The sequence below is a fragment of the Schistocerca piceifrons genome, chromosome 11 (assembly GCF_021461385.2).
Source record: "Schistocerca piceifrons isolate TAMUIC-IGC-003096 chromosome 11, iqSchPice1.1, whole genome shotgun sequence".
NCBI classification, from domain to species: domain Eukaryota; kingdom Metazoa; phylum Arthropoda; class Insecta; order Orthoptera; family Acrididae; genus Schistocerca; species Schistocerca piceifrons.
Window position 1 is genome coordinate 13,749,218 of NC_060148.1, and position 243,793 is coordinate 13,993,010.

Below are 243,793 nucleotides of genomic sequence, written 5' to 3' on the forward strand. Positions count from 1 at the left end.
ATCACACACATCCATGCCCGAGCCAGGATTCGAACCTGCGACCGGAGCGGTCACGCGGTTCCAAACTGAAGCGCTTAGAACCGCACGGCCACACCGGCCGGCGCATAGCTCGGGGGTAAGCTTTTCTAGAAAATGAAAAATGAAGGAAAAAAACATAGTGTGAAAGTGTTATGTGGAAGTTGTATGTTTTATAGTCATTATTATACACTCCTGGAAATTGAAATAAGAACACCGTGAATTCATTGTCCCAGGAAGGGGAAACTTTATTGACACATTCCTGGGGTCAGATACATCACATGTTCACACTGACAGAACCACAGGCACATAGACACAGGCAACAGAGCATGCACAATGTCGGCACTAGTACAGTGTATATCCACCTTTCGCAGCAATGCAGGCTGCTATTCTCCCATGGAGACGATCGTAGAGATGCTGGATGTAGTCCTGTGGAACGGCTTGCCATGCCATTTCCACCTGGCGCCTCAGTTGGACCAGCGTTCGTGCTGGACGTGCAGACCGCGTGAGACGACGCTTCATCCAGTCCCAAACATGCTCAATGGGGGACAGATCCGGAGATCTTGCTGGCCAGGGTAGTTGACTTACACCTTCTAGAGCACGTTGGGTGGCACGGGATACATGCGGACGTGCATTGTCCTGTTGGAACAGCAAGTTCCCTTGCCGGTCTAGGAATGGTAGAACGATGGGTTCGATGACGGTTTGGATGTACCGTGCACTATTCAGTGTCCCCTCGACGATCACCAGTGGTGTACGGCCAGTGTAGGAGATCGCTCCCCACACCATGATGCCGGGTGTTGGCCCTGTGTGCCTCGGTCGTATGCAGTCCTGATTGTGGCGCTCACCTGCACGGCGCCAAACACGCATACGACCATCATTGGCACCAAGGCAGAAGCGACTCTCATCGCTCAAGACGACACGTCTCCATTCGTCCCTCCATTCACGCCTGTCGCGACACCACTGGAGGCGGGCTGCACGATGTTGGGGCGTGAGCGGAAGACGGCCTAACGGTGTGCGGGACCGTAGCCCAGCTTCAAGGAGACGGTTGCGAATGGTTCTCGCCGATACTCCAGGAGCAACAGTGTCCCTAATTTGCTGGGAAGTGGCGGTGCGGTCCCCTACGGCACTGCGTAGGATCCTACGGTCTTGGCGTGCATCCGTGCGTCGCTGCGGTCCGGTCCCAGGTCGACGGGCACGTGCACCTTCCGCCGACCACTGGCGACAACATCGATGTACTGTGGAGACCTCACGCCCCACGTGTTGAGCAATTCGGCGGTACGTACACCCGGCCTCCCGCATGCCCACTATACGCCCTCGCTCAAAGTCCGTCAACTGCACATACGGTTCACGTCCACGCTGTCGCGGCATGCTACCAGTGTTAAAGACTGCGATGGAGCTCCGTATGCCACGGCAAACTGGCTGACACTGACGGCGGCGGTGCACAAATGCTGCGCAGCTAGCGCCATTCGACGGCCAACACCGCGGTTCCTGGTGTGTCCGCTGTGCAGTGCGTGTGATCATTGCTTGTACAGCCCTCTCGCAGTGTCCGGAGCAAGTATGGTGGGTCTGACACACCGGTGTCAATGTGTTCTTTTTTCCATTTCCTGGAGTGTATTTATTTGTATAACATCATTTTTCCCAAATCCCTACTCTCTTTTATCTAAGTAATCCTTCAATGTATAAAATGTACTGCATAACAGGTACTTTTCAGCTGCCTTTTTAAATAAGTGTATTTTTGCAATTTCGTTTATCTCTTTTGGTAATTTATTGTACAGTTTTATTCCTTGGTAGAAAATGCTGTTTTGAGTTTTATGTTTATTTTTTCTTGACAAATGTAAGTTGAGTCTAGCTCTTGTTCCATGGTCATGGACAGAGCTGTTTGTGCAGTAATTACCAATGTTATTTTTTATGTGTACAACTGAATGGTAAATGTATTCACATGGAGCAGTTAAAATCCCCAGTGGTTTGAACAGATCTTTACAATGAGCTTTCGAGAAATCTGCAACAATGCTGTCAAGAGGCGAGGTAAGTGGAAATTTTGGTTAGGACCAGATAATTGTTTCACTTCAGTTGCGCATTTAGTATAAAGACAAGGTGTATTCAGACCAGTTACGGTTCAGTTCAAATTAGCTCCTGCTTAGTCAAAGGTTAGCATACGAGCTTAAGTTGGATAACAGTTTGTGGGTGGACTTTTTATAGAGTGCGAGGTAAGTTTGGGCTTAATTTCATACAGAGACACATAGCAGGAAACGTACGTATGTCGACCATTTCTGCCAGGATAGTTCGTTGGTTCTTTTAGTAATACTTAGTCAGGTAGTGTTGCATTTCTCGTAAGCGAGAAATACCGCTGCGCTAATTGCACTAATGTTGTACTTCTTTTTCAGGTAGTTCATTGAATATTTCGTGATCACTTTGTGAAATTTTGTGTCGTATGACCATAATCGATTACATTATTACGTAAACAGTTAGCGTAATTGCTCGGGTTCTGTGTGGATTTCATTCATTGTTGAATATTTTCGTGCACGATAGTAGAGTTTTTTCTTTCTTTGTTTGGTCATTGTAGCAATTCTGTTTTTACAGGAAACAGTATTTCAGCATGTGTGGCACAACAGAAAACAATATGAAAGGATGTTACGAAATAACAAGTCAGTGAAGAATGAGATAAACCATCTTGAGCAATTAGCAACTACCAATAATTTACGACAGACAGCAGGAAATTGCGCGGCTCCACAATTTTAACCAATTTTGCGAACAATAATGAAATAAAACAAACGTTGTGTAATGGAGACGCAATTTCTGTACCTGAGCGAGTCGGCGATAAGTCACCACAGGATAGCGAAAACTTACAAAAGTCACCACAGTTGTGCGAAATTTTGCAACAACTGGTACAAGGTATGTCGGAATCAGGTTTGGCGTCAGTTTCTTTTGAACAGCATTTGACAGCATTTTCAGCGAGTAATAACTCGGTATCACACGACGTGAGTCTGGTATATTTGTTAGAATCAATTTGTAGAGAGTTGAAAAATCACGGAATGAAATGGGTAAAAGATTCAGAAAATTTGTGGGTGAGGAAGCAAAAAGAATAAGGTTAGAATGGAAGTCGTACAATGTATACATGAGCAAAGAAATGGCTACAAAAATGAATTTGAGATGAAATGATTAGGTAGGGCAAATATCGGATGAAATATGATTAGGTAGGGCAAAAATGAGAAATGGTTATTTAGGGCAATGGAGCTAAATAATATGAACTTATAAGAATGTGTGGAATATATGACAGAAAGAAGCAATAAAAAAAAGAGTGTATTTGTTGGAAGTTCGATGAAATTGTGGGTAAAATGATTAAGAGGTCCACAAACTAAAGAATGAAATAAATCTAGATAGCATTCTAATTACTGACCATGTTAGCTATATAACAGACTTAGTTTGACTGATTGCATAAAGTATTCTTTGATGTGAACCTTAATTAGTACCTAATCCATGTTTTTCATAATTATATACCTTTGCTCTGCTTTTCTGGGTGTGTGTGACCACTACCCTCATGTGTTTGTTTCTTGTGTGTGGTCACTATCATTATGTGTTTCTTTCCACCTTACTCCCTAGACTTTCGCGTATTTTACTTATGAAGAAGCAAACATATTTATTTGAATAGATTTAGAATTTTCTGTAGGTCATTCACACACGTATAATACTTGTTCCTTATCATGCCCGTTACTGTACACTGTTTCACATTATTTACTTGTCTGACGCTTCTGTAACTCGTTATTGTAAAACCATGATGCCAATTTTTTTCTTTTTGTACAGCCATAGAAATCTGTTGTTACCATTACACTACATGTGCAGTACATATGTACAACTATGTAGAACCTTATTACTCCTGTCTTAATGTAGCTAACTGTATGTTGAAAATGTAACAAATTGTAACTGATTGACCATTCACTATAAATGATTGAGAAATGCCAAGCAGAAGAAATTTGTCTGCTGATTATATACTGACATATTCTCTGCAAATTTGTTGATATAGTCCAGCGATACAAGATGCAACTAACTTTCGGAAGGAACTATCCGATGCTAGAAGTTCTCTTTGGAGTTATCAGCGGATCTGCAGTCTACTTCAAGGAGATACTACTATGCATTTTACTATTTGTGCTTGTGTAGGGTAGTCAGCCGAGAACTCTTGTTTAGTCTCACTGAGTCAGCTTCCACGTAACTTCCCACAACAATGACATAATTGCGACAAGCTGGAGAAAGTTTTGGTCGTTTGTGACAAGGACGCCCTTCTACCTACTTTCGTTGTCCAAATTACTACTGCCGTATGTGACTGAGCTCCAGAAATGCAGACCTGGTGTCATACAGACACTCTTTAACCTACTTCCTCCGTGCAGCAAAACCAGTGTACATGACGAATACAACTTACTCTGAAAATTAGCCCTTTGTAGAACGTTGCCATAATCATGAAACATGACAACCTATCTATGGTGAGTTCTATCGATTACTTCATTCACATGTTCTTGAATTTTGTAAATATTTTGCGCTGATAGTTCTTTAACTCATATTCTTGTAAAAGTGTTTTTCTCTTTGTTTTTGTAACATGTTTTCTATATTCCTATCCGTAATGTTTAGAATTTTGTCATCATCCCATTCCTGCCTCAAATGACGCTCGTATAAAATTCTGCTAGGGTAAGGTGGAGGATATGTGAGGTAGGCATGCCATTTTGATTTTAGTAAGTGCACGTCAGACACCAAGTTATGTTACTGTTAAACAATCATTGGTCTTTGTTGTGGCACAGTCTTCGCCCGATACGTTCTTAGTTGAAGTGTGGTAGATGGTAGACTGTGTTGACTTGTATCTATTAGATGAAGAAAGCTTTACTGTAAAGGACAGAAAGGATGAATATGATATGTAATTGAAGGGCGAAAACAATATAAATTTTGAATAATGTTATTTTTTTTGAGAGAAGAACTCTGAAGTAAGACTGCAGCAAAGTGCAAGTAATTTGTCAGAATGATTCTTATTAGGTTGTTAACTTCGTTGACTTGCTCAGAGCTGAGAGAAAGGTCACCACATTTTCCTTAGTCGTGCATTAGCACATCAACTGACTAGACTGTCTGATTTTTGTAGAAATTCTCTCCTAACATTGTACTCCTTTTAAATCATTGTTCACTTTGTTAAACGTAGCATAGTTCAGACCATTGTTACGTGTGAAGATCACGCAAAGTTTTTTTCCGTCTTTCTGATTTTTATATTTCATTCTAAAATCGTTTTTTTTTGGAATTTCATTTCATAGGGGTAGGTACTCTCCCCATCTTACTGTTTAAAGAAGGTTTATCATTACGATTTATCACTTTGCACCACATGGTATGCAACAGTTTGAATATTGTTTGGAAATTTTGTTTTAAAAAATTGGAATCTAACCAAGCCTCTGCCTGGTTGCTGTTTGCTGTTGTGCTTTCGAGAAATCTGCAAAAATGATGTCAAGACGCGAGGTAAGTGGAAATTTTGATTAGGGCCAGATAATTGTTTTACTTCAGTTGCGCATTTAGTATAAAGACAAGTTGCATTGACACCAGTTACAGTTCAGTTCAAATTAGGTCCTGTTTAGTCAAAGGTTAGCATAGGAGTTTAATTTGGATGACACTTTGTGGATACATAGTTTTGGTAATATGTAGTCCTTTTAGAGAATGTGAGGTAAGTTTGGGCCATATTTCATGGAGAAAAGCGTAGTGGGGAAGTTATAACTTTGTAAGTCTTTGATATTAAGCTTATTACTAATCTCATTTCTGCTACTTCTCATTACTTTTGTCTTTATTTACTCTTATTCCATATTCTGTACTCATTAGACTGTTCGTTCCATTCAGAACATCCTGTAATTGATCGTGACTTTCACTGAAGATAGCAATATCTGCTTCTCTGTGTATCCATTTTCCCTAAAAACAGCCATCAAATGCTCAAGTTCTTGCGTTAAGCTGTCTGCGTCGGAAATGGCATATGCTCTCCGTACCAAAGTCCTACCTAAGGACGCCACTGCGTTGGTGTGGTGGATGACAACTCTTAGCATGCAGATACCAATCTGTGTGCGTCAGCTTTCGCTGAACACCGTGTCCCAAAGTACCATCTGGCTTTTTATAAACCATAACGTCTAAAAATGGAAGCATCCCATCATTTTCAACCTCCATAGTAAATTTGATACGGGGATGAAGACAATTGAAGTGGTCCAAAAATCTGTTAAGAGCATCACGTCCATGCGGCCAGACGAAGAAGGTATCATCCACGTGTCTCCAGAGGCTCGTTGGTTGCAAATCTGAAGTCCTCAGTGCCATGTCCTCGAAGTCCTCCATAAATAAATTGGCGATTATGGGTGACAAAGGACTACCAATAGTCATTCTGTCATTCTGTCCAAAAATGTTACCGTTAAATAAAAAATACTTGGACGTCAGCACATGACGACAAAGCTTCACCAGCTCTTCATCCAGTTTTTCACTGATCAAACTAAGGAACTCTTCCAGAGTAAATAGGGATACCACATCGAAACTCACTAACAGATCTGAAGGACTCAACTTCAAAGATCCCAATCGTCGAACAAAATCCACCGAACTCGATATATGGTGTTCACACTTGCCAACAAATTGACTGAGAACAGATGATAAATAGTTTGCCAGGTTATAAGTGGGTGCAGCCAAATTACTAATAATAGGGCGTAGAGGAACCCCTTCCTTATGCAACTTACGCAGACCGTACAACCTAGGCGGAGCGGCAGCACCAGTATGAGGTTTCTTACGTAAATCATCTGACAACGAACTCCCAAGAGACTTCCTGTCACAGAGTTCATATGCTATGTAGAACAAGCAGTACACAGCCTACCCGAGGGTCAAGCAGAGGAAATACGGCAAGAAGTGTCGGGCTCGACCACCGCGGGATAACATCAGCAGAGACCAGCTGGATCGCCGAAATATCAAGCTGATTTTACGATCCGGCAGCAAACCCGAAGAGACCTATTACGCCTGCAAAGCCTACGTAATCACACAGAGCCTTTATATTTGTGTTTGAAGCGTGTTGTAGCAGAAATAATTTATAAATTCTGTAAAACCCTGTATTAATGAAGCCGCTTTCAAGGAAATCCCGCTTTTAAGGAATACTTTCGCTGGTCCCGGCGATAACGCCATAAAAACAGTGCTCCTGAAATTCGGTTTTAACGAATCGCGCTTTCTCTTTAATCCCGCTTTTGAGGAATAAGTGTGTTACAATTCGCAAATTAAAATACGGTTTGCAGCTGCACTTCTTGTTTTCGCACATTAAATCGTAACGTTAGGCTCTGATCATTGGCATTCTTAAAATATATGTCAGCGTTAGCGTTCGGATATTGGTCTCGTATCGATAGTTGTGAAGTTATCGAGGTGAATGCTAAACGGATCATTTGAAAACGCAATTCTTCCGCGCTCCAGCTGTCGTGTGTGACTCTATAAAGTGAAAGCATTACAGTAAGTGTATACTACAGTTGTGTAGTCTACTTACAATAGTGTTTTTGTACGTGTTAAGATGGCTAGCAAACGAAGAAAACTGACGATACAGCAGAAGCTAACAATTATTCGGGATTTTGAAGAGAATCGCAATACCTGTATGAAATTACGCGACGTTGCAAAGAAGTACGATCTGGCGCCATCATCTTTTGTGCCGAATAATAAAAAATAAGGAGGTTTTATTAAATTTAGAAGCACGCGCGTTTCATGTTCAAAGCCGTAGAAACTTCTCCATTACATTGGTTTCAGGGAAAAGAGCCGTATATATTCCCATAGGTGGCAATGTGTTGCGTGAGACGGCGCGAGAAATTGCACTGAGGGTGGGATATAAGAACTTCAGTGCATCTGACGGCTCGCTAGATCGTTTTGAAAAACCGTCACAGTCCCTCAACCCAAAATTTAAGTGGAGAAAGTGCGTCTGTGGACAACGAAAGTGTGGAGCAGTGGAAAAGTTATACTTTGCCTCGTCTGATTCAAGGGTATGATTGGAAAAATATTTTTAATGCCGATGAGACGTGTATTTTATAACCTCCTTCCATCTAAAACGCTTTCAATTAAGGGTGAAAAATGTCATGGGGGACAAAAAAAAGTAAAGAGAGAATGACAGCATTATTGTGCGTGAACAATGACGGAAGTGAAAAGTTGCCACCTTTAATTATTGGTAAATTTAAAACTCCGAGGTGTTTTAAGAACATAAAGGCACTTCCGTGCAAATATGAGTTTAACAAAAATGCCTGGATGACGCCAGATATTTTTTGTAAGGTTTCTGAGGAGCTTGGACTCAAAGATGGGTGCAGCAGGAAGAAAGATTTTACTGATCCTAGATATTTGCCCTGCTCATCCCAAAGATACCTCATTTTTAAGAAATATAAATGTTTTGTACCTTCCTGCTAACTGCACAAGTCACTTGCAACCATTCGACTTAGGCATAATCCATTCAGTTAAAGCTAAATATACTGGGTGATCAAAAAGTCAGTATAAATTTGAAAACTTAACAAACCACGGAATAATGCAGATAGAGAGGTAAAAATTGACACACATGCTTGGAATGACATGGGGTTTTATTGGAATAAAAAAAACAAAGTTCACAAAATGTCCGACAGATGCGCGTCGTTTGGTGATGATCGTGTGCTCAGCCGCCACTTTCGTCACGCTTGGCCTCCCAGGTCCCCAGACCTCAGTCCGTGCGAGTATTGGCTTTGGGGTTACCTGAAATCGCAAGTGTATTGTGATCGACCGACATCTCTAGGGATGCTGAAAGACAACATCCGACGCCAATGCCTCACCATAACTCCGGACATGCTTTACAGTGCTGTTCACAACATTATTCCTCGACTACAGCTATTGTTGAGGAATGATGGTGGACATATTGAGCATTTCCTGTAAAGAACGTCACTTTGTCTTACTTTGTTACGTTAATTATTGCTATTCTGATGAGATGAAGTGCCATCTTTCGGAAATTTTTTGAACTTTTGTTTTTTTTGCTTCTAATAAAACCCCATGTCATTCCAAGCATGTGTGTCAATTTGTACCTCTCTATCTACATTACTCCGTGATTTATTCACTTTTCAAATTTATACTGACTTTTTGATCACCCAGTAGGATGGCTCTAGTACAGAAATCAGTTTTAAATTTGCCAAGAAACATTTTCATGTTCACCGTATTTTTGTATCCAGCACAAGGTGAGTTTGTGATTATGGAGTATTTATATGGCCTAAATAGCCTAGGTTCCAATTTTGATCCTGGAGCACTTATTTAGTGCAGTTTGACCAAAACCCTTATTTAAGGAAAACCCTCTTTTAAGGAACAAAGTTTTTGGTCCCCGGAGATTCGTTAAGTAGGGGTTTTACTGCTCCAATCCCCCGGTTCCTGTAAAACTTTTCTGTGGGGTGAGGGGAGTATGTGGAGGGGGGGGGGGGGGGTTCAGGTGCCCCCATCGCTTTGAGGCGCAAATTTCAGAAATCAGATCACCCCTCCCTCCCTCCAGATACCCCGAACTGGAATCCCCTCTGCCCCACTACCAGCGAGCAAGGTGGCTCACTGGATGGCACAAACTGAACTCGCATTCGGGAGTACGATGGTTCAAATACCAGTCTGGCCATAAAGATTTAGGTTTTCAGTGGCTTCACTAAATCGCTCGAGGCAAATGCCGAGATGGTTCCTTTGAGAGAACACGGCCGATTTCCTTCCCCGTCCTTGAGTCATTCCACGCTTGTACTCCGCCTCCAACGGCCCCGATGCCGACTGGGCGTTAAACCCTGGCCTTCGTTCCTACTTTCACGTTTTTCACCCCACTGCGAGCGCGCGTATTACGGGCTGAAAAGACCAGTGACACTCCAATTGGCCGGGGTCTCAAACACCCTGTCCAATCCTTAATTAAGGAATGAAAAAAGCTTACTTTTTTTAAAAAGCTATTAGATCGTAGCAGGCGAGTTTTTGATTAGCACCGAGTGGCGCAGTCCACAGCAATGTACGATGGCGGTTTGAAAAGTTCTCGGAACGGAACAGGAAAAAAGTACTAACATCGCTGAAACTTCTTTTATTTTTCAGTGTAGTCTCCTTGTACGTTAATGCACTTGGTCCAACGGCGTTCGCCCGCATCTCGTGGTCGTGCGGTAGCGTTCTCGCTTCCCACCCCCGGGTTCCCGGGTTCGATCCCCGGCGGGGTCAGGGATTTTCTCTACCTCGTGATGGCTGGGTGTTGTGTGCTGTCCTTAGGTTAGTTAGGTTTAAGTAGTTCTAAGTTCTAGGGGACTTATGACCACAGCAGTTGAGTCCCATAGTGCTCAGAGCCATTTGAACCATTTTTTTTCCAACGGCGTTCCAGTGCCTTGATCCCACCTCGGAAATGAGTTTCCTCCAGGCCTGCAAAATAGTTGTCAACTCGGGCTATCAATTCTTCTTCTGAAGTGAATCTTCGCCCACCAAGAAAGGTTTTCAGTTTTGGGACGAGACGGATGTCTGACGGAGCCATATCAGGTGAATAAGGTGGATACGGCAACAATTCATTCACTGATTCGTGTAATTTTGCCATGGCGACGGCATGATTTTTTTTTGATCCAGCTTCAAACACCCATCTTGCAGATAATTTTTTCATTTCTACTTCTTCAGTTAAAATGTGATATACCCTTTTCAGATGACATCTGGCAAGCGTGAGCAATTTCACGCACTTTCAATCGGCGATCCTCCATTTTGTGCACTCTTGTAACGATTTCTGGAGTACTGACATAGTTGACTATGAAGGAACACAGTTCCCCAGCGTGTTCTGGAAATCGGCACGAATGTCCTTTGCTATCACACCTTTCTTTACAAAGTACTTAATCACTGCTCGAATCCCGATTTTTCCCATCTTCGCAAATCACTACGTGGGAACAACAACAGAGCCACGTCGCCAGCACAGCTCTCTTCCGAGAGCACTGACGCGGCATCAGTGTTGCCGGTGTTGAAACATCCGCTAGGTATGTGAAATAACGGTCACTAAAAATCCGCTAGATGTCGCAAAACTTTCTTAAGAGCAAAGATATGTCGGTGGCCGGGGTGGGGGGGGGGGGGGGAAATTATTATATTTGTCTTCAGCTCTTGGTTATTGCCAGGCAATAATGTACTACAACACCTACAACATATTTTTAATGGTCCAATTTTCCTTTTATTCCTGCGATATTTTAGAAACTTGGTATGAAACACTACAAATCACATTAATTTATTGATAAATGGTACTGTAAGTTTATTATTTTCAACAACAAAATTAGTCTAACATATGCAAAGTTAGAAAAAACTGAAAAAAATTAAATTTGTAAACGGAGCCATCGAATGTTCCACTCAATCGAAATTACTCGTGTCTCAACCTTCCGATCTGAAAAGACAAAATGAAAAGTAGTTGTAACTATGTACATGAGATTATTAATAAAATAAAATACATACACTGTGACATTTTAATCGTGTTACATTGCAAGGCCAAATAATGTAGCTACTCATAACTCCAACTTGTATTATGAGACAAACCCTGAAATCGCGGAAAACATCGGCTGTTTCACAGAAAAAGACCAATGCCACTCAAAAAATATACGGAGTAGCTAATTTTTTGCGATTTCACGGCTGGTCCCATGGCTGAAGTTGTTCGCAATGATGAGTAACTTCGATTCGACTTTTGATGCAACATGTCACTTTCATGAAAGAAAATACAATTATTAGCTAAATGCTTTTACCTTAATTTCAAAATCATGTAAGAAGTCTTCAGGATCATCAATTGCGTTAACTGAAGAAGAAGTTGAACCCTTTCTAGTTGCTCCTGGTCTTCCTTTGCCGACTTGGTTAATAACATCTTCTGGGAGATCATAAGTCGAGCAACTCATGTTTTTAATCTTGAGTCGGTTTCTGATGAGAAGAAGAGAATTTACAGTTTGTTCAGAAAGTCTGTTCCGAAGCTTATTTTTCACAATATTCATGGAGCTAAATACCCTTTCCACTTCGGCGTTTGAATGTGGTGAAGATAGAACAGCAATAGCGAAATCACTTAAATCCTTGAAGGTGTTTATTCCAATCGCATTTTTATATTCGGCTACTTTAGCCCAAAACCTAATAGTGTCCCCGTTTAGCGGATTCCAATCAACGTAGTGAATAGTTTGCCACTGCTGCAAAATTTTGTCAATTTTTTCGTCAGAGTATCCAGTTTCCTTTACAAGGTTAGTTAATGACGTCTCGTTTGGTTGTTTCAAAGTTTCTTCCTCACCCAAGAGTGCTTTTTTTTTCTAAAGCTTTGTAGTTGGCTGCAAGTCATTTTTGGATTTCTTCTCCTAACTTTACGTTAAAATCAATTCACCGTTTTTTAAGCTCCTGCAATACTAACATTATGATTTTCTGGAAGCTTCTGCACGTGTGACTCAAAAAGATATCCGAGGTAGGGGACGGGATTAAGGTGGTCTCTTATTTTGAGATCTGTGTAGTCTTGGTCGGTTGTTGCTGCCGTCGGCAACAGAATTCTTTGGCAGACTGAACGCAGCAAAGCCATCAAACAACAGTTTTACGGGGTTTGCTTTTTCACTCTCAAAGATTTTGATTGTCTGTTGCACCTCACCAAGAATTGTTTGCAAAAAGTACATATAGAGTCGATTCCGTTCATCTGAGTGCATATTATAAAGCATCTTCGCTGTGTAACATCGATCTTCAGTAGTCTTAAAATGCATCTTAATTCATCCCACTGGGATAAAATTCTTGCTATAGCCGGTTCGATAGATAGCCATCGTGCGTCACACGCTTTCAGTATTTTTAACGGTGCATCACCGCAATTAATTAGCTGAAAAATATTTTTATACTCAATTTGGCGCTTTGACGAGTGTGAGAACCAGGTGTAGGTTTCATGGACCAGAAACTCTATGTTTCGTGGCAAAGTGATTTCTGATGCGTTCCTTACTGCCAACAGTAATGAGTGACATGCACAAGGTATCAAAATGAGATGTGGAAGATTGTGCTGCGTTTTCAGAATTGTATACACGCTGTTGCTGGAACCAGTCATAACAGCTGCATTATCGGTTCCTATTTCAATTAAATTTTGTATTTTGAGGCCCTCAACTTTTAAACTCTGAAAAAGTGCCGATACCATTCCGACCGCATCAGAACTCTCCAGGGGCTGAAAAGCTAAAAACGCAGACAGTACTTTTTTTAATTTAAACTGAAATATCTTACGACGATCCCGAGATATTTCCTGATCCTTACATCTGTTGATTCATCTAATAATAAACTATATTTTCGGTCACCTATGTCACTTAAAAGTTCCTTTTTGAAATGAGGTGCTAGAATATAATTTATTAGCTCCGTACGTTTGGTTCTATGTAATTTCATGTCGTTTGTTGATTTCGAATCTTTAAAGTATTTTTTACACACGCCAGTCAAGTGATCAATGTTGGAAATTGAGCTATGTTCAGCAATGTAAAACGCTAACGTACACTCAGCTCTTGCACATGAATTACAAGTTTTCACTGGTACTGTAGAAAATGTCAGTTGCTTATTTTGAGAAATTAGTTCATATTTTCTCTATGTTTTTTCGTTTCCAAATGCTTTTTCAAATCGTTAATTTTTGCATACATTTCGGACTGACAATAGCTACAATAGGCTTCATTTGAGTTACCTGGCACAGGCTTCAACCAATGTTTGAACGCCATGCGGTTTACCCACTCTTTTCTATAACTCTGGCTGTAGACCTTTCTTTTAGGCGGCACTTCCATGATTTTTTTTATAACTGCGTTAATTCCACACAACTACTATCGTTACACAATCAAAACCGATAATTTGTAAACAGCAGCAAGAACTAACGACACCGCAACACGTCGATACAACTAAAATCAATATGACATTCCAAACAGTCCACTTCCAATACAGTATTCTTGTTCTAACTCATTGTTGAGTCACGAACCTCCTACAATTTTTCTGCAGGTTCGCTAGTGCAGTGCCGCCAAGCGGCTGTTCTGTATAAACGCTGCGAAACGATTGTGCGTTTAGTAACTGAAGCGCAAAAAGCACATTCAAAATAAAAATGTGGTCGTATTTCAGACTTATTATGGCACTAAAAATTGCAGCAGCTTTCAAAACTATCACTTTTTTGATTTCCAAAGAATGCTGTCAGGAATGTGAATAATTATTATAGGAATCTAAAAAAATGCCCATTTTAACGTACTTACACTTTTAGACTTGCGAGAAAATATTTACATTTTCTATTCACTCGTTTGGCATTAGAACTTTGACACTTCCGAGACTGGCAAAAATCTCTTTATCACCTTTTCATAACGTTACTACTGTGTAAATGGCTGACCGTTTCTCGGATACAAATAAGCTTGTCAGTTGACAACTTTTCCAATCTCTACCTATTAATATACTAGTATTTGGCTTCATACTTCAGTTTCATTAAAAAAGAAAAGTAAACACAGCTGTGCATTTTTGTACTAGATTAAGGAAATATGTGGATCTTTTTGTACATAATTAAGATAGCCGTATATAAGTTTCCAAGAAAATTGTTAAAATTAGCAGGTCGTAAGAAAGCTCATGATAGCAAGGAAGCGTTTTGAATCGCAACTGACTACATCATGCGAGTATAAACGAAGAGTTAATTAAAGTCTCTAGCGGATACTGGTGGTGTAAAAGTACACTCCCGGAAATGGAAAAAAGAACACATTGACACCGGTGTGTCAGACCCACCATACTTGCTCCGGACACTGCGAGAGGGCTGTACAAGCAATGATCACACGCACGGCGCAGCGGACACACCAGGAACCGCGGTGTTGGCCGTCGAATGGCGCTAGCTGCGCAGCATTTGTGCACCGCCGCCGTCAGTGTCAGCCAGTTTGCCGTGGCATACGGAGCTCCATCGCAGTCTTTAACACTGGTAGCATGCCGCGACAGCGTGGACGTGAACCGTATGTGCAGTTGACGGACTTTGAGCGAGGGCGTATAGTGGGCATGCGGGAGGCCGGGTGGACGTACCGCCGAATTGCTCAACACGTGGGGCGTGAGGTCTCCACAGTACATCGATGTTGTCGCCAGTGGTCGGCGGAAGGTGCACGTGCCCGTCGACCTGGGACCGGACCGCAGCGACGCACGGATGCACGCCAAGACCGTAGGATCCTACGCAGTGCCGTAGGGGACCGCACCGCCACTTCCCAGCAAATTAGGGACACTGTTGCTCCTGGGGTATCGGCGAGGACCATTCGCAACCGTCTCCATGAAGCTGGGCTACGGTCCCGCACACCGTTAGGCCGTCTTCCGCTCACGCCCCAACATCGTGCAGCCCGCCTCCAGTGGTGTCGCGACAGGCGTGAATGGAGGGACGAATGGAGACGTGTCGTCTTCAGCGATGAGAGTCGCTTCTGCCTTGGTGCCATTGATGGTCGTATGCGTGTTTGGCGCCGTGCAGGTGAGCGCCACAGTCAGGACTGCATACGACCGAGGCACACAGGGCCAACACCCGGCATCATGGTGTGGGGAGCGATCTCCTACACTGGCCGTACACCACTGGTGATCGTCGAGGGGACACTGAATAGTGCACGGTACATCCAAACCGTCATCGAACCCATCGTTCTACCATTCCTAGACCGGCAAGGGAGCTTGCTGTTCCAACAGGACAATGCACGTCCGCATGTATCCCGTGCCACCCAACGTGCTCTAGAAGGTGTAAGTCAACTACCCTGGCCAGCAAGATCTCCGGATCTGTCCCCCATTGAGCTTGTTTGGGACTGGATGAAGCGTCGTCTCACGCGGTCTGCACGTCCAGCACGAACGCTGGTCCAACTGAGGCGCCAGGTGGAAATGGCATGGCAAGCCGTTCCACAGGACTACATCCAGCATCTCTACGATCGTCTCCATGGGAGAATAGCAGCCTGCATTGCTGCGAAAGGTGGATATACACTGTACTAGTGCCGAAATTGTGCATGCTCTGTTGCCTGTGTCTATGTGCCTGTGGTTCTGTCAGTGTGATCATGTGATGTATCTGACCCCAGGAATGTGTCAATAAAGTTTCCCCTTCCTGGGACAATGAATTCACGGTGTTCTTATTTCAATTTCCAGGAGTGTATTTTGCGGTACAATATGCATGCGTTCAGTTTTTCTCCATAGAGTAATCTTTTATTTTCCCTCCCCACAAGGCGAATTAGGGAAGTAAAGTAATGTTAATACTTATTGGGAAGAGAGAAATTAGCACAGCACTGAGGATGTAGCGGTGGTCCATAGCCGAAAGTGACTGAGTTTTAAGACCGACTCATATGCAAAAGATTTAAAAGGTAACTTAGTCTTGGCTGCCTAAAAAGTCGCTAATTTTTTTTTCCGCTAAAGCCACAATTTTGCCCTCTAAAAGTTCATAAAATCTGCTAGTTCTAGCGACTTTGTGGCGTGTTTACAGGCAACAGTCCAACGAATATCACGTGAACAACTTGTCGCGCTAGCCCTGACCTCTCGTGGTGATTCCGAGAACTTTTCAAACCACCCTCGTACACACCGACTACATAATCGATTTAACATATCGAAGCATGTCTTTCATCAAAGTCCGCCACGCAAACGGACAAGCGTTTCGTTACGTGCGTGACACTCGAAACTTTTCCATCCACCGAGACCGTATTCTCTTTTGGAGCAATACCAATGAACGCAGCCCCGATTCTTAAAAGAATTAAACACCCATGTAATAAAAAAAAGTTCAGCTTTAAAAGAAGCTAGTTTTTCATGTATCTCAATAACTATGACGTCACACCCCCGGAACTATGCGGAAGGATTGCACTTCTGTCACGTTGAACGATTCTCTTCAGTCGTTGTTGGTCTCGTTCTTGCAGGATCTATTTCCGGCCGCAGCGATGTCGGATATTTGATGTTCTACCGGGTTCCTGATATTCACAGTACATTCGTGAAACAGTTGCACGGGAAAATTCCCACTTCATCGCTACCTCGCAGATGCTGTGTCCCATCGCTCGTGCGCCGACTGTAACAAGATGTTCAAACTCACTTAAACCTTGATAACCTGCCATTGCAGCGGCAGTAACTGATTTAACAACTGCGGCAGACATTTTTCTTATATAGGCGTTGCCGAATGCAGCGCAGTATTCAGTCTGTTTACATATCTCTGTATTTGAATACGCATGACTATACCAGTTTATATGGCGGTTCTGCGTACTTATTTCTGAGTAGACTATGAGAGCATTTTGAGTTTTTAAATTCGGTCAGTAATTATGTGAATACTGAGAATGAAGTTTTTGTTGTGATTGTAAGCCGTTGAATAGGCATCCTGAAAATGGGACTGTGCAGCATGAATGGTGAAGCTTGAACTTCGTTTGCCACTTAGTAATACAGATATTGTCTTGGCCCTTAACACTTCCATATTCTATCGATGGAAAGCGAAATGATTAGGCAAAGGAAGATGAGGACGCAAAAAGTGAAAGGGAAAAGGGGCATAGAAAAGTTTATGTGGAATAGTAAAACGGAGAGGCATAAAGAGAGAAGGGGAAATGAAAACGCGAAAACGAAAAGGTAAATTGAAAATAGCAAAGGAAACTACGAAAGGTAGGAGAAGAAATGGAAATGGAAGAGAAGAAGGGGACGTAAAAGTAGAAGTAGATGAAAGTAGAAACAGATGAAGAGCATGGCAGGAGAGAGATGAGAGGAGATATGAAAGAGGCTGGGGAAAACTGAACAGAGAAGAGAAAAAGGAGGAGTGGTGAGAAGATGACTAGAAAGAGATGAATGTTGTTGTTGTTGTGGTCTTCAGTCATGAGACTGGTTTGATGCAGCTCTCCATGCTACTCTATCCTGTGCAAGCTTCTTCATCTCCCAGTACCTACTGCAGCCTACATCCTTCTGAATCTGCTTACTGTATTCATCTCTTGGTCTCCCTCTACGATTTTTACCCTCCACACTGCCCTCCAGTACTAAGTTGATGATCCCTTGATGCCTCAGAACATGTCCTACTAACCGGTCCCTTCTTCTAGTCAAGTTGTGCAACAAACTCCTCGTCTCCCCAATCCTATTCAATAACTCCTCGTTAGTTATGTGATCTACCCATCTAATCTTCAGCATTCTTCTGTAGCACCACATTTCGAAAGATTCTATTCTCTTCTTGTCCAAACTATTTATCGTCCACGTTTCACTTCCATACATGGCTACACTCCATACAAATACTTTCAGAAACGACTTCCTGACACTTAAATCTATACTCGATGTTAACAAATTTCTCTTCTTCAGAAACGCTTTCCTTGCCATTGCCAGTCTACATTTTATATCCTCTCTACTTCGACCATCATCAGTTATTTTGCTCCCCAAATAGCTAAACTCCTTTACTACTTTAACCCTCTCATTTCCTAATCTAATTCCCTCAGCATCACCCGACTTAATTCGACTACATTCCATCATCCTCGCTTAGCTTTTGTTGATGTTCATCTTACATCCTCCTTTCAAGACACTGTCGATTCCGTTCAAGTGCTGTTTACTGTCTCTGACAGAATTACACTGTCGTCGGCGAACCTCAAAGTTTTTACATCTTCTCCATGGATTTTAATACGAATATGAGATGAATATGATGATATAAAAGTAGGACTAGAGGCAGTTGACGACGTAAATGTAGGAATATGTGAAGGGTGACAGTGTTGAGAAAAAAGGTGGCGGAGGGTGCAGAGACAGTGGAGAAGTGGGAGGAGAAGGCTACATTGACACTGCAAACGATGATACTGGCACAGGAAGTTTTGGATGGGAAGAATGCAGAGGAGAACCTGAACGCTGGCTAAATAGCTGGGCGGCTGAGGGCCAAATATAATTAGAAGCAGTGGAAGGAGCTGTAAGCGGAGTTACGGGACAAGACGTTGCCAGAAGAAAGACGTCCATTAGTACAATGGCGGTGTTACCTCTTGCTAAAAGCGGTGCTGATGTAATGTCTGCTTGCTGCTCTCTCGCTCTGTCTCTCTCTCTCTGTCGCCGTCTGTGTGTGTGTGTGTGTGTGTGTGTGTGTGTGTGTGTGTGTGGAGAAAACACGGATATGCATATCCAGTGCTGTCGCCGTTACGAACCATCCTCTAGTCAAGTGTGTGCGGAGCCTGTTAGCTACAGCCTAATGTGAGAGGCTGTGATGTGGAGTGGTGGAGAGGGGAGGGAGGGAGGGAGGGTAATAGTCCCGACGAGAGAGCGCAAACACATTACGTCCGTCTCCAGCTCGCCCCTCTGTCACTGTCGCACTAGTACAGCCAGCGTAATTCCAGCAGGGGTCGCTCCAGCTGGTTAACAACTTTGTAACCCAAACGTCTCTTCTGGCGTACTGATTGCATTTGCTACTCTACTTTTTTTTTCTGTGCAACGTTTCGATGTCTCAACTGAATCGTCCATGTCAGGCGTTTCGAAGGAAGGAACGAAGACTGCGGTTTAATGTCCCGTCGACGACAGTGTCATCGCAGTCAGAGAACGCCGGCTCAAATGTCGGATGAAGACTACCAGTTACCGTTTTGTAGTCTCCAGTCCGAAGATTGGTTTGAGGCAGCTCCACTCGTGCGATACTACATTCTTTAAAATCTTTATTGCCGGCCGCGGTGGTCTCGCGGTTCTAGGCGCTCAGTCCGGAACCGCGAGACTGCTACGGTCGCAGGTTCGAATCCTGCCTCGGGCATGGATGTGTGTGATGTCCTTAGGTTAGTTACGTTTAAGTAGTTCTAAGTTCTAGGGGACTGGTGACCCTCAGATGTTAAGTCCCATAGTGGTCAGAGCCATTTGAAAATCTTTATTGCAATACATAATAATTATACAATATAACCGACATGATTAGTGGGTCCTAAGTGATACAATATTGTATGTTATTTGCAGCTATTACAGTTAATTTGTAAACTACAGGCAGTGTAAACAGTACAGGTTAATGGGCTAACTTACGATTTTTTGTTAAACTATACGCTACTACAAGGCCCCGGGAGTAGACAACATTCCATTAGAACTACTGACGGCCTTGGGAGAGCCAGTCATGACAAAACTCTACCATCTGGTGAGCAAGATGTATGAGACAGGCGAAATACCCTCAGATTTCAAGAAGGATATAGTAATTCCAATCCCAAAGAAAGCAGGTGTTGACAGATCTGAAAATTACCCAACTATCAGTTTAATAAGTCACAGCTGCAAAATACTAACGCGAATTCTTTACAGACGAATGGAAAAACTGGTAGAAGCCGACCTCGGGGAAGATCAGTTTGGTTTCCGCAGAAATGTTGGAACACGTGAGGCAATACCAACCTTACGACTTATCTTAGAAGAAAGATTTAGGAAAGGCAAACCTACGTTTCTAGCATTTGTAGACTTAGAGAAAGCTTTTGACAATATTGACTGGAATAGTCTCTTTCAAATTCTAAAGCTGGCAGGGATAAAAAACAGGGAGCAAAAGGCTATTTACAATTTGTACAGAAACTAGATGGCAGTTACAAGAGTCGAGGGGCATGAAAGGGAAGCAGTGGTTGGGAAGGGAGTGAGACAGGGTTTTAGCCTCTCCCCGATGTTATTCAATCTGTATATTGAGCAAGCAGTAACGGAAACAAAAGAAAAATTCGCAGTAGGTATTAAAACCCATGGAGAAGAAATAAAAACTTTGAGGTTCGTCGATGACATTGTAAATCTGTCAGAGACAGCAAACGACTTGGAAGAGCAGTTGAACGGAATGGACAGTGTCTTGAAGGGACGGTATAAGATGAACATCAACAAGAGGAAAACGAGGATAATGGAATGTAGTCGAATTAAGTCGGTTGATGCTGAGGGAATTAGATTAGGAAATGAGACACTTAAAGTAGTAAAGGAATTTTGCTATTTGGGGAGCAAAATAACTGGTGATGGTCGAAGTAGGGAGGATATAAAATGTAGACTACCTATGGCAAGGAAAGCGTTTTTTAAGAAGAGAAATTTGTTAACATCGAGTATAGATTTAAGTGTCAGGAAGTCTTTTCTGAAAGTTTTTGTATGGAGTTTAGCCATGTATGGAAGTGAAACATGGACGATAAATAGTCTGGACAAGAAGAGAATAGAAGCTTTCGAAATGTGGTGCTACAGAAGAATGCTGAAGATAAGGTGGGTAGATCACGGAACTAATGAGGAGGTACTGAATAGAATAGGGGAGAAGAGGAGTTTGTGGCACAACTTGACTAGAAGAAGGGATCGGTTGGTAGGACATGTCCTGAGGCAGCAAGGGATCACCAATTTAGCATTGGAGGGCAGCGTGGAGGGTAAAAGTCGTAGAGGGAGACCAAGAGATGAATACACTAAGCAGATTCAGAAGGATGTGGGCTACAGTAGGTACTGGAAGAAGCTTGCACAGGGTAGAGTAGCATGGAGAGCTGCATCAAACCAGTCTCAGGACTGAAGACCACAACAACAACAAACCTACTTTTTCGTAATCCTAACTGCCTGCAGCGTTACAGATGTGTCAGTGTGGGTGTAAACCTACTTCAAGGCCTTGATCATCGAGCTAATGCCGATGAGCGTGACCCTGACACTGGGCAGTCCAAAACTACTAGTCGCCGCAGGTTCCTATTTTAGTATCTACTTCTAATCCTGCTAACTACTAACTAACCTACTGGTGCCGTCATAATCGTGAAGTCGGTGTACCCCAGTCCCCCTAGCCCTGCTCGTGGCGGATTCCAACTTACAGGTCGACCTGCCCACGCACAAGCGGTACAGGATTAGGGTACTAGGACACGGTCTGTTTTGAGCAACAAACACTACCTCCGTTAAAGAACGTTATTCCATATTACATATTGAACGAAAATACTCAAAATATGTTGAGTCCCTGATTTGTTTCTCCCCAATATTTGCAGTGATTCTAAATACACACGTGGATGAACTGAGTTTCTAATTGCGAAAGTCCCTCAGGTATGCAGTCAGAACTTTGGGTGATACCTCCTTTGTAGAATGAAGGCTTTCACGACCGGGTGACATGGCTGTTGATATACTTTCCGGGGTGTGAGGTCCTGGTCCAAGAACTTTTCTCCCTTGTCATTGGACGAAACGTAAGGAGCAGAAAAGTTCTTGGACCACGACCTCACATCCCGGAAAGTATATCAATAGCGATACCTCATTTGCCAGGTTGGTCAAGGTTTCAAAACTCTCTTCGTGTCTCAGTATGTCGTATGTGTTGTTGTTTGGTAGTTGTTGTCTTAACGTCACCGGCCGGAGTGGCCGACCGGCTCTAGGCGCTACAGTCCGGAACCGCGCGACTGCTACGGTCGCAGGTTGAATCCTGCCTCGGGCATGGATGTGTGTGATGTCATTAGGTTAGTTAGGTTTAAGTTGTTCTAAGTTCTAGGGGACTAATGGCCTCAGCAGTTGAGTCCCATAGTGCTCAGAGCCATTTGAACCATTTGAGCCATAAATCCTCGCCCCTTCTGCGTATCTCTCCCTTAGCCCTAGCCTCAACTCCCAGAATATTTTCTATTTTCGTGTCGTTCCCTTTCTTAGCCCAGTACCATGGTGCTTGCTCTCGAATTTTAATGTCCAGAGCCCCATTATCACTAGTAGGGCACTTCCTGGGGATGTTCTGTAAGCCCCCACAGATCTGAACAGCATCTTCCTCTGTACTCTTCTCACTGTCACGGCAGGCACCACCCTTGTGACCCTGTGCGCCCAGACTCCCGAGCCGTAACCCACTAACATTTATTTTATTGTGGAATTATGTTATAGAGTAAAATAAAAATTTAAAAATGTTACGAGGGCTATCCAGAAAATAACAGACGTTTTGGTCTATCGCAGGGGTGGCCGAGGCTACAGCCGCCATCTTGGTGCCATATGAACATCTACGTCGACATAGACACTTCGTAAGCTAGCGTACGGTGCATGGCGGAGGGTACCCTGTACCACTACTTGACATTTCCCCTTCTGTTCCACTCGCAAATAGAGCGTCGGAGAAACGACTATCTATATGCCTCCGTACCAGCCCTAATTTCTCGTATCTTATATTTGTGATAGTGACGTGTAATGTATGTTGACGGCAATGGAATCGTTCGGTTGTCAGGTTCAGATGCCGGTTCTCCAAATTTTCTCAGTAGTGTTCCTCTAAAAGAACTTCGCTTTGGCTCCAGGCATTCCCATTTGAGTTCCCAAAGCATCTCCCTAACACTTACGTGTAGTTAAAACACACCGGTTACAAATGTAGCTGCCCGCCTTTGAATTGCTTCGATGTCTTCCGTCAATCTGACCTGGTACAGATCCCAAACACTCGAGCAGTACTCAAGAATAGGTCGCACCAGCGTCCTATATGCGGTCTGACTAACAGGTGAACCACTCTTTCCTAAAGGTCTCCCAATAAACTGAAGTCGACTATTCGCCTTTTCTACCAGAGTTCTCACACGTTCGTTTCACTTCATACCGCTTTGCTACACTATTGGCCATTAAAATTCCTACACCAAGAAGAAATGCAGATCATAAACGGGTATTCAATGGACAAATATATTATACTAGAACTGGCATGTGATTACATTTTCACGCAATTTGCCTGCATAGGTACTGAGAAATCAGTACCCAGAACAACCACCTCTGCCGTAATGACGGCCTCGGTACGCCTGGGCATTGAGTCAAACAGAGCTCGGATGGCGTGTACAGGTACAGCTGCGCATGCAGCTTCAACACGATACCACAGTTCATCGAGAGTAGTGACTGGCGTATTGTGACGAGCCAGTTGCTCGGCCACCATTGACCAGACGTTTTCAGTTGGCGATAGATCTGGAGAATGTGCTGGCCAGGGCAGCAGTCGAACGTTTTCTGTATCCAGAAAGGCCCATACAGGACCTGCAACATGCGGTCGTGCATTATCCTGCTGAAATGTAGGGTTTCGCAGGGATCGAACAAAGGTTAGAACCACGGGTCGTAGCACATCTGAAATGTAACGTCCACTGTTCAAAGTGCTGTCAATGTGAACAAGAGGTGACCGAGACGTGTAACCAATGGCACCCCATACCGTCACGCTGGGTGATACGCCAGTATGGCGATGACGAATACACGCTTCCAATGTGCGTTCACCGCGATGTCGCCGAACACGGATGGGAGCATCGTGATGCTGTAAACAGATCCTGGATTCATCCGAAAAAATGACGTTTTCGCAGGTTCGTCGTCGAGTACACCATCGCAGGCGCTCCTGTCTGTGATGCGGCGTCAAGGGTAACCGCAGCCACGGTCTCCGAGCTGATGGTCCTTGCTGCTGCAGACGCCGCCGAAATGTTCGTGCAGATGATTGTTGTCTTGCAAACGTCCCTATCTGTCGGCTCAGGGATCGAGACGTGGCTGCACGATCCGTTACAGCCGTGCGGATAAGATGTCTGTCATCTCGACTGCTAGTGATACGAGGCCGTTGGGATACAGCACGGCGTTCCGTATTACCCTCCTGAACATACAGATTCCATATTCTGCTAACAGTCATTGGATCTCGACTGACGCGAGCAGCAATGTCGCGATACGATAAACCGCAATCGCGATAGGCTACAGTCCGACCTTTATCAAAGTCGGAAACGTGATGGTACGCATTTCTCCTCCTTACACGAGGCATCACAACAACGTTTCACCAGGCAACGCCGGTCAACTGCTGTTTGTGTATGAGAAATCGGTTGGAAACTTTGCTCATGTCAGCACGTTGTAGGTGTCGCCACCGGCGCCAACCTTGTATGAATGCTCTGAAAAGCTAATCATTTGCATATCACAGCATCTTCTTCCTGTTGGTTAAATTTCGCGTCTGTAGCACGTCATCTTCGTGGTGTAGCAGTTTTAATGGTCAGTAGTGTATTTAAACGACTTCAGTGTGTCAAACATGGCACTAGTAATAATGTGTCCGCACATAACAGGTTTGTCTTTCCTATTTATCGACATTAACTTACATTTTTCCACATTTAAAGCTAGCTGCTATTCATCACACGAACTGGAAATTTTGTCTAAGTCGTCTTTTATTTTCCTACAGGCACTCAACTTCGACACCTTACCGTACACGACAGCATCATCAGCAAACAACCACATGTTGCTGTCCACCCTGTCCGCAAAATCATTTATCTATACAGGGAACAACAGCGGTCCCATCACAGTTCCCTGGGGCACGCCTGACGGTAACCTTGTCTCTGATGAATACTCGCCCTCGAGGACAATGTACTGGGTCATATTATTTAATAAGTCTTCGATCACTCACATATCTGTCAAATTATGCCATATGCTCCTACCTCTGAACATATAGATGAGAATCCTAATCGGAAAATTCGTATTTTGGATCTTCTAAAGCGACTAGGTTCAGCAACTTTTGCAATCAGAATAATTGCCAGTTTTGACGATCCAGAAATTAGTAAACTAACATACGAGGTGCATTCAGGTTCTAAGGCCTCTGATTTTTTTTCTGATTAACTACTCACCCGAAATCGATGAAACTGGCGTTACTTCTCGACGTAATCGCCCTGCAGACGTACACGTTTTTCACAACGCTGACGCCACGATTCCGTGGCAGCGGCGAAGGCTACTTCAGGAGTCTGTTTTGACCACTGGAAAATGGCTGAGGCAATAGCAGCACGGCTGGTGAATGTGCGGCCACGGAGAGTGTCTTTCATTGTTGGAAAAAGCCAAAAGTCACTAGGAGCCAGGTCAGGTGAGTGGGGAGCACGAGGAGTCACTTCAAAGTTGTTATCACGAAGAAACTGTTGCATAACGTTAGCTCGATGTGCGGGTGCGTTGTCTCGGTGAAACAGCACACGCGCAGCCCTTCCCGGACGTTTTTGTTGCAGTGCAGGAAGGAATTTGTTCTTCAAAACATTTTCGTAGGATGCACCTGTTACCGTAGTGCCCTTTGGAACGCAATAGGTAAGGATCACGCCCTCGCTGTCCCAGAACATGGACACCACCATTTTTTCAGCACTGGCGGTTACCCGAAATTTTTTTGGTGGCAGTGAATCTGTGTGCTTCCATTGAGCTGACTGGCGCTTTGTTTCTGGATTGAAAAATGGCATCCACGTCTCATCCATTGTCACAACCGACGAAAAGAAAGTCCCATTCGTGCTGTCGTTGCGCGTCAACATTGCTCGGCAACGTGCCACATGGGCAGCCGTGTGGTCGTCCGTCAGCATTCGTGGCACCCACCTGGATGACACTTTTCGCATTTTCAGGTCGTCGTGCAGGATTGTGTGCACAGAATCCACAGAAATGCCAACTCTGGAGGCGATCTGTTCGACAGTCATTTGGCGATCCCCCAAAACAATTCTCTCCACTTTCTCGATCATGTCATCAGACCGGCTTGTGCGAGTCCGAAGTTGTTTCGGTTTGTTGTCACACGATGTTCTGCCTTCATTAAACTGTCGCACCCACGAACGCACTTTCGACACATCCGTAGCTCCATCACCACGTGTCTCCTTCAACTGTTGATGAATTTCAATTGGTTTCACACCACGCAAATTCAGAAAACGAATGATTGCACGCTGTTCAAGTAAGGAAAACGTCGCCATTTTAAGTATTTAAAACAGTTCTCATTCTCGCCGCTGGCGGTAAAATTGCATCTGCCGTACGGTGCTGCCATCTCTGGGACGTATTGACAATGAACACGGCCTCAATTTAAAACAATGCGCATGTTCCTATCTCTTTCCAGTCCAGAGAAAAAAAATTGGAGGCCTTAGAACTTGAATGCACCTCGTACTTTGCATACTTTGACTCTCTGGTGTTATACGGAATAATATTTTGGGGTAACTAAACATTTTGACAAAAAGCAATCACTGCTCTTATTGAGAAAATCGCAAGTTAATTACGGTCGTCGAATTTTTACCATGAAGCGACTACAGCCAGGTGGTATCTCAGCTTGTTCGGTCAGAGGCATCGGTTAGATGGGCCTCTGTAGTAAAAAAAACTGAGCTAATGGATCAAAGACGAACTGAAACGGGTGTATTGCGACGTCCGCATCGAGCAAATGCTACGAACAAAATGAGATTAAAAAAAAAAAAAAACTGATCATGTGTCATCGATCGTTCTTCTTGAACAAATTCAACGAACGATATAGAACAATTTTTTTTTAAGTGTTTGGCGTTCAAGCCGCTGAGTCGCTAAATCGACTTCCGATCGGTAGTTTTTTTTAAATTTCCAACACAGTCATTTTCTTTATTATTTATACTACAACTGATATAATGGGAAAAATACGTGTAATCGGATGATATTTTATTAAATTTACAATGTTATTTGGCACACAAATAATGTAATATTCATAAATTCGACTAGTAAACGACCAAATGCATAAAGTCATACTGAAAATGTATGCTTGTCCGTGATTTGAGAAATTCCTTACACCTGGAAGGAGCCCGAAACGACTTATTTTCACGGGCACAGACGGCTTTCGAAAGATGTACAATTAATCGCCGTTTTCTGCATAACGCAGTATTTACTACGGTATGTTGATGATTTTCACTTATGGACCGTCTGACAGCAACTGAATAAAACACAATTTTAGTGCCATACGCGTTTCGCCTTTATTTTCTGCAAGGCATCATCAGTGGCCTGTAATATGTACATATGTTAGCTATTTTATTTACATTTTTGTCACTGTGCCTATAGGTTATAAACAGTTCTGGTGGTTGGTATTTCCTATTAGGTAGTAATGTTTTGAACTGTACTTACAGGTTGCGTAGACAGTTTCTTACATATTACGCTCCTGTTGCATTTTTGGTCTTGTTCTTCTTCCTATGAGCGCCAATTTGCTGCTTTTTCCTGCATTCCACAGCACTATGCACTGAACGCTTTTTTTAATGCAATGTTTTGGTTTCTGTTGCCGACTGTCAAATGTTTTTGCCAAAGATCGAATATTACTGCCAAACTTATGAGTGTAACTATCGAAGTATCTGTGGTCTGTTCGTGTATGCATTTGTGTGTGCGCTTGTGTGTGTGTGTGTGTGTGTGTGTGTGTGTGTCTTTGTGTGTGTGAGTGAGTGTTTTTTGGTGTCATTTTATTTTATTGTATTTAATTATTTATTTTTGTTTATGTCCTGTGTATGTGTGTGTGTTTTGGTGTGATATATATATATATATATATTTTTGTGCTGTGTATGTATGTCTGTCTGTATTTGGTGTTATGCAAATATTTTTTTTTTTTTTGGAAGGGGGGGGCTGTGTATGTGTGTGTGTGTGTGTGTGTGTGTGTGTGTATTTTGGTGTTATATACTTTTCTTATGTTATCATTTCCTTTATTAAGTGTAGTAAGGAGCCTGTGCTGATGTGTGTTTGTTCATTTATCACATGTTTGTTTTCTGCTATGGCTTTCTGGATGTGGAAGTTTTCTTGCATTTGTATAAGATGTTTGTCATGGTTGCTTATTCTCATTATTTTCATTTCTTGTTCCATGTTTGTAGGATGATGGTTGTAGTGTTTTAAATGCTCTGCAAATGTGGAATGGTTTGTTTCATACTTCCAACATCTGATATGTTCTTTGTATCTTGTTTCAAAATTCCTGCATGTCATACCTATGTATACTGCATCACAACTTTGACATTCAAGTTTATATATTCCTGATTGTTGGAATTTGTCCCTCTTGGTAGCTGGCTGGCTTAGGTGTGATTGAAGGGTTTGCCCAGGCCTATATGCTATTTTGAAGCCCTGTCTCTTTAGGATGTTTGCAACTCTGTGTGTTAGTTTATGTGTGTAGGTCATGGTGTACCATCTGGTTCTTTTCTGTGTGGTGTTGTCATTGTGTGTGTTTGTTGAATGTGTTTGTAAGTTTTCAGCTTGTGAGTTCTTTTGTATTGTGGAAATGTTGTGTTTGTTTTTTATTTGTGTTTTTATTTTTTGATTGAGCCTGTGTACCACATGTGTGTCATACCCGTTGTTCCTAGCTATTTGTATGATCGTGTTCATTTCTTGTTCATAGTTTCTCTTACTGAGTGGGATTCTGTTTAATCTATGTAACATGTGTCTTAGTGCTGCAAATTTCTGGCTTTGGGGGTGGTTGGATGTGGAATGTATTATTGTGTCCGTGGCTGTTGGTTTTCTAAAGATGTTAAATGTATGTTTTCCATTTTCTTTTTTAATTGTAATGTCAAGAAAATTTATTTGATTTTCTTTTTCTTTTTCAAGTGTGAATTTTATGTTCTTATGAGCTTTGTTTATTTCTGAATGGAGTTCATCTATTTTTTCACTTGGCTCGTCTACCAAACAAATAATGTCATCCACGTATCTGTACCAATATATGATTTTGAAACTTTCATTTGTGGTTATCTTATCAAATATCTGATTTTCAAGGTGACTGATGAAAATGTTTGCTAGTGTTCCTGATATTGGGGATCCCATGGGCAGTCCATCAGTTTGTAGATAATATTCTTCCTCAAACTGAAAGTAGTTTTGTTCAGTTGTCAGTCTGAGCATATCTGTTATTTCTTTTATTGCGTCTGTGGTGAGGTTGCTGTGGGATGAGAGATTTTGTTCTATGATTTCTATTGTTTCTGTGATAGGGATGGAGGTATACATATTTTCTATATCGAATGAAATCAGTGATGCTGTGTGTGGTACCTGTATGTTCTGTATATTTTCTATTAGGTTTCCTGTGTTTATCACTGTTCTGTTGTTCTCTACTTTATAGTGTTTTGTAACTATCTTTTGGAGGTGTTTGGCTATGCGGTATGTTGGGGCTTTCTTGAAGTTGATAACAGGTCTCATTGGCATTCCGTCTTTATGTACTTTCGGTTGACTGCGGAGTGTTGGTGCTTGTGGGTTTTTCTGTGTTAAGTAGTATTTTTGTTTGTCTGTGAGTGTGTGTTCAATGTTTTTCAGTGTTCGTTTCACATTTGCCTGGAATCGTGTAGTTGGATCTGACTTCAGTTTTTGTATTGCGTTGGTGTTTATGTATTCCTTGGTTTTTGTGATGTATTGCTCTTTATCCATGAGTACTGTTACATTTCCCTTGTCTGCTCTTGTTATTAATACGTTGTTGTTTGTTAACTTTTGTTTTAACCTTTTCATAATAGCTGCTTCTGTTTGGTTGTTCTTATTGTGTGTCTGCTGTGTTTGTTTTATTATGCCTTTTATTTCTTCTTTTACTAGTTCTCTTGTCAGTCCTATGTTTATTTCACAATTATTTTGTTGTTCTTCACGTGTAAGGATGTGTTCGGTTTCTACTATGAGATTTTCTATGTATTGATTGTTCACCTTGCTATTGGTGCAGTGTTTCAAGCCTTTTTCCAAGAGCATTTTTTCGTTTTCGTGTAGTTCTGTCTCTGTTAGGTTAACTAAGCGTGGATGGAATGAGTGTTGGTGTTCATGTGGTTTCCCATTTAAAAAGTAAATGTATTTTTGCGTCTTTTTTACTGTTAGTTTCATTATCTTGTGTTTATGTTTGTTTTGTAAATGTTTCATTGCTATGTATGTGTTGTGCTCAGTTTTTTCTACTAGTGCCATGAAAACTGCGGCGTTTCCTACGTTTTTTGCCAATTCTAGATGAGTTTCATAGAGCATCAAGTTTAGGTGCTGTTTTTTCCAATAGAGCATCTTAATTTCATGTAGTAACCAATATCGTTCTGCGAATGATTTCGACTTTTGTGCCACTGTAGAACTGTTTTTAACCTTTACATTAATGTAGCTTGGAATTAAATCGTTCTTTTTGGATGTTCTGTTGAATTTTATATGCTGTATCGTCTTATGGAGTCTCAGATGTATTTTCTTGAACCTGTTGTACACGTTGACAGGGAATGCTTGACATAGCTGTATTGACATCTTCAATTTTTTGGTCCTGTCCTCCTCAGTTGCGCGTAATACTACGGTATGTTGATGATTTTCACTTATGGACCGTCTGACAGCAACTGAATAAAACACAATTTTAGTGCCATACGCGTTTCGCCTTTATTTTCTGCAAGGCATCATCAGTGGCCTGTAATATGTACATATGTTAGCTATTTTATTTACATTTTTGTCACTGTGCCTATAGGTTATAAACAGTTCTGGTGGTTGGTATTTCCTATTAAGTAGTAATGTTTTGAACTGTACTTACAGGTTGCGTAGACAGTTTCTTACATATTACGCTCCTGTTGCATTTTTGGTCTTGTTCTTCTTCCTATGAGCGCCAATTTGCTGCTTTTTCCTGCATTCCACAGCACTATGCACTGAACGCTTTTTTTAATGCAATGTTTTGGTCTCTGTTGCCGACTGTCAAATGTTTTTGCCAAAGATCGAATATTACTGCCAAACTATCGAAGTATCTGTGGTCTGTTCGTGTATGCATTTGTGTGTGCGCTTGTGTGTGTGTGTGTGTGTGTGTGTGTGTGTGTCTTTGTGTGTGTGAGTGAGTGTTTTTTGGTGTCATTTTATTTTATTGTATTTAATTATTTATTTTTGTTTATGTCCTGTGTATGTGTGTGTGTTTTGGTGTGATATATATATATATATATTTTTTTGTGCTGTGTATGTATGTCTGTCTGTATTTTGGTGTTATGCAAATATTTTTTTTTTTTTTTGGAAGGGGGGGGCTGTGTATGTGTGTGTGTGTGTGTGTGTGTGTGTATTTTGGTGTTATATACTTTTCTTATGTTATCATTTCCTTTATTAAGTGTAGTAAGGAGCCTGTGCAGATGTGTGTTTGTTCATTTATCACATGTTTGTTTTCTGCTATGGCTTTCTGGATGTGGAAGTTTTCTTGCATTTGTATAAGATGTTTGTCATGGTTGCTTATTCTCATTATTTTCATTTCTTGTTCCATGTTTGTAGGATGATGGTTGTAGTGTTTTAAATGCTCTGCAAATGTGGAATGGTTTGTTTCATACTTCCAACATCTGATATGTTCTTTGTATCTTGTTTCAAAATTCCTGCATGTCATACCTATGTATACTGCATCACAACTTTGACATTCAAGTTTATATATTCCTGATTGTTGGAATTTGTCCCTCTTGGTAGCTGGCTGGCTTAGGTGTGATTGAAGGGTTTGCCCAGGCTTATATGCTATTTTGAAGCCCTGTCTCTTTAGGATGTTTGCAACTCTGTGTGTTAGTTTATGTGTGTAGGTCATGGTGTACCATCTGGTTCTTTTCTGTGTGGTGTTGTCATTGTGTGTGTTTGTTGAATGTGTTTGTAAGTTTTCAGCTTGTGAGTTCTTTTGTATTGTGGAAATGTTGTGTTTGTTTTTTATTTGTGTTTTTATTTTTTGATTGAGCCTGTGTACCACATGTGTGTCATACCCGTTGTTCCTAGCTATTTGTATGATCGTGTTCATTTCTTGTTCATAGTTTCTCTTACTGAGTGGGATTCTGTTTAATCTATGTAACATGTGTCTTAGTGCTGCAAATTTCTGGCTTTGGGGGTGGTTGGATGTGGAATGTATTATTGTGTCCGTGGCTGTTGGTTTTCTAAAGATGTTAAATGTATGTTTTCCATTTTCTTTTTTAATTGTAATGTCAAGAAAATTTATTTGATTTTCTTTTTCTTTTTCAAGTGTGAATTTTATGTTCTTATGAGCTTTGTTTATTTCTGAATGGAGTTCATCTATTTTTTCACTTGGCTCGTCTACCAAACAAATAATGTCATCCACGTATCTGTACCAATATATGATTTTGAAACTTTCATTTGTGGTTATCTTATCAAATATCTGATTTTCACGGTGACTGATGAAAATGTTTGCTAGTGTTCCTGATATTGGGGATCCCATGGGCAGTCCATCAGTTTGTAGATAATATTCTTCCTCAAACTGAAAGTAGTTTTGTTCAGTTGTCTGTCTGAGCATATCTGTTATTTCTTTTATTGCGTCTGTGGTGAGGTTGCTGTGGGATGAGAGATTTTGTTCTATGATTTCTATTGTTTCTGTGATAGGGATGGAGGTATACATATTTTCTATATCGAATGAAATCAGTGATGCTGTGTGTGGTACCTGTATGTTCTGTATATTTTCTATTAGGTTTCCTGTGTTTATCACTGTTCTGTTGTTCTCTACTTTATAGTGTTTTGTAACTATCTTTTGGAGGTGTTTGGCTATGCGGTATGTTGGGGCTTTCTTGAAGTTGATAACAGGTCTCATTGGCATTCCGTCTTTATGTACTTTCGGTTGACTGCGGAGTGTTGGTGCTTGTGGGTTTTTCTGTGTTAAGTAGTATTTTTGTTTGTCTGTGAGTGTGTGTTCAATGTTTTTCAGTGTTCGTTTCACATTTGCCTGGAATCGTGTAGTTGGATCTGACTTCAGTTTTTGTATTGCGTTGGTGTTTATGTATTCCTTGGTTTTTGTGATGTATTGCTCTTTATCCATGAGTACTGTTACATTTCCCTTGTCTGCTCTTGTTATTAATACGTTGTTGTTTGTTAACTTTTGTTTTAACCTTTTCATAATAGCTGCTTCTGTTTGGTTGTTCTTATTGTGTGTCTGCTGTGTTTGTTTTATTATGCCTTTTATTTCTTCTTTTACTAGTTCTCTTGTCAGTCCTATGTTTATTTCACAATTATTTTGTTGTTCTTCACGTGTAAGGATGTGTTCGGTTTCTACTATGAGATTTTCTATGTATTGATTGTTCACCTTGCTATTGGTGCAGTGTTTCAAGCCTTTTTCCAAGAGCATTTTTTCGTTTTCGTGTAGTTCTGTCTCTGTTAGGTTAACTAAGCGTGGATGGAATGAGTGTTGGTGTTCATGTGGTTTCCCATTTAAAAAGTAAATGTATTTTTGCGTCTTTTTTACTGTTAGTTTCATTATCTTGTGTTTATGTTTGTTTTGTAAATGTTTCATTGCTATGTATGTGTTGTGCTCAGTTTTTTCTACTAGTGCCATGAAAACTGCGGCGTTTCCTACGTTTTTTGCCAATTCTAGATGAGTTTCATAGAGCATCAAGTTTAGGTGCTGTTTTTTCCAATAGAGCATCTTAATTTCATGTAGTAACCAATATCGTTCTGCGAATGATTTCGACTTTTGTGCCACTGTAGAACTGTTTTTAACCTTTACATTAATGTAGCTTGGAATTAAATCGTTCTTTTTGGATGTTCTGTTGAATTTTATATGCTGTATCGTCTTATGGAGTCTCAGATGTATTTTCTTGAACCTGTTGTACACGTTGACAGGGAATGCTTGACATAGCTGTATTGACATCTTCAATTTTTTGGTCCTGTCCTCCTCAGTTGCGCGTAATACTACGGTATGTTGATGATTTTCACTTATGGACCGTCTGACAGCAACTGAATAAAACACAATTTTAGTGCCATACGCGTTTCGCCTTTATTTTCTGCAAGGCATCATCAGTGGCCTGTAATATGTACATATGTTAGCTATTTTATTTACATTTTTGTCACTGTGCCTATAGGTTATAAACAGTTCTGGTGGTTGGTATTTCCTATTAGGTAGTAATGTTTTGAACTGTACTTACAGGTTGCGTAGACAGTTTCTTACATATTACGCTCCTGTTGCATTTTTGGTCTTGTTCTTCTTCCTATGAGCGCCAATTTGCTGCTTTTTCCTGCATTCCACAGCACTATGCACTGAACGCTTTTTTTAATGCAATGTTTTGGTTTCTGTTGCCGACTGTCAAATGTTTTTGCCAAAGATCGAATATTACTGCCAAACTTATGAGTGTAACTATCGAAGTATCTGTGGTCTGTTCGTGTATGCATTTGTGTGTGCGCTTGTGTGTGTGTGTGTGTGTGTGTGTGTGTGTGTCTTTGTGTGTGTGAGTGAGTGTTTTTTGGTGTCATTTTATTTTATTGTATTTAATTATTTATTTTTGTTTATGTCCTGTGTATGTGTGTGTGTTTTGGTGTGATATATATATATATTTTTTTTTTGTGCTGTGTATGTATGTCTGTCTGTATTTTGGTGTTATGCAAATATTTTTTTTTTTTTTTTTGGAAGGGGGGGCTGTGTATGTGTGTGTGTGTGTGTGTGTGTGTGTGTGTATTTTGGTGTTATATACTTTTCTTATGTTATCATTTATCACAGGAAACCTAATAGAAAATATACAGAACATACAGGTACCACACACAGCATCACTGATTTCATTCGATATAGAAAATATGTATACCTCCATCCCTATCACAGAAACAATAGAAATCATAGAACAAAATCTCTCATCCCACAGCAACCTCACCACAGACGCAATAAAAGAAATAACAGATATGCTCAGACTGACAACTGAACAAAACTACTTTCAGTTTGAGGAAGAATATTATCTACAAACTGATGGACTGCCCATGGGATCCCCAATATCAGGAACACTAGCAAACATTTTCATCAGTCACCTTGAAAATCAGATATTTGATAAGATAACCACAAATGAAAGTTTCAAAATCATATATTGGTACAGATACGTGGATGACATTATTTGTTTGGTAGACGAGCCAAGTGAAAAAATAGATGAACTCCATTCAGAAATAAACAAAGCTCATAAGAACATAAAATTCACACTTGAAAAAGAAAAAGAAAATCAAATAAATTTTCTTGACATTACAATTAAAAAAGAAAATGGAAAACATACATTTAACATCTTTAGAAAACCAACAGCCACGGACACAATAATACATTCCACATCCAACCACCCCCAAAGCCAGAAATTTGCAGCACTAAGACACATGTTACATAGATTAAACAGAATCCCACTCAGTAAGAGAAACTATGAACAAGAAATGAACACGATCATACAAATAGCTAGGAACAACGGGTATGACACACATGTGGTACACAGGCTCAATCAAAAAATAAAAACACAAATAAAAAACAAACACAACATTTCCACAATACAAAAGAACTCACAAGCTGAAAACTTACAAACACATTCAACAAACACACACAATGACAACACCACACAGAAAAGAACCAGATGGTACACCATGACCTACACACATAAACTAACACACAGAGTTGCAAACATCCTAAAGAGACAGGGCTTCAAAATAGCATATAAGCCTGGGCAAACCCTTCAATCACACCTAAGCCAGCCAGCTACCAAGAGGGACAAATTCCAACAATCAGGAATATATAAACTTGAATGTCAAAGTTGTGATGCAGTATACATAGGTATGACATGCAGGAATTTTGAAACAAGATACAAAGAACATATCAGATGTTGGAAGTATGAAACAAACCATTCCACATTTGCAGAGCATTTAAAACACTAAAACCATCATCCTACAAACATGGAACAAGAAATGAAAATAATGAGAATAAGCAACCATGACAAACATCTTATACAAATGCAAGAAAACTTCCACATCCAGAAAGCCATAGCAGAAAACAAACATGTGATAAATGAACAAACACACATCAGCACAGGCTCCTTACTACACTTAATAAAGGAAATGATAACATAAGAAAAGTATATAACACCAAAATACACACACACACACACACACACACACACACATACACAGCCCCCCCTTTCCAAAAAAAAAAAAAAAAAAAAATATTTGCATAACACCAAAATACAGACAGACATACATACACAGCACAAAAAAAATATATATATATATATATCACACCAAAACACACACACATACACAGGACATAAACAAAAATAAATAATTAAATGCAATAAAATAAAATGACACCAAAAAACACTCACTCACACACACAAAGACACACACTCACACACACACACACACACACACAAGCGCACACACAAATGCATACACGAACAGACCACAGATACTTCGATAGTTACACTCATAAGTTTGGCAGTAATATTCGATCTTTGGCAAAAACATTTGACAGTCGGCAACAGAAACCAAAACATTGCATTAAAAAAAGCGTTCAGTGCATAGTGCTGTGGAATGCAGGAAAAAGCAGCAAATTGGCGCTCATAGGAAGAAGAACAAGACCAAAAATGCAACAGGAGCGTAATATGTAAGAAACTGTCTACGCAACCTGTAAGTACAGTTCAAAACATTACTACTTAATAGGAAATACCAACCACCAGAACTGTTTATAACCTATAGGCACAGTGACAAAAATGTAAATAAAATAGCTAACATATGTACATATTACAGGCCACTGATGATGCCTTGCAGAAAATAAAGGCGAAACGCGTATGGCACTAAAATTGTGTTTTATTCAGTTGCTGTCAGACGGTCCATAAGTGAAAATCATCAACATACCGTAGTATTACGCGCAACTGAGGAGGACAGGACCAAAAAAAAATTGAAGATGTGAACGCAGTATTTCCTTAACAATCGGCGCTGGTAATTGGTTATGCAGTATCGAGTGTGTTTTAATAGCGTCTTCACGAGAAGCATTTTCTCTTTCTCTTTCGATTAAATACGAACAGTTTTGAAGACACGGACAAGCATACATTTTCAGTATCACTTTATGCGTTTGGTCGTTTACTAGTCGATAGTTATGAGTATTATATTATTTGCGATATTAAAAATTAGTAGACTGCCAAATAACACTGTAAATTTAACAAAAGTTCATCTGATTACACGTATTTTTCCCGTTATATCAATCGTAATATAAATAGTAAGGAAAATGACTGTGTTCAAAATTTAAAAAAAACTGACGAACGGAACTCGATCCAGCGATCCAGCGGCTTGAACGTCAAACACTTAAAAAAAGTTGTTCTATATTGTTCGCTGAATTTGTTCAGGGCGGACGGCCGATGACACCCGTTCAGTTTGTTCATTGATCCGTTCGCTCAGTTTTTTTTATTAGAAAGGGAAGCCAACGCTCTGACCGAACACGCTGAGCCAACGCGCCATCACCACTCGGATGCAGCCGCTTCATGGTTAAAATGGCCACGCACAGATATACAGGGTGTTACAAAAAGGTACGGCCAAACTTTCAGCAAACATTCCTCACACACAAAGAAAGACAATATGTTATGTGGACATGTGTCCGGAAACGCTTACTTTCCATGTTAGAGCTCATTTTAGTTTCGTCACTATGTACTGTACTTCCTCGATTCACCGCCAGTTGGCCCAATTGAAGGAAGGTAATGTTGACTTCGGTGCTTGTGTTGACACGCGACTCATTGCTCTACAGTACTAGCTTCCAGCACATCAGTACGTAGCATCAACAGGTTAGTGTTCATCACGAACGTGGTTTTGCAGTCAGTGCAATGTTTACAAATGTGGAGTTGGCAGATGGCCATTTGATGTACGGACTATCACGGGGCAATAGCCGTGGCGCGGTACGTTTGTATCGAGACAGATTTCCAGAACGAAGGTGTCCCGACAGGAAGACGTTCGAAGCAATTGATCGGCGTCTTAGGGAGCACGGAACATTCCAGCCTACGACTCGCGACTGGGGAAGACCTAGAACGACGAGGACACCTGCAATGGACGAGGCAATTCTTCGTGCAGTTGACCATAACCCTAATGTCAGCGTCAGAGAAGTTGCTGCTGTACAAGGTAACGTTGACCACGTCACTGTATGGAGAGTGCTACGGGAGAACCAGTTGTTTCCGTACCGTGTACAGCGTGTGCAGGCACTATCAGCAGCTGATTGGCCTCCACGGGTACACTTCTGCGAATGGTTCATCCAACAATCTGTCAATCCTCATTTCAGTGCAAATATTCTCTTTACGGATGAGGCTTCATTCCAACGTGATCAAATTGTAAATTTACACAATCGACATGTGTGCGCTGACGAGAATCCGCACTCGATGCTGCAATCACGTCATCGACACATATTTTCTGTGAACGTTTGGGCAGGCATTGTTGGTGATGTCTCGATTGGGCCCCACGTTCTTCCACCTACGCTCAATGGAGCACGTTATGACGATTTCATACGGGATACTCTACCTGTGCTGCTAGAACATGTGCCTTTACGGGTACGACACAACACGTGGTTCCTGCACGATGGAGCTCCTGCACATTTCAGTCCAAGTGTTCGTACGCTTCTCAACAAAAGATTCGGTGACCGACGGATTGGTAGAGGCGGACCAATTCCGTGGCCTCCACGCTCTCCTGACCTCAACCCTCTCGACTTTCATTTATGGGGGCATTTGAAAGCTTTTGTGTACGCAACCCCGGTACCAAATGTAGAGACTCTTCGTGCTCGTATTGTGGACGGCTGTGATACAATACGCCATTCTCCAGGGCTGCATCAGCGCATCAGGGATTCCGTGCGACGGAGGGTGGATGCATGTATCCTCGCTAACGGAGGACATTTTGAACATTTCCTGTAACAAAGTGTTTGAAGTCACGCTGGTACGTTCTGTTGCTGTGTGTTTCCATTCCATGATTAATGTGATTTGAAGAGAAGTAATAAAATGAGCTCTAACATGGAATTTAAGCGTTTCCGGACACATGTCCACATAACATTTTCTTTCTTTGTGTGTGAGGAATGTTTCCTGAAAGTTTGGCCATACCTTTTTGTAACAGCCTCTATATTCGACGACCGAAATTATCTTGCGATTTTCTCAGTAACGCTTGAGAAGTACGCGCTACTGCTTACACATTTTGCTGTCCTCACGGAGTCCTACGACTGTACGAAGTTTGTAGTAAAGCCGCGTTCCAAAACGAAATTTCCGCCAGTTACACAGTAAACACGGACGTCTGCAGGGACGCCAACCGCATTTCGCTACAACACACCATTGGCGCGAATGTGCCGAAATGTTTGGGCCGATCCCGTAGATCTTTCAGAACCTACTTCCTGTTTTCACCCTCCACAGTTCCCTCCAGTCCTAAACTGGTGACCGCTTGATGGCTTAGAATGTGTCCTACCGACCGATCCCTTCATTTAGTCAAACTCTGCCATAAGTATCTACTTTGCACTCCAGACAAATACCTTCAGAAAAAACTTCTCAACAAATTAGTTCATCTTTATAAAGTCAGTACCGCCATTAGACTGTTGTTTATCTGCAGTGTTACATTTACACTTACACAATCATGATTTCCGCTTGAAACTGCCATTATCAAGTGTTTTAAGTGTTCTACAGTGCCTAAGATGGCGTACTCTCGTAAGAGTGTATTTTAAATACGAGAGTATGCCATCTTAGGCACTGTACAACACTTAAAACACTTGATAATGGCAGTTTCAAGCGGAAATCATGATTGTGTAAGTGTAAATGTAACACTGCAGATAAACAACAGTCTAATGGCGGTACTGACTTTAAACAAATATATCATGATTGTGGCCCCGCATTATGAAAAAATTATTAAATAAGTTCATGTTTTATGTTAACAATTTCGTTTTTTCGGAAAAGGTTTTTTTCTATTCCCAATCTGCATTTTGGATTCACTTTCCCATTCTCAATTACTGTGACGCAAAAACAGCAATACTGGTCCACTAACATCAGCATCTCATATTGCTAACACACTTGCCCCACTATCTGTTCCCTTCACATCACTGCTCTCCATAACCACTACACGTACAAGTAGAATAAATATGTAATTAATCACTGTTCGCTCATTTCTGCAACCGAATTCGCGAAGTAGATTACAGGCGAACAGATTGGAAAGTTGTTGTTGTTGTCGTCTTCAGTCCTGACACTCGTTTGATGCAGCTCTCCATGCTACTTTATCCTGTGCAAGCTTCTTCATCTCCCAGTACCTACTGCAACCTACATCCTTCTGAATCTGCTCAGTGTATTCATCTCTTGGTCTCCTCTACGATTTTTACCCTCCACGTTCCCCTCCAATGCTACATTTGTGATCCCTTGATGCCTCAGAACATCTCCTACCAACCGATCCCTTCTTCTAGTCAAGTTGTGCCACAAACTCCTCTTCTCCCCAATCCTATTCAATACCTCCTCATTAGTTATGTGATCCACCCATCTAATCTTCAGCATTCTTCTGTAGCACCACATTTCGAAAGCTTCTATTCTCTTCTTGTCAAAATTTTTTATTGTCCATGTTTCACTTCCATACATGGCTACACTCCATGCAAGTAATTTCAGAAACGACTTCCTGATACTTAAATCTATACTCGATATTAACAAATTTCTCTTCTTCAGAAACGCTTTCCTTGCCATTGCCAGCCTACATTTTGCATCCTCTCTACTTCCACAATCATCATTTATTTTGCTCCCCAAATAGAAAAACTCCTTTACTACTTTAAGTGTCTCATTTCCTACTCTAATTGCCTCAGCATCACCCGACTTAATCCGACTACATTCCATTATCCTCGTTTTGCTTTTGTTGATGTTCATCTTATATCCTCCTTTCAAGACACTGTCCATTCCGTTTAACTGCTCTTCCAAGTTCTTTGCTGTCTCTGACAGAATTACAATGTCATCGGCGAACCTCAAAGTTTTTATTTCTTTTCCATGGATTTTAATACCTACTCCGAATTTTTCTTTTGTTTCCTCTACTGCTTGCTCAATATACAGATTGAATAGCATCGGGGAGAGGCTACAACCCTGTCTCACTCCCTTCCCAACCACTGCTTCCCTTTCATGTCCCTCGACTCTTATAACTGCCATCTGCTTTCTGTACAAATTGTAAATTGGAATACGTACACCAATTTCTGCAACCGGTGGAGAGTACTTCCTGAAACAGTCAGTGTTGAATTACGTAAGCTTGAACTTTTTATAAAATGTTACGGTAGAGGCAACTAGTTCGTAGCTTCTTAGTAATTACATGTTCCGTCACAAGTTACATAATTACATGAATAATTCATTACGGATGCAGAACTCAATGTAGGGCTGTGTACGTTTGTGTGTGTGTTCGTGTGAATGTGTGTTTATGTGTGTGTATGTGTGTCTGTGTCTGTGTGTGTGTGTGTGTGTGTGTGTGTGTGTGTGTGTGTGTGTGTGTGTGTGCGTGTGTTTGTGTTCATGTTCATGCAACTACTCATTTGCGTCTCGAGACGGCTTGATTTATGTAATTCTTTCGCCAGTAACTCTAGTTGCATCGCTTTTTGTCAAACCACAGCGGCAATCACAACAGCAACGTTTCATTTTACAAATATTAAATGAATCGGCTGAAACTGCAAAATACGTTTTTTTTAAAGAACTGACACACAAAAAACTACTTAATTTTCAATTCAGAAGTTACTAAGTTACATGTTACCGTTACCGTTTCTATAATGTATGCTTGACAGTATATATTTAAAGACAATTTTAAACAACAGTCATGGAGTATGTCTGAACTGAGAAATAACCTTCAACAGTGTATAGCGAGGCAATAAGTTTCATTTTCTAAGTGAAACAGGTATAACATATAGGGAAAGACCAATAACAGACAATGTGCACATAAAGCAATAGGAAACAATAAGTGTGAGGGCCAAGAACAAAATGCTCGCATTAAAAAGGATGTAATATAGAGATGTAGTCTTTTGTCCCTGTTGTTGTCCCTGTTGTTCAGTCTGTACACCAAAGGAGCAATAATATGAATAAAAGAGGGATTCGAGAGTGGGATTTAAATTGAGAGCGAAAAGGTATCAATGTTAAGAATCCCTGGTGAAACTGCTATCCTCAATCAAAAGTGATGGAGAATGTGGGACGTGGGGCGGTGCGGAAATTTTTTTTAACCGTATTATGAGGAATCTACCCCCTCCCCCCCCCCCCACACACACACACACATACACATAAAAAAATGGCTCTGAGCACTATGGGACTTAATATCTGAGGTCATCAGTCCCCTAGAACTTAGAACCACTTAAACCTAACGTCACACACATCCATGCCAGAGGCAGGATTCGAACCTGCGACCATAGCGGTCGCGTGGTTCCAGACTGAAGCGCCTAGAACCGCACGGCCACTCCGGCCGGACTCCCAGAAAATTAAAACTGTGTGCTGGACCTTTGCATTTCGCGAGCAAGTGCTCTATGAACTGAGCTTCTGTGAAGTTTGGAACGTAGGAGAGGAAATACTGGCAGAAGTGAAGTTGTGAGGATGGGGCGTGAGTCGTGCTTGGGTAGCTCAGTTGGTAGAGCACTTGCCCCCGAAAGGCAAAGGTGGTCCCGAGTTCTAGTCTCGGTCGGGCACACAGTTTTAATCTGCCAGGAAGTTTCATATCAGCGCACACTCCGCTGCAGAGAGAAAGTCTCATTCTGGAAACATCCCCCAGGCTGTGGCTAAGCCATGTCTCCGCAATATCCTCTCTTTCAGGAGTGCTAGTTCTGCAAGGTTCGCAGGAGAGCTTCTATAAAGTTTGGAAGGTAAGAGACGAGGTACTGGCAGAAGTACGAGGTGCATTCAAGTTCTAAGGCCTGCGATTCTTTTTCTCCAGACTGAAAAGAGATAGAAACATGCGCATTGTTTTAAAATGAGGCCGCATTCATTGTCCTTACGTCCCAGAGATGGTAGCACCGTACGGCAGATGGAATTTTACCGACAGCGGCGAGAATGAGAACTGTTTTAAATACTTAAAATGGCGACGTTTTCCTTACTCGAACAGCGTGCAATCATTCGTTTTCTGAATTTTCGTGGTGTGAAACCAATTGAAATTCATCGACAGTTGAAGGAGACACGTGGTGACGGAGTTACGGAGGTGTCGAAATTGCATTCGTGGGTGCGACAGTTTAATGAAGGCAGAACATCGTGTGACAACAAACCAAAACAACCTCGGGCTCGCACAAGCCGGTCTGACGACACGATCGAGAAAGTGGAGAGAATTGTTATCGGGGATCGCCGAATGACTGTTGAACAGATCGCCTCCAGAGTTGGTATTTCTGTGGGTTCTGTGCACACAATCCTGCACGACGACCTGAAAATGCGAAAAGTGTCATCCAGGTGGGTGCTACGAATGCTGACGGACGACCACACGGCTGCCCGTGTGGCACGTTGCCGAGCAATGTTCACGTGCAACGACAGCACGAATGGGACTTTCTATTCGTCGGTTGTGACAATGGATGAGATGTGGATGCCATTTTTCAATCCAGAAACAAAGCGCCAGTCAGCTCAATGGAAGCACACAGATTCACCGCCACCAAAAAAATTTCGGGTAACCGCCAGTGCTGAAAAAATGATGGTGTCCATGTTCTGGGACAGCGATGGCGTAATCCTTACCCATTGCGTTGCAAAGGGCACTACGGTAACAGGTGCATCCTACGAAAATGTTTTGAAGAACAAATTCCTTCCCGCACTGCAACAAAAACGTCCAGGAAGGGCTGCGCGTGTGCTGTTTCACCGAGACAACGCACCCGCACATCGAGCTAACGTTACGCAACAGTTTCTTCGTGATAACTTTGAAGTGATTCCTCGTGCTCCCTACTGACCTGACCTGGCTCCTAGTGACTTTTGGCTTTTTCCAACAATGAAAGACACTCTCCGTGGCCGCACATTCACCAGCCGTCCTGCTATTGCCTCAGCGCTTTTCCAGTGGTCAAAACAGACTCCTAAAGAAGCCTTCGCCGCTGCCATGGAATCGTGGCGTCAGCGTTGTGAAAAATGTGTACGTCTGCAGGGCGATTACGTCGAGAAGTAACGCCAGTTTCATCGATTTCGGGTGAGTAGTTAATTAGAAATAAAATCGGAGGCCTTAGAACTTGAATGCACCTCGTATATATACTATGTGATCAACAGTATCCGGAAACCTGGCTCTAAATGATTTACAAATTCGTGGCGCCCTCCATCGGCAATGCTGGAATTCAGTCTGGTGTTGGCCCACCCTTAGCCTTGATTACAGCTTCCACTGTCGCAGGCATACGTTTAGTCAGGTGCTGGAAGGTTTCTTGGGGAATGGCAGCCCATTCTTCACGGAGTGCTGCACTGAGGAGAGGTATCGATGTCGGTCGGTGAGGCCTGGCACGAAGTCGGCGTTCCAAAACATCCCAAAGGTGTTCCGTAGGATTCAGATCAGGACTCTGTGCAGGCCAGTCCATTACAGGGATGTTATTGTCGTGTAACGACTCCGCCACAGGCCGTGCATTATGAACAGGTGCCCGATCGTGTTGGAAGATGCAGTCGCCATCCCAGAATCGCTCTTCGACAGTGGGAAGCAGGAAGGTGTTTAAAACATCAATGTACGCCTGTGCTATGATAGTGCCACGCAAAACAACAAGGGGTGCAAGCCCCCTCCATGAAAATCAAGACCACGCCATAACACCATCGCCTACGAATTTTACTGTTGGCACTACACACGCTGGCAGATGACGTTCACCGGGCATTCGCCATACCCACACCCCGCCATCGGATCGCCACATTGTGTACCGTGATTCGTCACTCCACACAACGTTTTTCCACTGTTCAGTCGTCCAATGTTTACGCTCCTTACACCGAGCGAGGCGTCGTTTGGCATTTACCGGCGTCATGTGCGGCATATGAGCAGCTGCTCGACCATGAAATCCAAGTTTTCTCACCTCCCTCCTAACTGTCATAGTACTTACAGTGGATCCTGGTGCGGTTTGGAATTCCTGTGTGATGGTCTGGATAGAAGTCTGCCTATTACACATTACGGCCCTCTTCAACTGTCGGCGGTCTCTGTCAGTCAACAGACGAGGTCGGCCTGTACTCTTTTGTGCTGTACGTGTCCCTTCACGTTTCCACTTCACTATCACATCGGAAACAGTGGAGCTAGGGATGTTTAGGAGTGTGGAAACCTCGCGTACAGATGTTAGACACAAGCGACGTCCAATCACCTGACCACGTCCGAAGTCCGTGAGTTCCGCGGAGCGCCCCATTCTGCTCTCTCACGATGTCTGATGACTACTGAGGTCGCTGATATGGAGTACCTGGCAGTAGGTGGCAGCACAATGCAACAGTCGGTTGAAAATAAATAAATCGCCAGGTCCTGATGGGATTCCAATTCGGTTTTACGGAGAGTACTCTACTGCATTGACTCCTTACTTACAGCTTTTATCGCCAATCTCTTGCCCAACGTAAAGTCCCGAGCGATTGGAAAAAAAGCGCAGGTGACGCCTGTATATAAGAACGGTAGAAGGACGGATCCTCAAAATTACAGACCAATATCCTTAACATCGGTTTGTTGCAGGATTCTCGAACGTATTCTCAGTTCGAAAACAATGAATTTCCTTGAGACAGAGAAGTTGCTATCCATGCATCAGAAAGAATCACTCCTGCGAAACGCAACTCGCCCTTTTTTCACATGATATCTTGCGAACCATGGATGAAGGGTATCAGACGGATGCCATATTCCTCGACTTCCGGAGAGCGTTTGACTCGGTGCCCCACTGCAGACTCCTAACTAAGGTACGAGCATACGGGATTGGTTCCCAAGTATGTGAGTGGCTCGAAGACTTCTTAAGTAATAGAACCCAGTACGTTGTCCTCGACGGTGAGTGTTCATCGGAGGTGAGGGTATCATCTGGAGTGCCCCAGGGAAGTGTGGTAGGTCCGCTGTTGTTTTCTGTCTACATAAATGATCTTTTGGACAGGGTGGATGGCAATGTGCGGCTGTTTGCTGATGATGCTGTGGTGTACGGGAAGGTGTCGTCGTTGAGTGACTGTAGGAGGATACAAGATGACTTGGACAGGATTTGTGATTGGTGTAAAGAATGGCAGCTAACTCTAAATATAGATAAATGTAAATTAATGCAGATGAATAGGAAAAAGAATCCTGTAATGTTTGAATACTCCATTAGTAGTGTAGCACTTGACACAGTAACATTGCAGAGCGATATGAAGTGGGACAAGCATGTAGTGGCAGTTGTGGGGAAGGCGGATAGTCGTCTTCGGTTCATTGGTAGAATTTTGGGAAGATGTGGTTCATCTGTAAAGGAGACCGCTTACAAAACACTAATACGACCTATTCTCGAGTACTGTTCGAGCGTTTGGGATCCCTATCAGGTCGGATTGAGGGAGGACGTAGAAGCAATTCAGAGGCGGGCTGCTAGATTTGTTACCGGTAGGTTTGATCATCACGCAAGTGTTATGGAAATGCTTCAGGAACTTGGGTGGGAGTCTCTAGAGGAAAGGAGGCGTTCTTTTCGTGAATCGCTACTGAGGAAATTTAGAGAACCAGCATTTGAGGCTGACTGCAGTACAATTTTAGTAGCCGGCCGAAGAGGCCGTGCGGTTAAAGGCGCTGCAGTCTGGAACCGCGAGACCGCTACGGTCGCAGGTTCGAATCCTGCCTCGGGCATGGATGTTTGTGATGTCCTTAGGTTAGTTAGGTGTAACTAGTTCTAAGTTCTAGGGGACTAATGACCTCAGCAGGTGAGTCCCATAGTGCTCAGAGCCATTTGAACAATTTTAGTGCAGCCAACTTACATTTCGCGGTAAGACCACAAAGATAAGATAGGATAAGAGAGATCAGGGCTCGTACAGAGGCATATAGGCAGTCATTTTTCCCTCGTTCTGTTTGGGAGTGAAGATGGTAGTTGTGGTACGAGGTACCCTCCGCCACGCACCGTATGGTGGATTGCAGAGTATGTATGTGGATGTAGATGTAGATGGACAGAGATGGGAGGAGGAAATGGACATAGAGAGGACGAAGGAAGAAATGGAGAGAGAGAGGACGAAGGAAGAAATGGACAGAGAGAGGACGAAGGAAGAAATGGACAGAGAGAGGATGAAGAAAGAAATGGACAGAGAGAGGACGAAGGAAGAAATGGACAGAGAGTGGACGAAGGAAGAAATGGACAGAGAGAGGACGAAGGAAGAAATGGACAGAGAGTGGACGAAGGAAGAAATGGACAGAGAGAGGGAGAGGACGAGATGAGAGGGAAGGAGGGGAGGTGGACAGAGAGTGTAAGGGGAGAAGATGGACAGAGAGAGAAGGGACAGGTGCTGGAGAGCGAGTGTGTGAGGATGAGGAGATGAACAAAGAGAGGGGGAAGATGGACAACAGAGGGAGAGGGGAAGAGGAGATTCGAACGAATGTCCAATTCCTGCATATATTTATCTATTTGGAAGCATAGCCAGGATCGCAAGTTCGATATAGCTGCTTAAGAAAAAACATTTAACAAGGCAAAATCGTGACAACAAACATATATAGGCAGGTTCGTGAAATGCATATTAGTAAGTGTTATCAGTGGAGTGAACTGCACTACCTACAACCAAATGGCACAGGTCGTGATGGACAGATGTGGAAGGCAACGCCGTGGAGGCGTTGCATGATGACGACAGGAAACAAAGGACGGGGAAAGTAGCCTGTACCTGAAGTACCCTCCACCACCCACCGTGAGATGTTGTGCGGAATACAGATGTAGATGCAAATTATTGAGGGTTTTCCGATGGCCAAGACAAGGAAATGTGGTGTTCAACTTGAAGACGATAGCAACTGGAAACACTGGAGGGGTGTCGGACAATACGTAAACCTGTCACGGGTACGGTACACAGCAGCACGGAATTTGATACACCGGTCCACCGTCCGCGTTCCTCATGCCGGGGAACACGACCACCTGCAGGAGTTGGATGGCTCCCCGGATGAGTTGCGACGCAGGCGGCCTCGGTTGGCGTCTTCTGGCAATGTCGGCGCGCGAACAAGTTCCCCAGCTTAAAGCAGCAGCACTCGTTCTGTGGCAGCTGGTGCGGAAGATTCCGGCACCGAACTGCCGCGTCATCAACTCGCTACAGGCTTCCCGTTTAAAGTGGTCGCAGTGGTACTGAGAGCAACTCCGAATTGTCCAGTACGAGGTGCATTCAAGTTCTAAGGCCACCAATTCTCTTTCTAATTAACTACTCCCCCGAAATCGATGAAACTGGCGTTACTTCTCGACGCAATCGCCCTGCAGACGTACACATTTTTCACAACGCTGACGCCACGATTCCGTGGCAGCGGCGAAGGCTTCTTTAGGTGTCTTTTTTGACCACTGGAAAATCGCTGAGGCAATAGCAGCACGGCTGGTGAATGTGCGGCCACGGAGAGTGTCTTTCATTGTTGGAAAAAGCCAAAAGTCACTAGGAGCCAGGTCAGGTGAGTAGGGAGCACGAGGAATCACTTCAAAGTTGTTATCACGAAGAAACTGTTGCGTAACGTTAGCTCGATGTGCGGGTGCGTTGTCTCGGTGAAACAGCACACTCGCAGCCCTTCCTGGACGTTTTTGTCGCAGAGCAGGAAGGAATTTGTTCTTCAAAACATTTTCGTAGGATGCACCTGTTACCGTAGTGCCCTTCGGAACGCAATGGGTAAGGATTACGCCCTCGCTGTCCCAGAACATGGACACCATCATTTTTTCAGCACTGGCGGTTACCCGAAATTTTTTTGGTGGCGGTGAATCTGTGTGCTTCCATTGAGCTGACTGGATTGAAAAATGGCATCCACATCTCATCCATTGTCACAACCGACGAAAAGAAAGTCCCATTCGTGCTGTCGTTGCGCGTCAACATTGCTCGGCAACGTGCCACACGGGCAGCCGTGTGGTCGTCCGTCAGCATTCGTGGCACCCACCTGGATGACACTTGTCGCATTTTCAGGTCGTCGTGCAGGATTGTGTGCACAGAATCCACAGAAATGCCAACTCTGGAGGCGATCTGTTCAACAGTCATTCGGCGATCCCCCAAAACAATTCTCTCCACTTTCTCGATCGTGTCGTCAGACCGGCTCGTGCGAGCCCGAGGTTGTTTCGGTTTGTTGTCACACGATGTTCTGCCTTCATTAAACTGTCGCACCCACGAACGCACTTTCGACACATCCGTAACTCCGTCACCACGTGTCTCCGTCAACTGTCGTTGAATTTCAATTGGTTTCACACCACGCAAATTCAGAAAACGAATGATTGCACGCTGTTCGAGTAAGGAAAACGTCGCCATTAAAGTCTTTAAAACAGTTCTCATTCTCGCCGCTGGCGGTAAAATTCCTTCTGCCGTACGGTGCTGCCATCTCTGTGACGTATTAAGAATGAACGCGGCTTCATTTTAAAACAATGCGGATGTTTCTATCTCTTTCCAGTCCGGAGAAAAAAAATCGGAGGCCTTAGAACTTGAATGCACCTCGTATATCTTAATCTGCTACATTGTTGCTGTTCTTGCTGTAAAAGTGCCTGACGTTTAAATTATTTCTTCTTTGCTACTGACTCTATTCGCAACAGATTTAGCGGACAGTATCGACAAATACGGCTGAATGTACCTACAAAACTATATCATTGTATGGCAGAGAGGGAGGGGGAGCAGAAGACGGACAGAGAAAGGCAAGAGGAAGAGACGGACAGACAGAGGGGGAAACGAAGACATGGGCATAGAGAGGGGCGAGTAGGAGACAGACAGAGAGAGCTGCAGGAGGAGATGGACAGAGTGAAGTTGGAGAAGGAGAAGTACAGTCAGGTGGGGGCAGACGAAGTAGACGTAGACGGGTTGGAAGGGGGGAGGTTCCAACAACCCTACCACAACAAAGGTCAAAAATTTAATTATGATTGTAGTGCTGCTCACGCTGCTAAACATTGCATTTTCGGGCAACAACAAAGTTATATTATGTGGCAGGTGTCATTAGAGCATAGTTAATAAAGTCATTTCTTGAAATAATGGATAAACTAGGCAGTCATCTTTTCGTGTTTCCCACGCTGGTCTCGTTGTGAACTCCTGGCTCAATCGTCGAAAATCTAGGTAGTGATGATTCCAAGCAATACTCAAAAGTTTTATAGATGCGCCTCACAAACCATTCTTGAAGGTTAAACTTTTGCAAATTAGGACAATGGTGATGTAAAAAAGTAATCAGCACTTTTGTTGCAATATCACTTCACAATATAAAACATATTTGAAAATATCTCCTCACTGTTAAAGTTCACATTTCATAAACTGACTACAATTTGCGTCTTTTCAACATGACGACCAAAGCTTGACTTCCTAATAACCGCTTACGCGCCCAAAAATCAGAGTTACAAGTACGTCAAAGATCATAGTGACAAAAGAAAGAATACACATAAGAATAATATCATTGCAATACAAACATATCGATGTATCAAAGCACCTCTACATTAATGAAATCAAATCTGAATGTTGTCTCAGAAATATGTTAACTACTTTCCAGAAACACAGTAGAATATTGCTGGTATCGAGAGGTTGAGGTGAGGTGCCGTAATGGTTACGTAATTCAAGTACCATTACAAGGTGGACTAATGGTACTGAAATAAACACACACCCAATGTAATGGAACACCCTTTTCTAACATAACCTGTTTTTTACAGAAATAGGCGATGCCAAAGGATATTTCAAACCTTTTATAGGTTAAAATTATATCAGCTGTTTAACTGAATGAACTTCATATGATTTTATATACGATGTGTAACGTTTTGGGCTAAAATACACTCCTGGAAATTGAAATAAGAACACCGTGAATTCACTGTCCCAGGAAGGGGAAACTTTATTGACACATTCCTGGGGTCAGATACATCACATGATCACACTGACAGAACCACAGGCACATAGACACAGGCAACAGAGCATGCACAATGTCGGCACTAGTACAGTGTATATCCACCTTTCGCAGCAATGCAGGCTGCTATTCTCCCATGGAGACGATCGTAGAGATGCTGTATGTAGTCCTGTGGAACGGCTTGCCATGCCATTTCCACCTGGCGCCTCAGTTGGACCAGCGTTCGTGCTGGACGTGCAGACCGCGTGAGACGACGCTTCATCCAGTCCCAAACATGCTCAATGGGGGACAGATCCGGAGATCTTGCTGGCCAGGGTAGTTGACTTACACCTTCTAGAGCACGTTGGGTGGCACGGGATACATGCGGACGTGCATTGTCCTGTTGGAACAGCAAGTTCCCTTGCCGGTCTAGGAATGGTAGAACGATGGGTTCGATGACGGTTTGGATGTACCGTGCACTATTCAGTGTCCCCTCGACGATCACCAGGGGTGTACGGCCAGTGTAGGAGATCGCTCCCCACACCATGATGCCGGGTGTTGGCCCTGTGTGCCTCGGTCGTATGCAGTCCTGATTGTGGCGCTCACCTGCACGGCGCCAAACACGCATACGACCATCATTGGCACCAAGGCAGAAGCGACTCTCATCGCTCAAGACGACACGTCTCCATTCGTCCCTCCACTCACGCCTGTTTCGACACCACTGGAGGCGAGCTGCACGATGTTGGGGCGTGAGCGGAAGACGGCCTAACGGTGTGCGGGACCGTAGCCCAGCTTCATGGAGACGGTTGCGAATGGTCCTCGCCGATACCCCAGGAGCAACAGTGTCCCTAATTAGCTGGGAAGTGGCGGTGCGGTCCCCTACGGCACTGCGTAGGATCCTACGGTCTTGGCGTGCATCCGTGCGTCGCTGCGGTCCGGTCCCAGGTCGACGGGCACGTGCACCTTCCGCCGACCACTGGCGACAACATCGATGTACTGTGGAGACCTCAAAGCCCCACGTGTTGAGAAATTCGGCGGTACGTCCACCCGGCCTCCCGCATGCCCACTATACGCCCTTGCTCAAAGTCCGTCAACTGCACATACGGTTCACGTCCACGCTGTCGCGGCATGCTACCAGTGTTAAAGACTGCGATGGAGCTCCGTATGCCACGGCAAACTGGCTGACACTGACGACGGCGGTGCACAAATGCTGCGCAGCTAGCGCCATTCGACGGCCAACACCGCGGTTCCTGGTGTGTCCGCTGTGCCGTGCGTGTGATCATTGCTTCTACAGCCCTCTCGCAGTGTCCGGAGCAAGTATGGTGGGTCTGACACACCGGTGTCAATATGTTCTTTTTTCCATTTCCAGGAGTGTATGTAGAAACAAATTAAGTTGTTAGTACTGTGTATCTACAATTAAAATTAGAAATATTTGAAATTACGAAATATCCAACATACTTAAAATTCAAATTGTTAATTGCACAATCCAACGCTAATTATTAAATTTATTTCTAGATTCGGTTATAAAATAATGAAATAACTTGGCGATGATTCTTCTTTTCTCAAGGAAGTTTGTCAACTGTTTTGCTTCTTAAACTCTATGGAATATTGTGAGTACCGCAGAATGTTAGTAGTACTGGCTATGCCCCTGATGGTGACAGACATATTTTTATGATCGACTCCAACGATGTACACTACTGGCCATTAAAATTGCTACACCAAGAAGAAATGCAGATGACAAACGGGTATTCATTGGACAAACATATTATACTAGAACTGACATGTGATTACATTTTCACGCAATTTGGGTGCATAGATTCTGGGAAATCAGTACCCAGAACAACCACCTCTGGCCTAATAACGGCCTCGATACGCCTGAGCATTGAGTCAAACAGAGCTCGGATGGTGTGTACAGGTACAGCTGCCCATGCAGCTTCAACACGATACCACAGTTCATCAAGAGTAGAGACTGGCGTATTTTGACGAGCCAGTTGCTTGGCCACCATTGACCAGACGTTTTCAATAGGTGCGAGATCTGGAGAAACTGCTGGCCAGGGCAGCAGTCGAACATTTTCTGTATCCAGAAAGGCCCGTACAGGACCTGCAACATGCGGTCGTGCATTATCCTGCTTAAATGTAGGGTTTCACAGAGATCGAATGAAGGGTAGAGCAACGGGTCGTAACACATCTGAAATGTAGCGTCCACTGTTCAAAGTGCCGTCAATGCGAACAAGAGGTGACCGAGACGTGTAACCAATGGCACCCCATACCATCACGCCGGGTGATACGCCAGTATGGCGATGACGAATACACGCTTCCAATGTGCGTTCACCGCGATGTCGCCAAACGCGGATGCGACCATCGTGATGCTGTAAACAGAACCTGGATTCATCCGAAAAAATGACGTTTTGCCATTCGGGCACCCAGGGTCGTCGTCGAGTACACCATCGCAGGCGCTCCTGTCTGTGATGCAGCGTCAAGGGTAACCGCAGCCACGGTCTCCGAGCCGATAGTCCGTGCTGCTGCAAACGTCGTCGAACTGTTCGTGCAGATGGTTGTTGTCTTGCGAACGTCCCCATCTGTTGACTCAGGGATCGAGACGTGGCTGCACGATCCGTTACAGCCGTGCGGATAAGATGCCTGTCATCTCGACTGCTAGTGATACGAGGCCGTTGGGATCCAGCACGGCGTTCCGTATTACCCTCCTGAACCCACCGATTCCATATTCTGCTAACAGTCATTGGATCTCGACTGACGCGATCAGCAATGTCGCGATACGATAAACCGCAATCACGATAGGCTACAATCCGACCTTTATCAAAGTCAGAAACGTGATGGTATGCATTTGTCCTTACACGAGGCATCACAACAACGTTTCACCAGGCAACGCCGGTCAACTGCTGTTTGTGCATGAGAAATCGGTTGGAAACTTTCCTCATGTCAGCACGTTGTAGGTGTCGCCACCGGCGCCAACCTTGTGTGAATGCTCTGAAAAGCTAATCATTTGCATATCACAGAATCTTCTTCCTGTCGGATAAATTCCGCTTCTCTAACACGTCATCTTCATGGGGTGTAGCAATTTTAATGGCGAGTAGTGTAATTTGGGGTGTTATAGAAGAGAAAACTTTGAAGTCGGTGTGATATTGCAAAAGTGACAAAAAAATAAAATTCAAGAGTCAAACAGGTAAATCTTCATTATTCAGATCAACAGGAACCTACAAAATTAAAATTTAAACCTCACGAATGTACCACTAGATGCGAGAACTGCAGCCAACAACAAGAGAAAATGGAAGATAAGTAAAAAGTTTTTCTTTATTGTACCTTAAGCCTCTGGAAGCTTTCGAAACTTTTGAAGAGAGAGGAAAAATTAATGTTGATGTATAGGAAGGTGAGATTACACCAGGCAATACTCAGAACTGAACTAGTTTCCTAATATTAATAACATTCTAACAAATATTATAAAATGACGTTTTGTGGTGTGCTATTTGTAATTATTTGCAATAAAAAATTAAAAGTTGATACGTGCACTTTTCTCGAAAGTCAAAATTTTGACATGACTCTTTTTTTTTCAGCCTTTCAAATTAGGTAACAAATTGTGTGAAAGTGTGTGAAGTGATGAACCAAATGGCCATCAAAATGGAAGCAGACAGATGGACACTAACAGAAAAATAGCCGCCCATACTGTAGCGGTAAGTGCAAACCTAAAAATTTTGCGTCCATATCGACAGATAAAGAATACTCATGGCGATACATTAAAGCATGGTCCATCTTCTTATCACAGAGCGAGCACCCATCATTATGCTAGAAATACATTACGAGATCAGAAGTACCCGGACACGTGGCCGAAAATGATTTGCACGTTCGTGGCGCCCTCCATCGGTAATGCTGGAATTCAGTATGGTGTTGGCACACCCTTAGCCTTGATTACACCTTCCACTCTCGCAGGCATACGTCCAATCAGGTGCTGCAAGGTTTGTTGGGAAGGTATCGATGTCGGTCGGTGAGGCCTGGCTCGAAGTCGGCGTTCCAAAACATCCCAAAGGTGTTCTGTAGGATTCAGGTCAGGACTCTGTGCAGGCCAGTCCATTACAGGGATGTTATTCTCGTGTAACCACTCCGCCACAGGCCGTGCATTATGAACAGGTGCCCGATCGTGTTGGAAGATGCAGTCGCCATCCCAGAATCGCTCTTCAACAGTGGGAAGCAAGAAGGTGTTTAAAACATCAATGTAGGCCTGTTCTGTGATAGTGCCACGCATAACAACAAGGGGTGCAAGCCCCCTCCATGAAAAACACGACCACACCATAACTCCACCGCCTCCGAATTTTACTGTTGGCACTACACACGCTGGCAGATGACGTTCACCCGGCATTCGCCATACCCACGCCCTGCCATCGGGTCGCCACATTGTGTACCGTGATTCGTCGCTCCACACAACGTTTTTCCACTGTTCAGTCGTCCAATGTTTACGCTCCTTACACTAAGCGAGCAGTCGTTTGGCATTTACTGGCGTGGTGTGTGGCTTATGAGTAGCCGCTCGACCGTGAAATCCAAGTTTTCTGCACTCCCGCCTAACCGTCACAGTACTTGCAGTGGATCCAGATGCAGTTTGGAATTCCTGTGTGATGGTCTGGATAGATGTCTGCCTATTGCACATTACGACCCTCTTCAACTGTCAGCGGTCTCTGTCAGTCAACAGACGAGGTCGGCCTGTACGCTTTTGTGCTGCACGTGTCCCTTCACGTTTCCACTTCACTATCACATCGGAAACAGTGAACCTAGGGATGTTTAGGAGTGTGGAAATCTCGCATACAGACGTATGACACAAGTGACACCCAATCACCTGACCACGTCCGAAGTCCGTGAGTTTCGCGGAGCGCCCCATTCTGCTCTCTCACGATGTCTAATGAATACTGAGGTCGCTGATCTGGAGTATCTGGCGGTAGGTGGCAGCACAATGCACCTAATATGGAAAACGTATGTTTTTGGGTGTGTCCGGATACTTTTGGTCACGCAGTGTATTTCAGTGAATGTTGCCAGCTGCAGGAGTGTTGTAATGTCGGGAATACACATGTAATATGGATCAAAATTTATGCAAAAATAGAGTGAAATATTAGTACGTAATTACAGATTGAATGCGTTACGGGCCGGCCGGAGTGGCCGAGCTGTTCTAGGCGCTACAGTATGGAATCGCGCGACCGCTACGGTCGCAGGTTCTAATCCTGCCTCGGGCATGGATGTGTGTGATGTCCTTAGGTTAGTTAGGTTTAAGTAGTTCTAAGTTCTAGGGGACTAGAGTCCCATAGTGCTCAGAGCCATATGACCATTTTCGTAATCATTTCAAGAACTCCATATGCACTGCTGCCACAATAAATCTTGAGTCAATTGGAAGTCTCGAAAGGGCTGTACTAATTTCTGTTTTCGGCAGCATAATTTATGTAGGAGAATGAACATGTCTTATTACTGTGATTTTTGACATTTTTGTGCCATGAAAATAAGACGTAATTGCCCTCCTGCATAAATTATATTGTCCTAGTTGTCTAACAACTATGACATTTGTAACTCATTCAATCTTTTATTACAAAGTAATTATTTCACTCTATTTGTTTATCTTTTGTATAAATTTTAATCCATAGTATGTTATATAGCCAACGTAAGAGCATTCCTGTAGCTATAGTAAGATTCACTGAAACATATTGTAATATTTATGCTGGAGTACAATGGATCTCAGGCCAAAGATCATGATGTAGCAAGCTGTGGTATCTGTCACATTCATATTCTTTGTAATAACATGCGGTGTTTACCTTCTGTAACTAACTGAATTGTTCAAATGGCTCTAAGCCCTATGGGACTTAACATCTGAGGTCATCAGTCCCCTAGAACTTAGAACTACTTAAACCTAACCAACCTAAGGACATCACACACATCCATGCCCGAGGCAGGATTCGAACCTGCGACTGTAGCAGCAGCGCGGTTCCGGACTGAAGCACTTAGAACCACTCGGCCACAGCGGCCGGCTGTAACTAACCAAGTGTAACTTGTATATACTGTAAACGGCAACGGCCCTATCACACTTCCCTGTGGTACTCCGGACGTTACCTTTACGTCTGTCGATTTAGTTCCGTTGAGAGCGACGTGTTGAGTTCTGTCTGCAAGAAAGTGTCGAATCCAGTCGCAGGTCTGCTCCGATACTCCATAAGCTCGTTTTTCTTTTTTTTTTTTTTTATTTATTTTTCCATTAAACGTCAATGCGAGACGGTTTCAGACGCCTGACTGAAGTCGAGGAACACGGCATCACCCCGAGCGCCTTTGTCCACTGCACTGTGGATCTCACGGAGGAACAGAGCGAGCTGGATTTCGCCGCAGGATCTCTGTGTGCCGAACCCGTGTTGATTTTTGTAGAGGAGATGTTCATTATCTAAAAACGTCATAATTCTTGAGCATGAAACGTATTCCATAATTCTACAACAGATGGACGTCAACGATATAAGTCTGTAATTGTGTAGGTCTGTCTTACGGCCTTTCTTAAAAACGGGAATTACCTGCCGTTTTTTTCCAGTCGTTGGGTACCTTTCGTTGCTCAAGCGATCTACGATAAATTACTGCTAGAAAGCGAGCAAGTTCTTTCGCATAATCTTCATAGGTATTTCATCTGGCCCTGAAGCCTTTCCGCTACTAAGCGATTGTAGCTCCTTTTCAATTCCGCGATCTATTATGTCAATATCTGCCATTTCGACGCTCGTACGACGATCGAAAGGAGGGACAGTGTTACTATCTTCCGCGGTGAAACAACTTCGGAAGAGCGAATTCAGCATTTCGGCCTCCTCCCCGTTATGTTCCGCTTCGGTGCTGGTGTGGTCGCTGAGAGAATAAACAGGTGATTTTGACACACTTGCTGATTTTATATACGACGAAAATCCCTTAGGGTTTCTACTCGTCGGTTGACAACGTCTTACTTTCGAAACCATGTTCGTCTAACAACTCCATCTGATTTTGAATCTGCAGTGGCTGGAAAACATGTTGACGGTCCAATAAATCGTATCACAAGAATGACTGGTTGTATATTTACTTTGAATCACCAGTTTAAATCGCAGTTGCAGTTTATTATCCATAATGCATATTCTGAAGACAAAATTGGATACTGGGACGAGTGCATATACTTGTAGGCTGCAGTAGCCATTCGGAAATGAAGATAGAGCAGCATGGAGAGCTGCATTAAACCAGTCTCTGGACTGAAGTCTTGTTATCATCTACATCTGAAGACAACAACAGTTTCCAGGAGATAATGCACAGCTTTCACAACCACGTATTCTAATCGACATCCTTAGCTCTGTGCCGCCTCTAGCGGCGCTTTTAAATGAAAAGCAATAAAGTTCCCGTTGTCTATTTGCGTCTGAATGTTTATGTGTTGATCTCCTCATCTGATAACATCACGGCATCTGTTATTCCCTCGTCCAGGCGTACAGCCTACTAACGGCAGAGATATTAAAGTTGTATTAGGATCACGTCAAGGTGAATCTACCGCGCAGTCTTCCAACGCGTTCGCCTACGTGATTACCGTAGTTACGAAATGGGAAGTGGGGAGTGTAAACCTCCCACATCCTCCGGTATACGCTGCAATCGACCGCGTTCTTGTGTACCTGAGTTATCGGAAAGGCATCCATTCGGAAGAAAATAAAACGAAATCGTGTAGAAAATTGGGACAGCTATCCGTTAATGTGACAGGTGGGGACACTCACCTTATTAACAAATGAGTGCAGATGTAAGTAGTTAGAAAAAGATTAGCCTTCAGCGGATTAGAAATAACAGCCAGTTGCAAAATACAGGTCTGTTAAACCTCAACCATGATCTCGACGGTTTTGAAAACCGTCTTCTTCGCGCACAGGTGTTTCCCTTGGAGTCTGCACAATTTTGTGAGCAGCCTGTGCTCTGTTCAGCTGATCTACCGGTCTCTTATAAGCCACACGACTTTATACACTGAAGAGCCAAAGAAACTGCTACACCTGCCTAATATCGTTTAGAGTCCCAGCCGCAACACGACCTGGCGTGGACTCGACTAATGTCTGGAGTAGTGCTGGAGGGAACTGGCACCATGAATCCTGCAGGGCTGTCCATAAATCCGTAAGAGTACGAACAGGTGGAGATCTCTTCTGAACAGCACGTCGCAAGGCATCCCAGATATGCTCAATAATGTTCATGTCTGGGCAGTTTGGTGGCCAGCGGAAGTGTTTAAACTCAGAAGAGTGTTCCTGGAGCCACTCTGTAGCAATTCTGGAGATTTACAGGTGTCGCATTATCCTGCTGGAATTGACCAAGTCCGTCGGAATGCACAGTGGACGTTGAATGGATGCAGGTGATCAGACAGGATGCTTACGTACGGGTCACCTGTCAGAGTGGTATCTAGACCTATCAGGGGTCCCATATCACTCCAACTGCACACGCCCCACACCATTACAGAACCTCCACCAGCTTGAACAGTCCCCTGCTGGCATGCAGGGTCCATGGATTAGTGACGTTGTCTCCATACCCGTACACGTCCATCAGCTCGATACAATTTGGAACGAGACTCGTCCGAGCAGCCAACATGTTTCCAGTCATCAACAGTCCAATGTCGGAGTTGACGGGTCCAGGCGAGGCGTAAAGCTTTGTGCCGTGCTGTCATCAAGGGTACACGAGTGGGCCTTCGGCTCCGAAAGCCCATATCGATGATGTTTCGTAGAATCGTTCGCACACTGACACTTGTGGATGGCCCAGCACTGAAATCTGCAGCAATTTGCGGAAGGGTTGCTCTTCTGTCACGTTGAACGATTCTCTTCGGTCGTCGTTGGTTCCGTTCTTGCAGGGTCTTTTTCCGGCCGCATTAATGTCGGAGATTTGATGTTTCACAGGATTTCTGATGTTTACAATACACTCGTGAAACGGTCGTACGGGAAAATCCCCACTTCATCGCTACCTCGGAGATGCTGTGTCCCATCGCTCGTGCGCCGATCATAACACCACGTTCAAACTCGCTTAAATCATGGTAACTTGCCATTGTAGCAGCAGTAACCGCTCTAACAATTGTTGTCTTATATAGTCGTTGCCGACTACATCGCCGTATTCTGCCTGTTTACATACCTCTGTATTTGAATACGCACGCCTGTTTCTTTGGCTCTTCGGTTTAGTAAAGCGCCACAGATTGATGGAGATCTTGAGAAATATTGGAATGGCGGAAAGAGGTCTGCAAGCAGCCAAGAACCTTTGCTCGCCTCAAACAGAGGTATTGATGGAGGCCAGTCATAATTCTCAGAGGAGTAAGACAGGGACGTATCTTGTCACCCACACTATTTAACATATACTCAGAATTCATACTCAGAAACCTGAAATGAGCAGAAAAAGGAATTTTGATAAATGGAATAAGATTAACATTCGATATCGTATTTGCAGACACTGTTCAAGCGTTACAATTATTAATGGATAGAACTGTAAGAGTGAGCAGTCAGTATGGGCTTGAAATAAACTCCACAAAGCCCTGAGTAAGGAAAATATTACAGGAGTAAACTTAGTCATAAACCGAAGATGTATACAGAATGAGATTTTCACTCTGCAGCGGAGTGTCCGCTGATACGAAGCTTCCTGGCACATTAAAACTGTGTGCCGGGCCGAGACTCGAACTCGGGACCTTTGCCTTTCGGGAGCAAATGCTCTAACAACGTCCCGAGTTCGAGTTTCGGACCGGCACATAGTTTTAATTATCCAGGAAGTTTCAAAGATATACAGCAAGGGTATAACAATATACATACCTTGGAATGATAATAAATGAAATGAAACTTCCTGGCAGATTAAAAGTGTGTGCCGGACCGAGACTCGAACTCGGGACCTTTGCCTTTCGCGTGAGTCGTGCTTGGGCAGCTCAGTTGGTAGAGCACTAGCCCGCGAAAGGCAAAGGTCCCGAGTTCGAGTCTCGGTCCGGCACATAGTTTTAATCTGCTAGGAAGTTCCATATCAGCGCACACTCCGCTGCAGAGTGAAAATCTCATTGTGGAAACATCCCCCAGGCTGTGGCTAAGCCATGCCTCCGCAGTATCCTTTCTTTCAGGAGTGCTAGTTCTGCAAGTTTCGCAGGAGAGCTTCTGTTAAGTTTGGAAGGTAGGAGACGAGGTACTGGCAGAAGTAAAGGTGTGAGGACGGGGCGTGAGTCGTGCTCGGGTAGCTCAGATGATACAGCACTTGCCCGCGAAAGGCAAAGGTCCCGAGTTCGAGTCTCGGTCTGGCACACACTTTTAATCTGCCAGGAAGTTTCATTCAACGCACATTCCGCTGCAGAGTCAAAATCTCATTCTGATAATAAATGAAAATTGCGATAAATCGCCAAGAAATCTAGATTCGCATCGGGAAAGCAAGGAGTGTTCTTCAAAAAATGAGTGCTGTCTTCAAGAGCCATAACCTAATTCGAAGGAGAAAAATCAGTTTTTTGCACTGCTATATATGAAGGGCTTATTTCAATAGTGGTACAAGTCCATTATCTCCACTTTTCTGTCTATAATGCTTCTGAAATTAATGAGCCAAAAAAACAGAAAGAAAGGTTCATCTCTAGCAAGAAGGCATATGCTTGAATATTTCTGGTATCTCAACTGCACATTTTTCAGCGCTCATTTAACTTTAGCACTCCGTATCTCAATTTGAACAAAAATGTACTTGTTCGACTATTGAAATAAGTGCTTCATATATTCTGTGCTGCTATATCGTGTAGAGACATGGACCTCAAATAAAACCACGGAGAAGAAGCTGGACGCTTTGGCTTTGTAGGCGGAAACTGAGAATACGTTGGACCCAGAGACTGACAAAAAAATTAATCGAGATAGTGAAATGCGGAAAGTTGCAATAGCGAGGACATATCAGGCGGAATACAAATAGATATGACTTGCTACAAAAAATACTTCAAGGGAAAATCAGCAGCAAAAGAGGTCCTGGAAGAAGACGAATATCTCGGTTTGACAATCTTAAGATGCTAGTTCAGTATTTCTTCATGAGAACTACTAAGTGTTCCTACGAACAGGTGAAGAATAGGCGTCCTGATCGGCAACATCCGAACCGGGTAGCCACCGAAAGAAGAAAGTTGTCAGCTGGTAGTTCAAATGGCTCTGAGCATTATGGGACTTAACATCTGAGGTCATCAGTCCCCTAGAGGTTAGAACTACTTAAACCTAACTAACCTAAGGACATCACAAACATCCATGCCCGAGGCAGGATTCGAACCTGCGACCGTAGCGGTCTTGTGGTTCCACACTGCAGCGCCTTTAACCGCACGGCCACTTCGGCCGGCTACTAAAATTGTACTGCGGTCAGCCTCAAATGCTGGTTCTCTAAATTTCCTCAGTAGCCATTCACGAAGAGAACGCCTTCTTTCCTCTAGAGACTCCCACCCGAGTTCCTGAAGCATTTCCGTAACACTCGCGTGACGATCAGACCTACCAGAAACAAATCTAGCAGCCCGCCTCTGAATTGCTTCTATGTCCCCCCTCAATCCGACCTGATAGGGATCCCAAACGCTCGAACCGTACTCGAGAATAGGTCGTATTAGTGTTTTATAAGCGGTCTCCTTTACAGATGAACCACATCTTCCCAAAATTCTACCAATGAACCGAAGACGACTATCCGCCTTCCCCACAACTGCCATTACATGCTTGTCCCACTTCATATCGCTCTGCAATGTTACGCCCAAATGTTTAATCGACGTGACTGTGTCAAGCGCTACGCTACTACTGGAGTTTTCAAACATTACAGGATTCTTTTTCCTATTCATCTGCATTAATTTACATTTATCCGTATTTAGAGTTAGCTGCCATTCTTTACACCAATCACAAATCCTGTCCAAGTCATCTTGTATCCTCCAGAAAAAAAAAGATCATTTATGTAGATAGAAAATAACACTTTCCTGGGGCACTCCAGATGATACCCTCACCTCCGACGAACACTCACCATCGAGGACAACGTACTGGGTTCTATTACTTAAGAAGTCTTCGAGCCACTCACGTACTTCGGAACCAATCCCATATGCTCGTGCCTTAGTTAGGAGTCTGCAGTGGGGCACCGAGTCAAACGCTTTCCGGAAGTCAAGGAATATGGCATCCGTCTGACACCCTTCATCCACAGTTCGCAAGATATCGTGTGAAAAAGGGGCGAGTTGCGTTTCGCAGGAGCGATGCTTTCTAAGGCTTTGCTGATGCATTCACAGCATCTTCTCTGTCTCAAGGAAATTCATTATATTCGAACTGAGAATATGTCTGAGAATCCTGCAACAAACCGATGTTAAGGATATTGGTCTGTAATTTTGAGGATCCGTCCTTCTACCCTTTTTATATACAGGCGACACCTGCGCTTTTTTTCCACTCGCTCGGGACTTTACATGGGGGAAGAGATTCGCGATAAATGCAAGCTAACCCCCATGAACCATGGACCTTTCCGTTGGTGGGGAGGCTTGCGTGCCTCAGAGATACGGATCACCGTACCGTAGGTGCAACCACAACGGAGGGATATCTGTTGAGAGGCCAGACAAACGTGTGGTTCTTGAAGAGGGGCAGCAGCCTTTTCAGTAGTTGCAGGGGCAACAGTCTGGATGATTGACTGACCTGGCCTTGTAACACTAACCAAAACGGCTTTGCTGTGCTGGTACTGCGAACGGCTGAAAGCAAGGGGAAACTACGGCCGTAATTTTTCCAGAGGACATGCAGCTTTACTGTATGATTAAATGATGATGGCGTCCTCTTGGGTAAAATATTCCGGAGGTAAAATAGTCCCCCATTCGGATCTCCGGGCGGGGACTACTCGAGAGGACGTCGTTATCAGGAGAAAGAAAACTGGCGTTCTACGGATCGGAGCGTGGAAAGTCAGATGCCTTAATCGCGCAGGTAGGTTAGAAAATTTAAAAATGGAAATGGATAGGTCAAAGTTAGATATAGTGGGAATTAGTGAAGTTCGGTGACAGGAGGAACAAGACTTTTGGTCAGGTGAAGGCAGGGTTATAAGTACAAAATCAAATAGGGGTAATGCAGGAGTACGTTTAATAATGAATAAAAAAATAGGAGTGCGGGTAAGGTACTACAAACAGCATAGTGAACGCATTATTGTGGCCAAGATAGACACGAAGCCCACGCCTACTACAGTAGTACAAGTTTATATGCCAACTAGCTCTGCAGATGATGAAGAAGTTGATGAAATGTATGATGAGATAAAAGAAATTATTCAAGTAGTGAACGGAGATGAAAATTTAATAGTCATGGGTGACTGGAATTCGACAGTAGGAAAAGGAAGAGAAAGAAACGTAGTAGGCGAATATGGATTGGGGCTAAGAAATGAAAGAGGAAGCCGCCTGGTAGAATTTTGCACACAGTATAACTTAATCATAGCTAACACTTGGTTCAAGAATCATGAAAGAAGGTTGTATACATGGAGGAACCCTGAGTATATTACAAGGTATCAGATAGATTATATAATGGTAATACAGAGATTTAGGAACCAGGTCTTAAACTGTAAGACATTTCCAGGGGCAGATGTGGACTCTGACCACAATCTATTGGTTATGAACTGTAGACTAAAACTGAAGAAACTGCAAAAAGGTCGGAATTTGAGGAGATGGGACCTGGATAAACTGAAAGAACCAGAGATTGTAGAGAGTTTCAAGGGGGAGCATAAGGGAACAATTGACAGGAATGGGGGAAAGAAATACAGTAGAAGAAGAATGGGTAGCTTTGAGGAATTAAATAGTGAAGGCAGCAGAGTAGGTAAAAAGACGAGGGCTAGTAGAAATCCTTGGGTAACAGAAGAGATACTGAATTTAAGTGATGAAAGGAGAAAATACAAAAATGCAGCAAATGAAGCAGGCAAAAAGGAATACAAACGTCTCAAAAATGAGGTCGACAGGAAGTGCAAAATGGCTAAGCAGGGATGGCTAGAGGACAAATGTAAGGATGTAGAGGCTTATCTCACTAGGGGTAAGATAGATACTGCCTACAGGAAAATTAAAGAGACCTTTGGAGAAAACAGAACCACTTGTATGAACATCAAGAGCTCAGATGGAAACCCAGTTCCAAGCAAAGAAGGGAAAGCAGAACGGTGGAAGGAGTATATAGAGGGTCTATACAGAGGCGATGTACTTGAGGACAATATTATAGAAATGGAAGAGGATGTAGATGAAGATGAAATGGGAGTTATGATACAGTGTGAAGAGTTTGACAGAGCACTGAAAGACCTGAGTCGAAACAAGGCCCCGGGAGTAGAGAACATTCCATTAGAACTACTGATAGCCTTGGGAGAGCCAGTCCTGACAAAACTCTACCATCTGGTGAGCAAGATGTATGAGACAGGCGAAATACCCTCAGACTTCAAGAAGAATATAATAATTCCAATCCCAAAGAGAGCAGGTGTTGACAGATGTGAAAATTACCGAACTATCAGTTTAATAAGTCACAGCTGCAAAATACTAACACGAATTCTTTACAGACGAATGGAAAAACTGATAGAAGCCGACCTCGGGGAAGATCAGTCTGGATTCCGTAGAAATATTGGAACACGTGAGGCAATACTGACCCTACGACTTATCTTAGAAGAAAGATTAAGGAAAGGCAAACCTACGTTTCTAGCATTTGTAGACTTAGAGAAAGCTTTTGACAGTGTCGACTGGAATACTCTCTTTCATATTCTGAAGGTGGCAGGGGTAAAATATAGGGAGCGAAAAGCTATTTACAATTTGTACAGAAACCAGATGGCAGTTATAAGAGTCGAGGGACATGAAAGGGAAGCAGTGGTTGGGAAGGGAGTGAGACAGGGTTGTAGCCTCTCCCCGATGTTATTCAATCTGTATATTGAGCAAGCAGTGAAGGAAAGGAAAGAAAAATTCGGAGTGAATTAAAATCCATGGAGAAGAAATAAAAACTTTGAGGTTCGCCGATGAGATTGTAATTCTGCCAGAGACAGCAAAGAACTTGGAAGAGCAGTTGAACGGAATGGACAGCGTCTTGAAAGGAGGGTATAAAATGAACATCAACAAAAGCAAAAAAAGGATATTGGAATGTAGTCGAATTAAGTCGGGTGATGCTGAGGGAATTAGGTTAGGAAATGAGACACTTAAAGTAGTAAAAGAGTTTTGCTATTTGGGGAGCAAAATAACTGATGCTGGTCGAAGTAGAGAGGATATGAAATGTAGACTGGTAATGGCAAGGAAAGCATTTCTGTAGAAGAGAAATTTGTTAACATCGAGTATAGATTTAAGTGTCAGGAAGTCGTTTCTGAAAGTATTTGTATGGAGTGTAGCCATGTATGAAAGGGAAATATGGACGATAAATAGTTTGGACAAGAAGAGAATAGAAGCTTTCGAAATGTGGTGCTACAGAAGAATGCTGAAGATAAGGTGGGTAGATCACATAACTAATGAGGAGGTATTGAATAGGATTGGGGAGAAGAGAAGTTTGTGGCACAACTTGACTAGAAGAAGGGATCGGTTGGTAGGACATGTTTTGAGGCATCAAGGGATCACCAATTTAGTATTGGAGGGCAGCGTGGAGGGTAAAAATCGTAGAGGGAGACCAAGAGATGAATACACTAAGCAGATTCAGAAGGATGTAGGTTGCAGTAGGTACTGGGAGATGAAGAAGCTTGCACAGGATAGAGTAGCATGGAGAGCTGCATCAAACCAGTCTCTGGACTGAAGACCACAACAACAACAAGTAAGGACCCAATGGAGTACTCTCTGTGAAACCGAATTGGAATCCCATCAGGACCTGGCGATTTATTTATTTTCGATCCATTCAGCTGCTTCACAACCCCAGGGATGTCTATCACTATGTCCTCCATAAGGGAATCTGTACGAGACTCAAACGGCGGTATGTTTGTACGATCCTCCTGCGTGAAAGATTTTTCAGATGCTAAATTTAAAATTTCAGCTTTGTTTTGCTGTCAGCCGTTGCCAGGTCAGACTGATCAGTGAGTGACTGGATGGAAGCCTTCGACTCGCTTACCGATTTTACGTAAGACCAGAATTTCCTTGGGTTTTCAGCAAGATCTTTTGCTAAGGTATGACGGTGGTATTGGTACTTAGTTACATAATTGCCTATGTCTCAGTGCATAACTTGGCACATATGTTAACAATGTAAGGTGTGCTTGTCTTGCTAATCATTGGATTTGCTGGGTATCTGATCACTGAAATAGGAGTACTCCATAAACATAAGAGCTCTTCTAAATAATTGAAAACTCAAATTTAAAGAATAGTAGCAGGGATAATATTTTGGACATTAATGAACATGTTTTATACAAAAATTAAGTTGTAAGGATGTTTGAGAACCTCTGCATAATAAGTTATAGTCTTCTATTGTGAAGGTACTGGTCAGTTTTCGATCTATGTAGAGCAGAATGAGTATTTCGTATGCCACACCTTTTAGGCAAAGACGTGATTCAACAAAAGAAGAGGGGTGAAACTGCCAAAAAGTGGAGTGCTCTTAAATATGTAAATAATCTGATGATTGTCTACAAAAACGCAGCTAGCTCTTTATTCGCACGAAGTAATGGCCGCTATCCACAGGGGATCTCAAGTTGATTCCGTATTTCTAGATTTCCGGAAAGCTTTTGACACCGTTCCTCACAAGCGACTTCTAATCAAGCCGCGGGCCTATGGGGTATCGTCTCAGTTGTGCGACTGGATTCATGATTTCCTGTCAGGAAGGTCGCAGTTCGTAGTAATAGACGGCAAATCGTCGAGTAAAACTGAAGTGATATCAGGTGTTCCCCAGGGAAGCGTCCTGGGACCTCTGCTGTTCCTGATCTATATAAATGACCCTGGTGACAATCTGAGCAGTTTTCTTAGGTTGTTCGCAGATGATGCTGTAATTTACCGTCTAGTAAGGTCATCCGAAGACCAGTATCAGTTGCAAAGCGATTTAGAAAAGATTGCTGTACGGTGTGGCACGTGGCAGTTGACGCTAAATAACGAAAAGTGTGAGGTGATCCACACGAGTTCCAAAAGAAATCCGTTGGAATTCGATTACTCGCTAAATAGTACAATCCTCGAGGCTGTCAATTCAGCTAAGTACCTGGGTGTTAGAATTACGAACAACTTCAGTTGGAAAGACCACATAGACAATATTGTGGGGAAGGCGAGCCAAAGGTTGCGTTTCATTGGCAGGATGCAACAAGTCCACTAAAGAGACAGCTTACACTACACTCGTTCGCCCTCTGTTAGAATATTGCTGCGCGGTGTGGGATCCTTACCAGGTGGGATTGACGGAGGACATCGAAAGGGTGCAAAAAAGGGCAGCTCGTTTTGTATTATCACGTAATAGGGGAGAGAGTGTGGCAGATATGATACGCGAGTTGGGATGGAAGTCATTAAAGCAAAGACGCTTTTCGTCGCGGCGAGATCTATTTACGAAATTTCAGTCACCAACTTTCTCTTCCGAAGGCGAAAATATTTTGTCGAGCCAAACCTATATAGATAGGAATGATCATCAAAATAAAATAAGAGAAATCAGAGCTCGAAGAGAAAGGTTTAGGTGTTCGTTTTTCCCGCGCGCTGTTCGGGAGTGGAATGGTAGAGAGATAGTATGACTGTGGTTCGATGAACCCTCTGCCAAGCACTTAAATGTGAATTGCAGAGTAATCATGTAGATGTAGATGTAGATGTAGATGAAGGTATTTAGTTTTACGTATTTTAATATTGTAGCATTGTAAATGCATGATGGCCATGTTTAGAAATAATATATTTGACTAATGTAGTGTCACGTGACCGGACTCTGGACATGGGATAGGGGACAAAGGTCGTGGTCTTTCGATCGTGGTCCGTCGGTGCAGTAAGGTCGGTGCGGGCTAGGAGTCGCCGACATTGTATCACGAGGCCATCAGTTTGTATTGTGGATGAGATTTAGTGAAATAAAAACGTTTACATTCTAAACTGTTGTCGGTGTAAATCATTTGTAAACGATCGTGATTTAGACAAATACTTGAATTCATTCACTGCTGTACATAGGCCGGCTATTTACTCAATATAGGGCGCGAATGCAACTGTGCACAACCGAACCCCTTTTGCAGACTAGTCACGATAAAAGGTTGTGTAGAAGCCCGAGTGAAGTTTGTAACGGTACTTGAATTACGTAACCATTACGGCAGCTCACCTCAACCTCTCGATACCAGCAATATTCTACTGTGTTTCTGGAAAGTAGTTAACATGTTTCTGAGACAACATTCAGATTTGATTTCATTAATGTAGAGGTACTTTGATACATCGATATGTTTGTATTGCAATGATATTATTCTTACGTGTATTCTTTCTTTTGTCACCATGATCTTTGACGTTTTTGTAACTCTGATTTTTGGCCGCGTAAGCGATTATTAGTTGTTAGAGAGTCGGACCTTGAGAAAGTCGAGTCTTGGACGTCATGTTGGAAAGACGCATATTGTAGCTAGTTTATAAAATGTGAACTTCAACAGTGAGGAAGATGTTTTCAAGTATGTTTTGTATTGTGAAGTGGTGTTTTGTGTGTTACGTGATGTTGTTGTTGTTGTTGTTGTGGTCTTCAGTCCTGAGACTGGTTTGATGCAGCTCTCCATGCTACTCTATCATGTGCAAGCTTCTTCATCTCCCAGTACCTACTGCACCCCACATCCTTCTGAATCTGCTTAGTGTATTCATCTCTTCGTCTCCCTCTACGATTTTTACCCTCCACGCTGCCCTCCAATGCTAAATTTGTGATCCCTTGATGCCTAAGAACATGTACTACCAACCAATCCCTACTTCTAGTCAAGTTGTGCCACAAACTTCTCTTCTCCCCAATCCTATTCAGTACCTCCCCATTAGTTATGTGATCTACCCATCTAATCTTCAGCATTCTTCTGTAGCACCACATTTCGAAAGCTTCTATTCTCTTCTTGTCCAAACTAGTTATCGTCCATGTTTCACTTCCATACATGGCTACCCTCCATACAAATACTTTCAGAAACGACTTCCTGACACTTAAATCTATACTCGATGTTAACAAATTTCTCTTCTTCAGAAACGCTTTCGTTGCCATTGCCAGTCTACATTTTATATCCTCTCTACTTCGACCATCATCAGTTATTTTACTCCCTAAATAGCAAAACTCCTTTACTACTTTAAGTGTCTCATTTCCTAATCTAATTCCCTCAGCATCACCCGATTTAATTTGACTACATTCCTTTATCCTCCTTTTGCTTTTGTTGATGTTACGTGATATTGCAGCGAAAGTAATAAAAAAGAAGTGTAACATAAATTGTGAGTGCTGATTATTTTTTTACATCACGATTGTCCTGCAAAAGTGTAATCTTCAAGAATGGTTTGTGAAGTGCATCTACAAAACTTTTGAATATCGCAGAATAAAACCTAGACCTCTTTGCATCCGAGCTTCGAATCATCACCACCTAGATTTTCGACGATTGAGCCATGATTTTACAACGAGACCAGCGTGGGAATTACGAGAAGATGAGTGCATAGTTTATTTATCATTACATGAAATGACTTTATTAACTGTGCTCTAATAACACCTGCCACATAATAACTTTGTTGTTGCCCGAAAATGCAGTGTTTGACCTTTTGTTGTGGTAGGGTTGTTAGAAGTTGCAAAGGTATATTTAGATATACCGAAACCGTGATCATGGATTTCAATAAATCTTTATCCTGCAACTGTCTGGCTGTTATCATTTCCCGTAAAGATTTTGAACAGTTGCTGCTTCAGCCGTGTTTAAAATTATGAAGTGCTTCTAAACAACTCGTTACCGGTCGCGCCGATGTCCAGGCTTTGGTATGGAGCACAGAGGGGGGGGGGGGGGGAGTTTTTTCAGTGCCGAATTCGTGGCGAGACGGTAGCGCCAGGGCAAAGTGTTTGACACATCGGGTTCTCCCGTGGAGACACCGCAGCACATCCGTGGGGACAGAGAGAGAGAGAGAGAGATTGGAACGCACCCGAAGGCGCTACGGAGAGGGGGGGGAGGTTGGAGAGGGGGGGGGGAGGGGAGGGGAGGGAGACACACACAGTGGTACCACAGAAGGCTCTCGCGGGAGGGGGGGAGAGAGGGAGAGAGAGAGACAGAGACAGCCGGAGAGAAATACCCCGCGCCCGCCACCCGACCACCACACAGCTAGAGAGAAAGGCCGAGCCGAGAGTTTGGCCCGCACCTGGTGGGGGAGGTTATAAGAGCGGCTGCAACCCGGCGCCCACTTTCAGTCTTTCGTCGATCCCCACCGTAAGAGGACGCCGCGAGAAATGAACAAGGCCGTGTTGGCGTGAGTACCCCACAAGCGCTGCCATCCCGCTCTCTACCTCCGGCTCTGCAGCTATTCCTGTCTCTGTTTCTAAGTACTTGTTTACTTGCATGTTCTTTTTTTGGCACTCGCTCCTGTTGTCTATGCAGCCGCATTACAAGATTACTCCAGATCTCGCGAACAATAGCAACAGGTGGACAGGTAGTTAACGTCTTCCTATATGTCGCTAAGGAGCTCCACACTGCAGCAGTTCGTCGAGCGCTGACCATAACACATCACCTAGCTTTCCAGTTACCTGATTTATTTTTTTAATTTTGATTTTTTTGTTTTTTTGCTTTTTTTTGTTTTTAAGTGTTCAACAATTTTTACGTTTCGCTCGTCTTGGCCATGCGGCTATCTACGTATTACAAGATTTCTCAAGCTTCGAAACGCACTTTGTTTTCATTCGTGCACAAAATGTTGCAAAGATTCAGTCCTCCTACACTGGCGTTAGGTGTGGGACACTGTACCATATCGTTGACAAGTCACTCGGATAAGGGAGTGTACTATCTTCGTAAATATGAGATTCACTTGTTATTGGTACAACAGAAACCAGTACGTATTACTGGAGGCGACGAATGTTCCACAGATGTGAAAGTTACACACCGTATGTGCTCCTAGAAAGCGAAATATGATCTCTAGAGTTATAAATGTGCATAATCGAGCTTTCTTTTTTTTTTCTCGTACTGTCCATGCGGGAGCCTACGTATTACAAGATTCCTCAAGCTTCGAAACTCACGTTGTTTTCATTCGTGAACAAAATGTTGCAAAGATTCAGTCCTCTTAGACTGCCCCGTTAGGTGTTGGACACTGTACCATATAGTTGACAACTCACTCACATGACGGATTGTACTATCTTCGTAAATATGAGATTCAACAGAAACCAGTACGTATTACTGGAGGCGACGAATGTTCCACAGATGTGAAATTTACACACTGTATGTGCTCCTAGAAATCGTAATATGATCTCTATAAAGTTATAAATGTGCATAATCGAGCTATCTTTTTTTTCGTACTGTCCATGCGGGTGCCTACGTATTACAAGATTTCTCAAGCTTCGAAACTCACTTAGCTTTCATTCGTATACAAGATGTGGCACAGATCCAGTCTTCCTAGATTTCCGTTAGAACACTGTACCACATCGTTGACAAGTAACCGAGATACAGAACATACGGAGTATCTTCGTAAATATGAGATTTATTTTTTATTTGTATAGTAGAAACCAGTAGGTGCTACTGGACGGTGAATGCTTCAGAGATGCGAAAATAACCCACCGTATGTGGCCCTACGAAGCGTAATATGATCTCTAATGTTGTAAATGTAGAGTTATCTTTTTTTTCGTATTGGCCATGCAACTGTCCACGTGTTACGAGATTTCTCAAGAAGTGCACACACATATTACACCTCGCTTGGTTCGTAGACAATACCGATGCGGATGTAGAGGTGGATTCCACCTCCCTAGATTTCCGAAATGCAACCGACAGCGTACTACAGAGTCCATCATTGACCAGGATGAAACCATATGGAGGGCATCTGTAATATAGGAGATCAACTGGATGAATATTTTTAATGTGCAGGGCGAAAGTTCTACAGTATCAAAAGTAACGTCCTAACAGGAACTCTAATGCTGTTAATATGCATAAACGAGCTATCTTTTATGGAGAACTTTTACACTTTTTTTGGTCTTTGCTGGTTCTGACTGTGAACCGCTGTACGTATTACAAAACTTCTCAACCTTTCTTCATTCATATCCCGTATCTCGCAAAGAATAATTGCAGTGAACCAGTACCATTTGTCACTATACCGCATCGTCGACTATTAAGATATCACAATATGAAGTATCTAATGTTGTCAATGTACATAATCAGATAGGACACCGTTAGAAATGAACAAGTCTGTTTTGGCGAGAGTAGGCCAAAATCGACTGATACCTCTCCATTGATAGGTAGCTTTGCAAAAGTTTTCCTTTTTTTAAGTATAAGAGGCGATTAAAAACGTTTTAGGGAGCTGCTGCAGTGAATATGCAACATAGCTCGACTCCGATGCCGGTATATAAGCACCGACGTGTTAGCAAGGAATGAGTGTGGGATTCGTGTGCGGTAAATAGGGAAACATGAACTGTGGCAGCGTTATTACGAAATGCATCAAAACAGGACCAACATGATTTTTTTTTTCTGCCGACACCCATCGGGGAATGAAGAATGTCTATGGGGTAGCATGTCTGTCGGAAAGAACGTCCCCTCGATCTAAGAAGTTCGAGAACCAGCCATCTGCTGGAGAGGACATACCCACCCTGTTCCTTGATTATCGGGACCCACTGGTTATTGATTTCAAGGGATCTCGTGTGTCCTCCACTGGGGAACGGTACTGCGCAGTGCTGGAGAAATTACGGCGTGCAATTGAGGTGAAACGTCTAGGAAATGCTCACAGCGATTTTGCCTGATTGGCACACCCAGTGTGGAATGTACGGCCTCCGAAAGGAAACTTTTTCGTGACAAAGAAATAAAAATACCTACAGCCGTCTTTATGATTTTATTTTGTCGCTACCAGTTTCAACGCTTCTGTGCGTCGTCTTCCACCCCAACCACACACCTTATGGTGGCCCCTTTATATTTATTCACTTATTTTTCGCATTTGGTCGTAATAGTTCGACGCCACATAGCATTAGCCATATACGGGCCATTTCACTGCCTTTTAACTCCATCTACATTTTAGTGTGAAGACGTTTTCGCTTAACCCAGCTCCAATGGGAACTTTTTTTTTTCAGTGGGTTTCATTTGGCTGGCTGGAGTGGCCGTGCGGTTCTACGCGCTACAGTCTGGAACCGAGCGACCGCTATCCTGCTTCGGGCATGGATGTGTGTGATGTCCTTAGGTTAGTTACGTTTAAGTAGTTCTAAGTTCTAGGAGACTGATGACCTCAGAAGTTAAGTCGCATAGTGCTCAGAGCCATTTGAACCATTTTGAACCCAACACCCCCAATTCCTTAAGAATTCTAATCATGAATGAAACAGCTTCAGATGTCTGATTACTTTACAAATAAGTTAATGTGTTAAAAATTTGGCATCAAGTGCGTAAACTGTTAAAATTTTAGAAAACACTTGACAGTATTTTTCAATGTTTGTTGGAAGACGGGAAGTGCTGTCATTATCCAACACTGGATGAGTGTAGTCTGGGTTCAAAATGGTTCAAAATGGTTCTGAGCACTATCGGACTTGACATCTGAGGTCATCAGTCCCCTAGAACTACTTAAACCTGACTAACCTAGGGACATGACACACATCCATGCCCGAGGCAGGATTCGAACCTGCGACCGTAGCGGTCACGCGGGTCCAGACTGAAGCGCCTAGAACCGCACGGCCACACTGGCCGGCGTAGTCTTGGTATTTGCGCTCATCACGTGATCGGTATTAAGTATAGTCGTTGTAGCTGGGCCTGTGAAGTCATACAAAACTTTTTGAAGGCCATCATCTTTACGCCAGTGACTGCTATAGGTTTTTACTACACTATTGCAGTTTCGGCCTTACGCCATTATCAAGTGATATTATGGCTTTAAGCTTACATTGCGTTGACATGGTTTAAAGCCATAATATCATTTGATAATGGCCTAAGGCCGCAATTCCAGTAGTGTAATAAAAATATGGCGTAAAGATGGTGTCCTTCAAAAAAGGTATTAAGTAATTGAGATATCATTCCATCGGTAATTGATCTCCAACATAAGCATGAGATGCGACTCCCATGGTTTCGAATACATCGTCGAATTAGTTCTGGCACGTGAGCACACAGCCTCCGAACGTCACCTTGAGGAAGTTTTTACCATGCCTGAGAGACGTGCTGTGTGATTTGGTGTAGACTGTTGACTCGAGATTCGTATGGTACAGTACGCTCTCCCATCGCATTCCAGACGTGCTCTGTGGGCGACAGATTACGTGATCACGCATGCCGCTCCATGATCCAGACAATCCTCAAGGTGTCTGTGGTGTGGAGTGCGATGTGGAGTCTTGCGTTATCCTGCTGGAGTATGCCATTTGGTAGCCCGCTTATGAAGAGAATGATAGCAAGGTTTAATATTCTTGCCACATACTGGCGAGCATTCAACCTCCCTTCAATGACTATCAAATCAATCCTGTTGTCATTTACAAGGTGTCTGTGGTGTGGAGTGCGATGTGGAGTCTTGCGTTATCCTGCTGGAGTATGCCATTTGGTAGCCCGCTTATGAAGAGAATGATAGCAAGGTTTAATATTCTTGCCACATACTGGCGAGCATTCAACCTCCCTTCAATGACTATCAAATCAATCCTGTTGTCATTTACAAGGTGTCTGTGGTGTGGAGTGCGATGTGGAGTCTTGCGTTATCCTGCTGGAGTATGCCATTTGGTAGCCCGCTTATGAAGAGAATGATAGCAAGGTTTAATATTCTTGCCACATACTGGCGAGCATTCAACCTCCCTTCAATGACTATCAAATCAATCCTGTTGTCATTTACAAGGTGTCTGTGGTGTGGAGTGCGATGTGGAGTCTTGCGTTATCCTGCTGGAGTATGCCATTTGGTAGCCCGCTTATGAAGAGAATGATAGCAAGGTTTAATATTCTTGCCACATACTGGCGAGCATTCAACCTCCCTTCAATGACTATCAAATCAATCCTGTTGTCATTTACAAGGTGTCTGTGGTGTGGAGTGCGATGTGGAGTCTTGCGTTATCCTGCTGGAGTATGCCATTTGGTAGCCCGCTTATGAAGAGAATGATAGCAAGGTTTAATATTCTTGCCACATACTGGCGAGCATTCAACCTCCCTTCAATGACTATCAAATCAATCCTGTTGTCATTTACAAGGTGTCTGTGGTGTGGAGTGCGATGTGGAGTCTTGCGTTATCCTGCTGGAGTATGCCATTTGGTAGCCCGCTTATGAAGAGAATGATAGCAAGGTTTAATATTCTTGCCACATACTGGCGAGCATTCAACCTCCCTTCAATGACTATCAAATCAATCCTGTTGTCATTTACAAGGTGTCTGTGGTGTGGAGTGCGATGTGGAGTCTTGCGTTATCCTGCTGGAGTATGCCATTTGGTAGCCCGCTTATGAAGAGAATGATAGCAAGGTTTAATATTCTTGCCATATACTGGCGAGCATTCAACCTCCCTTCAATGACTATCAAATCAATCCTGTTGTCATTTACAAGGTGTCTGTGGTGTGGAGTGCGATGTGGAGTCTTGCGTTATCCTGCTGGAGTATGCCATTTGGTAGCCCGCTTATGAAGAGAATGATAGCAAGGTTTAATATTCTTGCCACATACTGGCGAGCATTCAACCTCCCTTCAATGACTATCAAATCAATCCTGTTGTCATTTACAAGGTGTCTGTGGTGTGGAGTGCGATGTGGAGTCTTGCGTTATCCTGCTGGAGTATGCCATTTGGTAGCCCGCTTATGAAGAGAATGATAGCAAGGTTTAATATTCTTGCCACATACTGGCGAGCATTCAACCTCCCTTCAATGACTATCAAATCAATCCTGTTGTCATTTACAAGGTGTCTGTGGTGTGGAGTGCGATGTGGAGTCTTGCGTTATCCTGCTGGAGTATGCCATTTGGTAGCCCGCTTATGAAGAGAATGATAGCAAGGTTTAATATTCTTGCCACATACTGGCGATTCAACCTCCCTTCAATGACTATCAAATCAATCCTGTTGTCATTTACAAGGTGTCTGTGGTGTGGAGTGCGATGTGGAGTCTTGCGTTATCCTGCTGGAGTATGCCATTTGGTAGCCCGCTTATGAAGAGAATGATAGCAAGGTTTAATATTCTTGCCACATACTGGCGAGCATTCAACCTCCCTTCAATGACTATCAAATCAATCCTGTTGTCATTTACAAGGTGTCTGTGGTGTGGAGTGCGATGTGGAGTCTTGCGTTATCCTGCTGGAGTATGCCATTTGGTAGCCCGCTTATGAAGAGAATGATAGCAAGGTTTAATATTCTTGCCATATACTGGCGAGCATTCAACCTCCCTTCAATGACTATCAAATCAATCCTGTTGTCATTTACAAGGTGTCTGTGGTGTGGAGTGCGATGTGGAGTCTTGCGTTATCCTGCTGGAGTATGCCATTTGGTAGCCCGCTTATGAAGAGAATGATAGCAAGGTTTAATATTCTTGCCATATACTGGCGAGCATTCAACCTCCCTTCAATGACTATCAAATCAATCCTGTTGTCATTTACAAGGTGTCTGTGGTGTGGAGTGCGATGTGGAGTCTTGCGTTATCCTGCTGGAGTATGCCATTTGGTAGCCCGCTTATGAAGAGAATGATAGCAAGGTTTAATATTCTTGCCACATACTGGCGAGCATTCAACCTCCCTTCAATGACTATCAAATCAATCCTGTTGTCATTTACAAGGTGTCTGTGGTGTGGAGTGCGATGTGGAGTCTTGCGTTATCCTGCTGGAGTATGCCATTTGGTAGCCCGCTTATGAAGAGAATGATAGCAAGGTTTAATATTCTTGCCACATACTGGCGAGCATTCAACCTCCCTTCAATGACTATCAAATCAATCCTGTTGTCATTTACAAGGTGTCTGTGGTGTGGAGTGCGATGTGGAGTCTTGCGTTATCCTGCTGGAGTATGCCATTTGGTAGCCCGCTTATGAAGAGAATGATAGCAAGGTTTAATATTCTTGCCACATACTGGCGAGCATTCAACCTCCCTTCAATGACTATCAAATCAATCCTGTTGTCATTTACAAGGTGTCTGTGGTGTGGAGTGCGATGTGGAGTCTTGCGTTATCCTGCTGGAGTATGCCATTTGGTAGCCCGCTTATGAAGAGAACGATAGCAAGGTTTAATATTCTTGCCACATACTGGCGAGCATTCAACCTCCCTTCAATGACTATCAAATCAATCCTGTTGTCATTTACAAGGTGTCTGTGGTGTGGAGTGCGATGTGGAGTCTTGCGTTATCCTGCTGGAGTATGCCATTTGGTAGCCCGCTTATGAAGAGAATGATAGCAAGGTTTAATATTCTTGCCACATACTGGCGAGCATTCAACCTCCCTTCAATGACTATCAAATCAATCCTGTTGTCATTTACAAGTCGTCTGTGGTGTGGAGTGCGATGTGGAGTCTTGCGTTATCCTGCTGGAGTATGCCATTTGGTAGCCCGCTTATGAAGAGAATGATAGCAAGGTTTAATATTCTTGCCACATACTGGCGATTCAACCTCCCTTCAATGACTATCAAATCAGTCCTGTTGTCATATACAATAGTATTGTGTGTGTGTGTGTGTGTGTGTGTGTGTGTGTGTGTGTGTGTGTGTCGTGCATAGTAACGCCCATATAACGCTCCCGTACAGTACTACCGAAGTTAGTTTTGCACTTCACTATTTCCTCCCATCAACAACAAGTGTTCAGTCCTGTTCGAAAGGAGATCCAGAACGCAAGCTCCTGAGTCGGTTTGTCTTTATGTAGGATGCTGAATTGTACCATTTGCCTCCCATTAGTAGCAAACTGAGCACAGTTCGGTTATGACCTCTCTCTCGTGCTCTGCCTAAAATAGTTTACTGACACTCATGGAAGGACATTTGCTACCACTGGGATGGATTTTCACATGTGACGTAACAGAGTTGAAGAAATCCCGTATATGTAAGCATTGTGTTGGCCAAGTAGCTCTCCACGCCGTATTGCGAAATTTTTTCTTTCGGTCATCATCAGTCATACCTCTAAAAGCATCACTTGCACCCAGAATGTGTACAAAGTGATCCAGAACTCCACTGACAAAGTTTCGGAGGTGGTGGTATGGAGCGAAACAAGAAAAAATGTCTGACAAACATGGGCTCTAAAACCCACATCTTAAGAGCTATACATCCGTGTTTATCTCTGCTACAGTCAGACATGTGTCTTCTACGGCAAGCTCTTTGCTTTCCATATTTTGAGGGGCGGTAGTATGGAGCAAAACGAGAAAACACGGGGCTTTAAAGTGCATACCTTAAGAGATACGAGCACTTCTTCAGCAGGTGTGTTCTGCAGGGCGCAGATGAACAAATGCTCATGACTCTTAGGGTATGCACTTTAGAGCCCATGTTTTCTTCTCTTGGTCCATACTACCGACCCTCATACTACGGAAAGCAACGAGTTTTCACTAGAAGAGATGTATGTCATGGTAGCGAAGGTAAACAAGTGCTTGTATCTCTGAAGGCATGCATTTTCGTGACAGTGTGTTGTCATATATATATATATATATATATATATATATATATATATATATATATATATGTGTGTGTGTGTGTGTGTGTGTGTGTGTATGACAACTAGCACAGTGATGGGTGTAGAGATTGAGGTACCACATATAAAAATATTTGCGCATATACCCATATATATATATATATATATATATATATATATATATATACACTCCTGGAAATTGAAATAAGAACACCGTGAATTCATTGTCCCAGGAAGGGGAAACTTTATTGACACATTCCTTGGGTCAGATACATCACATGATCACACTGACAGAACCACAGGCACATAGACACAGGCAACAGAGCATGCACAATGTCGGCACTAGTACAGTGTATATCCACCTTTCGCAGCAATGCAGGCTGCTATTCTCCCATGGAGACGATCGTAGAGATGCTGGATGTAGTCCTGTGGAACGGCTTGCCATGCCATTTCCACCTGGCGCCTCAGTTGGACCAGCGTTCGTGCTGGACGTGCAGACCGCGTGAGACGACGCTTCATCCAGTCCCAAACATGCTCAATGGGGGACAGATCCGGAGATCTTGCTGGCCAGGGTAGTTGACTTACACCTTCTAGAGCACGTTGGGTGGCACGGGATACATGCGGACGTGCATTGTCCTGTTGGAACAGCAAGTTCCCTTGCCGGTCTAGGAATGGTAGAACGATGGGTTCGATGACGGTTTGGATGTACCGTGCACTATTCAGTGTCCCCTCGACGATCACCAGTGGTGTACGGCCAGTGTAGGAGATCGCTCCCCACACCATGATGCCGGGTGTTGGCCCTGTGTGCCTCGGTCGTATGCAGTCCTGATTGTGGCGCTCACCTGCACGGCGCCAAACACGCATACGACCATCATTGGCACCAAGGCAGAAGCGACTCTCATCGCTGAAGACGACACGTCTCCATTCGTCCCTCCATTCACGCCTGTCGCGACACCACTGGAGGCGGGCTGCACGATGTTGGGGCGTGAGCGGAAGACGGCCTAACGGTGTGCGGGACCGTAGCCCAGCTTCATGGAGACGGTTGCGAATGGTCCTCGCCGATACCCCAGGAGCAACAGTGTCCCTAATTTGCTGGGAAGTGGCGGTGCGGTCCCCTACGGCACTGCGTAGGATCCTACGGTCTTGGCGTGCATCCGTGCGTCGCTGCGGTCCGGTCCCAGGTCGACGGGCACGTGCACCTTCCGCCGACCACTGGCGACAACATCGATGTACTGTGGAGACCTCACGCCCCACGTGTTGAGCAATTCGGCGGTACGTCCACCCGGCCTCCCGCATGCCCACTATACGCCCTCGCTCAAAGTCCGTCAACTGCACATACGGTTCACGTCCACGCTGTCGCGGCATGCTACCAGTGTTAAAGACTGCGATGGAGCTCCGTATGCCACGGCAAACTGGCTGACACTGACGGCGGCGGTGCACAAATGCTGCGCAGCTAGCGCCATTCGACGGCCAACACCGCGGTTCCTGGTGTGTCCGCTGTGCCGTGCGTGTGATCATTGCTTGTACAGCCCTCTCGCAGTGTCCGGAGCAAGTATGGTGGGTCTGACACACCGGTGTCAATGTGTTCTTTTTTCCATTTCCAGGAGTGTATATACAGGGTGAGTCACCTAACGTTACCGCTGGATATATTTCGTAAACCACATCAAATACTGACGAACCGATTCCACAGCCCGAACGTGAGGAGAGGGGCTAGTGTAATTGGTTAATACAAACCATAAAAAAACGCACGGAAGTATGTTTTTTAACATAAGCCTACGTTTTTTTAAATGGAACCCCGTTAGTTTTGTTAGCACATCTGAACATATAAACAAATACGTAATCAGTGCCGTTTGTTGCATTGTAAAATGTTAATTACATCCGGAGATATTGTAACCTAAAGTTGACGCTTGAGTACCACTCCTCCGCTGTTCGATCGTGTGTATCGGAGAGCACCGAGTTACGTAGGGATCCAAAGGGAACGGTGATGGACCTTAGGTACAGAAGAGACTGGAACAGCACATTACGTCCACATGCTAACGCCTTTTTATTGGTCTTTTTCACTGACGCACATGTACATTACAATGAGGGGTGAGGTACACGCGCACACGTGGTTTCCGTTTTCAATTATGGAGTGGAATAGAGTGCGTCCCGACATGTCAGGCCAATAGATGTTCAATGTGGTGGCCATCATTTGCTGCACACAATTGCAATCTCTGGCGTAATGAATGTCGTACACGCCGCAGTACATCTGGTGTAATGTCGCCGCAGGCTGCCACAATACGTTGTTTCATATCCTCTGGGGTTGTGGGCACATCACGGTACACATTCTGCTTTAACGTACCCCACAGAAAGAAGTCCAGAGGTGTAAGATCAGGAGAACGGGCTGGCCAATTTATGCGTCCTCCACGTCCTATGAAACGCCCGTCGAACATCCTGTCAAGGGTCAGCCTAGTGTTAATTGCGGAATGTGCAGGTGCACCATCATGCTGATACCACATACGTCGACGCGTTTCCAGTGGGACATTTTCGAGCAACGTTGGCAGATCTTTCTGTAGAAACGCGATGTATGTTGCAGTGCTCTCCGATACACACGATCGAACAGCGGAGGAGTGGTACTCAATCGTCAACTTTAGGTTACAGTATCTCCGGATGTAATTAACATTTTACAATGCAACAAACGGCACTGATTACGTATTTGTTTATATGTTGAGATGTGCTAAGAAAACTAACGGGGTTCCATTTAAAAAAACATAGGTTTGTGTTAAAAAACATACTTCCGTGCATTTTTGTATGGTTTGTATTAAACAATTACACTAGCCCCTCTCCTCACGTTCGGTCTGTGGAATCGGTTCGTCAGTATTTGATGTGGTTTACGAAATATATCCAGCGGTACTGTTAGGTGACTCACCCTGTATATGGGTTTATGTGCAGATATTTTTGTATGTGGTATCTTAATGTGTACACACATCACTGTGCTAGTTGTTTTTCTCTTGAGATGAACATCCTTCCCACAAAAAGGTCCCTAACTTTACAACCCCATGTTTTCTGCATGCCCATAGCTGCACACTAACTGCAGGTTGACTACACCTTTCAGTATACACCAACCGTTTTGCGTCTACACTTCAACCATGTGACCCACTGTCCAGGGGAGTAAAAAAAATTAATGGCTCGCTCATGCCACAAGTATTTGTACTACCCAACCTAAAAACATATGACTTGTAATGGCTATGATTACTAGGCTGAAAATAAAGTAAGTATTGGTGTAATGTTCTGTGGTCACCGATGGAAATACTTGCACTTATACCCGTTATATATATATATATATATATATATATATATATATATATATATATATATATAAAGTTTATCACTAACCTAATGACTGCTATTACTTATAGTATTCTATTGCTTGTCCTCGTTACACTGTTCATTATACTAAACAGATCCTGCATTTTTTCTTCACTTTCACTGAGGAAACAATGTCATCTGTGAATCTTTTTACTGATGTCCTTCCACCCTGAACGTTAACCCCACTGTGGAACCTTTCTTTTACTTCTATCACTGCTTCTCCTGTGTTCAGATTGATTAGTAGTGGCGAAAGACAGCATCACTGTCTCACTTCCTTTTTAATCTGAAGACTTCCTTCTTGGTCTTTCCTCGTGGTTCTTGCACATGTATTACATTATCTTTTCTTATAATATGCTGCTATTTTTGTGGAAATTTCTAACATCTTGCACAATTTAACTTTGTCAAACGCCTTTTCTAGATAGACAAATCCTATGAAAGTGTCTTGATTTTTCTGGAGTTTTACTTCCATTATCAAGCCAACGTCATAACTTGCCCTCTGGTACCTTCACCATTCTTAGCGGCAAACGTTTCGTCATCTAGTAAATGACCAATTTCCCTTTATGTTTCTCTGTGTATCATTCTTCGATTCTTTGTGTACCATTCTTCTTAGCAACTTGTATGCATGGGCCATTAATCTGATAGTGCTATAGTTTTCGCACTTACCTGCCTTTGTTATCCTCGGGATTGTGTGGATGAAATATTTTTCCGAAAGTAATCTCATACTAACTGCATTATCTTTACTCGCCTTTCTCATTTATGTTAGCATCTCCAGCACCGTTCTGCCTCGCTCACAATACGCATACCACTCTCTGATCTTCTAAACCTCGCGAGGTATGTTGCCAACACAAGTTGAAGGCAAAGACCGATCAAAATGTCAAAAGTTTCGCCTTTTTCCGCCTAAACATTTAGCTCGGCCCCACTACACGGTTAACGAGCCATTCAATGCAGATTGCAGTTGGCTTATTATGTACGACACCTGCTGGATAACGGCTTGTGGCGAATGAGGTGGGTGCACACCTGTTGTGTCGAACTCCAGACTGCCGCAGAAGAAGAAATCGACCTTTTCAAACTGACAGGCGGAACCTTACAGAATTTCAGGGTCAATGCACGGACATCAATTTCCGAAAGCAGTTCTCAAATCAACTAGAAAAAATGGACACTGAAGATTAGAATATTTTCGAGCACGGTTAACTACAAGGCATTTGTAAATTGTTAATGTGGTCGTTGGTACTTAACTGTGTAGTGTAATAAGAGATTCATAAACGGGGAGTCCTTGATTCAACTCTCAGTAGCGTCAACTGCTTTTAACTATCATTTAAATTCCAAATACATTAACAAATTGAGATGTTAACTAAAAAATGTTGAATCATAACCTTTTAAAAAATAATGGCTTCTTATTTTCAATTACTAACCATCTGACGATAAATTTAACTATCATAGAGACATGCACAGTAATTTACTGTTAAAAGAAAAAAAACTTGTACACATCAATATTACTGTTTAATCACTAGAACGAAAAGAGGCACTTTATTTTGTATTTGACGTTCCGCATTTTACTCAGTACATTTTAACGCATCGCGAGTACAGGCATTTCCATGCTGCCAGTAATTAGAAACAGAAAAATGTCCTTATGGAAAAATTATGATGCAGTATTTCTTAATTAACATTTATATTTGTTAGTAAATGTGAATTCAAATAAAAGTATAAAAAATGTCTTATCAGGATTCGGAATAACGACTTTATCGTTGCAACGCTAAGGCGCTACGACCACATCTATACTCCCCAAGCAACTTCGGAGTCTGGCGGTGGGTGCTTTTGTCATTCCCCCCCCCCCCCCCTTTCTCTCCCTTTTCTGTTCCTGGCCCGAATGGTTCGCAGGAAGAACAATAGCTAGCAAACTCCAGTGAGGGCTTAAATGTGTCTAAGTTTTACCTTCGTTGTCTTACCGCAAGATATACGTTGTTGTTGTTGTTGTGGTCTTCAGTCCTGAGACTGGTTTGATGCAGCTCTCCATGCTGCAAGATATACGTAGGAGTAAACAATATGTAGGTTGACTTCAAGGAATGCACGCTCGCAGAACTTTAACAATAGACCACTCAATAATACAAAATGCCTCTCTTGCAACGTTTGCGACTGATGTCGGCTGAGCATCTCTTGTGTGCGTTCACATGTGCTAAATGAAACTGTGACAAAACGTGCTGCTCTTCTTTGCATCTTTAGTCATTTTCTTACTTTCCACACATTTTATTTTACATGCCAAGATTACATGCAAATTTTAAATTTCTTTCCTCCCATCTTTTCCTAACTTTCATCCATCATAGAAGTTATTCGCTAGTCCCTCACGAAAATGACGCCTATAAATTTCCCTCTCAACCAGCAAAGTCATTCGGCTACCCCACAAGTGACTCGTCCCCATCCAACGCATCAAAATAGCTCAAAGGTTGGAAATACCAAACGTATCGATACGTTGTTATTAACTTCTTCTGCTAAGGCAATATGTGGGCTCACCTCCTGAATACATAGCTGCTTTAATCAACGCATTGCTCTCGTGCTCACAATCCTGATTCCAAGGTAGTCCAGGTGGAAGCCGACAAACAGACCTTGAAATTTCTCATTCATGGCCAAGAGGTTCGGCTGCTCTGAATTCTGCCCGTTGGATCACAAGTCGAAAGTTACCGGTTTACTGCGTCCCGCCCAACTACCTAGTAATTTAAGCAGCGTGTTATATGTTTCCATTATCGAGTACACGTCATAAGCCGCTATACTACGATGATTCGGGAAAATATTAGGAAAGTGCATTAAAGTACTAAAATAAGTTAAGAGAATTTCTATCTTACAAGAAAACAGAGATTTTTTTTAAAAAAAACTGACGTTTTAAATTTGAAAAACTTATCCTCAAATGTATGGATATTTGTTATTATCGAGAGACTGGTTTGATGCAGCTATCATTGCTACTCTATCCTGTGCCAGCTTCTTCATCTTCGAGTAACTACTGCAACTTACATCCTTCTGAGTCTGCTTAGTGTATTCATCTCTTGGTCTCCCTCTACGACTTTTACCAAAAATGGTTCAAATGGCTCTGAGCACTATGGGACTTAACATCTGTGGCCATCAGTCCCCTAGAAATTAGAACTACTTAAACCTAACTAACCTAAGGACATCACGCACATCCATGCCCGAGGCAGGATTCGAACCTGCGACCGTAGCAGTCCCGCGGTTCCGGACTGAGCGCCTAGAACCGCTAGACCACCGCGGCCGGCAGACTTTTACCCCCCACGCTGCCCTCCAATACTAAATTGGTGATCCCTTGATGCCTCAGAACATGTCCTACCAACCGATCCCTTCATCTAGTCATGTTGTGCCACAAATTTCTCTTCTCCCCAATCCTATTCAGTACCTCCTCATTAGTTACGTGATCTACCCACCTAATCTTCAGAATTCTTCTGTAGCACCACATTCCGTAAGCTTCTATACTCTTCTTGTCTAAACTATTTATCGTCCACGTTTCACTTCCATACATGGCTACACCCCATACAAATGCTTTCACAAAAGTCTCCCTGACACTTAAATCTGCACTCGATGTTAACAAATTTCTGTACTTCAGAAACGCATTTCTTGCCATTGCCCGTCTACAATTTATATGCTCTTTACTCCGACCATCATCAGTTATTTTGCTCCCCAAACAGCAAAACTCCTTTACTACTTTAAGTGTCCCATTTCCTAATCTAATTCCCTCAACATCACCTGATTTAATTCGGCTACACTCCATTACACGTGTTTTGCTTTTGTTAATGTTCATTTTATACTCTGCTTTCAAGACATTGTGTATTCCGTCCAAGGCTCTTCCAAGTCCTTCGCTGTTTCTGAGAAAACTGCAATGTAATTGGAAAACCTCAAAGTTTTTAGTTCTTTTGCCTGTATCTTAACTCCATCTCGACGTGTTTCTTCGGTTTCGTTTGCTGCTTGCTCAATGTACAGATTGAATAACATCGGGGATAGGCTACAACCCTGTCTCGCTCCCTTCTCAACCACTGCTTCCCTTTCATGCCACTCGACTCTTACATCTACCGTCTGTTTTCTATATAAGTTGTACATAAACTTTCGCCCCCCTGTATTTTACCTCTGCGTAATTACAAAGAGCGTATTTCAGTCAACAATGTCAAAAGCTTTCTCCAAATCTACAAAAGCCAGAACGTAGGTTTTAGTGATTGAGACTTTGTGACTATTCTTTTCCAGCCAACGTTTATTGCGCTTAGGGATTATAAGCGCAAGAAAGGATAGAGCAGTCGTTCGGTCTGTTTCACTCAGTACACCGGCGTAATGCGGCAGGGAGAAACTAACATTAAACCAAGATACTCCACGACGCAACACTGGTGCAAAGCCAGCTCGACATTCCAATTTTTAATATTTACAGTGTATCTATAGGTAGACGAGTCAACGGCCTTGCTGCAATGGTAACGCTGTTGCCGCCAGATCAGCGAAGTTAAGCGCTGTTGAGCTTGGCTAGTTCGCGGATGGGTGACCGCTGTTGGCAAGCGGGTTGCACTCAGCCCTTATGAGGCAAAACTGAGGAGCTACTCGACTGAGAAATAGCGGCTCCGGCCTCGTAAACTGACATACGGCCGGGAGGGCGGTGTGCTGACCAAATGCCCCTCCGTATCCGCATCCAGTGACGCCTATCGCTTATGATGACACGGCGGTCGGTCGTCACCATTAGGCCTTTAAGGCCTGTTCGGGCGGTGTTCGTTTCTGTTTATAGCGTATATTCAGAAAGACAGTTCTTTTTTGTTCTACAGTGGTTCCTTAACAAGCGATAATTGCCCCCTGAAGGGTAAAACAATTTTCTGATGGGTAAAAACAAGAGGTCCAGTTGTTTCCAGTCACGAAACTACATTGTTTTTAAAAGATCACTACGATTTTTTACTATTTCGTAGGAGTTTAAGACAGATTACATAAATTATCAATCATTACATTTTTTTATTTCAGAACTAGCATTAGAACGTGGGACTGTGTGGCGGACGTTACAGCGTGTGAAACGAGTGTATGAACGAACATCTTCCTCACATAGTCCACCTCAACACACATACTTTCTTCTTCTTACCATGCATCTGTAACAGTAAAAATTGGAACATATATATCACGTGTGTTCAAAATATCCCATAAAATTGCCTTGTGCGAGTTGTAGGCAGCAACAGACCAGATACTGATTCGTAACTCACTTTGCGGCAATAAACGAACTGATTCATAGCACAACACAACAGCAACTTTGAAATGCTTATTACACTGTCGTAGGGTTCAAGTGGTTCAAATGGCTCTGAGCACTATGGGACTCAACTGCTGAGGTCATTAGTCCCCTAGAACTTAGAACTAGTTAAGCCTAACTAACCTAAGGACATCACAAACATCCATGCCCGAGGCAGGATTCGAACCTGCGACCGTAGCGGTCTTGCGGTTCCAGACTGCAGTGCCTTTAACCGCACGGCCACTTCGGCCGGCCTGTCGTATGGCCTTCACAATATTATTAGGGGGCAGTCATCAGATAAGAAGCAATGGCAGTGTGCAGCCTTCCAATTTTCGCGATTTGAGACCTAAGTAGTTCAGCAGCCAAGTGAATTACAAATGAAAAGAATAGCGCAGAAGTTTGCGCTTGGTTGATTTTGGATAGGGTGCCGTGGTAAGGGCGAAGCAAATTTCATTAGGGAGAGAAATGATGCAGGGAAACCACGTTTTGTAACAAATGTCCGCTTTCAAAAAAAAAATGGTTCAAATGGCTCTGAGCACTATGGGACTTAACGTCTACGGTCATCAGTCCCCTAGAACTTAGAACTACTTAAACCTAACTAACCTAAGGACATCACACAACACCCAGCCATCACGAGGCAGAGAAAATCCCTAACCCCGCCGGGAATCGAACCCGGGAACCCGGGCGTGGGAAGCGAGAACGCTACCGCACGACCACGAGATGCGGGCTTGTCCGCTTTCAACGTCTTTCCTGAGGAGGATCTGCATGTTGCAACTGAGAACTACTTCATCATTCGATAAAAGAAGATTGTTAGAAATAAGCGGTGCCAAATGTCACACTAGATGGAGACTTAATAAAATACCTACAAAAACGAAATATAATTTATCTTTCATCATGTTAAAAAATAAAAGTGTTCAGAGAAAATTGTTTTCATTCAAAAATTAATTAGCGCTAATGTTGATGACGGGGAAGCGGGACAGGGGTACTAGCACTCAGGGGTAAAGGTCTAAGAAGGCTTGAGAACCACTGTTCTATAATCATTACAAAATGGCTCTGAGCACTATGGGACTCAACATCTGAGGTCATTAGTCCCCTAGAACTCAGAACTACTTAAACCTAACTAACCTAAGGACATCACACACATCCATGCCCGAGGCAGGATTCGAATCTGCGACCGTAGCGGTCGCGTGGTTCCAGTCTGAAGCGCCTCGAACCGCTCGGCCACACTGGCCAGCCTAATCATTACAGTTAGAGGTGTTAATCATACAGAAAAATACTTTCTACCCGTTCTAAATCATATTATTTTTATTTCTTGTGTTGCTTGGTGAGACGAACGAAGACTCTATGCAGCTGCGATATTTTGAACTTGCACCGGTAATTCTGTCTAAAGTCTTGCGAGACTCTGCCCTACTTCACAGCTTCGTGCGTGTGTAATCTGTATCACAATGTTGGCGGAACAGTCACAGCTACGATTTATCGTGTGATCGTTGCAGGCTCCTGGCTGTATACGGAGAATGACTGATCAGCGCCCGAACAAATTGCTGGTTCATAATTGCCGTACCTCTTACGACGCACAAAGCCTCTGCGACTTACGTTCCAAGATAATGAAAAAAATAAAAAAGCACACAATCCTCAATTCTACCTACGTAACGGCGGGGATATGGCGAAACATAACTAACGTATTCACAAGTATTTCCACACGGCGCTGATTTCTCGTTCGTTACGTAACTATCGATTCCAGCCGCTGTCGATGTCTATGCTCGCGCGCAGAACTAGCAATACCGCGCAGAGTCCGAGGGGTGTTTTGTGTGGCGCCGGTCTAATGGGCCGCGAGTTGGACGGTCGTCTTAATCGATCCTGCCTTTTCGGCCGCCCGGGACCTCGTCAGCTTTCTCGTCGCCGTGGGAGGGAAAGTTTCCTGGCCAGGAAAAGCGGACGCCCCGCTCTACGGAGAGACAGACTTTATAGTTGGCTTTTTCCCTTCCTTTCTTGTCCTCTCGGCTGCGTAACTCTTAGTACAAAGGGCCACTGGTGGACAGTCGTAAATTTTTCTCGCTTCTCCACAGGGAGTGAACGAAATAATCCGTTTACGTCAGTGTAGGGTGGCGTTATCATCCAGCAACTGTGATAATGCCTCGTGAATAGTGGTCAATACAATTTCGGAGCACAGTTCTCCCTTGTGTAAGAAGGTCGAAACGCCAGAATGTTCTAGTGAAATTCAGAAAGAAATGTAGGTATTGACAACTTGTCCTCAACCAAGCAAATGTGACGTAGGACTAAGAACATTTCAGCATACGGTTAGCGATCACCACTGTAAACAATCTACATCTACGTCAATATTCGGATGCCACCTAACAGTGCGTGCCGTAAAACCCTTCTTTCCTTGTTCCAATCGCAAATCGCGCGTAGAAATAACATTGTTGCTGAACCTCCACCTACGTCTAATTTATTGAATTATTTCGATACAGCCACTCATGAGACTGAAGTAATATACTATCTGATCTTCACCCGCAACACGTATTTCCCAATATATAAACCAGTTTTGCCAAAAGTGAATGCGAGAACATTTGTGTAATAGGTTAATTTACTACCAATTAGGATGACTTTTTCACCTGATACGGTTGTGGAATAAAACAGATGACTAAATCACAGGTTTTAAATTTAACTACACTGCGTCTAAGCAACCACTGACATAAACATAAGCGAAGCGATCATCAAAGACTAGAAAGCCACAGGGTCACGCAACAGCCTGCTTACCCATGACGTCACTAACGCTCTTTGGCGATCGCTTCGCTTTTGTTTATGTCAGTGACTGCTTAGACAAAGTGTAGGTAAGGTTCAAACCTGTGATTTGGTCATCTGTTTTATTCCACAACCATCAAGTGAATAAGTGACGCCAATTGCCAGCAAATTAGCGCATTACACAAATGTTCTCGCATTTACTTTTGACAAAATTGTTTTATATAACAGAAGTTACACACTTTTATTAACTTTGATCACCATCATTAACGTTTTTGTCTTCACAACTTTTCCGCATGTACCAGTTTTAAACACTCACTGTTTTATCACCTCTTTTTTATTGTTATGTTATTAAGTTTTTTAACTTTGGGCTGCAGAGCGGCGTATTACGCTAATGCCAGCCTGCCTTCTCTCTGGGGGAGGGGGAAGTCGAAATACAATAAAGAAAAAAATTACTTTTGCTTTACTGAAGTCTAATAGATTTTGATACTTGGAATTCTTGAGAATGGCGTAAAACTGTAATCTAGATTGTGGAATAAAACCTATTGTTCAGTCAAATGTAGGTTATATCTTTCTAAAATTTCTACACCAAAGTAATATCACTTTCGATGTTATGTATGTACTCTGTTGGCAAAGTGTCTTTCGAATAGAGTTAATAGTACAGAAGTACTAAATTAAAATATCACGCCAGGTGCTGCAGTATTACTACGGGAACATAGTAAGTGACAAACTTTTTTTTCCTTTCAACATTTTTGGGGGATTTAAATGTTCGAAAATATGTGTACAGTTTGTTGTAAAGCGCTAAGTGCTTTTATTTTCAAATACTGGATAAATATAGTCTGGGTAACTTACCTGACTTTTGAGTTACACCGCAATGAGACACATACGGTTTCTATCTGTAACATGCATACTTGACTTACTCTGTTAAACTTTTAAAAATTTTAATATAGATGAGAAGTATTCTCGGCCATGCACTTCACAGTGGTGTGCCGAATTTAGATGTAGATAGAGGAACACCACAGAGATAGAAAATAGTAATTACTGATCGCAAGTACCGAGATTCCCACGGAAGACGGTTAGCAGTTGCAATATCCTCTCGAAGCAGTGAAAGTGTAGGAACCTGGGGACATGGGAAGTCACCCAGTCAGCCCGATAGGTGATTAATCAGCCAAGTATCGCCTAGTTTCGCACTCTCCATTTCGTAGGACATTCGACTTCCCGGACGTTCGTTTACCCTGGCGACATTATCGTAATTATCCCATTCGCAAGCGCCAGACGAATCCTGTAGCTTTCTATTCCTTGTGATCGCCTCGTAGCGTGAGATCGAGGCCAAGGGACACCATCTATTTCCAGCTGTGTTCACTTTTGTAACGGACGTCTTATTTTGCAAATCGATATTTATTGTAATACTTCTACAGCAGTTAATGGCTGGACTGTTTGCTGCAAACTTCGTTCCACGGGTTGCACAGTCCTTCTAGCTGATACAAGTCCGTGGTTGGGCGGTTCGTCATTATACGCACATCATCAGCGAACATCACCGTAGGTACCGTGTTTTGAAGGACCTATTTTCATTTCTGGTGCACAACGTAAGTGATTTGTCTAACAAAAATTAAAAAGATGGAGTCCCATAAGTTTCAATGTTTGTCCGACTGCTATTCCTGACCCATATAAATGATTTACCGAAGACACTAGGACACAGGTCAAATGTCGTTTTTTTTTTTTTTTTTTTGACCAGTATCAAGCTACATGCCCATTTTGGTAGCGTAATTTATTTTTCGGCCCTTATAGGAATCCTGTAGATGTTTTTGGAGATTTTTATCTCTTTGCGTTATCGAGGAGGCAACATTTTTTACGTACCCATTTTGAGCTAAAAATAAAATAAAATTTCCAAAATGATCTACAGAAATTTTTTGCGAGAGGGCACCAAAATCAATTACACCATCTCTGAAAACGGGTATGTCGAGAATAGGAGCGGAGCAAGGATTGAACGCTGTGGGACTCCATACTGAATGTCTTTGACTAGTCCCCTCAAGTGTCTTCGGTAAATCAAGTTCAACAATAGAAGCAACCTAAGCATTCAACCGTGCGGGACTCGATGTTAATTGTTATCCTACTCGGAATTCAGTTTTAACCCTGTATAACATTCGCTAAATGTGACCCTCTTGTTTTCTGTCGCTGAGATGTGATGGCATTCAACATAGCGGAATGCCTTTCATGTGATTACCGTTTTACTTTCACTAGCAGAATTTTGTGACTGCATAAATATGGGCTCTGGTAGAGTCAAACAGAATGCCAAAAGAGTATATACATACAGGATGTCCCCCCCCCCCCCAAAAAAAAAAGCACCGGCAAACTTTAGGGATAGGTACCTTACACCAAAACAAGAAAAACTGTATAGTAAACAAGTGCTCTGAAGCCCATTCCTTAAGAGATATGAGCAGTCGTTGGGAGGAACAAATGTCTGGTAAAGATAGATCCTGAAATGCGTACGTTGAACGCTGTGATCACTTGTTCAGCTGAAGACATGTGTTTTACACTAGCTAAGATGAACAAGAGCTCATACCTCCTAAAGTAAGTATTTTAGAGCCCATGTTTACTAGAGATATTTTTACTTATTTCTGTAGAAGGAACCCGTCACTAAAGTCTGTCGGTGTTTTTTGGGACACCCTGCATATAATGCCGCTTGACTATTTTTTTTATTTTTTGTCGAACTTGTATTCTTCAGCCCATCCTCATTGCGTTATGGATAAGGCAGCGTTGTTCGCAAAACCTGTTTTTAATTTCGTCAGCCAGTATGGTGCTGCATACCCATCTTCACGTAAAAATTAAATTAAAATCATCGAGAACAGAAAAATTTTACAAGGGCTCAAAAATAAATTACGAAGGCGATGAAATACATATCATAGCAGTTGGGCAGTGTCTTCGGTAAATCAGATGTGATATATATATTTACAAGCTGTTCGCCTAGACGACTGTACTTCTTCTAGGCTAAACTGCTTGCTGTGAACTTGTTTCAAGTGTTGAACTATTCTTCTATTTTTCTAGCTGGCAAGTGCTATGACCTCAACTTGAGGTTGAGGAATGACATCATATCAACTTCATAAAGGGCGCAGGCTGAGAACAAAGTGAATACAAAATGCCCTTTATGAAGTTGAGGAATGACATCCTCAACCTCAACTTCATAAAGGGCGCAGGCTGAGAACAAAGTGAATACAAAATGCTGTGATGTTTACTGATGACGTGGGTGCACTTGCCAGCTAGAAGAATTGTTAAACACTTGAAACAAGTTCACAGCAAGCAGCTTAGCCCAGAAGAAGTACAGTCGTCTAGGCGAATAGCTACTGCAAACATTGCACCGCTCGCGCGCCTGTAATACTCACATGAGAGGCAGCATTAAGCTATGTGGAACATTCACCTGGGCTTCCAGAGGACGTGTGGCAGAAATCTAAGACACAACAACGGCTGTGGAGTACGTGAACATTATTCGAAACCATCTGCATCCCTTCACGTTTGACGTCATGTTCGATGACGATGGCGTTTTCCAACAGGATAACACTCCGTGTCACAAGGACAGAATCGGGCTACAGTGGTTTGACTAGCATTACAGTCAGTTCACATCAGTGTCTTTGCCATATAATTCGACTAACGCGAACCTGATGGAAGACACAATTGGGACGCCTTTGGCGCTAGCACCACGACCACGAAATACCGGCGTGGAGTTTAAATCCGTCGGCACACGGACCGTGTTGTTGAACGTTGAGGTTGACCGTGCCAAGTTCAACGTGCTGCTGAACGCTCAGGAATGATGCGACTTGTGCACACTGTACGTGGGCCCCAACGTGGTACACTCGATCGCAACGCACTCCAGTGGCAGTTGCGGGAAGTTTCTAGTTCGTAAATCACACTGTTTACTAAACGGGCGCACGTAAAATTCCCACGTCACCACTATTAAAACGCACATTTCCTCCATCGTCCATGAAAAGGAAAGTACCAAGTCGAATCAATAAGGACACAGGCTTATAAAAGTTCCATTACAAACAGTGCGATACAAATTTGCAATACTTCACATAAGATAAACATTATTTCATCATTCCCACATCTTAGTAAAACCCCAAGGTCTGTCTTACTTCATCACTGTTCCTACCCAGTAGCAGAAACTTTGCAACACGTGAATTACGAAGCGTAAAAGAAAAAGGAGCAAAATATATTTACACAAGTAGCGCAAGCTGTCCTGTAGATCAAGCCAATCGAACGCCCAAAGAAAGGTGACCTTATATTTACATAACATCAGAAATTTGCTATTTACTTATATTAAATTGATAATAAAGTAAAAGAACCTAAGAAAAACGCAAACGTTAGAGAAAAAATTTATGCACTGGCGAGTGGTGAACCACCGCCCAAAAATAAAAATTTCGCGAATCAATGACACTACCCACCACGCTTTTTTTTTTTTTTTAAAAAAAATCTGCTACGGGAGAGTATTAGCTGTTTATAAGAACTTACCTGTGTTATCACTTGCTGAAAGCTTTAATCGTAGCTATGTTACTTACTGAAATTTAATGATAAAAATTGCACCAAAAACAATGCGTTTTGGTTGCATCCTCAGTGTATTGCTGCCTTCAAATAGCCTAAGCAAGTTACAATAATTCTTTTGCCACGAATATGCTGTTTCTCATTATTTTATTGCAGCGGATCACACAGTTAACAAAGGGTTTCCCAATGATTCTCAATTTGCTGGTGCTCAGAAACGGCATATATACGTATAGGCTCGAAATCAATGCCAATATGGCGCCTCACAACTCTGTACTGAATGGAGACGGCGTGCGTGTGACGTAGGTGGCGTTGCGCCATCTCATTGGTCGACGCTCAGACGCACCGTCAGAATATCTGACATGCCAGATACTGCTCTGCACGTCCGGACTGTGAAGAGCGGACAAATTGAATTGCTGGCTGGCGGCCATTAGAGTGGTAAACTGACACGCGGAGTTCGAATCTTTATACATCGCTTTTGGTTATAAAATGCCTTCCCTCGACTTAGGTCACAAACATAATGCCTCATTTAAATACGTTACTACAATATACTTTTTAATTTACGAACAAACAGCAACTAGTCACTGTTTATGAATTTATCTTACGTACTACTTGGAATCTGCCGTAACTAAAAGTCATGGACTGGACCCCTAGCATTTTTCGTAGTTCATTTACGATAGATGTATGCAAAATTCATCAAAATACTCGAAGATTTGCCCACTATATTAATAGGTATTCTCTGACTCTACCTCGCTTTAGATTTTATGACGAGAAGTGCGTTATATACGGCTTAGTGCTTTGGCAACTCACGACCAACCTAACCCAGACCATGAAAACACGACCGATCAGCCAACTATGTTCAAAATGATCAGAACATATAAAATGGTATTCTGTCGGTCGGAAATCTTGCCTCCGGACAACGTGTAACCATTTTTGTAACAGCTGTGGTTTTGAGAAAGGAAATCTACAAATAGATGCACAGACATTATGCTAATACCGTGTTACAAAAACATTTATTAAGCAAGTGCACCGACATACAAAACAACTTAAAATATCCACATACATGTGAAATGTAATATTCGTTCCTTTCTCGAATTTATTTGTACAATTAATCGCTGCACAACTCTTCACCGTTGTACTTCTTTTGATTTGGAACGTACAGACAGTAGAATTACGAGTAACAAATACTGTATGTACGCCCCAACAAATATAGAACGTTGAATCAGGGTCTTCATAAACAACAATACTACACAACACATCAGACTACAACGACTATAATTATCCCGCGACTGCAGCGCCATCAGTGAGTCTAGTTATTTTTTACAACGTCTTCGGTTTGGAAAGACTCCCGAACGTGCTATTCCACGCTATGACGTCAGAAACTCGGCACGCTCAACGTTCGGATGCACGGTCCGTGTGCCGACGGCTTAAGGCAACTACGTGACCTGTGCGTGCTCACGTGACGTCCATACTTCCGAAAACCTACCAAGCGCCTGTTAAATTCGTGCCACCCAAGATCTCTGTTGCACTGCGCTCCAGAGGTGGACCAAATACGCTGGTAATAACGTTTTGAGTCACCGGTGAAAGTCCTGGCGGCAGACGTCACCTACGGATCGCCCTTTCCCGTGAGCTGGAAGCGGCGTTATGAAACGCAGGCGGCCGCTGGAGTCGTCCCACGTAGCCTTCTGGAAGCCTCCAGCTCGGCTCGGTACAGCGCGACCTTCTGCTCCGCCGGTTCTCGTAGCTGGAGTTCCGGGTTCACGCCTCTAGCGGTACGCAGCCGGCAACGGCAAGGACGCGAGCCGCTGCCTTCTCCCATCCGTGCAAACTTACCAACTACCAACCACAGAAACAATACAACTTTTAAAAAAAGCACCTAAAGTACTGAAGGCAGGATTTCTGGAGCAGTTCTTTTTTGGTTAATTATATTTTTTCTTCTTCTATTTATGCGACATACGTCAAGAAGAATATAATAATCCCAACCCCAAAGAAAGCAGGTGTTGACAGATGTGAAAATTACCGAACTATCAGTTTAATAAGCCACAGCTGCAAAATACCAACGCGAATTCTTTACACACGAATGGAAAAACTGGTAGAAACCGACCACGGGGAAGATCAGTTTGGATTCCCTAGAAATGTTGGAACACGTGAGGCAATGCTGACCCTACAACTTATGTTAGAAGCCACATTAAGGAAAGGCAAACCTACGTTTCTAGCATTTGTAGACTTAGAGAAAGCTTTTGACAATGTTAATTGGAATACACTCTTTCAAATTCTGAAGGTGGCAGGGGTAAAATACAGGGAGCGAAAGGCTATTTACAATTTGCACAGAAACCAGATGGCAGTTATAAGAGCCGAGGGGCATGAAAGGGAAGCAGTGGTTGGGAAGGGAGTGAGACAGGGTTGTAGCCTCTCCCCGACGTTATTCAATCTGTATATTGGGCAAGCAGTAAACGAAACAAAAGAAAAATTCGGAGTAGGTATTAAAATCCATGGAGAAGAAATACAAACTTTGAGGTTCGCCGACGACATCGTAATTCTGTCAGAGACAGCGAAGGACTTGGAAGAGCAGTTGAATGGAATGGACAGTGTCTTGAAAGGAGGATATAAGATGAACATCAACAGAAGCAAAACGAGGATAATGGAATGTAGTCGAATGAGGTCGGGTGATGCCGAGGGAATTAGATTAGGAAATGAGACACTTGAGAAAGTAGTAAAGGAGGTTTGCTATTTGGGGGGCAAAATAACTGATGATGGTCGAAGTAGAGAGGATATAAAATGTAGACTGGCAATGGGGAGGAAATCGTTTCTGAAGAAGAGAAATTTGTTAACATCGAGTATAGCTTTAAGTGTCAGGAAGTCGTTTCTGAAAGTATTTGTATGGAGTGTAGCCATGTATGGAAGTGAAACGTGGACGATAAACAGTTTGGACAAGAAAACAGAAGCTTTCGAAATGTTGTGCTACAGAAGAATGCAGAAGATTAGGTGGGTATATCACATAACTAATGAGGAGGTATTGAATAGAATTGGGTAGAAGAGGAGTTTGTGGCACAACGACTAGAAGAAGGGATCGGTTGGTAGGACATGTTCTGAGGCATCAAGGGATCACCAATTTAGTATTGGAGGGAAGCGTGGAGGGTAAAAATCGTAGAGGGAGACCAAGAGATGAATACATTAAGCAGATTCAGAAGGATGTAGATTGCAGTAGGTACTGGGAGATGAAGAAGCTTGCACAGGATAGAGTAGCATGGAGAGCTGCATCAAACCAGTCTCAGGACTGAATACCACAACAACAACAACGTCATACGACACCAGTAACCGCTTTCCCCACGCCCAATTTCTGAAATATTCGAACTTCCGTGCATTAGCTTGGTGCATAAGTTCATAGTTTTTTTCCATAAGCTTAATAAACACAGCAGATACACAGACGCTTGAGTCATCAATAATACAGAGGGGTCCAAAAAAATGTATCCACTGTTTAAAAGTCCATAGCTGGCAAACTAAATGACGGAGCTGTCTCATCTTTGGTAGTGTAATAGTTTGTAGTTCCGGCAATCACCACACAAGCGTTGTATTGCGTTGTTTTGTTTTGTCAGATGACAGTCGCCAGATAGTCAGTATTTTGTTCTTAGTTGCACCTAGTTACTCGAGTAAACATGGCTGGCGCAAGGCTTACATTCGATGAAAGAAAGTCGGTTTTGAAGTGATATTTTAAATACGAAAACATTAATGAGGTTCAGCGGCATTGGCGAAATGAGTGTCAGAGCCGCCGACACGTTTAACGAATGGAGTACCGCGAGTGGTTTACTAACATGGGGCGCAACGGTGAAGAGTTTGCAGAGATGATTGTGTGGTCTGATGGGGCACAGTCAAACTCAGTGGCACAATTAATCGCCACATCTGCATGTACTGGCTCGCAGAAAATCCGAACGTCCACGTAGACGAAGCCGTGAATTTGCCAGGAGTAAATGTGTGGTGTGGGTTGTCTTACCGGGGCTCGATTGGGCCATTCTTCTTTGACGGCACAGTTACCGGTGAGGTGTACCTTCAGAAGCTTCAGACATCCATTTTACCTGCCATCCGACACTTGTATGGAGACGGAAGAGTTTACTTTCAACAAGGCGGTGCCCCAGCCCACTACCAAAATCGTGTTAGGGCGTATCTCGACGAAAATCTACCAGGAAGATGGATAGGCCGCAGAGGTGCTTTGGAGTATCCACCACGTTCCCCAGACCTAACTCCTCTGGACTTTTACCTGTGTACTAAAGGACGTCGTTTATCGACAAAAGCCACGCACATTGGACGAACTTCGAGAATCCATCGTACACTCGTGTGCAAATATCCGACTGAACACGTTGCAGTCAGTAGTTCGTGCTGCAGTTCGGCTGCATCGTTTGTGTGTGGATGTTAATGGGGACCATTTCGAACACCTACAGTGATATCTTTAAGTTGGACTTTGAGGTACACTTTCACCAAAACTGAGACAACTCCGCAAATTAGTTTGTAAGTTATGGACTTTTAAACAGTAGATACATTTTTTTGGGCCCCTCTGTATATTCTACTTCAATTTGCAACATTCTGCCAACGCTGGGGTAATTTTTCCATTCCGCGACAGTAGGGCCCACGTGATTTTGAGACTAAGAACTCGCCGAGCCATATTCGGATCGCACTTTCATCCGGAATGGGAGTTCCTCGAAGGTAGGTCGATAGAGAGCGGAAAAGGTGAAAATTTGACGGCGCAAGAACAGGTGCATATAATGTGGGTGCGGAATGACCTATCTCCTGTGCAGTGTTTTTTGTCTGTCTAGCAGAATTTGGGAGGGCGTTACGGCGTTGTAGCATCACTCAAGGAAAGCCTCCCTGGTCGTTGTTCTCGGATTTCGACTACAAGACGTCTCCGTTGTTGACAATAAATGTCAGGATTCATGGCTAGACCTCGGGGAAGCAATTCGCTTTCCACCAGATGCGTAACATTATCTTTTGCGCACGCGCGCAAACGTTTGTAGGGGCAGTTGCTGTTTTGTTTGGCCTCAACCATTCCTTTCTTTTCCTAACGTCAGGATTGTTGTTGTTGTGGTCTTCAGTCCTGAGACTGGTTTGATGCAGCTCTCCATGCTACTCTATCCTGTGCAAGCTTCTTCATCTCCCAGTACTTACTGCAGCCTACATCCTTCTTAATCTGCTTAGTGTATTCATCTCTTGGTCTCCCTCTACGATTTTTACCCTCCACGCTGCCTTCCAATACTAAATTGGTGATCCCTCGATGACTCAGAACATGTCATACCAACCGATCCCTTCTTCTAGTCAAGTTGTGCCACAAACTCATCTTCTCCCCAATTCTATTCAATACCTCCTCATAAGTTATGTGATCTACCCATCTAATCTACAGCATTCTTCTGTAGCACCACATTTCGAAAGCTTCTTCTTGTCTAAACTATTTATCGTCCACGTTTCACTTCCATACATGACTACACTCCATACAAATACTTTCAGGAACGACTTCCTGACACTTAAATCTTTACTCGATGTTAACAAATTTCCCTTGTTCAGAATCGCCTTCCTTGCCATTGCCAGTCTACATTTTATATCCTCTCCGACCATCATCAGTTATTTTGCTCCCCAAATAGCAAAACTCCTTTACTATTTTAAGTGCCTCATTTCCTAATCTAATTCCCTCAGCATCACCCGACTTAATTAGACTACATTCCATTATCCTTGTTTTGCTTTTGTTGATGTTCATCTTACATCCTCCTTTCAAGACACTGTCCATTCCATTCAACTGCTCTTCCAAATCCTTTGCTGTCTTTGACAGAATTACAATGTCATCGGCGAACCTCAAAGTTTTTATTTTTTATCCATGGATTTTAGTACCTACTCCGAATTTTTCTTTTGTTTCGTTTACTGCTTGCCCAATATACAGATTGAATAACGTCGGGGAGAGGCTACAACCCTGTCTCACTCCCTTCCCAACCACTGCTTCCCTTTCATGTCCCGCGGCTCTTATAACTGCCATCCGGTTTTTGTGCAAATTGTAAATAGCCTTTCGTTCCCTGTATTTTACCCCTGCCGCCTTTAGAATTTGAAAGAGAGTATTCCAGTCAACATTGTCAAAAGCTTTCTCTAAGTCTACAAATGCTAGAAAGGTAGTGTTGTTGATAATTCTTCCGGGTTATATGGTCGTGGTCCATGGAATTCTTCTATTCCTAACGTTTCGTCCAATACTACGTCGGACATCCTCAGAGGTATGGCTGGTCCTGTTGAGTCCTGGACCACAGACATATAACCCGTAAGAATTATCAACAACAGTACAATCCGGTCGTGAAAGCCTTCATTGTATGACTAGAAACGTAGGTTTTCCTTTCCTCTTAATCTTTCTTCTAAGATAAGTCGTAAGGTCAGTATTGCCTCACGTGTTCCAACATTTCTACGGAATCCAAACTGACCTTCCCCGAGGTCGGCTTCTACCAGTTTTTCGATTCGTCTGTAAAAAATTCGTGTTAGGATTTTGCAGCTGTGACTTATTAAACTGATAGTGCGGTAATTTTCACATCTGTCAACACCTGCTTTCTTTGGGATTGGAATTATTGTATTCTTGAGCAAGATGTATGAGACAGGCGAAATACCCTCAGACTTCAAGAAGAATAGCAACATGCAAAACAAAAACTTTACGAGCTTACGCACCAGCCTAAAATAAAACAGCTTCTAATGCCTGGTTACCACACATATGACGTTAAGCATGGAAAAGCTTTAGGGTTCAAGACGCAAAACCATCATTACGTTAGTTTCGGATTATTCACTGATAGACTAACGAAAACTTCAAAAATAATGGATTAAAACGTCGTGCTTGATACTAAAGTTAACAGTGGATCAATAATGAACATTAGTAAGTGATAAACTGTTTCCCTTTCATTGTTTTGTGCTGCTGATGCGAGAAAAGAATTGAAATTATTTTAAAGATTGTCGGAAGTCGCCAAGTGTTCTCATTATCAAACACTGGGTCGCTTTCGTCTGGGTACTTTGCACTGTGTTTTAAGCAAAAGGTAGTTTTCGGCGGATCTCAAAGTTTAAGAAGTCCTATCTCCGGATTACGTGTTGTAAAATGATATAATTTTGCAGGGCCATTCAGTGATATATGTGCATGCCGTCTGCAATTTCTTTAAGAATTTCAATTTGTTTTCGATCTGTGGTAATATCCCTAATTAAAACTACCAGATCATTTGCAAAGGCGAGGCAATCTACTCTATTACCACTTCTACCTAACTTGATTGTGTGATCTGTATTTTGACTGTACTTTTGCTCTCGCCATTATGTAATTACCTTTTCCAAACACAGTTAAACAATAACGGGGAGAGTCCATCCCCCTCTGTAACACCAGTCTCTATGTCAAACGGTTCAGAAATTTCTCCCACGAGTTTTAGAGCTAGTTTCCGTTATCGTTTACTGAATTGGTGTTATTGTTATCTAGCCCTTGTTCCTTTAAAATTTGTAAAAGACATTCACGATCAACCAAGTCGTAGTCCTTTTTATAGTCCACAAACGTAAATACAATATTGTTACTTGAAATTCGTTGTCTAAGGATAAGTTCTAAGTAACCGTCTAAGAAGCCGACCTTGCCTAGCGAATGGTTTCTTATAATTATTGCTATAATAAAATGTCCCGTAATGATTTATCGACTGTTAATGCCTTCATATAAGAGGGTTCTGTTAGGAGTGAGTTATTATCGTCAATAATTTATAAATTAAGACTGAAACACACTTGTTTTATAGTTTGCAGTATGTCGATTCGATGAAACGGAGCATTGAAAACTTATCACAAACCTATCGCCATTATAATTAAATATCACTTAATAATGCATCAAAGATACGAACCTTCAAGATAGAATATGAGTTAAACATCACATGGTTAAGTGCTACCGTAATGAATAATGTTGTGGTTTCTGGAGTCTGAAGTTGTTAATTCGCATCCCATTACATGCAATTTTTTTTCATTTTGGCATTGTTAACACGTTCTGTTGCTTCCTTACGAGTGTAATACAAGTGTGTTCTGCAATATTGCACTATTTACATGCAGTCTGAGAACGAAGGATGAAATAAATATTTGGCTATTTCCGAGTATGTGGTTAGGCAGGAACCTAAGGGGGCAGCTCGAATTGCTACGACTGAAACGAGCTGTAATAAAATTTATATTCTGCCTTTTCACTAACATTTGGTTGTTCATTTCCGAACGTGTAGCGATTTCCGAGTGTGTGGTTAGGCAGGAACCTAAGAGGTCAGCTTAAGTTGCTGGGAGTGTAGCAATTACGTTCATTTTTTCGTTGCCACAAAGTCGATAGCCAATCATGCGGTCCTTGGTATTGCGCGTGACGTCACAATGACCTCACATTTGCGGGAATTGTTGTGAAACGAGCATTACTCAGAACGGTTGAAGGATAGTGACTTAATAGGGAAGGAGTATTTCATTTTTTTGGCCTGGTTGGAGGCAGGATGTGCGCGAGGCTCAAATGCTACATTGAAGTACATTAACTGTTAATTAACGTTTGGGAGGCTGTGTAAAGTGTGCTGAGACTGTCGTAGATCGAGTTGAAATATTTAAAAGTAACTACTACAGAGTGTATTTATGGTGTACTACACTTCTTCATAGAAAGGATGTTAAAATTTGGAATGTCTTTTGTATAAACAGTGCTGTGGAAGCAAGAATATATAAATAATGGTAGTGTCCGGTTCCTCTAACAACCTGTGGTTAATAATCAATAAACGATCGCCCATTCACTTAAATATAAACAGAGTGTTCTGCTCTCGTACATAAACGAAACCGATGTTTGTGTATTTCGTCTTCTTGCTGTATGAATATTCCACCACAAACTGCTCTACATATATTGGAGTTCCAGAAAGTGCTCTGTTACAGCGACATATCAGCTATTTACCTTCATTATCAATTTTAACGATGAATTATAAAATATTCAAGAAAGTCGAGCCACCATACTGGATGCTGTTTCGGAGGTTAATGCAGGACTCGCTGTCTTCATGTCACGTGCGAGATGCTGCACATTACTTACAAATCTTTGACTACAAACAATATAAACATTAGAGGCGAACCAAAAATAAACCGGGTCATGTGAACATTCAGAGCGTAACAAGAATTAAATTTTATATTTGGCGTCAATCTTTAGATTAAAGACTTTCCCTCCCATATTTAATGAGGCAAATCGTTTTGAAGCATTCTCGCGTGCGTTGACTCTTCGGCAGTTGTTACATTAATTTGTCGGCGTTGTACCGCCTGTGTTTAAAAAGTGACAATCCCTACTTTACAAAAAATAACAACCGTTACGTAGTTGATACTTGGTAACTGGACATAGATAAGTAACAAATCTTTTAGTACTATTCTGTCACACATGCGCTTCAAAGTTTTTTTGGATGTAGTAGCTAGTTGCGTAAGAACAGTACATATTTGAAAAAAAATATGGACAAAAAGAATGATCAAATGTTTTGTGAAATGATTTGTCTACAAGTGAGAAATAAAATGTATTAGAGAAACGCCTGAGGCGACTCAGAAATGATGCATAGCAAATGAGGTTCAGTGCCCTTTCCATATATTCGAAGCAATCTCTGCTGAAAAACTTTTGAGACCGAAAAATTGTTGGAACTTTTACCCCTACGGGTGTAAATGATGGAAATATTACGTCAAGGTCACACATCAGCGCCGGCCGGTATGGGCGAGCGGTTCTAGGCGCTTCAGTCTGGAACCACGCGACCGCTACGGTCGCAGATTCGAATCCTGCTTCGGGCATGGATGTGTGTGATGTCCTTAGGTTAGTTAGGTTTAACTAGTACTAAGTTCTAGGGGACTGATGACCTCAGATGTTAAGTCCCATAGTACTCAGAGCCATTTGAACCACACATCAGCAGACTGCATGATCTACATAACCCATTAGACAAATATCCTTTTGGATGTCCTTAAAATTCTAAGTTAAACTTTTATCCTCAATCGTTACATCTTTCGCTGCACATGACTTCGAGTATGATTTTAGTGCACATAAGATGTGTCTCTATTTTTATTTCTCCCTTTTAGACGAATCATTTCACAAAAGTATTATCTTTTTTTTAGAAATTTTTATTTTGCTTCTAATTTTTGTTCTGAGAGTATGAGCATTCTGACTGACACTTTCTTTCCTATCGTCTTCTGATTTCGAAATGTCCTGAATTTAGTGCTCCAGTCGAAGGAAGCGATTTTCGCAGTTAAATACATCTGCACAAATTTTTATATGCGAAACAATTAGACCTCGAAGACACCAACTGTTTGACTAATTTCTTGCCTTCGTAATGTCTTCAGTTCTGCAAATGTGTCAAATTTAGTATTTGATTCGAAGAAAGCCTTTTAGGCAGTTAAATATCGCAGAAATGCAAATTTTTTACGCGAAACAGCTAGGCCTTGAACTGTTTAACACTTCATTTACATAGCTGGCAGCAGTTGCTCGTGAAATATATCAACTTTCCCTTAAATCAATGATTAAGGTTTTCTTAGTTACCCTGTTCACTTTCAAGCAATTAATCTTCCTTTTTTTTTAACTAAACCACACACTGATCAGTTCGATACCCCATTTGTCATTTCCTACAGCGCGTTTGGCTGTGAAAATTTAGATAAAAATCCATTGTGTAATATGTAGGGGGTCTTTGGTTCCGTTCGGCCCAAACAATTGAAAAGCAATGGTGCAGCCTCAACAACGCACCCGTTGACTGCAGTTCTGCTGTCTCGAGGCGCGTATTGTTGAGGAGAGTCGTCACTTTCTCGCCAAAGCGCTCAGCTCGCATAGAGACTCCACTCGCCCGCTCCGTGCCCTGCAGCCTCTACTGAGATGGCCCCATTTGATCAGCTGGCTGCCCGCCACGTTCGGAATCTCTCTCTCTCTCTCTCTCTCTCTCTCTCTCTGTGGACTTTCACTGCGGCCCGTCACGTGCGGCGTGACGTCACCGGACCGGACTGCATACCGCCCTGAAAGGGAATAGACGCAGCGGGCACGTTAGCTAGTGCTATGAAAGGCGCGTAATTACGCGAGCACACGTGTCCACGCAAGTTCACTGGCGGCAAAAATTGTGGCGCGCGCGAAGGACCGATCGGCTGAACTGGTCCCCCGCGCCGCTAGTCCGTTGTTTCAAGGACGCGCCGACGGAACTGGATCTAATGCGCCGTCCCAGCTAGTACTGCCAACTGCTGCATTCAAAAGCTCTGGAATCACGTCTTTCATATCTAGGCGCTGTTCTGGTACTCCGACGCAAATACTACGCACTTGGTAAGGTTTCCAAGTATAGAATGGGCGCCGAAAAATGCGTGCATGATACGGAGGAGAAGAGGATACTTTTTTATGTAGATTCCGGCCAACTATGTACAATTAATTATGACTGCGTATTTCCGGTTTCTTTTTCATTTCTTTCAAATACCTCTACATCTACATCTACATGATTACTCTGCAACTCACATTCAAGTGCTTGGCAGAAGGTTCATCGAACCACAATCATACTATCTCTCTGCCATTCCACTCCCGAACAGCGCGCGGGAAAAACGAACACCTAAACCTTTCTGTTCGAGCTCTGATTTCTCTTATTTTATTTTGATGATCATTCCTACCTATGTAGGATGGCCACAACAAAATATTTTCGCATTCGGAAGAGAAAGTTGGTGACTGAAATTTCGTAAATAGATCTCGCCGCGACGAAAAACGTCTTTGCTTTAATGACTTCCATCCCAGCTCGCGTATCATATCTGCCACACTCTCTCCCCTATTACGTGATAATACAAAACGAGCTGCCCTTTTTTGCACCCTTTTGTCCTCCGTCAATCCCACCTGGTAAGGATCCCACACCGCGCAGCAATATTCTAACAGAGGACGAACGAGTGTAGTGTAAGCTGTCTCTTTAGTGGACTTGTTGCATCTTCCAAGTATCCTGCCAATGAAACGCAACCTTCGGCTCGCCTTCCCCACAATATTATCTATGTGGTCTTTCCAACTGAAGTTGTTCGTAATTTTAACACCCAGGTACTTAGTTGAATTGACAGCCTCGAGAATTGTACTATTTATCGAGTAATCGAATTCCAACGGATTTCTTTTGGAACTCGTGTGAATCACCTCACACTTTTCGTTATTTAGCGTCAACTGCCACCTGCCACACCGTACAGCGATCTTTTCTAAATCGCTTTGCAACTGATACTGGTCTTCGGATGAGATTGCTAGATGCTAAATTACAGCATCATCTGCGAACAACCTAAGAGAACTGCTCAGATTGTCACCCAGGTCATTTATATAGATCAGGAACAGCAGAGGTCCCAGGACGCTTCCCTGGGGAACAGCTGATATCACTTCAGTTTTACTCGACGATTTGCCGTCTATTACTACGAACTGCGACCTTCCTGACAGGAAATCACGGATCCAGTCGCACAACGGAGACGATACCTCATAGGCCTGCAGCTTGGTTAGAAGTCGCTTGTGAGGAACGGTGTCAAAAGCTTTCCGGAAATCCAGAAATACGGAATCAACTTGAGATCCCCTGTCGATAGCGGCCATTACTTCGTGCGAATAAAGAGCTAGCTGCGTTGCACAAGAACGATGTTTTCTGAAACCGTGCTGATTACGTATCAATAGATCGTTCCCTTGGAGGTGATTCATAATATTTGAATACAGTATATGCTCCAAAACCCTACTGCAAACCGACGTCAATTATATAAGTCTGTAGTTCGATGGATTACTCCTACTACCCGTCTTAAACACTGGTGCGACCTCACTCTGCTATTTCCGCTGTTTGTCGGCGAACATTTTTCTCCACGTGCCGCTTGAAAGCCTTCTAAATTTTGGTCCTGAAGTCTGTCGTGTTTGGACACTTCTTCAATAACAAATCAATTTCTTCTTGCATTACTGTTGTCAAAAGCGGACCTGAGAACTGTGGCTCTAGTGTATTTGCAAGGTTTGTCACGTAAGCAACAACCAGCCACAAGTATGGCCTAAAAAGTTTATTTAAATTAAACCGCTGCCTGCTTCGAATTTAATGCACCTCCACCAGCTTGAACAGTCGTTTGATGACACGCAGGGTCTACAGATTTGTCAAGTTGTGTCTCTACCCGTACACGTCCATCAGCTCGATACAATTTGAAACGAGACTTGTCCTACCAGGCAACATGTTTCCAGCCATCAACAGTCCATTGTCGGTGTTGACGGGCCCAGGCGAGGCGTAAAGCTTTGTGCCGTGCAGTCATCAAGGGTACACGAGTGGGCCTTCGGCTCCGCAAGCACATATCGATGATGTTTCGTTCAATTTTTTGCACGCTGACACTTGTTGAAGGCACAGGACTGGAATCTGCAGCAGTTTGTGGAAGGGTTGCACTTCTGTCACGATCAACGATTCTCTCCAGTCGTCGTTGGTCCCATTCTTGCAGGATCTTTTTCCGGCCGCAGCGCTGTCGGATATTTGATGTTTCACCGGATGCCTGATATCCACGGTACACTCGTAAAATGATCGTACTGGAAAATCCTTACTTCATCACTGCCTCGGAGATGCTGTGTCCCATCGCTCGTGCGTCGACTGTGACACGACGTTCAAACTCACTTAAATCTTGATACCCTGCCATTGAAGGAGCAGTAATCAATCTAACAACTGCTCCAGACTCTTGCTGTCTTATACAGGGTGAGTCACCTAGCATTACCGCTGGATATATTTCGTAAACCACATCAAATACTGACGAATCGATTCCACAGACCGAACGTGAGGAGAGGGGCTAGTGTAATTGTTTAATACAAAGCATAAAAAATGCACGGAAGTATGTTTTTTAACACAAACCTACGTTTTTTTAAATAGTTTTGTTAGCACATCTGAACATATAAACAAATACGTAATCAGTGCCGTTTGTTGCATTGTAAAATGTTAATTACATCCGGAGATATTGTAACCTAAAGTTGACGCTTGAGTACCACTCCTCCGCTGTTCGATCGTGTGTATCGGAGAGCACCGAGTTACGTAGGGATCCAAAGGCAACGGTGATGGACCTTAGGTACAGAAGAGACTGGAACAGCACATTACGTCCACATGCTTAACACCTTTTTATTGGTCTTAAAAAACATACTTGCGTGCATTTTTTTATGCTATGTATTAACCAATTACACTAGCCCCTCTCCTCACGTTCGGTCTGTGGGATCGGTTCGTCAGTATTTGATGTGGTTTACGAAATATATCCAGCGGTAACTTTAGGTGACTCACCCGTTACCCCTGTACATCCTTCTTTCCAACCAGATCCTTCTTATTTCCCAGGTTTCTTAGGTGGTCCAGTCTTCTTAAAGTCTCTTTCGCAAGAACTCCCGATATCAGATAAGATCTATTTTGTAGGCCTATAAACTATTTTTGTATCTGCCAGTATCACAATCGTAATTATTATCATTATTATTATCATTATTAGTGTTAGCAGTAGTACAAGTACTACCTGTATTAACTTTGTAAGTTTGTGGCCACTATTACTTGCCCACATTGTCACTATAGACACCCAAATCATTTTGATACTGTATTTGGGCAACAAAATAACTGATGACGGCCGAAATAGAGAGGATATAAAATGTTGACTGGCAATGGCAAGAAAAACGTCTCTGAAGAAGATTCAAATGGCTCTGAGCACTATGGGACTTAACTGCTGAGGTCATCAGTCCCCTAGAACTTGGAACTACTTAAACCTAACTAATCTAAGGACATCACACACATCCATGCCCGGGGCAGGATTCGAACCTCCGACTGTAGCGGTCGCGCGGTTCCAGACTGTAGCGCCTAGAACCGCTCGGCCACTCTGGCCGGCTAGATTTAAGTGTCAGGAAGTTTTTTTCTGAAAGTGTTTGTCTGGAGTATAAAAGTGAAGCATGGACAATACCCAGATTAGACAAAAAGAGAAGCTTTCGAAATGTGGTGCTACAGAAGAGTGTTGAAGGCTGGTTGGGTAGATCACGTAGTTAATAAGGATGTGCTCAACACAGTTGGGGAGACAAGAAATCTGTGGCACAACTCGACCAAAAGGAGGGATTAATTGATAGGACACAGTCGGAGACGTCAAGGTAGGGAAGTGGCGGGGTAAAAATCGTAGAGGGACACTAAGAGATTAATACAGTAAGCGGATTAACAAGGATGTAGGTTGCAGTAGGTACTGGCTAGCACAGGATAGAGTAGCATGGAGAGCTGCATCAAACCAGTCTCTGGAATGAAGACCATAATAACAACATATTCATACAGTATTTGAGAATCAGAGCACTTAACGATTTCCAATAAACTTTGCACATAGTTTCAAAGCTTTCGCAAACTTGTTGTCGTTTACTTGTTTAAAGACAGATTAAACACATCAACTCATTTGTAAAGTAAAAAAAAAAAAAAAAGGTTCAAATGGCCCTGAGCACTATGGGACTTAACTTCTGACGTCGTCAGTCCCTAGAACTTTGAACTACTTAAACCTAACTAACCTAAGGACATCACATACATCCATGCCCGAGGCAGGATTCGAACCTGCGACCGTAGCGGTCGCGTGGTTCCAGACTGTAGCGTCTAGAACCGCTCGGCCACTCCGGCCGGCCTTGTAAAGTAATCAGACGTTTGAAACTTTTACACGTTTAATTTCGATTGTTCAAAGAATCGATGCTAGTGGTCTTCTGGAGAAAACAGAAAGGAGTGACGCGAAAAGGAAGTATTCTCGTGCTATGCGGCAGGGAGTTCAGGCACGCACGCGCAGGCGCCAACCCGCTTTGCAGCCACTCGTCAGCTGAGGATGAAAGCGAAAGGCTCGAAACGACACGGGTAAACAACGCGGGGGGAAGTAATTTACAACTCTCCGCTTTCCTGCGTACTCTCTCCCTGTCCGTCTGTCTAGCCGTAGAGTTACAAAACAGACCGGAGGGCTTTACGTCACCCCGATAGGAGGTTCGTCTCCTACCGGAACTCTTCGCGCATTTGGCACAGTAAACATACAGGGGATAGGCAAAATAATGTGAACACCTGTACTTATTTGCGAGTGGTTTATCAATAAGGGGTTGGACCCCATTTGCCCGTAATACAGCTGCGATTCTTCTGGCATATATCGATTGCAGTGGAATGTTATGCCACTCTTCCATCAGAACCTCTTCTAACTCCTGTAGTGACGAAGCAGGAAGAAATCTGCTCCGGAGTGTGGGCTCCAATACCGCCCACAAGGGTTCCATAATGTTCGAGTCCGGGGAATGTGCTGGCCACGGAAGACGCTGCAGTTTAGTTGAAGGCTCCTCATATCACGAGTGCATTATCGTCCTGAAATATGGCATCATTGTTTGAATCATGGGGTGCACGTCATCAACTAAAATATTGACACAGACCAACAAAATGAAATCAATTAATTAAAACAGTTGCTAATGATAGTGGATATAAACCCACAATAATAGGAAAACTCCACAACAAAATGCAGACAAAAACCACAGATCCACTTCACAGCCGTCACTTCAAGCCAAATCAGTGTGCCACTGAAGCCAAACCTAAATATGCTACTCTCCCATACATAGGCCCACTTTCATACCAAATAGCAAACTTATTTAAAAAGAAGAAAAATATCACTATCAGCTTTTCCACAAATAATAAATTACAACAAAAAGTAATCCATGATGTAAATACCTCCAAGAGTCCCTACCGTAAATCAGGAATATACAAACTCAAATGTGATACATGCCCAAAATTCTACATCGGACAGACAGTCAGAAGTTTTGAAATTAGATACAAAGAACATATTGATGCTCTAAGACTTGGTAACTTTTGCAGCCCATATTGCTGAAGAAAACCATTCAGTGGGAAACATTGAGGACAACTTAAAAATTTTGCATCTAGCAGAAAAAGGAGCCACTATGAATATATTAGAGGAATTAGAAATACACACACACAAAAACAGCACCCCAGACTATATCCTTAACGAACAAACAGAGTTAGCTAACACCCCTTTCCCGAAAAATTTCCAAAAATTACTTTCCAGCCTCAAAAGCAAATAATATTAGTACACCTATCTGCAGATCAAGTAGCAAATTTATGTGTTACTATAATTCTCATTATGCTAAATGTAATTAAAGAATATACTATTTTACGTATACAGTTCTAAAAATATATAAAAAAACTTTATAATTAATTTAGCAATATCAGCTCAAAAATTCAATGTCTCTGTACTAATGTAAAAGGCATTACAGTTGTGTAAATGACTATATGTCCTTTCCAAACATAGGACATCATCGTCAAATGTTACGATATATCATAGCATCTGTGATACTCATATGTTTGTAAGCTCGTTGTATGTATGAAAACATGTGGTGCGTGGTAGAAATGATCTCAGCGACAAATCTTAAGTGTTCAGTGAGCACAATTTACGTGTGCAACAACGAGGATGCAGCGGGAATGCAGTTACATCTGCTGGACAAATGTTATGAAAACAAACACTCGAAACCGACATTTCACGTAAGTCACATGCAACGAAAATCTGTAACGCAACCATCTGTGTGTGGCGTGTTCATAATTATGTATTATTTATATTTTAGGACAATTAATCTGTAAAAACACACCACATATTATAAAGAAAGCGTGTAAACCGTCTGAGGATGAATCACAACGATTCGAAACCGGTAACGGTATCCTTTGAATAAAGGAACTGAAAGTAAATTTGTTGCTGGTTGCTGTCCTAACACGATCAACATTTGTCTTCAAACAACAGCCACGGTCTTCATCATCTCATCATATGACAAAATTGCATTCACTCAATCGTTGACACCGAGCGAGGTGGCGCAGTGGTTAGACACTGGACTCGCATTCGGGAGGACGACGGTTCAATCCCGCGTCCGGCCATCCTGATTTAGGTTTTCCGTGACTTCCCTAAATCGCTCCAGGCAAATGCCGGGATGGTTCCTTTGAAAGGGCACGACCGACTTCCTTCCCCAATCCGATGAGACCGATGACCTCGCTGTCTGGTCTCCTTCCCCAAACAACCCAACCCCCCCCCCCCCCCCCCCTCCCCCAATCGTTGGCTGTAACACGGCCTTTGAGAGTAATGATGGGAGCAGCAGGATACCGTGATATGGTTGCCCAGACCATCAGACTTTCACCTCAATGCTTAACCGTTGTGATCGAGCAATCAGGATTGTAGGCTTCCTTTGACGTTCTGCAGACGTACAGCAGGCGCGATGTTGGAAAGAACGAAAACGTTGACTCGTCGGACCGTATGACGTGTTCCCACTGATCAGAACGCCAGGGTTCATGTTTCTGACATCATGTTTTACGCTTTTTTGCGTTGTTACTAATGGTTTCGGTATAGTAGCTCGTCAATGAATATGGAGTTCTCGGCGGACAGGTCGATAGATAAGGGGATGGAGAGAGAAAGGAGGCAGACAGAGGATGGAGGAGGAAATAAACTGGGAGAGGGGGGGAGGGGGAGTAGGAGATGGACAGAAGAGTAAGGAGAACAGCGAGAAGTGGAGCAGCAGATGGATCAGGAGAGGTGAGTAGATGTACAGAGGAAGAAGGAGGAGGTGGAGAGAGGGGAAGGATCGGATGGACGAACAGAGGGGGGGGGGGGGAGGAGTAGCAGGTGGGCAGAGAGAGGTGGAGGAGTAGGTGGTCAGAGAGAGAGGGGAACGAGGATATGGACGGGGCAGGTGGAGATGGATAAAGAGTCGGAGGCGGATAGAGATGGACCAATAGGAGACTAGAGTAAGTAAATACATGCTCAGGCATTGGCGGGTGCTCAGATAGTATTTAAATTATTCGTTCAAGTTCATCAAGTGACCAAGAGATGGTGCAGTGGTTAGCACACTGGACTCGCACTCGGGAGGACGACGATTCAAACCCGCAGCCAGCCAGCCTGGTTTAGATTTTGTGTGGTTTTCCTAAATCGCTTCAGGGAAATGCCGGGATGGTCCATCTGAAAGGACGGAGCCGACTTCCTTCCCCATCCTTCCGTAATCCGATGGGACCTCGCTCTTCGCTCCCCTCCCTCCAAACCACCCATCTAACCATCATCAAAAATTGTTCAAATGGCTCTGAGCACTATGGGACTTAACATCTGTGGTCATCAGTCCTCTAGAACTTAGAACTACCTAAACTTAACTAACCTAAGGACATCACACACAGGATTCGAACCTGCGACCGCAGCGGTCACGCGCTTCCAGACTGAAGCGCCTAGAACCGCACGGCCACACCGACCGGCCAACCATCATCAAGTGAAACCAGTATAAGTCTTTCTGTCCATTCTGCAGGCCAGTCTGAGTGTAGTTTTCACGTGGTTTTTCCCACACTTCTCTACGCCAATGCCTGGCTGGTCAACCAATCAGCTAACAAATGATTACAAGAAGTTCTCGCGAATAAACAGGAAGGACGATTGCGGAGGGGGGGACTAAGTGTGGTGTACAAATTACCCTCCGCCACACTCCTCGCTGGTCCTCCCGAAGTGCCGGCGTCAGAGTGGATAAAGGAGAAAATAGGGAACCTTCAGGGGTAGTGCATACCAGTGTGATGTTTCCACACGCGGCCAGCGACCTCGTATGTGGCGCATGAGTGGAGAAATGAAAACTGCACGCTGGCTTGCAGTTTAATCGTGTGTCGTGGCACGTACATAACAGAGCAGCGGCTATGGTTCCGTCACGAACTGAGCGTGCTACGTACAGGGGGGAAATGGCAGTTGGAAAGCAGCCAGTTTTCTGTATTTTAGACACGTAATACCTGCTTCAATCGTTCAGACAATTATAGATGGTGTACGATCTCCCATGATATATATATATATATATATATATATATATATATATATATATATATATATATATATCCCAGAGTGCCCCAGAGGTACATCCCAGAGTGCCACAGAGAGCTACAAGACTAAGAAGAATCGCTTCTCGGCTTTTGGCAAGATCAATGTGTAGTCTTCTTTAATAACAATAAACAAGATAACAATTAATGATAAGAAATTAAATAAGATAAGAAAAATACCATAACACGAGAAGAATCATAATAAGTATAAAAGGCTAAGAACAGAAAATACCCACCCACCATCCCCACGCCTATTACCACCCTATACACAATAGTTATTACACTCCTGGAAATGGAAAAAAGAACACATTGACACCGGTGTGTCCGACCCACCATACTTGCTCCGGACACTGCGAGAGGGCTGTACAAGCAATGATCACACGCACGGCACAGCGGACACACCAGGAACCGCGGTGTTGGCCGTCGAATGGCGCTAGCTGCGCAGCATTTGTGCACCGCCGCCGTCAGTGTCAGCCAGTTTGCCGTGGCATACGGAGCTCCATCCCAGTCTTTAACACTGGTAGCATGCCGCGACAGCGTGGACGTGAACCGTATGTGCAGTTGACGGACTTTGAGCGAGGGCGTATAGTGGGCATGCGGGAGGCCGGGTGGACGTACCGCCGAATTGCTCAACACGTGGGGCGTGAGGTCTCCACAGTACATCGATGTTGTCGCCAGTGGTCGGCGGAAGGTGCACGTGCCCGTCGACCTGGGACCGGACCGCAGCGACGCACGGATGCACGCCAAGACCGTAGGATCCTACGCAGTGCCGTAGTGGACCGCACCACCACTTCCCAGCAAATTAGGGACACTGCTGCTCCTGGGGTATCGGCGAGGACCATTCGCAACCGTCTCCATGAAGCTGGGCTACGGTCCCGCACACCGTTAGGCCGTCTTCCGCTCACGCCCCAACATCGTGGAGCCCGCCTCCAGTGGTGTCGCGACAGGCGTGAATGGAGGGACGAATGGAGACGTGTCGTCTTCAGCGATGAGAGTCGCTTCTGCCTTGGTGCCAATGATGGTCGTATGCGTGTTTGGCGCCGTGCAGGTGAGCGCCACAATCAGGACTGCATACGACCGAGGCACACAGGGCCAACACCCGGCATCATGGTGTGGGGAGCGATCTCCTACACTGGCCGTACACCACTGGTGATCGTCGAGGGGACACTGAATAGTGCACGGTACATCCAAACCGTCATCGAACCCATCGTTCTACCATTCCTAGACCGGCAAGGGAACTTGCTGCTCCAACAGGACAATGCACGTCCGCATGTATCCCGTGCCACCCAACGTGCTCTAGAAGGTGTAAGTCAACTACCCTGGCCAGCAAGATCTCCGGATCTGTCCCCCATTGAGCATGTTTGGGACTGGATGAAGCGTCGTCTCACGCGGTCTGCACGTCCAGCACTAACGCTGGTCCAACTGAGGCGCCAGGTGGAAATGGCATGGCAAGCCGTTCCACAGGACTACATCCAGCATCTCTACGATCGTCTCCATGGGAGAATAGCAGCCTGCATTACTGCGAAAGGTGGATATACACTGTACTAGTGCCGACATTGTGCATGCTCTGTTGCCTGTGTCTATGTGCCTGTGGTTCTGTCAGTGTGATCATGTGATGTATCTGACCCCAGGAATGTGTCAATAAAGTTTCCCCTTCCTGGGACAATGAATTCACGGTGTTCTTATTTCAATTTCCAGGAGTGTATTTAAGAAAGAAATTGTTTATTTAATTATGGCTGCTGCTGGCTCATTTCACTCGCGGCAGCCGCAGAGTACACATCCTTATCTATCCCGTGAGATTTTTTTTTTTTAAATAAAATCACTAATTCAGCTACTGAAGCATCTTTTTCTTTTGTGGGTTGCAGGGGTTACGATCCCTGGGGAGGTGGGTGGGCTGTGCTTTAGTTAATGTTGTCTTAAAAAAGGGGAACGGGCAACAACACAAGATAACAATTAATGATAAGAAATTAAATAAGATAATAAAAGTACCATAACACGAGAAGAATCATAATAAGTATAAAAGGCTATATATATATATATATATATATATATATATACCAAGCGGTGTGTGGCGGAGGGCACTATTCGCGCCAAAGTCAAATTCCCTCCCTCCCTCCCCCGCTCCCGCCCGCCACTGTTCCACTCGCGGATCGCGCGGGGGAAAAACGACTGTCTGAACGCCTCAGTACGAGCTCTAATTTCCCTTATCTCTGAATGGTGATCATTGCGCGATTTGAAAGTTGGTGGTAATAATATATGCTCTACATCCTCGGCGAAGATCGGATTTCGAAATTTAGTGAGCAGCCCCTTCCGTTTAGCGCGTCGTCCACCTGCAAGTTTGTCCGATTTCAAACTTTCTGTGAGATTCGTAACGCTCTGGCGATGGCTAAATGTACCAGTCACGAATCTTGCCGCTCTTCTTTGGACCTTTTCAATCTCTTGAATGAGACCCAACTGGTAATGGTCCCATACAGGCGAACAATACTCTAAGACTGGACGAACTAAAGTATTGTAAGCAATTTCCTTTGCTGAAGGACTGCATCACTTCAGGATTCTACCAACAAACAGGAATCTAGAGTTCGCCTTACCCGTTACTTGTGTAATCTTATCATTCCATTTGAGATCATGTCGAATAGTCACACCTAGATACTTGACTGAAGTTACCGCTTCCAGAGACTGATCAATTATTTTGTACTCATACATTAATGGGGATTTTCGCCTTGTTACACGCAGTAGGTTACACTTACTAATATTGAAAGATAACTGCCAGTCATTACACCACGCATTTATCTTCTGCAAATCCTCATTGATTTCATCACATCTTTCGTGTGATACTACTTTCTGTAGACTACAGCATCGTCGGAAAACAGTCTAATGCCGCTGTCAATACCATCAACCAGATCGTTTATGTAAATCGTAAAAAGCAGAGGACCTATTACGCTGCCCTGGGGCACACCTGAAGTTACTCTTGTTTCTGTAGAAGTGTCCCCGTTCAGGACGACATACTGCTCCCTGTCTGTTAGAAAACTTTCTATCCAACCGCATATGTCATCGGATTGGCCGTAAGCACGCACTTTTTGGAGCAAGCGACAGTGCAGAAATGAGTCGAACGCCTTTCGAAAGTCGAGAAATATGGCATTAACCTGGGAGCCGGTATCGACAGCCTGCTGCATATCATGCACAAACAGGGCCAGCTGTGTCGGGGTCATTGTTGAAATAACCCATCTGTATAATAGGATGCCGTGACTCAGCTTAAAAGAAAGACTGAAGTAAAGGCAGACCTATGTGTGAAGGTTTTCCAGGTTTAGAAAAAGCTTTTGACAATTTTGCTGGAATAAACTCTTTGAAATTTTCAGTATAGCAGGGATAAAATACAGGAAGCTGAAGGTTGTTAGCAACTTGTACAGAGACCAGAGTGCAGTTGTAAAGAGTAGAAGGACATGAAAGTGAAGCAGTAGTTGAGAAGAGAGTTGTACGGTTGCTGTCTGTCCCCGATGTTACTCCATCTGTACACTGAGTAAGCAGTAAGGGAAACAAAAGAAAAATTTAGAGAAGGAATTAAAGTTTCGGGCAACAAACAAAAGAAAATCTGAGTTGCGTGAAACGTATTTGCAGTTGCGAATATGGACAGATATCAGATGTATAGTGAAATGAAGACACTGAAAATTTCTGCTGGGCCGGGCGGGACTCGAATCCGGATTTTCCTTGCATTCCGGTTACCCGAGCACACCTCACGAGCAGACCCAAACTTCCATATGTCGTCAGCCATGTGCCTACAACTTATACTCGTGCATGCATTGTGTATATTTCTGTTCAGGGGAGACATCTTACATGAAAGTCCCTGGCCCGATGTCGGCGGATAAATACGAACTTGCAGTGCCTGTGTTATTACACTACTGGCCATTAAAATTGCTACACCAAGAACGGGTATTCATTGGACAAATATATTATACTAAAACTGACATGTGATTACATTCTCACGCAATTTGGGTGCATACATCCTGAGAAATCCGAACCCAGACAACCACCTCTGGCCGTAATAACGGCCTCGATACGCCTGGGCATTGAGTCAAGCAGACTTGGATGGCGTGTACAGGTACAGCTGCCCGTGCAGCTTCAACACGATACCACAGTTCATCCAGAGTAGTGACTGGCGTATTGTGACGAGCCAGTTGCTCGGCCACCATTGACCAGACGTTTTCAGTTGGTGAGAGATCTGGAGAATGTGCTGGCCAGGGCAGCAGTCGAACATTTTCTGTATCCAGAAAGGCCCGTACAGGATCTGGAACATGCGGTCGTGCATTATCCTGCTGAAATGTAGGGTTTCGCAGCGATCGAATGGAGGATAGAGCCACGGGTCTTAACGCATATGAAATGTAACGTCCACTGTTCAAAGTGCCGTCAATGCGAACAAGAGGTGACCGAGACGCGTAACCAATGGCACCCCATACCATCACGCCGGGTGATACGCAAGTATGGCGATGACAAATACACACTTCCAATGTGCGTTCACCGCGATGTCGCCAAACACGGATGCGACCATCACGATGCTGTAAACAGAACCTGGATTCATCCGAAAAAATGACGTTTTGCCATTCGTGCACCCAGGTTCGTCGTCGAGTACACCATCGCAGGCGCTCCTGTCTGTGATGCAGCGTCAAGGGTAACCGCAGCCACGGTCTCCGAGCTGATAGTCCGTGCTGCTGCAAACGTCGTCGAACTGTTCGTGCAGATGGTTGTTGTCTTGCAAACGTCCCCATCTGTTGACTCAGGGATCGAGACGTGGCTGCACGATCCGTTACAGCCGTCCGGATAAGATGCCTGTCATCTCGACTGCTAGTGATACGAGGCCGTTGGGATCCAGCACGGCGTTCCGTATTACCGTCCTGAACCCACCGATTCCATATTCTACTAACAGTCATCGGATCTCGACCGACGCGAGCAGCAATGTCGCGATACGATAAACCACAATCGCTATAGGCTACAATCCGACCTTTATCAAAGTCGGAAACGTGCTGGTACGCATTTCTCCTCCTCACACGAGGCATCACAACAACGTTTCACCAGGCAACGCCGGTCAACTGCTGTTTGTGTATGGGAAATCGGTTGGAATCTTTCCTCATGTCAGCACGTTGTAGGTGCCGCCACCGGCGCCAACCTTGTGTGAATGCTTTTGCATATCACAGCATCTTCTTCCTGTCGGTTAAATTTCGCGTCTGTAGCACGTCATCTTCATTTTAATGGTCAGTAGTGTATATGGTAAGGCGACCAGCGCGAAATGCGGGTTCGAGTCCCGGTGTGTCATAAATTTTCATTGTCGTCATTCCATTATACAGCTGATGGTTGCTGCGAATACATTTCGTGTACTTCGGCTGTTGTCGCCGCGTTGCCTGTTCCTTCGGACTTTAGTGCGTGCCCGAAGGAACTTTGCATCGTATTTCGAAACAACACAAACACTGGAATATCATATAAAAATTTCGAGATTTGCCAGTGGCACAGTCATTCTCTCAGAGACGGTGAAGAAGTGGAAGAGCAGTTGAATAGAATGAATAGTGTCTTGAAGAAAGGTTGTAGGATAAATACCAACAAAACCTAAATAAGGGTAATGGAAATTGGTCGCATCAAACTGCGCCAATTAGATTAGGAACTGAGATACGAGTTTTGCTATTTTGGCAACAAAATAGCTGCTGATAGCCAAGGAAGTTAAAAAATGGCTCTGAGCACTATGGGACTTAGCATCTGCGGTCATCAGTCCCCTAGACTTAGAACTACCTAAACCTAACTAACCTAAGGACATCACACACATCCATGCCTGAAGCAGGATTCGAACCTGCTGTCTCATTTGAGGAGACACCGTTGGTATGCCATTGTTTCAACATCCACAATTCCATTCATTGCCAGACTGGCAAGAGTGGTATCACACATCGATACCTCCACACCGGCGTTGTAGCAGTGGAATTGGAGGTCTCTCACTCTGAAGCGGGCAGCAGTCGTGTGGGTTCCGCAATGGTCAACGTCCACTTAGCCACACCTCCAGCTTCTCTGGACTACGAAACCCTCTGCCGCAGCCGCTCAACCCACATGTGCTCGGAGCCACCTTGCTACGCTGTGTCCTTGTTGATATCATGAGAGCTGGACTGTATTTCTTGTAGCATTGTTTGTAATGAGTCTTTGTATGCTCGGAGAAATACAAGTTAATTAAACCTCCTGTTGGCCTGCCCGGTTAACCGAGGGGTCTAACGCACTGCTTTCCGGAGCGGGTAGGAGCGCCTGGTCCCCGGCACAAATCCGCCTGTTGGACTTGTGTCGAGGTCCGGTGAGCCGGCCAGTCTGTGGATGGTTTTCAGGCGGTTTTCCAACTGCCTCGGCGAATGCAGGCTAGTTCCCCTTATTCCGCCTCAGCTACACTATGTCGGCGATTGCTGCGCAAACAAGTTTTCCACGTACACGTACACCACCATTACTCTATCACGCAAATATTGGGGTTACACTCGTCTGGTGTGAGACGCTCCCTGGGGAGTCCACCGGGGCCGAACCGCACAATAACCCTGAAAGAGTGGTTCGGTGTGGGGCGGCGGAGGGGTGAAGTGGACTGCGGTAGTCGTCGTGGGGTTGTGGACCACTGCAGCTGCGGTGGAGACGGAGCCTCTCCATCGTTTCTAGGTCCCCAGCTAACATCAACATACATACAAACCTCTTGTTCGCTAATCATTTCTGCTCCTGTCGAGATTCCCCATGATGTAACTTGCCACATGACTCTATAGCCCACCTCTCCTTACCACTGTGTACAAAGTCGCACACAGCACCTTGATGCCTCAGGATGTGCCCTATAAAGCGATCCCTTCTTTCAGTCACTTTGTGCCCCCAATTTCATTTTTTCCTTATTTGGTTCAGCACTTCTTCACGAGATAGGGTCTACCCATCTAATCTCTACCGTTCTTCTGTAGTGCAAAATTTCAAAAATCTTCTCTTACTGTCTTAACTGTTAATCCTCCACATTTCACTACTGCGTAAGCTACCCTCCCACAAATACCTCTAAAAAACATTTTTCTAACATATGAAGTGATTTCTCTTTTCCTGAAAGGATTTTCTTGCTATTTCAAGTCGGCATTGTGTAACCTCGCTCCTTAAGGCGGCCGCTGTGGCCGAGTGGTTCTAGGCGATTCAGTCCGGAACCGCACTGCTGCTACGGTCGCAGGTTCGAATCCTGCCTCGGGCATGGATGTGTGTCACGTCTTTAGGTTAGTTAGGTTTAATTAGTTCTGAGTTCTAGGCGACTGATGACCTCAGAAGTTAGGTCGCATAGCGCTGAGAGCCATTTGATTTGAACTGGCGGAGGTTCGAGTCCTCCCTTAGGCATGGGTGTGTGTGTGTGTGTGTGTGTGTGTGTGTGTGTGTGTGTGTGTGTGTGTTTGTCCTTACGATAATTTAGGCTAAGTAGTGTATAAGCTCAGGGACTGATGACCTTACCAGTTAAGTCCCATAAGATTTCACACACATTTAAACAGTTTTTGATAAAACAAGAGAAATCGGGGCTGCGCACATAAAAATTTAAATGTTTTTTCCCGCGCGCTGTTCGAGAGTGGAACGGTAGAGAGACAGCATGAAGGTGGTTCATTGGACCCTCTGCCAGGCACTTTATTGTGAGTAGCAGAGTAGTCACATAGATGTAGACGTGGTCTCATTAATGTGACTGGACACTGTACTTGTCACCTGGGACGTGTGGTGTGCTGTCTATATACCTATGTGGAGAGCCCACTGGCGCTTGCTTTGGCATGCGGTGTGGAACTAAGTGAAGTGGGTGAGTGAGAGGCAAAGAGTGCAAGTAGCAGCAGCAGAGGCAGGAGTTGGGCAGCGGCGTCGGCTTGGCGGCAGCGGCGGGCGAGCTGAGGAGAAAGTATGTCCGCCGCTGCCAAGGTCTGTGGACGGGCGCCACGAAGCAACAAGTCCAGCGCTCTCCTCTCTCCCCGTACAGGCTGCATCAGCTGCAAAGACTGCCGTTTCACTTCAGACGTACAGAAATCTGTAACTGCGCGATCCACAAACTGCTGAAAACTAATTTTTTACGATATTGTCGTGCCTGTGTTATCCTGATTGCGATTCACAGTTCCATTGGGTATGCAAGCAGGGATGTGCGAGTTCGGCTTGTAGACGCATTGTTGACGATATCTGGAAGTTTATGGGTCTGATTTCCGGCAGTTTGGGTCTGGAATGAGATTTTCACTCTGCAGCGGAGTGTGCGCTGATATGAAACTTCCTGGCAGATTAAAACTGTGTACCAGGCCGAGACTCTAACTCGGGACCTTTGCCTTCCGCAGGCAAGTGCTCTACCAACTGAGCTACACAAGCACTTGCCCGGGATTGCCAAAGGTCCCGAGTTCGAGTCTCGGTCCAGCACACAGTTTTAATCTGCCAGGAAGTTTCATATCAGCGCACACTCCGCTGCCGAGTGAAAAATCTTACTCTGGAAACGTCCCCCAGGCTGTGGCTAAGCCATGTCTCCTCAATATCCTTTCTTTCAGGAGTGCTAGTTCTGCAAGGTTCGCAGGAAGTTTGGAAGGTAGGAAACGAGGAACTGGCAGAAGTAAAGCTGTGAGGACGGGGCGTGAATCGTGCTTGCGTAGCTCAGATGGTAGAGCACTTGCCCGCGAAAGGCAAAGGTCCCGAGTTCGAGTCTAGGTCCAACACACAGTTTTAATCTGCCAGGAAGTTTCATATCAGCGCACACTCCGCTGCCGAGTGAAAAATCTTACTCCGCTGCAGAGTGAAAATCTCATTCTGGAAACGTCCCCCAGGCTGTAGCTAAGCCATGTATCCGCAATATCCTTTCTTTCAAGAGTGCTAGTTCTGCAAGGTTCGCAAGAGAGCTTCTGTAAAGGACGGGGCGTGAGTGGTGCTCGGGTAGCTCAGGTGGTAGAGCACTTGCCCGCGAAAGGCAAAGGACCCGAGTTCGAGTCTCGGTCGGGCACACAGTTTTCATCTACCAGGAAGTTTCATATCAGCGCACACTCCGCTGCAGAGTGAAAATTTCATTCCGGAAACATCCCCCACGCTGTGGCTAAGCCATGTCTCCTCAATGTCCTTTCTTTCAGGAGTGCTAGTTCTGCAAGGTTCGCAGGAGAGCTCTTGTAAAGTTTGGATGGTAGGAAACGAGGTACTGGCAGAAGTAAAGCTGTGAGGACGGGGCGTGAGTCGTGCTTGGGTAGCTCAGATGGTAGAGCACCTGCCCACGGAAGGCAAAGGTCCCGAGTTCGAGTCTCGGCCTGGCACACAGTTTTATCTGCCAGGAAGTTTCATATCAGCGCACACTCCGCTGCAGAGTGAAAAATCTTACTCTGGAAATGTCCCCCAGGCTGTGGCTAAGCCATGTCTCCTCAATATCCTTTCTTTCAGGAGTGCTAGTTCTGCAAGGTTCGCAGGAAGTTTGGAAGGTAGGAAACGAGGTACTGGCAGAAGTAAAGCTGTGAGGACGGGGCGTGAATCGTGCTTGGGTAGCTCAGATGGTAGAGCACCTGCCCACGAAAGGCAAAGGTCCCGAGTTCGAGTCTCGGCCTGGCACACAGTTTTATCTGCCAGGAAGTTTCATATCGGCGCACACTCCGCTGCAGAGTGAAAAATCTTACTCTGGAAATGTCCCCCAGGCTGTGGCTAAGCCATGTCTCCTCAATATCCTTTCTTTCAGGAGTGCTAGTTCTGCAAGGTTCGCAGGAAGTTTGGAAGGTAGGAAACGAGGTACTGGCAGAAGTAAAGCTGTGAGGACGGGGCGTGAATCGTGCTTGGGTAGCTCAGATGGTAGAGCACTTGCCCGCGAAAGGCAAAGGTCCCGAGTTCGAGTCTCGGTCCGGCACACAGTTTTCATCAGCCAGGAAGTTTCAGTTTGGGTCTGGGTGTAGGTCGCGCACGGATCGCCAAATGGTAAGACGACTGCTAGCGATAGGCGGGATACCCGGGTTCGTGTCTCGGTCATTGTTCTCATTCCATTCTATAGCCGATGTTTGTCATTATTCCCAATTGCGAACATATTTAAACATTTTAATTTTTATCTATCTATTTGTTTAACGTTATCCGATTGGTGCCATGAAGCTCTCACTTTTGTCGGACCAGTGTTTCACACATACATTTCCTTTTTTACATCATATTTACCTACGAAGTAATCATTTCAATATGACAAATAGTACTGAAATGATCTGAGTATCTACAGTGACAATTAGAGTACGTAATATTGACTACGAACTAATAAAGTTAATACTGCCGCTATTTCTACTACTGCTGCTATGACTAATCCACATCTACATCTACATGGATACTCTGCAAATCGCATTTAAGTGCTTGGCAGAGGGTTCACCGAAGCGAGCGGAAAGAACGAACACCTATATCTTTCCGTACGACCTCTGATTTCCCTTATTTTATCGTGGTGATCGTTTCTCCTCATGTAAGTCGGTGTTAACAAAATATTTTCGCGTTCGGAGGAGAAAGTTGGTGATTGGAATTTCGTGAGAAGATTCCGTCGCAACGAAAAAAGCCTTTCTTTTAATGAAGTCCACCCCAAATCCTGTATCATTTAAGTGGCACTCTCTCTCTCATATTTCGCGATAATACAAAACGTGCTGCCTTTCTTTGAACTTACTCGATGTACTTCGTGCGTCATATCTGGTAAGGATCCCACACCGTGCAGCAGTATTCTAAAAGAGGACGGACAAGCGTAGTGTAGGCAGTCTCCTTAGTAGGTCTGTTACATTTTTTAAGTGTCCTGAAAAAAAAAACAAAAAAAAACGCAATCTTTGGTTTGCCTTCCCCACAACATTTTCTGTATGTTCCTTCCAATTTAAGTTGTTCGTAATTGTAATTCCTAGGTATGTAGTTGAATTTACGGCCTTTGTATTTGACTGATTTATCGTGCAACCGAAGTTTAACGGATTCCATTGAGCACTCATGTGGATGATCTCACAGTTTTCGTTATTTAGGTTCGACTGCCCATTTTCGTACCATTCAGATATATTTTCTAAATCGTTTTGCATTTTGTTTTGATCTTCTGATGACTTTATTAGTCGATAAACGACAGCGTCATCAGCAAACAACCGAAGGCGGCTGCTCAGATTGTCTCCCAAATCGTTTATATAGATAAGGAACAGTAAAGGCCCAATAACACTACCTTGGGCAACTCCAGAAAACACTTCTGTTTTACAAGATGACTTTCCGTGATAATAGCAATAATAAAAATAATATTTTTAGGTTTCCACATTTTGTTGGCAGGGAACGGGAACTCTGTAAAATCCGTAAGGCATTTATTAACCGTTCTGTCAGCAGTTGCAATATTTATATTAGTTTCGAACCTTATAGGTTCATTTTCAGGTCTGGCCTTCTGAGGCTGCACTAACAGCGCCTGATATTAATAATAATCGTCAAATGTTTACAGAATGAATGCCACAGTCCCCAAGTGCCTCTTACCAGATCAAAATCAAACTTCGTAAGAGGCACTTGTGGATTGTGGCAGTCATTCTGCAAACATTTATAAAGCATGTGTTGCCACTTTGATGTTTATTAATCACGCACTGTCGGTGCGGCCTTAATAGGCCTGGACTGAAAATGAACCCGTAAGATCAAAAAATGGCTCTGAGCACTATGGGACTCAACTACTGAGGTCATCAGTCCCCTAGAACTTAGAACTACTTAACCCTAACTAACCTAAGGACATCACACACATCCATGCCCGAGGCAGGATTCGAACCTGCGACCGTAGCGGTCACGCGGTTCCAAACTGACGCGCTTAGAACCGCACGGCCACACCGGCCGGCGAACCCGTAAGAATCGAACCTGGTTGCCTAATATAAAGGCTGCAGCTGTTGACAAAATCGTTAGTAAACGCTTTAACAAATAAAAATAATGATAATAACAGCAATAATGATAGTGGCAGATACAAACAGAATATATAAGTGTACAATATACGTGCTTTATGTTATACCGAGTTGTGGGGAAAGGAAATTTAAGGATGCACCAGCTAAGAATACTAGGAAATGTGGAAGATCTGGTTGGAAAGAAGGATGTACAGGGCTAACGGATGTATACAGGGACAATAGTAATCATTATTGTTCTTTCAGTATACCTGTCACTAGCTGTCTTCTAAAGCTGGTGATGGTATTCAGTTCTCTAATATAATGTGGGACGTTATTTCACAGTCGGTTTCCTGTTACTCAGAAGGATGTTTCCATAATGTGAGGTTCAACAGCCGTAAAATATTTTATAAAATGCATTTTAACCATCAGCTGTTTATTTGTCCCATTAGTGATCTACTGGTTTCAGTTATTAACAATCATGCATAATGTAGGGTACAACAGATTAGTTAAAAGCATCGATCTCTCCTGTGATGTCTGTCTGTTTGACTTGAGATATGATGAGATATGATATGAGATATGATTCCCAGTGTTCTAAGACAAATTATGTCAGGTGTTTGTACAATTTCACTGGAGAATTTCGATATTGTTCAGTTTCTAGGAATATAAGTTAAGTCACATAGTTCTCAGAGCCATTTGAATTTTTGAACCTCACACACATCCATGCCCGAGGCAGGATTCGAACATGCGACGTAGCAGTCGCGCGGTTTCAGATTGTAGCGCCTAGAACCGCTCGGCCACCCCGGTCGGCATAGAGGATATTAATGCCATTCCTTTGAGCCCGCATTTTCCAATTCATGCAATGCTGTTACTTCATGGATGGGAAATTCTGATATTTTCCTAATCGTTCTATTCGCTGTTATAAGCCCTGATATTTTTTTCTTGTACCAACGTGCGCAATGATTTTGCTGTGCTCTTCTGCATACAGTCAAAAATATCCAACAATTTATGTTCGTTTAGTTTACGTGGTCTTCCGATTCGTTCGACGCCATACACTGATGCTGCCACTCGAAATTTCTCGACAAGTCGGTGAACCGCATTACAATGGCGTACTGCTGTTTCCGGGAATTTTCCAGAAAATGCCTTCTTCACTAGCGGTCGATATGGCCGAGCGGTTCTAGGCGCTTCAGTCCGGAACCGCGCTGCTGCTACGGTCGCAGATTCGAATCCTGCCTCGGGCACGAATGTGTGTGATGTCCTTAGGTTAGTTAGGTTTAAGTAGTTCTAAGTCTAGGGGACTGATGACCTCAGATGTTAAGTCCCATAGCGCTTAGAGCCATTTGAACTTTCTTCACTGAATCCGCATATTTGTCGCGTAATCGAAACATTTGTTTCATAAAAAAATCCCATTCCTCAGATGAAAGCACCATAATTTTAAAACAAATTGTAGACGTACATACTACACATCGCATTCAGCAGCTTTCTTTTGTCAACTGAACCAGTTACGCAACAGTAGAACGAATTGAATAACAGTCGCACAGCTACGAAGAAACAGTTCTGCCAACTTGTGTTCTGCCAACTTGTGTTCTGCCAACCTTATTTCGAACTTCCAACGCTATCTGGTCATAACTTTTACATGGGGCTCCCAGAACCAGATTTCGTAAACCGATTTCCCAATACCGCTTCAGGGTGGTCACGTAAACACTTTAAAATCGATTCTAAAAATCCGTTTCTACTTACCGGTTTTGGAATTCGGCAATCGATGTTCGTTCCCATGTAAACGCAACCGGTTTTATAACATTCTTGGATTGTCAGCTTACGTCTTGTTTTCAGAATATTCCGTTATTAAGGGCTTATGTGCAGTATAGAAGAAGCAGAAATATTAGACTTGGCATGAAACTGTCTGCCTGTAACATTTAAGTGAAGAGAAATGACTATTGTGTTGACTAAATCAGAAACTGGATCAGCTGTTTTCCAAACGCCCTATTTAACTGAGCTAGCAAATCCGCTTCAGACCAACAATTAAATACGACAACGAAAAAAAGTTTCCAGTGTTCCGTTTTCGTCTTTCGGAAGATGTGTCGTATGTAAACGCTGAGTGTGTAGCGATGAGAAAAAACGGTTAAAAGCGATACCGGTATTGTAGTTCTGGCTAACCGGTATTATTCGGTACTTCTTTGGTGTCGATTGTAATAGGTGTCTTTTTTAGTTTTGATTAACAAACGAGTAAAAAATCGAAATATCAGCTAGCCGTAACTGCACTGCTAAAACTTTTCGTTCTTAAATAAACTGTTTTTAAAAAAATGAATATTTTTTCATAAATTCTGCATTGGTTTTGAATATTGCGTTGTTATAGAAATTAGGAAAAGGAATCATTGCTATTTTAATAAAAATGTCGACAGGAACGATCAACAAACACATGGCATAAGAGCTGGTACAGCATTGTGGAGACAATTATGTCTGTGTTGTCGTTTTGCGTGGCCTATTAGACGGTACGCTTGCAAGTGCAGTGTGGAAGACTTGCTCTCAACTGGTCTATACGGCAGTTTCTCTCTGTCGTTGCCAGACATTTGTTGTATATCAGAATGGCACCAACCGTAGCCTGAATATGTTTTACGAACTGACGTGGCAGTGAAGTAGTATGGTTCATTTGCTTCAAAACATCAGACATTTGTCTGCTATTTGTACGAAATAATAAAAGAGGAAGGAAATTATGGTGGCAGTAATAAATTAAAAACTTAACAAATCTTTCATAATTTATAATAAAAGTAGAAAGTAGCTCAACTGCTGCCTCTCTCTACATAATATGCTTTTATCTGCTTATAATTCTTGAAAATGAACAAATTAACACGGAATACTAAGTTCTTCAACCTCAGTTTTCACCCTTTAGCAGTGACTATTCGCAATGCCCAAACAGTGGTACGATCCCCCATTTCAACACGATTCTTGAGCAGAGTTTCATAAAATTGGAATCAATAGGAGAATACTGGTGATTTAGTATTCAACCACTTATCACTTTTCGAGAAAACAGCGAACTGTGGACGTATTAAGTTTCCATTTATTTGCCTATTTAATTTAATATTTTGATTCTGTGTGTCTTGAAACTGCAAGATTCAAAATATTTCAAGGTTTTTTCGGTTTCTGCGTTTATTACAGTAGTAAATAGGAATAAGACAACCGACAATCAGTTATTTCAAAAGCCGGTTATTTTGAGGGGTTTTAGCAGGCAGCTTGAACTGGTTTGGGAGAAAAAAAACAGATATAACCGAAAACCGGTTGTTTCAGCAATAACCCCATACTACCGTAGTGTAGCGAACGGCGGCTGATGCACCGTATAACACGGACTGCATAAATGAAAAGAAATTCTTGTAATGTAAAATCCAGGATTGAATGTATTAAAAATATAGTTGCTATTGACCGTATAGCGGAGATGAGCTTTCGGCGAACAACGCCTTTGTCGAAAATAGACAACATACACACATTCACGCAAACGTAACTCACACACACACACGTGACAACAATCCCTAGCAGTTGAGGCTCAATGGTCATATTTGTGTGAGTTGCTTTTGCGTGTGTGTTTATGATGTCTATTTTCGACGAAGGCCTTCTTGGCCGAGAACTCACTTTTCAACAGTTTTTTGTTGTGCCTATTTGCGACTCAGCATCTCTGCTATACGGTGAGTAGCAACTATCCGTTTCATAACACAAAAAAAAAAAAAAAAAATCAGATCCGCACCCAAAGACTGGAAAGTTGCACAGGTCACACCAATATTCAAGAGAGGCAGTAGGAGTAATCCACTAAATTAAAGGATCGTATTATCTACGTCGATATCCTGTATGATTTTTGATCATATATTTTGTTCGAAAATAATGAATTACTTCGAAGAGGATCAACTATTGACACACAGTCAACACGGATTTAGAAAGCATCGTTCTTGTGAAACAGACTTAGCTTTTTACTCACGCGGAGTGTTGAGTGCTATTGACAAGGTTTTTCATTTTCATTTCCTATTTCTGCATTTACAAAAGGCTTTTGGCGCTGTACCACACAAGTAGCTTGTAGTCAAATTGCGTGCTTACAGAATATCGTCTTAGTTATGTGACTGGAATCGTGATTTCCTGTCACAGTGGTAACAAATTCGTAGTAATGGACAGAAAGTCATCGAGTAAAACAGAAGTGATTTCTGGCGTTCTCCAAGGTAGTGTTATAGGCCCTTTGCTGTTCCTTATCTATGTAAACGATGTGGGAGACAATCTGAGCATCCGTCTTCGGTTGTTTGCTGACGATGCTGTTGTTTATCGTCTAGTAAAGTCATCAGAAGATCAAAACAGGTTGTAAAACGATTTAGAAAAGATAGCTGTATGGTGCAAAAATTGGCAGTCGAACGTAAATAATGAAAAGTGTGACGTCGTTCAGGTGAGTGCTATATTAAATCCGTTAAACGTCGGTTACACGGTAAATCAATCAAATATAAAGGCCGTAAATTCATCTAAACACCTAGGAATTACGATTACGAACGACTCAAATTGGAAAGAACACATTAAAATGTTGTGGAGAAGGCAAAGCAAAGACTTCGTCTTATTGGCAGAACTCTTAGAAAATGTAATAGATCTACTAAAGACTGCCTACACTAGCTAGTCCGTTGTCTTTTGGAGTTCTGCTGCGGTATGTGGGATCCTTAGCACATAGGATTAATGGAGTACATCGAGAAAGTTCAAATGGCTCTAGGGACTATGGGACTTAACATCTGAGATCATCAGTCCCATAGAACTACTTAAACCTAACTAAGCTAAGGACGTCACACGCATCCATGCCCGAGGCAGGATCCGAACCTGCGACCGCAGCAACAGCGCAGGTCCGGACTGAAGCGCCTAGAACCGCTCGGCTACATCGGCCGGTGAAAGTTCAAAGGGCAGCAAGTACTGTATTATCACGGAATATGGAAGAGAGTGTCACTGACATGATACAGGATCTGGGGTGGACAGCATTAAAAGAAAGGCGGTTTTTGTTGTGGCGGAATCTTCTCACGAGCCGGCCGTTGTGGCCGAGCGGTTCTGGGCGCTTCAGTCCGGACGTGCGCTGTTGCTACGGTCGCAGGTTCGAATCCTGCCTCGGGCATGGATGTGTATGATGTCCTTAGGTTAGTTGATTTAAGTAGTTCTAAGTCTAGGGGACTGATGACCTCAGATGTTAAGTCCCATAGTGCTCAGTGCCATTTGAACCATGTGAATCTTCTCACGAAATATCAGTCACCAACTTTCTTCTCCGAATGTGAAAATTGTTGACGCCGTGCTACATAGGGAGTAAGATCATCGTAATAAAATAAGGGAAATCAGAGCTCGCACGGAAAGATATAGGTGTTCGTTCCTTCCGCACGTTGTTCGAGAGTGGAATAATTGAGGATTATTGTTCAGGTGGTTCGGTGAATCCTCTTCCAGGCACTGAAGCGGGGTAGGACGTCAAAGCGGCCAACTTGGAGCAGGAAAGGCATCACAGGACATTTTAATTTCCACTGTCTATACTTTTACAAATAAATTCATAAAACTTTGTCAGCATCAGCAGGAAAGATTCAGGATTCACACTCATTGCAGTGGAAGTTCGAAAACATAACAAAATAAATTTTTTTGCGTGTGAAATTTCATCATTTTTTCACTTACTAATGGCTGCATTTGTTGCTATAGGTACACTTTTCTTCAAAAATGGTTCAAATGGTTCTGAGCACTATGGGACTTAACTTCTGAGGTCATCAGTCCCCTATAACTTAGAACTGCTTAATCCTAACTAACCTAAGGACATCACACACATCAATGCCCGAGGCAGGATTCGAACCTGCGACCGTAGCGGTCTCACAGTTCCAGACTGTAGCGCCTAGAACCGCTCGGCCACTTCGGCCGGCTGAGAGAGATTCTTATATGAATTTTGCACGGCGTACATACCATAATCGCAAGTGTATGAAACTCTAGAATTTATTTAACTTATGAAAAAACGAGCCGGCCGCGGTGGCCGAGCGGTTCTAGGCGCTTCAGTCCGGAACCGCGCGACTGCTACGGTCGCAGGTTCGAATCCTGCCGCGGGCATGGGTGTGTGTGATGTCTGAAGGTTAGTTCGGTTTAAGTAGTTCTTAGGGGACTGATGACCTCGGATGTTAAGTCCCATAGTGCTCAGAGCCATTTGAACCAATTTTTTTGAAAAAACGAATGAACTGTTATATTTTAAACTTCGTGTTCAGAAAAAAACACAAATTTTATACTTAATTACCTCAATTTTTACCACAGTTTTGAATAGAGTTGGAAAACTCTAGAGTTTCATACACCTTTAAGTATGGTTTGTATCGTGTGCAAAGTTCATAGAAGAATCTCTCTTACTTATGAAGAAAAGTGTACCTATAGTAACAAATACTGCCATTAGTAAGTGAAAAAAATCATGAAATTTCACATGTAAAAAAAATCATTTCGTTATGTTTTCGAACTTCCACTGCTATGAGTGTGAATTTTGAATCCTGCCTGGTCATGCTGACAGACTTTTACGAATTTATTTGTAAAAGTATAGACAGTGAAAATTAAAATGTCCTGTGGTGCCTCTCCTGCTCCAAGTCGGCCCGTTTGACGTCCTACCCCCTTTAAGTGTGGTTTGCATAGTATCCACGCAGACGTAGACGAAACCACGAGAGATTCAGAGATAACGGGAAGAGGCGTGAGGTGGTGTGATCGTGTGAAGACATCTACAGAGGGCAGTTAAAAGGCCATTGCGGGCCAGCGAAGGTAAACAGGACCAGGTATTCCCTCTGGCGCGGCACAAACAGGGAGGTGAGACAAAAACAAGATGTGTACAGCACACCGCGACGTGTGGTCGGCCTTGAACAGCCGCTATGCCGTCCGGGTGCTGACAAAACAAGGGGGGAAGCCACAAGGCAGCGAGGTGAAAACAGACCGGCCGCTCGGACCTAACAAACAGGGATTGCGCACCACCGAAGCTATCACTTGTGCCCACTCCTAGCATATCTTTACCTCTGAACATACTTAAAGAAAAGACTTAATATTTTTCTGCGGTACGTGAAAAAAACATATACATTTTTTCATGTGAAGTGTATCGAGACAGAAGAACAAAGACAATAAACACGAAATGCGAGGTGGCGGAGCGGTTAGCACACACTGGACACGCATTCGTAAGGACGACGGTTCAAACCCACGTCCGGCTATCCTGATTTAGGTTTTCCGTGATTTCCCGAAATCAAAAATGGCTCTGAGCACTATGGGACTTAACATCTGAGGTCATCAGTCCCCTAGAACTTAGAACTACTTAAACCTAACTAACCTAAGGACATCACACACATCCATGTCCGAGTTCCAAATCACTTCAAGCAAATGCCGGGATGCAAGAACTGTACGGAGCACTGAAAGAAGTTGGTATATGTGCTAAATTAATAAGACTATTCAGAATGACAATGACAGAGACAAGAGCAAAAGTAAAGGTCCTTAGCAGAACAAGTGATAGCTTTGGCTTTAATAAAGGTGTGAAGCAAGGGGATAGTCTCTCCACTGTCCTATTCAATATAGCCCTGCATAGTGTAATAAATAAAATCAACAAAAGAGGCACCATATTTATGAAAATTAGCCAGATATCTGCATACGCTGGTGACATTGCTATAGTAGGAAGAAATGCCAATACACTCCTAGAAACATACCGGGCAATGGAAACAGAAGGCTTAAAAATTGGCCTCATAGTAAATGAAAACAAAACAAAATATATGGTAATGTCACAATCTGAGGCCAGATGAACCCCTTTAACCATAAACATCAATGGGAAATGCTGCAATGGAGTGTCCTCTTTTAACTACTTGGGAGCCCTAATAACAAATGATAATAGTATTGGAAAGGCTATAAGGGAAAGAATACAAGCAGGAAACAGAGCTTACGTTGCAAATATGCAGCTTCTCAAAAATATCCTTGTTACAAGAAAAACTAAACTGCTGATATATAATTCCCTAGTCCGCCCAGTTATCACATACGGCTCAGAGGTATGGACTTTGACAGAACACGGTAAAAATGCACAAGGAAGCATTGAGCGGAAAATACTACGCAAAATCTATGCGCCAATAAGGGAGGAAGAAGGCTGGAGAATACGCTACAATGCCGAGTTACAAGAGTTAATACAAGGACATACTAAAATTTGTGAAATCACAGCGAATACGATGGCTAGGACACTTTGAGAGAATGGCAGAGGATAGAATTCCAAAGAAAATGATGAAAGGTATGATCCATTCAGTTAGGCGAAAAGGGAGACCTAGAAGAAGATGGATCGACGAGGTAATAATGGATATCTCCAATATGGGAGTCCGGGGGTGGAAAAGAGCAGCAAATAACCGAGAAGTGTGGAGGAAGATTGTTGAAGAAGCCAAGGCTCACCAAGGGCTGTAGCGCTACTGAAGAAGAAGAAGAAGAAGAAGAAAATCCCAGGATGGTTCCTTTGAAAGGGCACGGCCGACTATCTTCACCATCCTCCCCTAATCCGACGAAACCCATGAGCTGGCTGTTTGGTCCCATCCCCCGAATCCGCCAACCAATAAGCACGATTTATTATCTGTGTAGGCAATGATTAAAAAAGACAATACATACTCTGTTAACTTTCATTTGCCTGATAGAAGGGAAGACGTTGTACATTTTCGAGTGGTACCACTGACCTAGCAAAGACGCGCTCTTGCTACGTTCAATATTAAGAGATCTGTAGTAACTGTTGAATTATCTAAATCGTTTTGAAAGTACAAACTGTTATTTGTTACTATTGGAAACATCTTCTACTTATAGAAGAACTGTGTCCTTTCCTGTAGCTATTAGCCGGCCGCGGTGGTCTCGCGGTTCTAGGCGCTCAGTTCGGAGCCGCGTGACTGCTACGGTCGCAGGATGTGTGTGATGTCTTTAGGTTGGTTAGGTTTAATTAGTTCTAAGTTCTAGGGGACTGATGACCACAGATGTTAAGTCCCATAGTGCTCAGAGCCATTTGAACCATTTTTTGTAGCTATTAAAAGTATTGTTAGTTACGATCTTACCCTATTGTTGTCCGCCATTACGGTGGATACAAATATTTTTGATAATCACAGCTCTTCTAGATCAGTTATTATCGAGATAACGTATTCATTTTATGCACTTATGATAGTATTAAAGTATCTCAGTCATTATTTTCATTTTGTAATGCAAATTTTGCCATATTGGGCCACGAATGTCGAATACGCTGATTTTCACGTAGACACCATTACAGAGAAAGCTACAACTGTCATCCATTCAATTTAAATTAACAACCCAGTGTGCTATTAATAAAGTACATACATACGAATACTAAGGTTTCAACCCCTGAGACCAAAAGAGATCGCTGGCCGGTGTGACCGAGCGGTTCTAGGCGCTTCAGTCTGGAACCGCGCGACTGCTAATGTCGCAGGTTCGAATCCTGCCTCGGGCATGGATGTGTGTGATGTCCTTAGGTTAGTTGGCTTTCAGTAGTTCTCAGTTCTAGGGGACTGATGACCCGTCTAGCTTGAAGAGGGAAACCATATGGCCCGCTAGATGGCGCTGCCATAGGCCAAGCGGATATCAACTGCGTTTTTTAAAATAGGAACCACCATTTTTTTTATTACATATTCGTGTAGTACGTAAAGAAATATGAATGTTTTAGTAGGACCACTTTCTTCGCTTTGTGACAGATGGCGCTGTAATAGTCACAAACATATGGCTCACAATTTTAGTCGATCAGTTGGTAACAGGCAGGTTTTTTAAATTAAAGTACAGAACGTAGGTACGTTTGAACATTTTATTTCGGTTGTTCCAATGTGATACATGTGCCTTTGTGAACTTATCATTTCTGAGAACGCATGCTGTTACAGCGTGATTACCTGTAAATACCACATTAATGCAATAAATGCTCAAAATGATGTCCGTCAACCTCAATGCATTTGGCAATACGTGTAACGACATTCCTCCCAACAGCGAGTAGTTCGCCTTCCGTAATGTTCGCACATGCATTGACAATGCGCTGACGCATGTTGTCAGGCGTTGTCGGTGGATCACGATAGCAAATATCCTTCAACTTTCCTCACAGAAAGAAACCCGGGGACGTCAGTTCCGGTGAACGTGCGGGCCACGGTATGGTGTTTTGACTATCACTAAATATATTATTCAATACCGCTTCAACCGCACACGAGCAATGTTCCGGACCTCCATTAGGTTGAAAGTACATCGCCATTCTGTCATGCAGTGAAACATCTTGTAATAACATCGGTAGAACATTACGTAGGAAATCAGCATACATTGCACCATTTAGATTGCCATCGATAAAATGGAGGCCAGTTATCCTTCCTCCCATAGCGCCGCACCATAAATTAACCCGCCAAGGTCGCTTATGTTCCACTTGTCGCAGCCATCGTGGATTTTCCGTTGCCCAATAGTGCATATTATGCCGGTTTACGTTACCGCTGTTGGTGAATGACGCTTCGTCGCTAAATAGCACGCGTACAAAAAATCTGTCATCGTCCCGTAATTTCTCTTGTGCCCAGTGGCAGAACTGTACACGACGTTCAAAGTCGTCGCCATGCAATTCCTGGTGCATAGAAATATCGTACGGGTGCAATCGATGTTGATGTAGCATTCTCAACACCGAAGTTTTTGAGATTCCCGATTCTCGCGCAATTTGTCTGCTACTGATGTGCGGATTAGCCGCGACAGCAGCTAAAACACCTACTTGGGCATCGTCATTTGTTGCAGGTCGTGGTTGACGTTTCACATGTGGCTGAACACTTCCTGTTTCCTTAAATAACGTAACTATCCGGCGAACGGTCCGGACACTTGGATGATGTCGTCCAGGATACCGAGCAGCATACATAGCACACGCCCGTTGGGCATTTTGATCACAACAGCCATACGTCAACACGATATCGACCTTTCCCGCAATTGGTAAACGGTCCATTTTAACACGGATAATGTATCACGAAGCAAATACCGTCCGCACTGGCGGAATGTTACGTGGTACCAAGTACTTGTACGTTTGTGACTATTGCAGCGGCATCTATCACAAAGCGAAAAAAGTGATTCAACTAAAATATTGATATTTCTTTACGTACTATGTAATAAAAAATCGGGGGTTCCTATTTAAGAAAACGCAGTTGATATCCGTTTGACCTAAGGCAGCGCCATCTAGCGGGCCAACCATAGCGCCATCTGGCTTCCCCCTTCAAGGTAGACGAGTTTCGTTCTTTGTAGTTTTTTCGTTTGACGCTTATTTCGTGAGATATTTGGCCGGGTCACTATTTCAGAAATCTGCAAAGAAGGTCGCCAACTTAAGTCTTACCAGAGGACGACAGAATTAAAAAATAAATAAACAACTAAAAATAAAAAACTCGGAAAATCGACTTTCAAGATTAGAAGATTTGGGCGAGCACTTCAAAGAATAAAAGAAATTAGTTTTCGATCAGAGTTGTCGTTAGCTGAGTCCGTAACGTCGATGTTGTGTAGTGAGTTGGATTGATGAATCACGCTATATCCTGCGGCAATCCAATAGAAAGGCTTTTGTTTAGAGAATGCCTGTATAACTTTACCTGTCATAGTGTGTAATGCCAACAGGGAAGTACGGACGAGATGGTCTTACTTAATGGAATTATTTTAGGATGGGACCCCATAACTGTGCTTAAGGAAACGCTAAATGGTGAAGGATATGTTTTACAGCATTGTGCACTGCTTACAGTACAGGAACAGATCGGAGGCCATAACTGTTTTTATCAGCATGACATTGCATCTTGCCATAAGGGAGTAACTTCGTTGTTTGTGAACAATAATATTCTCAAAATTGACTGGCCTGCCCATAGTCCCTACCTAAGGCCAATGGAACACCTTTGAGATGAGTTGGAACGTCATCCTCGCTCCAAACCCCAACTTCCTCTGGCTTCGGATCTTGAAGATACATTCAAACACCTGATCTGAAGCCGTCATAAAGGCGAGCGGTGGACAAATCCCGTATCAGTATCTTCTAATGTGTTTGTGCCAGATAGTGTATTTAGGTGCTGGAAACAGATCGAAAATAAATCAGTGACTGACTGATGCAGTCGGCATGGAATGATTTAAAATGTCCTTAGACCGCCCTTACATCCGTGGTTCTTGGTATCTGTTTAACCGTCTGTTCTACGTTTCCAGCACTGTTCTGATTGAGTAAGAGGCGCTAAGTGTTGGGTCCCTGTTCCGGTTCCAGTTCGCTTTCTCGATGTTTTCCAGCCTGGCGTAAACACCCTGCTTCTGTCCCTCTGCGTAAGGTTAGGTTGCGTTACGTTACGGGGGCAGCAAAACATGTGAACGACCTTGGCGGTGCACAGCCTCCGAGGGGAAAGTCTGCGGCAAGGTTAGCCAACCTGGGCAGCCGAATGTTACTACACCGAGATTGGGGTAGGTTTGTGACTAAAAACAGGTCAAAGGGATAGTTTGGTCTGTTATCAAAAATAATTAGGTTCAAGTGTGATTACTACGAACGTGGACAAATTATTACACTGACGACTTTACAAATACGCTGCTCACCTTCTCCTCTAACTCACAGTCCATCACACTGCTATATATTTATGTCCACTCACCATGGTTTCCCCCTTTCCCTTCTCCTATAAAAAAATCCCTCCATCGCTATTCCTTGTCTACTCTTACACAGTACATAAATACACAGAAACATAACTAAACAGAATTACACACACAAAATAATCTAATTTTTTTAAAAAAATGTTGTAGGTCAAAGGAAAAGTAGTGGAAAGATTATGTTGGCAACACTACAAAACAAGAGCCACAACACATACTTGAAGTACAAAAACAAACGGAGTACAGTGGTGTGCATAAAAGTATGTTGTGAAAAACGTAAGAAATGGATAGTGCTGCAGAACATCTAAAAATTAGACCAAAATTATCAGTGTTTAACACAGGAAAACAACGATGTGCTAGCAACGGCATTTCCCGATGTAAGCGAGAAAAAAATGGTTCAAATGGCCCTAAGCACTATGGGACTCAATATCTGAGGTCATAAGTCCCCTGGACTTAGAACTACTTAAACCTAACTAACCTAAGGACATCACACACATCCATAACCGATGCAGGATTCGAACCTGCGACCGTACCAGCAGCGCGGTTACGGACTGAAACGCCTAGAACCGCTCGACTACAGCGGCCGGCTTAAGCGAGAAATCAACCGAAAATCGCCGTAAGTACGAATCAATTTTTAACGAACTTTCGATCTAGAAACAAATCAAAATGTAAATAACTTAATTACAGACCACTGATGCTGCTTTACCTCAATTAAGAGAAACGCTTAAAAAAATCACGCATTTTTGTAGCTGCAATGACAGAACAAAAATACCCTCAAGAATTAGAACTACGCTCACGGCAAACCTCATTGAAGCATATGGCGGAGGGTACTTTTGTATAGCGTTATCACTTCCTCCCTTTTCCTGTTCCAGTCCCGATTGGTTCGCTGGAAGAACGATTGATGGTAGCCTTCCGTATGGGCTCGAATGTGTCTAATTTCACCTTCACGGTCTTTTCACGAGTTACGCTTAGCAGGAAGCAACCGTCCCTGTCCTTCAGTACATAAGGTCCGGACTGTCTCGTTTTAGTCGTGGTTGTTCCTTCGCATTTCCACTTCGCAATCACATCACCAACTGTGGGGTTTAGAACGGTTTCCCCGATGCGTTTTTCGACGCCGTTCAAGAACACCGTAAAGAGTGTCCGGAGTACCTAAACTGCAGACACGCACGTAAAGACAAACGCATTACAAGTCTTCCAAATGACCACAATTGATGTGACACGTATATTCGCCGACGCCCGTACATGTTAAGAAAACGCTGGCATTTTCCAAATGCACTGACAAACATTCTCAATTCATTCCCTGATTTCATCGACACAACCGGATTGGCGATCACTCTTCATCTTTTAGCTACTGGTGATTCGTATAGAAGTTCAATGTGCACTGTTCATCGATAAATCTCTTGGTACCAAGAAGTATGCAATACTTTGGTAGGCGGATGGAAGCGTTTCAATAATGTAAGTTTGAAACAAGAATACGATTTTCACTTTTCTTTTCTTTTTGCCCGCCGGCACACGAAAACATACGTGGCAAAGTTCACAACAAAATTCAGTTCCTGCTTCATATACGTCTCGAGAAAGCGTGAAATTCATTGATGCAAGCCATAAGGATGAAGCAACCTTTTGCCTCTCATTTGGAATAGTTTCGGAAGACTTCGGGATTTCTCACAAGCTTCATCAAGCGTTATTCTGAGCTTATCGACAACAGATAGCCAACTGTACCTTTTCGGACAGTGACCGTACATATTATTTCTGAAGTCAAAATCTCTTATTCTCGACACGTACTAATCGTGCAGGGCTGAATGTATCGTTAGAAAAGTCTTTTAACAGGCTTCTGACATTGAATACCGATCTTGCGCTAAAACTTATTACTAACGTAAGAGAGCTTGAAGTATCATAAGCAAATAGTCATCATGAATGCCCAGATTAATACCTGCATTTTACGAGCGCTAACTTACTAATCACGAATAAGAGACTCCCTTTCGTATTAGCCTATTACAAGTACCATTTTATCTGTTTTAAAGTACTTATTAATTCGATAATCTGTGTACAGCATTGTCACTGATATTAATCGTGACCACTGTGGTAGTCCAATATCTCTGCCCGTCGTGTAAGTTGACTTTCCTGAACGAATATACTTTCCAAAACGACAAACATATTTGTCAGTGTCGCTCTGAATTGTGATTTACCTATTGCTACTACAGACTAACGTGCTTACTGTAATTCAAAATGTTTGTCAAATTATAGGTTACGTGGAATTTCTGACAGTTCCTCATCTCTGCTTGTCGTACAAGCATGGACAAACATTTCGAATGCAAAACATTTTTGGACACACGGAAATGTGCATACAAACATATATCATGATTTCATGATAATTATTTCACGTCGTTCGGTTCATTTTTAAAGACGTTTTCTCTACATTCCCACAACTAGCCTTTTAGCAACGACAGCAGTTATTCCAAATACTGCCATTATTTAAAACTATAAAAGTGCGAAAGTTTCGCACGACTCCCCTGGTCTTTGTACATTGCGTTACATTCGACATCCCATAGCACTGGTCGGGATGAATCGCATTTCTGAAATGCGTAGTTCTCTCGTTTTTCCATTTGTCTATTGCTATATGCAATGAACGCACAAAAACGTTGGCTACATATGCGCAAGGAAACTGTCAAACAAAAGCGAAACGATATTCTTTTTCGACACGCGACTGCAGCACTGCCGGTGACAGAAATAGGCGACGTGTACGCTAGCAAACTTTCAAACAAAAGCGAAACGATATTCTTTTCGACACGCGACTGCAGCGCTGCCGGTGAGAGAAATAGGCGCCGTGTACGCTGGCAAACTTTTAAACAAAAGCGAAACGATATTCTTTTCGGCACGTGACTGCAGCGCTACCGGTGACAGAAGCAGGAAACAAAGGTGCGTCCGAGAGGGAATCGTTGATAGACAAGGACAGACGTAGCCGGCCGCGGTGGTCTAGCGGTTCTAGGTGCGCAGTCCGGAACCGCGCGACTGCTACGGTCGCAGGTTCGAATCCTGCCTCGGGCATGGATGTGTGTGATGTCCTTAGGTTAGTTAGGTTTAAGTAGTTCTAAGTCTAGGGGACTGATGAGCACAGAAGTTAAGTCCCATAGTGCTCAGAGCCATTTGAACCAAGGACAGACGTGACTTTGCCGTCACTATGAACATTGATAAGACGTAGGCAGTTGCCTACATCAGCAATACTGCGATCTTGCCGCGTACTGCAGCCACATTGTAGTGACACTGTGGTTCTTAGAATACTGAATTCCTTAACGATTTCCGAAACAGGATGTTCCATGCACTCCACTTTTCCGGTTTGAAAGTCTGTTAATTCATGTCGTGCGGTCATAATCACGTTGGAAATCTTTTCACATTAATCAGCTGAGTACAAATGACAGCTCTGCGAATCCATCGCTCTTTTATACTTTGTGTACGCAATACTACCGCCATCTGTCTAATTGCACATCGCTATCACACTTTTGTCACCTATGTATTGCAGCCACATATTGCCGTAAAATAAGGCCCTTGTAAAAGCGACTTTATGTTATTCCCACAGCCTGCCTTATAAAGTGAATCAAGGAACACACTAATTTCTCCAGTATAATGATCTCGACGCTAAATGCACTATGTTGCATTAATGCATAGATGTTCGACGTTTATAAATTTCTTCTTCATGTCACGAGGTAAAAGCAAGAGCGTGCCATGACCTCGTTTTCAACTTCTGAAAATGTCGGCCTCGATGGACGCTGAAACCTGATTAGCAACTACGAGGTTCTGCGAACGCGGCGTACGACGGGCAAGATTTCGCTTCTACGCCCAGAGGTCGGGTGTTCGAAGAATTCTAGCCTCTCGTCTGATGTCAGTGGCGAAAGACGCATAATTACGAGTAGCCGAGCCGCGCGGGAGAAAACGGTGGATGCAGAATGCCTTGCTCGGTGCAGCGAAGAGATCGGGGTTTCCCACAATGCATTTCGCCGCGCGGCTGGTTGTTCATTTGTCATTCGCAACGCGCTCGGCGCGGATCCGTGCAGGCGCGAAGATTGCTGCCCGGCCGCTACGTCACTGTGACGTCACGCGCATGCGCCGCACCCAACTGTTCGCACTGCGCGTTCCTTTTGTTTGTTTTCTTCCTTTTTTATTTCTGCGTGATTGTTTTGTTCACCTCTGGCAACTCGCGCTGTTATAACGTTTTTTTTTTTCTCCGTTTTCCGGTTTCCATTTTTGTTTTGCGCTGTGATACAGCGAGGATAAGCTTTACCGTTAAGATTGGTGTCCACACGCTACCAGCGTGATTTAACGGCTTTTTCTTTTTTACTTTTACATGCTTGTTTCTGGAAACAATACAACCATTGCCTTTTAACAGTAGTGAAGCTTAATCTCAGTTACACCGGTGTTTTATGCGCATATGACGACATACACTCTTCGAGCGTTGCCGGTGACACTAATTCTGTCAGACGACAAAAGACTCAGATCATCGTCGTCATCATCATCATCTTGTTCTGCCAAAAGGCAGGTTTTCACATGCCGTCTATCATCTTGTATCTACTCAGAAGATCAGTTGAAAGGAATGAGTCGTGTGTTGAACGGGAATTAATATGGATACCACCAAAAGTGAAAAAAGGATAATGAAGTGTATATGAATCAAATCTGGCGATGCCGAGGGTATTACATTGGATTCTGAAAGTAGTAAATGAGCTTGAGGGAAACTCTGCCCTATGCAAGACACCATTTTATAATGTTGTTATTACCTAAATACGCATTTTATAATGTTGTTATTACCTAAATACGAGCCGGCCGCAGTGACCGAGCGGTTCTAGGAGCTACGGTCGCCGGTTCGAATCTTGCCTCGGGCATGGATGTGTGTGATGTCCTTAGGTTAGTTAGGTTTTAGTAGTTCTAAGTTCTAGGGGACTGATGACCACAGAAGTTAAGTTCCATAGCGCTCAGAACCATTTTTGAACCTAAATACGTTTCAGCAGCGCTCTGCTGGTTATGTTTACTGCTATTTTTTGTTTATTTTCTTTCTGGCATACGCTTAAGTAATATATGCTAGTAGTCAAATATTACCGCACGTTCTAAAGAATGTCACTTTTAGTCGAAGTTGAAAATGCACACTGGTTTTTTTTTTTTTTTTTTTTTTTTTTGCTGTGGTCTTGCTTTCCGTGTGTGATCCTTCGGACTAGTGTATGAATTACGTTGAATGCAAAACAGGCTTAAATTTTTGCGAGTTTAGATCCATTGTTGAGTCTCGGCAAAGAGCTATTCCTCCATCATTGCTTCAGCTACCGCGCCGATATATTGTCGAACACGTGAAGTGTGCCTGTGAGAAGTTAAAGATGTGGCGAAGTACTTGTTAGCTTTCCATGCTGTTTCAGACGCGTTTGATACAATTTATCATCAAAGGATAAGGTTCGTACCGCCATATCACGTGCTGTAACAAACATGGAAAGTAAGAAGAGCTCTAACAAATTCAAATGGTTTTAAGTACTATGGGACTTAACACTGAGGTCATCAGTCCCCTAGACTTAGAACCACTTAAACCTAACTAATCTAAGGACAACACACACATCCAAGACCGAAGCAGGATTCGAACCTGCGACCGTAGCAGCAGCGCGGTTCCGGACTGAAGTGCCTAGAACCGCTCGACCCCAGCGGTAACATACAAAGAATGACAAGTTGATGAGTGTTGCTAGCTGAACAGTAGAAATAACTCATAGTGGCCGAAGTAGAGAGGATATAAAATGCAGAATCGAAGCAGCGCAGCAAAGCGTTTCTGAAAAAGAGGGGTTTGCTGACATGGAATATAAATTTATGCTTAGGAACTTGTTTCTGAAGACACGTCTGAGTTTTATGTCGGCATTTTGCAGTTAAGGTGCAGGTGAACTGTTAATTTCGAGATTGTTCTACCTCTCTAGGGTTTTAATATTCGTCAACAAGAACCTTACGAGTTTTTCGCAGTGATTGTTTCTGTGTGAAGCAGATTTGGTGTATCCTAATTCCTAATCTCCTGAATATTCACTGTATGTGACGGACACAACCTATGTTTATTCGTTTGTTTTCTGTGTAGCTTGGGCGTTCTGCACAGATAACAAATGAATAAACGTAGATACCTTGATGTGTGTGGCACACCTAAAAACTACTATACGTTTTCTTTTGTGAAGTCTTACAAACGTGTGGTGAAACGAAAAAAACATCTATGCAGCGTAAGAAAAAGGTCGAAAAAGGCAAAAAAAACTGCAAAGACAAAAAGGTGTAACCGAATTTCTTTCCGCCTCAACCTCCACAACAACGAAGGAAACAGAACTTCAGCATTGTTCTGTAGCAACACATTTCGAAAGCTTCTATTCTCTTTCTCGTCTAAACCGTTTATTGTCCATGTTTCACTTCCACACATAACAACACCCCAGGCAAATACTTTCAGAAACAACTTCCTGACACTTAAATCAATACTCGATGTTACCAAATTTCTCTTCTTCAGAAACGCTTTCCTTGCCATTGCCAGCCTACATTATATATCTTCTCTACTTCGACCATCATCAGTTATTTTGCTCCCCAAATAGCAAAACTCCTTTACTACTTTAAGTGTCTCATTTACTAATCTAATTCCCTCAGCATCACCCGACTTAATTCGTCTACATTCCGTTATCCTCGTTTTTCTTTTGTTGATGTTCATCTTATATCCCCCATTCAAGACACTGTCCATTCCGTTCAACTGCTCTTCCAAGTCCTTTGCTGTCTCTGACAGAATTACAATGTCATCGGCGAACCTCAAAGTTTTTATTTCTTTTCCGTGGATTTTAACTCCTACTCTGAATTTTTCTTTTGTTTCCTTTACTGCTTGCTCAGTATACAGATTGAATAACATCGGGGAGAGGCTACAAGCCTGTCTCACTCCCTTCCCAACCACTGCTTCCCTTTCATGCTCCTCGACTCTTATAACTGCCATCTGGTTTCTGTACAAATTGTAAATAGCCTTTCGCTCCCTATATTTGATCCCTGCCACCTTCGGAATTTGAAAGAGAGTATTCCAGGCAACATTTTCAAAAGCTTTCTCTAAGTCTACAAATGCTAGAAACGTATGTTTGCCTTTCCTTAATCTATCTTCTAAGATAAGTCGTAGGGTCAACAAATGGTTCAAATGGCTCTGAGCACTATGGGACTTAACTTCTGAGGTCATCAGTCCCCTAGAACAGAAATACTTAACCCTAACTAACCTAAGGATATCAGACATATCCATGCCCGAGGCAGGATTCGAACCTGCGACCGTAGCGGTCACGTGTTCCAATATTTCTACGGAATCGAAACTGATCTTCCGCGAGGTCGGCTTCTACTAGCTTTTCCATTCGTCTGTAAAGAATTTGCGTTAGTTTTTTTTTTCAGCCGTAACTTATTAAACGGATAGTTAGGAAATACGAGACCTCACTTACGGGATTCCCCTCGTAATTGCAGACGTAGACGGATCTCCCTCCCTAATGACCTCGTTATCGACGGGACACTGAGTTCCGCGACCCACTCCCTCCCCCCTCTCACCCCCCTCCCCCAATCCTTCCTGTACAAAAGCTAGTTGGTACGCAGGCGAGTTTCTCAGCTGTAAATATTTCGCGCGTCGCGATCTTTGGAGTCGCCCTGTGCGGAGAGGCTAGAGGGTCGCCGAGTGTGTGTGTGTGGGGGGGGGGGGGGGGGGGGGGAGGGGGAGGGGGGAGGGGTGGTTTAATGCCGCAGGTGTGGTTGGTCTTGCGTGGTCTGGGACTGTGGATGCGGCAGAAAGCAGGAAGGCTGCCCGATGGGATGAGACCTGGCTAGCGAGTGGCCTTAAAGGCTTTACAGCCAGAGTGAAAGGCATCTGTCTGGGGTCACAACCTGTCTCCTCTCTCTCTCTCTCTCCGTCTATACCCCTGTCCAGCAGAGTTATGACGGCATTAGCTTCCCCAACAGTCGGTGCCTTCTCCGTCCCGTCCTTGTGCAGCCGTTGCTAGGCGGCACACACCTGCTGCGACTCGCGAAGCTGCGCACTGCTCGAAAGAAAATTACGCTCTGGCCAATAACACTGCAGCACCAGGAAGCAAGGCCAGTCACGAGGTCTTACTTATCGTGGAAACTCCAGAAAGAAAGCGTAGTTACACTCTTTAGAAAAAAAAAAAAAAAACACGACGAAGGAATTATCAGAATGGGGCGGAAATCAATAGATATGATGTACATGTGCCGCCGCTGTGGCCGATCGGTTCTAGGGGCTTCAGTTTCTAACTGCGCGACCGCTACGGTTGCAGGTTCGAATCCTGCCCCGGGAATGGATGTGTGTGATATCCTTAGGTTAGTTAGGTTTAAGTAGTTCTAAGTTCTAGGGGACTGCTGACCTCAGATGTTAAGTTCCATAGTGCTGGTTGGTTGGTTGGGGAAGGAGACCAGACAGCGTGGTCATCGGTCTCATCGGATTAGGGAAGGATGGGGAAGGAAGTCGGCCGTGCCCTTTCAGAGGAACCATCACGGCATTTGCCTGGAGTGATCTCGGGAAATCACGGAAAACCTCAATCAGGATGGCCGGACGCGGGATTGAACCGTCGTCCTCCCGAATGAGAGTCCGGTGTATAACCACTGCGCCACCTCGCTCGGTCCCATAGTGCTCAGAGCCATTTGATGTACATGTAAACACAAACAAATAAGTATAGCATCAAAAAAATTGCATGATTTATTCAGGAGAAACAGCTTCTCAAACTGAGCGAGTCAATAAGGCGTTGGTCCACCTCTAGTCTTTCCCCAAGCGATTATTAGGCTTGAAATTCATTGGTAGAGTTACTGCATGTCCTCTTAGGTACACTACTGGCCATTAAAATTGCTACACCCAGAAGAAATGCAGACGATAAACTGGTATTCATTGGACGAATATATTATACCAGAACTCACATGTGATTACATTTTCACGCAATTTGGGTGCATAGGTACTGAGAAATCAGTACCCAGGACAACCACCTCTGGCCGTAATAACGACCTCGATACGCCTGGGCATTGAGTCGAACGAAGCTCGGATGGCGTGTACAGGTACAGCTGCCCATGCAGCTTCAACACGATACCACAGTTCATCAAGAGTAGTCACTGGCGTATTGTGACGAGCCAGTTGCTCGGCCACCATTGACCAGACGTTTTCAATTGGTGAGAGATCTGGAGTATGTGCTGGCCAGGGCAGCAGTCGAACATTTTCTGTATCCAGAAAGGGCCGTACAGGACCTGCAACATGCGGTCGTGCATTATCCTGCTGAAATGTAGTGTTACGCAGGGATCGAATGAAGGGTAGAGCCACGAGCAGTAACACATCTGAAATTTAACATCCACTGTTCAAAGTGCCGTCAATGCGAGCAAGAGGTGACCGAGACGTGTAACCAATGGCAGCCCATACCATCACGCCGGGTGATACGCCAGTATGGCGATGACGAATACACACTTCCAATGTGCGTTCACCGCGATGTCGGCAAACATGGATGCGACCATCGTGATGCTGTAAACAAAACCTGGATTCGTCAGAAAAAATAACGTTTTGCCATTCGTGCACCCAGGTTCGTCGTCGAGTACACCATCGGAGGTGCTTCTGTCTGTGATGCAGCGTCAAGGGTAACCGCAGCCACGGTCTCCGAGCTGATAGTCCGTGCTGCTGCAAACGTCGTCGAACTGTTCGTGCAGAAGGTTGTTGTCTTGCAAACGTCCCCATCTGTCGACTCAGGGATCGAGACGTGGCTGCACGATCCGTTACAGCCGTGCGGATAAGATGCCTGTCATCTCGACTGCTAGTGATACGAGGCCGTTGGTATCCAGCACGGCGTTCCGTATTACCCTCCTGTACCCACCGATTCCGTATTATGCTAACAGTCATTGGATCTCGACCAACGCCAGCAGCAATGTCGCGATACGATAAACCGCAATCGTGATAGGCTACAATCCGACCTTTATCAAAGTCGGAAACGTGACGGTACGCATTTCTCCTGCTTACACGAGGCATCACAACAACGTTTCAGCAGGCAACGCATGTCAACTGCTGTTTGTGTATGAGGAATCTTTTGGAAACTTTCCTCGTGTCAGCATGTTGTAGGTCTCCACCGACGCCAACCTTGTGTGAATGCTCTGAAAAGCTAATCAGATGGTTCAAATGGGTCTGAGCACTATTGGACTCAACATCTGACGTCATCAGTCCCCTAGAACTTAGAACTACGAAACGTAACTAACCTAAGGACATCACACACATCCATGCCCGAGGCAGGATTCGAACCTACGACCGTAGCGGTCGCGCGGTTCCATACTGTAGCGCCTAGAACCGCTCGGAAAAGCAATTCGTTTCCGTATCACAGCATCTTCTTCTTGTCGGTTAAATTTCGCTTCTGTAGCATGTCATCTTGGTGGTGTAGCAATTTTAATGGCCAGTAGTCTACATTAAATTTCCCGCGAAAAAGTCTCCTTCATCTTTTGTGTAGGGCTAATAGTTTGTGCGTAGCGAGCGAGGGAATGTGGAAAGCTCCCATGAAGTTTTTGAAAGTGTTGCGGGATGCATGCAACCAATAGGAAGGGGCAGCTGATTCGTCGTCTGTGATACGTTCGATTGTCCGCGGTGTCTACAAGTATTGTGCACCACTTGCAGACATGTGTCTGGGCATAGTTTATCGTAGAAGGCTCCTGAACTGAGTTTGTTAATTCTCAGCTTATCTGAAAAATGGTTCAAATGGCTCTGAACACTATGGGACTTAACATCTGAGGTCATCAGCCCCCTAGAACTCAGAACTACTTAAACCTAACTAACCTAAGGACATCACACAGATCCATGCCCGAGGCAGGATTCGAACCTGCGACCGTAGCGGTGGCGCCTAGAACCGCTCGGCCACTTTGGCCGGCTCAGATTATTTGTTTGCTGTTTTCTGAAACATCGCAGCAGCCACAGTGCGACCCCGCTGTAGATGGACTGCCTGTTGGGTAGCTGTTGGTGACAGGTGCGTGGGTGGGGCGGGACGCCACGGTCTGCGGTGCAGAAGTGGCGACGACGGCGCACAGCGCCACAGGGTGTGTCGAAAGTTCGTCGCCGACGCCTCAACCGCAGCGCGTGTAATGCCTCCGCCTTGCGTCACGGGGAGAGGCGACCACACAGTGTAGGCAACGAACGAGCAGCATCTGTCTTCCCCTCCCGGCACCTGCGCTCGCCGCTTCTGCCCACCTCTGACATTTAGTGGGGCCGCATCACCTCTCGACTAGCTCCACCACCTGCTAGCCGCACACACGTAAGAGCGGCACAACTCACCAGGAAGAGCACCAGTGACTCGCATTAAAGGTGAATTCGCACTCAACGGAAAGTCGCAGTCACGTCGAAAGATTATCCTCTGTAGTTCAAATGGTGGAAGAGCAGTTGAACGGAATGGACGCTGAAACTTCCTGGCAGATTAAAACTGTGTGCCGGACCGAGACTCGAACTCGTGGACCTTTGCCTTTCGCGGACAAGTGCTCTACCATCTGAGCTACCCAAGCACGACTAACGCCCCGTCCTCACAGCTTTACTTCTGCCAGTACCTCGGCTCCTACCTTCCAAACTTTACAGAAGCTCTCCTGCGAACCTGTTTGCATATCCAATGGAACTATGAATCGCAATCAGCTTCTCTAAAGTTTGGAAGGTAGGAGACGAGGTACTGGCAGAAGTAAAGCTGTGAGGACGGGGCGTGAGTCGTGCTTGGGTAGCTCAGTTGGTAGAGCACTTGCCCGCGAAAGGCAAAAGTCCCGAGTTCGAGTCTCGGTCTGGCACATAGTTTTAATCTGTCAGGAAGTTTCAAATCAGCGCACACTCCTCTCCAGAGTGAAAATCTCATTTTGGGAATTACACTGTCTTGAAAGGAGGATATAAGATGAACATCAACAAAAGCAAAACAATGATAATGGAATGTAGTGGAATTAAGTTGGGTGATGCTGAGGGAATTAGATTAGGAAATGAGACACTTAAAGTAGTACAGGAGTTTTGCTATTTGGGGAGCAAAATAACTGATGATGGTCGAAGTAGAGAGGATATAAAATGTAGACTGGCAATGGCAAGGAAAGCGTATCTCAAGAAGAGAAATTTGTTAACATCGAGTATAGGTTTAAGTGTCAGGAAGTCATTTCTGAAAGTATTTGTATGGAGTGTAGCCATGTATGGAAGTGAAACATGGACGATAAATAGTTTGGACAAGACGAGAATAGAAGCTTTCGAAATGTGGTGCTACAGAATAATGCTGAAGATTAGGTGGGTAGATCACATAACTAATGAGGAGGTATTGAATAGAATTGCGGAGCAGTTTGTGGCACAACTTGACTAGAAGAAGGGATCGGTTGGTAGGACATGTTCTGAGGCACCGAGGGATCACCAATTTAGTATTGGAGGGCAGCGCGGAGGGTAAAAATCGTATAGGGCGATCAAGAGATGAATACACTAAGCATATTCAGAAGGATGTAGGCTGCAGTAGGTACTGGGAGATGAAGAAGCTTGCACAGGATAGAGCAGCATGGGGAGCTGCATCAAACCAGTTTCAGGACTGAAGACCACAACAACAACAACAACAACAACAGGTCAAATTGTGACACTACCACACGCCGTCAACGGAACGTCATTTGCACGTCAGGTCACGGTTTCTCTGGCGGAGTCACGTGAGCCGACCGTGGTGTCCGAGCGGTTCAGTCCGGAACTGCGCGACTGCTACGGTCGCAGGTTCGAATCCTGCCTCGGGCATGGATGTGTGTGATGTCCTTATGTTAGTTAGGTTTACGTAGTTCTAAGTTCTAGGGGACTGATGACCTCAGATGTGAAGTCCCATAGATCTTAGAGCCATTGGAACCATTTTGGAATGACGTGACATTTCCCCATTGCTGCCAGAAAGTAGGCCAACGTGCTTGCCGCAGTGGTAACACCGGTTCCCGTCAGATCACCGACGTTAAGGGCTATCGGGCTGGGCTAGCACTTGGATGGGTGACCGGTATTTAGGCCCTCTCCGACGCCCGACTCGTCAGTCGGCAAGACTCAACAGGACCAGATATACCTCTGAGGATGTCCAGTGTAGTATTGGACGAAACGTTAGGTATAGAAGTATTCCATGGAGCACGGCCATATAACCCGGAAGAATTATCAACAACAGTACCATCCGGTCGTGAAAGCCTTCATCGTCCAATATCACGAATGTGGTAATATGGGCGCTACGTAAATGAATAAAATCTGGCCCCGTGGCCAACAACCGCAACAACCGGTGAGGGACCCGCTGTGCCGTGTTGAGCGGAACCCGGCACGTGACGTGACTTCGACAGCCCGCCGGCGTAAGAGCGGGAAAAAGCCGCGGCGAAGCGATCCGGCTCGGAACGAATTGCCGGCGGCGGTGGAAGCGGCGCAGCGTGGCATTGGCGGAGCACCGGGGAGAGAGGCCGGGAAACGAGCGAGAAACAGAAGCCGGGCCGGGCAGAGTGGCGGCTCAGCTGAGAAGGGGACGGCACCACCGTGGGGTCGGCCATTTGTCCGCAGTTTTGTGTGGGTTGAAAGAGGACCCCCTAACACCTCACGTGGTTAAAATATTAGGACGCACTGCCCGGAAAATCCCGGGAAAAATCGACCCAAAGTTTCTTAGGTGCCTTGTTGTTGTTGTGGTGGTCTTCAGTCCTGAGACTGGTTTGATGCAGCTCTCCATGCTACCCTATCCTGTGCAAGCTTCTTCATCTTCCAGCACTTACTGCAACCTACATCCTTCTGAATCTGCTTAGTGTATTGATCTCTTGGTCTCCCTCTACGATTTTTACCCTCCACGCTGCCCTCCAATACTAAATTGGTGATCCCTTGATGCCTTAGAACATGTCCTACCAACCGGTCCCTTCTTCTAGTCAAGTTGTGCCACAAACTCCTCTTCTCCCCAATTCTGTCCAATATCTCCTCATTAGTTATGTGGTCTACCCATCTAATCTTCAGCATTCTTCTGTAGCACCACATTTCGAAAGCTTCTATTCTCTTCTTGTCCAAACTATTTATCGTCCATGTTTCACTTCCATACATGGCTACACTCCATACGAATACTTTCTGAAATGACTTCCTGACACTTAAATCTATACTCGATGTTAACAAATTTCTCTTCTTCAGAAACGCCTTCCTTGCCATTGCCAGTCTACATTTTATATCCTCTCTACTTCGACCATCATCAGTTATTTTGCTGCCCAAATAGCAAAACTCCTTTACTACTTTAAGTGTCTCATTTCCTATTCTAATTCCCTCAGCATCACCCGACTTAATTCGCCTACATTCCATTATCCTCGTTTTGCTTTTGTTGATGTTCATCTTATATCCTCCTTTCAAGACACTGTCCATTCCATTCAACTGCTCTTCCAAGTCCTTTGTTGTCTCTGACAGAATTACAATGTCATCGGCGAACCTCAAAGTTATGTTTGTTCCGTGTCGCGCCGCCGTGTGGCCTAAATGGTATACCAACCCTTACTGCGCCGGTGTCCCAGGAATACCCTGGAAAAGAAGTACCCAGACAAAACCTGGCGACAGATGTGGCGCGTTATACGGAACGTTTACCTCCCAACGTCGGTACGGTCAACATGGTATGTGGTGACAAATAGGAAGTTCGCAACGAATCAACGGCGGCACGCGCTTCACTTGGCAGACACTCCACTATGTTTAGGCTGCGCAACAGTGGACACTGATGAACATCGTTTAGCATGTACTGGGACGGCTCCAGTGTGGCACTTGGCACAACAGATATTGGCGTTCCTGTTACGTTCCGCCCCTCACACAATTTCAACAGACACACTTTTGTTCCCCCAAGAATCTTATTTTCCGGTCCAAAAAACCAATGCAGTGACATGGGTACGGGGAATGGTGGTTGACTACGTGTATAACGAATCGGAAAAGGACAAAGCTGATTTTTGGCATTTTCTCCTGGATGGACACACGAAGCTGCAACAGCATAAGAAATATGGGCAAGACTTCGCTAATTACTTGCGACATACATTTACCGACCCGCCGGCCGGATGGGGTGTGACGGGCGAGAGATGAGATAGACGAAGAAGCCGAGATAGACATCGATCACATCTATGGACCCTTAGTTCATTTCGAGAAGACGGCCCAGTCTTACACCAACGTCTGGAGAACGAGTCGACAGATGGCTCTCTTGCTCTGTCGAACGTCGGGTCGTGAGCAGGTGTCGTCCCCGACACGAATTTCATTTCATTGCTACAGAAGCATGTTTCTTTTACATTTGCACTATCCGCAATGCCTTCATGTCTTTCATTTGGGCATTTTCAGTTTTATTCATTTCCTTAATTACTTAATTTCCTAATTAGGCACTATTTGTCAACATATGGACATTGTAGACACTATTTATGCGGTAGTACAACAAAATGTATGTCAGCAAAGGTGGTAAGCCTGACATTGGAAATAAAAAAAATAAAAAAGGGGTATGATTCCTTAATTTAAAAAAATAAAAAATAAAAAATAAAATAAAAATGAAAAAAAGGCGCTGCAGTCATGGACTGTGCGGCTTGTCCCGGCGGAGGTTCGAGTCCTCCCTCGGGCATGGGTGTGTGTGCGTTTGTCCTTAGGATCATTTAGGTTAAGTAGTGTGTAAGCTTAAAAAAAAAATGGTTAGCGCTCGGACCTTTACGCCAGAGGTCTCGGGTTCGATTCCTCATTCGGCACTTTTTTTTTTCTTCTGTTGCCTGCAAAATTGCAGCGCATTGTTACAGGAGAATCGTGAAATTAATTCTCGGCAAGATTGTATAAAAATTCATTCTATAATTCACCATCAATTATCGCCACCAATATCCTGAGGCATGATTTAATATGCCTGGTACGCCTGAAAATTGTCAGAAACTCGGAAACATTTTCGTAAATGTTAATGGGGCATGTTTTTATACAGATTTATTGCAAACGCCCTGTGGTTGTAAAAAATGCGCTTTTATATGTTGCGCTAAGATGTCGCAAAAATTATTGCTTTGTTTGTTTTTACGATAATTACCACTGCGTTTCTTGTTTATAATTATTTTATGTATAAAAATTAAATGTTTCCCAATCGAGTTTGTTATTCTGATTAAAAAGGTACAATGTTTCTCCTCGTATACTTTACAATGAATATTGGAAAACCCACCGCCGTGTATTGTGTTGTTGGACAAAAAGAAAATAATTTTTATTCAATAATGTAACTAATTTGTTAAAGATAATGTAGGTTTGGGAAACTTACTGAATAATTGGGCCGCGCGTGGTGGCCGAGCGGTTCTAGGCGCTTCAGTGTGGAACCGCGTCACCGCTACGGTCGCAGGTTCGAATCCTGCCTCGGACATGGATGTGTGTGATGTCCTTAGGTTAGTTAGGTTTAAGTAGTTCTACGTTCTAGGGGACTGATGACCTCAGATGTTGAGTCCCATAGTGCTCAGAGCCATTTGAACCATTTTTTTTTTGAATAATTGGTGGAATAACGAAAGAAAATGAAACAGAAGAAAAAAAAATGCCAGAGGAGGAATTGAACACCTCTGGCGTAAGAATCCGAGCCCTAAACACCGAGGCCAGACGGCGCCTCGACAGTATACTAACATTTTATACTCATAAGGCACCTAAAAAACTTTGGATCGATTTTTCCCGGGATTTTCCGGGTAGTGCGTCGTAATATTTTAACCACGTGAGGTGTTAGGGGTCCTCTTTCGACCCACACAAAACTGCGGACAAATCGCCGACCCCACGGTCGTGCCGTCCCCTCGTAAGACGCGACCACGGCCTGTGTGCAGTGTGTACTGTGTAGCTGCTGATGTGGTGTTAACACTGGCGCATGCAAGGGTCATCGGCTGTGGAGGCCCACCGTTAGGAGTGTTCGGTGGACTGTGTGTTCAGACACACCTGTACTCTGCCCAGTATTACTGGCGCTAGTTCCGCCACAATTCGCGTCTTGCAATCTTGTCCTATAATGACATGATGGAGACCGTGGCTGTTGTTTGAGAACAACTGTCGATGGTGTTAGAACAGCAACCAGCCACAAATTTACACTACAGGCCATTAAAATTGCTTCACCACGAAGATGACATGCTACAGACGCGAAATTTAACCGACAGGAAGAAGATGCTGTCATATGCAAATGATTAGCTTTTCAGAGCATTCACACAAGGTTGGCGACGGTGGCGACACCTACAACGTGCTGACATGAGGAAAGTTTCCAGCCGATTTCTCATACACAAACAGCAGTTGACCGGCGTTGCCTGGTGAAACGTTGCTGTGATGCCTCGTGTAAGGAGGAGAAATGCGTACCATCACGTTTCCGACTTTGATAAAGGTCGGATTGTAGCCTACCGCGATTCCGGTTTATCGTATCGCGACATTGCTGCTCGCGTCGGTCGAGATCCAATGACTGTTAGCAGAATATGGAATCGGTGGGTTCAGGAGGGTAATACGGAACGCCGTGCTGGATCCCAACGGCCTCGTATCACTAGCAGTCGAGATGACAGGCATCTTATCCGCACGGCTGTAACGGATCGTGCAGCCACGTCTCGATCCCTGAGTCAACAGATGGGAACGTTTGCAAGACAACAACCATCTGCACGAACAGTTCGACGACGTTTGCAGCAGCATGGACGATCAGCTTGGAGACAATGGCTGCAGTTTCCCTTGACGCTGCATCACAGACAGGAGCGCCTGCGATGGTGTACTCAACGACGAACCTGGGTGCACGAAAGGCAAAACGTCATTTTTTTCGGATGAATCCAGGTTCTGTTTACAGCATAATGATGGTCGCATCCGTGTCTGTCGACATCGCGATGAACGCACATTGGAAGCGTGTATTCGTCATCGCCATACTGGCGTATCACCCGGCGTGATGGTATGTGGTGCCATCGGTTACACGTCTCGGTCACCTCTTGTTCGCATTGACGGCACTTTGAACAGTGGACGTTACATTTGAGATGTGTTACGACCCGTGGCTCTACCCTTCATTCGATCCCTGCGAAACCTTACATTTCAGCAGGATAATGCACGACCGCATGTTGCAGGTCCTGTACGTGCCTTTCTGGATGCAGAAAATGTTCGACTGCTGCCCTGGCCAGCACATTCTCCAGATCTCTCACCAATAGAAAACATCTGGTCAATGGTGGCCGAGCAACTGGCTCGTCACAATACGCCAGTCACTACTCTTGATGAACTGTGGCATAGTGTTGAAGCTGCACGGGCAGCTGTACCTGTACACGCCATCCGAGCTCTGTTTGACTCAATGCCCAGGCGTATCGAGGCCGTTATTACGGACAGAGGTGGTTGTTCTGGGTACTGACTTCTCAGGATCTATTCACCCAAATTGCGTGAAAATGTAATCACATGTCAGTTCTAGTAAAATATATTTGTCCAATGAATACCCATTTATCATCTGCATTTCTTCTTGGTGTAGCAATTTTAATGGCCAGTAGTGTACTTTCAGTTCCTTTATTCGTAGGATACCGTTACCGGTTTCGAATCGTTGTGATTCATCCTCAGACGGTTACACGCATTCTTTATGACATGTGGTGTGTTTTTTACAGATTAATTGCCCTAAAATATAAATAATACGTAATTCTAAACACACCACACACAGATGGTTGCGTTACAGATTTTCGTTGCATGTGACTTACGTGAAATGTAGGTTTGGAGTGTTCGTTTGCATAGCATTCGTCCAACAGATGTGAATACATTCCGACTGCATTCTTATCGTTGCACACGTTAATTTTTCTCACTGAACACTTTAGATTTTCCACAGGCGAGATTTCTAACGCGCACCACATGTTTTGATACGTACAAAGTGCTTACAAACATTTGAGCGTCAGAGATGCTATGATGTATCGTAACATTATGAAGACGTCCCACGTTTGGAAAAAGATCATAAATTCACTTATGCAACTGAAGCGCCTTTTACACTAGTACAGAGAGATATTGATTTTGTTAGATTTAGAGCGAATACTGTCAGATTAATTATATAGTTGAACAACTAGCGAATACTGTTACATTAATTATTTAGTTGAACAACTATATAATTAATGTAACAGTATTCGCTCTAAAGCTCACGAAATCAATGTATCTCTTTACTAGCATAAAAGGCGTTTGAGTTGCATAAATGAATATATGATCTTTTTCCAAACATAGGACATATTGATAATATTACGATATATCATAGCATCTTTGGCACTCATTTGTTTGTAAGCACTTTGTACGTATCAAAACATGTAGTGCGCGTTAGAAATCTCGTTTGTGACAAATCTAAAGTGTTCAGTGATAACAATTTACGTGTGCAACAATAAGAATGCAGTGGGAATGCAGTTACATCTGTTGGACAAATGTTATGAAAACAAACACTCGAAACCGACATTTCACGTAAGTCACATGCAACGAAAATCTGTAACGCAACCATCTGTGTGTGGCGTGTTTATAATTATGTATTATTCATATTTTAGGACAATTAATCTGTAAAAAAACACACCACATGTCATAAAGAAAGCGTGTAAATCGTCTGAGGATGAATCACAACGATTCGAATCTGGTAACGGTACCCTTTGAGTAAAGGAACTGAAAGTAAATTTGTGGCTGCTGTCTTAACACCATAAATTCGTGTCTTGTCCTGCCTCGCCAGGGCTACGAGTCAGAGACATGGTAGAGAAACACTGCAACATCCTCCTTACACCCCGGACTGGTCACTGTGTCTTTTTCACATCTTTGGCGACCCGAACAAAGACACCCGTGCAGATGGGTTTCAGTCAGACAAGGAAGTGCAAGAGTGGGTAGGGCTGTGGATCTGCCAGGGGCTGACAGGGTTCTACGAAACAGGTACTCATCGCCCCGGCTCTGAGTCGTAAATGTCTTAACGTGTGTGGTGATTACTTTTTGCACGCTATGTGAAGTGTTGGCAGAAGAGCCAACACCGTGTTGCTAGAGGAGGCCGAAATGCACGCGTTTAATTACATGCAGACTGGCGTGGGGTCTGGAACAGGACAATGTCTTGAGAATTGCAAATAAAGTACGTAGATGATGTAATACTTAACTTTAATCCATAATTGGTGTACATCGCTCTTGACGGTGCAGGTTTTATAATAAGCTCAATATAACTGGTAATGGCGCCTTGCTAGGTCGTAGCAAATGACGTAGCTGAAGGCTATGCTAACTATCGTCTCGGCAAATGAGAGCGTAATTTGTCAGTGAACCATCGCTAGCAAAGTCGGCTGTACAACTGGGGCGAGTGCTAGGAAGTCTCTGTAGACCTGCCGTGTGGCGGCGCTCGGTCTGCGATCACTGACAGTGGCGACACGCGAGTCCGACGTATACTAATGGACCGCGGCCGATAGCAAGTGTGGTGTCTGGCGGTGACACCACACTATGTGATCAAAAGTATCCGGACTCCGCCAAAAACATATTACGTGCATTTTACTGCCACCTATTGCCAGGTGCTCCGTATTAGCGACCTCAGTGGTCATTAGACGTCGTGAGATAACACAATGGGACGCTCTGCCGAACTCACGGACTTCGAACATGGTCAGTTCATTGGGTGCCACTTGTGTCATACGTCTGTACGCCAGATTTCCACACTCCTTAACATCCCTAGGTCCACTGCGTCTGATGTGATGCTGAAGTGGAAACGTGAAGGGACACGTACAGCACAAAAGCGTACAGGCCGACCTCGTCTGTTGACTGATAGAGACCGCCGACAGTTGAAGAGGGCCGTGATGTGTAATAGGCAGACATCTATCCAGACCGTCACACAGGAATTCCAAAGTGCGTCAGGGTCCACTGCAAGTACTATGACAGTAAGGCGGCACGTGAGAAAAGTTGGATTTCATGGTCCAGCGGCTGCTCATAAGCCACACATCACGCCGGTAAATGGCAAACGACGCCTCGCTTGGTGTAAGGAGCGCATACATTGGACGATTAAACAGTGGAAAAGCGTTGTGTGGAGTGACGAATCGCGGTACACAATGTGGCGATCCGATGGCAGGGTGTGGGTATGGCGAATGCCCGGTGAACGTCATCCGCCAGCGTGTGTGGTGCCGACAGTAAAATTCGGGGGCGGTGGTGTTATGGTGTGGTCGTGTTTTTCATGGAGGGGGCTTGCACCCCTTGTTGTTTTGCGTGGCACTATCACAGCACAGGCGTACATTGATGTTTTAAGCACCTTCTTGCTTCCCACTGTTGAAGAGCAATTCTGGGATGGTGACTGCATCTTTCAACACGATCGACCATCTGTTCATAATGCACGGTGGTTACACGACAATAACATCCGTGTAATGGACTGGCCTGCACAGAGTCCTGACCTGAATCCTAAAGAACACCTTTCGGATGTTTTGGAATGCCGGCTTCTGGCCAGGCCTAACCGACAGACATCGATGCCTCTCCTCAGTGCAGCACTCCGTGAAGAATGGGCTGCCATTCCCCAAGAAACCTTCCAGCACCTGACTAAACGTATGCCTGCGAGAGCGGAAGCTGTCATCAAGGCTAAGGGTGGGTCAACACCATACTGAATTCCAGCATTATCGATGGTGGGGCCCACGAACTTCTAAGTCATTTTCAGCCAGGTGTCCGGATACTTTTGATCACATAGTGTATATTCAGTTTAAGATAAAATTTGCCCGGCGCACATGAGAGAATCGGGGGCAAGCTTCTTCCGTGATGGTGTGTACTGTGATGGCTAGGACAGGCCATCATCTAGTGGCGGATGAGCGTAAGGTCCTTCCAACATTACGAAATGTATTTATAAGGAAGTATGCTAGATACAGCTATGCAGTTAGTTGCGATGATAGCTTAATTGAATTTTTTTTATCGATACATTCCTTGTCCATACAATATCTAGACGAGACTCACTTTCTCTCCAAGTTTTTAACTTCTCTTCCGTCGCCAGCATCTGGCATTCGCGGCGTAAGGATTCTGCACAACACGAAATGCCTTAGAGTAGTCCTACAAAACAAAAATTCAAGAGCGATTATGTGTGATGAAAGTGGTGACCGTGAGTCACCATTTGTAACAAACTGGGTACGTGCGTCTAGAAATGCTTATAATAGTTTCTACAACGTAACTTTTTCTCGAGACCTGGTAGATAGTGTCGGAAGTCCCATGCGACTTTTCGCGGATGACGCTGTAGTATACAGAGAAGTTGCAGCATTAGAAAATTGCAGCGAAATGCAGGAAGATCTGCAGCGGATAGGCACTTGGTGCAGGGAGTGGCAACTGACCCTTAACATAGACAAATGTAATGTATTGCGAATACATAGAAAGAAGGATCCTTTATTGTACGATTATATGATAGCGGAACAAACACTGGTAGCAGTTACTGCTGTAAAATATCTGGGAGTATGCGCGCGGAACGATTTGAAGTGGAATGGTCATATAAAATAAATTGTTGGTAAAGCGGGTGCCAGGTTGAGATTCATTGGGAGAGTCCTTAGAAAATGTAGTCCATCAACAAAGGAGGTGGCTTACAAAACACTCGTTCGACCTATACTCGAGTATTGCTCATCAGTGTGGGATCCGTACCAGATCGGTTTGACGGAGGAGATAGAGAAGATCCAAAGAAGAGCGGCGCGTTTCGTCACAGGGTTATTTGGTAAGCCTGATAGCGTTACGGAGATGTTTAACAAACTCAAGTGGCAGTCTCTGCAAGAGAGGCGCTCTGCATCGCGGTGTAGCTTGCTCGCCAGGTTTCGAGAGGGTGCGTTTCTGGAAGAGGTATCGAATATATTGCTTCCCCCTACTTATACCTCCCGAGGAGATCACGAATGTAAAATTAGAGAGATCAGAGCGCGCACGGAGGCTTTCCGGCAGTCGTTCTTCCCGCGAACCGTACGCGACTGGAACAGGAAAGGGACGTAATTACAGTGGCGCGTAAAGTGCCCTCCACCACACACCGTTGGGTGGCTTGCGGAGTATAAATGTAGATGTAGATGTAGATGAAAATCCAAAGAGATTCTCGTCGTTTTAAGATAAATACATAAGTACATAAAAAATAGAAAATCGTCACTCGATTTTGCCATTCGATATCAGCATGTCGATGTATCGGTGATGTATGCCACCGACGTATTTAGAGACATATTTTGAAACAGTGTCGATGTTGTTGTTGTGGTCTTCAGTCCTGAGACTGCTCTGATGCAGCTCTCCTTGCTACTCTATCCTGTGCAAGCTCCTTCATCTCCCAGTACTTACTGCAACCTACATCCTTCTGAATCTGCTTGGTGTATTCATCTCTTGGTCTCCCTCTACGATTTTTAGCCTCCAAGCTGCCCTCCAGTACTAAATTGGTGATCCCTTGATGCCTCAGAACATGTACTAAAAATGGTTCAAATGGCTCTGAGCACTATGGGACTTAACATCTGTGGTCATCAGTCCCCTAGAACTTAGAACTACTTCAACCTAAGTAACATAAGGACATCGCACACATCCATGCCCGAGGCAGGATTCGAACCTGCGACTGTAACAGTCGCGCGGTTCCGGACTGAGCGCCTAGAACCGCTAGACCACCGCGGCCGGCAACATGTCCTACCAATCGATCCCTTCTTCTACTCAAGTTGTGCCACAAACTCCTCTACACTCCATACAAATACATTCAGAAACAACTTCCTGACACTTAAATCTATACTCGATGTTAACAAATTTCTCTTCTTCAGGAACGCTTTCCTTGCCATTGCCAGTCTACATTTTATATCCTCTCTACTTCGACCATCATCAGTTATTTTGCTCCCCAAATAGCAAAACTCCTTTACTACTTTAAGTGTCTCATTTCCTAATCTAATTCCCTCAGCATCACCCGACTTAATTCGACTACATTCCATTATTCTGGTTTTGCTTTTGTTGATGTCCTTTCAAGACACTGTCCATTCCGTTCAACTGCTCTTCCAAGCCCTTTGCTGTCTCTGACAGAATTACAATGTCATCGGCGAACCTCAAAGTTTTTATTTCTTCTCCATGGATTTTAATTCCCACCCCAAACTTTTCTCATGTTTCCTCTACTGCTTGCTCAATATACAAATTGAATATCATTGGGGATAGGCTACAACCCTGTCTCACTCCCTTCCCAACCACTGCCTCCCTTTCAGCCCCCTCGACTCTTATAGCTGCCATCTGGTATCTGTACAAATTGTAAATAGCCTTTCGCTCCCTGTATTTTAGCCCTGCCAGCTTCAGAATTCGGATGTATGCATGTTTTATCAGCACTCCTAGTGGGGAGTGGTTTCGGCCGCAGCGCGTGCCGGCGTCCTCAGGAGCGGAAACCGCACCCGCAGTCTCAGGCAGCCGGCCTTGGCCTTTGCGCCGGCTCTGGATTTTGCGGGTCCTTCCGGCTGTCCTCGCTACAGTTCCGCCGCCTCCCCTCCCACTCTTGTCCGCCACGCCTCCAAACTGAGACCATACGGACACGCCCCTCGGCAATGATCCACATATCGCATATGCATCTCGGCAGGCCGCTATCGACCAAGGCCGCGCTGCAAGGTCTTTCCAGAAGGAAGCGATACCGTCTGCTGTCTCTCTCTCTCTCTCTCTCTCTGTCTCTCTCTCTCCCTCTCTCTCTCTCTCTCTCACACACACACGGAGAACCCCTCGGCCGGCCGGTGTGGCCCCGAGCGGTTCGAGGCGCTCAGTCTGGAACCGCGCTACCGCTACGGTCGCAGGTTCGAATCCTGCCTCGGGCATGGATGTGTGTGGTATCCTTAGGTTAGTTAGGTTTAATTAGTTTAAGTTCTAGGGGACTGATGACCTCAGAAGTTAAGTCGCATAGTGCTCAGAGCCATTTGAACCATTTTTAGAGAACCCCTCCAACAACGCTAATTAAAAAGTCACTTTCGCTATCTCCTCTGAGCGTTTTGGTGAAAGGGACCCTTGGTTTCCAGTGACTCGTAACACAGTAATAATACACTACTGACCATTAAAATTGCTACTCCACGAAGATGACGTGCTACAGACGCGAAATTTAACCGACGGGAAGAAGATGCTGTGATATGGAAATGATTAGCTTTTCAGAGCATACACGCAAGGTTGGCGCCTGTGGCGACACCTACAACGTGCTGATATGAGAAAAGTTTCCAACCGATTTCTCATACACAAACAGCAGTTGACCGGCGTTGCCTGGTGAAACGTTGTTGTGATGCCTCGTGTAAGGAGGAGAAATGCGTACCATCACGTTTCCGACTTTGATAAAGGTCGGATTGTAGCCTATCGCGATTGCGGTTTATCGTATCGCGACATTGCTGCTCGCGTCGGTCGAGATCCAATGACTGTTAGCAGAATATTGAATCGGTGGGTTCAGGAGGGTAATACGGAACGCCGTGCTGGATCCCAACGGCCTCGTATCACTAGCAGTCGAGATGACAGGCATCTTATCCGCACGGCTGTAACGGATCGTGCAGCAACGTCTCGATCCCTGAGTCAACACATGGGGACGTTTGCAAGACGACAACCATCTGCACGAACAGTTCGACGACATTTGCAGCAGCACAGACTATCAGCTCGGAGACCGTGGCTGCGGTTACCCTTGACGCTGCACCACAGACAGGAGCGCCTGAGATGGTGTACTCGACGACGAACCTGGGTGCACGAATGGCAAAACGTCATTATTTCGGATTTATCCAGCATCTTGATGGCCGCATCCGTGTTTGGCAACATCGCGGTGAACGCACACTGGAAGTGTGTATTCCTCATCGCCATACTGGCGTATCACCCGGCGTGATGGTGTGGGGTGCCATTGGTTACACGTCTCAGTCACCTCTTGTTCGCATTGACGGCACTTTGAACAGTGGACGTTACATTTCAGATGTGTTACGACACGTGGCTCTACCCTTCGTTCGATCCCTGCAAAACCCTACATTTCTAAAGGACAATGCACGACCGCATGTTGCAGGTCCTGTGCGGGCCTTTCTGGATACAGAAAATGTTCGACTGCTGCCCTGGCCAGCACATTGTCCAGATCTCTCACCAATTGAAAACGTCTGGTCAGTTGTGGCGGAGCAACTGGCTCGTCACAATACGCCAGTCACTACTCTCGATGAACTGTGGTGTCGTGTTGAAGCTGCATGGGCAGCTGTACCTGTACACGCCATCCAAGCTCTGCTTGACTCAATGCCCAGGCGTATCAAGGCCGTTATTACGGCCAGATGTGGCTGTTCTGGGTACTGCCTTCTCAGGATCTATGCACCCTAATTGCGTGAAAATGTAATCACATGTCAGCTGTAGTATAATATAGTTGGCCAATGAATACCCGTTTATCATCTGCATTTCTTCTTGGTGTAGCAATTTTAATGGCCAGTAGTGTATAATAATTCGCTTTGTTCAAATGTGTGTGAAATCTTATGGGACTTAACTGCTAAGGTCATCAATCCCTATGCTTACACACTACTTAAGCTAAATTATCCTAAGGACAAACACACACACACATGCTCGAGGGAGGACTCGAACCTCCGCTGGGACCAGCCACAGAGAATTATTCGATTTGTCCAAAACTCCGTACCTCAGAGGTACTGGGCAGCAAACCCGGGTCATTCCACACGAAAACCAGCCACGCTATCATAATATTATGTTAATACGGCAACACCAAAATTTAAGTACCGATTATTAATATTGATTGTACAACGAGACCAATGATCCATATACACACATCAACAAAAGTCTTACGTCACCCCAGTTCCCAGAACTCCTGAGGATAGATGTTGACTGTGGATATTGTATCACAGACACAGTCCCTTTGACTGTTCAGAGATGTCACTAAACCTGCCCAACAATGTAAACAACCATGCATGAGCAGCGCCTATTAGACGGAGGGGGTCCGACAGCCGATCAGTTCCAGTCATTCCACCAGGAAGGAGGTACACGGCTCGTGTTGTCTGTAGTTCAACCGTGCCTAGGCGGTCAATACCGTTGTTCGATCGCGTCCCCATTGTTACTTTGTGCCAGGAAGGACTCTGAACAAGGGAAGAGTTCAGGCGTCTCGGAGTGTACCGAAGCGATGTTGTTCGGACGTGGAGGAGATACACACACATCCCCGAAATAGTTCAACCGCAGCTATCGATACCAAAGAAACCAGCACCTACAACTCCGAAAGGTGTAACCAAAATCCAAACAACTCAAAAACTCAAATTTCCCACATTAACTACATGAATTAAAACACAACCGACCTACCATAAATATACAACAGACAAAACACAATTGCCGGCCTGTGTGGCTGAGCGGTTCTAGGCGCTACAGTCTGGAGCCGGGCGACCGCTATGGTCGCAGGTTCGAAGCCTGCCTCGGGAACGGATGTGTGTGCTGTCCTTAGGTTAGTTAGGTTTAATTAGTTCTAAGTTCTAGGCGACTGATGACCTCAGAAGTTAAGTCGCATAATGCTCAGAGCCGTTTGAACCATTTTTGAACCACAAAACACATTTACTATAGAATAAATCCAAAACAAAAATTACTTACCAAAATAATGCTCAAGCAGTACGACCTACGTTTGCACGGCGGCCCACTCCCGCCTCCCTCCTACACACACACACATACACACATGAGCGCGCACACACACACACACACACACACAGACAAAAAATGGTTCAAACGGCTCTGAGCACTATGGGACTTAACTTCTAAGGTCATCAGTCCCCTAGAACTTGGAACTAGTTAAACCTAACTAACCTAAGGACATCACACACATCCATGCCCGAGGCAGGATTCGAACCTGCGACCGTAGCGGTCGCGCGGTTTCGGACTGTAGCGCCTAGAACCGCTCGGCCACCTCGGCCGGCCACATACAGACACCACACACACAAAATCTCCTAAAACACCCACCCTTGAACTTCACTGTCATATATATCCATTGTTGTTGTTGTGGTCATCAGTCCACAGACTGGTTTGATGCAGCTCTCCAGTAAAGCTGCATGCCCTCGGGAAACATTACGGCTGTAGTTTCCCCTTGCTTTCAGCCGTTCGCAGTACCAGCACAGCAAGGACGTTTTGTTTATTGTTACAAGGCCAGGTCAGTCAATCAACCAGACTGTTGCCCCTGCAACTACTGAAAAGGCTGCTGCCCCTCTTCAGGAACCACATGTTTGTCTGGCCTCTCAACAGATACCCCTCCGTTGTGGTTGCACCTACGGTACGGCCATCTGTATCGCTGAGGCACGCAAGCCTCCCCACCAACGGCAAGGTCCAACTAAACTAACTAAAAATCAATAAAAAAGTTTGAATTCTTTGCACACAGGAAACTCCACACTAACCAGATATAACAAAAACGCCAAACACATACAATAAACAAAAAAAAGCTTAATAACTCACTGAAAACACTTTCACATCTCTCGCTACCGCACCAACAACCTACGATGACAACCAAGACTCAAATGAACCCAGTACCACACGTCAAACTCATCATGTCCACATCCGCCACCAGGACACCATCAAATATGGCAACACGACATCTACAAATACAACCACACCGCCGTAGTGATGTCGCACCGCACACCACAACACAATTACGTCGGGGGTGGAATAGGATGCTTCCGTTGACCCCTCTTTGCTTTCCATATTTTGGGAGGGTTCAAATGGCTCTGAGCACTATGGGACTTAACTTCTGAGGTCAGCAGTCCCCTAGAACTTAGAACTACTTAAACCTAACTAACCTAAAGACATCACACACATTCATGCCCGAGGCAGGATTCGAACCTGCGACCGTAGCGGTGGCGTGGTTCCAGACTGTAGCGCCTAGAACCGCTCGGCCACCCCGGCCGGCTTGGAGGGGTGTAGTATGGATAAAGACAAGAACAAAACGGTGTAGTAAAGAAAGGCTGTAAAATGCATGCCGTAAGATATATGGGCACTTGTTCAGTAGAACAGGCGTGTTTTGCAGTGGCGAAGATACAGTGCTCGTACGTCTTCAGGCATGCACCTTGGAGCCTATGTTCAATGGACATTTTTTTCTAGTTTCGGGCAATAGTAGTCCCTCTGAAAATATGGAAAGCAGAGAGCGTGGGGTACGAGAGGTTTGTATCAAAGGTGAGGAAGTGCTTATAGCCGTCAAAGTATGCATTTTTATAGCCCTTGTTCGCTAGACTTTCTTTTTTTCTTTTTGCTTCGAATCATCGTTCCTGTTATATCAGATACTGGCCATTCGTCCTGAGACATTACGTATAGGTGACTGTCACTGCTTGGGAACTGAAACGAAACCGAACTGGGAACCTGGATATAATTTCCACACGACCTTCTACAGAATGGCGTCTCGCCAAAATTTCAAGGACACCGAATAAAGAACGCAGACTGGAATCACGTTTCATATTCAGTGAAGCAACCGCACCAGTATTACTTTCCTCCCTCTCATCGTTACGTTGGATTTTATTATTTCGAATATTCGTTTTCGAGAGAGAGTCTGACACTCGATTTCTTTCTTGTATAAGGAGCAACTGATGATGGTCGAAGTTGAATGGATATAAAATGTAGACTGGCAATGGCAAGGAAAGCGTTTCTGAAGAAGAGAAATTTGTTAACATCGAGTATAGATTTAAGTGTCAGGAAGTCATTTCTGAAAGTATTTGTATGGAGTGTAGCCATGTATGGAAGTGAAACATGGACGGTAAATACTTTGGACGAGAAGAGAATAGAAGCTTTCGAAATGTGGTGCTACAGAAGAATGCTGAAGATCTGATGGGTAGATCACATAACTAATGAGGAAGTATCGAATAGGATTGGGGAGAAGAGAAGTTTGTGCCACAACTTGACCAGAAGAAGGGATCGGTTGGTAGGACATGTTGTGAGGCATCAAGGGATCACCAATTTAGCATTGGAGGGCAGCGTGGAGGGTAAAAATCGTAGGGGGAGACCGAGAGATGAATACACCTAGCAGATTCAGAAGGATGTAGGCTGCAGTAGGTACTGGGAGATGAAGAAGCTTGCAGAGGATAGAGTAGCATGGAGAGCTGCATCAAACCAGTCTCAGGACTGAAGACCACAACAACAACATAAGGAGCAATCAAATGAAAACGAGACAGATGGAAGAAAATAAGTAAACTGTTTATTATTTCAAAAATTATAGTCATAACTGTTAATACATTTATCCCACTGCGAAACAAAATGGTCAATGTTCTCATGTATCCAAAGATATAGAAATCGCATGGGAAGAGATCAGGACTGTATGAAGAATGTGTTGGGGGTTTCAAGCGAAAGTGCAATGTAGTAAGAACGGCATTAATCCGTTCCAGGATAATATCCGCCCAAAATATTGTTCTTATTTTATTTATTTATTTATTTTTGCCGTGAAGAAAGACATCCGTGACTGTCGATTTGCTGCGCACGAAGAAGTGATCGCCTCGCTATAGTCGTGGTATCAATAGTCGTGGTGATCACTTTTGAAATAATAAACAGCTTACTTACTTTTTCCATTTGTCAATTTCCATTCCATTGCTCCTTATATCTCTTTCATACGCTCACTGTGCCCATAGTTGCGTTCTTCCGACCATTTATTTCGTGTTCTCTTTTCCGTGTGCTGCTGTTGAAGTAAATGTTTCTTTGGTGGCTTTGGACTGTTCTCGATTACTGATGTTTATATGTCAACGACAAACTAGTGGCAATGTTATGTTGGCAACACTACAAAACACAAACCACAATGCATACTTAGAAGTACAAAAACAAAGAAGTGGTTACGAAAAAGTGTGCTGCGTAAAACGTAAAAACTAAATAGTTGTGCAGAGCAACTAAAAATTAGACAACGACTATCATTGTCTAAAGAAGAGAAACACCAACATGATCCCAGTTGTTTTTTGCGCCCTACAAAAAAATCTAGCAGACGGCATTTCCCGATGTAGGAGAGAAGTCAAGCGGGAATCACCGTAACTGAAAACCGACTTATTGTTTACGAGTGGTGTTTTGATCTTAAAGCCAATCAAAATGTAAATAACTTAATTACAGGCCACTAATGCTGCTTTGCCTAAATAAAGCGAAACGCGTCCAGTCAAAAGAACGCGCATGTTTTTGTACTTGCAACAACAGAACGAAAGTACCCTCAACAATTACTTATGTTGTCTTGCGTGATCCATACTTCTTGAAAATCTTATCCCGTTTCAATTATCTGTTTTGTCTATCACGAAGATTTGCTTCGTGAGTCTGTTCTGCTCACGCTGTTTATATGTCCACAGAACTTCGTGCTTCGTTTTCTAAAGGTGTCCGTTATTTTTTCTGCCTGTAGATCTCTCTGATTGTAGATCTCTTTCGGCTGCCTCTTTATCCAAATTCCGTCACGAAATACTGATCTGAGTTCGTTAGTGAGAATATTCTCTCCTGCTTTTCAATCCTCCAGGTTTTGTTTGACAATGAATGACCGTAGTTTCTGCGCCGTAGAATGTTTCCGATAAAGTGCTGTGTTGTAATTTCTTAGTCCTCCACCGACATAGATTTTTCTTGTGGTTAGCCTACGTGAGCCTATATATTTTCTGTAGTTTTCAGATTTTGATTGGCTATTGTTTTGAGTTCTGAAGGCTGGGTGATATCTCTTTGATGTTTGAAGAGCCAACTTGTGACACTAAGCCGTATCGAGCTAATTTGCGAAGATTATATCTCGGCTTATTTTCCATGTATTGAGTTTTCTCACACGAAACTTACAGCCCAGATTTCCACGATATTTCGCGAAGCTTCCTCCAGGGCAGTTTCTTCTCCTCTACCAAAACAGCGAGGTCGTTTGCGAAAGCCACGCACTTCACGTTGATTCTCTGCTCTTTTTCAATCAAGAGCTGGATTCTGTGCGTATAGTTCGATTAACCCAAAGTTCATCTTATCAGACCCACATAGGTACACGAACTCGTTCTCCCACATTGCACCAGCAGAGTGTAATCCTATACCACAACTAGTTTGTAAGTACACATCGCCCCATTTGTCATTGTTCTGGAACCAACAGCTCGGTCAGCTTGGAAAATAAAACAAAAAAAAAAAAACATGTGTGTGAAATCTTCTGCGACTTAACTGCTAAGGTCATCAGTCCGTAAGCTTACACACTACTTAACCTAAATTATCCTAAGGACAAACACACACACCCATGCCCGAGGGAGGACTCGAACCTCCGCCGGGACCAGCTGCTTGGAAAATACGGGGTTATTACAAATGATTGAAGCGATTTCACAGCTCTACAATAACTTTATTATTTGAGATATTTTCACAATGCTTTGCACACACATACAAAAACTCAAAAAGTTTTTTAGGCATTCACAAATGTTCGATATGTGCCCCTTTAGTGATTCGGCAGACATCAAGCCGATAATCAAGTTCCTCCCACACTCGGCGCAGCATGTCCCCATCAATGAGTTCGAAAGCATCGTTGATGCGAGCTCGCAGTTCTGGCACGTTTCTTGGTAGAGGAGGTTTAAACACTGAATCTTTCACGTAACCCCACAGAAAGAAATCGCACGGGGTTAAGTCGGGAGAGCGTGGAGGCCATGACACGAATTGCTGATCGTGATCTCCACCACGACCGATCCATCGGTTTTCCAATCTCCTGTTTAAGAAATGGCGAACATCACGATGGAAGTGCGGTGGAGCACCATCCTGTTGAAAGATGAAGTCGGCGCTGTCGGTCTCCAGTTGTGGCATGAGCCAATTTTCCAGCACGTCCAGATACACGTGTCCTGTAACGTTTTTTTCACAGAAGAAAAAGGGGCCGTAAGCTTTAAACCGTGAGATTGCACAAAACACGTTAACTTTTGGTGAATTGCGAATTTGCTGCACGAATGCGCGAGGATTCTCTACCGCCCAGATTCGCACATTGTGTCTGTTCATTTCACCATTAAGAAAAAATGTTGCTTCGTCACTGAAAACAAGTTTCGCACTGAACGCATCCTCTTCCATGAGCTGTTGCAGCCGCGCCGAAAATTCAAAGAGTTTGACTTTGTCACCGGGTGTCAGGGCTTGTAGCAATTGTAAACGGTAAGGGTTCTGCTTTAGCCTTTTCCGTAAGATTTTCCAAACCGTCGGCTGTGGTACGTTTAGCTTCCTGCTTGCTTTATTCGTCGACTTCCGTGGGCTATGCGTGAAACTTGCCCGCACGCGTTCAACCGTTTCTTCGCTCACTGCAGGCCGACCCGTTGATTTCCCCTTACAGAGGCATCCAGAAGCTTTAAACTGCGCATACCATCGCCGAATGGAGTTAGCAGTTGGTGGATCTTTGTTGAACTTGGTCCTGAAGTGTCGTTGCACTGTTATGACTGACTGATGTGAGTGCATTTCAAGCACGACATACGCTTTCTCGGCTCCTGTCGCCATTTTGTCTCACTGCGCTCTCGAGCGCTCTGGCGGCAGAAACCTGAAGTGCAGCTTCAGCCGAACAAAACTTTATGAGTTTTTCTACGTATCTGTAGTGTGCCGTGACCATATGTCAATGAATGGAGCTACAGTGAATTTATGAAATCGCTTCAATCATTTGTAATAGCCCTGTAAAAGTGGATGAGTTAAACATGTGAACTGAATTTTATGCCCATTCAGAATATTATGTACTCACTCCCCTCTACAAGTCCTAGAAGTTCGTAACGGGAATTTTCGAACGCCTTATGTATGTATCTATAGTCTGGGCCATAGAGTAAATATCTCTGGAGTGAGCATTCACGTGCGTAGAACAGATTTTGTGTTGTCAACATACATTGCCGGCCTGGTCATGTGTTCTCGGGACGTCGTGTGTTTGTCCGTATAGCGCCCTGTATATTTAGAATGTCACTACATCCCTAATACAGACGGATTCTTTTCGTACGTGTCGTGGATTATTTATATATGCTGCACAGACATTTTAACAATATCCATTTGATACCGGGAATAAACCAGCTACGTAACTTTTAAGGGCAAGTGATATTACATTCTGCTCCTTTGCGATAGGTGTCACAGTTCAGATGCACTCCATTTTTGGTAGTTTTGGGTATGATACGGCACTTTATAGTATTACAGGACCTGACGTACATTTTTGCAGTGATAGTCTAGCAAAACGACTTGACAGTACGCTAGTACTTTTGCAAGTGTCCGAAAAACGCCTAATTTGGCACACATTAGCGATTATATCCCTGCTAATTCGTCCTTTTTTCTGCTATTTCTGCGTATTTATTTTCTCGTTTTTGCGACCTAAAGCACAATTTTTCTTACTGGTAACACTTTGAAGTATTTATTTAAAGCATTTTACGTACTTGCTCCTAGTTTATTAAATAAATAGTAGACTGAGTAATCTATATACATAATCGACAAGTCACTGATAAATACATGGAGTATAGTATTTGCTGAAACAACTAACCATTCCCTTTGCTATTCCACTAGCAAATTTACGAGAGGAAGCGATTGTTTGTAAGGTTTTGTACGAGCCGTAATATCTATTATACAGTCATAAAATCGTAGAAAAATAGGTCTACAGAATGAAGCCTTAATTATAATGCGTCTCGAAATTTTTAAATATATACAGTGTCTCTTACTAATCTGATAACTATAATTAGAGCTACATGGCATGTACCCATGAAACGTTACTATCCGTCCTTTCACAATTTTTCTTTGCATCCGTAGCAACAACAGTAATTCACCATCGCTATTACACTATTAACAAACGGTGAAACACAACAAAAACTCTTGATATTATAAACTTCCAACTCTGCGGAAAGCACACGCGCACAGCGAAGTCCCGAAAACACGTTACAATCCTGATTTAATGTTGACAACATGCGCAGAGCGCAATGCTCACTTCAGAGATATTTACTCTATGGTCTGGGCACTTCGACCATAGATACTAGTAGACTGGCCTTGCTGTGCAGAAGCTATAGGGCTGGTGTGGCTCCAACATAAACCACGTGGCTGTTGGCAAAACGTGGCGGGATTTGAAATCAGCGGTCTGCCATCCTATGTTTGTATTGTATTTTCCCCACATTTCTCAATTGACTGCCAAACGCTTCCAACAAAAATTACTTTTTTATTTGCGAAAAATTACGTCAGAACTACATTTGACCTTGATTTGTTCACAATACCATTTATAAAATCTAACAAATACATTGAACGCCCCTCTGGTGGGCAGCGGGACGAAATTACTATAAACTATCAATTAAAGTAAAATGTCGTTAAAATTCTTTTAAACAGTAAGAGTGGGCTCGTGTCGAAACTTTAAACATTGGATTCGTCGCGTTATGAGCTCTAGTCACTTATAAAAGAAAATGGGATATGGGAATTATGTCAACTATAGGTGCCAAAATTGTCGACTTTAGGAGCAGGTCCATTTTAGGGTATCAATTTTAGGTGCACTTCAAAGGTTCAGTTCCTACTATTTTTACAAAAGTTTAAACTAACAGTTTTTTAAAAAATGGTATTTTAGATGAAAGGTGAGACTTTGAAGTTTCAGAAAATAATTTTGGAGCCTACATTTATTTAATAGTATTAGAAGGTAGAAAAAAATTCTCTTCATGTGTCGACTATAGGTGCTCTTACCTTATTATAATCTCACTTGTATGTACAAAAAGGCGCGTATGTGCAGAGGGCTTAAAGTTTTACCGTTTCAGGGCCTGTATCCAAAGCTGCCTTCGGTATTCATCCTTAGTGAACCTATACGTAGGAACGAGAAACAGTTGTACTTACTTCTGTAACCGAATTATCACAGATACTTTCCAAAATGTAATATGAGTCTGACTTTACAGCCATCACTTTCAACACTTTAATTTACGTGATACTCTGTGTCAAGTGTAAAAAAAACATATAAAAGTCACTTCAGCAGATTTCAATAAACGCATCTGCACTATCACATAAACACACGTGCAATGTAATGCCACTCCCCCCCGACAAAACGCTGAGTACAGCCATAAGCGCAACACGAAACAACCATGTTTTGCCAACATTCACGTGACTTTAGCCCAGAGATGTTGGAGCCACAAAAATGACGTCAGGGCCAGTCTGTTATATTTATGGTCGAAGTCTGGGCATGTATTAGGAGACCCACATCGCAGTCATTGGTTCACGAATGCGCCTGAGGTTATCTCTGGGCACGGATATAGAAGGGCCGCCATTAAAGGAAGTAATGTCGCAGTTACGTAGTAAATCTGGACTATTACCGGGACCCGACACGGGTCAAACGGAGTGGAAAAAGAGCCAGAAACAATCTTTCGCGATTTCGTGACGCCCGCGCGCTGATTAAGCTCGCGCCAGTGATTTTGCGTGTCGCATTGACGCGCACGCCGCCCAGCGCCGTTGCGTAACCGAGTGGAATGTCTTTGCGGTCCAACTGCCACGCCGCTCGGGCGGCCCCGCCCGCTCTCGGAAATATCCGGAACGGGGCGGAGAGCAGCTGTTCGATTCCGTTGGATCGGAGCGCGCGGCGCAAGCCGTTATGCTACACCAAACAGCTGACTGACTCACGGGATTTCTCGCTCGCGAAAACGCGGGGAGCCGTTGAACTTGGGGATGTAGCAACATCGCCGCGAAGGGAGTATCTCTTGTTTTTGACTTACTTTCGTCTGTTGCTGCTGTGACTTATAAATTTCGTTAAAAAGAGAAAAAAATCATCAGTTACAAACCGTAATTTTTATTTCAATACTCGATGCATTTTGAGCCCTGGGAGCTATAATTCGTTCATCATAAGAATAGACCTGAAGTAAACAAACACAAACGCGATGACTGGTCAGAAATCGTAGCACACGTACACGGGTGCTGTTACGCTCTCAGAAGTAGGTACTACTTATGTATTAGATATGTTACTACTAAGTTACGTTAAATGAAACGAAAAATTGTGTACAGTCACAGCCTCTATAGCGTTGTGCTCTGATTGTCGCGATCTTAATGCGCAGTATGGAAATGGCTGAGGTAGCTTTCTGTTTCGTAGTGAAACACGCGTGAGGAATACGGTTAAAATTGCTGAGAAATAGTCTGTTCTTAATGTTTTTCATAAATTTACGGAGATAATCGGCTTTGAAGTTTTCCCAGCAACTGTATGGAATACATTTGAAACATTTCGTAGTGAAATAAGCGTGAGGAATACGGTTAAAATTACTGAGAAATAGTCTGTTCTTAGTGTTTTTCGTAAATTTGCGGAGATAATCGGCTTTGAAGTTTTCAAAGCCACTGTATGGAATACATTTGAACCATTAATCCATACCGTATGAGTAGCGCAGTCGGCAGCAAAATGGAATCGTAACCAAATACAGTTAATGATTCATTGGTTCAATTTTACCTAATTTTTTTTCTCGTTAAATTTTAAATTCCTACATTTCGTAATTGTAAAATTCATCATCTTTTTTTTTTATAAATGATGCAAATCATCTTGTTTCTAATTACACACAGAACGCAAAATTCCTGTTTTCATTTCAAACAGAAATTTTTGATTATCGATATTTTATAAAATAGTCTTAATAAAAGTTGCTTAAATTGAAAAAACTTAATAATTTAAGTTTTTAAGGCAAAAATGAAAAACCAAATACTCTTTATTTGGACTATGTTCATCGTCTTATGCCACAGATGTAGATAACTATCGTAGAAACATGAAAGAAAAATCATTTTCACAGCATCGAGCACACGATTCAAATGCTGCATTTTTACATTTGCCACTGTACCATTGCAATTTGGACCCAACAGAACTGATCTGGAACCAAGTTACGGGATTTGGCCCGAAAAGTGACAAGACTGTTAAGATGCCTAACGTACTGGAACCAACGCACGCAGCTTTTCTCATGTCACTACCGAACTCTGGCGGGATATAAAACGGCTCGTCATAAAAGAAAAAGAGAGAACGCGACACCTGGTTCGCTTCGTGGATTCTGTTGTTAATGGGCTCGTGATCGACGTAGCAGGTGAGGTCTCCAGAACCGAAATGTATTTCCCGGATTCGGATAAGGAGCGAGCGAGGAGATTGCCAGACGACTGTACTGTAATTAGTACCTTCAGTGGCTTCAGTATTCAAGAATACGGTGAAATCCCCGCAGTATGCTTTTGCATCACACATAGCTCGCTCAGAAAAATTACCCTACGTTTTCATCACTTTTGTTTGTAATTGGATTACTATGTGAGGTGAGAACGAGTGCATTTCATGCTTTCCGTCTGGTCACCTAACAAGGGAACCTCCCCATCGCACCCCCCTCAGATTTAGTTACAAGTTGGCACAGTGGACAGGCCTTGAAAAACTGAACACAGATCAATCGAGGAAACAGGGAGAAGTTGTGTGGAACTATGAAAAAATTAGCAAAATATACAAACTGAGTAGTCCATGTGCAACATAGGCCACATCAAGGATGATTTTTAGCTCAGGAGCGCCGTGATCCAGTGGTTAGCATGAGCGGCTGCGGAGCGAGAGGTCCTTGGTTCAAGTCTTATGTCGAGTGAAAAGTTTAAATTTTTATTTTCAGACAATTATCAGAATTCAGGCACTCACACATAATCAACTTCGCTCTCCAAAATCCCAGGACATGTTCAGATTTGCTTGGACATATGCAGGATTTGACGGTCTACACAAGGAAAAATTTGAAAACGTTAAAAACATATGTTTTGACAGAGCACAGAGAAAACTGTGCGACTGTGAAACTGTTGCATTCATTTGTTGCAGTTTATGTGACACACTCTTATGTTTTCATCACTTTTTGGGAGTGATTATCACATCCACAAGAAAACCTAAATCGGGCAAGGTAGAAGAATCTTTTTACCTATTCGCCAAGTGTGGAAGTTAGGTGGGTCGACAACATATTCCTGTCATGTGACGCACATGCCGTCACCAGTGCCGTATAGAATATACGAGACGTAATTTTCCTGGATCAAATGTTTTCGGTTCCCATTGGAGAAGCACGTCCTTACGTCTACTAATCGCACGGTTTTGCAGTGCGGTCGCAAAACACAGACACTAGACTTATTACAGTGAAGAGAGCCGTCAATGAACGAACGGACAGATCATAACTTTGCCAAAATAAGGTAAGTAAACTTCTCGCTCGAGGGAAGACTTGAACCAAGGACCTCTCGCTCCGTAGCTCCTCATGCTAACCACGCGACCACGGCGCTCCCACATTCAGATTATCCTTGGTGTTGCCTATCTTGCCCATGAACTACTCAGTTTGTATATTTTGCTTATTTTTTTCATAGTTCCACACAACTTCTTCCTGTTTTCTCGATTGATCTGTGTTCAGTTTTTCAAGGCTTATCCACTGTGCCAACTTATAACGAAATCTGAGGGGGGTGCGATGGGGAGGTTCCCTTGTAAGAAGCGCGCAGTAGTGCTGGAGTTTTTCCCAATATTACTTCATTCTCTTTAAAAATTAGGTGACATTCGATGCTATATTGTTTCTTTGCCCGTCTCTTTTTACGTCTGAACTGCAACTGCTCACATCATTGCAAGTTAGTTGGACCGCTGGTTGGCCACTGCTGTCCAAGTTTAATGCGCCAGTGAAGCTATTGTCCCACATTATCGCTGAATCTATGTGCGTGAAACAGAGCGTAAAACGTATTCTTATGATCAATGCTCACAGCCTGGCTTTCGCTCCACGTGGAACGAAATCCAGTGAGAACCAAGCAAACGCGGAAGAGTACATGGCGTAATGTTTACATGAGGTTTATTCTAATGACGAACAGACTATAATTTTCAGGTACTCGATCAGCCTATACTTCGAATTTAGTTTACTACTGGTCAGCTTCGTTGAAGCACTTAAGGATTCACGACATCCTGAAACAGATGGCCCCAGTATGCCAATATCGATAATTTGTAAGAGGTGCATATGGGGCCTGAAGATGTCAATTTGAATTGCCGAAACTGATAGCGGCCGGCCGATGTGGCCGTGCGGTTCTAGGCGCGTCTGTCTGGAACCGCCTGACCGCTACGGTCGCAGGTTCGAATCCTGCCTCGGGCATGGATGCGTGATGTCCTTCTATTAGTTAGGTTTAAGTAGTTCTAAGTCTAGAGGACTGATGATCTCAGTTGCATAGTGCTTAGAGCCATTTGAACTATTTTGATAATGCACCCTGCCATAGAAAAGCATCAGTTAGGAAATGTTCTGTGGATAGCAACATTCCTGAAATGGACTGACCTTCCCAGAGTGCAGAGCTGAACCCAACGGCACACCTTTGGAACTACACTACTGGCCACTAAAATTGCTACACCAAGAAGAAATGCAGATGATAAACGGGTATTCATTGGACAAATGTATTATACTAGAAGTGACATGTGATTACATTCTCACACAATTTGGGTGCATAGATCCTGAGAAATCAGTACCCAGAACGACCACCTCTAGCCGTAATAACGGCCTTGATATGCCTGGGCATTGAGTCAAACAGAGCTTGGAGTGTACAGGTACAGCTGCCCGTGCAGCTTCAACACGATACCACAGTTCATCAAGAGTAGTGACTGGCTTTTTGTGTAAAGCCAGTTGCTCGGCCACCGTTGACCAGACGTTTTCAGTTGGTGAGAGATCTGGAGAACGTGCTGGCCAGGGCAGCAGTCGAACATTTTCTGTATCCAGAAAGGCCCGTACAGGACCAGCAACATGTGGTCGTGCATTATCCTGCTGAATTGTAGGGTTTCGCAGGCATCGAATGAAGGGTAGAGCCACGGGTCGTAACACATCTGAAATGTAACGTCCACTGTTCAAAGTGCCGTCAATGCGAACAAGAGGTGACCGAGACGTGTAACCGATGGCACCCCATACCATCACGCCGGGTGATACGCCAGTATGGCGAAGACGAATACACGCTTCCAATGTGCGTTCACCGCGATGTCGCCAAACACGGATGCCACCATCGTGATGCTGTAAACAGAACCTGGATTCATCCGAAAAAATGACGTTTTGCCATTCGTGCACCCAGGTTCGTCATTGAGTACACCATCGCAGGCGCTCCTCTCTGTGATGCAGCATCAAGGGTAACAGCAGCCACGGTCTCCAAGCTGATAGTCCGTGCTGCTGCAAACGTCGTCAAACTGTTCGTGCAGATGGTTGTTGTCTTGCAAACGTCCCCATCTGTTCACTCAGGGATCGAGACGTGGCTGCACGATCCGTTACAGCCGTGCGGATAAGATGCCTGTCATCTCGACTGCTTGTGATACGAGGCCGTTGGTATCCAGCACGGCGTTCCGTATTACCCTCCTGAACCCACCAATTCCATATTGTGTTAACAGTCATTGGATCTCGACCAACGCGAGCAGCAATGTCGCGATACGATAAACCGCAATCGCTATAGGCTACAATCCGACCTTTATCAAAGTCGGATACGTGATGGTACGCATTTCTCCTCCTTACACGAGGCATCACAACAACATTTCACCAGGCAACGCCGGTCAATTGCTGTTTGTGTATGAGAAATCGGTTGGAAACTTTCCTCATGTCAGCACGTTGTGGGTGTCGCCACCGGCGCCAGCCTTGTGTGAATGCTCGGAAATGTTAATCATTTGCATATCACAGTAACTTCTTCCTGTCGGTTAAATTTCGCGTCTGTAGCACGTCATCTTTGTGGTGTAACAATTTTAATGGCCAGTAGTGTAGTTAGAATGTCGACCTGGCTCCAAACCACACCGCCCGACATCACTGTCTTTTCTGGTTCCGACTGTTGAGTAAGAATGGTCCGCCATCTCTCCAGAGACATTCAGACACCTCACTGGAAGTATCTCCAGAACATTTCAAAGCGTCGTAAAGACGAAGGCTGCACGCAGTTCATATTGATTACTAATAGGGCGTCCGGATATTTTTGATCCGATAGTATATACTCGTATGTAACCCTTATTACGGCACAGTCACGGAAAACTAATCTGACAATAAGGCTAACGATTAAAAAAATTTCGAAAGGCGGGATACGCCTCTGAGATGAATTTCCAAGCCAGGTGTCTCATTTGGACGTGGTCTTCACCTTTCACCAGAGCCGTTCTTTAACTCCGCAGTAATCAATAGCATATTTCATGACAGGTGTATTGGTCGTCGGAGCACCATAGCATGGCCCGCACGTTCACTGGATCTGACGTCCCCGGATTTCTTTCTGTGGGGAAAGTTGAAGCATATTTGCTGTCGTGATCCACAGACAACGCCTGACAACATGCGTCAGCGCATTTTGTCAGTGCATGTGCGAACATTACGGAAGGCGAACTACTCGCTGTTGACGGAATGTCGTTACACGTATTGTCAAATGCATTGAGGTTGGCGGACATCATTTTGAGCATTTATTGCATGAATGTGGTATTTACAGGTAATCACGCTGTAACAGCATGCGTTCTCAGAAATGATATGTTCACAAAGGTACATGTATCACATTGCAACAACCGAAATAATATGTTCAAACGTACCTACGTTCTGTATTTTAATTTTAAAAAACCTACCTGTTACCAACTGTTCGTCTAAAATTGTGAGCCATATGTTTGTGACTATTACAGTGCCATCTATCACAAAGCGAAAAAAGTGGTCCAACTAAAACATTCGTATTTCTTTACGTCCTACACGAATATGTAATAAAAAATGGGGGTTCCTATTTAAGAAAACGCAGTCGATATCTAGCGGGCCAACCATAGCGCCATCTGGTTTCCCTCTTCAAGCTAGACGAGTTTCGTTCTTTGTAGTTTTTTCGTTTGACGCTTATTTCGTGAGATATTTGGCCCGGTCACGATCAATGGACCAGCCTGTATATCTACTATTACTTCGTCGATTTCAGTTTTCGGAATGACAGCCCGCAGATGGTACGAAACATGACGCGACTAATACAGGGTTAAAGCACCGGCTTGGTTTCTCCGCGCGGACCCTAAAAACCGTACACGGCCTGCGATGGAGCGAGGGCCTTTACTGCAAGCCGAAAGGTCGCCGTAGCATTAGACGTCTCCCCACCCAGCGGTGGTTCGTTCCCCCGGCAGGGCCAGGGAAACGCTCTTTCATTTTCTCCGTCACGGATTTGTCCCGAGGAGGCAGCCGGCCAGTCTTTTGTTTCAGAAGAGTCGCAAAAGGTCGCTCCATTCGACGGCGCCCAAGGTCGCGCGCAAGGCGAACCAGAAGCAGAGAGGGAGAGAGAGAGAGAGAGCAGAACCGAGAAACTGCAGCTGCCTGAATGTCTCTGCCTCATCGACCGGGCGCAACGTTTCGCCACCTGCGTGCCATCTTCAGTAACGAAAAAAAGTACCGCCATAACTGTGCTGCAGTGATCGCCAGCTCCGAATTCTTGCTATAAGGCTACTTAACGAGACTAGCGCTGCGCTGGAAACGAGCAAACTTGTTTGTCAAAAAAAAAAAAAAAAAAAAAAAAAAAAAAAAAAAAAAAAAAAAAAAATGGTTCAAATGGCTCTGAGCACTATGCGGCTTAACTGCTGAGGTCATCAGTCCCCTAGAACTTAGAACTACTTAAACCTAACTAACCTAAGGACAGCACACAACGCCCAGTCATCACGAGGCAGAGAAAATCCCTGACCCCGCCGGGAAACGAACCCGGAAACCCGGACGCGGGAAGCGGTTTGTCAAATGCGCTCGAATCTAGCTGCAGATTTGTCAAACAAGCACGTACACGTACAAACATTCGCAGTTTAACCACACTTTGAAACAGATGCTGTTCGTTTTAGCTAGTGTTTTGACAATAGTGAGAATGGCCACGAAACATGGACGATAAACAGTTTAGACAAGAAGAGAACAGAAACGTCTGAAATCCGGTGCTACAGGAGAAGACTGAAGATCACGTAACTGATCTGGAGGTGCTGAACAGAAATGGGGAGAAGAGGAATTTGTGGCACAACTTGATTAGAAGAAGGGATCGGTTGGTAGGACATGTTCTGAGGCATCAAGGGATCACCAATTTAGTATTGGAGGGCAGCGTGGAGGGTAAAAATCGTAGAGGGAGACAAAGAGATGAATGCACTAAACAGATTCAGATGGAAGTAGGTTGCAGTAGCTACTCGGGGATGAAAACGCTTAGACAGGATAGAGTAACATGGAGAGCTGCATCAAACCAGTCATTGGACTGAAGACCACAACAACAACGAGAATTACCAGAAATGCAGACAAAGTATTCCTGGCACTGACTTAGGCTTGACACTGTGTTTAAAGAAGCAGAATAAGAAGAAAAAGAAGGAAACAACATTCTGGTTCAGGCTATGACTTGAAATGATAAGAGAGATTTACCCATGAAAATCTGCTAATGAAAATGTTGCTGTGAGAACTCGACGATTACATCAAATTCCTTAGAATGGCCAATGAAACTTTTAAGAGCTTGTTAAGGCCCTCGTAAAGGAGCAAACGGACCTGCCAAATTCGCTCTTATGTAGCCACTGATGTGTCAAACAAACCTGTCTACGTACCGCGAAAGCTTGTTAATTTAATCTCACTTTTGAAGCAGACGCTTTTCGTCTCGCTGTGTTTTGGCACTAGTGGGATGTCTACAAATGCAAGTAAAGCATTTCTAACACAGATTCTGGCACTGCGTCTAAAGAAGAAGAAGAAGAAGAAGAAGAAGAAAACAAGACTCTGTTCCAGGAAATGGTTTAAAATGAGAGAGAAATATACGACAGTTGACTGGAAAGTAATGCCTCCACCTTCGAACACTTCAACAGTTGGCAGCATTGGTATGCGGCAGGTACTGCCTTGTTCCGTAGTCTCTTCTCTACAGCTCCAGTTGGCGGGAAGCCTTAGCATTGAACGGTTGTGTTGTTACAGTGTAAAGTATGAAATGCTGCGCAGACGGTCGCTCAGTGCGATTTAAGCAACGTGCAGACACTGAACTCTTGACAGCAGAAAGCGTCACCCCAGAGGAGATTCATCAGAAATTCATCACAGTTACGACCCGGAGACGAGACGTCAGCCTATGGAATATCGACAAAAAGACTCGCCACAGAAGAAGAAATTTAAGACGGAGCCCTCAGCTGGAAAAATCGTGGCCACATTATTGTGGGACGCAGATGGTGTTATCCATGTAAGTCTGCAGGCTTTCGTGGCCGTTGTCACCGAAATTAAAATCTTCTGGGTTATTAAGCCTCGTCATGTTTCTTCTAAAATGTTCGACGTTTCGACCCCTCTGCTGGGATCTTCCTCAGGATCTTTTGGTGTTCACTGCTGATGGAACACTGCTGGAACACTGTTCCAGCAGCAGTGGACACCAAAATATCCTGAGGAAGATCCCAGCAGAGGGGTCGAAACGTCGAACATTTTAGAAGAAACATGACGAGGCTTAATAACCCAGAAGATTTTAATTTCGGTGTTATCCATGTTGATTTCCTTGACCGTGGAAGAACAATTAATTCAGAACGTTACATCACGACGCTGCGACATCTGAAACGACGCATAACAAGGGTCCGAAAGGAAAAGGGAAATGTTTTCTGCAGCATGACAGTGCCAAACCACACATTTCATGTGCCACCACAGCAGAACTTTAGAGACTGAATCTCACCACTATACAGTTCAGATTTAGCACCGTGTGACTTCTATTTGTTCCCGATAGTGAAAGACGATCAGCGGGGACATCATTATGCTCCTGATGAAGACGTTGAGAGAACTGTGAGACTGTGGTTGCGCAAACAGAGTGTCGACTTATTCCGTGACGGCTTCAGGAAACTTGTTCATCGTAGGCAGAAATGTATCCAATTGGCTGGTGGTTATGTGGAAACATGATTATTGGTAATTAAAATATTGTCATCCAAACCCAAAGGTGGAGGCATTACTTTTCATTCAACCCTCGTACATATGAAAACGTGTTAATGGAAGTGTTACACTCATAACCTGATGATTACATCAACTTTCTGCGGGTGGACAGTGAAACGTTTAAGAATAGAGTTTCTTCGCTCTCACATTGAAAAAGAAGATACACATGTGCGAAAATTTATCCCCTTCTACTTTGTGCTCTAATGACAGTTCATTTAAATACCACAGCGTGGGAATATTTAGCCCACATCGTCCGTGCGAGAATCGGAGAACATCGAGTTCTTTTATTTCATTCCACTTCCGCTTGTATGCTATGCTTAAAATATTGATTTTGTTCCTAATCTCTTCCTGCGTAATATGTCCCTGATTGGAAGTCATGAAGTTTAGCCGAATTTCACGGCCCCCCCCCTCCCCCTCTGCCCCCACTGACCTCTGCTCCACCAGGTGCAACAAAATGTCAGTGCTATTTTGCTTTCATCCATTTTTCCGTTGCTTCCACAGTTGTTTAAACTCACGATACAGTGAGATAAATTGAAAGAAAACAGTCTTTCACGAAACATATGCGGCGGAACATCGACACAGGCAGGTTCCGCCATCTTGTCAAACTTATCCATCAACCGAAATGTCTCACTAACACGTCAAACGCGATCTATGCTTGACAAAACGACAAACAGCACCGTACACGGTAAAATTTTTGGCAAACATAGTAAAGTTTGACAAACTGTTTGATGGTGTACCGGTGCTTTTAGTTATCGTCTTCATTTGGCAGACTGGTTTGCTGCAGCTTTCCGAGCAAGTCAGTGGTGTGCAAGCTTCTTGACCTGCGAATAATGACTGTAACCTACATCCTCTGGAACCTGCTTGTATTGCAATCGAGCCCACACTTCCCTCCATTACGAAATTACGCCCCAAATATCTTTTGTCCCCGACCTGAATCACTACATCTTCATTAGTCATGTGATCGATCCATCTAATTTTAAGCATTGTGCTACTGAAAACCATTTCAAAAGCATATGTTCTCTTCTTGTCTGAACTCTTTATCGTCCACATACCTCTGCCGTACAAGACTACACTCCACACAAAAGTGTATCACTAAGTGGCTAAAACGGTGCCAGCTGCATGTTGCAATCTGATGGGTTCCCGGGGGCAACAAAATTTTATTTTCAATATTTCATACAACTGTTGAAGGAGTTTACGAATTTAACAGGTATAATCTCATGCTGAAGCTTTAACAGAATAAGTCATGCATTAAACTGACAAACTTTATATATTTCTTGAGGCAATATAATTCGCGAAACACGAATTGGCCAGCGTATATTCATCTAGTATTTGAGAATGACAGCACTTCCAACAAACTTTACAGATAATTTCAAATCTTTTCGAAATTTTTACTCGCTGACATCCCCCACAAAATAATGGAAGGAAAAAAAATAGGTTTATGGTTTACTGAATTTACTAGCAAAATTATATAACCATACGAGAATATGAAGTCATAAACATCGAGATGCTTGAATACGTGGGAGCTGGATTCATTAAAAATTCACACTAGAGGATCCACTGGTTTCTCCGACACTGTGGTCGCCCTATTCGTTTTCCAATTCTTCTGTAAATAACTCGCGTCGTATTTGACAGTCACGACGTATTAAAGTGATGGTTCGATGTTATTCACGCATGTCAGCGTCTGTCACCTTTGTAATAGGAACTGTTATATTCTTCTTGAGGTCTCTGAGAATTTCGCCTAACTTGTTTATGGTTCAAATGGCTCTGAGCACAATGGGACTTAACAGCTATGGTCATGAGTCCCCTAGAACTTAGAACTACTTAAACCTAATCTAAGGACAACACACAACACCCAGTCATCACGAGGCAGAGAAAATCCCTGACCCCGCCGGGAATCGAATAACTTGTTTATATTAAATTGCAAGAGTAACTACTCCAGGAGCCTTGTTACGCATAAGGCAGCGGTATTCAACCTTTTAGATTACATGGGCCACGCTGGAAGAAGACCAGTATTTTTGAGCCTCACATAACACAGTTAACGCCAACAGTAACCGCCGAGCGAGAAAAAGGCTGGACCGGCGAGAGAATAGCTACGTGTGACGGTGGTTTGAAACGGAAGTTATTCAGTTTATCATAACTTTACTTTACATAAACCCATCGTGTGGTAGATGCTGACTTCTTGTGTCGCATCGATACTTGCTTCGTGCCGCATGCGGCTCGTGGGCCGTGTGTTGGACACCCCTGGACTAAGGCATTTCGGTGCTGTGTCAAATTCGTCGCACATTCTATATGCCATGAGAATATCGCTTTTGCATATCTTTCGTACTCGTCACTGAGTAGAGATGATTGCGCGAGACACGTAGTGTTGCTGTTCCAATTGCTCGTTGGAGTCGCCAATATTTTGTACAGCCACTCGTGTTCCCCCATCGCTGTGTTGAAACCACAGCTGTTTTATTTCAGCGTGAACGAAAGAATCAGTATTATGTCGTCCTTAACTGATTCCAAATTCAACTTAAGTGGTGCAACAACTGAATTTTTGGTTCAAATGGTTCAAATGGCTCTGAGCACTATGGGACTTAACTACTGAGGTCATCAGTCCCCTAGAACTTAGAACTACTTAAACCTAACTAACCTAAGGACATCACACACATCCATGCCCGAGGCAGGATTCGAACCTGCGACCGTAGCGGTCACGCGGTTCCAAACTGACGCGCTTAGAACCGCACGGCCACACCGGCCGGCAACTGAATTTTTCATGGAGAACTGAACCAATAGAATTAAGCCTGCTACATTTGACGTTTGAGGCGGTACCGAAGTTGCACTTCTACATCTACATCTACATTTATACTCCGCAAGCCACCCAACGGTGTGTGGCGGAGGGCACTTTACGTTCAACTGTCATTACCTCCCTTTCCTGTTCCAGTCGCGTATGGTTCGCGGGAAGAACGACTGCCGGAAAGCCTCCGTGCGCGCTCGAATCTCTCCAATTTTACGTTCGCGATCTCCTCGGGAGGTATAAGTAGGGGGGAAGCAATATATTCCATATCTCATCCAGAAACGCACCCTCTCGAAACCTGGCGAGCAAGCTACACCGCAATGCAGAGCGCCTCTCTTGCAGAGTTTGCCACTCGAGTTTGCTAAACATCTCCGTAACGCTGTCACGGTTACCAAATAACGCTGTGACGAAACGCGCCGCTCTTCTTTGGATCTTCACTGTCTCCTCCGTCAACCCGACCTGCTACGGATCCCACACTGATGAGCAATACTCAAGTATGGGTCGAACGATTGTTTTGTAAGCCACCTCCTTTGTTGATGGACTACATTTTCTAAGCACTCTCCCAATGAATCTCAACCTGGTACCCGCCTTACCAACAATTAATTTTATATGATCATTCCACTTCAAAATGTTCCGTACGCATACTCCCAGACATTTTACAGAAGTAACTGCTACCAGTGTTTGTTCCACTATCATATAATCATACAATAAAGGATCCTTCTTTCTATAAGTTCGCAATACGTTACATTTGTCTATGTTAAGGGTCAGTTGCCACTCCCTGCACCAAGTGCCTATCCGCTGCAGATCTTCCTGCATTTCGCTGCAATTTTCTAATGCTGCAACTTCTCTATATACTACAGCACCATCCGCGAAAAGCCGCACCGAACTTCCGACACTATCTATTAGGTCATTTATATATATTGTGAAAAGCAATGGTCCCATAACACTCCCCTGTGGCACGCCAGAGGTTACTTTAACGTCTGTAGACGTCTCTCCATTGAGAACAACATGCTGTGTTCTGTTTGCTAAAAACTTTCAATCCAGCCACCCAGTTGATCTGATATTCCGTAGGCTCTTACTTTATCAGGCGACAGTGCGGAACTGTATCGAACGCCTTCCGGAAGTCAAGGGAAATGGCACCTACCTGGCAGCCTGTGTCTAATATTTCCTGGGTCTCGTGAACAAATAAAGCGAGTTGGGTCTCACACGATCGCTGTTTCCGGAATCCATGTTGGTTCCTACAGAGTAGATTCCGGGTTTCCGGCCCGCTCTGTAGAGCGGCAGTGTCTGCAGCGTCGTTTGCCGACGTCCTGTTCCGTCTGCCGAGCGCCTGCCGCCCTCATTACCCGCCCTCACACGGCGGGCCAGGCGCCGTCGAACGCCGCATACCGGCCGGCAGCCACGCCTACATTCCACCATTAACAATGCACACGTTCTGACGTAACCTGCCACGCAGTCTCGTTTGTATCACACTTATACTGCCACCTGTTGCCACAGAACCATCGTCTCTCTCTCTCTCTCTTTGCGTGTCTTTATCACCTCCTCCTCCGCCCCCCCCCTTCCCCACCGCCTCACCCTTCCTCGACCGTCATCACCGTCCAGAAATTTCGCTCTCGCAGCAACGGAGGGCGTAGCCCCGGTATCGGCGCGCGACTTGGGACCCGCCCCGTGTTCGCAGAAGACGTGACTCCGAAACCTGCGGGAGCAGTGCTTGCGAAACGCCCTGTGTTCACACCTGCACCCGGGGCAAGGGTGTCTGCCGGCGGCGCCGCTTGCGTCACGGATTCAGCGATGGCAGCGCCGCGACGGCAGTAAATAGCCGCCCTTTACCCCCCCTCCCCCTCACCCCCAACATCCCGTAAGAAGACATTTGACTACTTTCTCCTCTGCAACACGTAGTTAGAAACGTCGTGATTATCTGCATTACGTCGTAACCACGACTACTGAGTAAAAAAAGAAAAAAATTGCAGCGTGAGATGGGAGCAAATCAGATTCAAGTAACTGGAAACCCAAGTACACTGCCTGACAGAAAAAAGCGAACCACCGACAAGGTGAGGAGGAAACGGCATAAAGCTTCCTAGGCTGAAGAGAGTGTGCGTTCAGGATGAGATTTTCACTCTGCAGCGGAGCGTGCGCTGATGTGAAACTTCCTGGCAGATGCCGGACCGAAACTCGAACTCGGGACCTTTGCCTTTCGCGGGCAAGTGCTCTACCATCTGACAAGGGGAAGACCTCAGACACGGCCAACCGATTCGGCTCAAATTTGGCAGGTCGCTTGTGTACAACCTAAAACGAAGGACTGTAAGTTATTTTGTGTCAACACCCCCGCAATTTTGAGAAAATCGCCCCTAAATGTTAATGACGAGCAATCGACTCAAAATTGGCGGGATCGATAGATGATTGTAAATAGAGCGCTTTTCATCATCAGGTATGGGGTCCGCAAACGCAAAATTTCCCAGAAATCGAGGTAAGAAACTTTTACAACTGCCGCTTCTGTACCCACAGGGCAAACGCCTTTCGGCGACAGCGCCGATAGCGCAATAGCCAAGGTAACTGGCTGCGAATCCGAAAACCCGGGTTCGAATCTCGAAGAAACGTAGCGGATGTTATTCTTTTCGTTTGTATTTTTTCATATCTCAGTTGATAGGGATAGGAGGGTTAATAACGTAAGTAAATCAATAATTAATTATAATAATACTTACCTTATTAACCCTCCTATCCCTATCAATTGAGATATGAAAAAATACAAACGAAAAGAACAACATCCGCTACGTTTCTTCGAGATTCGAACCCGTGTTCTTCAAGTCCCAGGCAGTTACGTTGGCCGTTGCGCTATCGGTGCTGTCGGCGAAAAGCGTTTACCATGTCGGTCCAGACGCGGCAGTTGTAAAAGTTTCTTACCTCGATTTCTGCAAAAGTATGCATTTTCGGACACTATACCTGATGATGAAAAATGCTCTATTTAGAATTATCTATCGATCCCGCCAATTTTGAGTCGATTGCTCGTCGTAACCTTTAGGGGCGATTTTCTCAAAATTGCGGGGGTGTTGACCCAAAATATCTTAGATTCCTTCGTTTTAGGTTGTACATAAACGACCTGCCAAATTTGAGCAGAATCGGTTGGCCGTGTCTGAGGCCTTCCCCTTGTGAGCTATCCAAGCACGACTCACGCCCCGTCCTCACAGCTTTACTTCTGCCAGTACCTCGTCTCCTACCTTCCAAACTTCGCAGGAGCGCTTCTGTAAAGTTTGGAAGGTAGGAGACGAGGTACAGGCAGAAGTAAAGCTGTGAGAAGGGGGCGTGAGTCGTGCTTGGGTAGCTCAGTGGTAGAGCACTTGCCCCCGAAAGGCAAAGGTGCCGAGTTAGAGTATCGATCCCGCACACAGTTTTAATCTGCCACGAAGTTTCAGAGTGTGTGTTGTTATTTAAATGATTACAAATTCCCGTCAAGTTTATGAAGAGCTTTGCAGAGTAAGCCCTCTTATCGGTACGGTGTTGCATCTCCTCTGGTCTGCAAGCACGGACGCACTGATTTGGTCGCGAAGGGAATCATTTTACCATTGCGTCCTCTTCTAAGGGGAGAGATGGCCCGCATCTGTTGTAACTCCTCCTTTATACCGTGGATGCTGGCATTGGGACGAAGTTGACCTCCGAGCTGGCACCAAATATCTTCTGTCGGGGACAGATCTGAGGCTGTTGCTGGCCGCACGAGTACCTTAACATCTCGCAGACACTTCGTAGAGTAACGTGCCATGTACAGTGTGATTCACGAAGATACCCAAATATTTTAGATTGTTATTCTACAAGTAGAACTAATGAAAAAAGTTCATATAAACGTAGGTCCGCAAATGTTTAGTTGCAGAGTTACGGCTAATAAAAGGTTTTGCCTGGAATTTAGCAACTTCGCTAATATGAAACCATCGCAAAACTGTACGAGGGTAAAGTAAAGCGTGATTTTCATTTATTTTGTTGTTATTGATCTGGTGAATCTAATAAAACGTGTCCCAGACGTGTATCTGCAGCAGTTTTCCAGAACATCCAGATTATGAACGGTAGGAAGAGAATCTGTCTCCCACAACATTGGAAATACTCGACTATTGAATTGAAATGATCGTATGGCATTGTTACCCGGGATGCCCCATCCGGGGAAGTTCGGTCGCCGTGTGCAAGTCTTAATTACTCGACGCTGGATTGGATGACTTGCGTGCCGGTGATGAAATGATGGTGAGGACAACACAACACCCAGCCCTCGAGCACAGAAAATTTCCAACCCGGCCGGGAATCGAACCCGCGTCCTCTGCATGCGAGGCAAGTATGATACCACTCAGCTAAGCAGGCGGCCTCCCCACTCGGGATCCTCGGAGTTTGATAACGTACGCGATATTCATTAACTGCGGGCGTAGCATTACCATCACATTTGCCTTAAATAAACACCGTGTCGGCGTATACCTCCGTCGTAAATTTCAAAGGCATCCCTATTTCCTAAATAATCTACAAACTACAACAGTTACTATGTGGTTTCACTTAAATACACTATTGTTATAATGGTTCAAATGGCTCTGAGCACTATGGGACTTAACTTCTGAGGTCATCAGTCCCCTAGACCTTAGAACTACTTAAAACTACAGGACATCACCCACATCCATGCCCGAGGGAGGATTCGAACCTGCGACCGTAGCGGTTGCGCCGTTCCAGACTGAAGCGCCTAGAACTGCTCGTCCACACCGGCCGGCTGTTATTATGTTCTTTCACTGAACAATACACAAAACACACTCGTTTCAAGGTTAGGAAACAACTGAAACGACTCACTAACGGTTGCCAACAATGACATAAACGTTTCTACATTCTTAATGAAAAGTAAACAAATTTATTCGTATAATAATCTTTGCTTCTCTGGATGTCCTGGAAAACTACTGCTGGGACAAGTTTTGTTAGATTCAACAGACCAATAACAACAAAATAAATGGAAATCGTGCTTTACTTTACCCTCGTACAGTTCTGCGATGGCTTCGTATAAGCGAAGTTGCCAAATTTCAGGCAAGATCTTTTATTAGCCGTAACTCCGTAACAACACATTTGTGGACCGATGTTTATATGAACTTGTTTCTTTAGTTTTACGTGTAGACTACCATATTAAAATATTTGCATATGTTCGTGAATCAACCTGTATAGACGCGCATTGTCCTGTTGAAAAATGGCCATGTAAACGATCAGAGTTGCAATTCTCTGGAGCAGTTTGTGTTTAGTGTTTATACCGCCCCAGTAGGATGTGTGAGGGGGTGTGAGGAGCCTCAGACGTCGAGTGATCACTGTGAAGGATAGGCATATGTGACGTACGCGTGTGAGACAGCGTCATCAGCACCTGGCAGAATTTGAATGGGGCCTCATTGTGGGTCTCCATTAGTGTTTATACCGCCCCAGTAGGATGTGTGAGGGGGTGTGAGGAGCCTCAGACGTCGAGTGATCGCTGTGAAGGATAGGCATATGTGACGTACGCGTGTGAGACAGCGTCATCAGCACCTGGCAGAATTTGAATGGGGCCTCATTGTGGGTCTCCATTAGTGTTTATACCGCCCCAGTAGGATGTATGAGGGGGTGTGAGGAGCCTCAGACGTCGAGTGATCACTGTGAAGGATAGGCAGATGTGACGTATGCGTGTGAGACAGCGTCATCAGCACCTGGCAGAATTTGAGTGGGGCCTCATTGTGGGTCTCCATTAGTGTTTATACCGCCCCAGTAGGATGTATGAGGGGGTGTGAGGAGCCTCAGACGTCGAGTGATCACTGTGAAGGATAGGCATATGTGACGTACGCGTGTGAGACAGCGTCATCAGCACCTGGCAGAATTTGAATGGGGCCTCATTGTGGGTCTCCATTAGTGTTTATACCGCCACAGTAGGATGTATGAGGGGGTGTGAGGAGCCTCAGACGTCGAGTGATCGCTGTGAAGGATAGGCATATGTGACGTACGCGTGTGAGACAGCGTCATCAGCACCTGGCAGAATTTGAATGGGGCCTCATTGTGGGTCTCCATTAGTGTTTATACCGCCCCAGTAGGATGTATGAGGGGGTGTGAGGAGCCTCAGACGTCGAGTGATCGCTGTGAAGGATAGGCATATGTGACGTACGCGTGTGAGACAGCGTCATCAGCACCTGGCAGAATTTGAATGGGGCCTCATTGTGGGTCTCCATTAGTGTTTATACCGCCCCAGTAGGATGTATGAGGGGGTGTGAGGAGCCTCAGACGTCGAGTGATCACTGTGAAGGATAGGCATATGTGACGTACGCGTGTGAGACAGCGTCATCAGCACCTGGCAGAATTTGAATGGGGCCTCATTGTGGGTCTCCATTAGTGTTTATACCGCCCCAGTAGGATGTATGAGGGGGTGTGAGGAGCCTCAGACGTCGAGTGATCGCTGTGAAGGATAGGCATATGTGACGTACGCGTGTGAGACAGCGTCATCAGCACCTGGCAGAATTTGAATGGGGCCTCATTGTGGGTCTCCATTAGTGTTTATACCGCCCCAGTAGGATGTATGAGGGGGTGTGAGGAGCCTCAGACGTCGAGTGATCGCTGTGAAGGATAGGCATATGTGACGTACGCGTGTGAGACAGCGTCATCAGCACCTGGCAGAATTTGAATGGGGCCTCATTGTGGGTCTCCATTAGTGTTTATACCGCCCCAGTAGGATGTATGAGGGGATGTGAGGAGCCTCAGACATCGAGTGATCACTGTGAAGGATAGGCAGATGTGACGTACGCGTGTGAGACAGCGTCATCAGCACCTGGCAGAATTTGAATGGGGCCTCATTGTGGGTCTCCATTAGTGTTTATACCGCCCCAGTAGGATGTATGAGGGGGTGTGAGGAGCCTCAGACGTCGAGTGATCACTGTGAAGGATAGGCAGATGTGACGTACGCGTGTGAGACAGCATCAGCACCTGGCAGAATTTGAAAGATGCCTCATTGTGGGTCTCCATTTGGCCGTCTGGTCCAGTCATGCAAAATCTAGACTTGTGGGATGTTCGGATGTGACAGCAGCCCGATGTTGGGTGGCGTGGGAATGTGAGGTGAGCCACTCTTGTCTGCAGGCTCCACTCGACCCCATCTGACCGCCACAAGGTAGCGTCGCCGTATTGTGCAACAAGCACGTCATAGTCCCTCCACATCATTTGGAACTGCTGTTCGGGAACAAGTAATGGAGTCCCTGCAACAGTCAGTGCGATCTCTCACTATTGGTCGGAGGCTAGCAGCAACCAGACCAGACTAGTACTGTCCCCTGTAGAGGTTGCCTTCCACACCCTGACGCGTTTGGACTGGCATCGCGAACTGCATGGACTGCTGATGAATGGCGAAGTCCAGCGAAGAATGGCGCATCTGCACTACTCTGGATGGCCTCTGTCGGCAAGTATGGCGATGACGTGGAGAGCGGCCCCTTTGTCCCGGTGTTTTGGAGAGGCACAGCTGCGTTGCTCCTGGTACCGTGGTGTGGGGAACAGTAGGCTATGACTTCAGGTTGTGGCTGGTGGTGACTGACATCACCATGCTATGTGACGGACGTTCTGGGTCCTCATGTGGTCCTCTCATGTGGCACTATCATGGTAACATTCTTCAACAGCTAGCTGATACACGATGCATGTCGCCATGAAACTGGCGGAAGTAAACCTGTGAGGACGGGGCGTGAGTCGTGCTTGGGTAGCCCGCGAAAGGCAAAGGTCCCGAGTTTGAGTCTCGGTCCGGCACACAGTTTTAATCTGCCAGGAAGTTACATTTAAGAATCAAGATTCGTTCTTGAGAACTTCAGGAATCGTTTGGAGTCGAACATTTCGGAGTTCTCAGTTCTCAGACTGCCCAATTGAGATACCTGATGGTTGAGTCGTAGCCGAGGAATCAAAAGCCGAAAAAAGAGAACCGATAACTTAAAAGCGAGATCCGGAACCGAGAACCGAGATCGGTTCTTGAGAAAATCAGGAACAGTTTGGAATCGAGAACTTGGCAGTTCTCCGTTCTCGGATTGCCCATTTGAGGCATCTGGCGATTGAGTGGCAGCTGGACAACCGAGAGCAGGAAAACGAGAACCGAAAACCTAAAATTTAAAAGCGATAATTGGAAACCCGGGACTGAAGCCGTTCCTCGAAAACATCGGGAGCTACTTGGAATCGAGAATTTCGGAGTTCTCAGTTCTCAGACTGCCCAATTGAGATACCTGACAGTTGAGTCGTAGCCGAGGAATCAAAAGCCGAAAAAAGAGAACCGATAACTTAAAAGCGAGATCCGGAACCGAGAACCGAGGACCGAGATCGGTTCTTGAGAAAATCAGGAACAGTTTGGAATCGAGAACTTGGCAGTTCTCGGATTGCTCATTTGAGGCACCTGACGATTGAGTGGCAGCTGGACAACCGAGAGCAGGAAAACGAGAACCGAAAACCTAAAATTTAAAAGCGATAATTGCAAACCGAGGACTGAGGCCATTCCTCGAAAACATCGGGAGCTACTTGGAATCGAGATTTTCGGAGTTCTCCGTTCTCGGATTGCCCATTTGAGGCACCTGAGGGCTGACTGGCAGCTGTGGTGATGAGAGGTCGAGGGGAGGGGAGTGAACTGGTCCAGAACAGGAAGCGTGGGGGGGGGGGGGAGGGGGGAGTGACTGAGTGGTGAGGGGGAAGGAGTGGATGGGTGGGAAGCGGGACGGGGGGGGGGGGGGGTTATGTGGGAAGGTGATCCGCCCGGGCGGAGGACGCGAGAAGGACCCCGGGTGTCTGTTTTGTCGTCCGCGTGCGCGGCCTTGCGGCTGCCTTCGGATTTCTGTCTGGCCAGAGAGACCAGCGCGTGTCTTCTGTGGGTCCCCGAGAAAGGCGAACCGTCTTGAGCCCCTCAGCCTGAAATCCATTAGTCCGCGAGAGGCCTGTGAAAAGCAATCCACTTCTGGATTGAACATGGCAGATATCTGGGGCTACGTTCTCCTTACTAATAGGCGGTAACTGAACACGCTGTTGCAAAACTGACATAAGACTGGACTCCACGACAGCTCTGCAACTACGAAGGCCAACATATTTTTGATTAATTAAGTAAAGTCATATGGCGCCAATGGCAGGGATACCCTGAAGAGCAGGTTCTGGCGCCTAATTTGTAAGGTTTGCCCTGTCCTTCGCACCTGCAGGCACGTTTCAGGGAGCCGTGTGTGAACTGTAACTGTTAAGTGTAGGTGAGTGTAGAGTGTGTGTCCGTGGTCCAGCCGAACTACGGCTTGCATAAGGACCAGAGGTGTACCGACTTGCTCAGTTTCCGAAGCTCTTTCTCTTGAGCCGGCCGGTGTGGCCCAGCGGTTCTAGGCGCTTCAGTCCGGAACCGCGCTACCGCTACGGTCGCAGGTTCGAATCCTGCCTCGGGCATGGATGTGTGTGATGTCCTTAGGTTAGTTAGGTTTAAGTAGTTCTAAGTTCTAGGGGACTGATGACCTGTTAAGTCCCATAGTGCTCAGAGCCATTTGAATCATTTTTCTTTCTCTTGAACAAATCATCCAAAATTTCTGATGTAATCATCCGTTTGTCTGTACATGTACATCACATCTACCGATTTCCGCCCCATTAGCATAATTTATTCGTGGTTCGACCTTTCTTGTCTTAGATTGTATTTCGTGACCTACTATTTCTTATGAAGTAGCTCTGTTAGTTTACACTGTGTTTTGTCCCTCGTTCTGAAGATGCTGCAAATTTAAACGGTTTGTAAGGTGGGAACAGATTTGAAAAGTAATCATTACAATGAAGACTTGTTGCAGATACAAAAAGAAAAAGAAAAATCTTACGTGAAAATGCCATCCAACTGCAAAAATACTTTGTAGAAGGAAACACTTTAATAGTAGCTATGGAGAAATTTATGTAAACAAGTAAAGCTGAGGTTCGAAATCACGTTGGGAAATGATTACAAGCATATTACACACATGCACTAAAGTCGCAAAAGATTCAGAAAATCCGATTTTGTGGCGTGCAAAAACTTCTGCGTACAGATTTTGACGTCGTTTTGTGGAGCGGTACGTTGTGGAAGATAATTTCCAGCCGTCATTTCTCCCTGTTGTGCTTCAGTGGTATTGCAGACTTTTCGTGCAGGCTCTTAAAAATCTACTACTGCTCAAATGGCTCCAAGCACTATGGGACTTAACATCCAAGGTCATCAGCCCCCTAGACTTACTACTTAAACATAACTAACCTAACGACATCACACACATCCATGCCCGAGGCAGGATTCGAACCTGCGACCGCAGCAGCAGCGCGGTTCCGGACTGAAGCGCCTAGAACAGCTCGGTCACAGCGGCCGGCTGTATTATTGTGGAACAAATAAATGCAGGATTCATTTAAAGAACATTATCGTCGCTACGGCAATGTTGCACTTCTGTACTTCCTATCAGGGAACCGAAGCCTCGCGGAGGAAATTAGTTGGTGGCTGTCTCAGCGCAGAGGCGAATATTTTATAAGCTGGCAAAGAAGTGATCCGCGTCTGCGGCTATCCTTGCGGAGCAGAAAGGCGGCGTGACCACAGGCACTGGGGCAAGGACGGGAACCTGTTCTGCGGGCCGCTTTCCGCGCCGGCTGCGGGAAACACAGCGATTAACCGAGCTCGTGCAATTCCACTCACGAGGTGACAATGGGTCTGAATGCGGAGAGCTGCCCGCTCAGCACTAACGTCCCTGCCAAGTTTCATCATCAGACACACAGAAATAGAGTTTATTTACTCCCGAAACATCTGTATTACCACCGATATCACCTCTAATTTGCGTCATACCAGAGTTAAATTGTGAGAGAAACTTCAGGAATTAAGGCAAATTAAGTGTTGCTTTTCCAACCGTTCGTCGAAGTCACCAGCGTTTTGGAGCTCGTGTTCCATGCGTACGTTTAAATCACCGGTGATTTTTTCCGCCTCGAGCGATACCTCCCGTATTATGGAAAGTATTTTCATGTTGACCGTGGCTGATTCCAAATCCATTCTAATACAGTACTGGCCATTAAAATTGCTATACCACGAAGATGACGTGCTACAGACGCGAAATTTAACCGACAGGCTGCTGTGATATGCAAATGATTAGTTTTCAGAGCATTCATACAAGGTTGGCGCCGGTGGCGACACCTACAACGTGCTGACATGAGGAAAGTTTCCAACCGATTTCTCATACACAAACAGCAGTTGACCGGCGTTGCCTGGTGAAATGTTGTTGTGATGCCTCGTGTAAGGAGGAGAAATGCGTACCATCACGTTTCCGACTTTGATAAAGGTCGGATTGTAGCCTATTGCGAATGCGGTTTATCGTATCACGACATTGCTGCTCGCGTTGGTCGTGATCCAATGACTGTTAGCAGAGTATGGAATCGGTGGGTTCAGGAGGGTAATACGGAACGCCGTGCTGGATCCCAACGGCCTCGTATCACTAGCAGTCGAGATGACAGGCATCTCATCCGCACGGCTGTAACGGATCGCGCAGCCACGTCTCGATCCCTGAGTCAACAGATGGGGACGTTTGCAAGACAACAACCTTCTGCACGAACAGTTCGACGACGTTTGCAGCAGCTTAGACTATCAGCTCGGAGACCACGGTTGCGGTTAGCCTTAACGCTGCATCACAGACAGGAGCGCCTGCGATGGTGTACTCGACGACGAACCTGTGTGCACGAATGGCAAAACGTCATTTTTGTCGGATGAATCCAGGTTCTGTTTACAGCATCACGATGGTCGCATCCGTGTTTGGTGACTTCGCGGTGAACGCACATTGGAACCGTGTATTCGTCATCGCCATACTGGCGTATCACCCAGCGTGGTGGTACGGGGTGCCATTGGTTATACGTGTCGGTCACCTCTTGTTCGCATTGAACAGTGGACGTTACAGTGGAGATAACACGTTCGTGAAAAGTTGCACTGAGCACATCTATCAGTGGGGCAACAACATGAGGTGTTGCCTCGCCTTGCACGAAAACAGTGCACTGCACAGAGCTGCGTTCTTACCAAGCAGGAATCCCATGCTGTACAAGGAGATCTCGATAACGTGCAGACGTCGCGGTGAAACTGATTGGCCCACCAGGTATATTGTCTTCGAAGAAGAACTGACGAAGAGTAAAGGTGCTTTTGAAGCCAAACTACACAGTCACATGTGCCGAGTGCAAAGGCCCTCGCTGCACAACGTGCGGTGTCGTCACAGCACTGTCCAGTGAAAAACATGCCCGGCCACGTCACCAACTTTGATCCGTGCCAGAAACCGAAGAGCAAATTGAAAATTTTGCTGCGGATGACGAAGTTCAGCTGCTAGGTGTTGTACAGGCACCAGCGTAACGCAGACCGCAGTGGGATGGACAATTCTCGTGACACTGCACGGGGGCTAGAACTAACCAGGACACACGCTGTGTAGTGGTTGCAGCAGCAGCGACCTGGATAGGATGGCTTCCTCTTCCGGGTGCGACACCAAGGTCTCTCGTGTCTTCAGATTTCGTGATCGTCTCCTTTAAAGCATTGAACGACATCGGGCCTCTCCTCGGACCTTCGAGTTGGCGATACCCTCACAATGTACCACTGCAATTGCTGCCGTTGACATAAAACACTTTCACTAACAGCGCACGGTTTCTCTTCTGGAGAGACACGCGGTTCACTCACGCTACGGCCTGTCATATGGCAGCGTGGACGTCAGAGCTCCTAAGAACACAATCTGGCTTATCCCCCATTTTATAAAGGCTGGAGGCTTTCGTGGCCATTGTCACTGAAGTTAAGATCTTCTGGGTTATTAGGCCGCATCGTGTTTCTTCTAAAATGATCGACGTTTCGACCCCTCTGCTGGCATCTTCCTCATGATCTTCTGGTGTTCTAGCAGTAGTGGATACCAGAAGATCCTGTAGAAGATCCCAGCACAGGGGTCGAACCGTCGATCATTTCAGGTTAGGTCAGGTTAGGTTAGGTTAGTGTTTTTTAACGTCCCGTCGACAACGAGGTCATTAGAGACGGAGCACAAGCTCGGGTTAGGGAAGGAGGGGGAAGGAAATCGGCCGTGCCCTTTCAAAGGAACCATCCCGGCATTTGCCTGAAATGATTTAGGGAAATCACGGAAAACCTAAATCAGGATGGCTGGAGACGGGATTGAACCGTCGTCCTCCTGAATGCGAGTCCAGTGTGCTAACCACTCCCACTCCGCCACCTCGCTCGGTGATCATTTCAGAAGAATAACCCATATGATCTTAGCTTCAATCCCTCATTTTGTTTCCTTTTTTTTTTTTTTTTTTTTTTTTTGTCATCAGTCTACTGACTGGTTTGATGCGGCCCGCCACGAATTCCTTCTCTGTGCTATAACCTCTTCATCTCAGAGTATTCCAATCTCTGTCTTCCTCAACAGTTTTTGCCCTCTACAGTTCCCTCTAGTACCATGGGAGTCATTCCCTCATGTCTTAGCAGATGTCCTATCATCCTGTCCCATCTCCTTATCGGTGTTTTCCACATATTTCTCTCCGATTCTGCGTAGAACCTCCTCATTCCTTACCTTATCAGTCCACCTAATTTTCAACATTCGTCTATAGCACCACATCTCAAATGCTTCGATTCTCTTCTGTTCCGGTTTTCCCACAGTCCATGTTTCACTACCATACAATGCTGTACTCCAGACGTACATCCTCAGAAATTTCTTCCTCAAATTCAGGCCGGTATTTGATATTAGTAGACTTGTCTTGGCCAGAAATGCCTTTTTTGCCATAGCGAGTCTGCTTTTGATGTCCTCCTTGCTCCGTCCGTCATTGGGTATTTTACTGCCTAGGTAGCAGAATTCCTTAACTTCATTGACTTCGTGACCATCAATCCTGATGTTAAGTTTCTCGCTGTTCTCATTTCTACTACTTCTCATTACCTTCGTCTTTCTCCGATTTACTCTCAAACCATGCTGTGTACTCATTAGACTGTTCATTCCGTTCAGCAGATCATTTAATTCTTCTTCACTTTCACTCAGGATAGCAATGTCATCATCGAATCGTATCATTCATATCCTTTCACCTTGTATTTTAATTCCACTCCTGAACCTTTCTTTTATTTCCATCATTGCTTCCTCGATGTACAGATTGAAGAGTAGGGGCGAAAGGCTACAGCCTTGTCTTACACCCTTCTTAATACGAGCACTTCGTTCTTGATCGTCCACTCCTATTATTCCCTCTTGGTTGTTGTACATATTGTATATGACCCGTCTCTCTCCCTATAGCTTACCCCTACTTTTTTCAGAATCTCGAACAGCTTGCACCATTTTATATTGTCGAACGCTTTTTCCAGGTCGACAAATCCTATGAAAGGGTCTTGATTTTTCTTTAGCCTTGCTTCCATTATTAGCCGTAACGTCAGAATTGCCTCTCTCGTCCCTTTACTTTTCCTAAAGCCAAACTGATCGTCACCTAGCGCATTCTCAATTTTCTTTTCCATTCCTCTGTATATTATTGTTGTAAGCAGCTTCGATGCATGAGCTGTTAAGCTGATTGTGCGATAATTCTCGCACTTGTCAGCTCTTGCCGTCTTCGGAATTGTGTGGATGATGCTTTTCCGAAAGTCAGATGGTATATCGCCAGACTCATATATTCTACACACCAACGTGAATAGTCGTTTTGTTGCCACTTCCCCCAATGATTTTAGAAATTCTGATGGAACGTTATCTATCCCTTCTGCCTTATTTGGCCGTAAGTCCTCTAAAGCTCTTTTAAATTCCGATTCTAATACTGGATCCCCTATCTCTTCTAAATCGACTCCTGTTTCTTCTTCTATCACATCAGACAAATCTTCACCCTCATAGAGGTTTTCAATGTATTCTTTCCACCTATCTGCTCTCTCCTCTGCATTTAACAGTGGAATTCCCATTGCACTCTTGTTTCCCAGCAAATGCTAAACACGGCACATAGCTTATGCGAACTGTGTTGCTTTGTTCAAGTTCTCTGAAATATTTTTGAAGTGTACTGCACAGAGCTTTAGATCGTGCTACGAGGGTTGTCCAGAAAGTAAGTTCTGTTCGGTCGCGAAATGGACACCACAGTGAAAACCCGACGAAGCTTTGCGCAGATATGTTGGGCAGTGTCTCTATTGTGGCAGTCGACCACATCAAGACGCTCTTTTCAGTTGTCAGCCCACTGTGTTAGCGAGTAAAGGTGCCTGGAGCAGCTGCATCTCCTGCCAAGTAGGAGGACCCGCTGAGATGCTTCGCCTTAACGGATGCAGCCCGCCTAACACGACTGCCACGCACGTCCTTCTTCACGGAAATTCTCAGCCGCACTCTGCAGGGGCAGTGAAGACGCTCCTGCAGCCTTTTCGATGGGATGTGTTCGATCACCCACAGCACAGCCCTAATTGGCTCGTCCCGAGTATCATCTCTGTTTACATGAAATGCCGGATACGAAGACAACACGCGGGCGCAGGCTGCCCGCTATAGACCAGCGTAGAGAATTATCAGAAAGGACAGGCGGCTGCCTTGTATGACGATGGTGTTGGAAATTTGGTATAACGCTCCGACAAGTATCAAAGTCTGAGCGTCGGTATGTGGAGAAGTATCTGGAAAGTGTAGCTGACTCTTGCAAATAAAATGTTTCTGATTTTCACTCTGGTTTCCATTTAGCGATCGATCGTTCCTTACTTTCTGGACAACCCTCGTATTTTGAGCTTTCATTCCGCTCATGTTTACATCGATATGTGGATTAGACACAAAAATCTCGCATTTTATTTGCTTACTGCTGCTTTTCTTTGCTGTCCGAATGAAGAATAAAGGTGCAAGAAACGTGACAGAATCACGTACTATGTTTATGTTTTATTTTCTTCGCGAGCTTTCTCAACTTTAAAAATAGCAGATAGCTCTGAACTGTTTGATTACTATTGTGATACAGATCCGATGGCGGCAGCTGAGGCCTAATTCTGCCGAAAACGGTCATCTAAATAAAAGTTTCAAGCGATCGTCGCTTGTATTTGATTAATGACTGTCAATATACCATAAGAGACACATATTGTACTATAAATACTGTACGTTCTGGAATGTTTTGCTGTGTTATAGTTTGGGGCTGCTAACTCCCTAAAGGCAGAATCTCCGTTAAGAGGTAGAACTTTCAAAACAGTAAACAAAAACCTACATCACATACGGTTTTTACTGTTAAATATTGCTTCAGGTCATAATAAATATTATTTACTTATAATACATTACTGTGCCCTCCGTTCGGGTTCCCAGTTTTCGCGACGACAGTTCAGTCCATTTTTTTTCTTCTCTTCGAATCTTCTGCTGCAAATCGAAATAATTCTTAGCATATCGTGTTTATTAATATTTTCATTAGAGGAATGAAAATCAAAGGCATAGAAAATTTAGGATTGAAAATAAATTTTCAACGACCACGAGGACTTCGCAAATAACTTTCCAAATGGTTAAAATGGCTCTAAGCACTATGGGACTTAACGTCTGAGGTCATCAGTCCCCTAGAACTTAGAACTACTTAAACCTAACTAACCTAAGGACATCACACACATCCATGCCCGAGGCAGGATTCGAACCTGCGACCGTAGCGGTCTCGCGGTTCCAGACTGAAGCGGCTAGAACCGATCGGCCACAGCGGCCGGCGATAATTTTCCAAGTAGGCACTGTAACTAAAGCGTACAGGTAAAAATTCTTCTGTTTTTCCGGTGAATATCACCCCAGCAAATGTAAATCATCAACTGTGAAATAATAGCAGTATCCAATTGTGATTAATGACGGAAAAACCAGCGGCTGTATTTGAATCTAACGTCGTTTACTCTTTTTAAGACATGCCACCCGTTTCGACACCACACGGTGTCATTTCCAGGCCTCAAGCCGCAACCGGTTTTGTCTGACCATGCTGCGGTTGTCATCGCCACGGATGGTACGGAATCCAGTTACTTTTGGGCGACTGCATACGATTCTGTTCATTGCACATGAAAACGTTTGTGGATGGCAGGCTATGCTTGGGGTCTGAAGATGACACCATTTTGGTGTCGAAACTGGTAGCATGTTTCGGATTGAAATACAGCCGCCGGTTTTGTAATCATTATTCAAGTATTACATGTCCGGCTGCAGTCTCACCTGATGGATTACCAGCGATATCCGATTTTATATGCGGTGTTTTCATGTATGCCTTACAATCCCGTCTGGAAATTTATCTGCAGTCTCAAATTTTCCTTTGGCTTTCATTTTCATGCCTTCCATGAAGTATTTGTATGTAAAATGTATTGAGCGTCATTTCGATTCATTTGTAATGTAATCAACGTAAAAGTTGAAAGTAAGGAAAAGTTTCCGCTTCGGGACTCGACCCCACAACACTATAGTGTTTCTGCTGAGCCTGGGAGCTACGTACACACAAATGATTCATTCCTCGTCCGACCCACGCTAAAAAAATGCTTTTTTGTAATCTCTTGTTCTTCTGGAGCTCCAACTTATATCACGTTCATTTGTGGCCAAGACCTGCACGCACCATAAATTTACGCGAAATCTGTGGTGATGAGCGGCCGCAGCGAGAATGACAGGTTGTGCGCCTAGCGGGCTGCATGATGCAATCCGCATTACAGCTGAGTGAAGCGTGGTAGCCGCAGTTGCAGTAATAACCACCCACGGAGCAAAGTCTTTGAGTTCGCTATTACGTCTTAATGTTGCTTGCGGGGTCTCAGTCTAACTGCAACGTTTAGACTACCTCTGGAGACAGTGTGTTACAAAATGTATCTTCATAAATTACTGGAACAAGAAAAAAAAAAATGATCTGCCAGAAGTATCCGAGCACCATTTTCTGCTCAGTCGAGAAACGCCACATTTAGTGCTAAAAAGCGCGTAGCCCTCATTTTGCAAATATCAAAGATTCAGAGCCCCATTTCTTTTAATTTTTTTAAAAGTTACTGCCTCTTTCTTTCTCGTTTCTAGATTACTTTCCCGGTACGTTATTGGCTTTACCGATCTTCCTGCCCCTCTATCTGAGATCGCCTCCACTAGCGATTCAGATTTCCATCATCCCAGATGATTTGTCATCAGTGGATTCGGGGGAGTTCGGTCTGTTGTACGGCCATCGGTTTCACCAAACTCATCACTGCGTCGCTTACTGTGATGCGTCTAGTGTAGGTCCTGCATAGACGTTCTTCTGTAACGTTAATAAATTTCTGGGTCTTATTGCAGTGCGGAATATGACAACAAGAAAGAGTCCACTTCATCTAAGCTAATACCTCTAAAAGCTTTTAGTGAAAGCATAAAGAACCGCTGTATTGTTCTAGCTCCAGTGAAAGGTGCTCACTATAAAACTGAGTGAAAAGAACGAAAATATAAAATTTCTGTTCATTCTTAGTTCTATAATGGAACGTTTTAATTCTATAATTGTCCGCCCCTGGTAGCTGAGTGGTCAGCGCGACGGAATGTCATACCTTACGGCCTGGGTTCGATTCCCGGCTGGATCGGAGATATTCTCCGTTCAGGGACTGGGTGTTGTGTTGTCCTTATCGTCATTTCATCCCCATCGACACGCAAGTCTCAGTTGTGGCGTCAGATCGAAAGACCTGCACCAGGCGAACGGACTACCCGACGGGAGGTCCTAGCCACACGGCATTTCCATTCTATAATTCATAAATTATTTCGTTTTCTTTCGGAATAACTGGGGTTGAAGTACAAAAAAGTTGTCTTATTTTATGTTGACGTATTTATATTGACATATATTTATATTAAGACACTATTTAACTGCGTAAGTTTTATGTTACTTGTAATAAAAACTCACCAGTAAATTGCAACATGTAAAGTATTGAAGAAGTATTGTATATCTTATTCAGATAGGCGCTAGGTTGTAATTTGAGCCCACGTATCTGGGGCGTAATGTAAAGTCTACACTTCAAATACGTTTGTAGTATCCAGGGTACTATTTTATACTCAAGTCAGTGGCGGCTTGTAGTCACAAATTCGTCTTTACCTCGCAAGCAGCTAGTTTGCAGACCCTTGTGTACTGTAACATTCCTGCTTTTGTTACTGCGTACTTGCACCTATGTTAGTGTTTGCTGTACATTCACCACCGTTGCCACCATAGTTACTTAATAGGAGTGAAAATGAAATTCGCCGTATTATTGGATGTAAGAAGTGGTGTTTGTTGAATGCAGCAGAAAATTAGCCAAGTTGGAAGTGCTTTACAACAACAGGATTAAAAATGGAATGAGATTGCTCAAAATAGCAGGACCTTGCATAGTCGGCAGTACCATCTCTCTCTCGCTCTCTCTCTCTCTCTCTCTCTCTCTCTCTCTCTCTCTCTCTCTCTCTTTCCCCCCTATCTCTCTCTCTTTTTCTCCTTCTCCTGCTGGTCCTCTGTCTCTCCTCCTCTCTCTTTCCCTCCCTTCACCCTTTCTTTCTCTCTCTCTGTTTCCCTTCCCACCCTCCCTCCCTTTCCCCCTCTCTCTCTCCTCCTCCTCTGTCCCTCCACCTTCTCTCTTTCCCTCTCTTCTTCCTCTCTTCCTCTCTCACTCTCTTTCCCTCTATCTCTCTTTCTTTTTCTCCTCCTCCTGCTCCTCTGTCCCCCACTTATCCATCTCTTTCTCTCTCGCTATCTATCCCCTCCCTTTCTCTCTATTTTTTCCTCCTCTTCCTTCTCCTCTGTCCCTCCCCCCTCTCTCTTTCCCTCCCTTCTTCCTCTCTTCCTCTCTCACTTTCTTTACCCTCCCTCTATCTCTCTTCTCCTCCTCCTCTCTCCCTCCCCTTCTCTCTTTCCCTCCTCCCTTTCTCTCTCTCTCTCTCCCTTCCCTCTCTCTCTTTCTCCTCCTCCTCCTCTGGATCCTCTGTCCCTACCCTCTCTATCTTTCCCTTCCTCTCTTTCTGTCTCTGTTTCCCCTCCCCCCTCTCTCTTTCCCTCCTCCCTTTCTCTCTCTCACTCTCTCTCTCCCTTCCCTCTCTCTCTCCTCCTCCTCCTCCTCCTTCTCTGGATCCTCTGTCCCTACCCTCTCTATCTTTCTTTCTGTCTCTGTTTCCCCTCCCTCTCTCTCTTTCTCTTTCTCCTCCTCCTCTGCCACTTGCCCCTCTCTCTCTTTCTCTCCAGACGAAAGAACTACGCAAAAGAGGAGAGAGTCAGTACAGGGATGACACGGCAGCGTAGGCTCACTCGTCCCGAGCAGTCGACAGAGACAAGAAGGTCGATCGTGTAGTGGGAGGGGCCTTAAAACGCTGGGGTTGCAGCGCCGCCGGCAGTAAGGGGCCGTGTGGACGGCTGACGGGGAGGGGACGGTATCCCTGGCCGCGTGTGTTGCAACCCGCGCGGCAGAAGCGCAGTGAAAGCCGGCTGCCGGTTCCTCCAGCGCCAGCCTCCAGCGGCTCCTGCTGGAGAAGAGAGCAGAGGAGAATGTCAGCGGCTTCTATAGGGGGCGGGCAGCGACCGCGCGGCAGAACACGGCGGCCGGTTCGCCGCGTCAGCAACCAGGAAGACCACACCGCGTCCCACCAGATTCTTCCTGCTCAACTCGCCCTTTGCTCGCACTGACTGCTGGGAACCACGGATGAAGGGCAACACAGCAGCCAGATTCCGTTCAAAAAAATGGCTCTGAGCGCTGAGGTCATCAGTCTCCTAGAACTTAGGACTACTTAAACCTAACTAACCTAAGGACATCACAGACGTCCATGCCCGAGGCAGGATTCGAACCTGCGACCGTAGCGGTCGTGCGGTTCCAGACTGTAGCGCCTAGAACCGCTCGGCCACTCCGTGTTCCTACACTAAAGCGCTAATGAAGCTGGTATAGGCACGCGTATTCAAATACGGAAACATGTAAACAGGCAGAATACGACGCTGCGGTCGGCAACACCTATATAAGACAACAAGTGTCTGGCGCAGTTGTTAGACCGGTTTCTGCTCCTACAATGGCAGGTTATCAAGATTTAAGTGAGTTTGGACTTAGTGGTGTAGTGGGCGCAAGAGCGATGAAGTGTGGATTTTCCCGTACGATCATTTCATGAGTGTGCCGTGAATATCAGGAATCCGGTAAAACATCAAATCTCCCACAGCGCTGCGCTCGGAAAAAAGAAAATCCTGCAGTAACGGTACCAAACGACGACTGAAGAGAATCGGTCAGCGTGACAGAAGTACAACCCTTCCGCACGTTGCTGCAGATTTAAATGCTGGGCCATCAACAGGTGTCAGCGTGTCAACCATTCAACGAAACATCGTCGATACAGGCTTTCGGAGCCGAAGGCCCATTCGTGTAACCTTCATGGCTGCACGATATAATGCTTTAGGCCTCACTTGGGCCCGTCAACACCGACATTGGACTGTCGATGGCTGGAAACATATTGCTTGGTCGGACGAGTGTCGTTTCAAATTGTATCGAGCGGATGGACGTGTGCTGATATGGAGACAACCTCACGAATTCTAGGACCCTGAGTGTCAGCAGGGGACTGTTGAAGCTGGTGGAGGTTGTGTAATGGTGTGGGGCGTGTGCAGGTGGACTGACATGGGACCCCTGATACGTCTAGATACGACTCTGACAGGTGACACGTACGTAACCATCTGATCGCCTGCATCCATTCGTGTCCATAGTGCATTCCGACGGACTTGGACAACTCCAGCAGGACCATGCGACACCCCACACGCTTCAAAATTGCTACAGAGTGGCTCCAGGAACACTCTTCTGAGTTTAGACACTTCCGCTGGCCTACGAACATTGTTGAGCATATCTGGGATGCCTTGCAACGTGCTGTTCAGAAGAGATCTCCACCCCCTCGTACTCTTACGGATTTATGGACAGCCCTGCAGGATTCGTGGTGCCAGTTCCCTACAGCACTGCTTCAGACATTAGTCGAGCCCACGCCACGTCGTGTTGCGGCACTTCTGCGTGCTCTCGGGGGCCCTACGAGATAATAGGCAGGTGTAGCTGTTTTTTTGGCTCTTCAGTGTAGATGTCCCGGAAAGCGTTCGACGCTGTGCCCCGCTGTGGACTCTTAATGAAGATCCCGGCACAAGGATTACGTCTCCAGCTACATCAGACCCTCGTACTATGGCTGTGAATAAAATATCGATAATCCCCAAGAAATATCTATATATATCGGCGGCAATTTTCCTCGCTATATCGTTATCGAAATAGCAGTGCCGACTGCCGATATTTTTGTATTGTGTAGGTATTGACACGATGGGAGCTCAGAAAGTGGTAAGACTCCTTCACACACACTGAAAGATGAAATTATGTTCTACTACAATTTCAAAAGAACAGTTCCATATACAGGGTGAGTCACCTAACGTTACCGCTGGATATATTTCGTAAACCACATCAAATACTGACGAATCGATTCCACAGACCGAACGTGAGGAGAGGGGCTAGTGTAATTGGTTAATACAAACCATAAAAAAATGCACGGAAGTGTGTTTTTTAACACAAACCTACGTTTTTTTAAATGGAACCCCGTTAGTTTTCTTAGCACATCTGAACATATAAACAAATACGTAATCAGTGCCGTTTGTTGCATTGTAAAATGTTAATTACATCCGGAGATACTGTAACCTAAAGTTGACGATTGAGTACCACTCCTCCGCTGTTCGATCGTGTGTATCGGAGAGCACTGCAACATACATCGCGTTTCTACAGAATGATCTGCCAAAGATGCTCGAAAATGTCCCACTGGAAACGCGTCGACGTATGTGGTATCAGCATGATGGTGCACCTGCACATTCCGCAATTAACACTAGGCTGACCCTTGACAGGATGTTCGACGGGCGTTTCATAGGACGTGGAGGACGCATAAATTGGCCAGCCCGTTCTCCTGATCTTACACCTCTGGACTACTTTCTGTGGGGTACGTTAAAGGAGAATGTGTACCGTGATGTGCCTACAACCCCAGAGGATATGAAACAACGTATTGTGGCAGCCTGCGGCGACATTACACCAGATGTACTGCGGCGTGTGCGACATTCATTACGCCAGAGATTGCAATTGTGTGCAGCGAATGATGGCTACCACATTGAACATCTATTGGCCTGACATGTTGGGACACACTCAATTCCACTCCGTAATTGAAAACGGAAACCACGTGTGTACGTGTACCTCACCCCTCATGGTAATGTACATGTGCGTCAGTGAAAAAGACCAATAAAAAGGTGTTAGCATGTGGACGTAATGTGCTGTTCCAGTCTCTTCTGTACCTAAGGTCCATCACCGTTCCCTTTGGATCCCTACGTAATTCGGTGCTCTCCGATACACACGATCGAACAGTGGAGGAGTGGTACTCAAGCGTCAACTTTAGTTTACAATATCTCCGGATGTAATTAACATTTTACAATGCAACAAACGGCACTGATTACGTATTTGTTTATATGTTCAGATGTGCTAACAAAACTAACGGGGTTCCATTTAAAAAAACGTAGGTTTGTGTTAAAAAACACACTTCCGTGCATTTTTTTATGGTTTGTATTAACCAATTACACTAGCCCCTCTCCTCACGTTCGGTCTGTGGAATCGGTTCGTCAGTATTTGATGTGGTTTACGAAATATATCCAGCGGTAACGTTAGGTGACTCACCCTGTATTTACCGAAAAAAGTGGTCCAACTAAAACATTCATATTTATTTACGTACTACACGAATATGTAATAAAAAATGGGGGTACTTATTTTTAAAAAAAACGCAGTTGATATCCGTTTGACCAATGGCAGCGCCATCTAGCGGGCCAACCATAGCGCCATCTGGTTTCCCCCGTCAAGCTAGACGAGTTTCGTTCTTTGTAGTTTTTTCGTTTGATGCTTACTTCGCGAGATATTTGGCCCGGTCACGATCTATGGACCACCCTGTATATGCAATGTACGGTGACTCCGATGCGGGTATATAAGCACCGACATATAGGCAACAGATTAGTGGTTCATTCGTGTCTTTCCGACGTGCGTGCTTTCAATGCGGAAACGTGAAGTATCGCGAGGTTATTACCAAATGCCTCCAAACAGGACCAACGTGCTTTTTTAATCTTTTGTTGGCAGGCGAAGGACAAACACCAGAAGATATCCATCGGAGAATGAAGAATGTGTTTGGGGCAGCAAAAAATGGTTCAAATGGCTCTGAGCACTATGGGACTCAACTGCTGAGGTCATTAGTCTCTTAGAACTTAGAACTAGTTAAACCTAACTAACCTAAGGACATCACACACATCCATGCCCGAGGCAGGATTCGAACCTGCGACCGTAGCGGTCTCGCGGTTCCAGACTGCAGCGCCAGAAGCGCGCGGCCACTTCGGCCGGCGTTTGGGGCAGCATGTCTGTCGAAATTGGATGCTGCTGCTTCGTGATAACGCTTGCCACCATTGAGCAAATATCGTAACGCGGAAGTTGCGCCGACTCAACGGCTTTGGTCCCTTAAAAAAGGGCCTCGAATTGTCGACGATTCCAGTCTGACGAAGCTGTCCAGCAGGAAGCTACGGACTTCTTGAGGCAGCGGGACAGGATGTCTTGAACGTGGTGCGTCGCTGGCGTCATTGCCTCAACGCTCACGTGGATTTTGCCCGACTGGCACACCGAATCTGGACTGTGCAGGTGCGAAACTTTTTTGAACGCGCCTTATACGTACTGTTTCCTCGGGACTGCAGTATTATTTCCTGTTTACAGATCGTGCTAATAAGGGAACGTCCCCATCGCACCCCTCTCAGATTTAGTTATAAGTTGGCACAGTGGATAGGCCTTGAAAAACTGAACACAGGTCAAGCGAGAAAACAGGAAGAAGTTGTGTGGAACTATGAAAAAAATGGTTCAAATGGCTCTGAGCACTATGGGACTTAACATCTGTGGTCATCAGTCCCCTAGAACTTAGAACTACTTAAACCTAACTAACCTAATGACATCACACACATCCATGCCCGAGGCAGGATTCGAACCTGCGACCGTAGCAGTCGCGCGGTTCCGGACTGCGCGCCTAGAACCGCTCGGCCACCGCGGCCGGCATATGGGGAAAAAAAATAAGCAAAATATACAATCTGAGCAGTCCATGCGCAGATAGGCAACATCAAGGACAGTCTGAACTCAGGACCGCCGTGGTCCCGTGGTTAGCGTGAGCAGCTGCGGAACGAGAGGTCCTTGGTTCAAGTCTTCCCTCGAGTGAAATGTTTAATTTTTTTATTTTCAGACAATTATTATCTCTCCGTCCGTGCCTGCCGCATTGGCCGAGCGGTTCTAGGCGCTACCGTCAGGAACCGCGCGACCGCTACGATCGCAGGTTCGAATCCTGCCTCGGGCATGGATGTGTGTGATGTCCTTAGGTTAGTTCGGTTTAAGTAGTTCTAAGTTCTAGGGGACTGATGATCTCAGAAGTTAAGTCCCATAGTGCTCAGAGCCATTTGAACCATTTTTTTTTTTTTTTTTGTCCGTCCGTCCGTAGGATGCGAGGTAACTGCGCCGTAGTGAATTGCAGTGCGTCAGGAAAAATGGAGAAAAGACTAGTGAAAGACTTTAATGAACGTGTGATTGCTCCTTACGCGGACAAAGATTTTGCCTTACTCCATGACAACTATACAGGACAGAAGGATCAGGCATTGTACAATTTTAGTGTGGGAGTAGACGTGATTACCATTCCTGCAGGTTGTACACCTCTTGCGCAACCGTTAGATGTGTTTGGTTTTCGGCAAGTGAAATACTTCGTGAAAAGATTCTATGATTTTGCGAAGCTGCACAGGTACACAGAGCAATATTGTTTACGTGATCGTTACACATAATCAACTCCGCTCTCCAAAACTCCAGGACATGTTCAGATTTGCTTGGACATATGCAGGATTTGACGGTCTACACGCGGAAAAATTTGAAAACGTTAAAAACATATGTTTTGACAGAGCATAGGGAAAACTATGCGACTGTGAAACTGTTGCATTCATTTGTTGCAGTTTACGTGACAAACTCTTACGTTTTCATCACTTTTTTGGGAGTGATTATCACATCCACAAGAAAACCTAAATCGGACAAGGTAGAAGAATCTTTCTACCCATTCGCCAAGGTGGGTCGACAATATATTCCTGTCATGTGACGCACATGCCGTCACCAGTGTCGTATAGAATATATCAGACGTGTTTTCCTGTGGAGGAATCGGTTGACCTATGACCTTGCGATCAAATGTTTTCGGTTCCCATTGGAGAGGCACGCCCTTTCGTCTACTAATCGCACGGTTTTGCGGTGCGGTCGCAAAACACAGACACTAAACTTATTACAGTGAACAGAGACGTCAATGAAAGAACGGACATAGCTTTCCGAAAATAAAGAAAGTAAACTTTTCACTCGAGGGAAGACTTGAACCAAGGACCTCCCATTCCGCAGTTGCTCACGCTAACCACGGAACCACGGCGCTCCTGAGCTCTAACTTTCCTAGATGTTGCACATGTTGGGTATGGACTACTCACTTTGTATATTTTGATTATTTTGTTCGTAGTTCCACACAACTTCTTCCTGTTTTCTCGATTCATATGTGTTCAGTTTTTCAAGGCCTATCCACTTTGCCAACTTATAACTAAGTCTGAGGGGGGTGTGATGGGGAGGTTCGCTTGTAAGTATTCTCGTGCTGAATGTTTTTCGCTGCGTTTACGAACAGTAAGTCTTTTCTGCCGTTTACCTACAAGGATGAAGTGTCCTCGTCTGTTTGTGGACGGAAAGCAGTCCCTCGAAACTGGGCGATAATGGTTATTGCAAAGCACACCTGTACAACTGTCTCGTGAAAATGTCGTTCTGTTCTTAATTAAGGGGGGGGGGGGGGTTAGTGAGGTTGTGCGGGAGGCGCCTGGAGCGTCTGGAGTCCGGAGTCTGCGGCTGGCGTTGCGAGAAGCGGCGTGGGCGGCCGCGGCTGGAGAAAGTTCTCCAGTGACGAAACTCCAGGCGGCCGGCCTGCCTGCCTGCAGCCGCCGCTGCGCGCCCGCCAGCGCTTCCTCCTTCTCCAGCGTTCCAGCAGGAGCCGACTGGCTCTCCAGGCAGCCGCCGAGCTAATCCAGACACCGCACCGGCCGCGCTATGTCGGATCAGTTCCCGACACTAACACCCCCGCACTGCTGTGAATCTCCACACGGCAGGTGCTGAAGGGGCGTGGCCTGTTTACAATAGACAACAGAAATGAGCTCTCGCGTACTCGCGTTAAACTTACCAGCGGATTCTGTACGATGCAGTCTCCGAACGCACGGAATCTCCATTCGCAAGTCTTCGTCGCTGCCCGTTTGCCGAAAAAATCGTCTCTCGATTCTGTGGTCGGGTACAGTTGGACTACACCAGCGTAGAAACGCAAGCGAGTAACACCTGTTCCGAAGTAACATCGAGCAATCGCAGCATTGCCGCCAAGTACACAGTTGATAGGACACACCAGTATTCGTGAAAGTTAGTACGAGCAAACCGCTAAATTACACTACAGGCCATTAAATTTGATAGAGAAAGAAGAAATGCCGAGCAGTTGTAGGCGTTACAGTCTAGAAACGCGCGACCGCTACGATCGCAGGTTCGAATCCTGCCTCGGGCATGGATGTGTGTGATGTCCTTAGGCTAGTTAGGTTTAAGTAGTTCTAAAGGACTGATGACGTCAGATGTTAACTGCCATAGTGCTCAGAGCCATTTGAACCTTTTTTTTTTCTTTTCTGAAGCTGTTTGTATGGAGTGTAGCCATGTATGGAAGTGAAGCATGGATGACGAATAGTGTAGGCAAGTAGAGAATTGAATCTTTCGAAATGTGGTGCTACAGAAGAATGCTGAAGATTAGATGGATAGATCACATAACTAATGAGGGGGTGTTGAACAGGATTGGGGAGAAGAGGAGCTTGTGGCACAACTTGACTAGAAGGAGGGATCGGTTGGTAGGACATGTTCTGAGGCATCAAGGGATCACCAATTTAATATTGGAGGGCAGCGTGGAGGGTAATAATCGTAGAGGGAGACCAAGAGATGACTACACTAAGCAGATTCAGAAGGATGTAGGCTGCAGTAGGTACCGGGAGATGAAGAAGCTTGCACAGGATAGAGTAGCATGGAGAGCTGCATCAAACCAGTGTCAGGACTGAAGACCACAACAACAACAACAACAACAACGGTTTCTCAGAGGTAATGTATAGCTTTGAGAACTACGTAATCCAATCGACATCCTACAGGTCTCTTTTATTTCTGATCGTTCCCAGTGAACAGCGATAAAGTTCCCGTTGTCTGTCTGGGTCTAGGTGTTTCCCTGCTGATTTTCCCATCCGACAACGTCAGTGCACCTGTTGTTGCCAGTCCAGGCAGTCTTACAGGCTATTAGCGGCATGGATATTAAAGTTACATTAGGACGCCGTCAAGGTGAATCTGCTGCTGCAGTCTTGTAACGAGTCCAGCTGTGTCCTTGCCGTGTGGACAGATACGAAATGCTAGGCGGTTGAGGCCTTGTCATTTTCCTTTCCAGAGCGTTTTTCTTTATAGAGCGCCGGGGCGCTCTGGTCGTTGCAAGGGACACGCATTCGGCAGGTTGAGGCCTTGTCATTTTCCTTTCCAGAGCGTTTTTCTTTATAGAGCGCCGGGGCGCTCTGGTCGTTGCAAGGGACACGCATTCGGCAGGTCGTTGGTTCAAATTCTTGTCCCTCCATTCACATTTAAGTTTTCCGTAGCTTTGCCAGACTCTAGTGCGCTGTTGCATGCAACACACGCCGAGGCACCGGAGAACTGTCAGTTGCAAGAGAGGAATCAGAAGCAGCATTAAAAGAAAGGGACAATTGGAAGGTTACAGGAGGAGATGGAAGAAATGCAGAATTGTCGAGATGTTCGGACGCAGAACTAACTCAGAAATTCCTGAATCTACGCTGAGGTAACATGGGATACCTCCTAATATCAATGTTCAAATGTGTGTGAAATCTTATGGGACTTAACTGCTAAGGTCATCAGTCCCTAAGCTTACACACTACTTAACCTAAATTATCCTAAGGACAAACACACACACACACCCATGCCCGAGGAAGGACTCGAACCTCCGCCGGGATCAGCCGCGCAGTCCATGACTGCAGCGCCTTAGACCGCTCGGCTAATCCCGCGCAGCCTCCTAATATCGTGCTGAACATCACTTTGCCTGGCACGTGCATCAGCTCCACGTGGCACGGACTCGACAAGTCGCTGGAAGTCGCCTTCAGAAATACTCAGCAATGCTGTCTCTATAGCCGTGCATAATTCCGAAAGTGTTGCCGGTGTAGGGTTTTGTGCACGAACTGATCTCTCGATTTCTTTCTTTCTTTTGCTTGTGCCGTTTTTCCCGCGGATATGCAGGGTCGACTTGGTTAATCAGATGTGGCAATGTTAGTTGCAGGGGTGGCCGGATGCCCTTCCTGCCGCCAGCCCCTAACCTCCCGCCCCCCGGGTAGGAATTAGTGCTCCCCAACTGTCTGCGACTAGTGTAAGCCGTGGGATAGTGCGAAAGTGTTCAGATGTCTGCAAGCTGTGTAACTGAGGCAGAACATGGGGACCAACCCGGTATTTACCTTGGGGGATGTGGAAAACCGTCTAAACACCCAATCCAGGCTGCCCCGTCGTCGTTAATTAACCGGGCGGATTCGATCCGGGGCCGGCGCGACCGCCCGCGTTGCGCGCTCGGCTAACCTGGCGGGTTCAACTGATCTCTCGATTTATGTCCCATAAAATGTTTGACGGGATTCGTGTCTGGAAATCTGGATGGCCAAATCATCTGCTCAAAATGTCCAGAATGCTCTCCAAAACCAGTCGCGAACAACTGTTTCCTGCTGACATGCGGCATTGTCATCCATAAAAATTCCTTCGCTGTTGGGGAGTATGAAGTCCACGAATGGCTGCAAATGGTCTCCGAACATAACCATATCTAGAATGAGATTTTCACTCTGCAGCGGAATGTGCGCTGATATGAAACTTCCTGGCAGATTAAAACTGTGTGCCGTACCGAGACTCGAACTCGGGACCTTTGCCTTCCGTGGGCAAGTGCTCTACCAACTGAGCTGCCCAAGCACGACTCACGCTCCGTCCTCACAGCTTTACTTCTGCTGGTACCTCGTCTCCTACCTTCCAAAGGTCCTGAGTTCGAATCTCGGCCCAGCACACACTTTTAATCTGCCAGGAAGTTCCTGATCATTTCTACTCAATCACCGGTTCAGTTGGAACAGGGCACCCAGTCCATCCATGTAAACAAAGCCCACACCATTACAGAACCACCACCAGCTCGCACAGTGCCTTTTTGACAGCTTGGGTCCATGGCTTCGTGGGGTTCTGCCAGCTCGAACAGCACCATCAGCTCTTACCAACTGAAATCGGTTTTCCAGTCGTCTAGGGTCCATCCGATATGCTCGCGAGCCCAAGAGAGGTGCTGTAGCAGATGTCGTGCTGGTAGCAAAGGCGCCGGCCGCTGTGGCCGAGCGGTTCTAGGCGCTACAGTCTGGAACCGCGCGACCGCTACGGTCGCAGGTTCGAATCCCTCCTCGGGCATGGATGTGTGTGATGTCCTCAGGATATTTAAGTTTAAGTAGTTCTAAGTTCTAGGGGACTGATAACCTCAGAAGTTAGGCCCCATAGCGCTCACAGCCATTTGAACCATTTAAAACCGTTACCGTTTTGAATAACCGGTATTTCTCGGTACTTGTTTGCTCTCGGTTATAACAGGTGCTTTTTGTTTTCTACTAATAACCGAGTAAAAAACCGAAATATCAATTAGCCATAGCAGCAGTACAAAAAATTTTTCATTTTTAAACAAACTTTTTTAAAAAAATAGAATAATTTTTACTTGTAAAATTTGTATTCGTTTGTAATACAGGGTGATTCAAAAAGAATACCACAACTTTAAAAATGTGTGTTTAATGAAAGAAACATAATATAACCTTCTGTTATACATCATTACAAAGAGTATTTAAAAAGGTTTTTTTTCACTCAAAAACAAGTTCAGAGATGTTCAATATGGCCCCCTCCAGACACTCGAGCAATATCAACCCGATACTCCAACTCGTTCCACACTCTCTGTAGCATATCAGGCGTAACAGTTTGGATAGCTGCTGTTATTTCTCGTTTCAAATCATCAATGGTGGCTGGGAGAGGTGGCCGAAACACCATATCCTTAACATACCCCCATAAGAAAAAATCGCAGGGGGTAAGATCAGGGCTTCTTGGAGGCCAGTGATGAAGTGCTCTGTCACGGGCTGCCTGGCGGCCGATCCATCGCCTCGGGTAGTTGACGTTCAGGTTTCATAACTAACCTTTTTCGTAGGACTCTCCATACAGTTGATTGTGGAATTTGCAGCTCTCTGCTAGCTCTGCGAGTCGATTTTCCTGGGCTGCGAACAAATGCTTGCTGGATGCGTGCTACATTTTCATCACTCGTTCTCGGCCGTCCAGAACTTGTCCCTTTGCACAAACACCCATTCTCTGTAAACTGTTTATACCAACGTTTAATACACCACCTATCAGGAGGTTTAACACCATACTTCGTTCGAAATGCACGCTGAACAACTGTCGTCGATTCACGTCTGCCGTACTCAATAACACAAAAAGCTTTCTGTTGAGCGGTCGCCATCTTAGCATCAACTGACGCTGACGCCTAGTCAACAGCGCCTCAAGCGAACAAATGTACAACTAAATGAAACTTTATAGCTCCCTTAATTCGCCGACAGATAGTGCTTAGCTCTGCCTTTTGTCGTTGCAGAGTTTTAAATTCCTAAAGTTGTGGTATTCTTTTTGAATCACCCTGTATTACGTTGTTTTAGAAAATGGGAAATGCGGTCAGTGCTGTTTTAATAACAATGCCGAGAGAAACGAGCAACAAACACGTGGCATAAGAATTGGTACATCATTGTTGAGACAGTGACCCCCCCCCCCCCATTGTTATGTTTCGTGGCTTGAGGTTCAAGTGTTACGTGCAATGGGTGAGACGTTTACCAAGTTTATAAGGCAGTTTCTCGCTGCCTTCGCCGGACATCCATTCTACTGCAGAATGGCACCAACCCTTCTGTTCTGGAAAATGTTTTACGAAATAACGTAACAATTAAAGATTTGTCTGCCATTCGCATGAAATAATAAAAGAGGAAGGGAATTATGGTAGGAGTACTAAATTAAAATCTTAACAATTTACTCATAGTATACAATAAAAACAGAGAGTAGCTGGTCTGTTGCCTGTTTCTATATAATATGCCTTTATCGGCTTGTAGCTCTTGAAAACGGATAAATTAAACACGAAAAGCGTAAGTTCTCCGACCTCAGTTTTCACTCTTTAGCACTGACTGTTCGTACTGCCCAAATAGCGATGCGATCCCCGATTACGACATGATTTTTGAGCAGAGTTTCAAAAAAATTGGAATCAATAGGAAAATACTGGCTAGTTAATACTGAACCACTTATCTCTCAAGAAAAACAGCAAACGGTGGACGGACAAAGTTTTCTTTCATTTGCGTGTTTAACTTAATGTTTTGATTACATATATCCTGAACCTGAGAGAGTCGAATTTTTTCAATCTTTGTTCGACTTTTACGTTAATTACAGGAGGTAATAGGAATAAAAAAAATGAAAATCGATTATTTCAGAAACTGGTTGCTTTCTGCGGTTTTAATACTGTGGACGAACTGATGTAACCGACAATCGATTGTTTCAGCGATAGCTGCCATCCCTACAGATGTGTTCAAATTATTATTACATTTTTTCAAAAACTTTACATTTATTACACATTTACATCCACATACAGATTATATTTGTACATTCAATACTTTGTATGCATGCTTTTGTTCTTAATCGGCATTTTTATTCTGTTTGGCATAGTTTTTGTTAACTTTTGACGTGACATTTTAATATCATTGTCGTGGTATCAGATTTCCTCTAGTTTCTCCACGAGATCCTGATTGATGGTTATTGTAAATTTTCTTATTCTCTGTTTCACAATAGCCCACAAATTTTCAATTGGGTTCATATCGGTGCTATTCCCTGGCAGGGCAACACTTTGAGTTGGAAACACTTTTGGTGCCCCATCATGCATAAAAATGCCACCTTTATTAGAAAACCACTTATTTGGGGAAAAAGTTCCTTTTCAAGGATTTGGTTCAAATGGCTCTGAGCACTATGGGACTTAACATCGGAGGTCATCAGTCCCCTAGAACTTAGAACTACTTAAACCTAACTAACCTAAGGACATAACACACATCCATGCCCGAGGCAGGATTCGAACCTGCGACCGTAGCAGTCGGGCGGTTCCGGACGGAAGCGCCTAGAACCGCTCGACCATCGCGGCCGGCTTCAAGGATTTCTTTATATTGTTCTTGCCCGATTGTCCGCTCAACAATGTGTAATCTGCCAGGACGTTTCACAGATATCCCACTCCGGACCACTTCGGAAGTTGGACGCTTCACGCATTGCTCCACACACTCAGCTTTGAACTGTTTTCTGTGTCTGTGACGAAAATACTGGGTGCTATCTTCCATCACAGTGAATACAGATTCATCACTGAAGCATACCTGAAGCATGTGTACAAAATTGTAAGTTAGAGAAGTTGGGAACAGTTGCATAGGCGACCTCAGCAGTCCCAAAATTCAAATGTGCACTTCTTCAGTATAAATAAAACATCACAGTTTCAAGCCAAAACTCCTAACTTTAGAGATCAGACCCACTTAATTTACCATATCGTTGCACATACCTTAGCCCATTCCTCACTCGTCCACTCCTGAAGTTGTTTAGTCCACATCAATATTCCGAGTTTCATGACAGGTGTGATTTTCTGTTTTTTTCCTTGGTCGGCGCGCCTTTAAACCACATTCAAACAGCCTCCTCTTCGCTGTCACAGGTGAAACTTCAGCACCCAAACCTTTCAGCTGATGGCTCATGTCTGTAGAAATAAGTTTACGGTTCATTCTTGCCATGTTTGTAAGTCTTCTCATTGTTCTAGGACTGATTTTTCTTTTACATAAGCATTTTCCTTTCCTGTCTGGCTTGTATTCACCACCTTTCTGCATTGAAAGTTTGATTTTTTTCTGAGTTTTCTGTGATATTCTGTCACCAATTTCTTGCTGTGTGTAACGATTTTCAGCAAGAAGTGCTACCGCGGCCGAAACTTTCCGAAGTGAAACACCTTTTGTCTTCCCCGTAACCTCACTTTCTTTGGAAACTCCACGACTTATTGCTATAGCTAAAAACATGCAAGCTCACAAGGTATATAATGTCTTGTTAAGGTAGCAAGAAGTTGATAGAACACATAACAAGCTGACGTACACCACAGAAACATAAAACATTAGTGTAAACACAGTTTCAAAGTACATCTACATCTACATGGTTACTCTGCAATTCTCCTTTAAGTGCTTGGCAGAGGGTTCATCGAACGACAATAATACTATCTCTCTACCATTCCACTCCCGAACAGCGCGCGGGAAAAACGAACACCTAAACCTTTCTGTTCGAACTCTGATTTCTCTTATTTTATTTTGACGATCATTCCTACCTACGTAGGTTGGGCTCAACAAAATATTTTCGCATTCGGTAGAGAAAGTTGGTGACTGAAATTTCGTAAATAGATGTTGCCGCGACGAAAAATGTCCTTGCTGTAATGACTTCCATCCCGACTCGCGTATCATATCTGCCACACTCTCTCCCGTATTACGTGATAATGCAAAACGAGCTGCCCTTTTTTACACCCTTTCGATGTTCTCCGTCAATCCCACCTGGTAAGGATCCCACACCGCGCAGCAATATTCTAACAGAGGACGAACGAATGTAGTGTAAGCTGTCTCTTTAGTGGACTTGTTGCACGTTCTAAGTGTCCTGCCAATGAAACGCAACCTTTGGCTCGCCTTCCCCACAATATTATCTCTGTGGTCTTTCCAACTGAAGTCGTTCGTAATTTTAACACCCAGGTACTTAGTTGAATTGACAGCCTCGAGAATTGTACTATTTATAGAGTAATCGAATTCCAACGGATTTCTTTTGGAACTCTTGTGGATCACCTCACACTTTTCGTTATTTAACGTCAACTGCCAGCTGCCACACCATACAGCAATCTTTTCTAAATCGCTTTGCAACTGATACTGGTCTTCGGATGAGATTACTAGATGCTAAATTACAGCATCATGTGCGAACAACCTAAGAGAACTGCTCAGATTGTCACCCAGGTCATTTATATAGATCAGGAACAGCAGAGGTCCCAGGACGCTTCCCTGGGGAACACCTGATATCACTTCAGTTTCACTCGACGATTTGCCGTCTATTACTACGAACTGCGACCTTCCTGACAGGAAATCACGAATCCAGTCGCACAACGGAGACGATACCCCATAGGCCCGCAGCTTAATTAGAAGTCGCTTGTGAGGAACGGTGTCAAAAGCGTTCCGGAAATCTGTCTGTGTATGTACACAGACAACTAACACCAACACGGTTTGGAGGGAAAATGAATAATGTTACCAACTGCGAAAAGTTGAGTGATCTTCGAGTTGCTTGGAAGCGAAATTTCGTGGCATCAATCACACCATTAAATCATATCAATTATTACACTTTTCTCCTCCAATTTTTACACCAGAAAACTTGTTTGTTGTTGTGGTCTTCAGTCCTGAGACTGGTTTGATGCACCTCTCCCTGCTGCTCTCTCCTGTGCAAGCTTCTTCATCTCCCAGTACCTACTGCAGCCTACATCCTTCTGAATCTGCTTAGTGTATTCATCTCTTGGTCTCCCTCTACAATTTTTACCCTCCACGCTGCCCTCCAGTACTAAATTGGTGATCCCTTGATGCCTCAGAACATGTCCTACCAACCGATCCCTTCTTCTAGTCAAGTTGTGCCACAAACTCCTCTTCTCCCCAATTCTATTCAATACCTCCTCATTAGTTATGTGATCTACCCATCTAATCTTCAGCATTCTTCTGTAGCACCACATTTCGAAAGCTTCTATTCTCTTCTAGTCCAAACTATTTATCGCCCATGTTTCACATCCATTCATGGCTACACTCCATACAAATACTTTCAGAAACGACTTCCTGACACTTAAATCTATACTCGATGTTAACAAATTTCTCTTCTTCAGAAATGCTTTCCTTGCCATTGCCAGTCTACATTTTATGTCCTCTACTTCGACCATCATCAGTTATTTTGCTCCCCAAATAGCAAAACTCCTTTACTACTTTAAGTGTCTCATTTCCTAATCTAATTCCCGCAGCATCACCAGACTTAATTCGACTACATTCCATTATCCTCGTTTTGCTTTTGTTGATGTTCATCTTATACCCTCCTTTCAAGACACTGTCCATTCCGTTTAACTGCTCTTCCAGATCCTTTGCTGTCTCTGACAGAATTACAATCTCATCGGCGAATCCCAAAGTTTTTATTTCTTCTCCATGGATTTTTATACCTACTCCGAACTTTTCTTTCGTTTCCTTTACAGCTTGCTCAATATACAGATTGAATAGCATCGGGGAGAGGCTACAGCCCTGTCTCACTCCTTTCCCAACCACTGCTTCCCTTTCATGTCCCTGGATTCTTATAACTGCCATCTGCTTTCTGTACACATTGTAAATAGCCTTTCGCTCCCTGTGTTTGACCCCTGCCACCTTTAGAATTTGAAAGAGAGTATTCCAGTCAACATTGTCAAAAGCTTTCTCTAAGTCTACAAATGCTAGAAACGTAGGTTTGCGTTTCCTTAATCTTTCTTTTAAGATAAGTCGTAGGGTCAGTATTGCCTCACCAGAAAACTTAAGCGAATCAAAAATAAAATCGTACAGTCTAATAATTTGAACACGCCTGTAGTACACCTGCAACACCCTCCAGGTCTGACAGCCGCGGTGTGTGGCGGAGGGTGCTATAGACCAGCCGCCACACACCAGGGGCTGTACACAGTATAGCTTTCTCTTTCTCGGTTACGGTACACGGGCCGACTGTGGCGGCGTAAATGTCAAGGATAACAGCACGTTGGCTCACACAACGGCCGACCTGTCTCCTCCCCCCCTCCAGCAGCCGGCGGCCTTCCAGTGCTACCTGCTGCCTGGAGCCCGCTCCAGACGACTCCAGGAACCGGCAGCCAGCTCTATATAGCAATTAGGCCCCGGCGGACCGCTAACTGTGCGGTAGCCAAGTTCACGGGCTCCACACGCGACTTCGTCTCGCGCTTCGCCTGTTAAAAAACTCCTTCAGATATAACGCTGGCGTCTGAGTTTACGCTGAGCGGCAGAAAGTCACGGAAATGCACAGTGTGTGGCGTAAATAGCGGGTCGCTCTTTAAAACCACACCCAAAGCGACGAGACACGCATTCCACAAGGCGTCGGAATCTTTCTAAAACATCTTCACCAATTAACAGTTACTCAAACCAACCTATACACCCACACATTCATACACACACGAACAATCTCTCTCTCTCTCTCTCTCTCTCTCTCTCTCTCTCTCTCTCACACACACACACACACACACACACACATACACACACACACATCCTCCCACAATCTCTTTGTCCACTGGGCAAGCAATTACTTTGCAAATCTCCAGGACAAATTGCAACAAAAGATACGTGAAAAAAAGGCCAGGCTTAGCAAGGAAGAAAGTCATCTTCCAACAAGACAATGCACGCCCACACACATGTGCCCTCGCCGTGCCAAAATTACGCGGACTAAGGTACGAATTGTCGCCACCCCTGGCTTATTCACCTAATATGGTTCCGTCAGACTTCAATCTCTTCCCAAAATTGAAAATTTTTCTTGGTGGGCGAAGACTGACTTCAAACGAAGAACTGAGTTGACACTATTTTGCATACCTAGAGGAAACTCATTTTCGATATGGGATGGAGGCAGTGGAACATGGTTGGACCAAGACTATGTTGAAAAATTAAAAAAGTTTCAGTGATGTAAGTACTGTTTTCTGTTCCGTTGCAAGAACAATTTTTAGACCAGCCTCAAGTACACGTGCACACCATGGGTGGGTAGTGAAATGGTTAGAGCTGAATTCTCTATGACTGGTAAAACTGCTACCAGAGTGCATTGGCATGGTTCGTGTGTCATTAGCAGCCCTGGTAGGGTCTATAGGGGGCGTCAGATGTAGAGTGGACACAGAGATGATGTGTACTACTGTGAGAGCAAGTTATTAGCAGGTAGCAAAGTTTGAAAACCGGTTCACTGCGGGTCTCCATTTGGCCCGCTCGTCGAATCATGCAGTATCCAGATTTGTGGGAGATTCGACCACGTCTGGCGGCCAGCCGCTGTGGCCGAGAGGTTCTAGGCGCTTCAGTCTGGAACCGCGCGACCGCTACGGTCGCAGGTTCGAATCCTGCCTCGGGCATGGATGTGTGTGATGTCCTTAGGTTAGTTAGGTTTAAGTAGTGCTAGAGGACTGATAACCTCAGACGTTAAGTCCCACAGTGCTCAGAGCCGTTTTTTTCTCTCTCACTCTCTCTGTGTCTGCCTTTGTCTGACATACGCAAACGCGCACGTGCGTGCGACAGCAAAAACATTTTCTGTGTGCTCAATTCGGGTCTGCACCCTAGATTTCTCTTGAAAATGTCGGAATGAAATCGTAAGAAAACATTCCTATCAACCAGCAACCCCCCCCCCCCCCCCCCCACCGTGTCCTTACATAATGAAAATGAGTTGTATGAAACAGCTTCGAACTTCCGATTACTCTGAAATTGAGTTAATGTCTTCAATATTTGGCGTTAAGCACGTAAAACCATAATGGCTGAAGACATTATACTTTTCCATGCATCTTCATGTCTGTGATGTCATTTATCTTGATGTACGTGCCGTGCAGTAGAGTGATATACGAGGGTTGGAACTCTAATAGTGGAAACTGTTTATTTACAGCTCGTATAAAATAGATACATGTTTAGAAGTTTTACTGACCTTCAGAGCAGTCACCAGCATTGTGTATAACCCGTTGCCAGCGATGTGGAAGTCGTAGGATACTCTTAGCAGTGCCAGTTGTGTTGACAGTTCGAGCGACGAGGTCTATTGCCCGACGAATTTGTAGCAGGTCTGAAGCGAATGCCGTGAAGTGTTTCCTTCAGTTTAGAAATCGAGTTGAACTCACGAGGACTTAAGTCATGGGAGTGCAGTAGGTGGTATAGCACTTAGCAGCCCCATCAGTCAAACAAATCAGTAACAGCTTGCACTGTACGTGCTTGAGCATTGTCCTGCAGAATGAGGGTCAGGTGCTGCAGAAAGTGTCATTACTTCTGTCTCTAAGCCGGTCGTAGTTTGTGTTCCAAAAATGAACAGCATAGAGACAGAAGTGATGACGCTTTCTGCAGGACCTGACCATCATTTTGCAGCTTTGGCCGGCCGGAGTGGCCGAGCGGTTCTAGGCGCTACAGTTTGGAACCGCGCGACCGCTACGGTCGCAGGTTCGAATCCTGCCTCGGGCATGCATGTGTGTGATGTCCTTAGGTTAGTTAGGTTTAAGTGGTTCTAAGTTCCAGGGGACTGATGACCTCAGCAGTTAAGTCCCATAGTGCTCAGAGCCATTTGAACCATTTTTTTTGCAGCTTTGATGCAAAAACTTCGTGGGGTGTTGAAACTGTGCAAGACCAAGACTTGAGCTCGGGACTTTTTGCCTTTCTGAGACAAGTGTTCCACCAACTTAGCTATCCGAGCACAAACCAATTCCCACTCTTGACACCTCCATTTCCGCCAGTATCTCATGCACTACATTTCCAAATTTCACAAAGTTCTCCTCCATATGCTAGCAGGCTAGCCCTACTGGAAGAAAGGCTATTGTGGAGTAACGACTTAGCCACAGGCAAAAGTCCCAGTCCGGCACACAGTTTTAATCTGACAGGAAGTTTCCAATCAGCACCCTATAAGCTGCAGAGTGAGTACTGGTTCTGGGTTTTGATGTGTTAGCCCTTGCACATGCAGGCTGTTGTTGGACATCCCCACACGGTGATCCACAAGTTTCCACAGAGATAGAGGAATGTATGGTACAAGCTTCGGCTTTGGCCAGTGGCACATGGAACAAACGCCGTATACGAAATGGCAACTATAACGCGATGTTATTGGCGATTTTTTCAAACAGGCCATCATTTATTTAGTTTCACACACATATCGCAACCACACCATCACCATCCAATCTAATATATACCTTGGGCTAAGCTACAGATCAGCATCACACAGCTGTGACCGAGCAGTTCTAGGCGCTTCAGTCCAAAACCGCGCTGCTGTTACGGTCGCAGGCTCGAATCCTGCCTCGGGCATGGATGTGTGTGATGTTCTTACGTTGGTTAGGTTTAAGGGGGGGTAGGACGTAAAACGGGCCGACTTGGAGCAGGAGAGGCACCACAGGACATTTTAATTTACACTGTCTATACTTTTACAAGTAAAGTCATAAAACTTTGTCAGCATCACCAGGAAGGATTCAGGATTCACGCTCGTAGCAGCGGCAGTTCGAAAACATAACAAAATAAATTTTTTTACATGTAAAACTTCATCATTTTTTTGCTTACTATTGGCTGCATTTGTTGATATAGGCACATTTTTCTTCACAAGTAAGAGAGATTCTTCGATGAATTTTGCACAGCATACAAAGCATACTTACAGGTGTACGAAACTCTAGAATTTTCCAAATCTATTAAAAACTGTGGTAAAAATTGAGATAATTAACTACAAAATTTGATTTTTTTCCAAACATAAACAGTTCATTCATTTTTCATGAATTAAATAGATCCTAGAGTTTCAGACAGCTCTAAGTATGGTTTGTATGCTGTGCAGAATTCATCGACCTGTCCCTCTTAAAGCCGGCCGAAGTGGCCGCGCGGTTCCGGCGCTGCAGTCTGGAACCGCGAGACCGCTACGGTCGCAGTTTCGAATCCTGCCTCGGGCATGGATGTGTGTGATGTCCTTAGGTTTAACTAGTTCTAAGTTCTAGGGGACTACTGACCTCAGCAGTTGAGTCCCATAGTGCTCAGAGCCATTTGAACCATTTGTCTCTCTTACTTATGAAGAAAAGTGTACCTATAGCAACAAATGCAGCCAATAGTAAGTGAAAAAATGATTTTACATGTAGAAAAAATATATTTTGTTATGTTTTCGAGCTTCCACTGCTATGAGTGTGAATCCTGAATGCTTGCTAGTCATGCTGACAAAGTTTTATGAATTTATTTGTAAAAGTATAGACAGTGGAAATTAAAATGTTCTGTGTTGGCTCTCCTGCTACAAGTAGGCCTGTTTGACGTCGTACCCCCTTAAGTAGTTCTGTCTGCAGGACTGTTGACCTCAGATTAATCCCATAGTGCTTAGAGCCATTTGATTTTTGAACAGATCAGCATGTCACTACAACCACTTGTTTATGCTTTCATATTCACCGTCTTAGTAAACTAACAACAGAACTATGGATACATCCACAACAGCAGGCATTACCATTACGTCACTGGCTGAATCTGATGCGTCGGATCGAACATTCCTCTTGACCCGTTTGCACCAGTGTTATGAAGACAGTACAAGCTGACATGAGGTGTTTTTGTGCCCGTAGACTTTTGTTGGACAGGGTGATGAGCAACTTTCCATCAATGTCACATGTTGTTGTCTTCAGTCCAGAGACAGGTCTGATGAAGCTCTCCATGCTACTCTATCCTGTGCAAGCTTCTTCATCTCCCAGTATCTACTGCAGCCTACATCCTTCTGAGTCTGCTTAGTGTATTCATCTCTTGGTCTCCCTCTACGATTTTTACCCTCCACACTGCCCTCCAATAATAAATTGGTGATCCCTTGATGCCTCAGAACATGTCCTACCAACCGATCCCTTCTTCTGGTCAAGTTGGGCCACAAACTCCTCTTCTCCCCAATTGTATTCAATACCTCCTCATTAGTTATGTGATCTACCCATCTAATCTTCAGCATTCTTCTGTAGCACCACATGTCGAAAGCTTCTATTCTCTTCTTGTCCAAACTAGTTATCGTCCATGTTTCACTTCCATACATGGCTACACTCCATACAAGTAATTTCAGAAACGACTTCCTGACACTTAAATCTATACTCGATGTTAACAAATTTCTCTTCTTCAGAAACGCTTTCCTTGCCATTGCCAGTCTACATTTTATATCCTCTCTACTTCGACCATCATCAGTTATTTTGCTCCCCAAATAGCAAAACTCATTTACTAGTTTAAGTGTTTCATTTCCTAATCTAATTCCCTCTGCATCACCCGACTTGATTCGACTACACTCCATTATCCTCGTTTTGCTTTTGTTGATGTTCATCTTATATCCTCCTTTCAAGACGCTGTCCATTCCGTTCAACTGCTCTTCCAAGTCCTTTGCTGTCTCTGACAGAATTACAATGTCATCGGCGAACCTCAACGTTTTTATTTCTTCTCCATGGATTTTAATACCTACTCCGAACTTTTCTTCTGTTTCCTTTACTGCTTGCTCAATATACAGATTGAATAACATCAGGGATAGGCTACAATTCCTGTCTCACTCCCTTCCCAACCACTGCTTCCCTTTCATGTCCCTCGACTCTTATAACTGCCATCTGGTTTCTGTACAAATTGTAAATAGCCTTTCGCTCCCTGTATTTTACCCCTGCCACCTTATGAATTTGAAAGAGAGTATTCCAGTCAACATTGTCGAAAGCTTTGTGTAAGCCTACAAATGCTAGAATTGTAGATTTGCCTTTCCTTAATCTATTTTCTAAGATAAATCATAGGGTCAGTATTGCCTCACGTGTTCCAACATTTCTACGGAATCCAAACTCATCTTCCCCAAGGTAGGCTTCTACTAGTTTTTCCATTTGTCTGTAAAGAATTCACGTTAGTATTTTGCAGCAGTGACTTACTAAACTGATAGTTCTGTAATTTTCACATCTGTCAACACCTGCTTTCTTTGGGATTGGAATTATTATATTCTTCTTGAAGTCTGAGGGTATTTCGCCTGTCTCATACATCTTGCTCACCGGATGGCAGAGTTTTGTGAGGACTGGCTCTCCCAAGGCCGTCAGTAGTTCTAATGGAATGTTGTCTACTCCCGGGGCCTTGTTTCGACTCCGGTCTTTCAGTGCTCTGTCAGACAGGACGATCTTACCATTTCCCATGTGTTTTTGTGACCTCACATGCACAGGTGACCCCCAAGTTTCCATCAGAGACACATGCCAGATGTCAGCAGCCCAGGTGTTTCTTTTGCGGTGCCGCAGCCTGATTTACGACCCCAGCAGAGGGTGCCCCGCAACTTCCCCGTGTGTAACGTGCCCCTCCCCCCTCGGTGTGCCCGCAGGCTGTTGCTGGTGCTGTCGGCGGCGGCGCTGTCGTCGGCCGCCCCCGACTCGGCGGCGGAGGAGTACGAGTACGAGGACGAGGAGGAGGCGGCGCCGGCGCCGCCCCCGCCGCCCCCGTCGCCGGCCAGGGGCGGCTCGCGGCTCAACGCGCTGCTCGGCTCGAGGGGCGCCGCGGGGGGCAGGCCCGCCTCCCCGCTGAGCAGGGGGGCCAAGCCGGCCGCCCCCGCCAAGGCCGCCGAGCCCGCGCCGCCTCCGCCGCCCCCGCAGCCGGAGCCGGTAAGTTGCGCGCCGCAGCCCGACCGCATGTCGCCTCACCGACTCACAGGCAACAACCTCACCTACAACTGAACCTCTCAGCTTCCCCATTGCTACCACTGGATCGTGGGGTCCCAGGGTCGATTCCCGGCCGGGTCGAGGATTTTCTCCGCCCGGGGACTGGCTGTTTGTGTTGTCGTCGTCATCTCGTCATCATTTGTCAAGCGGCGGGATTGGAACTGGAAAATCTGGAAATTGTACGGCCGCCGATGACCTCGATGTTGAGTGCCCCACAAACTAACATCACAATAATGTTGCTTATAATCCGTCTTCATTGCAATTTTTTTTTTTTATTCGTATGACCGGTTTCGGTTCATTCAGATCTGATATTTCAGTTGCAGGAGTAACCCGTCCAAATCCAACAACTTTCACACGCTGCGTGACGCAGATCTGAAGATGCTTCTGAATGAACCGAAACCGGTCATATGAATAAAAAAATTTGCAATCAAGACGGATTATAAGTAACATTATAAAATCAGTGATTGCTGTTATCCCATAAGACATTATATGATACGCAAATTGGGATGGAAGTCATTAAAGCAAAGACGTTTTTCGTCGCGGTGAGATCTATTCAGTCACCAACTTTCTCTTCCGAATGCGAAAATATTTTGTTGAGCCCAACCTACATAGGTAGGAATGATCATCAAAATAAAATAAGAGAAATCAGAGCACGAACAGAAAGGTTTAGGTGTTTGTTTTTCCCGCGCGCTGTTCGGGAGTGGAATGGTAGAGAGATAGTATGATTGTGGTTCGATGAACCCTCTGCCAAGCACTTGAATGTCAATTGCAGAGTAGTCATGTAGATGTAGATGTAGATGTCTGTTTTTGCAAAATAATATCGCAATCGTGCCCTCCCGGTTGGCCGTGTGTTCTGACGCACTGCTTTCCGGACGGGAAGCAGCGCCTGGTCCCCGGCACGAATCCGCCCTGCAGACTTGTGTCGAGGTCCGCTGAACCGGCCAGTCTGTGGATGGTTTTTAGGCGGTTTTCCATCTGCCTGAGCGAATGCGGGCTGGTTTCCCTTATTCCGGCTCAGCTACGCAATGTCGGCGATTGCTGCGCAAACAAGTTCTCTACGTACGCGTACACCAGCATTACTCTACCACGCAAACATACGGGTTACACTCGTCTGGTGTGAGACGTTCCCTGGGGGGTCCACCGGGGGACGAACCGCACAATAACCCTGGTTTTGGTGTGGGGCGGCGGAGGGGTGAAGTGGACTGAGGTAGTCGTCGTGTGGTTGTGGACCGCTGCAGCTGAGGCGGGGACGAAGCCTTTTCGTCGTTTCTGGGTCCCCGGTTAACATACAATACAATACAATTTCTGCTTCCGTACATGAGTGATCACCATGTCCAACTCTCGCGTGTAGGATCAGAGTTCGATTCCCGATACTGCCAGGGATTTTCCTTGATGGGAGGACGGAAACGGGGCTCACACAACCTGGTGATGCCAACTGAGAAGCTGCTCGAGTGATTAGTTTCGGCTACGAGGTCTGGCAATGCGACAACGGCCGGGAGACGTCGCAGGCTGACCCCACACGCCTCCTTTTCTAACCAGATGACGTCACTGGTAAAGGACAACACGGCGGTCGGTCGATCACGATTTGGTCTCCTCGTACCAGAAGGACAAGCGTCTATGGTATCTGAACGCCAGTGCACAGCCATCGTTGTCCTAAAGCAGTATGCCACCATTCTAAAAGGAAAAACACTCGAAGATATCTGAGTGCTGTCGAATGTAACAGTATTTGTACCATATTAACGAATTCGTTGGTAGCTTAGGCCGAAGAGTAGCTGGATTGTGGTCATAGACATGCTAGTCTGAATCTCGCTACCACCGTACTTTTTTATTTTGCGAAACTCCATATCACCCGACGAGGTGGCGCAGTCGTTAGCACACTGGACTCACACTCGGGTGGACGACGGTTCAAACCCACGTCCGGCCATCCAGGTTTAGGTTTTCCGTGATTTCCCTGAATCACTTCAGGTAAATGCCGGGATGGTTCCTTTGAAAGGGCACGGCCTTCTTCCTTCCCCATCCTTTCTCAATCTGATGTGACCAATGACCTCACTGTTTTGTCCCCTCACCCAAATCAACCAACCAAAACTCCATACCTACTAAAAACTGGAAATGTTGATTAACAGGTATGAAATAACAATGTTTCAAATCAACCAACCAAAACTCCATAGCTAATGAAAACTGGAAATGTTAATTAACGGGTATGAAATAATAATGTTACAAATGAAAAATAACATATTTTTTTCTCTGTGTTGGTCATATGGAAATATGTTAATAATTGATACTAAGCAAAAAGCCTTCTTTTTAAATGAGAAAACATATACATGAATAACAGATGTACTGTTCAATTTATCGCAATTTTGATTTTCATTTATACTCGATCTTTCTCATTTTGTGCCAAATTTCATTTTTTTGTAAATGTTCCCATTTTAGTGTGAATAATAGTAATCAGAGATAAAATTTTTAATTTTTATTAAATTTATCAATCTGTATTTCTTAACTAACATATGCATCTGTCAATAAATTGGGTGAGTTCAATCACGCAAGTGGTCCTGGGTTGATTGAGAAAGTATCACTTCTTCCCATGTGGCATGCAAGATACTACCATGCTATTCAGTAACGATTTCATCTGGTTCAATATCCAACAAAGAAAGTCACGCTGGTACATTCTGTTGCTGTGTGTTTCCATTCCATGATTAACGTGATTTGAAGAGAAGTAATTAAATGAGCTCTAACATGGAAAGTAAGCGTTTCCGCACACATGTCCACACAACATATTTTCTTTCTTTCTGTGTGAGGAATGTTTCCTGAAAGTTTGGCCGTACCTTTTTGTAACACCCTGTATATATACATATATATATATATATATATATATATATATATATATATATATATATATAGAGTCAAATGGTGATGTCCAAATTTGACATGTAGTGCAGAGTGCTGTAGGTCACTTGATGTAGACCCGGCAGATCACTATTGCATTTTGTGTTCAAAGTGTGTTTATATATATATATATATGCAGCTTCAACAGGATACCACAGTTCATCAAGAGTAGTGACTGGCGTACTGTGAACAGCCAGTTGCTCGGCCACCATTGACCAGACGTTTTCAGTTGGTGAGAGATCTGGAGAATATGCTGGCCAGGGCAGCAGTCGAACATTTTCTGCATCCAGAAAGGCCCGTACAGGACCTGCAACATGCGGTCGTGCATTATCCTGCTGAAATGTAGGGTTTCGCAGAGATCGAATGGAGGGTAGAGCCACGTGTCGTAACACATCTCAAATGTAACGTCCACTGTTCAAAGTGCCGTCAATGCGAACAAGAGGTGACCGAGAAGTGTAACCAATAGCACCCCATACCATCACGCCAGGTGCTACGCCAGTATGGCGATGACGAATACACGCTTCGAATGTGGGTTCACCGCCATGTCGCTAAACGCGGATGCGACCATTGTGATGCTGTAAACAGAACCTGGATTCATCCGAAAAAATGACGTTTTGCCATTCGTGCACCCAGGTTCGTCGTCGAGTACACCATCGTAGGCGCTCCTGTCTGTGATGCAGCGTCAAGGGTAACCGCAGTCGTGGTCTCCGAGTTGATAGTCCGTGCTGCTGCAAACGTCGCCGAACTGTTCGTGCAGATCGTTGTCGTCTTGGAGATGTCCCCATTTGTGGACTCAGGGATCGAGACGTGGCTGCATGATCCGTTACAGCCGTGCGGATATGATGCCTGTCATCTCGACTGCTAGTGATACGAGGCCGTTGGGATCCAGCACGGCGTTCCGTATTTCCCTCCTGAACCCACCGATTCCATATTCTGCTAACAGTCATTGGATCTCGACCGACGCGAGCAGCAATGTCGCGATACGATAAACCGCAATCGCGATAGGCTACAATCCGACCTTTCTCAAAGTCGGAAATGTGATGGTACGCATTTCTCCTCCTTACACGAGGCATCACAACGACGTTTGAGCAGGCAACGCCGGTCAGCTGCTGTTTGTGTATGAGAAATCGGTTGAAAACTTTCCTCATGTCAGCACGTTGTAGGTGTCGCCACCAGCGCCAACCTTGTGTGAATGCTCTGAAAAGCTAATCATTTGCATATCACAGCATGTTCTTCCTGTCGGTTAAATTTCGCGTCTGTAGCACGTGATCTTCGTGGTGTACCAATTTTTATGACCATAGCAATTGGCCAGTCCTCCAGTTTCTTCGGGAAATCATTTGTGTAGGAATATATATGATGTCACTCCTCAACCTAAACTTCATAAGGGTTGTGGGGTGACAACAAAGTGTATACAAAATGCTGTGATGTTTGCTGATGACGTGGTTGCACTTGCCAGCTAGAAGAATTTTCTAAAAGTATTCCAGTGTCTCCCTTGTATGCTGCAAGCGATGCGTCCAGTTGGCATCACCCTGGGACCAGTTTTGGAGTGCCTTAGGTCTCCACTGGAGGGAGGGGTGTTTTGGGAGGGTGTGACGTGGCGTGTCTTGTCTTTCAGGCGGAGGCTGAGGAGGGCAGCGAGGAAGAGGGTGCTGAGGAGGATCAGCAAGCAGCCACCACGACCACCGAGCCTCCCAAGAAGGGCCTGGTGCGCGGCGGCGTGAGGCCCTTCCGCAGCAACGACGACCTGCTGGCAGCACTCAAGCGCAGGAGGCAGCAGCAGGTAAACAACAGCAACAACAACAGCAAGGGGGTGGGAGGGGAGGGGGGAGTTTCTCGGGAAATGCTCTCGGGTTACCACCTGAGTCGTATTGCCGAAACGTTTCGACCAGTTTCCTATTCGTCATCTTCAGGTGAATTGTGAGGCTCGTGTGCAGTTTGTTACTCTGTAGCTGCCGGAATGCAGAGCACTCTGCTGAAAGGCCCAACAAGTAGGCCACTGAGTCTCCAGGAAAGACATCTTGGTGGACTGTGGCACAGAGGGGAGTCTGCACCTCGAGTCCCGCTGCTGCCCGGCTTCGTTACTGCCAGTGCCGTCATATATAGTATACAGGGTGTCCCAAAAAGAATGATATACCACAGCCGAGGGCAGGTGGGGGGAACCTGGACAGATGACGGGAAAGGAAAGGGGGGGGGAAGGAGAGGAAAAAACAAAGTGGCGGAAGGGGGGAAAGGAGCTGATGGAGGACGAGGACCCATAAGAGGGGGGCGGGTGGTGGGCAGATGCAACTGGGAGTGGGGAAGGCGGAGGAGGGGAATGCAAATGGACTCAGGAGGGGGGAGGCAGGGAGAGGTTAGGTGGGGAGAAAACAGGATGGAATGGGGGGAACAGGGAGCCCGGGAAAAGGACAGACGAAAGGAGAAGGGTAATAAATGTAATCGGCATGGTCTGGAGTTTCAGAAACAATTCGCTAGCTGCTGCTATGAGTTCAGTTTCCTCAAAGCCAACCTGCCTCAATGTTACTGCCAGTGCCAATATATACAGTGTGTCCCAAGGAGCATGACCCGATTTTAACTTGTAACAATATTGAGACAAATGTCAGTAGGCAGCTGAAACAGCGCTAGATCTAATCTTTTTTTTCCTTTTATTGAGTTTCGATCCCCCCCCCCCCCCCCGAAGGGCGACACGGCGGCAGATGGGGGCAGGGACAGGACCGAGACCAATGAGGAGGAAAAAAGAGGGGAGGAATGGAAAAGAAGAAAAGAGGGAGCTGTGGGAGGAAGAGGACATACAAAAAGGGGGGCAGAGCGGATGCCAGAAGGAGTGGGGAAGGCAGTGGAGGGGAAAGCAAAAGCACTTGGGGGAGAGAAGGGAGTCAAAGAGAGGATAGGCAAGGAAGAACAGGATGGAAGTGGGGGGAGAGGGAGCCAAGGAAAAGGACAGAGGAAGGGAGGGGGTGAGGATCTTAGTTGATAGGAGGGATAGATGGGGGGAGAGAGGGCATCATCCAGGAGGGGGAGTTGGTGGAAGCCACCTCAGGAATAGGGGGAAAGGTGTAGGGGGGATACAATGGTGAAGGCGTGGCAGTGGGTGGGGGTTGGAGAGAAGAGGAACAACCAGGGGATGAGAGGGATCAAGATGGCGGGAGGTGTAGAGGATGCGGACATCTTCAAGCAAAAGAAGCAGATGGGGGAAAGGAATCAGGTCATAGAGGATCTGCATGAGGCATGGGAGGCGTATACATAAGGCAAGACAGAGTGCATGGTGCTCGAGGATCTTGATGGACGTAGAATTTGGGGCGGGGGGGGGGGGGCAGATATCCATGCGGGACTGGCATAGCAGAGGATGGGACGGATTACGGATTTGTAGGTGTTCGGGTTCAACCCTCCAACGGCAGGGTGCAAAACGATGACCTACGTATGCCTCTGTACCGTACGCCGTGCATGCTCCGCCCATCACAGTTGCTCCCCCCAAGACTGGGAAGTGATGCCGCTCTTAGTAGAACACTGGCGGCAACGGTATACCGCACTCAGGGACGATATTCGAATACTCGGACTGGCTGCACCGAATAACGTTCTGCTTTCGTGCTGGATAGTACAGGATTCCACCTCCTGCTAAGAGGTAACCCATGTCTCTGTTAATTAAATTATCCACCAAAGCTAATTTCAATTGCCTCTTTATAGACAGTGTTCCAAAAACCGGAAGTGTTGCCAGGCATCACAGTTTCGTCAGATTTCACACCGTGTCGCTAATTTAAGCAGTGTTCAGCTACTGCCGATTTATCCGACCATTGTAGCCTCATATGACGGCGATGTTCCACACACCTGCCACCAACTGTGCGAATCGAATGGCCGATGGAAGCCTTCCCACATCGACACGGAATTTTGTATACACCGTGTTTCCTAAGCCCCAAATCATCTTTCACTGAGCCGAGCAGTTCCCTAATCTCAGAAGGTGGATGGAACACACTCTTAATGTTAAAATTCCTTAAAACTCCTCCAGTCTTAAACGATATGCATAAGGAAGAGAGGCCACCGATGTATGTTCCTCTTCATGCACCTCCAGTGATGGTCCAAACTCGATAGCCTGACGAATCTGCTTCTCAGAGTCTCCACTTTCCTTAAAAACAGCAATCAAATGGGTAAGTTCTCGGGTTACGCTGTCCGCGTCGGATCTGGCATATGCTCTGTGTACCAGAGTCCCAAGGACGCCACTGTGTCGGTGTGGTGGATGACAACTCTTAGAATGCAGGTACCGATGTCTGTGCATCGGCTTTCGGTGAACACTGTGTCCCAAAGAGCCATCTGTTTTTTTTTTTATAAACCGTGACGTCTAAAAATGGAAGCATCCCATCCCTTTGAACCTGTATGGTTGCTCTTCTACTGCGCCTGAGGCTAGGCGGAGCTCGCTTTTCTTCTCTTCCTGTGGAGGCCGCTCACGATGTGGTGACACCCCAGTCAGTGTGCTGCTGGCTGACCTCTTCTCACAGCCCTCTCTGCAGCATCATTCTCGATCTTCGTGCTGGTGCTTGTTGGTACACTGGAACACTACACCCGCCCGTCCGATTTTTTTAATAACCATTTTGCAAATCCCGCATCCGGCCATCCCGATTTAGATTTTCTGTGATTTCCCTAAATCGCTCCAGGCAAATGCCGGGATGGTTTCTTTCGAAGGGCACGGCCGACTTCCTTCCCCGTCCTTCCCTAATCCGATGAGACCGATGACCTCGCTGTCTGGTTCTCCTTCCCCAAAATGACCAACCAACCGACCATTTTGCAAAGATCCTGTGTACCTCAGTAGTAGTCCACCCAGCCAGTCGCACGGTGTAACGCACTGCTTCCCGAGCGGGAAGGTGTGCCGCTCCCCGGCACGAATCCGCCTGGCCGATTAGTGTCGATCCAGTGTGCCGGCCAGCTTCTGGACGGTTTTTGAGACGGTTTTCCACCATCCTCGGCTGATGCGGGCTGGTTCCCCTTATTCCACCTCAGTTACACTATGTTGGCGATCGCTGCGTAAACACTGTCTCCATGTACGTGTACACTGTAATTACTCTACCCCTGCAAACATTTGTGGTAGACGTTCCCAGGGCGAGGGGGGATTCCACTGGGGGCCAAACCACTCAATAGCCCTGGGTTCAGGGTGGGGCGGCGGTCGGGTGGGTGGACTGCTGTGGCCTGTTGTGGGGTTGTGAACCACCGAAGGCTACAGCAGATCGAGATCCAGTGTGCTGGTCAGCTTGAGGATGGTTTTTAAGGTAGTTTTCCACCTTCCTCTGCTGATGCAGGCTGGTTCCCCTTATTCCGCCTCAGTTACCCTATGTCGGCAATCACTGCATAAACACTGTCTCCACGTACGCGTACACTGTAATTACTCTACCCCGCAATCATTTGTGGTTACACTCATCTGGTAGACGTTCCCAGGGGGAGGGGGGATTCCACTGGGGGCCAAACCATGCAGTAACCATGGGTTCAGTGTGGAGTGGGTGGAATGCTGTGGCCTGTTGTGGGGTTGTGAAACACTGAGGGCTAGAGCGAGACAAAGACCCTCCATCGTTTCTAGGTCCCCGGTTCAATACACACAATATGCACACACACACACACACATCTTACTAGTGAGCAATAAAGTCTGCACAGTGGAGCCTAGTGAGAACCCTCGACGCGGTGCCCGCAGGTGTCCTCGGGTGGCCACCACGGCGGGTCGGCGGGCCGCAGCACGACCACCACCACGGAGGCGTCGGCGGAGGTGACGGCGAGCAAGAGCCGCAGCACGCAGGCCTCCGGCGGCGGCAGCCGGCGGGGGCGGTTCAACGGGGGCGGGGCGCGCGCCGCCGCCGGCTCCAGCAGCGACGCCGCCGTCGTGCAGCCGCCGCCCTCCGCCTCCGGGGGCGGCAGGAGCCGCTTCTCCGGCCGGCGCGGCGCAGCCTCCTCCGCCGCCGCGGACCTGGACGCCTCCGAGCAGCAGGCGGACGAGCAGCCCGCCCCCGCCGCCCCCGCCAGGTCCGGCAAGGCGTTCCGCGGCCGCCGCCAGTGAGAGTCCGGCCGCCGCTCGCCCACGCCCACGACGGTATTTATTTCTGCTCCCAAAGACAGCCGACCCACAACCCGCTGCCCTCTAGCGACCCGGAGCCCCCAGAGGAGGCTGGCCGGCACGCGGAGTACCCCGACCTCTGGCCGGGAGCCCGCGCGCCGGCCACCCCTCCGTCACCACCTCACAGCGACCACTGAGTGACGTACCCAGACTGGCAGCAGTGCCGCTAACCCTACTGAGGGTAGTTCCCCAAACCGCCGCTAGGCAGCGCTAGGAAGTCACCAGCAATATTCGCCCATTACCGAACTACAGACAGCTTTGAATGCCAACCCCAACCTGTGGGGTCCCTTTCCAGTTGGCAGTCCTTAGAGTGCCTCTAGGGTAACACTAAATAATCTTTCCCAAGTCGAGCCAGCTTGCTAGAAGCTGACACATTTGTACTTCCCCAACACACCACCAGACCTCGCTAGGAAGACATTAACATTACTCGTCCCACAGTGGACCCACCATCAGTTCCTCATCCTCCCTCCTTCCTCCACCCTCCCTGCCATTCTTAACTTGCATATACTTCTCCAAAATCCCAGTAGACAGAGCTAAATAGGTACCAGACGTCCTCTACACTCAAGAATAAATGTTGACAACCGACCCAATGTACCTCTCTCCAGTTGGCAGTTCCTCAAAGTCACACTAGGACAACACTAAAGCCATTTCCCCAAGCCTAGCCACCTCGCGACATGTATCCACTCGCCACTGCGTCACTCCTGTGTTAAGTTCCCAAAAACACCGAAAATCCACTCTAAAAATCCACTGCCCACTAGCCAAAATCGACCAACTTTGAACACCCATCCCCCTTGCCATTAAAAACCTTTCATGTCCTCAGTTCTAAATTACAGCAGATGGCTCTAAAAACACATCAGACAGTTTCTAAACCCAAGCATAAATGTCCATCGCCATCACACTTTATCTTCTTCCAGTCGGTAGTACCTCAACAGATTGCTACAAAAACAAAGCCACACATTCCCAAGTCATTCCAGTAGACACTCACTTACCACTGTGCCACTCCCACACTTGTAGTTTACCAAAGTACCAATAGGCTCCCTAAAAAGCATCACGAAAACTCAACTATTACTTTGCAAATGCATTCCTCCCCCGTTGGTAGTTCTTTGTTCTTCAGATTCCACTGGGGACATAATAGCATTTGCCCTGCACTGATGAAAGAGAGCAATCCATCAAACGTAATTTCCTTAACATTGTAACTAGATCTCCAAGACGGCACTATTTTGTGCTGTTTATATGTTACAATCTTACATCATGTATCACTACTATGAGCCATTCACTTTCCACTCTGCTACACGCCACATGTTTCAACAAACCCTCAGTAGGTTGTGCTAGGAAAACAACACTCTCTTTTCACGAGTGAAGTACAACCAACTTTCATTAAATATTCCCTTCACACTGAATGAGTTCTCATTCCAATAGGAAGACGCCAGAGTTGTCCCTTTCCAACGAGTTCTGAACAGCCATTCCTTTACCACTCCACTTCACTCCTGCACCAGCAAATACCCATAGGAAGACATTAGCATTTTATCTTTACTTTCAACAGCTATCCCCTCATTTCTGTACCATCTGCCTGCCACTTTCTCAAAATGTCAGTAGATGATGCCAAGCTCTATTCAATATACAGATCCACCTTCACTGGGGAAGAAACAATGGGGATTCGTCCAAAGACACCATAACTGACAACCTAGTAGACATTGGACAGCTCTCCCTTCAAATAAACTTAGACATCCTGTGTCTCAAATAGCCAACAGAGCAGGGTAACCAAAGTTGACTCTCAGGATGAAATATGTCTGATTTACTTGTCTGCCTTCTTACAGTCTTGTGTTGCAAGTTCAGGAGCGTTAGTCTGATCCTTGCTACAGGAGATCTCTGTGCCTTAATCATAGCTGGATGATCATCTGTTCAGAAAACCCTACGATGCCCAAATATTTCTGGTGCCAAAAAGGTCACGTCTTGAAAAAGCTACCAACATACTTGCTGTATATTCTTAGCTACACTAGCTCAGCAACTAAGTGAGATTCACATCAACACACCGCATTTCTCAACCCTGGCTTTACGTTCTGTGAACCTATCACAAGTTCCTGCCTTCCATTGGGGATGTCAAAGGGTATTTTTGCGGTGTCTTGGTGCATTCTAGCAGAGTAGGAATACAATAAAAATTTCCATTTAGCAATGTTTGAGTTGAGTGTGATGGTGTTGACGACAGTTGGTGGCACCTGGTGAAATGACGGTGACTCCATTTTTGTGAACACCAAAGTTGTTGCTACTGTGCATTCTCCTCCCCCCCTCCCCTCCCCTCCCCTCAGAGGTCCGGGTACGTCACTGTGAGCAGAGACTGAACACCACCGAGCAACCCTTCTCCAGGGCAGTTCGCGGGAGTACGCGCTAGTGCCGAACTTACGGATCCACCTGGACTGGGCTCCACTCTCGGAAAAGTGCAATAAAACCACAAACAGCAGCAGATCCTACTGCAATGGACAGTACGAACTCTCTCATATCTACCAGTACAATAAACTTTCATCATTAACTGGATGGCAGGAAATGAATCTTATGTGTATAGTTAGTTGCAAATAAGGCTGACGGCAGGTTACTGCCACCTCTGAACAGTCACTTGCCACTTAAACTTACAGTCATGTTCAAGTTTGTTCTGTAATTCCACTACAGCCTGTTCTGTCAATAAAGTAACTTGTATAAACCTCTGAAAAAGTTTGCCTTTTCCCCTACAGCGTAACTTCTCCTACACCACAGGTTCCCATCCTCACTCCATTTTTATTTACAGGTGAAAATTTCAGGCTGATGGATGCAAAGTGAAGAACTAAATGTGGGGCTATTACCACTGAGAACAGCTTATCTAGATGAAATGTAGGTACGTTGTACTTCATAAGATTTGAAGAAGGCAGATGGATGTTGGTCCCATTTGTTCTTATATTTCCCTCTCAGCTGCAGTTTTGATTCTTGTCCAGTCCCCAAGGCAATAAGCACAACATGAGGCCCAAAGTGTGGGACTAATACCACAGAGTACCATTTTCTTGAATGAAAAATACTCCATCTAGGAATTCTGTGATTCCCAGTTGGTCCTTAAATACCCCTTTGAACTGCACTTTTCTGGCTGGGCCAATATCCAGGTCGGCAGGCATAACATGAGGCCCAAGATGTGGGACTACTACCACAAGGTACCAAACTTCACTCAATTTACACTCACTCACAAAAAGAAAATTAAGTGTGTAGAAGAAGATGAAGTGAAATGTAATTTCACACATTTATGCACAAACTTTTTCTGTCTAGGTCACACTTTATTTCTTCTAATTATGTGTTTTGTCACACAGCCATCTCCCTCCTACTGTAATGCAAAAAGGTAAAAATGTGGCATACCCATTATTTCACATATTACAAGACAGATTCGTCATAAGAAAAAACGTGGTAAATACTGAATACATGTCATTTGGCAATACTGCAAGAGAAAAGATGCGGTGACAGATAGCTGG

At 44.6% G+C, this 243,793-nt stretch overlaps 1 protein-coding gene across 1 annotated transcript; it reads left to right on the forward strand.

Annotated features, from left to right (window-relative positions):
- The first annotated feature begins 71,144 nt into the window (after positions 1–71,144).
- LOC124720535 (myc-associated zinc finger protein-like) lies at positions 71,145–243,014 on the forward strand. Its single transcript, XM_047245889.1, has 4 exons — positions 71,145–71,287; positions 231,007–231,283; positions 235,839–236,003; positions 239,892–243,014. The coding sequence occupies exons 1-4, from the start codon at positions 71,268–71,270 to the stop codon at positions 240,249–240,251; spliced, it is 822 nt and encodes a 273-aa protein (XP_047101845.1). The 5' UTR covers positions 71,145–71,267; the 3' UTR covers positions 240,252–243,014.
- Positions 243,015–243,793: the final 779 nt, after the last annotated feature.

What these genes read in the sequence shown, in the direction of transcription:
- LOC124720535 (XM_047245889.1), top strand. Translation starts at nt 71,268, where the DNA reads ATGAACAAGGCCGTGTTGGC. An exon ending in CGCCCCCGCAGCCGGAGCCG is followed by an intron (nt 231,284 to 235,838) that starts GTAAGTTGCGCG and finishes CTTGTCTTTCAG; the next exon opens with GCGGAGGCTGAGGAGGGCAG. An exon ending in AGCGCAGGAGGCAGCAGCAG is followed by an intron (nt 236,004 to 239,891) that starts GTAAACAACAGC and finishes CGGTGCCCGCAG; the next exon opens with GTGTCCTCGGGTGGCCACCA.